Source organism: Hermetia illucens, chromosome 4 (genome assembly GCF_905115235.1).
Source record: "Hermetia illucens chromosome 4, iHerIll2.2.curated.20191125, whole genome shotgun sequence".
Classification (NCBI taxonomy): domain Eukaryota; kingdom Metazoa; phylum Arthropoda; class Insecta; order Diptera; family Stratiomyidae; genus Hermetia; species Hermetia illucens.
Genome location: NC_051852.1, coordinates 119420683 through 119673930, shown reverse-complemented (window position 1 = coordinate 119673930; position 253248 = coordinate 119420683). Strand labels below are relative to the sequence as shown.

The 253248-nt window shown below is 42.8% G+C and overlaps 4 protein-coding genes across 9 annotated transcripts; 1 reads left to right on the top strand and 3 right to left on the bottom strand.

The window, feature by feature from the left end:
- Positions 1 to 9425: 9425 nt before the first annotated feature.
- On the bottom strand, positions 9426 to 33888 carry LOC119656123 (facilitated trehalose transporter Tret1-like). The gene is made up of 8 exons (XM_038062450.1): positions 33607 to 33888; positions 24575 to 24807; positions 24362 to 24492; positions 10567 to 10759; positions 10359 to 10509; positions 10090 to 10304; positions 9770 to 10036; positions 9426 to 9670 (listed from the first exon to the last, which is right to left on the bottom strand). Exons 1-8 carry the CDS (start codon positions 33650 to 33652, stop codon positions 9506 to 9508), a joined length of 1401 nt encoding a protein of 466 aa, XP_037918378.1. The 5' UTR covers positions 33653 to 33888; the 3' UTR covers positions 9426 to 9505.
- A 24208-nt stretch (positions 33889 to 58096) lies between these two features.
- LOC119654454 (facilitated trehalose transporter Tret1) lies at positions 58097 to 102932 on the bottom strand. Its single transcript, XM_038059864.1, has 6 exons — positions 102418 to 102932; positions 87085 to 87317; positions 68833 to 69543; positions 68573 to 68773; positions 58327 to 58392; positions 58097 to 58268 (listed from the first exon to the last, which is right to left on the bottom strand). The coding sequence occupies exons 1-6, from the start codon at positions 102470 to 102472 to the stop codon at positions 58143 to 58145; spliced, it is 1392 nt and encodes a 463-aa protein (XP_037915792.1). The 5' UTR covers positions 102473 to 102932; the 3' UTR covers positions 58097 to 58142.
- A 7512-nt stretch (positions 102933 to 110444) lies between these two features.
- On the top strand, positions 110445 to 125398 carry LOC119654887 (fidgetin-like protein 1). Its single transcript, XM_038060501.1, has 9 exons — positions 110445 to 110594; positions 110649 to 111279; positions 111376 to 111641; positions 111710 to 111849; positions 119172 to 119461; positions 119598 to 119675; positions 119747 to 119896; positions 125002 to 125193; positions 125258 to 125398. The coding sequence occupies exons 1-9, from the start codon at positions 110446 to 110448 to the stop codon at positions 125381 to 125383; spliced, it is 2022 nt and encodes a 673-aa protein (XP_037916429.1). The 5' UTR covers position 110445; the 3' UTR covers positions 125384 to 125398.
- Positions 125399 to 132381: 6983 nt separating this feature from the next.
- Positions 132382 to 251944, bottom strand: LOC119654679 (platelet-derived growth factor receptor alpha). Of its 6 annotated transcripts, none has more exons than XM_038060183.1 (19): positions 251420 to 251944; positions 188887 to 189040; positions 188788 to 188812; positions 180604 to 180678; positions 180467 to 180546; positions 173684 to 173831; positions 173456 to 173621; positions 164093 to 164316; positions 163978 to 164027; positions 150901 to 151037; positions 150781 to 150853; positions 150542 to 150707; positions 150149 to 150303; positions 149760 to 149899; positions 149609 to 149685; positions 142327 to 142480; positions 142141 to 142246; positions 141957 to 142062; positions 132382 to 133465 (listed from the first exon to the last, which is right to left on the bottom strand). In XM_038060183.1, exons 2-19 carry the CDS (start codon positions 188962 to 188964, stop codon positions 133170 to 133172), a joined length of 2256 nt encoding a protein of 751 aa, XP_037916111.1. In that variant the 5' UTR covers positions 188965 to 189040; positions 251420 to 251944; the 3' UTR covers positions 132382 to 133169. The 6 variants fall into 6 exon arrangements, with proteins under 6 accessions (XP_037916111.1, XP_037916110.1, XP_037916114.1 ...); XM_038060182.1 differs by having other exon boundaries at positions 251440 to 251944; XM_038060186.1 differs by having other exon boundaries at positions 188788 to 188809; positions 251440 to 251944.
- Between the last annotated feature and the right edge of the window lie 1304 nt (positions 251945 to 253248).

Genomic DNA, 253248 nt, shown 5'->3' with positions numbered 1-253248 from the left:
CTACAGGTTCCTTGTTTTGATTGTAATTCTCGGAAAGTTGTTGTGATGTTATCACATGATCCAGACCTTCTGGAATGTCACCACCCCCAGGATAACTTGGAAAATAGTCCAATCTGAAGCAGAGCAGACACTATTTATGGTTGCAACAAGGTAATATGATTTGAAACTACTCCTTAAAGTTAGGACTGAGTTTATATATCCGGCGAGCCTTCAAAAGCTCGTCTACCTACATTACCAGCGAGTATGCGACAACAGCTCCCGCTCGAAAATCACCTTGTCCTGCGCCCTGTATCTACGACTGCAGCAACTCCCTTAGTGAAAGGAATGGCAACCTGACTACCGGCTGGCTTGTCGGTGACACTGTTGCCTAATTCTTTCAGAAAATGAAACTGCAAAGGTAAGGCGACTGCAGACTTGCCTATCAGAACCTTCTCTTCCGCCTCTACCCAAAAAAACGGAAGAAAGAGAAGCTGTGGACGCAACTGGTCTAATACCGGTATGTGGAAACAGATCCATGCAGCCCCGACGCCGTAAACCTGAGAAGGCTCCCAGCCAACGATCACGGAAGGCACTGCGGAAGAACGCCAAATTTCTTGTGAATGAAGAAATGGGCGTTACTACACCACCAAGTGTGGCAATCAGACTCATAAAAGCAATCTTTCGGCGGAAGGTGAGGTCAAGCTTGCAACCCTGGTGAGATCCACACTGTATGCAGCACACTCTTCAGTTAGCAGTGGATTTCACACTATACTGCAATCACATTAAATTAAACTACAGCATTAAGAACGCTCTTTCTATCTACTGACAGCAAGGTTACCAAACTTTCAGGACTAGCCTTATATATTTCTGGCTTTCACAAAATCTGTGGTATCGCGTCCTGATGTTAAAATTATTGGAGGCAACCATGATGAGGCAATTCTGCTCTCAGGGCATTTTTGCAGTCAACTTACAATATTAGGTCATTGGTAAAAGGAGGAGCGTCATAGTTGCCTCTACTTACTTACACTACGATTCTTTGCGTCCTCCGCCGACGAAGCAACTAAGGGATCTGGTACAGTTCAGAATCGAGTGGCCTTGAATTGTTATGTTGGTTATGATCTGAACGCTCAACATACCTGTTGGGGTAGTTGCAAATGCAATACCGGAGGGGAGAAGCTGTTTGATTTTATCACTTTAGCTGGTCTGATAACCGCGAACGTGGGATGCGTTCCTACGTTCGTGGGACCAAGAAGAAGTGAAGTATGATAATTGACATAACAATCTGTACCACAAAGTTGTTGCAGTTGATTAGAAACTTGCGGGTGCTAATAAAGTCTCGCTATCGAATTAGCGACACTTAGTATTTAGTCTGACTATTGCAGGCGAACAATCTATAATACTTACAAAGAAAGAATCCTAGAAAAACGGATTGGACACAGTTCAATGAACTTCTTGGCAACAAAGTGCAAGTACCTTGGTTATAGAAAGTAACCGGTATGGTGGTGGTGAAACCGAGAACTGCAGACCCAGAAAATCAACCAGATAACTTCTGAAGTGTGCTTGTAAAACCTGTAAGCATGGAGAGACTGGTTAAACTTCAGGAATTGACAGCGTGAATATAAGGGGCTCGTATAACGTTCGGAGCGAGACTCTTTTAGTGCATACCATGAGGAGCCGGAAGGAGAAAAGGAAACTTCCAAGTTGTGCTTAGTCCTTAAAAGGGAAAAACCGGCGAAGTTGGACTCGCCTAGCAAACCAAATGGAATTTTCCCGATCTCCAGACTTGAATCTGCACAGACCCTCTTGGAAGTAAACCATCCGGGAGAATAGGTGGCAGAAGTGGGAGAGATAGAATTGGCGGTTTCAAGAAAACTTCCAACACGAAAGTGGGACACTGTGAGAACGGTTGTTATCAATGAAAAAACGGGAGTTGCTATACTATACTTTGAACACTTCAAAGTACCTGTCATGGATGGCATCTATTCAGCGATGCTAAATTAGCGTATAAAGCACGTAGAGCAACTTTTAGGAAATATTTTCCGAGGATGCCTTGCCCTGTCCTACTTGGCTATCTCTTGGTAGAAGATAAAGGTAGTCTTCATACCTAAGCCTTGGAAGAAGACTATTCTAGTCCAAAGGACTTCAGACTAATTAGCTTAACATCATTTTAGTGACTAGCTAAGCGTCTCATTCGAAAGAAGACGCTAAGGTCGCACCCGCTAAATGGAAATCAATATACTTAACAAGGCGGAAAGTCCTGTGAATCTGCTCTTCCCTCTATCTTTCAAAGATAGAGGACGGAACTCTGAAAAGCGAGTACGGATGGGGATATTCGTGGACATTGAAGGGGCCTTTGATTCTGCCCCCATCCAAACGCTCTGTAATTCCGCCACAGAGCACGGTGTTGATAATACTTTAATTAGTGGATCTACGCTACGGTATGCTAACGCAGAAATTGCTGTGTGCTGAGGTGGATGTTAATCGCTACCTTGCAACTGAACCAACGAAAGGTTGCTCCCAAGGAGGTGTGCTATCGCCGCTTCTGTAAAATCTGCCAATACACGCCCAACTTTATGCTGATGACGTGGCTGTGCTAGTTGTTGGTCGGGATCTCACTAAAAATTCAAAATAGTCCTCGATATGCCTTCAAACTCCAACTCTGCTATTCATTTGAGTTCACTTTACATGATGACGTCATATACGGCTTAGAAGGCAATAAATTCCCATCAAATACTAAAATTTAACCTTCTACAACTTTGTTGATAATAGTTTGATTGCCTTTCAGAATTAGGTCTACTACTATCACTTATAGACAAGCCAAATGTTGCAACTATGGAATGAACTTAAGAGGAAATTTCAATTAAATTTATAAAATATAGTAGTAGTATAGTAGAGATCATAAGGGGATACATTTTGAGGGCTAGATTTTGTATATAGGCCATTTCATTGGATACCCCACATCACCATATTCTGTGAAAAAAAATTGCTCCCCCCTATCACATAAATGGGGAGCCCTCCTTAAACCAACCACAGAATGGTGCAACTTCTTGCACTGTAGTTCCCAGATCTCATATTCTTACCAAATTTCGTAGCGATAGCTCCAGCCAGACGAACGGACAGACAGGCAGACACACAGACGGGCAAACGGACAGATGGACAGCCAGAGAGATATGGAATCGATTTTAATAAAGCTTTGTTTCACACAAAACGTTAAACGATTCGGAAAACCGGAAGCTGGGCGCTTCAGGTATGAATGGTTTTTTGTATTTCTTATATAAAAATATTTGAGTGGACTTTTGTTCCATTTGTGCCTAACACATGATATATATACATGTATTATGTCAAAATATTTACTTTAACGTGATGCTGACATTCAAAGTATTAGAATTTACACTGAAGCGGCAACGTTGAGCTATTACAAATTTGCAAAACTGTTGGAATATGGACAACAGTTGCACCATCTATTCGTCGACTTTAAAGCCGCCTATAATAGCATAGCCAGGGTAAAACTGTACACGGCCCTGAGAGAAATCGGCATCCCGACTGACTAGGCTGACCCTGATCAATGTGCGAGGCTTGATAAAAGCAGCAGGATCACTTTCAAGACCATTCGACATCAACAACGGTCTACGACAAGGGGATGCCCTATCATGCGTTGTCTTTAACCCGGCCCTCGAGAAAGTGATCCGTGATGCTGAGGTAAATGCAAGAGGAACGATCCTCTTCAAGTCCACCCAACTACTGGCCTATGCTGACGATATCGACATCATTTCAACTTACAAAAACTGTTCTACTGTTCCGCTCGAAACGTCTCACCATAGGGTCAAAGCTCTTACTGTACAAGACTACGATCTTGCCAGTCCTCATGTATTCCTGGGAAACTTGGGTTCTTAGTAAGAAAAATTGCGAACTCTTGGCCGCGTTCGAGAGAAGAATTTTTGGCCTCCTACATGAGGATGGACGATTCCGTAGCCTATACAATGACGAAATCTATGAGCGATACCATGACCGTCCGGTTGTGGATAAAATCCGGCTCAATAGGTTACGGCAGGCGGGTCACTTAATCCGTATGGATGAGGATGATCCCACCGGGAAAGTCTAAAAGGGCAATATCTGTGGTAAAAAAAGATGACGAGGCAGACCCTGCCTAAGGTGGAGCGATGGCGTAGGTCAGGACGCCAGACAGCTTTTAAGGATATCCAATTGGTGGACCTCGGCGCAAAACCGGGATGTCTGAAGTTCCTTATTAAGGCAGGCCTAGACCGGATATCGGTTGTTGCGCCGTTGATGATGATGATTAAATAAAGGGACGATTTCCACCAAACTTGGTAGTACCATGATTTTTTTCAGATTTTGCGAGGTTCTGAGAATGGGTCCGTGAAAAAATGACCACTTTTTAACTTCCGCCCTTCCTCTTTAGGCATTAAATGTCAGAACTAAGTATAGCATTGGACACGACTATATTTGGTGGAAAAAATGTACACCCCCCGTTTGCATACTTGGAGACCGGTTCACAGTTTCCACCTTTAGAAAGAGGAAACTCCATGGTCATTGCCTTCCAGTGAGGGGTACAGCCCTTCAATTCTCCCAAGAGGTAAAATATTCTATGTTATTCTATTATCATAAGAAGCTTCTTTAGAACAAACATGTCCTAATTTTATGATCCTAGGTGGTATGCCGAATCCGGAGATCCATAGACCAAGCAACGCTCTGACAACTGCGACGACGTCTTGATCTGGGATTGGTGGTCAAGCAGTAGCGTTTCCCTTCACAATAAGACATAAAGCTTAGATCCAACTGAGCATGCTCAAATCTTGGTTATAGCGGCGCAAATATCCCGACTGGTGCAGATACATGGCGAGTCACTTTTGATCACTGACAATTATTGCAACCACGCCTTTATTTTCGGCAATCGGTTTTAACAGATGGCCAAATATTTCTCTGTTACCAGCTTAACGGTAGCGTTTATTCCTGGGTGGGGTAGGTGAAGTAAGCTTTTGAAAACGGTTTCTCGGATTTGAAAATGGGTGTAATATCTATACTAGTAGATAAAACACCCCACCGCTTACAGTTGGCCCCCGAAACTTGGAATTGCTTCAGTCGAACCCCCTTGTTTCCGTGCGTCAGCTGGAAGCTTTGCGTAACCAATAATTTATTGGATTTCCTCAATGCGCGATAATGCAACCCCGACAACATTGTTGCGACCGGATGCATGCTGGATATCGGTGGTGAGCTCGCCGATGTAATCTAGACTAACTAGCTAACCGATCAACCATATAATCATATAATGAAAGTGCTTCGTCGCTAAGAACAGAGTCAATAGTACACAGTCGTATGCTCCGTATTTATGTTCCGCTGGACCGAGCTTCGTTGAAAAGAAAGCCAATGGCTGCCAATTAATCCGTTATTGAAGCATTGATCCGAAGATGATTGATTTATGCATCGTTGAAAATTGCTAAAAGTGCGTCAGATTTTCGATGTAGACTCACTGGTCCAGTTGGTTGATCAATTTCCTTCAATTTCGCCGTGAAGAACCTGGTTGGGTGGTGCCTTTGCTGCTGCTCTTAGCGTAAATCTTCTGTAAAAATTTAGCATACCAAAGAATGCTCAGAGCTACTTCAAGTTGGCTGATTGAGGGTATGACTGACTAATTGCTTTAACTTTAATTGGCAAAAACGCATTGGCTTGGATTCACCACATTATTTCAACCATTTCAATGGTCGGCGTGCTCTTCACGTGAAGATGAAGCAACTAAAACGTCATCGCTGTAGGCATAGAAGCCCAAACCTCTCAAGGGTGAATCAGCCCCGCATACCCTCAATGTCACACAATTTTAGGCGAAACTGAGACAGAAAAGAAACTCAGCACTGTAAATGGCGTTTTTCCCATTCAAATTTTCCACTCGACAAAGACAAAATTTTGTACTTTCACCAAGCTCGATTGCTAACTTTGTACGTTTTCAGGCTATAAAATCAACCGAAATTCAGAGAAAACTGCACGAAAGAATTGACTGCGGAAAAGTCCTCCGAGCTACAATCTCTTTAGATAAATTCTCCTTGATTGAAAAAGGAAAATCGGGGAAAACCAAAAGCAATCCTCCCTTTCGATACGAAACCGTTGCGAAAAACTCACGTCCCCCGTTGTTCCTTTGCTCTCCCCTACCCATCAGCCGTCTCTCGATTAGCCAGTTCAGCTAAAACTGGATTTGATATGCCTGGAGTTCATGTTGCCAGCAACACACGCAGTTGCGTTGACGGATGCGGCAGATCATTCACCTCTGTCAAGATTAATTCGCCCGAATGCATTCAATAATATGCAATATGCGGTGAAATTAAAGGTAATTGCACACTACAGAATGCATTATTTGATCAAATTAAACGGCTCCTCCAGTAAATATCTTGATGGTCAGAATTGTAAAGAAGAGACTTCTTGGTATGTAAGGTGAGTTGTTGAATCTCGAAGACAACGGTGCTAAAGATCCATAAGTACTAAAAAACCTGCTCCAAGTATGGATGCAGAAATGTCCACTTTAACTCTGAAGGCGAGAGTATTGTTACCTTTGATGTTGTTTCTGCGATAATTGACGGAAGTGTGGCGAAGACCTTATCAGCTACGTCAGTTGTAATTTGTAATGGCCGACTATCTATCGTCTCCATAATCGATTGAAGAACAGATTATGGGCGCTTTCACCATAGACTTCGCATCAGCAGCTCTGGAACTGTAGTACCGTCAAGACACTACAGGCATCGAAAAAACTGGGAGGGTTTCTTGTCGCCCATGGAAATGCTTTCGTTTTTAAGGTTTTGTGTAAACACAAAACATTATTAAAATCGGTTTACCGTCTGTCTGTCTGTCTGTCTGTCCGTCACACTCATTTTTCTCGGAGACGGTTATAGCGATTGACACCAAATTTGGTAAAAAGGTGGGAACTGTGAACGCTCACACATACAGTGAGTTACATCCTTTTACGTTGAATTTAAGGGGGGTCCCCATACATGCAAAAGGGGGGTGTAAAATTATTTTTCATCAAATATAGTCATGTGGGGTATCAAATTAAAAGTCTCAATTAGTACTTTTCGAAGCCGGTCTTAGTTTTGACATTTCTTGGAAACGTGGGGAGTGCAGGGGATTGAAAGTTATCATTTCTTTAAGGGGGCCATTCTCAGAAACTACCAAACCGAAAAATCTGAAAAAAATCAGGAGGCTGCCACTATATGGTGCCTTGGCTCCGAAATATCTTTCATACTGATATCTTTTCAAAGAAAGTTAATAATAGTATATTACTATAATTTTTTTTAAATGGCTGGAAATTTATCCTAGCGGCACAAAATTCTGCAGTGATGTAGGCTATAATGTAGAGCATGATCATACCAAGTTTGATGGAAATCATACTATTACTAACAAATTTATAATACGTCGAAGTTGTTGCTTCTTTGAAAATTGAAGACTATCAATGTCAATATCACCCGAAAGTGGACATATGCATATATTACGTGCTACGTACTAAGAAATACACAAAACCTTTCGTACCTGAAGCGTCGAGCTTCCGGTTTCCCGACTTGTTTCCTCCTAGCTTGCGCACGACCATTTTATTAATCATTTGCGTAAGCGGTTGTGTGAACTACCTGCGACCGACTCTCTAACTATGTCGCGCTATATGCAACGCATTCTTCGAAATTTTATGGGGAGAAGAATTATTGTGCATTTTCAACCGAGACAGTCTGATCTGGTGTTCGCGCTATGTATGTGAGCAGTGCATTCATGTGCGCCCACGTGCTTACGGGCAGGTGACATGCATAGCTGTCACACAAGACAGGGAAACACGCACAAAAAAACCATCTAAACGCTATCGACATACCCAAACACCAATACATTAACCACAAACTGACATTCTGTGCCGCTTTCTCGGTGAATTTGTGCCGCCTATATACAGTCTTATTGGTTATACCCTATAAAGTTTGCCTCCACTATTCTAAACCAAATTTCGGTGCTTGGTACGCAGTTTACCGCAGTTGCAGTCGTACTCATGCCTGCAGGGCTGAAACGTTTTCGGCATTCTCGTTGTCGCCGCATTCATACTTACTTTGAGCGCAGCAATTCTCCTTTGAAACTCCGGGTCACTACTTTGGGAATTACCAGCTGGATGAACTGTTGGGAGCATAAGGGTTTTGTGTAAATCAAAACTTTATCAAAATCGGTTTACTGCCTATCTGCCATATGCACTTTTTTTAGAAACAATTGTACTGAAGGGCCCTAACTTACACCGCTTTACGTAAAACTTGAGGAGGGGGAAGTTTCCGAACATGCAAGTGGAGCGTTTGAAAATTATTTCACCAAATATTGTCATGTGTTGTATCAAATGAAAGATACCTATTAGTACTGCTGGTTTCTGTTTTGACATTCCAGGCACAAGGGATCTGGGCCTCGAAACGTGTTAGAAAACTTCATTCAGGACCATAACGATACACTACAGGAGTGCGGTATTAAGAATATATTTCCGATTGTGCAAAAAAAACAATTGCTCAGTGGAACGCAAAGCCGGTAAACTCGGAAACCTGAACATCACGATTGATGTGTGACGCCTGGTGCGAAAAGCGTCCAATTATCCAAAGAACTGTCGCACATTGCCGAGCTTGGGAAACAAAGACCTGTTGACTTGTACTTAAGTGTTGGCAGACCTGCGGCGTCAAACTTCGCCAATTTTTCAGATTTTGGAAGAGTTTTGCTCAATCCGGATAACTATCCCTAACTCAAAGTAGCTATCACACAGCACCCCACATTGGGCGCCTTTTGGAAAAAGAAGTATTAAATCCTAACAACCATTTCAATTATTTTTGAAAATGATAGGCAGCTAGGCAGATACAGTAATATGTAAAGCAAATTGGAAACCTCTCCTTTTTTGGCTACGATAAAACTTCAAATTCTTGACTAAGTTGAAATGAAGGATCCTTAACGCAAACAGTACGTAACGATTTGAATGTGGATAGCATCGTTGATCCAGTTAAATTGGGTGTATTTTGAGGTCTAGATACTATGCACACAGACCAGCATGATTTTCGATTTCAGATATTTAGGGTGGGTAGTTTTTGAGAATTGATCCTTAAAATAAATGACCCATAACGGATCTCCGCACTCTTCTCCTTTGCAACCAATGTCAAAACTAATATCTCGACTACTAGTCGAGACCTTTCCTTTCCCCACATTTCTACATTCGGTAAAAAAAAATTAACATTCCTCATCTCCATCTATGGGATTCCCCCCCCCCCTACAATCCCTGTAGAACGGTGTTACTCATTGCATGCATAGTGCCCACATTTTCACCGAATTCGGTATCAATAAGAGTAACCATTTCTGAGAAACACAGAGACAGTCGAACGGACAGATAGACTGTAAACCGATTTTAACAAATTATCAAAATTAAAATAACTCACTTTCGTTTATAGTTATGTACATTTATATAGCCTTGGGATCCTTATCATTTATTTTAAATTTAAATACAAATTAGTATACTATAAATAAAGGTCCTTTATCTACTAGTTCTTTCCTCGATGGCTGCCAATATGGTTTCTAGACGTTTTCCCTTTGTCTCCGGAAGATAAATCAAAACGAATGCAGCTCCAGCAAAGCAGCATATTGCAAATATGAACATACAGCCATGGATACCGAATAACACCATTAGAATTGGCACATACTGTAAGTGAAAGCATGAATACATGATAAGCTTTAGTGACCAGGGGGACCCCCACTAGAAGAAAGTAGAAAACGAGTCCAGCTAATGAAAATATCATACCTTAACACTTATAAAGGCAAATATCCAAAACATGATCATACAAAATGAAACTGTTATGGCACGGATTTTCGGAGGGACTATTTCCGCCAATACTACATAGGGCAATGTCAACACACCCAAGGATGCAACAAATATTATAGCTGCGAAGCTTACGATTGGAATCCAAGTCAGAGCTTCAACGTTAAATCCAAGCATTTTACAGTAGCTGTACAAGCCTAGGCAAACTTCTCCGCAACCAGTTCCCACAGCCGAAACTGTTAATAGAACCTGAAACATAAAGATATTGTAAACCATTCTCTCCGCAGAGTCCGCCTCTCTACCCTTCGACCCGCTCGCTCTACAAGAAGAGTAGAAACATACGATCCTACTATCAAAATAACTCCCACAATGATTGCTGAAACATTGGGACTTAGGGATGACCCAGACTCCTCAAATAGTGTTGCTGTGTAACTGATTATCGCGAAACCTCCACAAAATTGGTTCAGAGCCATCAACGACACGCCTATGAGGATAACACGCCTTGCCACTGGGTTACCTGTTGTAAGTAGCAATAATAACAATTTATTTGCTCCTAATTAATATGTCATACAAAAATCACTCCAGCTGAGCGGCTCTTCGTCACTCTTCGTAGTATCGTCCATGTGTTCGCATTTGATTTGCTCCATTTCTGCCTTAAAGACATCTGGAGGCTGCGAAATTTTTCTCAGATTTCTGAAGTAGCGAAGAGAGTGTTCAGCTTCCTAAAAAAACTTAATCTTTCAAAATCTTTGAGAGTCTTTTCCGTAATCATCAATTACCTCTTCTTTCCTGGACTTTATCAGATAAATGGGTGTTTCAGGTAAAAATATGAATAACACAAAATAGAGTAACGTCAGAGCTATAAAAATGTAGGGGCTGGTGTTGTAACTCATAAAGTTGCCTAAAACGTAGGCGGACAGTGTTCCAATGTTGGCACAGAAGGCAAAACAAGCCCCGAGTGAGCCACGTATTCTGAAATGTGAAATATACAATTAATATTTTTTTAGATAATTTTTAGTAATGAGAAGTATTTTAAAAAGTACTCAAAGATCTGAATGATATCAGTGCCGAAATTATGATGTAACAAAGAAGAAACAAGTTGGAGACGGAAATTTTTAGGATAAAAAAATCATATAATATCTAAAGTAACAAACTACATACACGTCTTATATAGTATTTTAGGTAAGAATGTACTAGTCCAGACCCCTCATTGATATATACCTACGAGCCCTTCACGTTAACGCAACGCATAATTAGGTCTTACATAAGAGGTCTTAAAAAGACACCATGCGCCCATAATGTTACGTGGAAATTATCTCAACCAGTTCTTTTATTTTTGCTTGTGGTACAAAGAAAAACAAAAATATTGGCCTTACAAGGTGGATTTTTGCAAAAGGAGGAACCCGCTGGATAATGGCACTCAATGAAGAGTTATCCGGCTCCTCCAAGTCCAATCTGCAGACTAAGTGAATTCTTGGAGATGCCATCCCAACTTCTACGTCATATTTGGTCTTTTACCACTTCTCCCAACTTCTACGTCATATTTGGTCTTTTACCACTTGCTCCACCTTCCCGATAGTCCATTTTCTACTGACAATATACGTGCAACGTTTCTAATTGCTGGAAACATAAATGCAAGTGCTTTGCTAACCAAAGCACGTGGCCACATGGTCAGTCTAACCCAATTAAGACGAAAAATTGCTGGGAACAATTGCAATAATACAGTGCAAAGTTGAAGCCATGAAAGTACGAGTTTTGAACTATCAAAACCACAAACGAAATCTTTTCATCCAGTACCTTCATCGATCAAGCGATAACTTCAATGGATGCCAGTAAGTTAACTTTTCTGGCTATAGGAATAGAGTTTAAGATATCGTGGCGTATTTTAAACTATCCTCATTAAAATAAAAACAGACAACAGTAGGAGTTACCATACCATATTCCCGTGTAGAGTTGCCAAATCTCCCATCAGGCACGTCCCTTCGTGCGGACAAGGGAAGACCCTGTGGATGCGTTATGGGTATGCACATGCACGTATCAGGAGATGTGCCCGAGTAACAACGAAGATCTGCTGCCGGTGATTTCCCCAATAGTGTAAGTTGTAAAACGACAGTAGGGACCCCATTAGAATAAAGTTGAAGTCAACCGCGATAGCAGCAACCGCAAGGAAGCAAACTACTACCAGAGATCCTTCTCATGAAAGTGAACGTTGGAAGATCTTTTTTCGAGAGATGCTCCGCACTGCCAAGCCGGAAGACACTACGATAGCCCCCTACGCGGGGGACTTAAGCCGACGGCATAATTTTTTAAAATAGCGCGTGCTCAGAGACAGTCGAGAGCATGCTGGATGCGAAGCAGTTGCCTCCGACTCGAACCCAAATGTATCCTAACAAAATGCTACATGTGATGACTCACGAACGACATAGAGGAATCTATAATGTATTTCTATGGGTATGTAGCCAGAATATACCCAGGGCAAGACAGAAGCACTTTACGTTACAAGTATGACAAGCCTGCACAAAACTTCAGCACTTGAGTTTCTGGAGAATGCCATTTTCTCTGGAAGAACCACGGGCATGCGGGAAAAAGATACGACACGAGGCGGTGCCAGGTCTTCAAATTAGAACTACAGAAAGCGAAAATAAATCAACTAGCGTGGATTCCGCAAGCGAATATCCAGAAACCATGAACCTTGAAACTCTCCGCCAGTAAGTGATTCTTACACGTCTCCAGATATACTGTAATAAAAATTTTAAATGTCAACATATTTATGACTAGATATAATATCAAATCAATGAAATAACACTTCCAATTCAGTCTCTGTACATTCAGTCTTAATATCAAAAACGGTATAAGAAAATAACGAGCAACTTTAGTAATAGTCTTTTTCCGCACTTGTAGGAGACTGACCGATGGAGCCTTTTTTGATTATAATATTTTTTTAATGATCGCGCTGATGTGTTCCGTGTCGCGGTTGGGAACAGAAGAGACCGACTTATTTCCATGCGGTCCTTACTGTCCCAACCAACGGCACTTTTTTACCGCTGGCTCTCCACTTCCCCGGTGCGTTCTGAAAACGCGTGAGTGGAGAGTTTCCACGTTCAGCGCCATCTACCCGTCCGCATCCGCAACATCCGAAATAAATTTCGAATGCTGCAGATCCTGCCGCGCCACATCACTCCGCCCCCAGACGAAACCTAGGGGGTTTCGGCGACGGATCCCCGAACTTCGTTCGCCGTTAATCCACAAAGCGGACACGACGTTGCTTCGGGGCGCACACGGGTTTCAGCCTGGCCAAAGAGACCGCCTTTTTGTGACCACCGATCTCGAGCTGGAAGAAATGTTCTCCCCTCTCGAGAACGCGGTACGGGCCCTCATATGGAGGCTGCAGCGGCTTCCGGACGGCATCCGTCCTGATCAGCACGTGCGTGCACGTGTCCAGTTCCTTGGGCGAACAAGCAGGTATGGACGAGTGTCGAGTGGGCGGTGGCGCTTTGATGCGTCGGAGATTGTCCCTCAGCAGACGCACCAACCCCGACTCCGTGAGACCCGATCTCTTGTCGAAGACCGGATCGCTTGGGAGTCTTGGGTTCTCCCCGTAAACCAGCTCCGCGGGGCTGGCAGCAAATTCCTCTCGGCGGGTTGTTCGAAGGCCGAGTAGGACGAGAGGCAAGACTTGAGTCCAGGACGGGTCGTCGCGTGCCATAATGGCGGCTTTCAGCGTCCGGTGCCAACGTTCTAGCATCCCATTGGACTGCGGGTGGTATGCAGTAGTCCGCTGGCGTTTAAAACCCAGGAGTTTGCCTAACTCGGAGAAAAGGGTGGACTCAAATTGCATTCCCTGGTCAGTGATGATCACTGCAGGGACGCCAAAGCGAGGTATCCACTCTCGGCAGAGGGCTTCGGCACAAGATTGCGCCGTAATGTCTTTCAGAGGTATTGCCTCAGGCCACCGCGTGAACCTGTCGATGATTGTGAGGCAATACTTGTAACCGTGCGAGTCTCGCAAAGGCCCTATTATGTCGAGGTGTATGGTGTGGAAACGCTTGGTAGTGCGGGGGAATGAGCCCACTTCTTTCCTTACATGCCTGGAGACTTTACACTTCTGGCATGCGATGCACTCTCTGGCCCAGGAATTGATATCCTTGTTCATGGAGGGCCAGAAGTATTTTCCGGTGACTAACCGGTTTGTTGTCCTGATGCCGGGATGCGCCAAGTCGTGAACTGCGTGGAACACTTCCTTGCGAAATGTGGCCGGAATGTATGGCCGAGGTCCCTTTTCCGAGTCTTCGCAGCAGAGCGAGAGGTTTGAGCCGAAGATGGGCAACTCCCGAAGTTTGTATTTGGGGTTGGACCTGAGGCTCTGAAGTGCTGCGTCATCCACTTGCGCCTTGGCAATAGCCGAGAAATCGAGTGAGGCGGGGATGTTAACTTCGGAGACACGAGACAAAGCGTCAGCAACAATGTTGTCCTTCCCGGACACGTGCTGGATGTCTGACGTGAACTGGCTTATGAAGCTCAGGTGTCGAAGCTGACGAGGGGACGCTTTGTCGGGCTTCTGTTTCAAAGCGAACGTGAGAGGCTTATGGTCCGTGAACACTGTGAACGGCCTGCCTTCTAGGGAGAAACGGAAGTATTTAATGGACAGGTATGCGGCGAGCAGTTCGCGATCGTAGGTGCTGTAGTTCCGTTGAGCGGGATTCAACTGCTTCGAGAAGAAGCTCAACGGCTGCCAAACTTGGTCCACCTTTTGGTGAAGGGCAGCACCTACTGCGATGTCAGAGGCATCAACAAAAACGGCTAGGGGTGCATCTTGATGAGGAAATGCCAAAAGTGTAGCATCAGCCAGTTGCTGTCTGGATTTATTGAACGCGCAGACAGCCTCTTCAGACCACACAATCTCTCGTGTGTCTTTTGTTTTGGGGCCAGACAAGTACGCGTTCAAAACGGACTGGTGATGGGCGGCCTTGGGCAGGAAACGACGGTAAAAGTTTAGCATGCCCAAGAACCTCCTCAACTCCCTCACTGTTTTTGGACGCGGGAAGCTTGTTATTGCTTGCACCTTGTCTGGGTCGGGCTGTATTCCTTCAGAGGAAATGGAGTGGCCGAGGAATCTCACCTGTTTTTGAAGGAATTTGCACTTCTCAACGTTTAAGACTAAACCGGCCTCAAGGAGACGTTGAAAAATGCACTCGAGATGGGCTAAGTGCTCAGACTCAGTAGAAGAAGCGACCAAAACATCATCCAAATAGACGAAACAGAAATCGAGGTTTCGCAGGACTGAGTGAATGAACCTTTGAAAGGTTTGCGCCGCATTGCACAATCCGAAAGTCATTCGGGTGAACTCGAAGAGTCCAAAGGGTGTGCATATTGCCGTCTTTGGAATGTCTTCAGGAGCTACTGGGATTTGGTGGTATGCCTTGGCTAAGTCCAAGGTCGAAAAGATGCGGCAATTCGCGAGGTGATGCGCAAAGTCGTGGATGAGTGGAATCGGATATCGGTCAGGAACAGTCTGTGCGTTTAGCCTTCTGTAATCCCCACAGGGACGCCATTCGCCATTTGGCTTAGGGACCATATGTAAAGGGGAAGACCAACAGCTGTTTGAGGGCCTGCAGATACCCTGTTGAACAAGTTGTTCAAATTCTTTCCGCGCGATAGCCAGTTTCTGGGGTGGTAGAGGACGCACCTTTGAGAAAATCGGGGAACCAGTAGTATTTATGTGGTGCTGCACATTGTGCTTTACTGGTTTCGAGAGACTACACTCGGTAGTTATCTGGCTGAACTTTTGGAGGAGTGTCCGAACACGAGAGTCGGAGATGTCCTCCAAAAGAACGGAAAGGTTATTGTCAGCGTGAGATACCATTTGGCCCGACGAATTTAGTTTGGTTGTGGGGTCTATAAGGGACTTATGTTGCAAGTCCACCAGCAACCCATAGTGACACAAGAAGTCTGCGCCTAATATGGGGAAGCTGACATCCGCCAGGATGAAACGCCACGGAAACGTCCTACGCAAGCCAAGACTCACGTTCACTTGCCTGTACCCGTATGTATTGATGCGGGATGAATTTGCTGCCGCCAGTTTGAGGGGTTGTGGATATAGTCGATGATGCTGGGGTACGGGAAGAACCGAAACCTCCGCACCCGTGTCGACGAGGTAGTTGCGCCTGCTGAGGGGGTCGAAAATAGTTAGGCGACGTGGCGCTGCGCTCTGGGTGGCCGTCGCCAAGACCCCCCGCGGACCTAGTTTTTTGTGGTAGGCGCGAATTTGCAAGGTAGCGTACATCTTGTCGCTTTATCTCCGAAGTTACGATGATACCAGCAAATACCCTGGTCCGCAGGCTGTCTTGACGACCTGCTACCCGAACGCCCTTTTCGTGTGGCAGACCGTGAGCGAGCTCGCGGCCTGGCACTCGAACGCTGAGCGTCCAACGTCGCCCGCATTTCGGCCACGCTGGCAGTTAAGGCCGCGATCTCGCGCCGTAAGTCGCCGACCTCATCCGACGGTGGTTGAACGGCCGCTATGGTTGGGCGAACGTACACCTCCTGTACTTGATCGGCCGTTGCTGCTAGTTCCTCCAAGGAACCGGAGACGCAGGCTAGGATCGCCTGGGTGCCCTCCGGGAGCCGACGCAGCCAGAGCGACTTGATCAGGTCGTCGCCGATCTTGCTCCCACCCAATTGCCTCATTTCACGAAGCAATTGGCTGGGAGTTCGATCACCCAACGTTAAACCCGCCAGCAAGTGGTCTAATTTTGCCGACTCGCTTGCCGACAGGCGCCTGATCAACTCGCTCTTGAGCTGAGCGTACGATGCCGACTTCACCACGTCGGACACCAGAAGTATGGACTCTTCGTCCAGGCCGACCACCGCGTAGTTGAAACGGGTCGCGTCCGATGTGATACCGGACATTTGGAACTGTGCTTCCAAATGCACGAACCACAGCTCGGGGTTCCGACGCCAAAACGGAGGAACGCGTACGGCGAGGGCGGTCACTTGTGGGTCCGATGGGCCTGCCGCGTCTTTATTGTCAAACGACATTTTCCTACCGAGAAGTACGAGATTGTGATGCAGACGCGGTGAGTTTATACTGAAACGCGGTGAAATTTACACCGACACGGCAGGCCGTACCCACAAATGCACGCACGAAACGAGAAAAAAGAAAACGACGACCGAAGCGGACGCTCTCCAGCGCAGACCAAAAACACCGGGAAAACAGAGAACTTGCGACTTGAAACACCTCAACGCCGTCTCTTGCAGCGGCTTTAATTTTATTGATTTCCGTTTTTTTTTTTATTTAAATTAATTTGTTGTAACAATGTATGCACGAAATCACTTAATTTAGCAAATAGTAGTAAATGTAGTATAGTAGTAAATAGTAATTTAGTAAATGACCTAATTGTCCGCTGTGGTAGCGGTGGCTACGGCGTCTGCGGTGGCAACGATGGTGGCTATGTCTGAAGAGACGAGGACGACGATGATGATGATGATGAAAGTGTTGGCGGTCAGGTTGTTAGAGATGTCGATGCTGATGATGTAGAACTCTGCTGCTCTAGATACTTCGGCGGCTTCCAACAGTGTAGTTCCTGGGGACGTCCGTTTGCTGCACAATGACGACGGCAATGACGCGGCCACTGACGGCGAGGAGACCGGGCGGTTGTTTAACTTATCCTTTCCGAACGCTGCAGCGCCCAATTGCTCTGAACCTGATCGCGGGCTGGGCACGGACTCGGAACAGCTGCGAGCGACACAGCCACAATTCAAAGCGATAAGCAAAAATGTCTGGCGTTTACAGGAATTCAATGTGGAGATCTCGTCGACACTTTCTTTTTGTTGACGAACGTCGTCAGATTTTTACGCCCTTAATCCGCACACACACATTGGGAACACTTCTGAAGCGCGGATAGTATTTCCTGCAAAGATTGTCGGAATCTCGTGGCAATGATGGCTGGTCCGGTGTGTGAAAGGCGTTTGAAAGTTCTATTTCTGCCGTGTTGCTCGGACGAATTTTGTCGTCAATAGAACTTCACCAATGGCGGCGATGGCGGATAATTTGTTACTTGTTCTTTATCGGGGTCACCACTTTTGTAATAAAAATTTTAAATGTCAACATATTTATGACTAGATATAATATCAAATCAATGAAATAACACTTCCAATTCAGTCTCTGTACATTCAGTCTTAATATCAAAAACGGTATAAGAAAATAACGAACAACTTTAGTAATAGTCTTTTTCCGCACTTGTAGGAGACTGACCGATGGAGCCTTTTTTGATTATAATATTTTTTTAATGATCGCGCTGAAGTGTTCCGTGTCGCGGTTGGGAACAGAAGAGACCGACTTATTTCCATGCGGTCCTTACTGTCCCAACCAACGGCACTTTTTTACCGCTGGCTCTCCACTTCCCCGGTGCGTTCTGAAAACGCGTGAGTGGAGAGTTTCCACGTTCAGCGCCATCTACCCGTCCGCATCCGCAACATCCGAAATAAATTTCGAATGCTGCAGATCCTGCCGCGCCACAATACGATGTGAGCTTAGTTTCGTGTCCATTTCGTAACACTCATAAAAACCGATGAAAATATGCAAAATAAGATGACATCCCAATAGAATGCACCTCGTCCCTCGGTTTTGTTCGATTCCCTTATGTATTTGCTGGCAGAAAAGGAAAAGGAGCCGATGGTTCTTCTTGATTTGTTAATAGAAGACTTAATCTCAACGAAGTAGCTAAGTTATATTTACATCCCTCGGATGGCCTTGTAGATGGTGTGCGCCGATGCTGCTCGATTACCTTATTCATCGGCGAGGAACTTAGGTTACCAAATTTATTTACTGCCGAAAGCTCAAGCAAAGCTGGTACGATACTTGTGGTCTATTTATCATTTATTAAACACAGTTGGCATACATGTAACCTCGTCTTACTTCCTAACCGAGTCATGGACCTTGTCTGACGGGTGATCACACTTCTCCCATTTGTACTAGTGGGCAGAACATCGAAAGCATTGAACAGTTTGTATATTTCGTTGTTTCTGCCGAATGGTGGCACCGATCTTGATTTCAGTGGCTGTATTACACTGAATTCGATTTCATAGTTTTGTTGAAAATCTGGAAATGCAAATATTTCAACGCTAACATCAAATTGAAGCGTTTCTTGCAAATGTTTTTTGTGCTATTACATGGGGGTAGCACATGGAAGGTGACCTCCATTGTCATTGAAAACCTCCAAGCCTTCATCAATATTTGTCTACGCGTGTTATCCTGGTGTTTTGATAAGATACAATTTCGAACGAAAAACCTGATCGGCAATGGAACAGATACCCAAAGACGTGTTGATCAGACGCAAGTGGCAGTGACAGTAGCGCACACATTAAGAAAAGGCGACAACTCCACTGCGAGCTATGCCATGCAATCCAAAGGATAACTGACAAGTGCATCGCCTCAGAAACACATGGCACAGAACAGTGGAGGAGGAATGGAATCTTCTTGGGAAGGGCCGAAAGGTAGTGAAACTCACTTCAGCCCTTCCAATTTAAGAGTAATTGGCAACCATATAACAACTAGATATTAGTATTGAAGTGCTTACATTTCCAGACTTTGGACAAAACACCGAAGGCCAAGGCAACATTGTTATGGGTCGAAAGGCAAAAACTATTGCACTTCAAATTCACTAAGCAAAGAGAGTAAGAGCACAAACTAGCAGATACTCTTTTTTGAGTCATCAATTATCCTTGCATATTCCATGTATACAGAATAGTTGATTTAGATCTGTGGTGATCTCCAAAGTGACGGTCCGTTGGGTAGTTATCACTCCTATCACAAAGATGAACCCTACTCCAATGGAAATGTCAGTTAATGAAGTATTTGGGTGCCGCAAGGTTTAAAATCGAAGCCTATCTAACCCTTGAACCCTTTTGCACACACGTCCAGCTTGTTGAAAACCGTTGCAGCAGAGAAGGGCGTAGATGAATTAATCGGCTAACGGCGCCTTCCTAACGTTTTCCCTTCATAATATGTTTAGTGCTTTATATTTTACATGAATTTACATAAACACTCGAACCCAATGATTCACCGAACAACAGTCAGCGAACCTCATATTTATAATCACTAGTGATCATAGTGGAAACTGGAGCAACCTTTTGCCAGTGAGTAATTCCCCCTTGAGATAACCCTAATCCCCTGATATAAGATGCGCGCTTAATGATTTATTCATTTTATAGCCCTGATAAGGGATGATTGAGTTTTATCAAGAAATACTCTTCAAGTTTGAGTTTTTGAGTTTGAGAGTTTGAAGTAGATGAGGTCCCAATAGAATACATTTCATCCTTCTGTTACTTTCTGATGTCCCTTGTCTTTGCTAAATGCCAACGCAAGACAACATTTTTTTCTCCTCAAAACAACAGTTTATTCATAAATAGTTGACATTACATTTGAAATATGCTTAATCTAACGGAGAACTTAATCTAAAGTCTAACGTAAGGAACTTAAGCTAATAAAGCTAAGATGAAGAAAATGTACGACCTTGCAGGAAAGAATAAAAAAAAAACTCCAATCGTTGTTATGATGTAATTTAACAACGCGTTTTGTTTAAATAAGAGGACATTTCGGGCATGACAATGCTGACCTGTATAAGGAACTACACTACCTTCCCTTTCGAATAGGCGATTGTCACAAATATAAGGAATGAAGAATTGCGAGAATTGATTTTTGTGGAGGAATTTTCCTAGCCGTTTTCAATCCCCATGCACTCGGCGGGTTGAAGTGTAACAGACATCGAGTATCTATTATAGTCATGAAAACATCAATGTGAGTCGGTTGGAGGGGTAGAATCATAAGATACCTGATTGGGGATGTTCTTCGCACCATCGTCAATTTTATATATGTCGATATAATGCCAGAGGATTTATCTTTGTTTGTTGCGAAACGAAAACCCAAAAGTGATCAAAGGTATATTTCACTGCTTATAGCGGAAAATTTTGACGTTTTGTGAGGTTAGTTTGTTGGGCCGGTTGATGGTTTGTAATGACCTGAAGGCGCCCTTTACACAGGTTAATGCCTTGTTGACTTGCTTAACGGTGGAGACAGGAATTGACTAGATTTTCAGCAATAGGTTCTTGGTGTCAAAAGTCATTTCCAGAATAATCTTCATTCTGTTTTCAAGAAGGACGATTATCCGATATTTTCAAAAATTAAGGTCAAGTTTCCACTTGATAAAGTTCCCTGTAAAGTTCGTTCAAAGACAATGTACAATATCCTCCAACGAGATGTAAATGATGAAGTCATCAGCAACAGAAATTTTTTGATTGGAGTGCGGTTGGAAGCTGTCTGTGGGATATTGACCTCAAATAGCCAAGCAAGAGCTTCGGAAAAGACAGAGTGATCGTGGGTCTCGCGCAAAATTATTTTATGGCGTCGATAGCTGCTGCTGAGATTTTACTTGAGATTATTGCCTATTTTTGTTGAGAATGCTGGGAATCTTGTGTCCACACCTACTTGATGACGAACCCGAGAAAGAGGAGTCCGAGGACCGCAAGAGAGGAAATAAGTTGCTTGAAATAATAAAACTTGTTTTTCCTAGTCCTCCTTGTTAGCACTGATGAAGAGAACAAGTGGTTCCCGAAATATCAGGATTTGCAAAATAAGAGTCAACTTCAAAATAATTTGTACTCATTCCGTGTTTGCGATTACATATAAATGGAGCGATTACCATCTGTCGTTACTTCCGGTCACGCTGCTCCCAGGGCAGAGATCTGATGCATCTGATGAGTTGCCTCTGCCCTGGACGAAACCGTCAGTCAACTTTTTTGAATTACTGCCTACCTAGGAAGCTAAAGGTTAGCTTACAGAGGTGCAAGTGAAACTTAATGGAGTTTTTTTAGTTTGTAGGCAAATAGGTACTGTAGCACGAAGCTACTTTGTAATTGGCCCCGAACGAGTCATCGTTTTTAAGAATAAGAAGAGCGTATTGAACCGAGTGACCTGTGAAGCTGACGAATTGGAAGTTCGGAGAGTAAATAACAAAATTTCGTTGTCAGAAAAAGTTGATTAGTGAAATCGAGTCAAGAAATCTGGTTGAGGAAAAGGTGTTGAGAAAATCCACTATGATTGGGAGACACAGTGGATAAGATTTGACGGAGACGATTAATGCATTAATTTCAGCTTGAAAACTTTGATAAAGCAGGCGATGTGAAAAATCATGCGTTTTGAGAAGATGGTTCACAAGGAAGTCTGCTTTTCGGGAGGGAAATCTTTGTGACAGCATGTTTGCTAAACCGTGGGATGACTTTACGCATTTCTCTGCATATGGGTTTAATTCTATATTAAACAGGCGACAGGGTGGAAATCATCCTTCAGATAGAAATACTGCCGGGAATATCTACCTTCGCCGTAGGTAATTGAGATTGCGTTCCAGCATGCTTACTGGATTGCTGCAGTGAATTGACAACTGGATAGTGTTTGTGGTTTCGGAAGTGCCTTAGGTCCTCATCACTCTTTTGTGTGAAGTAGGTACGATCAACGCAACGAATTATCAGAGACATTGTTTTCTGCGATGAGTATATAGGGTATAAGTAAATAGTTCTGCTCTTTCCGGAAGGGTCCTTGTTAGTGGAGTAGTCCTCTTTGTTTTTGAGGAAAATCTGCTTATTCTTAACCAGAAACTTCACAGTTACAAAGATTGAAAATTATTGCCAGAGAATTTCTCATTCCTCTATGGATTCTACAATCTCTATACGTTCTCCAATCACCATTGGACAAAATGCAGCACTTATCTATTTCCAAGATATCTGTTGTTGCTTTCACGGTGCTGTGCCCATCTTCATCGTTGCATTTACAGTAACTGCCCTGGTTGCGATGTCTAATGAACTTATGATCCCTACGGCTGCTGATGAGCCTACGCGGCGGTGAACTGGTGGATGTCTTCAAGCTCGATCCACCTAAATTGATCGGGCAGTCCCCGGCCCAGCTCCTACACGAACATGTTCTTGTCGGGAACCTTTCCTAATTTACACCAAGTTTGTCCATGATAGTGTCATCACAATCGTGTCTTGATTCTGACTCTGGAAATATTGTCGTTGTTGACATACTTCGACACTTCGATCGCGATACACTCACACATACTTAAAGCACTAATACTGTTCACTACACTGGCGTCATCGCAACTATACTTCTATGGAATTTATTTATGTCGCGACTGGATTGAGAAGGACATTTCATTTGTTTGGAAACCCACCCGATTTTCTTTCCGCAATCAGAGGTCAACACGAATTTTGGGCCTTATACATCTACCAATTCTTCTCTTGTAGTCGTTGGGTAAGGAATTGTCCTAATGAACCCGAAATAATTTCAGGATTAGCTGTCATTTCAAATTCCTTGTGCTCCAGTTAAGATCGCCGGAACGTACTATCCAGTGTTCGCACACCACTCGGGCCATAGTTTTAGCAGTGGCTCTTTTACAGTTTTTCTTTACAAGAATAGCTTAACGCATTGCTTTACTTTGGAGGTCTTATTATATCCAGCGCAACATGCTCCCTATACTAGCTCACAATGAACACTCCTAATGGTGATATTGATATTCCATAATGGTTTATGATAGGCTCAAAATTATCTCTGAGAAGGTTGAGTCTATTGAAATTTCCGAAGATAGCAAATGTGAAATTCTCATGGAGGTACGCTCGGGTTCTAGATTTATTAGAGTAGGAGGCGCCAACGATTTCCACCTAGTAGAGCTTTATATTAGGGTTTTACTACCGCCTTTTGATGACTGTGTCGCCTTTTGTGCAGCTGTCTCTGGGCAATAGGATTTACCACTTGACTTCCGGAAGAACGTCTGCTCTATCCGACTAAGGATATCTTCTAGCGAAACCGTTTAGCCATAAGTTTCACCACTCTTCTGAGCAGTATCTAATCAAGCATACGATACCTCTTGTTTCGCAGCAGCTCGGTGGAATCATTCTTCAAGATACTACTCCACAGTCTAAGAAATCAATTTTTAGTTGCAGCACCCATACGACACCTCTCCCTATACTTTGTTGATCAGGGTTTCTAAACCTATGATGGAAATACCAAAATTCCTCGCAGAATGGTGGTCAAGATGTTACTTGCCCTCAGCCTTTCGAATTGGGGCGGGACCGGGTTCTCGAGCCCCTCACGAGTTTAAGACTGCTAATTCCCCTTTGAAACTTTACTGTCTCACATTGCATAAGCAGTATTTTCAATAGGACAGAATATACAGCCGGAGAAATTTGGATGACTTCCTTGATTTTGTCTATGCAAGACTGTTTAAATCGATATAGTTGATAACCATTCATATTTCTTGTAATCTTCTTGAAAGTAACTGGATACAAGACAGACGCAGAAGATCATTTTTCATCAGCGTCCTTTTCAGTTGCACATCAGACGGCAAAAATGTGAAAGTTTGCGCATCCACTGTACTGGCTTTCTAAAATTTTTTCTCTGAATCAACATAAATTTCAATCAATGCAGCCCTCAGAGCCGAGGAAAGAGATTTTTAACAAATGATGTATTCCTCTCTCCCAGATTTTAAACGGAAGGACCAAGCTATGAAAAAAAAACACAATTACCTGTCTTCTGATATCTCGTTAACATATAAAGGTACTAAGATAAAAATCGCGCCAGCAGAGATTCCTCCCATTACACGTGAGATGATCAAATGCAAGAAATTTTTTGCGAACACAATGAACAGCCAACTCAACTGAAAACAGAAATAATTTTCGGATTAGCAAAGGAGTTAAATTGTTTGTGAACTTGGATTAGAGTTCAAAGCAACTCCTTACCAACTGAGGAATAACAGCAACAAGCATGGAAATTTTTCGGCCGAATCTGTCGGACGTCCAACCAAAAAGGAGAGTACCACAAAGCGCGCCAATACATATTACTGATCCTACCCATGATACTTCAGACGTTGTAAGTGGGCCTCCTTCCAGAGGCGAATCTTTTGACTGTAACAGTAAGAGAGCTGCTGATGGCCATCCAATAAATGCTCCAAAGCAAATCGTCAAAAGATTAACTGAAAGAAAAGATACAATTTATGAGGTTTGGGGGAAAGATAAACAAAAACAGAAGAAATCAAGAAATCAAATATAGAGACTTCGGGTGTCTTAACTATGGATTCCGTCTTCAACGCAAATATAATAGGAAAGGCAGGCTTAAAACTGGAAAAGTAGAATATTATAAAAGAACAATCTTTTTTGGTCTCCCACGCTATCTATTCCCTACAATTCGCCTCACTTTTTCGTCAACAAGCTAGATGAGGATCAATCCATCGGCATTTCCCATGACTTAGTCATTTGTATGGGATATCAGTGAAGTTTTGATTTATAAAGCTCAACAGAATGTAAGTTTTACTGCATTTTTTTTAACACACGTTAAAGTTACTAAATAACATGTAAAAACCTAAAGTATCTAACATCCGTTCCATCTAAATGAAACAGCTAACAAACCGGCGAACAAGCATATGTCACCAGACACTTGGCAGAGGATAAATTAGGTATGACCACACCTGATCGACCAAAACCTTCCAGTTATTTAGATTGTTTAAAATTTTGCTCCCATTGGAAATAATAGTGTACGCTTTCCCTAGTAAAAACAAGTCGGGAAACCGGAAAATATAATATTAATTTAATTTGAGCAGATGTCATGTCCACGGATCACCATTATTTTCTTCAAATTTTTAGATTTGTTAGTTTCTCAAAACAGGTTTTGGAAATAATTGATCTCGGAACTGTCGATAGAAAGAGCGATTCCACACTCGACCATGAGTCAGCTGACATCACATTACATGATAGAGCTAAACTTGGAAAATAACATCATTCGGTTTTTAATCCAAAGGATATACCTTGGTGCAACGTCGGAGGCCAAAAGCCTATCAAGCAGTGATACTTTTTCGTCTCTCCCGTGAATAGCGCAAGTCAAAGGCGCTTATCTGCTGCCTTTGGTCAGGGGAATCTTCAGTAGTCTTTTGAATCCTAAATTCATTAGCAGTAGCTTGGATTTGAAGGTCTTGTTCTGAAAGATTACTTTGGACCAGGGATAAAGGCCAAGACAGCCTTGAATTAAGAACCACAACGACAAACCTATCCGACGGTTTATATATTGAAAGCTAATCCTTCATCTGAATTGGATCTACGAAGTCCAGACTTTAATATACAATTGCCATCCATTGCGAGCAAGTGAATATGGCATTTGTGATGGGCTACTTCGAAAAAAGGAAAATGGAGAGGAGGGTTCTGCATATCGATGAAGTTTACTCACGCTGAAAAAAACTATACGGTGACTGAGCAGGAGGGTCTGATAATAGGAAAGGCAGTTAAAAGTTTTTAAGCGTTTCTTTGTGGGTCCTTAAAATTGCATTGATATCCATACAATGCATCGGAAAGGCAACCAATACCTAATGCCCCCCTCGTATGTAATTACCACACGACATGGGTGCTTTGGAATCAAACGAGGACAACGAGTAGCACACTCAGATGCAAGATTGGTAGCACCTATAAAGGAAAATTCCACAAAACTTCCAGATGAGTTTTTGTGCAGGTAAAATAACCGAGGTGATTACCCGCCCTCACAATCACCCCCTAAGTGCCTATGGAGAGCTGGCAAAACTTTAGGTTGTTGGTTCCACTGGCCTAAAATGGTTTCAATTTAAGTGTGTGCTATTCAACAACCTTCTAAGAAAAAATATAGAGACAAGAGACAAGAGACAAACGGAACCAATACGTACTTCCGTCAGCCCAAATCAGAGGAATAGAGTTATCGAATGCAAAACATATCTGGATTGGAGCGTCAGACCGTAATGTTGTCTGTGGGCAAATCATGTTGACTCATCAAAATTCCTGCGCCTATTTCCATCTAGAAAAAGCTGTTCAAACGAAATATGAGCTCAACGAGAATATGAATAACAAAACCGAACAGCCCTGACCGGGAGTCATTACCCTTCACTTCGGTTCAGGGTAAACATAGTTAACTATCCAAATTTATCGAGTGCATAAACGACACGTGCCAAGCCATGAACAACACGAACACGGTGAGGGCTATTAGAGTCCTTTATAACAGACTGCAGAGGGAAGACCGAGCTTCCAAGGAGAGTTGAAACCAACTTCCTTATCAGTATCACCACCCCTCCAAATGAAACTTTGCCGTATCCGGAAAAAGAGAACGAAACTAAGGATTCAGAAACCAGATGCCCAAACTACAAGTTTCGGAAAACACAGTACAACCCAAGCCATCTGATAACGGGTAGACTAAGAGCACCGACTGAAAATCCGCAAAGTACGCAAAAATGTGAACTCGTCCAAACGCAATTATTATCTCCGGCATCATCCACGTGAGTACTCAAAAAGTTCAAAGATGATAATTATCATTGGTATGACAATTGCTTATACGTCCGTAGTGTGGTGAATTCAGGTGAGACAAAAATGTCTTCGCTGTAAACTAGCCACAATACAAAACGCTGTGTGTCTGGGTATTGCCGGAGCCCTAAGCACGAGATCTAGTTCAGCTTTATATGCATTACTCAATTTGCAGCCCATGGATATGTTTATTCAAAGCACTGATATGAGGGCAGCTCATAGACTAATTAGCTTAGATCTATCGGAAAACAATGGGCATGGGGGCACAGAGCATTGGAAGAGTTATTGGCAAAACTGAATCCAGTTCAACAATACCTTCCGATTCTCGGATCTCCATTACATTGGCAGTAGATATGAAATTATCTTGAAAGAAAGAGGAAACTGGGAAGTCTCACAAGGATGCGTGTTGGGATATACGGCAGTGTTCTACACAGATCGCACAAAAATAGAACAGGGTTCAGGAACTTTTCCTTTAGGACAATATGCAACGGTTTTTCAGACTGAAGTGTTATTGTCATTTTTTGTTTGTCCCTTGGACCTGGCAAGCTAACAATCAAAACTAGACCTGATACTACTCACGAAGTGAACCAACAGGACTGATGGAAGCACTTAGCCTATGTTGCCAGAAACACACTACCGTTTATGGCCAAAGACAGCTAAATACAACTTTATTAAGTTTGATTCCCTTTTAGTTAGCCGACACACTTGCAAACAAGTAAGTGGCAAAGCCTACCCGAACAGACTGGACACGTGTTGCAAGCTTAACAGGTATTAGTCATTAATGTTTTAGGGTTATGAATGTTTAGTCGTTATTGAGTTGATAATACTTAAGTGGGTGGTTGAGGTCCGGAAAACCAAAATTCAGTACTCCTTCGAGTGAACTAAAAGGTTCTTTGCTCCTTCCATATGAACGGCCCGGAAGAAAGCCGGTAGCAACTTGACGCATGAACACATAGAGGCTGCTCGGTAGTTTAAAGGTGTCTGACACCGTGTAGATCAGGTACTTCTCCGCGACTCTACTAACCATTGCGAACCATTGGAACGCCGAGGGATAATGATAGATCAATGCAAGAAACAGAACGTGGATGGTAGGAAATGCCATGCCGCGATGAAACTGAAACTCCTTAAAGAAATATATCAATCATACAAGGATCTCAACTCAAAAAGATTTGTTGAAGTTTAAAGAACTTATTATACCATCTACACTTAACCCGAGACCCGGAAGCTGTACGCGTAGTCTTTGGTTGAATAATGGGTAAAGCAGCGTGAATGTTACGGAAAAATGGTCCTTTGACGAGTGATATCGCCAAAAAGTGATTCTCCCACTCTCTATAGGAGTGTTCCTGAGTTGCATTCAGAACCGCTACAGGGGAAGATTCGATCAAACTTGTGGGCCTAGAACCCAGATCCTTACGAACATCTTCATGGGTGAGTTCATTTAATGGGTGCCCCTTATGCGCCGGCTACCGTAGAACTTTTAAAGACGTAGAAAGGAGGTCAGGTGATGCGATAGCGTGGCTTGTTTCAGTAATCTACAAGAATGGAGAGAGTAATGATAGCCACCTTCTCCTCACCCATCCTGAAAGCCACCTTGGTGGCCTGAAACACGGCAAAAAGTTCAGCCGCCAAAACCGAACTGACATCCAAAGAAAGACGTGAGACTTGCGTCCCATCCGGACCAACCACACCATAGGTAGACCCACCACCCATGAACGTAGCATCAGACGTTAAGACGATAAAATCCCTTGATTTGAGTCCCTCCACCGCCCTGCCACACGCAGCTGGGCTCTGCTACAGACCTCCAGACAAATTAGTTGAAAAATTAATCAACCTGCCTGCCATTACGGTTTTAAGAATAATGGAATTCAAGTGGTCTCTGACCGAACACGTCCTAGTTATCACCCTAGCTAAAAAGGTGATAGACTTGACATGCGCAAGGGTAAGATTATTAATTCTAATGAGCAGGCATCTTACCTTGCTTCTCTTGAAGGATATAGATTGGTATTGTGATGATTGGTGCGCCCAATCTTCGGAATTCATCAACAAACGCATTTACCTGCCTTTTCAAACATTTTGTAGTCGACACCCAATCGTCTCCAGTGGCCAAAATGATCGTCTGCATATTGGAAGATTTCAATACTATCAGAGCATTTATTATGCAGGGGTGTTGTATATTTATTAAATAACATTGGACTTAAAACGCATCCTTGGGGAATGCCATTTCAAACTTGAACGCTATTCAGCCCTAGTTGTAGGCGCTGATTGGACATTAACCTTGGCACCCATAAAACAATCTCAGCAGAAAAGCGGAAATTTGACATTATCTCGCTGAACCAGATCAACCTTCACATAAGCGTTCTTCACATCCCGCACCACAGCCAAAACCTGCTGACCTTTACCTTTTGCTATCGAAATGTGTAAGAGGATATCATTGATGCAAGCAGACGTAGATTTGCCAGCCAGATAGGCATATCAGTTAGGCAGGACTTTGTATTCATCAATCAAATTATTGATACGAACCTTGATCATGGAATTAAGCAGTTTGGCAAACACATTAATGGGAGGAATAGGGTGGTAACTGGTCAAAAGTTTTGGATCCATCTTTTGATCTTTTTGGGATGGGTACCACCCGAATAATAGACCAGTCTTCAGGAGTACTCAACCTGCACCAGGTGAGGTTAAGCCCCTGTAGCAGTACAGGAAATGTTTCCGGCGCCAACCAGCATACATGTTGATAAGAGATATTATCCGTACCAGGCGCAGTGAGATATCTAAGGATATCCGGATATCCGGAAGGGAGGGGGAAGAAGGACTGTACTGCCAAACCAGAAAATCCAGGAAACGTTGCCAGTGTTCAGGCTGGGGTTAAGTACAGAGATTTCAGCAGGGTTAGTGGTAATAACTTTGGTAGTTTTTGGGGCGTTGACAGGAAACTCATCCGTCACCATACAATTCCCCACAATAGCCATTGGCTCACTGAGTGAAACTTAAAAGCTGGGTAAGAAGCAAAATCCTCCAAGGCAGTCTGGATAAACCTTCCTTTGTCCGGGCGTTAGAGTCGGATCAGAAGCCTATCTAGTTTTTGGGCTATTTGCTACCACTTTGACTTTAACCACCTTTTTAAGGTTTTGTGTGAAACAAAACCTTATTAGAATCGAGACGGTGTCTGTCTGTCCGTCTGTCCGTCTGTCTGTCTGTCTGTCTGTCTGTCTGTCTGTCTGTCTGTCTGTCACACCCGATTTATTCGGAAACGGCTGGACCGATTGTCACGAAAATCAGTGAGAGTATGTAATCTGGTGATCCCTTTACATGCAGTAAGTGGCGCCATCTTGTATTAAGTTTAAGGGGGGGCTCCCCATACATGTGAATGAAGGGTGCAAATTTTTTTTTCGCAGAATGTAGCCATGTGGGGTATCAAATGAAAGGCCCCAATTAGTACTTTTCGAAACTGGTGCAATATTTGATATTAGGTGAAACATGGAGGAGTGAGCGCTCAAAATATGACCCCCAAAAAGTGTAACAGGTCTCGTTCTCAGAACCTATCCAACCGAAAAATCTGAAAAAAATCACAGTGGTGCATCTCTACGAAATCTAGGCCTCAAAATATATCCGGTTCCGACATCTGCACAAATAAAGTTAATAATAGTATATTTCCACATTTTAGAAATTTACCCGGCACCCCTCTTATGTTCATCCCAGAAGTACAAAATTCGGCATGCGTGTAATGAAGAACATAATGCACAATTTGGTCAAATTTGAAGAAAATCCAATTATTATTAACAAAGTTATAGGAGGTGAAACTTTACAATTTTTTGTGAATTTCGTGCACTCTACAACCTGCATGACGTCATCATCACATATCAATTCGTCAATACCACAACGAAATAAGTTCTTGTGAATTGGGTCGCAGAGAATTATTTTGTTTTAGTTTTTTTAATTATTTGCCAGCCAGACATGTGTGCATGTAGGTATATAATATATGCGTGCTAATGAACTTTGTAGGTAGTGCCTAATTCAAATAGATATAAGAAGTAAATCCGAAATATGGGTACGATCAATTTATATCCGTGCATATATGTGTACAGTATTCGGAAATAGGCAGTTTGTTTGTTTAGCGTGAGCGTAATATCTATGGCTGTAATATGTACGTATGTCCCATAGTTTGGAAAAATATGAAGGATTATGTTGGATTTGTAGCTAAATACGGATAGAAAAATATGCGTTGAAATTTCTTACATAAGATGAACACAAAACCTTTATATCCGAAGCACGAGCTTCCGGTATTCCGACTTGTTTCTCTCTTAAAATTCCTTAGGACACCAGCATCAAAAACAGAATTAAGGCAGGCTGGAATCAGATTATCAACAGTTACCTTGGAGAAAGCCTCATAGGCCCTTACATTAACGGTAAAATCTACTGCAAAAAACATGCGGTTAACGGAACTTCACCACGCCAAACAAAGAGGTTTCACAACGGAAAAAACCACACCAGAGAGAAGAACGGGACTACCGCACCAAACTGCTAAAAAACCACGCAAGCACGCCACGACCGAAATCTCAAAAGAGAGACGCACAAAACGAGCAACGGAGAAAAACCAAACAAACGCGAAAAACAACCTCCAAAAAATATCCGCGCGCTACGACGTCACCCAAAAAAAGTAGAAAACTCTATGGGGTTTAATGGCTAATAAAACTGCAACTGCACTCATTGATTAGCGAGATTAACAAGCGGTTAAAGTGCAGGCCCATTGTACTCTGCGGTGATAGCCAGGCTGCACTGAGTTCGTTGAGTAATTATTTGATCATGTCGAAAACCGTTCAGAAATATAGAAACCGATTTAACTATGTTTCTAGATTCAATACGAAACAACTGCACTGAGTACCTGGTCACTGTGGTGTAGAGGAAAATTCTGGATGCCTTAGCTAAACAGGGTTCAAATTACCCAACGCCGGGACTGGGACCAGCAATTGGATCATCGGTAGCATTGGCTAATGCTGCCTCGAAAAACTGAGAACAAGCTTCCCACAATAACAGGTGGCAGATCCTAAATGCTGCTAGACACACCAAACTTTTTCCGACAGAGCCGAGCATACTTCAAAATTGACCTTGTCGAAAAGCAGGAAGACTTGCGGAAGTGTTTTAGGCATTCTGACTGGCCATAATTCACTAGCTGGACATATGTTAAGAATAACAATAGTACGAGATGTAATGTGCCGCTCCTGTAATGAGCAGGCGGGATCCACGGAGCATTTTCTATGTGAATGCCCCGACTGTGGACGCATCAGACATCAGATCTTCAGTGGTGATGTCCTCCAGTTGCGATGGGTAGCATCACATCCACGAACGGACATGCTGGGATACATGAACGCATCTGGGATATTTCGCTAGACAGAGGAGTCGAGTACAATCAGCCACTACGGTGGGAGTGGCCAGAGGCTATGCTTGTCCCCCACCTCAAATACACATACACACACACACAAGTCGGCAATGCTAAAATTTCGTTTCCCGACATTCGATGAATCCCCAGCAATAAGGTTTGAAAACGCCATAAAAAAGCTGAAAAACTTCAACTTCTAACCCACAAATTGATATATTTTGCGAGGAATTGCAAATGCTGGAAATAAAATTTGAACACGTTTCCCATACAAGTGGTGCTTCTAAACTGGCTTTAAACTCGTTCTCGATCGTCGTTTATTTTTCCTTTTTCAACCGTCATCATCCTTGTCCTAATATTCAAATCAATTTTATGCAAAGCACTACAGAACTATAGCGATATTAGCCGAATTGAACGGCAGTTGAACAGTCAACTAGACTCTGCTCGAATTCTGTAGAATTGAATCTAAATGTTGATCTTCATATGATGGAAAATTTTCCAGTTAGAGAATGTTTATCTTATCAGGACTATAAGCTACATCGTAAATTACTTCCCACCAATTACCAATTTTCCATTCATCTAGTTCGAAAGTTTAGTTGTTTTAACGAAAATGAACTTCGCCGGAATGTAGGATAAAATTTCAAGGTAAATCTATGGAGTCAAAATCGCAATATCCAACGATTTACTACACATTCCACATAGATGGACAACAAGTTTATTAGTGAGATGCATTCATGCGAAATTCATCCTCAAAGTACTGAATACCTAGTTTACGGCCAGGACCAAGCTGTTTCCATTGTACCTTGAGTGGTCCTACCTCCTGGCCAGCGAAGGCAAATACACGAGTAATAGCTTAAAGATAGTTTAGAAACCAATTATGCGAGGATTACTCAGAAGCTGGAGAAGCCAATTACATGGAATCTTCTGAAGCACAGTTGTTCCACTTTATGCATAGACTTCATATTTTTAGGCACATTCACAATATTCACATTATATCCAATAGCATTTTAAACATTTGAAATTAGTTTCCGAGGCGTATAATTGGCAATTTGCCTAAACTACATTAATATCAATTATTCATACTAACCGCACACCGTGGCATAGCATTGGTACTTCGAGGTGTTTCTCGTCATCTTGCAGGACACTTATGATATCCGAAGTGTTTAAAAGGATCTTAGGATGTTACCTTGATTTCAAAGAAGCTATGATTCAGTAATTAACCGCAACGACTCACTACATCCCACTTCTCGGTTACTATCAATTTGAATTACGAGCGACAAACCACTGACCACAGTAATTAATCTGGCGCTTTATATAAGCTCGCCCAGTCAAACTCTCGATCTCGTATTTATTTTATCTATCTAAAATTAAATAAATGTTTAAGAATAAAATACTCTCGTGAAATTTTATTTTTGGAAAGTAATTGTCTAAATAAAGGGTAAGATATGTTGCAACGTCAGCTGATTCGTTTACGTGCGGAGATTAGGGGAACTTTCTTCAATATTTTGTTTAGAACTGAGAGGTCCTGGGGGTCCTGGGAAATCCGCTTCCAAAGTTTCTTCAGATACAATATTAATACTGCAAGGCAAGGAATTATGTACGTGTCTTGAAAATTTCTAACATACTTAAAAAGGTTGTTATGACTAATTATTTGATTATTCAAATTTGCTTGTGGCATATGTTGGAGTTCAAAGAACCAATAACTTCAGTACTTTAAGCAATCTTTTTCATAAATACTTTGACTGTGACCACGGACACCAAACTCAAAAACAGAAACTTTGAAGAACACAGAATACAAAAAACATCTGCTACGTTAATCGATACAACAAGTAAGGAATACTAATGCCCGAATCACATGATGCTGGCTCGTATACCAGGTGCTGTGCTGGCCACCAAACTGAATACCATGGAACAGACAAGCAACTAAACTTAATTTGCTGAATAAAATTAACAATTGAGGTCATACTTTCGTTAAAGTAAAGGAAAATTTTCCGTTTACTTCTTCGATAAACCGTCAGTTTAGCTGTTTCAGTTGGTGAGGGTCATCGCATTTTAATATCAGTTTATTTCAAAGATCGAAATACTAAATAAACGAAGAAATAGAAGGTTTAGCCCGACATCTAGCCGAAATGAGAAGATTGCTTAGTGACATCTATTTATTTCTTCAGTGTCAGTGAAGTTCGCTTATCAGCGATAACGGCCTTATAAAAAGCAGAAGTAATGCAATTTTAAAAGTTCATCAAAAATTAATATAGTTTCCGATATCTGGGCACAATTTAAGCTTTTCTCAAACGAAATGCGAAATTTTCCACATTTTTTTAAACTGAATTCAACAATTTAGACTTTGGTCCGATCCAATTTGACTCCTCAACTCATTATAATTTAATAATTTCATAATATCCCCTATTTACACTGAGTGAAGTAAAAAGATGATATGAAAACAGTTGCTTATTCGCAAACCTCAATGTTACTAATAGCTAGTTATTTAAAAGATAGTTATTTTAAAAGATCCCCTTGGAATGTGTTACTATGGATTTTTACCCACGATAAAACCTGTGAAACGCCTGCTAAACCAACACCAACAGCTCCACAACCAAACCCTATCTCCATCTTCACGTCTCCCTCACCAATGTGCGAGTCCATGTAAAAGCAGCAGGATCACTCTCGAGACCATTCAGCATCAACAACGGTCTAGTACAAGGAGATGCCCTATCATGTGTCCTCTTTAACCTGGCCCTGGAGGAAATGATTCGCGATGCTGATGTGAAGGCGAGAGGCAGCATCCTCTTCAAATCCACCCAACTACTGGCCTATGCTGACGATATTGACATTATCAGAAGAACAACCTGAGATGTACAGATCGAGCAGGCGGCGCGAGATCTCGGACTGCACATCAATGAAGGCAAGACGAAGTATATGATAGCAGCGGCAGCGCCAAAAACAAAAAAACGAACAACATCAAATCGCACTGGCCCAACACAAACAATAAAGATAGGAAACTACAACTTTGAGACCGTTGAAAATTTATACCAGGCATTACCATGAATCCGCGCACGGTTGTTGGTAGCCAATAGAGCCTACTTGAGCTTACAAATACTGTTTCGCTCAAAACGCCTCACCATAGGGTCAAAGCTCTTACTGTACAAGACTATGATCTTGCCAGTCCTCATGTATTCCTCGGAGACTTGGGTTCTTAGCAAGAAGAATTGCGAACTCTTGGCCGCGTTCGAGAGAAGAATCCTCCGAAGTATTATTGGCCCCCTACATGAGGATGGACGAGTCCGTAGTCTACATAACGACGAAATCTATGAGTGATACCATGACCGTCCGGCTGTTGATAAAATCCGGCTCAATAGGTTACGGTGGGCGGGTCGCTTAATCCGTATAGATGATGATGATCCTACCCGGAAAGTCTATAACGGCAATATCTATGGTAGAAAAAGAAGACAAGACATACCCTGGCTGAGATGGAACAATGGCGTAGGCCAGGACGCCAGAGATATTGTCTGAGGTAATCTAATACTTAAACGCTTAAGCCCACCAGAGAAGAAACGTCTACAACTAAGGCTGGACAGCGTTCAAGTTGGAAATGGCACTCCCCAAGGATGCGTTTTAAGCCCAATGCTGTTTAATGTACAACCCCGCATAATAAATGCTCTGACAACATTGAAATCTTCCAATATGCGGACGATTTCCTCATTTTGGCCACTTGAAACGATTGGTTGTCTACTTCCAAATGTTTGCAAAGGCAGGCAAATGCGTTTGTTGATGAACCCCGAAGATTGGGCCTGCCAACTTAACCAAATTCCAATCTATATCATCTGCTCATTAAAATTAATAATCTTGCCCTTGACCATGTCAAATCCATCACATTCTTAGCTAGGGTGATAACGAGTGTGTGTTCGGTCGGCGGCCACCTGAACTCCATTATACTTAAAACCGTAATGACAGGCAGGTTGATTAATTTTTCAACGTAAGAACATCAATCTCTATAGATCTCTGGTACAGAGTATGCTACTGCATCCACTATGACTCCGCCAAAATACTTTGAAGACAAACTCAACTCAATATCTACTTGTATCCTGAGAAAATACTTGGGGCTGTCCAGAACCAACTCATTGCACCAGATTGTTGATGAATGTCTCATGTTTTTCCTTGGATGTCAGTTCGGTTTTGGGTGCTGAGCTCTATGCCGTGCTTCAGGCCATTAAGGTGGCTTTCATGATGGGTGAGGAGCGGGTTGCTATCATTACAGACTCTCTCCATACTTGTAAATTACTCAAACAAACTACGCCATCGCATCACCTAGTTGGCAAAATACAATACATGCTCTAGCTTCCGACCCTTTTTTTAAGTCTCTAAAAGTTCTATGGTGCCCGGTACATGCGGGGCACCCATTAAATGAACTCGCCCATATAGAGGTCCGTAAGGCGCTGGGCTCTAGTCCCAGAAGTTTAGTCTTACCCTCCCCTGTAGATGTTCTGAAGGCAACTCAGGAACACTCCTATATAGAGTGGGAGAATGACTTTTTGGCGATATCACGTGTCAAAGGACCATTTTTCCGTAACATTCACGCTGCTTTACCCATTATTCAACCAAAGGCTACGCGTACAGCTTCCGGGTCTCGGGTTAAGTGTAGATGGTATAATAAGTTTTTTAAACTTCAACAAATCTTTTTGAGTTGAGATCCTTGCATGATTGATATATTTTTTTAAGGAGGCTAGAGTCAAATTATATTACATGTAGTTTCAGTTTCTTCGCAGTACGGTATTTCCTGCTATCCCCATTCTTGTTTCTTGCATTGATATATCATTACCCCTAGGCGCTTCAATTGTTCGTAATAGTTAGTATTCCTGAGATGTACCTGATCCATATGGTGGCAGATACCTTTAAACTACCGAGCAACCAATGTGTTCGTGCGTCAAGTCACCGACTTTCTCGTTTGGGCTGGGGGCCGTTCGGATGGAGGATGCAGACAACCTTTTAGTTCACTCGAAGGAATAGCTTGGTTGCATCCTGTTTTTCCAGGATCTCATCTTTCTGTATACTAAAACTTAAATTGCATCCTGGTCATCATCATCAACTACGATAACGACTAAAACACACTAACATGCATCATCGCGTGAATTACTTTTTTCAAATTAAATATTATCAACTCAATAACGACAATTCATAACCCTAAAACATTAATGGCTAATACCAGTTAAGCCTGCAACAGGTGTCCAGTCTGTTCGGGCCGGTTTTAACACTTATGTGTTTGTAAGTGTGTCGACTAATTAAAAAAAAGAATCAAACTCAATAAATTTATGTTTGGTTGTTTTTGGCCATAAACGATAGTGTGTTTCTGGCAACATAGGCTAAGTGCTTGCCATCAGTCCTTTGGTGTACTTCGTGGGTAGTATCAGGTCTTGTTTTGGCTGGGATTAACAAAAAACAACCACACTAGAGAAGAAACAGCAGCAAATTGGAATTAATATAGTTGAAGAATCTAGTAAACATATGAATAAATATGTTGAACCTCCAGTATCTTCACCACCAGGGAAAAAAAACCTGCCGGATGACATAAGAAGTGCCAACGGCGCCCTTCGCACTGTAAGTTGGGACTTAAGAATGCACTCAAAGTCTTTCCTGCTTCTCGTAAAAGGCGGTTAAAGGAAATAGAAATTTGTAGCCTGGTAACCCACAAATTTTGAAATTTTACTGCTATCTCATGCCGAAGACCTTTGACTATCGGAAACGGACTGATATCTGGAATGTGCGCATGCTCCTCGAGAACAGTAGCGACGATCCCCAAGAGATTTTCATTTTCTCCAACTCGAGCGAGGATTCCAATGACTTAAGTGTGACATTCTGGACCCTGGTGGGACTCCTCTTGCCATACTAATGGCAATATTCTTTTGTACTCTGAAAAGCCAAGTGGTAGCAGACGCAAACCCAGTGTCGATTTATCACTGATGACTACTGCAAGGAGCACTCTCTTGACCTTGGGACCGATTTCTGACAGGATTCTGACTGCAAGATTTTGATCCAGGTTAAGAAGCGCCACAATTGTACAGCGCTACGCGGACCTCCGATATTGTGGAAAAGAACGCTTTCTGCAAACAATAACATGCAGTTCAATCTAGGCTTCCTAAAAGTGACATTCTGATCATGCCACTTAGCCTTAGTGGAATATAGCGCGTCAACCAAGCATATGCGCATCGTTTGTGGTTATCTGAAATGAGATTCAGCTCCCCCCACGATTTCCAAATACGCCTGCACTACCTCTTTACTGTTCCACAACAAGTATTCTTGCTGCGAGTGCTTACGAAGGCCAGGCCTACTCCGATTATACGACGCAGACAGGTGTAGACGAAGGCTTGTAGTTCTTAAGTAACAGAAGAGTTGACTTTCCAGGTGCTATACCCATATAGCAGCATAGAAAGGGCACTAGTACCAAACAATCTCAATCTGATCTCGGTGTTGAGATAACTGCAAGGCAGCGAAAGCAGATCTTGTGCTATTAATGCGTCAGGCAACAACTAGTTTGATGCAACCGTCGGCAGATGATAATCGTATGTTAATATGGTCAATGTGGGAGTTTCCGAAGCGAAAACTAGCCTGCAGAAGGTCGCAGCTCAAACAACACTGGTGACAGAGGGGTTTGTATCGTGACTGGCTGTCGGCTGCCTATAAACTCACTTGCGAATGACACCTGGGTAAAATCGGGGTAATAATTACGGGCAAACGAAATGCTGACAACCTCGTCTGCTAGTGTGCCGTTACGGTCTGAAGTACTCTAACATATGCTTTATAGTAAAATCCAGACCCGATTAATGTCTAAGTTTAGATTTTCCAATGTGTTTCAGTAAAAATGTCAAATGACTTAAGGGTAGGTGGGGGCAGTAAGACTTTAAGACGACTAGAATTCTGGTCTTATTCACTTAAAAAGGGTTTCCAGGTTTAATTTGCAGACCACAGGGAGAGTTCTTGCTATTTGGACTATACACTAATGCGAACAAAATCAAAGTAGTCAGTTTAACGAGCTATCGTAGTTTTTTATTTATATTAATAGGCAGAACATCGAGGGTATAAAAAATTGTGTATGCCATTAACACGCAATTGTTATTTTATTTGAATGCAGTGCTGCCACGCCAACAATAAATTCAGGCTGTTCCCCACCAAAGATTGCTTTGTGCTGCTACATTCGAGAAACAATTGAAAGTTCTGTGATTTTTCATTTCGGCGCTCTTCTTGTTCGTTATCCCGCTTGGCAAAGTGGTCGGTCCATCCAAATCGAATCCGTTTTTTTCCCATCACTGGCTTAAGCCAAATGGAATCAAGAGGCTCTCAGGCGCTGTTTCAGGCAGTCTTATGATCATTTCCCATCGATATGACTGTTCAGGCCAATCTTAGCTGTTGAGTTTTCATTAACACGGATTACATGACTCCACCACCACTCCCTCGCATTTTCCCCAAAATGGGTGCAACTTGATATCAATTCAGATTTCCTCATTCCGGAAATGATCTAGATAGATATAAATTCTAGCAAAGGGTTATGTCGACAGACCCTCCAAATACCCATGAAAGGGCTCCTCGCAAAGCGAAAACGGAAGCCAAAGCGGCAGTGGATGGATCTGCCTGTTGCCAATATTGGGGGTTGTGCAGAACAATGAAATCCCCGGTAACAGGATAGCCGGTGAGACTGCTGTCCTGAGGGGTAAGAGAGACAGAAATACCAAAAGTTGAAATTGAGACGTATAAATTCAGAAACCAGTAAACGGAAAGTATTCTTCACAACTTACAATGGCTTATAAAACTCCGTTCAAATGTTTTCGATGTGGATTCAGAAAAAAGAACCTCGTCGATAAATGGGCCAAATGGTCAAGACTTGAGAAGAACGCTTCAAGTAATACAACAGAAGCCATAACGAAAATTATTAGTGCGAGCTCCGAATCTAATCCAAAATTAGCAAAATAGCAAAGATTGCCTGATTTTCATACCCACACAAAGGTTCAGTTTTTTTCAAAACTGAATACTTCTCTGAATCCTACTCGCGGGTAAAGAACAATTTTACCAAGAAAAAGCGAACCAGCCGATTGATTGGTTTGCAATATTCTTAAGTTGATCTGGGACCACCACACGGGTTTATCAGGACCTTTCTTCACTTACCTCGGGGCTATTCTTCATCTGGCCAACTAGTTAACAAATCTTAATCAAGGACACTTGAAGCGAGGCCAGACATACAAAGATTCTCTATTTTCTAACTTCTTCTCCCTCCTTAATTGATAAAGTCTAAGACTGGGTGCTCTTCTGGTCCCCCTGCACCTAAATGTATAATAAATACAGTCTAGAAATCCCACATAATACTTCATATATCAGCTAGAAAAATTATAACATTTTCAGAAAATAATTAAAAAATGTGCATGCATACGTCAGAAGAAGAACCAATAGGAGTATATCCAGAATCCATACATAAGAATGAATTGAAATTACCAGCGGCTTGGGGATATGATTTATGGAAGACATCATACTACCCAGAATAACTCGAAACGAAAGCGAAATGATAAAAACGGTAGACAAATAGCAGAACGAAAGCCATTAAAGTATTAACAAAATGTTCAAATAATAAGAAGAAAATATATAACCCAAGGTTGTTGGAGCTCAGTCAGACTGAACAATTGCAAGTTGAGTAAATATGAGAGGAAATAATTTGAAGGTGAATTTCAAATAATATAATCCCCCAGAGATATAAATAAATAAAATATATCGGAGTTTTTTTTACAGAAAGATAGTAGCGACGCAAATATTACAAAGAGACTGCCGTGTGGGTGGCTGTTTTTTCTGTCCTCTCCTGATGCCCGCAGTACTGCCGTAAAGCACTTTTTACAAATGGCTCTCCTCAAGACCGGCACATTAATCTTCTGAAACTGAGAAGGTTGCCAACAACGATCTCTTCGTTGGAGCTCCTCTCCAACTACCACTCTTGTCGCCTTTAGTGGCTGCCAATTTTGCTCCGAACTCAATATCCTTAATTTTGATTCTGAGGCTGATGTCCACCTGAACTTTAAATAATGCAACCTGATGCGACCAATTGGAGCGTTAGCGTCGTGATTCTATAACGGCTGTGTACTCCATACGAAACATTTAGTACCAATTATTTTTAATTAAAATGAAATATGAAGAGAATACCAAAAAAAAGAAGAGACTATCCAGATGTCCTATGCTTCACGAAGGAGTGAACAAAAGGAATGTATGTAATCATCTTCCAAACTTTTCTCTAGTCTTCCTTCAAGTATTGGATGATTTCTGAGGCGCTCCTACAGGTTATTCCACTGTTGTAGGTATTTTATTCATACTTTTCTCAAATAAAATTTAAGCCCCATTCCTTCTAGTTTAGTTATTTAACCAACACTCTGCAGAAATTATCACACCAAGCATAACCAATAAGCTTCCTACTGACAATTTGGCCCTTGCTACGTTGCGCCAGATAAACAGCGTGGTTTCGATTGCCATCACTCGTACTTGACTTAGATTTAGGTTTGTAATCACCAATCCGATGACCCCGGGGAAATGAGACAGACAGATAGAAGATATTGCCTTGTCTTTGGTTATAACTTTATAGCCTGGTTGTTTCTGTGGTTTGTCCTATATCTTCGCAGAATTCCCTGAAACTATTTCGTTTCGCTTCTCTGATCTCGTTGCTATGCGTTCTCAAGGCATTTTTGTCCCTATGTCGGTTTGTTTTGCCCGGTTGAAGAGTTTTTAATGGAAAGTATGCTTTATTTATGCAAGACGCTACTGCACAATCCACTTCTGAGCCGGAACTACTGGATCAATTTTAATAATTCATCTATCAAAATGATCGAAGCACTTGTCTCTGTTCTTCTTTTGGATAGGTTCCTGTTCCACCAGGATATTCCTTGATGACTTAACTGTCTGTCTATGCATCAATGACGACTATTTTAAGGTCTTCCACCACTGTTTACAGTTCTATTATAGTTCGCTGCTGATATCATAGCTCCTTTATTGATAAGCCATGTTGTTGCTGAGGTGTTATGATCAGTCCCAATCCGTTCTGTTGGGATTCCTTATAATTCATTTTATTTCGCAGTTGCATTCAATGTAGAATTTGATTATTCTGTGATCCGACGTAAACGACTCATCCGACACACAATGTTATGTCTAGTACCTATTGCAGTGTTCAGTGTTCGCCATGTTAAATACTTACTTGTCCAGATGGCCCAAGTAGTTAGAGCGTTGGACTGTCGTGTCGCTCTTTCCCCAGACTTCGTAATGGGCGTTGGCATCGCAGCCGAAGAGAAGTGGTAGTACCTTCTCCTCGCAAAATTTCACCAGTCTAGCGACTAGCTCCAGTGGAATTCGGATGTTGCCTCCTAGGAAGTAGTCCTATATTACGACTGCTCCCGATGTCTTCCCCAGTTCTCCAGTGAAACTTTGTCAGAAACCAAGTCTCCGTTCTAGAACTTTGAAATATATATATTTCAAAAAATACGTTCAAGAATGCAAGCTCTTGGTTTTTCGCACGAGGAGTCCCACATTATCTGAATATTTTCTCCTTGTAAACCATGAATCTGTTGTCGGTACACCCACGGTTCTTAAGACAGCACTATTCCAACGTTGTCCTTTGAGATTGTTTTTTACTCCCCTGTCGAAGTATCGCTCCTTCCTCTAACATGGCACTTTCCTGCATGTCGCTGCCCACCATGACCCCTAGAAGATCCAGGTATAGGCCATCCAGCTTCTCCTCCTCAGTGAACAGCAGGTCTACTTCTATGCTTGATCTCCTTAGCCTCTATGGCCTCCAAGATCCCCTCATGCACAGGAATATGTTCGAAACCGTATCCCGGTCAACACAAGCTTTGCAGTCCATCCTTTGCACATCTGACTGACGACAAGGTCTTCGATAATTTGCTGCTCCTCACGAGTGAGTATTTACTTCAGAAATGTTTTCGGCGAACTAGCATAGCTAATAGCGGGCCTCCTGACTCCTACCTTCACCTCTGACCTACCCAGAATTTCCCCTCTCTTTGGTTTGGGTTTGCGTTTCTTGCAGCATTTCTCTCTTGTGGGGTTATCTCCGTCTGATTCGCGGGTGCAGCCAAGTGCCCTTCGCTAAAGGGAATATTCCGAAAACAGCTCTAACATCGCCTTTTGGCCTCTTCGAATTTCTATTCATGAGTTTTAGTGTCAACAACACTACGCTTCGCCTACGCTTATATCAACGATGTGTTTATCACTTCATCGAGCGAAAAAGAACATCACGAATATCTCAAACAGTTGTTCGAGCACTTGCAGCAATATAGCGTAGTCATGAAAGCGGCGAAAGGCGAGCTCAGTAAACCGCAGGTCCTATTTATCGGCTATTCAATTTCGAAAATCAGTATAATGCCGTCACCGAATTAAGTCAGCATTATCCTCGAATACCTTAAGTCGAAAACCGCGAAGAAGCTTAGACAATTTATCAGTTTGTTAAACTTCGATTGAATTTGCATGCCAAATTCCACTCAATAGCCTACTAAACGGCAATTCAGTGGCAAAATACCAGTCGACTGGACAATAAGGCTTTCGCTTAGATGACAGACGGCCTCACAGCGGAGACGCTGTTAGCCCATTCCTGCGCCGGAAGCCACCAGGCCCTCGTGTATGACGCGTCCAACTTTGCCAGCGGTGCCACTCTTCAGCAAAACAAGGAAGGCCCGCAAGGACCACTATGGTTTTTCTCGAAAAGCTGAGGCCTACCAAAGGCAACTACAGGGCTTCCGACAGAGAACTTTTTGCGTCTACAGCGCCGCCACGAGGCTCAACCATATGTTGGAAGGTCAGCAATTTACCATCTTCACAGACCACAAAAAGGCCCCCTTCGCATTCGGCAGGATAGTTGACACCTCCTCTCCTCGCCAAATTAAGCACCCAGACCTCATCATCGTCGCTGGCGCGGAAGATATTGCTGCCGAAGCGCTTTCGCGGATCAATGCAATTGAAACGATCGATTATTCCACGATCACCGCTGCTCAGCTCTTCCTTACACCGGAAACAAGTTCTCGCTTTGATGTATAGCCTACTATATCCTTCGGCGAAATCCACTATCGAACTGATGATGCAGCATTTTATCTAGCCACGCATCAAAGCTGACTATCAAGAGTGGACCTGAACTTGTGTTCTTTGTCAACATTCGAAGTTCTGGATACACGTGAAATCAGCCGGCGGGTTCTAACAGCCCTCCTCACGTTTCCACCACGTCCTCACCGATATCGTTACACTTCTGTACTCAGAAGAAATGCGATATCAGCACATTTGTGTCGACCGTTATACTCGATAGCAGGTAACGTTCCCAATGCCAGACCAGAGAGTCAACACCCTCGCTCGCACCTTCTAAGATGGCTGGATCTGTCGTTTCGATATACCACTGCGGCAAACACTGATCAGAGTAGGCAATTTGAATCACGTCTTTTCGAATATCGGCCGAGCTTTTTTACGACGAATCCACTCGGCTACCGGGGGATAGATAATTGCATTAAGTAGCATAGAATACCGAACGTGGTCCATCAAGGGCTTGCGTTTGCACTTCGATACGATCAGCTACAACCACATGACACGGAACGAATGCCATTTATTTTCAATAATTTGTAAACAACAACACATGCTGAAGTTCTATCTCGGACCATACCACACCCCACATCAATACTTTCCGTACCTTTCCTTCTTCAGGGACCCTATCACTGTCATCAGACAACGCCCTACATATCCTTCAAGCTCGCTACATTTCTTACTTATTGTTCGAACTTGCAACGACGACAGCCACGCGATGTCCAGTGAAGACCACACCGATTTAATCGTAAATGAATTTTACAAGAGATATTGAAGATCCAAAAGGCTTGCCGAAACAACGTTGGTTTGACACGCTCGATGGTGGTTTCAGAGCCTCTGGGCTCCAGTCAGATCAGGAACATGACCAAGCAAAGTGGCACAACCGATCAAGACGAACCGATTGTTTAAAAGTTAGGCAGTGGTTGCATTTTAATAGCGGAACTGTCGCAATCCTGCATAAATTTATTCTAGTTTTGCATCCTAGCAAAACCAGTTCGTTGCAGAAAAACAATTATAATGGTCTCAATTTTACAAATGTCAAATCAAAAAAGTTCATGAGACCACGATGATCTCAATGCTCTTCAACTTGTCTCTGGAAAGCGGAACCAGAAAACTCGTTGGTGATACCAAAAGTTACATTGCCTTTTAAGTCAACGCTTGTGGTAGCGTATGCCGATAACATCAATATCTTTTCGGTTCCAAAGAAGTTCCATAATGTTATGGCGCGGCAGGATTCGCCGCATTCGAAATTTATTTCGAACACGAGAGTCGGTAATGTCTTCTAAAAGAACAGAAAGATTATTGCCTGGGTGCGATACCATTTGTCCCGACGAATTAAGGTTGGTCGTGGAATCTATGAGACTTGTTTTGCAAGTCTACCAGCAATCCATTGTGACACAGGAGCTCGTGATCTGGCGCCCGAACGCTGAGCGTCCAGCGTCGCCCGCATCTCAGCCACACTGGCTGTTAAGCCGGCTATCTCGCGCCTTGAGTCGCCCACCTTGTCCGACGGCTGTTGAACCGCCGCTCTGGTCGAGCGTGCGTGCACCTCGTGCACTTTGTCGGCCGCAGTTGCCAGTGCCTCCAATGAGCTGGACACGTGTACGCACGTACTGGTCAGGATGGATGCCGTCCGGAAGCCGCTGCAGCCTCCTTATGAAGGCTCGTACCGCGCTTGAGCGGACAGAACATTTCTTCCAGCTCGAGATCGGTGGACACAAAAAGGCGGTCTCCCTGTCCAGGCTGAAGCCCGTGTGCACCCCAAAATAACGTCACGTTCGCTTCGTGGACTGATGGGAACGCAGTTCCGGATTCAGTCACTGAAACCCCTCGGTTTCATCTGAGGGCGGAGTGATGTGGCGCGGCAGGATTCGCGGCATTCGAAATTTATTTCGATTGTTGTCTTAAATTTTGTGAGGAAGTCTAATCATAATATAGCATTTACTTCAATGGGAAAATCATTGATAACTATTTGAGAGTTGTGTTCCACATATACTGCTATATTTTTGGGAGCAGGCTGAATAATAATCAAAAATAGTGCACAAACTCTAAAACGTAATGAAAAAAATAGAATTCATACAACCAAGATCATGGTTCAAACTAGAAAACAGCTAAATAATTGATGAACGCAATTTGAAGACTCTGATAACTTTGCATATTTAGGGCGTAAGTTATCGAACCGCGGATGCGGAGCACACTAAATGAAAAGGAGCTTGCAAATAAATCATCTTATTCGGTCTCTCCATGATTAAAACGAAATTTATACCTAAGAAGAAAAAGCTGCATGTCTATAAAGCAATTATCGGATCTACGTTATGTTATGGATGCAAAAGTTGAACTTCGACTCAGCCCTCTCAAAACTTGCGAAACGCCTTTAAATGGAAGCATAGTGAGATAGATGCAACAGAGAGCTACACGTTATAGATGATGACGCGGAAGTCTAGCGAGAGCTCCAATGGCCTGACCACGTTTAACGGATGGGCGACTCAAGAATACCCCAGAGTATACCAAGGGAACATCGATGGCTCGAAACTTATTAGGAAGTAAAGGAACCGAAGGGAAGATCCAGCCGAAAGTGCTTGACTGTTAGCTATTAGGAACTGACGGTCATTGAACTGTTACAACTAATGGCAGCGCATTCGGGAAGGGAAGACTCGAAATAAGCTATAGCGATATGAAGAAGAAGAAACCAATTGGCATTACTGGGCAGTAAATAATATTCACTTATACAAGTTTCAAAACTCTATTTTAACCAATGGAGGAAGTGAACCAGTAGGTTAATACCCCCAATACATCCACCTGCAATAAAATCTGCCTTATATTTACAAGTAATGACGATGATCTTACAAATGCGGCACGTACCACTATATTAGAATCTAGAAAGAGAAATGAATGCCAAGATGAAGATATATAGAACTATAAAAACGTATAACAGCACATGTCAGTGAAAGTCAATAAAGACATTCCCATGCATCCAACTAATGGCAAAAAACAACATAATTAACAAAACAAACAAAAATCGACAAGGCAAACACGAAACCGACTACTGCTACGTATAATCAGGCAAGCTTCCCAGGTATCTGGTTAAAGCCACAAAAATGCATATCACAAATCAAAAATAATCAAGATAGATAATGAATTAAACTATACAGTGTAAAACAGAGAGCTACGCTATCGCTCAAATGGCGAAATGAATTATAGGGATTCTCACGCTAGTTGAAATTTTACTAAAATGACAGATCCCTAACAATAACATCGGAGGTGGGAAGCAGAGCTCTTCAAGGATAAACAGTATTCTTATAGTGACTTTCTTATCATATTCGCTCTTGATATGCAACCAAACCAAAGATCATCCCTATCGGAATTACGAATCATTGGACGTCCTACGCTGTCCCTTTTTTCAAGAAGAACCGCAGTTTAAGAACTTATGCCGTTAGTATACCAATTCTACTATACTTTTTAAGGAACCACAAACATTCAAGACCAGGAGTGCTAGAACTCGACCAGGCCAAGATCGGCTTCACACCGCCCATATATCCTTCTTACTACTTTACTCAAGCCGTGATAATGTCGCCATCTTCCTCCAAAGAAAATTAATGTACTCGTTTTTTTCACAAAACAATTTGGATCTAAAGCAACTTTGTTATTGTTTGCACTAAACTTTTTGATTTCAGCCTCCATATTTGCTTTTCACTAGCGACAATAACATCGGATTTGTAGGATAAACTTAACGGGGGTTTGTTAGTTTTGTATTCTGAGGTCTGGACGTTTTCAGGCGTAGTATAATCTGACAGCGGACCTGACATACGTTAAGACTAGTAGAGTTGATAACATCGCTATGTTATTCGCTAAGCAATGAAGAAAGTTCAACCAGTTATATAAGATTTTAAACAAACATCTTTATCTTTTTTCGATGTTTCTGGAAAGTGAATATGTGAAGCTACTCCTTCTCTATTGAAAAGCATTAAAAATAAAATGTACTCCTATCATAAAATAATAGAGTAATGAATGAAATTGAGGGTCAACCTCCCATCCCCATTGCCTCTTGCTCAAATGCTAGACGTTTTTGTTCGGCTTTATGCTACCTGACTGCTGCAACCTTATCACCTGCGAAGTATTGAGTATGAGGGTAATTAAAATAAATAATAAATAAGACATGAGAATAATTAAAATAAAGAACACTCTTCTATCTTCTATCTATTCTATATATCTCTCACCCACCCTTTGCCAAAATTCCATATGACAGGGTACTAAATCAGCAGCGCCCCAGATAATAGGTAAGGGAGGTGTCATCAAATGAGAAAAAATTGAAATTCAAAGTTGGGCAGGAGTTATCTGTGTGGGGCTATACAATGGATAGCACAGTGTAAAAATTACTAAACGTGGGTCGGCTCGACGTAAAGGCGCCAGGATGACTGAGCCATGGCTTCACCTGCTGCAGCTGCTTTATCGCAATAATGAGGACAGCAGGTTTGCTTAGAACTTAATTAACTTCTGAATAATTTGCTCCTGCTAAAAAATTGTAACGACAGTAGACAGTAGGAGATTATACTGCCTTACTCGCTTCAACACAATTCCAGGCGTCATCAGCGAGCGTCACCGCTGAGGCTGATGGCCAAGAGGCATTGACAGCAATGCGCTGCACAGCGGGGATCCATGTTCAATATTCGTCGAGGCGCTCCTTTTCTACCCAGGACGAATTCCAAAACCCGAGCATATAATTTTGAGAAATGGATTCACTACAAAAGCCGATTATTTCCAAGCTCAATGCAACTTCAATAACTTCAACAACACGGCTACAAAATTCATTTTTATGTTTTTTTTTTAATTTTGAAAATGTTACTGAGAAGGAAGTTCCACGAGCCATAAAAAAAATAACGGGAAAAACGGGTAGGGCTGTAGGGATGGATTAGGTGCAACATTTCTTGCACAAGTTTACCAGCAATTACCGTCGGTTCAAACACAGTGCGTTCATTTAAGGGTAAAATCCTACACGGGCGAGATTCTATTTTAGATTTATGTCGCCCTGAACTCCTTCCATGGGTACAGAATGACGAAAAATAGCTGACACACTTGGTCTTCTTAGATGACATATCGTTGTATCCTGGTACTGATGACCCCCTTAAAAGTGTGTTGCGCATAGTTCACATGTTCAGCCGTGATATTCGGACGGAATTTGATTTAAATAAGTACCGCGTCCAAGCCAGCGACAATGACAATTCGCAAAAAAATACTCCGATGCCGGAATTTCTGCAGCGACTACAGTCCTTAAATCACATCTTTCGCGAAAAGACAAACTAATAACACTGAATGCGTTCACTATACTTTTATTAGCATTCGGAATATTGCCGTCGACGAAGGAAAATTTGGAAAATGGTCAGCAGTTGATATGAAATATTAGGTCCAAATTCCGAAGGCGTTATTCAAGCTTTGCCGTGAACTGGATAAACTTGCCTCTTCTGATGGCGACACTTTCAACCAAATTGACCACATATTGAATGTCGCCACCTCTCAGCCTTGAGGAATGTGAGAGCATATAACGGGGCCAATATAGACCTGGATTATTATCTTGCTGGCATAGGGCTCCTGGCTCGCATTAAAACACCGCCTAGAATCTCCTCTGGCAATAAGGTGAGAATGAATACTGAAGCCATCCATAACACATATAAGGAGGAAATGGATACCGAAATAACCGCAATTAATAGAGGTCCTGCAGGTGTGTTTTCACCTTAAATAGACAAGCACTGTCTTTTACCCCATGACGATGCATGCATATATATTATATGTATATATCACACATATCACACATTTCCACTTTACTCGGTGCACAAAAGCATACATACATATGTTACGTAGATAAATTAAAAACCGCTGGTTGCTTCCCGTAAGCTTTATGAGCATATACTGATACATGTCTAGCTCTAGTAACTGACACTAAAATGCAAATAACTAAAAAAAACAGAAAAGGAAAACTAAAACGTCCCCATCGACCCCACCGTTCATATAAGTTAACTTTATATGATGATGACGCCATACATGTCTTGGGTGCCATGGATTTACCTGAAATGCGAAACTTTGAACTTTCATAACTTTGTTAATAATAGTCAAACTTTCCAGAATTATGTACTATATTGTCGTCCATGCTGATGTCAAATTTTGTACTCCTGGGATGCACTTAAAGAAGACTTTCCCGTTAATTTCTAAAATAATGTAATATACTATTATTAACTATATTTGTGTAGATATCGGAATGGAATGTATTTTGAGGCCTAGATTTCGTATAGTTGCATCACTGTGATTTTTTTCAGATTTTTCGGTTCTGAGAACAAGACCTATTTCGCTTTTTGCGGCCCACAGATAGACAGACGGACAAGGTTTTGTTTAACACAAAACCTTAAAAAGAAGTCTGGGAGAACTAAGGGGCGTACGAGCTCGAGAAGTGCAGCGTACTACAGCACAAGGCGCGGAAGTATTATCAACAAGTTAGTAGGATGAAACTTTATATACAACTCGACGCTCATCAACTTTGATGAACTATTCAAAACCCAAGATATCGGCGAGTCAGAACTCCCGTCAACTGAAGACAAGGAACAGATGCTGCCACCACCAAGCATGCAAGAAACAGTCCGTGCAATTCATCAGCCTAAAAACCCTGTTTCGCCCAGGACTGATGGGATTACAGCCGAATTTGATAAATACCAAATGGTTCATCAACTGATGCTCAAGATTTGATACAACAAAGCAATACCTGACGACTGGCAACGAGGCATAATCTGTCCCATACATAAGAGGGATATCACGCAGTGCAGCTATTATATTATACAGTCACCCCTGAATACCACCTAGGAAATATTCTCCATTATCTTGCTAGACCGGATAGTCACATACGTCCAGAACACCAACGGCTTCACCCCAAGCAAATCAGCAACAGATCAGAACCTCATCGACTTCAACACCGCCTAGGGTAGCATGATAACCAGGACAAAACTATATACGACCATGAGAGAATTCGGTATCACGTCGAAAGGGTGCCTTATCATGCATTCTCTTAAACCTGGCGCTGGTGTGATCTGCGATGCTGATTTTAATACTAACTAACTACTGGCCTATGCTGAAGATACTGACATTATGGAAAGAACAAGGTCTACATACAATATAAGTACCATATACCTTTACCTAAATCGAGGCGGCACGAAATCTTGAGCTGTATATTAATGAAAGCGGAAGGAAGTATATGGTTGCAACCAAAGAATCAATTGCAACCGATAACAAGTACGATCATGATATCCGCGCATAGTAGTTGGCAACCAACAGAGCCTATTTCAGTTTGCAAAAACTGTTCCGCTCGAAACGTCTTACCATAGACCCAAAGCTTTTACTGATCAATGACAATGGCCTGTCCTTATATATTCCTCAGAGGCTCTTTGCCGCTTTCGAGTGAAAAATCCTTCGACGAAATTTTCTCCCCCTACATAATGATGGACGATTCCGTAGCCTATATAACGATGAAATTTATGGACGATCCCGCGCCCGTTTGATTGTGGATAATAGGGTTGCTGTGGATGAGTCACTTAATTCGGATGGATGAGGATGATTCAGCCCGAAAAGTCTATAAGGCCAGTATCTACGGTAAAAAAAGAAGACGTGGCAGATGGAGGAATGGCATAAAATCGCAATGTCTAGAGTTCCTTACTAAGCAGTCCTAGACCAGATACCAGGCGTTGCGCCTTTGGCGATGATCATCAGTATCTGCCAATTCTCTGAGTGGAAGAGTGGGATCGGGAGGGGATCAATGAGTAGATATCGAAGGCAATGGGCGGTGAACAATTAGATTGTACCTGGCAGTCTTCGGTTCTTCGGTCTTCATTTGGCTAACGGATGGATGAGGATCCTACCTGAAATGAAGGAATTTTTGTACACCACCCAGGATAGCGTGGTCGTGCTAATATACATATAATATTATAATGAAAGAGGTTCACTGTTCAATACACGAACAGGCATAATGCTGTATATAAGGCGATTCATCGGTAAGATGGTATAGTTCTGATAATATTATTAGCTACAGCTTTTGTACCTGAATTCCGTATATGGCTTGGTTTAAACCAATCATAATCACACAATTTTGCAAACGTGCTCGATGCTGACTTATTTTTTCAGTAACCTGCCAGTGGCTATCACCACCAAAGACTTTCAGTTTTTGTTTTAAGTACCGGACCGTTCATGCCAAACTGTTTGACAATGCTCTCTTTTTGACCGAATTAATTTCAGTGACCTTCAAATCATTTTTCATCCATACATTTCAAACGTAAATTTAGTCAACCTCAACAGGGAAACCTAACTGATTCGTGTTGCCGTTAGGAAGACGACGGGGTTCCAGTGAGCCTATAATAAGAATCTTTACTTGCGTGGATCCCCGACTGACTTTCCGGTTGCTTAGCTTTTCCTAAAGCTAAAGAAAATCGGCCAGTCAACCAAAAGTAGAGAAAATTAAAACGAACAAAAAATCAATAGGACTTCTACATGCATCAGGGGATAAAATAAGAAGTCAGCAACAGGGGCAGGTACTTTGCGGCCTAGACTTAATATATAGTAAAAGCATTATCATGATTTTGCTAACTTTTCGTTATAGTAATTCCTGGAAATGGATCTTTAGCCCCTTCTTCAAAACTAACGCCAGAACTAAGATATGCTTTAAAAAGTAGTAATCAAGACCTTCGAATTCTGTCAGATAGCTACATTTGTCTTAAAAAATAACACGCTCCTCTTTAAATAAATGGGAAGCCCTTCTTGACTCTATGTACATCAAATGGTACCATTTACTGCATGGGAAGCACATGCATTTTTTGGGGCTGGACAAACAGTTCATATATATCCCCTCTGAGACTCCACTTCCTCAATAGAAGATAGCTTGCACAGCGTGGCGTTCAATGCTAAAGCAGTTGGATAAAACAAGTGTTTAGACGCAGTACGTCGTGTCTGCCAAAGAAGGTAACGAAGCGCGACATAAATAGTATAGCAAGTAGTTGTAATGATACCAATCCCACCAAATAAGAGCTAGATCCACTGAGGTAAGGCTCATCGTTTTATGAGATCTCCGGCAATATCTAGTACGGTGAGAAACGTATATCAGGAGAACTACCCGGTTAGGCAAAACGTAAGGAAGCATGGAAGGAAATTGGATTACACTGCCACAAAAATATAGATGATGAACCAAATTCCTGTCTGGAAGAGTCAGCTTTCCTCTTGCTTCGATCTAAAGTTTCTGTCTCAATTTATAAAAGACAACTACAACATGCACCAAACAATTAACAACATGGTTGCTCTCCTGAGGTCATGGAAAGTCGGGGAACCGGAAGCTGGACGCTTCAGGTATGAAAGGTTTTGTGTATTTCCTTTATAAAGACATTTGAGTGTGAATTTGCTCCAATATTATGTAACATGTAATATACACATATATTATGTGAGAATATCCATTCTCGAGTGATACTGACAGTCAAAATCTTGAATTTCCAAAGAAGTGATAACTTTGACCTATTATAACTTTTTTAGTAATAATGTGATTTCCACCAAACTTAGAGAATTTCCACCAAACTTAGAACCAAGCTCAATATTAAAGCTTACATTGCTGCAAAATTTCGTGGTGCTAGAATGAAATTAAGGGGGGTTCTGCAGCCAATTACTGAAAATTATTGTAATATACTATTATTAACTTTATTTGAAGGGATATCGGAATGGAAGGTATTTCGCAGCCTAGCCACCATATAGTGGCAGACTCTTGATTTTTTTCAGATTCTTCGGTTTGGCAGTTTCTGAGAATGGCCCCGTTAAGTAAATGATCACTTTCAACCCCCTGCACGCCCCGCCTTTCCAACAAATGTCAAAACTAAGACTAGCTTTGGAAAGTACTTACCGAAAACTTTCATTTGATACCCCACATGGCTATATTTGGTGAAAAAATGTACACCCCCCTTTTGCATGTATGGGGATCTCCTCTTAAATTGGACGTAACAGGATACAACTTACTGTATGCGTGATCGTTCATAGTTCCCACCTTTTCACGAAATTTGGTGTCAATCGCTGTTACAGTCTCCGAGGAAAATGCGTGTGACGGACAGACAGACAGTAAACCGATTTTAATAAGGTTTTGTTTTCCACAAAACCTTAAAAAGGGAACACCCAGGCAATCAACGGGTATCAAAAAACAAAAGGGCGTGATTCTCATTATGAAGAAAGGGGCATAAACTTGGTTAAATGGGAAAGTAGTGCCAAATGTGCAAGTGACACCAACTAAGCAGATATCCAAACGAAAAAAACGAGACGCTTGGAATGAAATTTGTCTTAAGGAGTACACAGACGTATTGAAAAAGTTCAAAGCTGATCCTGATCTAAGAAGAGAGAAATATTAGTAAGATCAAGAGGAACCAAAAGGGATATCTCGTAGTAATGACATGGGCATGAGACAATCATGCCATATACTACTGTGATCAAAAAGTAAGGTGAAATTGTCATTTAAAACTCCCGGACATTAGGAAGACAAGTATTTTTTTCTTCTTAGGTTGGTAGGACTGTCTATAGTCTCTGTCTGTTTGTCAAAAGATTTAATTATTTCCGATTTAATTATTACACGTGTATTTTGTAAACCACCAAAAGTGAATTTTTCGATTTTCGCAAGGGGTAATTTTGTTGAGCAAAGAATTTGTATCAAATTTTGCTTGCGGAACGAATATTCTTGGGCGGACATGTTGAAAATGTTGCGGAAGGCCTTTGGTGATCAAACAATGGCACAAAAAATGTTTATAAGTGGTACAATGAGTTCAAATCGGGCTGAAAACGCGTTGAAGACAAACCGCGCTCTGGTCGACCATCAACGTCTACCGACGAGGGCCAGGTCCAAAAAATCAAAGATTTGATACTTGAAAATCGTCGATTAACAATTAGGATTTCCTTGATAGTGTTGGAATATCATTTGGCTCAGCCCAAACCATTGTGAAGGATGTTTTGTGTCTCAAACGCGTCAAGTCTCGATTAGTGTCAAAATCGCTATTTTTTTTGGAAAAAAAGCGTCGCGTTGATGTTTGTGAAACTTTGTTGTCTGACTATCAGGACCACTTGAAATGCACCATTCGCCTGATTTGGCTCCGTGCGACTTTGGCTATTCAGCAAACTCAAATGGCCAATGCGGGGACGCCGTTTGAAGGCTATACCGAAAAAAGACTATTCCCACTGTTTCCAGGACTGGAAAAAGCGTTGGCAAAAGTGTGTTTTATCGGACGGGGATTACTTTGATGGGGATGAATTTGATTTGTTAGAATAGATAAAGAATTTACATTTTATAAACAAATTCACCTTATTTTTTGATCACAGTAATATTATAGAAGTGTATGAGTCAACCGACAACTGCCATTGTGTAGGAAATAATAATTTCATATGCCGCTAAGAGTTTCCATGGTATGGACTGAGAAGAGGTTGTGAACACTCTGGGTGAACAGATATTTATAGTGGTTGGATTGGATCATGAACATTATCAGATTGGCCTCTTCATATAATAGCCTCCATTACGACAATTCCGTGCATAGACTATGTAATTCCATGGTAAACCGCCTACAGATTTATAATGACAAAAGTCAAAAGTCACGCATCTTCGCAAAGTACATATTCGATATTTTCCTAAAGATTATTCAGGGGTTATCCCTTCAGAAGAGCAAGGACGAGGATGCATCCAGACACTCTTAGAGGCAATAGTGATACAGGAACGAAAAAACAATTGGAGGAAATTTACAGTGCAAGTGGAAGCAACAAAACACTGGAATCTATTGGCGGTGATTGTAGAGCTGTTCGAGACAGCTCTGATGGTGGGAATCTTTTGCTCTATTAATAGTCTGATTGGCCAAAAAATTGCTTATCGCTAAACCAAAACAACTATTACTACCATCAAATTGGTTATTGATTTCAATGAAAAAGGTGGTGTAGTGAGTGTTGCGCGGTAATTATCTTGCACCTATGAATTGGCGTATAATGCGGTTGCTCCGGGGCTGTTTCAACTACCTCGCTGCACTTATCGACTAATACCTGGGTGGAAGAAGACTCTGGACACGAACGACGGAAAGATGAACTCATGAAGTACCTCATCTTCGCAAATCCCCCGCGGGGTCATTTGTTATGCTCACTTTAAGGGGGTCATCCCTTGTGAAGCCTGTTTTGGCTTCTTTTAGAATTTTTTTGTGAAAGACTGCATAAAGGTACAAATACAAATTTTTCACCATAGATTAAATAATATCTTGAGCGAGCATAGTAATTTTTCCAGCCCGATAGCATACCTGATTATTGAAATACAGAGCAATTTATACACCCATCCCCAAAAAATGTGTTTTTCTGCTGCCACGCTAGAGGGCGCTGCGATGATCTTAAAGAAAAATGTAAACGGCATTTTAACGTACAGAATTAACTACAGTCCGCAAATTAGGATTATTAAAAAATATTAAAAGGTATAATACATTTTTGGTGCCGTGTTAAACTTTTTTTTCCGAATTTTAGTGTTTTTTCGCGGCTTCTTCAATGAATAAAAATAAACAACTGAATGAATCGCAATTATCCTAGTTTGCGGACCATAAAAATATGTTCTGAATAAGTCCTGAAAATTTCAAAGAATTTGGATAGATAGATTTTGGGCTATGGTGGCAGCCGATTTTCCACATGCTGTTTCGAGAAAAACGCATTTGAAAAGTAGAATGCGATTTTTAGCCATAAAACCTTAACTGACCCATTGTCTGCTATACCTAGTCCATAAACCTCAGGATTCTTCAAGAAACACATGTACAGCCTTAGCTTCAATTCTTGTCCTTTTAGCGAAGACATTCGAACGTCATTCGGACCGATAATTATGAGCTTTATTAAGGCGATCGACATAAATCTGGCATGTGACTTATCACGTGTTTAACACTATAATTTCCGAACGACTCCGAATATCAAACAATTACATTGCCCATATATACTACACTATATCTAGATACAATTGATGCCAACAAAAAAATTCGATTCCGTGGATCCGACACACGGGATGACCCCCTTAATGCCAAACCAGGAATGATGACGTCATCAACGTTTCTGTTGCGAACGAAGTCACGAGAATAAGTTATATCAACAACATCCAAAATATCGGGCGGATGTTGTATTGCACGGATATTTCAGCTAGGAAAGGGATTGCTCCCTTATAGTGACCAACTTCATTCGCTACCAGTACGTACCAAGTAGTAATAAATACAACTACAAATAATGGCTAGCAGGCAGCCACACAGGCGTTTAATCACTTACAAGCAAGTTAGGTTAAGTAGCTATTCTATTAACATAAAGTACGAACTTAAACGGGTAAACAGTTCTTGATACCTTGCTCTCTCAGAGAAAACTTTGCCTCATCGCTGGAAAAAATGATAATTTCTACAGACTCCTTGCATCTACACAATCATAATCATATAACTAATCCGTTTTGATTAGAATTCATTGACTTTTATTTTGTACTAAGGCAGTATACATTAATCACAGATTTCTTTGCGGCTTTTTCGGCAATATAAAAACTAAGACTACAGATTGAAATATACAAAAACTAGAGAAAATCCAGAAGTAGATGTCCAATCCAATGCAATCAACAATGCAGAAGTGGAACTGGAAAGAGGAGAACAAATAAGTAAGGACGATATTCAACATTGAAAACTAACATTACCTTTATGAGGAGTAGTCCAAGTACCCAATGAAGAAGATAATAAAAGGATCCAACCATGTCGGCCATCTGTCAGAAAATATATAGAAAGTATGGTTACTTCATATCAGAACACAAATATTTCACAATTATATGGTGACTATTTGGGAGGAAAGAGAGCACTTCTTTTCTAGACCAAACCAAATACTCATTCACAACTGAGTTGACTGGTGCCATCAAGCTAGACATTACAAGTAAATTTGCATTTCAGCAGAGTTAAATGAAGTCTACTACTAATTGGACAGCGTCTTCTCAAGGACTGAAATGAACCATCTGAATATTTGAAGGGCGTACTGGGCATTGATTGGTGAAAACCAGCGTCACTCGAAATGTCTGCGGCTCTCTTTCTCAATTCTCAAAAAAAAAATATTTTCAGCACTGACCAAGCTCTGGTCAATAAAGCGGATTTGCGCTCAATATAACTCGTAGTCATGTTTTGTTCTGCGAATTATATAAAGGACCACTCAGCATCTGCGAGCCGCTTCGGTCACGCTGCTCCCAGGGCAGAGATGAGGCAGCATCTGACGATTTGCCTCTGTCGTGGTAAGAAACCGTAACGCCATCATCGCCTCATTTTTCTCTTTCTCGTTTCTTATCTGTCTAAACTTGTCATATAATTACCGTCTTAAAACGGATTCTTCTACATTGACCACGTTAACACCCTATAGATAATTTTGAAACAGAATGCTGAGTTTAGATCTTCGCTTCACCTGCTCTTCATCGATTTTTTGAAGGTTTTCTAACGCCTCAGCAGACAGTGTATATGGAGTGTTCTAAGTAGGAGGGGTATTCAGAAGGAACTAATAGCTATTATCAGAATTACATATGAAGGTACAACATTCCATAGGCTGCGCCGATCTAAAATCTCAGAGGGATTTAAGATCCAAAGTAGAGTTTGCCAGGGGTGCATCTTGTCACATATATTATTTATATATTATTTTGTTTTGTTATCGATGAAGCCGTTAATGCCAGTTTTTTCGGAGGACGTGGAGTAGTTCAATGAACCATGACATCTTTCCTTAATTCCTCAATTAGGCAAATAACATCTTGCTCTCTCACTAAATCATGGACCTGGGGAAATGGCTCCGCATTTAGAGAAAGAGAGGGGGTAAAGTTGGACTGAAGGTAAGCACCAACAAGGTTCTTAGTCTGCCGGGTCCATGCACTCCTGTATCCGCATTCATTTTAGCGTATCCAGTGTCTGTTTCATGGAACTCCACCTTCGCTACCTTATCTGAAATCTTCTTCAGTGCTTTCTCTTCTGAAATTCAAATTATTTGATGGTTTGGAAAGGTATTTTGGTAGTCGTAATATCCTAACGTCCGGATAGGCTGTCGTACGAAAGATCGCGGCTCAAATCTCACTGGTGGCAGTGAAAATTGCATTGTGATTTGACGTCGGATACCAGTCGACTCAGTTATGAATAAGTACCTGAGTAAAATAAGGGTTATAATCTCGGGCGAGCGCAACGCTGACCACATTGCTTCCTACAGTGTACTGTAGTGTACCGTTACAATCTTGAATAAAGTGCTCTAACACACTTCATGGTCCTGATCCAATATGGATTGTTGCGCCAACGATTATTATTATTATTATTATTAATATCCAAATCGTCTAATTATTTTGTTAATGTAAATATCCCGTTACGTCAATTACTTTAATTGTTCCTTAAAATTTAAACCAAAACAGAAAACTATTTCCCTTAGTTATATTCAACTTTTTTTTGGGGATATTTTCGCAAAATATACCGACTTTCATACAGGTCTAGTGTTTGGCTTCCCCGCCTGCAATGTAATCGGGGCACGCTGACGTGAGACTACTTCGAACAAGAAACTTGGTAGGCGCACAGGCCAGTTACCCGTGGGCGATGGAAGTAGCAATGGAAACATTGCATTAAGGAGAGGCGACAATTCAACTCTTCCAAGATGGCCGACGAGTGAGGAGCACTTGTCACAGAACAGTAGAAGAGGAAAGTTCTGGGGTGACTTAAAGCGCATTTCGGCGAATTGTGAATAATGGCGTGTAGTTGTCGTTAACGCACTATGCCCCATCAAGGACTGAAGTGTAGTTGAAACAAATACGTAAAATGGCATTATACCATTTTAAGGACCCTTCTTTCTTAGCACTGCTGACTCTCCGTAGGAATTATTTTTTAAAAGGGGTCTGCATATATTATAGCCGGGAGATACCGTGTTAGGGCACATCGGCCCCTACTAGAGAAAAAGCATCGGGCGAGGATACGAACTGTCCTAAATTGGCCCTCTACGATCATGGCACACGAGTTTCGAATTTTCCAGCGCTACATGGGCAGTTGAACCCATATTTTTTATCGTAATTGAGATTTCCTGCATATTCCTTACTCTAGCCTAATTTCGTAGCTACAAAGCTTTCCGATTGAGGATAAATGCATCATCTTATCAATGACGCAATAATCGGCATCCGGAATATTCCCGCCGAAGTAAGGAATTCCAGACACCCCAATTTTGCAGCGATGTCCACCAATTCGATATCCCTAAAACTTGCCTGGCGTCCCAGCCTACGCCATCACTGAATCTGAGGCAAAGTCTGTCAAGTCATCTTGTTTTACCGTGGAGAATGCCCGACAGATCGGATATGAAATATTAGACAGACGACTTGTTAATAGTTATAAGGTCCCCCATTTGAAGTTGTTTTGGCCAATAGGGTCTACCACTGATGAGCAAATATGTGCACATACACCAGTGCAAGTTTTTGCAGATTTCTAATTCGTGGACCAGAGTCCTTATAGGAAAGGTACCCAATAAAAAAAACCCAATATAGACGAGAAACAAGTCGGAATACGGAAAGGTGGACGCTTCAGGTATAAAGGCTTTGTGTTCATCTTGTGAGAGAAACCTCCTATGCACGTTTTGGCCATTCGTGCATAGCTAACAGTTCAAAATATTACTTGATATATCCAACTCCGCCGTTCATATGAGTTCACTGTATATGATCGTGACGTTATACACGTCTTAGATTGCGATCAATTCACGTTTAATACAAAACTAAATTTTCTATAACTTTGTTAATAATATTTGGATTTTTTTCAAACAGCACTACGTTATGTACCACATTACTACTTATGTCGCTAATGGTACTAAATTTTGCACGTCTAGGATAAACTTAAGGGGGGTTTCCGACTAAAGTTCTAAAATATAATAAGAATTATTATTAACTTTATTTGAGCGGATATCGGAATAGGATATGTTTTAAGGCCTAGATTTCATTTCATCCCTGCGAACAAGACCTGTTTCACTTTTCGGGCCACACATATTGAGCCTTCACTCCCCTATGTTTACTTGGTAATAAGATCAAATCACAGACCACATGTTCTCACCAAATTTCTTGACAATAGCCGTAGGCATTTCCAAATAAACCGGGTGTGATAGGTAAACAGACAGATATCATTGATCTGCTTGAGAAACAGAAAGAGTAACTCCGAAGCGGCGAAAAAGTGAAATACTGCTATAACTAAGAACAGATTATCGTTTCAGGCATATTAATAGGCCTGAATTTGAAACCTTTGAGTGTATCGAAGTCTCATGTATTCTTTTTTCACTGCCTAGAGGAGGGAATTTATACATTCTGTCAGTCTATGCAGTGGGAAACAACCGAGCCAAGTTCAGGGAGGAATTCCATTCTCTGTTTACGATACTCGAACTGAATAGGCTGCATAATTACTATATTATAGCTGGCGACTTGAATGCTAAGCATACCTCGTGGCTAAACGCCACAAACAATCCCAGAGGGGTATTCCTCAAATCTTGGATAGAGCAATACCAGATAGAGTATAAATGCGAATTATATGGGTCAGAGAGTCCAACCTGGCCCAGGGCAAATTCCTATCTGGATTTGTGCATTGCTGACGCGCGCTTGAATTTTAATTTTAGGAATCCTCAACGGAAACTACAGACTCTTCCTTACGATAGCGACTATAACGCTATTCTTATTGAAGTTCTGTTTGATGGACGAAGAGTTCGCCTTCTGCCGATGGACAGTGGCGTCCACAGGCTGAACTTTAAACAAACAAATTGGAAGAAATTCCAAGAGAGGTTTATTCGGGGATATCGAGAGGAATGCCCACCTCTTGATGGGGAAAACTATAGTACAATTGCACCAGGTGACAGGAACTTGAGGAACGAGGAAATACTTCAGTATCTTCTCAAGCTGGAGAACTTGACGCTGGAAACAATTGAACAAGTCGTCCCTAAAATTAAACCTCGCAATAATATGGAAGGATATGAAACTGCAGCCATAAAACGATTGAAAAAAGTGAAAAGCCTTCTGCTCACTCGCGTCAACAAAATCTATCGGAGATATGGGGACTATCATCATCCCATATTGGTTGAATTCAAATCACTTCTAAAGATCGCGCGGGATCTTATCCGTCAACATTACGTAAATGAAGTGAACTCCCAGTGGCGGGAGAAGTTAAAGGGTATTTCACCAAGCGATCCAGATTCCATGTTTACTAAGATAAATACGTTATTCCGGAAGAAGTCACGAATAACTGTGCCGAAAATTAAAGTCGGTGGCAGCGAGATACAACACCTTATTAACTTTGGTATAGACACTAATAGTGTAACTGCTGATGCGCAAGGCAATTACATTGTGATGGATGATGCTCTGAAACTTGAACTTATAGGGGAGCACTTTGAATCGGTGCATCGGCCCAGAACGGACTTAGAGCCAACGCGACTTTCGGAAATTGTAGAACGAGATGTCCACAATTTCAAATATAGCCTGAACGGCACCACAGTTCTCCAATTTAGCTCTGCGTTGCAGGCTGATCTCATACCGAGTGATAATCTGCTTGATTACTTTGTCTCATGTGTTGAGTTAACTTCCATATTCAGAAGAGTAAACAATAAGAGATCATCCGGTATGGATGGCATTCCCAACGTGGTCCTCAGGCATTTACCAGACATTGCCATTCGTAATTATTGCATTTTGTTCAATAATTTATTGAACAATTCCTTCTTTCCAGGACAATGGAAGAAAGCCCGAGTATTCCCGATTTTAAAGAGAGGGAAGGATTCATCCAGCCCTCAAAGCTACCGCCCAATCAGTTTGCTGCCTAACATCAGCAAGGTGTTTGAGGTTTTGGTATTGAAAGCCTTGAACGGGCATATCAAGAAGAAGGAATTATTGCCGAACGCGCAATTCGGATTTCGATCTGGACATTCGACAACACATGCAATAACGAAGGTAACGTCTGATATTTGCTGGCGGATTAACAATGGTGAGTGCGTAGGCGCTTGCCTTATAGACATGGAGAAAGCCTTTGATACCGTCTGGTTGGATGGACTGATTTTCAGGCTCCTGAAGAATGAGTTTCCCAGTCACCTCGTAGCGATGATGTGTAGTATGCTGTATGGCAAGTGCTTTGTCATTACGGACGGAAATCTCACTACTAACAGAGAATTTCATGTTCTGAATGGATTACAGCAAGGGACAGTGACTGCGCCTACACTTTTTGCGGTATTTGCCGGCGAATTACTCAATTCTTTCGATTTTAACAAATCTCCTAAAAGGTCGTTGGTTGCCTTTGCTGACGATCTGATAGCCTACACGGCGCACAAGAAGGTAACTGAGGTGCAAGTTGAACTTCAGAAGATGTTCAATGATATTAAGTTCTTCACGAACAGTTTGCGGATGAAAATCAATGCGCAAAAGTGTGAAACGATTCTGTTTCGAAATTCCTTGGCGTATGCCAGTAGGAACTTGAAAAGGAATTGGAGAGATTTCCACATTGTCGCGAACGAGGATAGTTCTGAGCGCATTCCTCATAAGAAGTGCGTTAGATACCTGGGTGTGCGTCTTGACGAGCGCCTCCAATTTAACGAGCACGTTAAAGTCGCGCTAGAGAGCGCTTGCAAGGCATTCATGTCTCTCCGAAGACTCTTTTATGCTCCACATCTTAGCCGGAAGGTTAAGATTATTTGCTATCTTACTTTGGTTAGACCGGTGCTCACCTACGGGTGTGCCATCTGGTTTAATTTGAGTGCTAGCCAAATGGAGAAAATAAGGATCTTTGAAAGGAAATGTCTGCGTGCTTGCACGGGGCTTAATAGGACTGCTTCGTCAAACTATGAGCACTATGTAACTAATGAAGTGATGTATGCAGATGCTGCTGTGCCAAGAATCGACACAGTTATCGTCAGATTGATTCGGAATCATATAGTGCGATCTGCTTCGCATGGTGAGAACCCTTGGGTTTCGCAGCCGTTCTACCCAAATGATAGGTATTTCGAGAAAACTCTCACGACAGGCTTCATTCCTCCCGAAGCGTTCGTGTATCTTGACAGGAATGGTCTAATTCTTGATTTTGCCGGTGATCCGGTTATGTATCATATACATAGACGGGCCACGGACAAAAGGATAGAATACCCCCCGAATTTGACAGTGGGGGCTCCGGGATTCGACTGGAGATACTCCAGAGCGAGAGCAATTGACATTAAGCGGGATGAAAAAAAAGAGAAATCTTGGTACTGGTGGCTGCGGGATGCCGGTTAGCGGTGGCCGTGCTCAGTTCTGCCATTTGTTTCTTGGTGGGGCTTTGTAAATATGTATACATTGAACGGGTGCTGATTTTGTCCCCAGTTGTAACTTATAAATACATACGTTATTATTCTTTGTTTTTTTTGTATGGATGTTATTGTAAAAAAAAAGAAAAAATGTGTAATATAAAATATATAATCATGATAGTTTTAAGAACAATAATTTAAGTAAAAAGTATTTTTTATTATTTTTATGATTAATTTTATATTTCTTTATTTGCCACTAAGGCCAAGTGAATTCTGTCGGGTTTTTGACCATTTCCCGACAACTTATTGTAAAATTAGATTTTCATTTCTTACTGTTTCTCTTCTCTGTCTGTAAATCGTTATTCAAAAATTTTGAGAGCCCACAGTGGCCATTAGATTTAAGTTATTTTTGTTATTTTAAAAGATTGTTTTTTTTATTGTTCATTTTTCCAATCTATGTACTATTGTTACCTATTTCTTAAAAATAAAAATGATTTTTTTAAAAACAAGAACAGATTATTTGTAGAATGTTGCTCCGAATCATAGCCGTACACAGATTTAAAGTACCACGTTTTATCGCCATAAAGACCACCAGGAATATAATTGAAGAAGTAGTATGAAATAGCAGTGCTAGAAAATATTGCGCGACTGCTGCCTATATAAAAGCTCTCAATTCTCTCAATTCAGCTAGTTAAGATAGGAATGGTCAGATAGGCATATTTCTCCGTTTAGAGGTAGAAAGCTGCAATGTACAGTGGCAGAGAAGAACACGACCATCGATGCAAGTGGAATATTCGAAGCTACCAACACCTGAAGCCGATTTCCATCATGTGGCTCCACAGGGTGGAGAGGAGGCAACGTCTAAAGAATTGCCTCTGCTTTGACGATAAAACCGGCAACAATTTTCGTAATAAATGGTTTGCCAAGGAAGAAAGTGCCGCATCTAAACAACATCAGGCGTGACCCAGAGGAACCGAACGAGACAAACACATAGAATTAAAACGTGACGCTGGCAGGACCTGCAGAAAGAAGAAATCCAAGTATATAATTGACGAATTCTGCAGACTGCACGATAACTTCAAGAAACATAACTTAAAATACGGCTATAACTTATCAGCAAGATCCCAGCCCAGAGCTATTTTTCGCCGGGGCTTATTGGAGGCATGGAATAGATTAAAAACCGATGAACCCAACATTGTGCCACAAGATAATCTCCGCAAATCAAAGGAGCCGTACAGACGACTGCCCCACCACCTATACTCGAAGAAATCAAATCAAGGATGGGTATAATTGAAACCCTGCACGATACAATAAATGAAACTCTTCAACTAGGCCATCCTAGGTCGAGCAAACGTTCCGCTATTCGTCACTGGCAAAGTAGCAGGAATCCACCCATACTCTCCAACATTACTAATCACTACAGAACTAAAAAACGGCATCAGGACTGCAAAAGCACATGCTATCAAGGAAAATAACATTAGTATGGTAGAGGAAGTTAAACAAGAAACTCAGAGAGAAGTTTTTGGGCAAAAGGACTACGAGAGTAGCATGGCGCACAAGCTATAAAATGGGCCTTAGAGAAAACCCAGGACCTATCCCCTACCGCAAATCGTGAAAGAGGTAAACAAAGATATCACTGAATGCCAACAAATTTTAGAAAACCACAGACTAAACGCCTCTGATCCAGTACTTCCTAGCATCAGCCAGCTTTCAAAGAACCTTAAACCAGGTAAGGCGAATCGTTTCCCCCAAAATATAGTCAAATGGTTAACGAATGAAGTCCATGATATGGAAAAAGTTTGAGAATAAATTAGTCAAGAATTCAAGCAAATTCTCCCTGACTCTTCAGCTCCAGAGTTTTTTCCGAGTATTTCGGTGAAAGAAGCGATCGATCTAGTAGGGAATTGGCTACATCAACAGCAAAATGTTCCACAATGAAAAAATAAGGTAAACAAATATAAGAATCAGTATGGAAGGAAATCGCTTTTCTCTACTACCACCCGTTGGGGAATCGCCTCTTCCCACTCATCAACAAAATCTTCATAGCCAAAGAGGAAGCAGTGCTAACTTTGGCCGATCTTATGCCAAAATTTCAAAAAAGACGAAAGCACACATAATTCTCTAAATAGACTACAACCAAATATCGAATTCACCCTGAAGATGAGAAAGAAAGGACACAACTCTCACAGAGAATAACAACGAAATAGTGATTTCTGTTTCGCGGCGAATCATGCTTGCCAGCAAAACTTCTGTGCCTCTTTCACGACGAACCGAAGGCCGCCATCAACACTAGAATTCGAAAGCTCCAGCAGGAAAGTCACATACGACGAAAGCGTAGCAGGAAAATTCCCCAAATTCAAGATGAACACCGCAGATGGAAGGATACTGGAAATTATAGAATGCAGTGGCTCGACCGAGAAAAAGGGGAGTGGTAGCTCCTTTTAAGTTCATGGTAAATCTGTATATACGTATCAGCATGTTGATCACGACGACAGAGCCATACTTCATAATTAAAAAAGCAGGTCCACTAGTATACACACGGCGCTTTACAAGCCTACAATAGGAAGTTAAAGTGGTTCCGGCTCAAGAATTAATTCTTTCTTACAGCTAACTAAAAGGGGCGAAACTGAAATACTTCACTCGGTGTTCTCAAGTGGTCCCCATCTAAGTACTAATTATTTCCAGCAACGCTGAACTTTTGTGGTTTCGAGAGAATCGGCTTTTGCCTTTTTTTGAAAATGAAACCTGATCTGAAAGTAAATCGAACCAAATTTCTAAACCACAGCGCTCCCGGTTTTCAAGACAAGTGGGTGTGACAAATAGTTTACTCTACCTACGACTTGGAAGTAATGAATAGGTTTAATATAAATATGTGCACAGGCCGAGCAGGTTTTTGCAAATTTCTATTTGGTGAGATTTTTATATAGGAAAGATACCAAATGTAGAGCAGAACGAAAGAAACTAACGATACAGGCTCTGGAAAACTCAATATTTTTGTTTTTTAGGCTGGGTGAAGGCAAATTTTAATGTTGGCAGTTTTTGGGAGTGAGCAAGCAGGTTCCAGGTCCTCATAAAACTAAGCAAGAAGTGTTTCTCCATTATGTGATTACCAGTAACTTATGACTATCCCTAATCGTGGGCGCACATGCTCTTGTTCACTTCTTTGTTGAGTATAAGGCATCCTTAAAGCTTATTTCCCGTTATTATTTCTTTCTTACTTGACTTTCATTGGGACTACAGTTCAGTTTCATTGACATGACCAAAGCTGTACAAATGATAAGTATTAAACGGCGGAAAAACACAAAAACGAACGCAAACATCCATGACGAACCGGGACTCGAACCAGAAGCAACGAGATCGAGAGGCAGACATTCAATCAACTCAGCTATAGCATCGTCATTATGGTCAGACGTTATATTAAATATGACGGCGTGCTGCATCCAAACTCACTAGGAAGGCTTAACACAGATATTTGAACTGCATAGTGGTTGCAATTTTCGCAAAATATAAGAAGTATGTATAATGAAGAGCCAATGAATTATCCGTCAGAAGTCAAACGCTGGTTGCCATGATGAAATAAATTATCATTGGGAATGGCGTGGCGTGGAACTATCTTCATCAGCAGGAATTATTTAAAACTTATCAAATGAAAAATGAAAAATTACCTTGTGGGAGAACACTTCGGCGATAACTATGAACGTCATTGGATAAATACTAGCACTCGTGAGCAAAACATATAAAACCAGACAAACAAGTGGCACCCAGTTCATATCGACGCTACTGACGGTCCATCCTTCCGTGTAGACAAAACATCCTATCGTTGCTAAGCAAAACCCAATGAGTAGCGAAAATGCTGAGATGATGAACTGTAAAGCAAAACTAAATGTTATAATACCACTTTCACTTTCGAAGATATAGAATTTACCTTTCTCCATGAACACGTTGCAATGAGTATAGATAAAAGTCCTCCTACGAATGTGGCAGCTCCCAGCAATATGGAGGATACATACACTGGCAGCGCAGATCCTACACTTCCGAAAATAAATGACGAATAATTTAAAATTGTTAGTAAACCGCATAGTTGTGAAGTTATCACAAGGATCAGGCAGGATACGAATGATTTAACTTTTCTTGGACTACTTCCATCGTCATATACGACTCGATTTTCCACTCCGTTCTTCTTGGGCACGGAATTTCCATTCATTAATTTTCTATTCTGTCTAAATTTATCAACTTCAGCTAGAAATTCAGGAAGCGATCTTTGATCTAAGTCCCGAATAGCTCGAAAGTATCTTACTGACTTCTCCAGCATTGTCATGTCGTTTTTCTTCAGGTAGTGATAAGGACTTTCTTGTACGAAGGGAAAGCACAGTGAGAATAGAACGGAAATAACCAGTCCAGCTATTGCCGTCACTATGACATCAGCGAATGTACCGAAGATATATCCAAACATAATTCCAAATCCTTGGAAAATGTACGTAGTAATGTAGGCACCTTCAATGTGTTTTGTCTTGGAAATTTCTATGAGAAATAGGGGGAGTACAGTTAATGCACAGCCTCCAGATAATCCAACTATGAGCCTTGATATGCAGATGTGTGTGAAGTTGTAGCCAAATGCAGCACCAAACCAGCCAAGCTGAAATAGAGAATAATACCAGTGCCATTAAATTCTTCGGTGACAACTAAAAGTTCATATGTTGGGTTTCTTCGTCACTCAACTCAACACATGGTAACTCGATCACTTTTCATGATTAATTTTATTCCACTCAGATCCAGGACCCTAAAAATTTACTTCGCTCTTGTTTTGTGAGAACCAATAAGTCTGTGAACTCGAAAAGTGCAGGGAGCAACCGCACCAAGCTCGCAAGTTTTAGCAACAAGTCAACAGGATGAAGCCTATGCACCTCGACGTTCATCCTGCCGAGACAAAGAGGGAAATCTGATTTCCGACAGAATGGGCATATTGGAGCGCTGGATTGAGTATTTTGATGAGCTACTGAACAACCAGAACATCGGCGAGTTAGAGGTCCCGCCAACTGAAGACGATGGACAAATACTGCCACCACCAACTTTAGGAGAAACAGTCCGTGCAGTTCATCAGCTAAAAAACCATAAGTCCCCAGGAGCCGATGGAATTACAGCCGAATTGGTTAAATATGGAGGCGACCAATTACACCAAGTGGTTCATCAACTAATGCTCAAAGTATGGGACGGCGGATCAATGCCTGACGATTGGAAAAGAGACATTATCTGTCTCATACATAAAAAGGGAGATATCACACAGTGCAGCAATTATAGAGGTATCACGTTGCTGAGTACCATCAATACGATATTCTCCGTTATCTTGCTAGGCCGGATAGCTCCACACGCCCAGAACATCATTGGCCCATACCAAAGAGGCTTCACTCCAGGCAAATCAGCAACAGATCAGATTTTCTCTCTGCGGCAAGCGATGGAAAAACTGTTAGAATATGGACAACAGTTGCACCATCTATTCATCTACTTTAAAGCCGCCTACGTTAGCATAGCCAGGGTAAAACTGTACACGGCCATGAGAGAATTCGGTATCCCGACGAAATTAATAAGACTGACTAGGCTGACCCTGACCAATGTGCGAGGCCAGATAAAAGCAGCAGAATCACTCTCAAAACCATTCGACATCAACAACCGTTTACGACAAGGGGATTCCCTATCATCCCCCCCCCCCCCTCCTAAAGACAGGAGAATACAACTTTGAGACCGTTGATAATTTCCCCTATTTAGGGTCGAAAATCACATCCGATAACAGCTACGATGATGAAATCCGCGCACGGTTGTTGTCAACCAACAGAGCCTATTTCAGCTTACAAAGACTGTTCCGCTCGAAACGCCTCACCATAGGGTCAAAGCTCTTACTGTACAAGATAATGATCTTGCCAGTCCTCATGTATTCCTCGGAAACTTGGGTTCTTAGCAGCAAGAATTGCGAACTATTGGCCGCGTTCGAGAGAAGAATCCTCCGAAGAATTTTTAGCCCCCTACATGAGGATGGACGATTCCGTAGCCCACATAACGTCGAAATCTATGAGCGATACCATGAAAGTCAGGTTGTGAATAAAATTTATAAGGGCAATATCTCCGGTAGAAAAAGAAGACGAGGCAGACCCTGCCTAAAATGGAGCGATGGCGTAGGTCAGGACGCCAGACAGATTTTACGGATATCGAATTGGTGGACCTCGGCGTAAAACCGGGATGTCTGGAGTTCCTTATTAAGGCAGGCCTAGACCGGATACCGGTTGTTGGGCCGTTGATGATGATGGTTTAGGTCTGGATTTATGACATATTTCACTTGAGTATAATCCGTACCCATTATGTGTTTGCGATTATATTTAAGTCGAGCGATTACCATCTGCCATTACTTTCGATCACGCTACTCCCAGGGCAAAGGTGGAGCAGCGTCTGAAGAGTGACCTGCTTCCGAAGTGGTCCGGTCCATCACCAAGTGGGTGCAGACTCAGGACTCCCAGCATCCTCAACAAAACATGACCATTAGTTATGTATTTTTTCTGTTCATTCTTTTGTGGAGTATAGGGCTTGCACCAAGTCGGAAGGTTCAATTGAGACTGTGCTATCACCACTCTTAATGGTGTGCAAATGACAAGCCTTCAGCGGCGGGACAGCAAAAATAAGGAAGCAAACGTCGAAAACGACCGAGATTCGAACCCGGGGTAATGAGATCGAGAGGCAGATGTGGATGTCCCTAGGCACTGGACGCAAATTCATTAAATTAGTACGCCCAGACGACGTATGTGGAACTTCTGGAAGTTTCAACCCTAGTAACCGAAAGTATTTCAATCAAATTAAGCGAAAGTAGGGTTCTTAGTTCTTTGAGATTCTATTTGTAAGTTTAAAATCCCAAATATAATCGAACTGTATGGTTACATGTAAAAATGGAGAAGGAGAAAAATCGAACCAAATATGATTACTTTTCCCCGGATACAAAATTGACTCAAGATATTAGTAGCGCTCTCGTGTCGATGAGCTGTGTAAATTTCTACAATTAATGGTGCGTGGTTCAGTTGAGGGAGTAAATTACACATGAAGCAAACATGTGTGGAACTCTCATTACCAAAACTATCCATAGTCCACTTAATACAATCAAATATTAAACTGTACCTGCCGCCTTTCAGTGATGCAAATCTGTTAACATCTCACATATGATGCATATCGTTGAATGGATGACTCCCTTCTGTCTTGTCATTCGTTAAAGTTAACTTGGTCCAATCCAGCCAAAGTTCCGACCATCTCACCCCAACATCTTTTAGGCGTATTTGACACAATCGTAACCAAGCTATTCACAAAGCCAACGATACTAAACTCTTCAGAGATGAGAACAATGTCCACGTTATATTCCAGATCAAGAGATCTTTCGCTACGAAGATTTACTTTGTTTTCACGATCAATATCACCAAATTTCAAAAACACCTATTGCGACCAACACATTTTGAATCCTGTTCCATTTTTGGCATGCAATATCAGCAAGACGAGCACTTATCAGAACTCATTGTACTTATTTCAAGGGAGCAAACATAGTGAAATTAGTACTGTCAATCCAATTAGTTGTTGCCGTTTATTGAAGGTGGATAGCACTCTGCTATAGACTTCAATGTGTTAGGAAATAGATCAAGACCAGTCTCCATAGCCAGCTTCAGTTATTCGTTGCAAACGGCAAGCGATTGCCTGCAAATCAACCCTATATAGACCATAACGCGTCAACCACACCTACCTGTCATCGTAATGGTCCGATGGAATGCACTTTAACTTCCAGAGGCTAACACGGCGGGTACTCACATAAAGCTACCAGGACGTAACTCTTTCCCTGCTGTTCTGCGCCAAGTGCTCCTAAGGTAACTCACTCATCGGTCATCTTGGGAGTAAGAGAACCGCTTGGTTTCCCTTTTTGATGTGTGGCCTGTCCATCGCCAATCCACCTACTGATCAGTACACCCACGGATAACTGGTCTGCGGACAGCCTAAGTTTCTGTTCAATAGTATCATGTCAGCGTACAGCAGTGACACATTGCAAACAAGTATTCACCAAGGCTTAGAGTAACAGTGGCGCTCACTTTCCATATGTTACTCCCATATAGCATTACAGAACGAACATTAGCACAGGACAGTCTCAACTTGATCTAGGTAATGAGATACCTGCATTTCGAGTTTAGGGATTGAGAGATTCTAAATCCGCATCCACTTGATGTTATAACGAACCAAATAGAGAGCAATTTGCTTCGAACTATTAGGTCCCTAAGTGCTGCAGGAAGAAGAGGAGTACCCTCCAGGTTCGCACCATCTCACTTCGCTGAAACCTAGAACATTCTGCCTATTTCGGGAGCCGTCGATATCGTTGTCGAAGAACGTGCGCATCTTCCAGAAACCAATCATTAGTTATTCTGCATAGCCAAAAGTCGTATCCGTGAGGTCAGTCCCTATCCGAGGCCCTGTTATTGTTTTGGTAGCAGTAAAGAAATTTGATGATTGCCAGTCCACAAATTTCTTTCCGTTTAAGCGCCTTTTACAAGCAATAATATTTTGATTGCATTCTTAAACTCCAACTTACAGGGCAAACGTTTCAAATATGACCACACAGTCCCCTTCCCCTTACGGTTCAGATTAGCGGTGGTACGTGAAGTTACTATATGAGAAGATGCTAAACATTTGACCATCGTTTTGGTGTTACTCGTACTAGCTGTACCTCAAACCCGACTCCACTGTACACTCTCGTCCTTTCCACGGCTTTATGAGCCTCCTTTCAATTGCTGATTTTATAGATATGAGTACTTTCAATGATAATCTTCTACCTTCACAGTCACCATTCCAACCCCGTGCCGTGAAAAATCTTTAAGGGGTTGCCTGCGCTTATATCCTTTCTGCAGTCTTCACTTTGAATAGACTACCTTGCTTATGTAATCGTCCAGGTTAAGGTTGCATAATTCGGCAAGCCCTCACACGACCTCCTGGCGATGATCACTAGAAACAATTTTCGGAAGGGCCAAGACTATTTACGGCTGAATTGGGAGTAGGTTCATTCATCTGACGAGGAGTCGCGCAAATCATGTGGGAGGATGAGTCGAAGCAACAGGCCAGGGATCGTTCTCCCTACTCTGGAAGAGGTGTAAACAGGACCCCAAGCCAAATTGGAACAGCATACGCCGAGGGGAGCTTGGTAAGCCTAAGTAAAAACTCTTCCCCGATTAGTCGTAGGGCCAAGACATAGACTCAAATAAAAAACACAAAGAACTGATGATCAAAGAAGAGGTGGTGATACCAGGCGCATCATCGCGCATGAGCTGCTGGCATTCAGCCCGCAGCCAACAGCCATCGAGGGCAATACAGTCGGTGCATGTTGTAGCACCGCTGTGCTAAAACCAACCGCAGGGACCGACCAGAGCGAGACGACAGGCAGACTAGTGGTTTGCAGCTTGGAACCCACTGCCGTCAAGCGTGGTGTTGCGAATACCAACCATATTAACCCGAAACCGTGGTCGTCGAAGGCCCCCTCAAAAGCAAAGACTGGCAAGATCGTCGATCACCGGAAACGAGCTAAGTAGCCGAGGTCAATTAGAGTCCTGTTGAGGGCCCAGTACCAGAGCATCAAGCCACCCAGTCATAGGAACATACGGAGGGAAGTGAGCGAGCTAATGAGCTACTCAGGCGAGGCTCAGCTCTTCGACGGATACAGTCCCGCTGGCCACTGTCGAGAATAGAATTTATTCGCACTACTTAGCGGCCGTGGACCTCAGATAGCGAAAGTTTACAACCTTTACCAGGTTAGAGAAGATTTGGCTCGACTATAAGAAAACGTGCAAATGCATACAAGATCACGGCCGTATATAGAGAAAAATGCCGCCACACTCAGCATTCCCTATAATTCGCACTGTCAAAGCTGCCGAAAAGAGGGGTAAACCCTCAGGCACTTCCTCTGCGATTGCCCAGCTCTAACTAAAGCCAGGCCCCTAGCCTGACACTAGATAAACAATTGCTTCAGGACCTGAGTGAGATCTCTAGCTGCAGCGTAGGAGAACTGCTTTCCATCGTGAAGGCTACGCGTTGTTGTGAAGATTTGAGCCGATTGGATTCTGCCCCATTGTTTTTATCACAGCAGTCATGGTTTTAGGGATTTGTAGCATCAAAACGGTACACCACAGCGCTAATTCGGCTCCTCGAGGCGGCCACTGATACATATTTATCATCATCCGCTTGATTTTTTCTCTAGGTCAACCAGCTATAGAATGCAGTCTTAGCTTGGAGATAAGGATCAGTAACAATCTCCAGTGCCTAATCTTTCCTTTGCTTAAGAATGAAATTTCTCCATACTTGCGTGTCTCCCGTTTGAAACCCAGACCTATATACCGGCACTGAAAACATACGCTTCATGTTAGCCATCTTAGCTACACACAGCGACTGTTCCAGATTCTATGGAGATTAGCTTGACTCATTCAATCTTTCTCACAAACTTTACCCTAATTTGTTTAATTTCACTTTCATATTCTGATGGAGAACTTCCATTACCTCCTCTTGGAGGATACCGCAAACGTTAAGGTTCTTGTGACTCTATCGGGCGAATTTTATTTAAAATTATTCTAAATAATTGTCGATATCTTCCTTTACATCGCAACAGGATTAGCTTTACTTTCTCACACACAAGTCGAGCCTCACAAAAGATGCTGTGGAAAACCGGTGACGTATCGCAAGGTTACGATATAATATTCCACACCAACGAATCAAGGATGATCTGCGGAGTTTTTCTTGGCTTTACACGAGCGGAAGTATTGGCCACACTGGAAGCCTGTCGTTAGCTAGAGCATAATGCTAACACGGTGTGCAACATTGCTATTCTAATAGACTGCCAGGCAGACCTTAAGGCGTTGTACTTAGTAACGACATCCTGTAGGCTGGTAGGCAATGCAAGGACACGCTGAACAGCCTAGAAAGCGAACTTAAAGTCCACCTCCTCTAGATTCCCGATCATAAGACCATAGATCGGGTTGACTGGCTCCGCTCTGCTCTTGGCTGTCTCTCGGTGGGCACAGTCTGTGTTCGGCTGGTGACGGTTAGGAGTGTAATCTATTAGCACTTCTCAGCAATCACTGATTTCAGGTAGCGAAAAGTCGCCACCTGCGACAAGCCAACGAGGATTCGGCCCGTCTGTAACAAGACTCGATCGCAAGAAATTTTTTGCCAGATTCGCGCAAATTCGTACAGGATAACAGCCGTCTATACGGGCAGACCATACAATTCACATTGTCAAAGCTGTGGAAAAGAAGAGAGAAGGGAGAACTAGACTCAGACTGTAGACACTAGGTAAACAATTCTTTGCGGACCTAAAAGAGATCTAACCTACTGAATGTTACGCGCATCAGCCGGGCTCTGCTCCCCTTGATCTTCCCACAGTGGTCATGATCTTAGGAGTTGGTGGCATTGAACCGGCACGTCACAACGCGAAATGGGCTCATCGGGGTGGCTACTGATACCTACCTACCTACCATACGGAAGACTCGTACAAATAATTTCATTAAAAGTATGTTTTTTTGCTTTTCTGCTTCTTTATCTTCTTCAAAAGCGGGGTAGGATCCCCTTGATCAGTTGATCAATTTGGTTCTGTCAAAGGCCTGACCTGGACGCAGTTGCGAAGTTTTCAAATCACCATCGAGCGTATAAGTCACCGTTGTTTCGGTCGGCTTCTGTTCGTTTCTCATCATACCATTCTTAGCAAGTGAATTCTCGATAGCCCAAATTACGAGATCATGTCATTGAGGACGTCTCTCCCGCAATTTTACCACAATCCATTTCGGATGTGATCAAGGCGTATTACGCTACTAGTCCAATGCAATATGTTCGTCTGGAATACCACAATACGCTATTCATTGTCTTTTATAGTCGACCAACACTCAGAACGTGATCGCTTGTCAGATTTTGAGAGGTCAGATTCAAACCCATGTTAATTGGAACCACTTCGTTCACTTCTTCCTTCATTCCTAAATCTTGCGTATGTTAATCTAATATTTGAAATCGCACCTCTGGAACTCTGTAAACTCACTCCAATGTGTATCCTTGTGGCAACAGATATTTCCCATGTAATACTTTCTAATGCTTAAGAACGATAGCTATTAGATGATGACTAGTGAGAGGCGACAGCGAATTTATTTTTCAAATTATCTTTCATAGATGTGCTCATCTCCGCACCATTAACACACTTCCTGCCACAAGTGCATTTTTGGTTACCTAAATTAGAACATCCCTCATCTTTTCATGAACTGGAAATATCCTGAAGAGTCATTTGTCACACTCCTCCCTGATTATATATATGCATGTATGTATATACTCATTTATATCTTCACTCTCCACCAAAAAGTGAAGACTACAGACACATTAGATACACAATCCAAATTTAGAATAGAAGCGTCTTTCTAAAGAAATATATACATTTGCGATGTACACTCAATTCTACAAAGTTAACAAACTGAAATTTTTCAATCCATTCAACCACATTCTCCGCAAAATTAAACTTCCTCCAATCAATTTAACCTTTTCGGTTCGCTCCACATTCTCCCTCAATAAATTAATTTAAATCTATTGAACAATGATGGAATTGGAAATATTGACGACATCAATCTCAGCAGACTTCAGCTAAACGAAAGCGGAAACACAAGTTAGAGATAATCCTTGAATATGGGTTCACAATGTTTACATGCATTTTTCCCCTGTTTCGTTACGCTATGAATGAACCAATAATAACGTGACGAATATTTCAAGGAGTCAAAACATTTATAAAAATAAAATAAAGTGATATTAAGTGAACCTTGAAACAACGAATTTCCAACAATTCCGATTTCGGTTGAATGATCTTAACGCTATCCGGAAAATAAATACAAATTCTTGCCGTTGAGGAATGAAAGCTAAGTCGCAGATGTCGCGGAATTAGAATAATTGGAAAAGTTTTTGTTTGTTATTATGAAAGGAAATTATTGGATTTTCTAATTCTTAAGGGACTTGGAAATAACAACTCCTATTTTTTTGCTCTCATTAACATTTTTTGTCACAATAGGAATTGAGTAAATTTCACTTTAATCCGTAAATAGATGAATATCTATTATTCACTCTGATTTTAACGAATGGCATCAAAACAAGGATAATTCAATTAATAACCATGTGCACCTCTTATTAAAAATGGGATCAATACCATCCTTCCGAAGTTTGGAGAAATTAAAGGTGACTTTTAATTCAACTTGCAAAAGAACTTTGTGTTTTGACAGCTGAATTTGAATACCTGTGTTGGAAGGCGAAACCTTACTATACGAGCTGGAAAATCAAGCCCCTTCATTACTAAATAATAAACACAGTATAAAAAACGACTGTGCCGTGTGGCTTTTCCAGGTGTCACAATGTTAAGCATTGAATTCCGACAGACGATCCCAATTCCTCCTCAGAAAAGAGGAAGTATTGATCACCATAGTCTGAACGGGCACTTAGTTGTCCTAGAAGTAATTAAATTTCATACCTTATTAATACCATCTACCATTAAGTTAACGTATCTTCTATCCACCGAGATAGTGACTCCCCTTGATTTGTTGGACTAGGCTAGCAAACTACAGATTTTGATTTTTTTTTCTATTGAAATATTTTCCACGCTTCGGATAGTAGCAAACTTAAAGGTTACGACCTTCAACTATCAAACAAGAACACGACTTACGTACGCTACCCTCAATGGTGTCGAGAGCCCCCAGAATGCTTTCTGTCTTCAACGACAGTTCGACAGCCAGAAGCTGAGGTTAAGCGAGGTTCGGTGGTTGGGTTCTGGAGGGTATGCATCTCCCTACGGTGAAAATGTACAGGCAAATTTGGATTTACTAGGATGATCGAAACTACCAAGCAGTAGTCCGGAGATACCACCCATCTGATGCCATAAAGCAATACAGACTGAACACCGTCACTTCTCCGGTAGCCAGTGCCCCATTTTTTGCTATTCAAACTATATAAAAATTGGCAGTGGGAGAAGGTCTCGATTATCCGAAAGCCTACGAAGCGATAAGTTTTACGTTGACGAAACACGGAGAAGGATACCTTCTCCGAGGCAGTAGAACGAACCCTCGAAGCCTGTCCCAGATATGATATCGAAATCATACTTGGGGATTTTAACACTCGAGTAGGGAAGGAGACCGTATTCAAACGAAACCTTGGCTCCCACAGCTTACACCAAAATACAAATGACAACGGACTGCGGATTATTCTCTGAAATCTGATTTCCGACAGAATGGGCATATTGGAGCGATGGGTTGAGTATTTTGATGAACTACTGAACAACCAGAACATCGGCGAGTTGGAGGTCCCGCCAACTGAAGACGACGGACAAATACTGCCTCCACCAAGTATCGAAGAAACAGTCCGTGCAATTCATCGGCTTAAAAATCATAAGTCGCCAGGGGCCGATGGAATTACAGCCGAATTGGTTAAATACGGAGGTGACCAATAAGACCATGCGGTTCATCAACTTGTGCTCAAGCTGAGGGACAACGAATCAATGCCTGACGACTGGCAAAGAGACATTATCTGTCTCATACATAACAAGGGAGATATCACACAGTGCAGCATTTATAGAGGTATCACGTTACTGAGTACCGTCTATAAGATATTCTCCGCTATCTTGCTAAGCCGGATAGCTCCATACGCCCAGAACTTCATTGGCCCATACCAAAGAGGCTTCACTCCTGGCAAATCAGCAACAGATCAGATTTTCTCTCTGCGGCAAGCGATGGAAAAACTGTTGGAATGCGGACATAAGTTGCACCATCTCTTCATTGACTTTAATTTAAAGCCGCCTGTGATAAAATAGCCAGGGTAAAACTGTACACGGCCAGGAGAGAATTCGGTATCCCCATAAAATTGATAAGACTGACTAGGCTAACCCTGACCAATGTGCGAGACCAGATAAAAACAGCAGGATCACTCTCAAGACCATTCGACATCAACAACGGTCTACGACAAGGGGATGCGCTATCATGCGTCCTCTTTTACCTGGCCCTCGAGAAAGTGATCTGTGATGCTGAGGTAAATGCAAGAGGTACGATCCTCTTTAAGTCCACCCAACTACTGGCCTATGCTGACGATATCGACATCATGGCAAGACCGATCCGAGACGTACAAACTGCCTTCATCCAGATCGAGCAGGCGGCGCAAGATCTTACGCTGCACATCAATGAAGGTAAGACAAAGTATAAGGTGGCAACGTCAGAACCAAATACCAACCAACCAACAACACCAAACCACACTGGTCAAACGAGAAGAATAAAGATAGGAGACTAAAACTTTGAGACCATTGATAATTTCTCCTATCTAGGGTCAAAAATCACAACCGATAACAGCTACGATGATGAAACCCGCGCACGGTTGTTGGCAGCTAACATAGTCTATTTCACCTTACAAAAACTGTTCCGCTCGAAACATCTCACCATAGGGTCAAAGCTCTTACTGTACACCTGGGTTCTTAGCAAGAGAATTGCGAACTCTTGGCCGCGACCGAGAGAAGAATCCTCCGAAGAATTTTTGGCCCCCTACATGAGGGGGGACTATTCTGTAGCCTATATAACGACGAAATCTATAGGCGATACCATGACGGCTGTTGATAAAATCCGGCTCAATAGGTTACGGTGGGCGGGTCGCTTAATCCGTATGGATGATGATGATCCTACCCGGAAAGTCTATAACGGCAATATCTATGGTAGAAAAAGAAGACGAGGCAGACCCTGCCTGAGATGGAACGATGGCGTAGGTCAGGACGCCAGACAGCTTTTAGGGATATCGAATTGGTGGACCTCGGCGCAAAACCGAGATGTCTGGAGTTCCTTATTAAGGCAGGCCTAGACCGGATACCGGTTGTTGTGCCGTTGATGATGATGAAACACAATGTCCAAGAAATTAAGCAACTGCAACGAGAACTTATAACGGTGCTGGACAAAGATAGAGTCACTAATCTCTACTAATAATTTCACCCACCGGCAGAGAAATACAGCTACCATTGAATTTTCCGCAATCGGTTACCATCAAGACCATCGAGTCCTATCGAGAAATGAGCAAGGGTTCCTGCCATTTTCACTGGAAAGATCGGGGAACTTGTAAGAGCCTTTCGGAAGAGGTGCATTAACACTTGCGGTCCACATGCAACTCGATGGTGAGATACCAAAAGCAGCGACATATTTAAAACGCCAAAGCAGTGGAAACAAACTTTTCTTTTTTTGGTTGCCCACACAATCAATACAATGTTGGTATTGTCATTTTTGAGGGTTCTCATGATGCCATTAAAGAAGTCGACCGATTTGATGACCGGCTGATGAAGCTCGCTGATATATCAGCTGATTGCACAATTCACTTCTTTACTATATACACCACAGACAGATCAACCTGATGCCGAGAAAGACGACTTCTGGCAACTTTCCGATGCAAAGACCTGTAACGTGCCTGCTGATGACTATTCCATCATGGAAGGCGACCTTAATGGTCATATGATTGAAAAGGCAGACGGGGGGAAAGTTTGGAACACGCAATGAGGGTGGTGGTTGGCAACTTTACAATAGTGCCAATCGACAAGCAAAGAAAGCGATCGCTGTTACCAGAGCGGTCCATTGTAAAGATCTTTGCGATAAAACTGCGATAAAAACGAAGCTTCGCTTACCGATCGCGCGCGAAGAGTTGGAACCCAACACTGTAGCTCAGTAAGTTATTAAACTGTGCTATTGAGGAAGGCAGAACGCCATCTGACTGTCAAGGAATCACGACCATTCCAATATGGAAAAAGAAAGATAGCCCAGCAAAGCATTTAAATTACCGTCCAGTTCGGTTTCTCTCCCATGCCATAAAGATTTTTGAACGCGAACCATGTCGGGTTTGTCAAGAACTGCGAGACTAATCACCCAAACCACCAGCGTCCTTCACACTGCTCTATGCAGATTATGTTTTCCTAGCGTCTCATAACAAAGCTGATCTAGAGCAACTTATTCAAAAAGATGGAAGGATCGCCTCATACAACGCGTTCTCAGATTAAATCGAAATAAAACTGCATTTTTCACAGCCGATCCTAATGTAACAGGCATTATCACTATTAGTAGAAGTAACCTGCCGAGAACTAAGGGACTTCAAGATCTTGGGTCGATATTATCAGCCAGTGGTAAACAATATTACTAGGCAGACCCTACAATTGTATAATATTACAGTAGATGGATAATCAACCTGTTAAGTAGGAAGCCTTTATAACCAATCGTATAAACGAAATATATACTGATTTCAACTCTAGCAATTGGAACATGTGCCAACCAACTCAAACCCACCACCCCCTGCCTCTTCAGAAAGCTTAAGATTTACTGAGAAAGAAATTTTGGTGAAAAGGCCGAACATGGCTTCGAGAAGATTCCTCCGAGTGGCCAAGAAGTAGAGGTTGCGAAAAAAATTGTAGTTAGCATTGCTTTTCGACTCTGAAGAAACACAAAACAAACAACGTAGTTGTTACCCTTCCCAAACTAGTAAAAATTATAGCACACTACAAGAGGTAGAAGAAATGCCAGGTAAAAAACTCCTTTCATATTAACCAGACGTCATTTTGCAAATTTGGTCATGAAACATTACCCTCATTTAAGGACAGTTGATACTCAACTCAACTCGAGAAAAATATTTGGACATCAACGGTTTAACGGCAGTCGACACGGTAACAAGAGAATGTGTAAAATTCTTCAGAATGAGCGTCAAACCTCAGCCTCCTAGTGAACGTGTTACTCCACAAAAAAAATTAAAACGTAACAATCATGATCTCAAAAGCATAAGAAACTTTGGTTTAACTAATAACAAATCATTATTTACATTATCCCTTTTACATTTAATAATAATGACTAAAATGGAAAAAAAAATTTCACAAATTCAAAATCATAAGATCACAAATTCATCAAAATCAAATCAATCCACTTTGGTGTGAAGCTCAAACATATCTCAGTTAATCAACTCCACACTGAAGCACACTACCCCACAAAGCCCGACTCCTGACCCGTCAACTTTGGTGGTGCAGATCGAATCTCACGCACCGTGCACCCCCTTTCCCCCTTCGCCCTGGGGACAAAAGACTTTAGCCTGGACACGAAGACGCTCTTGGTCTTACCACCGAAGTCAAGCTTAAAGAAGTGCTCCCCTCTTTTCAACGCTCATATGGTGGCTGCAAGGATTTCTGGGAAGCTTGCAGGCGAACCAAGGCGTGTGTAAAGACCTGCAAATTATTGGGGATGTTAATCTTCGTCGAAGAATGGTGGGAAGGCAGAGGTGATTTTAATTTTGCCACGGTGTCCCGGAGCAAACACAAAAGCCAAGTAGTGTAAAGGGCTGACCTGGTATCGAACACCGGATCGCTGGAGAATGCCAAATTCTTCCCGTATTCCAGCTCGGCAGAGCTGGCGACGAACTCTTCACGATGGGCAGTACATAGCCCAAGTAAAACGAAAGGCAGGACTTGCGACCACGAAGAGTCATCATGTGCGACCTTCAATGTCCTATGCCAGCGTTCCAAGATCCCATTGGATTGCGGGTAGTACGCAATCATCTGGTGGCGTTTGAAGCCCAGAAGCCCAACTAGGAGAACATGGTAGACTCGAACTGCATTCGCTGGTCAGTAATGACTTCGGTTTGAACTTCAAAGCATGGGATCCATTCCCGACAAATGGTCTCGCACACGATTGCGCAGAAATGTCGGCCAGAGGTATTGCTTCAGGCCACCGCGTGAACCTATCGATGATTGTAAGGCAATACCACGATGCGATTCTCGCAAGAGGCCAATAATATCGATGTGAATCGTCTGAAAGTGCTTTGTAGATCGAGGGAATGAGCCTACTTCTTTCTGTACGTGTTTGGTGACCTGACACTTCTGGCACGCAATGCGCTATCTGGCCCATAAGTTAGCATCTTTATTTATTAAATAGTTGTTACTGACAAACCGATTCGTTGTCCGAATGCCTAGGCGCGCAAGATCATGTACTGCATTGGAATACTTCTTTGCGAAAAGTGACCGGAATATATAGCCTAGGTATCTTTTCAGATGTCTCATAGAGTATTTCCGAGGTTGAGCTGAAAAGGGGAAACTCCCGAAATTTGTATTTGGAGTTGTCCCCGAGGCTCTAAAGCACCGCGTCATCCTTCTGTGCATCAGCGATTGCTGAAAAATCGGCCGTGGCATGGATTTTTACCTCTGAAACGTGTGACAAAGCGTCTGCAGCAACATTATCCTTGCCGGACACATGCTGGATGTCCGAAATTAACTGCCCCTCACTAACTCCGGCACCAGGATGCTTTGTCTGGCTTCTGCATAAAAGCAAAGTTAAGAAGTGTCGGTTGAATTCCCTCAAGGGAAATCCTATGGCCTATAAACTTGACCTGCTGTTGAAGGAATTTGCACTTTTCAACGTTAAGTACAAGACCGGCCTTAAGGAGACGTTGAAAAATGCATTCGAGATGTTCCAAATGCTCAGACTCTGAAGGAGAGGCCACCAAAACATCAATCAAATACATGAAACAAAAGTTAAGGTTTCGTAGGACAGAGCGGGTGAACCTCTGAAAAGTTTCCGCCGCCACAGCCTAAAGACATCCGTGTGAACTAGACCGTTGATAATTTCTCCTATCTAGGGTCGAAAATCACAACCGATAATAGCTACGACGATGAAATCTGCGCACGGTTGTTGGCAGCCAACAGAGCCTATTTCAGTTTACAAAAACTGTTTCGCTCGAAATGTCTGACCATAGGGTCAAAGCTCTTATTGTACAAGACAATGATCTTGCCAGACCTCATGTATTCCTCGGAAACTTGGGTTCTTAGCAAGAAAAATTGCGAACTCTTGGCCGCGTTCGAGAGGAGAATCCTCCGAAGAACTTTTGGCCCCCTACATGAGGATGGACGATCCCGTAACCTAAAATAACGACGAAATCTATAAACGATACCATGACCGTCGAGTTGTGGATCAAATCCGGCTCAATAGGTTACGGTGGGCGGGTCACTTAATCCGTATGGATGAGGATGATCCAGCCCGGAAAATCTATGGTAGGAAAAGAAGACGAGGCAGACCCTGCCTAAGATGGAGCGATGGCGTAGGTCAGGACGTTGTTGCGCCGTTGATGATGATGTGTGAACTAGAGGAGTCCGAAGGGTGTGCATATTGCTGTTTCCGGAATATCTTCTGGAACTACAGGGATTTGATAATACGCCTTGGCTAAGTCCAAGGTCGCACGGCAGTTAGCTAGTCGTGGATGAGTGGTATGGGATAACGGTCTGGACCGGTCTGAGCATACAGACGTGTCTAATCGTCACATGGTCTCCATTCGCCGTTGGACTTTGGGAGAATGTGTATTGGAGAAGACCAGCAGCTATTTGACGGTCTGCAAATACCCCGCTTTAAAAGTGTGTTGAATTCTTTGTTAGCAACAACGAGCTTCTGAGATAGTACTTGATGCACTTTCGCGTAGATATGAGAGCCAGTAGTGCAGATGTACTGCTGTACATCATGCTTAGCTGACTGCGGGAGACTCCTTTCGGTAGTTATGTTGCTGTATTTTTTAAGAAGCATGCGAATGCAAGGGTCGGCTACCTCTTCAAAAATGATTGAAAAATTTACAATAGAGTAGGTGGCAGGTTTTCCTGAAGACCTGAGTGAATTTACGGGATCTATAAGAAACCTATTTTGCAAATCCACTAGCAATCCATAGTAGCCTATAAAGTCTGAGCCTAATGTGGAGCTGCTCACGTCCGCAACAATAAAACGCCATCAGAACGTTCATTGAAATCCCAGACTTACGTCCTGTAGTCCTAACTGGATATGGACAACTGGAAAGTTTTCCGCCGCTAGTTTATGGTGATGCGGGATCAGTTTGTGATTCCGCGATGCCAGCAGAAGACGTCTGCGCTTGTGTCGATCAGGTACTGGCGCTTGCTGAAGGGATCATATACTATTATGTGGCATAGAGCTTCTGGGTAGGCTCGGCGGAACTTCCAATAAATTGTTTTTTGAAGCCATGAACGTGCACGGTCTGATACATTTCTTTACTTTGTTGGCAAAGGTGTTTTGGTACCAGAAAATTGCAAGAATCGTTGAGGTCCCCGACGTGCCACTGCCCAATCGCCCATTGCGGTTGGCGGACCGGAAAGGAGTTCGGGACCTACCACCCGAAATTTGACCCGTGCCCTCTCGTGGCACTTCACTGACCATAGAGCGCACATACACCTCATGGATCTTATCGCGGTGTTCGCTAACACCTCCAACGATCCGGAGTTCTCAACAGACCAAGATGGTTTATCTCCAAGTTAACAAAAACCTGGTTCAGATGTAGTAGATTCGAACACAAAGAAGATTGAACCCCGTGATTGTGTTATTATCAACGACAGGAAACCCATTTGCATTAATGGAAAAAAGCGAAAGCACCTTGCACAGCTTACTTCCAATTATAGAATACATGAGTACAAGCAAAGCCTTCACCGCAGAAAATCACAGAAATGGCCTTCTTCGAAAGCCCCAGAGGAAAATTTCCCTACCTCTTGCGGTAAGTGCGGTAGAGACCCATAACAGGTATAGCTCTTTACAAAATTTTGGCAAGCGTCATTTCCACCCCCTGAGATCTACGTCAATTTGAAACAATTCACGCTCGGCTTTGCCTCGGGTCACTGCCTTCACAAAACAAATGAAGGAGCTAAGAAATACTTGGTAGATCCCTGCTATTGCTGACAGACCTGGAGCATAGAAATGAAGGAGAACAGAATGCAACCGGGCACTTTCCGCGAATATTTAGACGCATAACGTTTGACGCTTGAAATTCAGAACACCCCAGTGAGCAACTCATCAAACTCGACAAATTTCTAAAATTCTACCCTCACCTTAAGCTCCCTATCAGCAACGCCCCGATACGATCGCCTTTGTTCGTCGCTACTAGAGCCAAGATATTTCCGTGGTATCAATACGTGCAATTGAATTACAAGCGGGGTTAATCGCCGGAGTTTTGTAATCTACATTACAACCTCGACTAGGAAGTCTTGAGGGATTTACTTAACATATAGATTTGAAGTAAGTCCCCAAAGACATTTACGTAACACTGCTTAAAATGTATCCTTTATATTTACTTTACTTACATTTTGTATTATTCCTGCTAACATCAAAGTAGCTCGTCGTCCGAAACAATCTGATAAATGCTTAAAGAAAACAGCCCCGAAAGCGGCGCCCATGCACAGATACGTAGTGATCCATGAAATTGAATCATTTGAAAGTGGCCCATTCGATAAAGGCGTATATTCAGACTTATACAGGAGAAGTGTTGGAGGAGTCATACCAAACATGAAGCCATAGCTAATTGTCAGGAAACTTCCTGTAATTAAAGAATTTAAATTAAATGGGTATATGTATAGATAAAAGAAAGAGTAGGTGTTGTCGTACATAAGAGAAAATTACCCGAGATATATGTAGTTATAAATTCAGATATATTGTATATTAGTTATAACTTGTCCATGTTGGACTTCACAGCGAGTTTAAAAGGCCTTATTCGGTATGTTGTTTAAGCCTCAACCTTTATTGTCGCCTATTCTACTACTACTTCCCACCCGCTCGCCTTTGATTACTTTACACATTCAGATATCGCTAGAAGCTGTCAGGGCCAGATTCCCCCGGACCAGGACTTTTTTAGGGGCCCGGCATAGAAATTTCTTTGGAAGAAGAGGAATATTAGAGGGGCCCGCGTAATTTTTACCCCAGACTCGCATAACTTTCACCCCCGGCCCCATTTTTCCCTTAATTTTCACCCCAGGCCCGAATTTTTCTCTACGGCCCTGACTTTTGGATACATTGCGCCTACCTTAGTAGGTTGGTCTAGCCACACCTCTAAGAACATTTGTTTATTTAAAGCATTTCGGGACCAACCTGAAGTATTCCTCGGTTTTAGTCACACTGGTTCTGTCTGGCTATCAAATGCACTTCTCGCAGACATACAGTGAGTCACAAAAGTCTTTACACACCTACAACATTTTCTTTTAATCACTTCTGCAAACGTGAAAATGAGAGGAAAGCAGTGGAAAAAGAATATATATATATTATCTCCAATACTTAACCTCGAGACTAGCCGACAAAAAATAAATACGCTACGAGCAAATAAGTGAAAAACAAACGAAAAAATACATCACAAAAGTCTTTACTCAGCTATAAAAACAAAATAACTTCCTCTTTGTAAGGTACGCAAAATTATTAAACAGGAATTTTGTTGCATTTCCATTTTAATCCAGGACACACTGTATACGAAATCGAACGTTCACAATTGCTCGATGAGGTTCAAATCGGGAGACTTTCGGACAATTGTAGAAAAGCCATAATCACACTTTATGTTTGCGGTCATTATCCTGGTAAAAATGGGAAGTCGGCCAAATATTCATTTTTTCCACACTCGTGGTCAAAGGTAGTATAAGGTAGAATTCACAGTACTATCAATAAATACTAATTTCTCAACACCAGCTGCCGAAATAAAACCCCAAACCATGACGCTTCCACCGCCGCTTCCAGAAAATGACGTTTCTCCAGAAAGTTTCATCTTTAAATCTATACTCCCGAGCAAATTCCAATCATATTTACGGTTGCGTTCCATTATACCCTTCACTTCTAATCACACGTCGTATCATTTTGAAACGGCAGCTCTTTTTAGTCTCGTCGTGAAACTCGCCAGTCAATTTGGGATTCGCATTCAGTTTCACTTTTTGAATGATAGGGTGCGCTTCTCATTCAGTTACAATTTTAGGGCGTCCACTTCGTTTTTAAGGTTTTGTGTAAAACGCATGCATGCAAATGGGGGGTGCAATTTTTTTTTTTTCACCAAATCTAGTCATCTGGGGTATCAAATGAAAGGTCTCGGTTAGGACAACTCGCTCGCACGAGCCTAGCCAGTTGCTAGGCAGTGGACTTCTGTTCAGATCACCTATTAGAATTCCTTTAAACCATGTATAGAATAATATTAGAACATTTGAACCAAATCGTATTACTATCGACACATCAACATAGGGGTGAAGATAGGGGCTGACTTCACAGGGAATTGAAAACGAACTGTGACGTTCCCCAATAGTGGTATCAACGAAATAAGCTGACAATTTTGGATTTATACGAAGTAAGACGGTGGAACTCTGAATAGGTCACACATGAAGTAGATGCGATGATTGCATTGCGGGCTATGTCATGCAATAGAATCCACTCTCCCTAGATGGCCGACAAGTGGGTCGCCTCAAGAGCACTTGGTGCAAAACAATAGAGGAAGAGTGCGAGCGTCTCAGGAAGTCATGGGGGAGCTGTAGCGGGTTTCCGGTTTCTGACAGACAGGGTCTAAAAACATCTGGCTCGGAAAGTAGGATTTCGGCGACCGCAACGTTATTGGTCGGAGATTTGTGTATTTTTGCAGGTTCCATCGCCTCGTTGTTACATTGTTCGAGCACAGAATTTGCCATAAAGTCAGTTGGGTTTCGACTGACCGACATCGTACCAGATCATTATCATCACCAGATTGACCTCTTTGCGATCAGCAGAAGATTTACAAGTTGTCTTCTGAGTGCATGTAACAAAAGAACTGACGACATTGGCCTCGAAGCGGATCATCTAATGGTCGCTTATATTCGCTAGCGTATTGCATCCGCCACTTCTGGCAGGGTTGGACAACTGCGATCCCCTAAGTTCAATGTTAACACTGACAACTAACAACTGACAACTATCTTGCTTATCGGGCGATAACCCGCCTGAGAGTATCGATAGGCATCGAGCCACCATTAAGAATACTCCCCTCGAGAACGGTGCGCAGGTCATCGGCGATGTCACGCAGGGGCGTCATAAGACCTGGCTCACTGCGGAATCATAAATGCGGATCGATAAGCGGAAGGGATTTAAGACTCTATTGACCGCTGCGAGCGATGGCGAGCGTAACGCGCGTGAACTGCGATACCGTGCAGTTCATTCTTGTGTTGCATGAACTGGCATGTAGTCTCAAATCTTTCGATGGTTCTGTGAGGAACGTTAACGATCGATTCATCAACCGTACCGTGAAGCTACAGTCGTGGAAAGACCGCCGGATGTATTATGGCTAAGAACCGTGGTAATCTTAGCCATAGAGTTATTCATCGCTGTTCCTGCAGTTACTGCAGATCTGCTACTCCCGCTACTTCCACTTATACGGATATCCTGGATATCCGAAACCGAGATAATCCTGAAGTGCATCAAAGTAGATCTGGAAGGCTCAGTCGAGAGAGGGCAGGCTGGTTTCCGCTGCGCATCGTCCAACATTGGAAGTAGCACATGCAAAGTGACCACCACCGTTACCAAAAAGGTCAAACCTTCGTCAACACTTGCTTGCGATGTGTTATCGTGGTACACTGGCCTGATACAATTTCGAACAAAGAAATTTTTCAACGCGCAAGCCAGTAAGTAGGCGATATGATGAGAAGGGAGAAATGGCAATGATCACACATTGATAAAGGGCGACAATTCTATTGCTGGCTACCTCATGCAGTGGAACCCACTCTTCCAAGATGGGCGATGACTGGGTCACTCCATCAGCACTTAGCGTAGAACAGGAAACAGAGTGTAAGGTTCTCAACAGTGGAAACTTTTATAAACCTCGACAAAACAACAATTAAAGTTGGTGTACGAAACAAAACAAAAATTAGGATGCAAACGGGAAAAATGACAAAATATAAAAATTGAAGAGTACACGTTGGAAAATATAGAAAACTTTATATACTTAGGTATACAACTGACGAAATATGGGAATAGAGTGAAAGAAATAAAATCTTTCAGGTGGCAAAAATAACATTCATTCCAAAAGTCAGCTACAAATCGATAATAAGACCTATGCTATGATGTAGATGTGAAACATGGACACGAATACAAACTTCCGAAAAACTGGTCAATACCTTTAAGACAGCGTCCTGAGTAGAATAATAATAAACGAGACATCGATCAATGGCGTATTAAATATTTGACGACCCTGAAATCTCCAAAATAATCGAACTTCAGAAGCTTCAATGGACTAGCCACGTTCAACATATGGACGACACTCGGATACCTAAAAGGGCATTCGAAGGAAGAATAGAAGGATGAAAACCAGTGGGGAAACCCCGACATCGTTGGGCAGATTCTGTTGACGAAGTCAACGCATCACCGATCGAATTTCGAAATCGGAGGGCGCGATTGATGAATCAAAATAGTTGGAAGAAAAAAATTCTGACTGCCAAGACTCGAAATAGGTTCTAGAGCCTCGACGATAACAATGCGCAAGCTTCGATAAATTCATTTGATTGCCCTTTTTTCGCTTCTGCATAGTTTTGACTGCAATGCCCATCCTGATCCAAACTCCTTTACGATAAGCATGCTATGTTTTTGAAAAAAAAAATTGTAGCAGAAACCGTAATAGCGACGACCTTTCCTAAAATCCTGACTAGCATAGTGGCGTACAAGCGCGAGACTAGAAGCACTTCGATGGATATGAACGCAATTGATTTCTAACCAATTTTCTCAAAGTGAGGTATATCTCTGCTATAAAGGTTCCAAACAGTCAACTCAGGTTAGTTGGTTGGTGACCACATATATCCCTTAATATAAATGTTCGGTAAATCGATGTTGTCAAATTGAGTAGCTGAGCTTCATGGCCTCGTAAATCTTGCCTAACGTGCTATTAGTTGACGCGCCTAATTAAGAGATCTCAATAATTACCTCACGTTTCTCTAAATGCTGGAGTTTCTAGTGGGTAGCACTGAAAAATTTGATGTCCTACGACTCAAGTATTGCCAATGTGAGTTCATAGACAATCTAAATAGCGGAGATAAATGAGCTCCTCGGATTACAGGCGCTCAAAAAAGATGCTATCTAAAACGCCGCGCTACTCTAGACGTAGCAGTACATCCACCACTAAGGGTCGCTATTAGAACAATTTGGGTGCCACTTCACTTCCTAGATAACTAAAAGTATTGTGCAAGGTAAATACATTGAATAACTTCGATCACGGGCAGGAATACAAGAAGACCGTATGAGCCACTTGCACCATTTACAGCTTCCACGAATATAGTCACTTGAGGGCAAATCCGAGACAATCATAAATTCCTTCACTTAAGTTCTTATTGTTTCTTTCTCAAATTCGAACTTACACGGAAAACCGATGTCTCAAGAATACCTTTTGACTGAGCTTAGCTCAATCAAAATCATCATCGGTAGAATGGCTGCGAAACTTCCCCGTTTGTGTTTCTGATAACTCTAGCAGCGATATCGCGTAAACTCCCCTTGTTCGCCCACACTTTTTCTCACTGATCAAAATACGAATACACGAAACTTTTCCTAATTTGTTAAATGTTAAGTCCCTTGTCCTCCAAAATGCCACTACTTATATGCCGTGTAATGCTGGCGACAGCTCTTCACCCAGCCTTCTTGATCCAATTGTCCTCAACCAGGCCACGCAAAGCCAATTTTTGCTTTAGTCGACCCCGACCTTAAATTTCAATCAGTAGCAAAAGCGAAAATTAGATCAATTTCTTTCCCATTAAGAAAAGAAATTCCCATTCGCCCCAGCCAGTAACAAACTACGGATATAGTATGCACCTAATAATATGCAGCATGAGCAGGTCTGCATGGAAGCAAAAGGTCGACAATCCTTTTGCAATATGAGAAAATTGCATTGAAAGTATTTAAATGGAGTTTTAAAGAAAGGTGGAAGGTAGGTTTTGTAAACAAAATTATGAAAAGTAAAGTGATCACTTAAATTGGATTTTTCATGTGAATGAATGTCGGAATGGGAATTAGGAAATTGGAAGGAGTGTATTCAAGAAGCTAAGGGATGTTAAAGCGTGAGAAAAAAATGAAATACTGCAGCTTATCAAATGCGTTCTCTTGCTTTTATTCTGAGACAACTTCCACCGCTTGTTCCAAAGGAATAGGTTAAGGCACTTGGGAGAATACTTAGGACCAGATGTTAGGCTCAAAAACCTAGAAGTAAGGAAGATCTTACAATTCCTCTTGGGTATAGGTTTGATCAGTATACTGTAGTTAATAAGTACACTATGTATAACCATTAAAGGGAGGGAATAGTTTATATATTTTATTTTTCAAAATCCATCTGGGTACAAACTTCGATGCAACAAGCGAAAAGCATGAAGCGTTATTTAAAAAAAAATCCTACGAAAGATCGGAATATTAAGGGCCCTACCTAAAATCCTGAATAAGTTAGCATAGTAGCATACAAGCACGGGTCCACAGATAGAGGTACATGCAGTTGGGATGGGATTTGAATGATCAACAGCTACCTATTTTCTAAAAGTAAGGTATAGTTCCGCTGTCATGGTTGACAATAGTCAACTTTAGTTGGTTGTTTGGTCACCCCAGATACCCTTCACTACATTAATGAGGTTTTATTACTCATAGATTGCTATTAACATAGTATGCTGGTCCCAAGCCCAGGTAAAGGAGGAGGGTTTGAGGCAACGTACTCTGTACTATCCTCAGTAAAACAAAAATAAAATGCTGATAAATAGAGTATAGTTGGAGTTATTCTACTATGCTAAATCCTACCTGATCTCTCTTGGTGACAGGCCCCGCGACAGGTCGACCAAGAAAATGCATAGAATGTCGTTACAAACATGATGATCGGATTAAGTCACAGGCCTCGGAGAAATGCTAGGGCGTCCACCTCAGTCGACGCGGCAGGACGGGCCCCGGTCCTGTCGAGAAATGGGCAAGGGTTCTTGACGCATGGACGGCGTCAGGACGTAAGCAAGTTAGTCCGCACACAACGAACAAAACAAATACGTGTCTGCACGCTAAATGTTGGTACCCTAACTGGAAAGACCGAGGAACTCGCAAGAACCCTTCGGAAAAGGTGCATTGACATCTGCGCTCTGCAAGAAACCCGATGGTCTGGTTCCAAAAGCTGCGACATTGAGCGCGAACGCGGTAAAAATGGCTACAAACTTCTCTATTTTGGTAACCCACACACTCAATATGGTGTTGGCATTGCCATCTCAGAGGGTTTCCGTGATGCCATTAAAGAAGTCGAACGATTTGATGATCGACTGATGAAGCTCACCATTATATCAGCTGATAGCACTATTCACTTCTTCACCGCGTACGCACCACAGACAGGCCGACCTGATGCCGAGAAAGATGCCTTCTGGCAACTTCTCGATGAAAAGACTTGTCACGTGCCTGCTGACGATTACATAATCATTGCCAGCGACCTTAATGGTCATGTGGGTGAAAAGGCAGACGGTAACAGGTGCCATGGGGGAAAGGGGTTCGGAGCGCGCAACGAAGGTGGCGAGCGTATAATCGATTTTGCGGACACCCATGACCTTGTACTTATGAATACATGGTTCATCAAACGATTGTCTCATCTTCCCACGTTTTATAGTGGGAACAATAAAACGCAAATCGACTATATTCTCATAAGACGTCAACATTTTACCACTGTCACTGATTGCAAAGTCGTTCCCTATGAGACCATCGCACCTCAACATCGGCCGTTGATTGCTGTCCTGCGAATTAAGCCACCGATAAAACGGCGTGAGGAGCGCACTGGCCCGCCGCGCATTAAATGGTGGCGATTTGGTGAGAAGAACGAAGAAACGGTCTCACTCATACGATTGCCAACCATTACGAATGTGGAAGAATCATGGAACCAAATGAAAGACACGATCCACAAAGTGGCCTCTGCAACCCTCGGGGTCACCAAGCCGGGTAAGCGGTACATCAACCGAGATACTTGGCTTTGGAATGATGATGTTGAAATGAAGGTCCGTGAAAAGAAACGCCTCTACCACAAATTTCTCGACGATAAAACGCCTGCTAATTGGCAAATTTATAAGAATGCCAACCGGGAAGCAAAGAAAGCGGTCGCTGTCACCCGAGCGAACCATTTCAAAAATCTTTACGATAAACTGGACACTCGGGATGGCGAGAGAGATCTGTATCGACTTGCTAAAAGCCGTGATGAACGCACACAGGATATCGAACACTTCTGTTGTGTTAATGACAAGAACGGTACTTACTGACCGTCGAGCCGCGACGGATAGATGGCGAGAATACTTCGAGCAGATTTCAACTGAAGAATTTGCTCATCCTCCACTTCCACAATCATTGCCGACATTTGGAGCAGTTCCACCAGTCAGCGCAACTGAAGTCGAGGAGGCAATAAAACAAATGAAATCGGGGAAAGCAACAGGACCTGACGACATCGCATCTGAACTCTGGAAAGCGAAGAGCTGGGACCCAACACCGTGGCTGAGTGAATTCTTTAACCGGGTTATTCAGGAAGGAAGAACACCATCTGACTGGCAAGAAAGTACCACTGTTCCAATATGGAAAAAGAAAGGTAGTCCAGCAGAATGTTCAAATTACCGTCCGATCCGGTTACTTTCCCATACCATGAAGATTTTTGAACGCATTTTTGACAACCGTATTCGCGGAGTCGTTGAAATAACCGTGAATCAAGCCGTATTTGTCAAGAACTGCGGAACTACTGATGCAATACACGCTGCGCGGTTACTCATGGAGAAACACCGTGAGAAGCATCGCCCTCTTTACATTGCTTTTCTGGATCTAGAGAAAGCGTTTGACCGCGTACCACACGAACTACTCATCTGGTATGCTCTACGAAAACACTTCGTGCCAGAAGAACTCGTGCGCTGGGTTCAATGGCTCTACCACGATCCGAAAAGTAAAGTTCGAAATATGGCGGGTGTATCAAAACCGCTTCGTGTCTCTGTTGGAGTTCATCAAGGAAGTGCCCTCTCACCACTCCTCTTTGTCCTTGTTATGGACACCGTCACACGGGATATCCAACGTCCAGCGCCCTACACACTGCTTTATGCAGATGATGTTTTCCTAGCATCTGATAGCAAAAATGATCTCGAGCAACTTGTTCAAAAATGGAATGATCGCCTCATGCAACACGGTCTCAGATTAAATTTAAACAAAATTGAATTTTTGACGACCGATCCCCATGAAACAGGCACAATCACTGTCAGCGGCAGTGATCTGCCCAGATCTGAGCGATTTAAATACCTCGGGTCAACGCTATCAGCCAATGGAGAGCTGCGTTATGAAATTGCTTCACGCATTAACGCAACCTGGATGAAGTGGCGTTCCACAACTGGTGTCCTTTGTGATCGACGTATCAACGAACGTCTCAAATCTAAAATTTACCGCAATGTTGTCCGTCCAGTCGCTCTCTATGGTTCTGAGTGTTGGCCGACCATAAAAGACAATGAACGGCGTCTCGCGGTAATGGAGACGAAGATGCTACGTTGGACTAGTGGCGTCACACGTTTAGATCACATCCGAAATGAGGATATCCGCGATCGTTATGGGGTTGCACCGATCGTGGAAAAGTTGCGTGAGAGGCGTCTTCGATGGTATGGTCACGCAATTCGTGCAAACGAGAATTCACTTGCAAAGATTGGTCTGAACATCGAAGTCGATGGTAAACGACCAAAAGGCAGACCTAAGCAACGGTGGCTTGATACGCTGGATGGGGATTTAAAAGCCTCGAGATTGCACCCAGATCAGGCATTCGATAGAGCCAAATGGCGAAACCGATCACAACGAGCCGACCCCGCTTGTGAACGGGACAAAGGCTGAAGAAAAAGAAGAAGAAGAAGAAGAAGATTGTGTTGTTGGGGTGTCTGCCTGACACTCCAACAACGAATAAAAGGGGAAGGAAGGAGAGCTGGAAACTAGCCAAAGAGGTATGCTCAGAAGCTTTGCTAAGATGGGCAGTGGGGAACTTTTAAACCACTGAAATCTCCCGGAGTAGATGGCATTTTCCCAGCACTTATCCAGAGAGGCCTAGGAATTATCTTCGAGTCTCTTCTGAGGGTGGTAAGGGGGAGCATAGCACTGGGATACATACCAAGGGCATGGAGACGTGCAAAAGTGGTCCTTATTCCGAAAGCGGGTAAAAAGGATCTTTTTCACCTTAAATCTTTCAGACCAATTTGCCTAACATCGTTCGTACTCAAAACGGTGGAGAAGGTCATAGACAACTATATTAGAACTAACGTTCTAAAGCGTAATCCCCTACATCACTGGCAACACGCTTACCGGGCAAGACGGTCAACTGAAACTGTCCTATATCAACTAACAGAGGTACTACGGGATGCCATAGAAACAAAAGAAATTGCACTGTGCGCGTTTTTGGATATCGAAGGAGCATTCGACAACACATCGCACACAGAGATACAAGATGCTCTGAGCCACAAAGGAGTGGAAAACCACCTGGCACTCTGGATGGGCAAAATGCTAGAAAGGAGGCAAATAGAGGCACCGACAGTTACAAATTCTATTATCATGAACACCACTCAAGACTGTCCACAGGGTGGGGTACTATCGCCGCTGATGTGGAGTATGGTAGTGGATGAACTCCTGAACGTGTTAACAAATACTGGAATACAAGTCCAGGGTTACGCGAACGACATTGTTTTAATCTGTAGGGGCACATATGAAGATACCCTATGTGATAGAATCCAAACTGGAGTAAGAGTTACTAGTGCCTCGTGCAGGAAGGTGGGACTGCGAATCAACCCATCCAAAACCACCATAGTACCATTCACTAGGAGGCGTAAGCTTGATCACCTGATTACATGATATGGAGGTGAAACGAGAAACAGAGGTCAAATATTTGGGAATTAAGATAGACCAAAAATTACTCTAGAAGACACATGTCGGAAACACTTGTCGGAAAGCCATGAGGGCTCTGATGAGTTGCAGATCCATAGCAGGAAAAAAATGGGGTTGCAGCCCGAAGATACTACTTTGGATATATACTGCAATAGTAAGGCCAATGATTACCTAAGGAGCGGTAATCTGTGCAGAAAGAACCCACTCAGCACACACCCAAGGAAATTACATAAGCTCCGAAGGCTGGCTTGCGTGTGTATCAGTGGGGCAATGAGGACATGCCCAACGGCATCCCTGGAGGTCCTTCTGGGATTAACCCCTGTTCATCTGCATATACAGATGCAGGCAAGGAGATCAATATTCAGGATGGCCGGTAGGAAGGAAGATTAATATTCTTTCTAGGCGGTATCGCGCCGAATTACTGATACCAAGGGATAACATGACAACGAGGTTTCACTTCGATAAGAAGTTTGAAACACGTTGGAGTAACAAGGCAAACTGGGAGAGCGTGCCTGCGGCATACGGCTTAAACCAGCAACTGTTTACTTGGTACACTGACGGATCCCTCACAGCAGAGGGAGCGGGTGCCGGTGTCACTGGTCCAAGGAAAATGTACTTTGATCCAATGGCCAGGTACAATAACATATTCCAGGCGAAAATTTGCGCCATAGACAAATGTGCCTCCTTTAATCTGCAAAGGAACTACAGGGGGGGAAACATTGCTATTTTCACCGATAGCCAAGCAGCGATCAAGGCACTTAGGTCCAACCAGGTGGACTCTAAACTGGTATGGGAATGCCTTGAGAGACTGAATACACTCGGCTCGTCCAACAAGGTCTGGATACTTTGGGTTCCAGGCCATGCTGGGTTGGAAGGCAACGAGGCAGCGGACGAACTAGCCAAGAAGAGAGCAGGGACAACTTTACACGGGCCAGAACCCTTCTGTGGAATCGGAAACGGTTTCATGGCTATGCATCTAAGAAATGAAGAGGGAACTATACTGGGCGGGCCTACCAGGGATGGAGCAGTCCAGGGTGCTTATTGGGGGATACGAATATGCTTAAACCTCACGAAAAAAAACCTCCGAATCATAGTGGGAATTCTCACTGGTCATTATCGGTTGAACTATCACCTAGGGAAGCTAGGGATATCTACGGACACTGCCTGCACGTTTTGTGAGGAGGAGGAGGAAACCTCTATATACGTCCTGGGGCAGTGTCCGGCCCTTGTGCAAAGTAGGTCGAGGCATCTGGGAGAACACTTAATACCAGATGCAAAGCTGAAAGATCTGGAAGTAGGGAACATACTAAAGTTCCTAACGGTTATAGGCCTGCTTGAGATACTATGATCAATAGGTACACTATAACCAGTAAAAGGGGCACAATAGTTCTTCAAGGACGCGGTGCGACTTTCCCTTAACAGAATAATAATAATAATAATAACACTCACTAGCGTACACAGTCGGTTGGCACGCAGTATAAATGAGGTCATGAGTCGGCCGGAGGAATTTCCACCTTTCCTCACTGCGGGGATTACCTACCTTATCCCTAAGAAGGACACGGTGCAGGACCCCGCAGACACAAGACCGATCACTTGCTTACCAACCCTCTACAAATTCATCACGTCCATTATTAGTGGAAGGATCAATGCGCACCTCGAGACCAACAACATTCTGTCCGAGGAGCAGAAGGGCTGCCGAGTTGGGTCAAGGGGTTGCAAAGAGCAACTCATTATCGACTCGGTAGTTGTAGGACAAGCAACTAGAGGCCAAAGAAACCTCTTCAGTTGCTATATCGATTATGCCAAGGCTTTTGATAGCGTTCCGCATACCTGGCTAATCGACATCCTACATCTGTATCGCATTGATCCGAAACTAATAAAGTTTTTGGCGACAGTCATGGAAGGGTGGCATACCACCTTATCAGTCCGTACATCTGAGGGTGCTAATACCTCAGAGCCCATCCGTATACGGAGGGGCATCTTCCAGGGGGATTCATTGAGTCCTCTTTGGTTTTGTATGGCACTGAACCCCCTTTCATGGCTACTGAATGATGCTAGAGGGCATGGTTTTGCAATAAAATATGGCCTACGTGCTAAGTGCGAACTGACACACTTGATGTACCTAGATGACATCAAGCTGTATGCTGGTACTGACAACCATCTTAGAAGTCTGTTGAGAATAATAGACATGTTCAGCCGTGATATTCGGATGGAGTTTGGATTAGACAAATGTCGAATCCAAGCCATCCGCAAAGGTCATCACGAGCCGCATGCCGGACATAGCATTGGTGACCTCCACATCGAAGCTATGACCGAGACAGACTTCTACAAGTACCTAGGAATTCTGCAAGGAACCCATGCTCGAGTTGGTGATCTGAAGGAAACTCTGCTGTCCGAATTCCTGCGACGTGTAAAGTTGGTGCTGAAATCGCATCTCTCGGAGAAGAATAAAATAAGCGCGTTGAATGTATTCGCTATCCCTTCACTGGCTTATGCATTCGGAATATTGCCGTGGACGAAGACCGACCTGGAAAACGTCCAGCGGCGGATACGGACAACTATGTCCAAATTCCGAATGCATCACCCAAAGTCTGCCGTGGAGCGGATGAACCTGCCTCGTGACATCGGAGGTAGGGGCGTGGTTGACGTGGCGGCACAACATCATCGCCAAGTCGACTCGCTGCGCGCTTATTTTTACAGCAAAGAGCAGGCGAGTCCCTTGCATGCGGCTGTCTGTAAGGCAGACTGTGGACTGACTCCACTTAACTTGAAGGATCGATCTTTCAATCCACTGAGTGGGGTGAAGTCGGACCAAGAGCGGATCGAGGAATGGAAGTCGAAGGCAATGCACGGTAAACACGTGAATTGTCTTTGGCAGCAATTTGTCGATTTGCATCTGTCGAACAGATGGTTGTGTGCTGGGGAGCTCTTTGCTGAGACGGAGGGGTTCATGTGTGCCATTCAGGATGGCGTGGTCGCCACCCGAGCTTATAAAAAGCTCATCATGAAAGAACGGGTGGAGAACGACCAGTGCAGAATGTGTGGTTCGGCATTAGAGACGTTGGACCATCTCATTTCTGGCTATACTGTTATGGCACCGGTGCAGTACATCACCAGGCATAATGCTGTATGTAAGGTTATCCATCAAAACCTTGCATACAAGCATGGGCTGATCACGGGGACATGTCCGGTTTACCGATACGAGCCGCAAGCAGTACTTGATAGTTATTGGGACCGGCAAGTTCTGACTGATCGCCATACCGCACACAACAAGCCGTATATTATTGATGTTGCTATCCCCCATAATAGCAACATTGAACGGAAATACGTGGAGAAGAAGGTGAACTATGAGCCATTGGCTCGGGAAATCAAAGAAATTTGGCGTCTCGAGCGGGTGGTTGTAGTTCCCATAATATTGTCAGCTACAGGTATTGTACCTAAATCCCTGACGGCTTCCCTTGATGTCCTGGGACTTTCGCACAGTCTGGTTCAAACCATGCAGAAGCACATCATTCTGCATACGTGCTCGATGTTGCGGGGAGTACTCGACGGATTCTCCCACTGACCTACCACCGGCCACCACCACCAGTGCCCCTTTAGTTTTTTAAGGATCGTCCGAGCCTAAATGCTTGGCACTTAGTGCTAGTATTAGGTAAAACCCGGCATTTGCCGAGATTGTGATAACTCGGAAATAACACTCATAGATAAATTTGCTGATCATCGGATATGAATTATACCGATAACGAATCGATGTTCTCAAATTGAGCAAAGTTGCCGAACATCATGGGCACTTAGATACTTCCACTATTTCATAAATGTAAGGCATATTTTAACAACATTCGAAAAAATATTTTGGTATTTTCTATATGTAATTATAATAGTAATCGATACAATTGCATTCAATCACATAAGCAGGACTCTCAGAAGCTTTATCGACAAGAAAAAGCCGGCTGTATTCTTCCCTGCGTTGACTATGTCACCTTCTTGCAAATAGTAATAAAACAATACTTGAAAGTTTGATTCCAACTACACGTGTTTTTCATTAAAATTAGGAAGGCTTCCGACGTTATTAGAAAGAGTTGTTTACGTAGAGCCAAAATAGTACTGCAGAGCGTCTTTAAGCCTTGCCACCAGAGATTCAATTCTCTCTTGTTATCAGCGACTGGCTTGATTATGCCTTGGAAAGAAGCAATTAGCCAGATACAATTTGCCACCACCACTACATGAAACAGATTCTGATGAAAAGATACACAGAGAATCAGATTGAAGATAAATATCAATAAAACTTTTTATTGATAAAAGGAATACTATTGAAGTACATAATAATTGATGACCACTGAAAGACGTCTGGACCTCATGAAACTTTGCCCATGATGCAGTTCAGGGTATTCTAGCTGAACACTCTACGGGGGACTTTATCGTGCCAAATACACTGAGACCTGTTGGCAGTAGGCAGGTCATGAAAAAAGATTGACCGGTATGTACATCGATTGTGAACCAAAGATAAAAAAGTATAAGTAAACAATTTAATCACTTATAACAGAAAATGGTGTAGATCAAGCACTGGAGATTGCATTGAGGAAGTTAGGATCGATGGTATTACTTCGATTAGAAATCTCAGTTAAAAAAAATATAACATTCCTAATTAATATTTCGAATTAGACACAATCATTACTGACACTACACTTGCATTTCAAACTGATATAACTAGAGAAACCTAGATCACCTTTGGATAAAAATAACATAATACCAAACCATAATCAAATAAGTCAATTAAAAATACATACCAAGGAAGGCTGCAAAATATACGAAGAAGCTCCCGTACGGTTTCGGACCACACATTTTGAATAAATTAAAAGTAAGGGGCAGTTAGCCATCAACCGTGTCACCTCAACTCTTCATCTGAGCCGATCCAGAACATTAAGTATCTAATATCTTGCAGATTATATTTAGTCGCGAAATAAGCCCAGAACCAACTGTGATTCACAGTGTCAAGCGTGAATTAAATGATAACACAAATAATAGATTGTAATCACTTAGGTGGTAAACACTTCTCTCCACTGCAGCCTATCAGAGAGTGATGCTAACTGGCAGATAGAAGCCCGTGAATGGGTTCAAGTCGCTAAAAAGCGATATTTACTCAAACAGACGTGAGCGAAGTCAGACAATAAACGAAGGCTAAATCTGGGCAATTTAAAATGAGTTAAAATCTTCTGACTTTAAATTTAATATATGTTTACTGCAGATATATTTACTACTTGGCACACACAGTCTCGGATGGAATCTTGGAGACAGGCCGTTTCCATGAAATGAGTTCCTCAGATTCTGAGTTTCGAGTGACGAAGAGCACTTAGTCTGCATCCTCGTCTTGAAAAAAGAATAGATCGACAAAAATTGAATTCGATACCACAGATGGATTGTGTTCCGAAATTTCTCCCCTATAGAAGGGCAAACAGATCAAAATTAAATGATTTGGTCTGATGCCCCCTTCCATCGTCATCTGTCCAGCCTTAATTAAACATTGATCAAAGCGCGGATCATCAAACAGCGCTCGCATGTTCTCTGCAAACACAATCTGTACAATGTTATCATAAGTGTAGTAGACAACTCATGAGACACCACAAAGCCTTTGCAATGAATAATTAAGAAATCAGTAAACGGGCTCGTAAGTACGGGAAAATTGCAGCAATTTATCAGAGTGATAAAACGCAAAATATCAGGACAATGTTGTGTGCTATTGAATAAATAAAAGGGTAATAAACGTACATAGCAGCTTCCCGTATGTACGAGTATGTTTGCATTGTTGCGGAAATCCGCGCATCTTTTAATTAATTCACCAGATTTTCATACTTCTCTTTGTGGTCTATACAATTCCGTAAGCTTCTACCGAACTAGATCATTGAGATGAAGATTGTTTACTCAAAACCAGAAACAAGCTTGCAAGGTGTCTCTAGAGCTCAATATTATTCTCTCACCAAGCTCCATCCCAGTTCGAAGCACAAACGTCCAAGATGCAAGTCAATCTTGATCCTGTGGGTAATGAGTCTGAAGTGCATTGGAAGTCGTTAAATTTTACTCTTCCCTGCTTGCCTCTCCCACTACACTCGGAAATTCAGTGTATCTTTTCAGGGAGCGGTGGATGGTGCGCTGCTTTGGTGCCAAGACCCCCTGGAACTGGACTGTCGTGGGAAAGCCAAAAGCAACAAAATCTAACCCGCTCAGATCTTCAGAGCCAGCTTGTCAGAGCGGCTACTCCACCCCGTAACATTAAAGGATCTGCCGGGCAGGACTGCAGAGCCCCAGTAGCATCTATAAATGCTGGTTTTTGGATACTATTAAGTTTGACTCTATTGTATTTCATGATTAAGGTGGGACAGACCACGGTTGTTTATATCTAAAGATCGATCGTCGGATAAGAACCCATTTCTTCACGAAAGCTTTCTTGTGGACGCAAAAAGCTATACAAACCTCCTTAACCCTCAGTTCCACCAAACCATGATACTTTACGTTGGAGGAAAACCATACATACAGAACAGCAACCTTGTTATTATCGATATACATAAGTTGGCTGAATCGTCTTAAGTCTGACACCAATCAATGTCTCCCCTCAGACGTCTATAGTAGTTCACTACTACACTAAGGGTGTCCAAAACATGTGAAGTAGCAGCAACAGATTTTAGCTCTCCAAGCAGTATGGCATCACAAACTTCGAATCCACCCGCGATTTTGGTGGTATCGATTTTGGAAATTCGGGAATGACATGCTCTCCACTTCAATGAAAATCCTGCAATGTCTATGACGTAGTCAGCCCGGGAGGAGAGGACAGCAGTTACCATAAGGGAGGAACTAAAAACCTGGTTACAGCCCGTCTGTCGATGTCATTGTTGCCTAATTCTCTCAGAAATCAGAAGAAGAAGGCAACAGGCCAGTAGCTCCTTTTTACCTCTACCACGAAAAGTGGAATAGAGGGAAGCTTGTGGTGTGAACGCAACTGGTTTAATATCGGTACCAGTGAACCAAGTACCTGGTTCGCGCGGAAGCGGTCCACAAACATACGTGGGCCTCTCCAGACGGGACCACTTTCAACCAAATTAACCACTTTCTTATTGAATGCCGCCAACTCTCAGCCTTGATGAATGTCAAAACAAATAGGGGGAGGGCCAATATAGACTCGGATCAGTAACTCATTGGCATAGTACTCCGGGCTCGAATTAAAACACCGCTTACAATCCCATCTTACAATCAGGTCAAAGTGAATACTGAAGCCATTCATAACACAGCCCACCATAACACCTATATGAAGAGAATGGATGCCGTAATATCCGCAGCTAACAGATGTCCGGGAGGTGGAGCATCAACAAATGATCTTCACAACCACCTGAAGAGCATTGTCATTGATGCGGCCACAAAGATACTTGGCCCCAGCCGCAAGAAAAGTCGGAACGGCTGATTTGACGATGAATGTAAGCTAACAACGGAGCGGAAGAATGCTGCATACCGAGTAATGTTGCATTCTCAAAGAACGCGGGCACGCGCACAGACTTATCGCGAACTCCGTCGAGCGAAGAGACGGAAAATGGAAGCCTAGGAGAACCAACAAGTCTGTGAACTAGAAAAGTACAGGGAGCAACTGTACTAGACACGAAATTTTTACCAAAAAAGTCAGCAGATTGAAGCCTTATATACCTCGATGCTCATCCTACCGAGGAAAAGAGAGAAATCTGATTTCCGATAGAATGGGCATATTGGAGCAATGGGTTGAGTATTTTGATAAAAAAAATATCGGCCAGTTGGAGGTCCCGCCAACTCAAGACAACGAACAAATCATGCCGCCACCAAGCATAGAAGAAACAGTCCATGCAATCAACCAGCTTAAATCATAAGTCGCCAGGAGCCGATGGAATTACAGCCAAATTGGTTGACATCAAGCAGTTCATCAACTGATGTTCAAGGTGTGAGACAACGAATCAGCCTGACGACTGGCAACGAGGCATTACTTGTTCAATACATAAAAAGGGGGATATTACACAGTGCAGCAATGATGGAGGTATCACGTTGCTGAGTACCATCTATAAAATATTCTCCGTTATCTTGCTAGGTCGAATAGCCCCATACACCCAGAACATCATTGGCCCATACCAAAGAGGCTTCCATCCAGGCAAATCAGCAACAGATCAGATTTTCTCTCGGCAGCAAGTGATAGAAAAACTGTTGGAATATGGACATCAGTTGCATCATCTTTTCATCGACTTTAAAGCCGCCTAGGACTGCATTGCCAGGGTAAAACTGTACGAGGAGTGTTCTTTCCACTTCTTCAGTTACTCGTCATCATGGATGTTAAATTCACTGTTAACGTCCGCCACAGGACTATTGAAAGACTTACGACCACATGCCAATTATTTCGTGGTGCGGTATACGCTTCTGAAATCATGGCATTCTGCGTCATCTTCCGTCACCCTGATTCGCACGTTGTCGGAATTTAATCGCATCACACCCGCCTTCACTTGCATCGCTCAATACAACCTCCAACCCCGTCCGGTCACCAATCCGCTTCCACGGCCAAAAAGATCTTATGACGCCCCTTCATGATGTTGCCGATGATCTGCTTAGCACCCGAGAAAAGAGCATACAAGCGGTCCATGTTGAACTTGGAGTTCGCAGCTCTCCAACCCTGCCAGAATTAACGGACGCGGCACGCATGCGAACGTAAGCGACCATCAAATGGTGATCCTTTTCGAAGCCGATGTCAGTGCCTCTCTTGTTATGCACATTCAGGAGCCAACTCCTGAATCTACTGCTGTTGTAAGCAGTTGTGGGCAATCTGATTGCTTCTACATACATTGTCGTTGAGTTGAAACCCAACTGACCTTATCGCAGGCTCTGTGCTTGGACAATGTACCACCAATGACGGTGCGGTGGAAGCTACACAAATCTAGAAACCTGTCACCATTATCGTTACAGTTCGCTAAAAACGTGTTTCCCCATTACATGTCCGAGCAAGGAGTTTTCAAGACCCACTTTGGGATTAAGATCACCCATCAGAATCACAATTTTTCTTTGGCAAGCATCTTTTTGCATTATGTCGGAAGTCACCCTTGATTCATAGAACTGCACAATTGTGATGAACCTGGACCGATATCTTGCAGTTAGAAGTTTGTCAGAAACCGGCTGCCAGGTCAAGAGAGCGTGCTTTGCCGTAGCCGTCAGAAATAATCCGACATCGATTTCGCATTTGCTGCCACTCGGCTTTTCAGAGTACAAAAGCACATTCCCATAAGTGTACCAAGAGTCGCTATGCGAGGCGTTGTTGACGTTTGGGTAGCAGTAAAGTCCCAAAATTTTCAGGTTGTTAGCCCGAAAATTTCTCTCCGTTTTGGTCGCCTCTTCCGACAAGTATGGAAGAGTTTCAGTGTGTTCTTAAGCCCCAGCTCACAGGGCTAACTTACAACACTGTATTCCAATCTAGAGTACAGTGAACAAAATTGAAATCCGGACACCGTCGGTCGAAATAAACAAGTTATAATACAATACACAAGGCGAAAAACAAAAGAAACTATATTTTCATATGTGAAAACCAGACAGTCCTAAAAATCATAATAATGACATTAAAAACTCAAAAAATGACTAATTAATACTTCGTATGGAGACTTTTAAAATCATACACATCCTTGACTGGGCATTGGCATGAATTTGACTAAACGTTGCAAATATTCGACTGGAATCTTTGTTCATTATTCGAAAAGACGTTCCATCAAGTGTTTGTCGTTCGCAGTGGGACCTTCGCGAAGCCTATCGTTGACATATGTAATCCCGCAAGTTCTTAATAATATTGCAGTTCGAGGGTTGTGGAGAGGTTTTGGTTGGTTTTGGTTTTTTCACGCTTTATGTTTTGGGTCCCTGTTTTGGCATGTCTTGAATGTTTGACAAATACCCAATTTTTCTATGAAGGCATACAGATTTTTCAAAAATATCAAATGAATGAATGTTAATTATTCTCGTTAATTATGACATCAGCAACTTATTTGCATGGCTTTAAAAGCAGTAAATTCGCCCGAAGTTGCTAAGTTTGAACTACTATAACTTTTGCATTAATGTCCAGGATTCCATGAAGTTTGGTGCGTGTGTGGTATTCCTAGGATGAACTTAAGGACGGTTTTCAGTCAATTTCTAAAAGTGGATAATATACTATTAGCAAGTTTATTTAAACAGATTTCGGAATGGAACATATTTTGAGGCCTAGATTTCATCTAAGCGGATTTTTGGGTTGGGCAGTTTCCGAAAATAAGTCCTGTCTCGCTTTAAGTGTGTGCATTTTGACTCTTTACTCGCGCACTTACAATTCATGTCAAAACTAATATCGGTTTCTAATTGGGACTAATTGAGATCTTTCATTTGATACCCCACATGACTATATTTGATGAAAAAAATGTTTACGGCCCCCCTTTACATGTATGGGGAGCCTCCCTTTAAACTCCACCTAAATTTATGTGACTCACTGTATGCATAGGATTTCACAGTTCCCATATGTCCACCAAATTTCGTTCGGATCCGTTTAGCCGCTTTAGAGAAAAGTGCGTATGACAAACAAACAGTTTGTTTTACACTAAACCTTAAAAAAACCGAACTGTCTCCATGGGCCGCACCTTTCATATAACTTCACTTTATATATATGACGACATCTTACACGTCCTAGAATGAAATAAATTTACATGAAATGCAATAATTTGACCTCCAATAATTTTGTTAATATTAGTTAGATTGCATTCACACTTCCCAAAATTATATCCTATATTATCAGCTATACTTTCGCCACTATACTTCTAGGGTGAACTTAAGGGGGGTTTCCGGTAACTTTCGAAAACCTGGTAATATACTATTATTCGCTGTATTTGTGCAGATAACGGAACGGGATATATTTTAAGGCTTAAATTTCGGATATCACTGTTGTTTTTTTTCTGATTTGCGGTTGGATAGGTTCTGAGAACGAGACCTGTTTCACTTTTTGAGGCACACATTTTGAACTCTCACTGCCCTATATTTCATCTAATATCAGAAATAAGATCAGCTTCGGAAAGTACTAATTAAATGAAAGAGTTATTTGATACCCGACATGACCATACTCTGCGAAAAAAATGTATACTCCCGTTTGCATGTGTGGGAAGCCCCCTTCAAACTCAACACAAAATGGCGCCATTCGCTGCATGTAAAGGGACACATAGACCACCAAATTTCATGGCAATCGATTCAGCCGCTTCCGAGTAAATCGGTTGTGACAGACAGACAGACGGACAGACAGACATTGAACCGATCTTAATAAAATTTTGTTTCATACAAAAGCTTAAAAAACCTTTACACCCGAAGTGCCAGCTTTCGGTATTCCAACTTTCTCTGTCTTTGAATCACTCTAGCTACTGAACTACGATATGTTTAATGTTTAGTTGGTAAGCGATTTGGGGTAGGATCTGCCCTCGGTGCCGTGTAATTTAATTATACTTTTGCGTTATCCGATCAGCCATCAGTCACCCCTCTCCGTGTTTTACTATATGAAATACATATTTCTCGCCTATTTCACAGTTTTGCTTCCTCCATATTTTTATTTTACCGTCCGATTTAAACATATTGAATTTGGTTTTATCTGTGAAGACGACTTTTTCCCAAACGCTCAGGAGATAATCCTTATACAGTTTCAGAGCTCAAGTAGCTTTTTCTTGTTAATTTTACTGATTTATGATTACCTGCGAGCTGTATGCCCGGTATATCTGTGCAGTTTCAAACGGTACGATCTTCCCTACCCATTTCTTCACCTCAACTGTTTTGGCGCACTTTAATTAGGATTTTTTTCATTTTTCTCATTATTTGTCATTTTTCACTTTAATTTTTATGGTAGGCTAGACCTTCGAGTGTTTTCTTGTTTTCAAATGCCTGTAGACAATACTTTTAATGATTGTAACTGGTCTATCAACGCTTTCACTTATTTCTTTGACCCTTAATCTTGTTTGAATAAATTATTTTCAATTTTTCGCTCTTCTGCAGTTGTTTTTCGGTCCTTTCGTCCCATATTGCAATACCTTAATTATTAACTTCCAACGCTCTAAGAAGTAACGCTAAATAGACTACACCCAACGCGGACTCACTACGCACCAAAATGTTTTGATAAGTATATTATCTGGTAATATTTCAAGAGACGATAGAGACGAATACTTTTTTGGTGTGTAATAATTTTTTCTTAATAACAATAGAGTGAAGTGCTTATTTTTCATTTTCTTTCTGAAGAATAGATAAAAGGGAAAAATTGAGGGAATGAACTGAACATTTTCTTTTTTATTTAGTTATGAAAAGTTAACCACGGAAAAGGTAAGCAGACGAAAGATTTTTTGACACACTGTATACACATTTTGTAAGTGATTATATAATTTCGCCAATGCTGTGTACTCTATTTCTTATAAAAGAATAAGTGAATTCCTATAAGCTGTGAATTACATTTAATAATAATTATGTTGTCTCATTATATTCCTCGACTCATACCGTTTATTTCCCGTTGATTCCTTCGTGCTAAAATAATTCTGACGCAAATCCTTCTGGATGGCAACGTGAATGTTAAACGAACGGGAAATTCCCCTTCTAAATATATTAGTTGATATTTTACCTTTCAGTTGAGTTGAATTAAGCCAACCACAAAGTTGAAGAGCAAATTGAATCAAAATTGAATGCTACTAACTCAATACGCGGCCGGACAAATTCACCACTTGGCGGGCAGTTTGACAGTTGAATTCCATGCTCAGCTGTTTGGTATTTTGTTTTGAAATTTCGGCGCGATGGAGTCGGAGGCTCAAGATTCTGAACGTTCTGCTGGAGTAAATGTTATGAAGGACATTACCGAAACCTTGAAAAGTACGACAGACAATTTCAAACGAGCAAACTTACTAAGAGAAACCGCGTTCGTGCTGCACCGAGAAAGTTCCAAGTGAGTAGCAAAGTTGAATGTCCGTTACGATGTCGTACAAAGTTCCTTTTACAGAGACTCCGAAGAATTAGGGTCGTTGTTCCTTGGTGATGTATTAGAGAGCTATAAAGGTTTAGTAACATCCACCGGAGAAGGATCTGTGAATAACTACACGGATCGCGTCGTCCACTTGCTGAAGAAATCAAAGAGACCTGTTGACCTGTCTAAGTGGAAAACCACAATTTGCTCTCGGGGACTTCCGGAGGGAGTCCATAATAAATGCGAAGGCGAATATGAAGATTGCAAACATAGAGAAGTGTCTGATGTAGAATTAGAAAGTTTCCACCTAAACTTTGGAGATAAAGCGCCTAAACGTAAATTGGAAGCTGTGGACGCCTTCAATGAATGCAAGTCGGGGAGTAATCAATTCGCAGATGAAATATTTGAAAAAGAAAGTTTGTCAGTTTCGACTATCCTTATGCCCTCGGAAATTCCACAACGACCCGTGATAGCTGATGATCCGAAGACAACTAAAACCTACCCAAAAGTTCCGCTTGATTTTCAGCCCAATATAGATTCACCCATTTATCCTAGAGATCGGTCGAATACAAATGCCGTAAAGAGTGGTGTGGCCGTTGAACCGCCTCCGCCGACTGTGAGCTCATTTCGAACTGCTCGTGACGAACTGACACTACAAAATTTCAGAGTAAGTTGCATATTTTACTCGAGACTAATAACGGTCATTGGTTTACTATATATTCTAATACTGCGCATAATTTTATCATTTATAATTTTTTCACAGAAATATGGTAATAAAGCCAGTGTCGAACCATCTTCCAGCGGTTTCATATCCAATCAAAGGCTATTTGAGGGGCAAAATCACCGGCAATCACCTCCGTCCAATCAAAACTTCACTTCCACTGGCTACACAGCCCAACATAATCAACAGCAGCAAAAAGGTTACCAACACCAGCCATTGTTCTCCTATGGAGCATCCAAGAAATCTTTGGGGGCACGTCGGACAGTTCAAAGTAAATTCATTCCACCCGTCAAAAATGCTCCTGAAGGGTAAGTACATCAGCCTCCTCTCGGGGCCTGAGATAAAACAACTCCAAATTGACCTCTATCGATTTTAGGAGTGCAAATCTTGCATACGATGGGCAAACAGCAGGCGAGGGCGATGAGTTCGTTGTGGCAGATGAAAGACTGAGGAATATCGAGCCTAAGATGGTGGAACTGATTAGTAATGAAATTATGTCGAAACTTAAACCGGTTGGTAAGTTTATTGAAAAAGTGGAAATAAATAATAATATTATTCAAAAAAATTACATCAATCTTCGAAGAAATGCAATTTGAACTATATACGGTCGGTGGGTCGGAGACTATGCCGTCAGACTCGGCACACCCTACCCCTACAATTAGCATTGCCGAAGCTGCGGAGAAGGAAGGGAAACCCTCATGAACTTTTTCGGCAATTGCCCAGCTCTAGCTAGAGTCAGGCTACGGGCACTGGGCAAACCATTCTTTGGGGACCTCAGAGGGATTTCTGGCTGGAGGGTGGAAGAGCTCCTTTCCTTCGTGAATGCTACGAGCTGGCTTTGAAAATCCGAGCCGGTTAGACTCTGCCTCTCTGCTCTCATAACAGCAGTCACGGTGTTAGGAGTTTCATCATCATCAACGGCGCAACAACCGGTATCCGGTCTAGGCCTGCCTTAATAAGGAACTCCAGACATCCCGGTTTTGCGCCGAGGTCCACCAATTCGATATCCCCAAAAGCTGTCTGGCGTCCTGGCCCACGCCATCGCTCCATCTTAGGCAGGGTCTGCCTCGTCTTCTTTTCCTACCATAGATATTGCCCTTATAGACTTTCCGGGTGGGATCATCTTCATCCATACGGATTAAGTGACCCGCCCACCGTAACCTATTGAGCCGGAGTTTATCCACAACCGGACGGTCATGGTATCGCTCATAGATTTCGTCATTGTGTAGGCTACGGAATCGTCCATCCTCATGTAGGGGGCCAAAAATTCTTCGGAGGATTCTTCTCTCGAACGCGGCCAAGAGTTCGCAATTTTTCTTGCTAAGAACCCAAGTTTCCGAGGAATACATGAGGACTGGCAAGATCATAGTCTTGTACAGTAAGAGCTTTGACCCTATGGTGAGACGTTTCGAGCGGAACAGTCTTTGTAAGCTGAAATAGGCTCTGTTGGCTGACAACAACCGAGCGCGAATTTCATCATCGTAGTTGTTATCGGTTGTGATTTTCGACCCTAGATAGGAGAAATTGTCAACGGTCTCAAAGTTGTATTCCCCTATCCTTATTCTTGTTCGTGTTTGTGTTTGACCAGTGCGGTTTGATGTTGTTGGTTGATTCGTCTTCGGTGCTGACGTTGCCACCATATATTTTGTCTTGCCTTCATTGATGTGCAGCCCAAGATCTCGCGCCGCCTGCTCGATCTGGATGAAGGCAGTTTGCACGTCTCGGGTGGTTCTTCCCAAGATGTCGATATCGTCAGCATAGGCCAGTAGTTGGGTGGAATTGAAGAGGATCGCACCTCTTGCATTCACCTCAGCATCACGGATCACTTCCTCGAGGGCCAGGTTAAAGAGGACGCATGATAGCGCATCCCCTTGTCGTAGACCGTTGTTGATGTCGAATGGTCTTGAGAGTGATCCTGCTGCTTTTATCTGGCCTCGCACATTGGTCAGGGTCAGCCTAGTCAGTCTTATTAATTTCGTCGGGATACCAAATTCTCTCATGGCCGTGTACAGTTTTACCCTGGCTATGCTATCATAGGCGGCTTTAAAGTCGATGAACAGATGGTGCAACTGTTGTCCATATTCCAACAGTTTTTCGATCGCCTGCCGCAGAGAGAAAATCTGATCTGTTGCTGATTTGCCTGGAGTGAAGCCTCTTTGGTATGGGCCAATGATGTTCTGGGCGTATGGGGCTATCCGGCCTAGCAAGATAGTGGAGAATATCTTATAGATGGTACTCAGCAACGTGATACCTCTATAATTGCTGCACTGTGTGATATCCCCCTTTTTATGTATGACACAGATAATGCCTCGTTGCCAATCGTCAGGCATTGATTCGCTGTCCCATACCTTGAGCACAAGTTGATGAACCACTTGGTCTAACTGGTCGCCTCCATATTTAACCAATTCGGCTGTAATTCCATCGGCTCCTGGCGACTTATGGTTTTTTAGCCGATGAATTGCACGGACTGTTTCTCCTAAACTTGGTGGTGGCAGTATTTGTCCGTCGTCTTCATTTGGCGGGACCTCCAACTCGCCGATGTTCTGGTTGTTCAGTAGCTCATCAAAGTACTCAACCCATCGCTCTAATATGCCCATTCTGTCGGAAATCAGATTTCCCTCTTTGTCTCGGCAGGATGAGCATCGAGGTGTATAAGGCTTCATCCTGCTGACTTGTTGGTAAAACTTCCGCGCCTGGTGCGGTTGCTCCCTGTACTTTTCTAGTTCACAGACTTGTTGGTTCTCCCAGGCTTCCTTTTTCCGTCTGTAAAGTCGCTTCTCCGCTCGACGGAGTTCGTGATAAGTCTCTGCGCGTGCCCGCGTTCTTTGAGAATGCAACATTACTCGGTATGCGGCATTCTTCCGTTCCGTTGCTAGCTTACATTCATCGTTAAACCAGCCGTTCCGACTCCTTTTGCGGCTGGGGCCAAGTATATTTGTGGCCGTATCCATGATAACGTTCTTCAGGTGGTTGTGAAGATCATTAGTTGATGCTTCATCTCCAGGTCCTCTATTAACTGCGGTTATTGCGGCATCCATTTCCCTCTTATAGGTGTCGCGGAGGGTTGTGGATGGCTTCAGTGTTCACTCTCACCTGATTATCAGAGGGGATTCTAGGTGGTATTGTTATTCGAGCTCGGAGCACCATGCCAACGAGATAGTGATCCGAGTCTATATTGGCCCCCCTATATGTTCTGACATTCATCAAGGCTGAGAGGTGGCGGCGTTCGATCAACACGTGGTCAATTTGGTTGAAAGTGGTCCCGTCTGGAGAGGCCCACGTATGTTTGTGGACCGTTTTCCGCGCAAACCAGGTACTTCCAACAACCATTTCGTGTGACCCTGCTAATTGAATAGTCCGCAGTCCGTTATCATTTGTTTTTTCGTGTAAGCTATGGGAGCCAACGTATCGCCTGAATACGGGCTCCTTCCCTACTTGGCTGTTAAAATCCCCAAGTATGATTTTGATATCATATCTGGGACAGGCTTCGAGGGTTCTTTCTACTGCCTCGTAGAAGGTATCCTTCTCCGACTCTGCAGTCTCCTCTGTAGGGGCGTGAACGTTAATGAGGCTTATATTTCTAAACTTGCCTCGGAAGCGCAGAGTGCATAGCCGTTCGCTTATGCTTTCAAAGCCGATAACAGCAGGTTTCATTTTTTGGCTGACTAAGAAACCTACTCCGAGCACATGGTTTACTGGATGACCGCTATAATATATGGTGTAGTGGCTCTTCTCCAGGAAACCGGTCCCTGTCCATCGCATCTCTTGCAACGATGTTACATCAGCCCTATATTGGGACAGGGTATCGGCTAGCTGCTTATCAGCTTCATCTCTGTACAGGGAGCGCACGTTCCATGAGAAAATGCGCAAATCGTTGTTCCTTTGTCGTTGCCGGGTCCGTCGTTTTAAAATCCGTCCTATCCGAGGCTCCTGTTGTGGCTTCGTAACAGGTTGTTTTCCGTGTAGGGTTGTCAGCCCTACCCAACCCCCAACCTGGAGGACCAGTTGGTACAATTTGTCCCGTTTTTAGGCGCGGGAGACTCGCCTTCATCCTTCTCCGTCTGCAGCTTTTCGTCAAGAAAGAGCTCCCAGCGGTCACCACGTGGAGGTGGAGATAGGGTTTGGTAGTAGAGCTGTTGGTGTTGGTTCAGCAGGCATTTCCCAGGTTTTATGCTCCATCGTGGATACCAATCCACCTTTCGCCCCGGGACCTATACTACCCTTTGACCACAGGAGTTTGTGACATCAAAACAGCGCACCACAGCTTTTTTATCAAGTGCAGCATTTGGGAGTTAGCCCAAACTTTATAAAGGAGCGGAGAGTCAGGCACTTACCCTATTCACATCTTGGTGGGCTATAGCGCGTCAACCATCGTTCGTTCATTTAAAGTGTGACCTATGTACTGCCACCTCCGTCTTCCGATCACAATCTGTACGAGTGGCATGTCTCCTATGGTACAACGCAAAAAGGTATTGACGAAAGCTTATAGCTTTTGGATAACAGTGAAACTCACTTTCTATGTGCTACTTTCTTCTATATAGCAACACTTAAAGAACACTAGCACAAAACAGTCTCAACTTGATGTTGGTTTTGAGATAACTGCATTTACAGATTTTAGACAGGGCAGCGAAAGCGGATCTAACGGCTTTAATGCTTCGGGCAACATCCAGTTTGGTGCCACCGTTGGCAGAAACCACGCCTCCTAGGTATACAAATTGATTGTCGCTTTCGATGCTCTGCCCTTTAATGCAGATAGGGTAAATGCGATGACACGTGAGACTGAGAACCTTAGTTTTGTTGATGTTTATCTTCAGTCCAACTCTACTTGGCTCTCTTTTCAAATCCAGAGCCATTTGGCCAACGTCCATGACCCGACGAGAGAGCAAGCAAATGTCATCTGGGTCGTTAAGGTGTTTGAGGAAAAATGTCATCGTCCATTGGATTCTTCCACGTTCTCCGGACAAAGCAGCATGAAGAGCGTCGATAACAAGAAGAAATAATATCGGTGACTGAATACAATCCTCGCGGATTCCGCTTTCAACCTCAAAATTCTCCGAGGTTTTACTTCGGTCGAGCACGTGACAATTTGGGCCATTATATGTCGCTCTGTTAATAGCTATTAGTTTCTCCGGAGTGCAAGTGCAGCGAACATCTATACTCCGCGCACTGTTCCAAAATGATCCATTGGAGCGGAAACCCTCTGTCGATCAAGTCCATAAAAGAAAGAACTTCACCGGATGTGATACAGTTAAGAATTGTTGCAAAGTTAAATGCCTTGTGGATCATCGGACCATCGATAGCTTTGCGACCACCAACAAGCTCTTTCTATTGCGGTATGCATTACTGAAATCATTGCGATCTGCAGCATATTCCGTTTCTCTGACCAGTGTAATAGCAAATTCTCTTTTATCACGGTGTATCCTACGCTGAACTCCTCGGGATTTTCCTCGGTATCGGAGTTCGAGACATCGGTGGCAGGCTCGTAGAGCCTTCAATACCTTCCTATCCTCGATCCGTTGCCACGATTCTGCAGTAGCCTATGTATCACTTGAGAAAAAAGCACTTTTGATGACCACCCAATGCTCATCGATATTCTCAGGTAAGTAACACAGTAGATCTGCCGTCCGAGCTTTCCCACTATCGAGCGACAGCTGGGTCATACAGGTGGTCGATGTTGAGGTTAGGAGGTTACACTTCTTCAATCCTGCGAGAAGTGGCAGACGCAACACGCAAGCGAACGTAGGTAACCATTAGATGGTGATCCCTTTCGAAGCCGATGTCAGCACTTCTCTTGTTACGCACATCTAGAAGTCAGCTCCTCAACCTATTTCTGATCACGGAATGGTCTATCTGATTGCTCGTACGGCGTCAGTCAGCTGAAACTCAAAGTAGGCTCTTTGCTCGAACAATGTGCCACAAATGACGAGGCGGTAAATTCTAGAGTTTTCAAGGATTCAAGGATAAGAACGATCATAATATACCATAGTAGATGTACGTACATCCAAGATAATTTAAGAATAGGATATAAGCGAACGATAAAGAAGAAAACTGGATATTTATTGTTAAAAATAAAGAAATTTCTTACAATCTAAATTTTTTCACTTTTATTTTCCAAAGTGACAGCGACTGCGACGAGTTCCTCCAGCTTCTGCTTTTTAATAAGCAATAGCAGTCGGCATGTCTGCAGTGGCAGCAAATCGAGTTACTTTATGCGCAGAATATCATCACTGACGTTCTTGCCGCCCAAAGTACGCATATGGCGCAAAAGCTGTTTGTGGCGTTTGTCCCCGAGCTCAACGTTGCCTGTCTAGTATAGTTGCCCATGTTGGCACTAAACGGGTGTAAGTAACGAGCACACGCAACGGTGTGTTTTTGGGCAAACCAGAATGTAGAATCTTCCAAAGACATCAGCAGAAACTACTGACGTCCACGATTTGCGGACGTAAATCCGCACCTACGTGCTAAACCACACCCATGCATCCTTCAACCGATCACCCCGCGGAACTGTTGTTAGATATTATTTCACGGGGCCGGCTTGCAATTATACTGTCATTCCTGTATGGCTGTTCGCTCGTCTCTTCTTTTCCGCTATACGGGGTTCTTTTTTAACCTTAGTTAAGAATGACACTAATTCCTGCCATTTGTCTTCTGACTGAAGCATGCACTCCACCAGAAGATGCTCGGAATCTTGGTCCTCCGCATCTTGAAGCGATTGCAATAGAATATTGCATGCTCTGCGTCTTTTTCTCGTCACCCGCAATTCTGTGCCATCCTCAAAGGAAGGTATTTCCCCCCGGGCTACCTCACTTCATCGAAAATATCTAAAAAATTCTCTCTCGAATACAATACATACAGTGTCCATAATTGTTTTTATTTTAAATAACTTTAAGGTATGTACTATTAAAGAAAATAGGCTGATTTTCCTCTCGCAACAGGATGCCACCCTCCACAAAAATGTCTTTTTAATAGTGATTGCACTTTCTCGAATACACCGATAGGTTTTTTCGCAGATAAAAGTTCGAGATACGTACCTTGTATCTAGGTTGGCTCGATCTTTTCACCCGTAGACCTCCGCTAGCCTCGATCGAATTTTTTTTCGCTAGCTTTCGCACTTTATCGAATATATCCATTTATTTTTTCCTCGCTCGAATACATCGCTAGTTTTTATTCCGAGCCATGTACTATTTACAATAAAATAGACTCTCCCACCCCCTCCGTCGAAGTTTTTTCCACTGATTACACTATCGAATAAATCGAACAATTTTGTCACTGGAATATATCGAATGCATCTACAATTTTTTTAAAATGCAAGTTTGAGGTGCGCATTGTTGTGAAAAAGTAGGATGGCTCTAGTTTTCCCTCGCAACCCTCTACCACCAATGATCGAAAGTTTTTTCTATAATGGTTAGTTTTCTTTATCGAACACATCCACCAATTTATTTTTCCCACTCGAATACACCGAATACATCTATTATTCTTTTTGTAATGAAAGTTTGAAGTACTGTTGAGAAAAAATAGGCTGCCTCTAGTTTTTCGCCCGCATATGCCTGCCCTGATATATATATATATATATATATATGTAGATCTGGCGGATGAAAAACCTAAAGAAAGCCACAAATTATTTTAGCAAATTTTATCCGCATGTTATGTATATAACGTCAATTCTGGTTATGATATTGAGTATTATCTTAAGTTATTAATTACATTAATCAACGTTAAGTTGAATTATATATAATTTTTAAAATAGTATTAAAGGACATAATTGACCTTATGAAAAATGCACTTGAGTTCCATCTTAATTTCTAGATTTACGTTTAATTAATTTATATTTTTGATAGGTTGGGATGACATCGCCGGATTGGAATATGCAAAATCCACTATTCAGGAAGCCGTTGTCTGGCCAATGCTCCGTCCTGATATTTTCACTGGCCTCAGAAGGCCACCACGGGGTATTTTATTGTTTGGCCCACCAGGTACCGGCAAAACATTGATTGGAAAATGTATAGCGTCGCAGTCTAACTCTACGTTCTTCAGTATTAGTGCATCCTCATTGACATCAAAATGGATCGGCGATGGCGAAAAAATGGTCCGTGCTTTGTTTGCAGTGGCAGCCGTAAATCAACCCTCGGTAATTGAATTTTCATTGTTGACAAGAATCGTATTCGCATGTATACATACTCGTATATGAAAAAAAAACAATAGACTTATTTTCAACCCTTTTAAAGAATTAAAGGTAAAATCAATAGATCCTATTAATTTTCTAGGTCATTTTCATAGATGAAGTTGATTCGCTTTTATGTCAGAGATCAGAGACTGAACATGAAAGTTCTCGTAGAATTAAGGTAGGTCAATGGCGAAGTAACTAAATTATAGTCCAAAGATTCTAATTTATGCACATTATCCGACATTTTAGACAGAATTTCTGGTTCAACTGGACGGTGCAATGACATCTGAAGAAGAACGGATTTTAATTGTAGGTGCTACAAATCGTCCGCAAGAACTGGACGAAGCAGCTCGGCGACGATTTACCAGAAGACTTTATATTCCTCTACCAGAGCAAGAGGTGAGCGATTCCTGAAAGTAATTGAAGGTTTTGTGTAAACAAATTTATTTTTTGCATTCGGTCTTGGCTAAAGATTTTTTGAAGTTGAGATGCATGTACCGGACAGCAGAGTCATAATAAAGAAGGAACTTAAATATCTGGACATAAAGCTGAATCCAGGCTAAATTCTCCAATTTCCCCTTCCCTTTCTAACATGTGTTATTTTTACGAAAATGTATCTGTTTGTTGGTGGTTTCGTTTGTCAGGGCAGACGCAAAAATCAATAGACGTTGACTCAGCTCTGCCTCTGCCCCGAAAGCGGGTTTTTCTGTTGTTGGCTCCGATATATAAAGCCAAAAATCCAATATGAATGAATAAATTATAACGACCGTTTGAAACCTCGCCTGATTTCAACCGAGACAACAACTCTAATTTTATTTGCAAATTGAGTGTGTGGACTTCATTGGTGAAGTTCTTACTAGAATAAACCATGCAAATACGTACACTATTTTGGAATTCAAACAACTTTTAATTACATTGGAAACAGATATATAACTGAAACCATGCGCCACTAGTATCAGAAAGCTGCCATGCCTCAATCGCGTTTCAATTTTCTATTCTTGCTTCGTGCGCCTCTGGCGTTGAGTAACCAATGACCTCTGCAGTACTCCCTCCGTACTGAAAACGTCCATCACGATGAGAATGTCAGGTTAAAAGGCGGCGCCACGATTGCCGACGAATTACTACATAGTCTCCTACTAGACGATGATACCGTTGAGGTATAAACGGTGTGGCAGCATATAAAAGAATGGGAATCTACAGTGAATAGTATTTGTATTATATTACTGATGGCTGGTAAGCACCGGATATCTCTGCTGGATTCCGTTGATTATACATCTGCGGTTATTGAGAAAAGTTTCAATTGCAATCATTGTTCTTTTCCTTGCTTTTGAATGTGCCCTTGGACGAATGGAGGGCGTGGGATTTTGTAAAGGGAACTTCACCTTTGGGGAGGGCCAGAATTTGTGCATATTTCTTCTTTTTTTGAATTTTATTTATCCTTTTGTTATTATCTTATTACCTAACATCATTCTAGATGATTGAATTTTAGTTTTGATTTCCTTTTATTTATTATTTTTCCTTTTGTTTTTGTTTTTTTTTATTATTTTATATATTACTTTTCGCCATTCCTATAATTTATTATTTTATCATTTTATATTTTTGTTTCGTTTGATTCTGTTTATTTCTTCGTTAAATGGAGTAACTTCAATCTCATTATTATAAAAGTATACTCTGCAATGAACTATCTCTATACACTTCCGACTTGAGGATTTCTTTTTATCCTACTCCTCCCTAGTTCCGCAAAACTTATAAATATAAGGGGCATCTTCCAAAATTATGGTCTGAGGATGTTAACGAAGGGGGGAACCTCAGATGCCGCGCCTCACAAAAAATATCAGAGGCAAGGGGAACATAATGGAGGATGTGATCCTCCTTTTCGCTGGCGCCGCTTGGGTCCGGAGTTTTACAGCTTCGTTCGACTTTTTCTAAACTTTTCTTTTATTTCTAGATTTAGGGCGCGTGCTGAACATTTCGATAGGTGCACGCGAATCCCCATGCTTAAGTATTTTTCAGGATCCGGCGAAGACCCACGCACCGGCAAGGACACGTGCATTTTTGTAAAATGACAGGTGAGAGATCAAAATGCTCAAAGAACGCCCTCGCATTCCCTCTTGGTTGTCTCCGGCCACTCAGGATGGTCGTCTGATCATCGCAAATCCAATTGAGTCATTACAAGGAGTACAGTCAGTGGTGATGGCTATGCGCTCGTACCTCATAGAGCGGAAATTCTGCACAGTGACTGCTGTCGTAAACATTACATGCCGCCTCGCTGTTGCCGGACGAGTTTGGCGGTACACAATACCAGTCCGCAAGTTAGATGACTGCAACAAACTGACTGGCGTACCAGACGGCTCCGTTCCAACAATATCTGGAAACAAGACCGGAGCCTGAACGAACGAGCTTAGCACAAGTCAGCGGGCTGCCTCCCGCCGACGGCAGGTGAGGACAATTGGAACGATATTTGATTGAATCATTTTTATTGGCTACATTCACCTGCTTCCGATTAACTTCAACCGTGTAGATTGCGGTTGCCAGCACTTTAACGACATGATACGGGCTGGTATATGGCTGGGTCAACGATTTTTTAACGGCGCCGGCCGCACCAAAACGCGCGAACAAGAGCCTAGGTCTTTACGCACGAATCGCGTTGTTACGATAAAGAATTGGGCGTAGTCGAAGTTATCATATGTGCTCCCGCAGGCTATTAAGGAACTCGCTCCTGTTGACAAATCACTCACCGGGCAACCAAAGTAACCTTCCGAACACTAGGTCCTCCCCAGCATTATTTCGTATGCCAATTAACATGGTACGTAACAGCTGAACTCAGTTTGCTTTGTCTTCATAGCACATCAGAGACGCTTTCAGCGACCGGTGCCACCGTTCGTTCGCTGGGTTAGACGTCGGATGATAGGTTTGTTATGGGTATGACTGCAAGCCGTGTGACTCATTAGCGACAAGGGGGATTTAGATTGTGCACCTTGATCGTTGGTGAGAGTGCTCATTGCACCATAGCGAGAAAATCAAGTTGATTAGAATGCTTGAGCAAACGATTGGTCCTTTAACGGGCAGACCTTAGGCCACCGTGAAAACCTGTAAGCATGGTGAGGCGGTATCAGAAACCATCTGAGTATGTGAATGGTCCGACGAATTCAATACGAACCTGTTGGAATCTTTTGTTGTGCGCCGTAAACGGTTAGATGGCATTTTTAATATGCTTCCAAACTTTCGAACGCTAACGCTGCACACAAAAGCCGAATGTCTCTATGTATCCTAAGCTGTACAAATCTCCTCGAAATTGGTCGAAGGGTGGCACTAGATCCAGAGCGTGAATGCCGATGAAAAAAGCACGCTTTCAGGGATGATTATCTCGCCATAAATTTGAGCCTTTGTTAGTAATAGCTCCAAGCTCCAAGGGCGACTTTAACCACCAAGTCCTGCAACTCCATGTCTCAAGGTTGCTCGTAAGCAAATTCTTTCGAGTCGAAATTCGTCGACAAAAATATCTCTTCCATCCAAGGTAATACGTTTGCCATGGCGTTGCGCCGAAAGCTGCGAAATATTACTAAAAGGTCGAACCTGCCGGCAAAGTAATTTGTTCAACTTCGGCATCTTTCGTTGCAAATAGGCGATCGGCAACCAATCATCACGTCGGACGCATGAGTAACCAGAGCTAAAAGTCTGTTTGGTTCATACTAGACTAACAATCTAGCGGTATCCATGCTTTCGCGACACTCTTTGAATGCTCGGTTGATGAGGTCAGTTGAATTGATCATCCCGTTGTCATTTTTTGATTGTCTGCACAATATATCATTAAGTCGGGCTTGCACATTCGCAGCATTTGGCCTAAAACAGCGGCAGTAGTTCAGTGCTCCGAGAAACTTTCGGAGCTTGGTTGAGAAAAATTACGTGGCGCCTCTACTCACAACTTCGTTGGTGCAACTCCCTCTGTTGTTAGTGTAAGCGAGGAACTCCATTTCCTGAGCACCTAAAATGTACTTCGTGACATTAATCACAAGAGCACTGAATACGTCATGTGTGTCCGGATTTTCCGATGAAACCAAAATGTCGTCTCGTCCATAAATCGCCGTTAGGACTGAGCGGCATTTCGTAACCCAAACGTCATCACTAAAAACTCATCCTCACGGGCCAAGCCCTCAATAAAACTATTTTACTTAGGATCAGTTTGCCGACTAATCCCGTTAAAGCGTCCTCAATGTTTTTCATTGGGTTCCGATCGGGGAGGAGGATACATTGGCAACACAAAATTTCCAAGGAAGATTCCGCTGGAAGCCTAAAGTTACGGACAGCAACTGTTGTTCGAACGTCCTAATTATCCAACCATTCGCAACGTACAGTTCATACGTCGATGGTGTAGTGTACCTGGTGTTATGTCCGTGAGTAACCACAGATATATCGATAAGGTACAAATGTCCCGTTTGGCTGCTAGACGGTGTCGATTGCTGCTTTTGACAGCATAGTAAAAACAGAACCCGTCGGATAACGGTGAATTACATCTTGACAGCGAACGAGAACCTCAGCATTAGATTTCTTCATGTCCCAATGGAGAGCAGACAACTCCTTTTGAACTGCATGCAACTGAATGGATGACTTGAGGTGGCCAATAACTGTTACGTATACTTTATCCGTGCGGCGCTTCCTACCACTTACTACGCTATCTACTTAATGGCGAATACCCAATTTCAAAAAAGTATTTACTGACGGTTTCGTTCGTCAAAGCAGAGGTAAATTCATCATGAATTGTTTGAGTTGGTTATATGTATCTGTCGACACGCAATTTGGCGGAAAAGAAGACACAGGAGATTCGACTCCCAACGCATTGTTCGAAATTTCGTCTACGGTAAATGCGAAATGCGCGAGAAAAATGGCTGCGAGTATGAGGCATTCACAGCTGTTTATGGCTTTTTGGATGAATGAACAAACCCAAAAAGGCCATCTAAACGCCATCGACACATCGACACATCAATCCATTAACCGCATGGGTCATGGACCCGGTTGCCGAGTCCTTACCTCAAGGATATGAAGTTTCGTGCCCTTGTCCACTTGATTTGTTCCTTCTGCATTCAGTCCTCCTGGAATCCCCACCTCTGATGTGTTACTTTAAATTGCGATCCCCAGTATGCAAAAGGGGGATGTGAAATGGTTTTCTACGGTAAAATATCAAAAAAGTCTCGATTAGTAACTGTCTTAGTTATGTTGTTGGTTGTAAAATGAAGAGTGAGGGAACTAAGAATTGCATACTTAAATCAACGACCCATGCTCTGAAAGTATTCTGGCACTAATATCACATAAAATTGAATCTAATTAAGCGAAATCATTAAATTGAAATAGGAAATGCAGACAATTTATTATCAACAATAATTTCTATGAATCTGCAAAAATAATATCTATTGATAAACGAAACATATATGACACCCATTGTTAGTTTGAATTGACTTAAAATTACAAACAATGTGGCGTGAACTGTAAAATCTCTAACCCGTCAGGCTCGTTTACAAATATTGAGAAATTTATTGCGTTCCGTACGGCACTCGTTAAGTGATGCAGATATCGAATCCATTGGATTGCTCGCCAATGGCTATTCAGGAGCTGACATGGAGTCCCTTTGTCGAGAAGCTTCAATGGAGCCAATTCGTTCAATACCACCAACAGAAATATTGTATTTTAATGAAAATGAGGTAATGATGTGTAAATTAATTAATTTATAGCAGTCACCCACCAATTTGTTTCACTGCTCCACAGGTGCGACCCATCGATTTGAATGATTTCCGCAAAGCGTTAAATCGAATACGTGCTAGTGTTTCTCAAAGTGATCTGCAGCAGTACGTGGATTGGAACGAGATATATGGCTCCGGAGCGATTTGTTAATATATGATATTTTATATCAAAGGCACTAATAAACAAATGATATTTTTTATCAAGTATGGATGAAATTTTCTTGAATAATAATAACTAATTTGCCTTTCAAGTCTTTATCCTACATGGAAGGTCACTTATTTTTCATATCGCGCTTACCGGATCTGTTTTAGCGCTGCCAGTTTCGTCGTTATTTACCTCTATCAGGTGTTTAAACAAAATCAATTGAAAATTAGAGGACATTTCGGCGTAGTCGATTCTGAACTGTTGGGAGCATCTTTTCATTCTACCAGGTAAGCTTTGGAACGTACAAAAGTACCGCCCTCGAAGCTTTTCCGCTTGATTCTTCCCCGATCATTAGATCCCTGCAATATATGGCGGCGGGGGAATGAATTCGTCGCGTGTAATTGGCCGAGCACCCCAGCTTCAATTTCGTAACTCATCGCAAGCTGGCAATGAAGCGCTAGTTGATGGTCATAATTCTCATCGGACGCATTCTCGAAATCACAGTCCTCAGAGGTTTTTCGACCTTGAGTCCGGGCTGAACCAACAGGTTCTATTTTACAAGTGAACTGACCAAACTTAGTTCTTTTGATTTTCGATACATGGAGCATAGCTGAATTGCCGAAAGTTTTCAACGATAACAAATCCAGTTTCACTTCGCAAATTATATTGGGTACACGGCCATCTATAGAGCCACTGATCGAGTGATGCACTGTTCTGCGTATTCAAGCATGCAATAGCGGTAAAACTGATAATAATAAATGATTATGATAATTTTTCAAGAAATCAAAATAATAAAACGAAGCTGTATATGCATCTGAAGTGCCCACGCCATATTGCATTCTCCTAAGTAGTTTATACCACAGAGTCTTTCCGGAATAATCATCATCATCTATGGCGCAACGACCGGTATCCGGTCTAGGCCTGCTTTAATAAGGAACTCCAAACATCCCAGTTTTACGCCGAGGTCCACCAATTCGATATCCCTAAAAGCTGTTTGGTGTCCTGACCTACGTCATCGCCCCATCTCAGGCAGAATCTGCCTCATCTTCTTTTTCTACTATAGATATTGCCCTCACGGTCATGGTATCGCTCATAGATTTCGTCGTTATGTAAGCTACGGCAGGGGGCCAAAAATTCTTCGGAGGATTCTTCTCTCGAACGCGATCCGGAGTTCCCAATTTTTCTTGCTAAGAACCCAAGTCTCCGTGAAATACATGAGGACTGGTATCATAAGATCATTGTCTTGTACAGTAAGAGCTTTGACGCTATGGTGCGCGCATTTTATCGTCGTAGTTGTTATCGGTTGTGATTTTCGACCCTAGATAAAAGAAATTATCAACGGTCTCAAAGTTGTAGTCTCCTATATTTATTCTTCCCATTTGACCAGTGCCGGTATCCCGACGAAATTAATAAGACTGACTAGGCTGACCCTGACCAATGTGCGAGGCCAGATAAAAGCAGCAGGATCACTCTCAAGACCATTCGACATCAACAACGGTCTACGACAAGGGGATGCGCTATCATGCGTCCTCTTTAACCTGGCCCTCGAGAAGGTGATCCGTGATGCTGAGGTGAATGCAAGAGGTACGATCCTCTTCAAGTCCACCCAACTACTGGCCTATGCTGACGATATCGACATCATGGGAAGAACCACCCGAGACGTTCAAACTGCCTTCATCCAGATCGAGCAGGCGGCGCGAGATCTTGGGCTGCACATCAATGAAGGCAAGACAAAATACATGGTGGCAACGTCAGCACCGAAGACGAATCAACCAACAACATCAAACCGCACTGGTCAAACACAAACACGAACAAGAATAAGGATAGGGGAATACAACTTTGAGACCGTTGACAATTTCTCCTATCTAGGGTCGAAAATCACAACCGATAACAACTACGATGATGAAATCCGCGCACGGTTGTTGTCAGCCAACAGAGCCTATTTCAGCTTACAAAGACTGTTCCGCTCGAAACGTCTCACCATAGGGTCAAAGCTCTTACTGTACAAGACTATGATCTTGCCAGTCCTCATGTATTCCTCGGAAACTTGGGTTCTTAGCAAGAAAAATTGCGAACTCTTGGCCGCGTTCGAGAGAAGAATCCTCCGAAGAATTTTTGGCCCCCTACATGAGGATGGACGATTCCGTAGCCTACACAATGACGAAATCTATGAGCGATACCATGACCGTCCGGTTGTGGATAAAATCCGGCTCAATAGGTTACGGTGGGCGGGTCACTTAATCCGTATGGATGAAGATGATCCCACCCGGAAAGTCTATAAGGGCAATATCTATGGTAGGAAAAGAAGACGAGGCAGACCCTGCCTAAGATGGAGCGATGGCGTGGGCCAGGACGCCAGACAGCTTTTAGGGATATCGAATTGGTGGACCTCGGCGCAAAACCGGGATGTCTGGAGTTCCTTATTAAGGCAGGCCTAGACCGGATACCGGTTGTTGCGCCGTTGATGATGATGATGATTTGACCAGTGCGGTTTGATGTTCTTGGTTCTTTGGTTTTTGGTGCTGACGTTGCTACCATATACTTTGTCTTGCCTTCATTGATGTGCAGCCCAAGATCTCGCGCCGCCTGCTCGATGTAGATGAAGGCAGTTACGTCTCGGATCGTTCTTCTCATAATGTCAGTATAGTCAGCGTAGACCAATAGTTGGGTGCACTTAAAGAGGATCGCACCCCTTGGAATTATCTCAGCATCACGGATCACTTTCTCGAGGGCCAGGTTAAAGAGGACGCATGATAGGGCATCCCCTTGTCGTAGACCGTTCTTGATGTCGAATGGTCTTGAGAGTGATCCTGCTACTTTTATCTGGCCTTGCACATTGGTCAGTGTCCGGATGGCTCAAGTGGTTAGAGCGCTGGGCTATCGTAGCGGAAGGTCGCGGTTCAAATCTCGCTGGGGGCAGAGGAATTTGTTATCGTGATTGGATGTCGGACACCAGTCGACTCAGCTGTGAATGAGTATCTGAGCCAAATCAGGGTAATAATCTCGGGCGAGCGCAATGCTGACCACATTGCCTCCCACAGTGTACTGTGGTGTACCGTTACGGTCTTGAATGAAGTGCTCTAACACACTTCAAGGCCTTGATCCAATATGGATTGTTGCGCCAACGATTATTATTATTATTATTATTGCACATTGGTCAGGGTCAGCCTAGTCGGTCTTATCAATTTCGTCGGGATACCGAATCCTCTCATGGTCGTGTAGTTTTACTTTGGCTATGCTATCATAGGCGGCTTTAAAGTCGATGAACTTATGGTGCAACTGATGTCCATATTCCAACAGTTTTTTCATCGGTTGCCGCAGAGAGAAAATCTGATGTATTGCTGATTTACCCGGAGTGAAGCCTGTTTGGTATGGGCCAATGATGTTCTGGGCGTATGAGGCCAGCAAGATAGCGGAGGATATCTTATAGATGGTACTCAGCAACTTGATACCTCTATAATTGCTGCACTGTGTGATATCTCCCTTTTTATGTATGAGACAGAGAATGCCTCGTTGCCAGTCGTCATGCATTGATTCGCTGCTCCACAACTTGAGCACAAGTTGATGAACCACTTGATGTAATTGGTCGCCAAATCCGCCGGAAATTCCATCGGCTCCTGGCGACTTATGATTTTTAAGCCGATGAATTGCACGGACTGTTTTTTCTATACTTGGTGGTGGCAATATTTGTCCGTCGTCTTCAGTTGGCGGGACCTCCAACTCGGCGGTGTTCTGGTTATTCAGTAATTCATCAAAGTACTTAACTCATCGCTCCAATATGCCCATTCTGTCGGAAATTAGATTTCCCTCTTTGTCTCGGCAGGATGAACATCGAGGTGTGTAAGGCTTCATCCTGCTGACTTGTTGGTAAAACTTGGGAGCCTGGTGTGGTTGCTCCCTGTACTTTTCGATTCTCCCATTTTCCGTCTGTGAAGTCGCTTCTCCGCTCGCCGGAGTTCTTGATAAATTTCTGCACGTGAACGCGTCCTATGAGAATGCAACATTACTCTTGTGGTCCGCTCTCCGCGCAAACCAGGTACTTCCAACGACGAATTCGTGTGACACTGCTAATTGAATAATCCACAATCCGTTATCATTTGTATTTTGCTGTAAGTTACGAGGGCCAACGTATCGCCTGAATACAAGCTCCTTCCCTACTTGGCTGTTAAAATCCCCAACTATGATTTTGATATCAGATCTGTTGCAGACTTCGAGGGTTCGCTCTACTGCCTCGTAAAAGATATCCTTCTCCGACTCTGCAGTCTCCTCTGTAGGGGCGTGAACGTTAATGAGGTTTATATTTCTTAATTTGCCTCACAAGCGCAGAGTGTACAGCCGTTCGCTTATGTTTTCAAAGCCGATAACAGCAGGTTTCATTTTTTGGCTGACTAAGAAACTTACTCCGAGCACATGGTTTACTGGGTGGCCACTATAATATATGTTGCAGCGACTCTTCTCCAGGAAACCGGTCCCTGTCCATCGCATCTCTTGCAACGCTGTTACATCAGCCTGATATTGGAACAGGGTATCGGCTAGCTGCTTGGCAACTTCATCTCTGCGCAAATGCGGAAATCGTTATTCTTGGAGGACAGGTTGGTACAATTTGTCCCGTTTTTAGGCGCGGGAGAATCGCCTTCATCCTTCTCCGTCTGCAGCTTTTCGTTAAGAAAGAGCTCCCAGCGGCCACCACGTGGAGATGGACATAGGGTTTGGTAGTAGAGCTGTTGGTGCCATTTTTCGCATCTAGGGAGCGTGGTGGTAATGGACGCTCGACGCACTAATCATTACAAATGAAGAACTTGGCCGGCGTGCAGAGGCGAAAGTGGCAGTGGATAGTTCACACATTGAGGAGGATTGACAATTGCATTGCTTACAACACCATGCAATGTAATCCATTTTCCTTGTCGTCGGAAAGTGGCAAGACTCGCGTAAATCAGCAAGGGTAAAGGAAACCTGGAGCTCCTGTCTGCATACCGACCGCTGTGTATGCTTGACATGGCCGAAAAAGTGCTCGGAAAGCTCATAAGGAGCAGACTCGCTGAAGCGATTCGCGCTTCCGGGAACTTATCCCCAAGGCAGTTCGGGTTCAGAACAGGGAGATCCACAGTGAATGCTAGATGCGGTTCATCGAGCCGAGGCACACAGCCGCCGGTCTCGACGGATTATGCTCATAACGCTTGATGTCAGAACTGCCTTCAATCCTGCAAGATGGACAGATAGGCACACTAGAAAACTCATTTCACGTGCCAAGCTATCTTTTGCGGATATTGAGGGATTATCTGAAAGTCCGCTCCCTGCTCTATGAGATGCTAGAGGGCCAAAGGAGGATGGAAATCACGTCGGGAGTAGCACAGGGATCCATCCTAGGGCCGGATTCTGGAACGCTTCTTATGATAGTCTGCTGAGACTCGATATGCCCGAAGAGTCGCGCCTGATCGGTTATGCAGACGACGTTACGGCTCTTGTTGCCGCACTCTTGAACAGGCGCAAAACAGACTTGTCGTATTGATGCGACGGGTGAGCGGATGGACGACTGCTCACGATTTCAGCCTTGTGCTAGGAAAAAACCGAAATAGTCATCTTGACCAGAAAGAAAATCCCGACCTTGTGTCCCATATCGATCGACGAACTGACTATGCAGTGAAAACCAGCGGTTAAATACCTTGTTTTAATGCTCGACTCGAAGATGGGCTTCTTCGAGCAAATCAAAACAGCAGCGGACAGGGTTGCAGCTGGAGTCTCGGCCTTGAGTCGGCTAATGGGGAATGTCGGGGGCCCTACATCTACTAGCAGACGTCTCCTCATGGGAGCAACACAGTCTGCGCTATGGCGCGGAGGTATGGGCTAATGCTCTTGACAAGGAGGTGCATCGAAAGCGCCTTGCTCAAGCGCAGAGGCGGGGAGCTTCGCGAACCGGCTGTGATGGTGACTGCAGGAGTGATCCCCGTTCCCCTCCTTCCGAAGGAGCGCAAAGCTATCTACCGCCGTAAGGGCCAGAACTTAAAAGGGGTGGTTTCCCGTGAAGAACGTCAACGCACCCTCACCGAGTGACAACTGTCTTGGCAAAATGAGCCAAGGGGCAGATGGATTGCGTGACTCATCGACAATTTAGATTCGTGTTTGAACCGAACGCACGGTAAGATTGATTAATTCCTTACCCAACTTCTAAGCGGGCATGGAGGTTTTCAGTCTTACCTGCACAGGACTGGGAAGGCGCGATCTCCTGATTGTATGTTCTGCAATCAAGTAGCGGACAACGCTGAACACACCTTTTTCTCTTGCGAGAGGTGGGACGGCTTTCGTCAGCAGCTTAATGCAGACACAGGGGAGCTCTCTCCAGACAACATTGTTAGAGAGATGCTGAAGAGCGCTGGCAGCTGGAATCGTATTGCGCATATTCGGGTTCTCCTTATTGCGAAGAAGATTGAACTGGACCGGCGGAGGGATCGGACGGTAAGGGGTTCCCTGAACTGACAACTCCTTTCCTCCCCTCCACTTTTAGGCTCCCAAAGCCAGGCGAGTGGGAGGGCTAGCCCAAAGTAATTTGTCAAACGGTTCCAGGCTAGTTCTCTGATGATAGGCAGGTGTTTAGTTAGTAGTCCGACAGCGTACTGTTGCGAGAGTCCAACACTGTACGTAAACGCATTCACCTACCATACTACCAAAAAAATCCTCGCTTGTTTGCTGCAGTTTTCGGGACAAACAAAATAAATGGTAGAATATTTATTCATAATTCTACATTGAATATATCAAGTCTACATATATTCACTTCAATGCCACCAAGGGGTAAATGGAAACCTTGTATAATATTGGACGATACATGTACATCCTTCGTACACTGCAGCCTCGGCAGATTCCTTCTCACAGCCGGGAGTTAAGGTCTCACGCTAATTGCTGGAGATAAGACCAACCCTTAACACAGAATTGTGCTTCCTACTTGCTTTTTACCAACTGTCGAATAAAATTGAGACCTATGATGGGAGCAAAAGTAAAAAGAAATTAAATACTCTTTTAAGTAAATGTTTTATTTTTTGCAACAACAATCAGACATATATTCAAAGATGCTATAATTTCCTTCGATACCCTCTAGCCTATCTAACTAGAATTAAACATAACTAACTTTACTCCTAAAAAAATATACCCTAAGATGGTGGAAAAAATCATAAAACATAGAATACCCAGTTTCTAAATAATTGATTTCTAAAAGCATATTTACCTTAAGTTACTTACACACTAACTGAATGCAATAAAATCACAGAATCACAGCTTACAATGAAAATTCTCCTAAATATATTATCTCGTCTCCTTCCTTTTAACTTTAAATAAATTCTCTTTACAAAATGTTGCTTAACAGTATTGTGTAAAATTGTATAGTAATTTTCCAAAAATGGCTCCAAAAAATATTGAATATTCTCAGGTGGTTACTTAACAGTAAAATAATTTACGCAATAGAAGAAGATACGCATAGATAGTGCTAAGAATATTATAGATACATTTTTGTACAGTCCATTCGAACATTCAAGGGGGCCGGCAGGAAACGTTTCTTAATTGTATGGAACATTTCAAGGATTTGTGTGTACATATATACTTAGATAATTCGGGTTCGGTTTCTATTTTAAAAAGTGATACCCTGTATGGGCGAAGGAAACTCTCTCTCTCTCATTTCTTCAAATTTGCTGCATATTTAAGGACATCTTTGTGTCCTCTTGCAAGTTTCTAAATATCAGATATTGTCTTCCACAATAGCCGGGCTAATACCTACGTAAGACTCTGTGAAGGTGTTCCTATGGTATCAGTGCTTAGTATTGTCCTGTTCGTTGATCCGGCTTTCAAGTACTTGTTCACGTGTTGGTGGAAATACATAGTCTGGTCCCAGCGAATTGAAGTCCACATAGATTTTCTGGTTTTGTGGTTGAAGTTGTTTCACGATTTCAGCAAACGTCGGCCGGCTTTCAGGATTTTCATGCCAACATTTCAACATGAGTTGGTAGAGTATTTCTGAACAGATTTCCGGACGATCTAACCGTTTTCCTTGTGATAAATATTCTAGAATTTCGTGATTGTTAACAGTTGGATAAGGAAAGCCTCCTGGAAAAAATAATTGCAAACATAAGTTATAAAGATTGCCGTCGTGTAAATTAATTCGGCGTCTGATTAAAACGACAAAGTTTAGTCATCAAAAGTCCAAATCTAATTTTAGTAATCAGCAATATCTGTACAACTTTGATTTGTCTCTTATTCAGTTGATAACATTATAATTATATTTATTCCTAATTGTGGCATACCGCGTTAACCACGCAGGTGTCCGTTTGTTGAAATGCGTTTCAGCTCCCTCCAGGACCTCGCGAGAAACTTGCAACCCTGCTCCACTATTCTATGCCTCGTCGTTCTAGGAGGACTCATTCGTCCGACATCTTGGAATAAAGGGTTACATTGAACGACATAACTCACAATAGAGTTGTCGCTTTTTTTCTAAAATGTAAGTTATCCTGACTTCTGGCTAAGAAGTCTTCGAGTAACTGGGTCGTACGCCGACAAAGTTCCTCGTTCGAAGTTGTGTCGAACCGAAACACCCATATGACACGACGTAGCCAAATGATGATAAAGGGTTGGAGCTTCCGATTAACAGATGTCGTCATATAGTAGCACAGAATGAATATTAACACAAAACAGTTTCAACATGATGTTGGCGTTTATATAGTTGTATTTCCAAATTTTGGAAAAAACAGCGGAAACAGATCTAGCACATCAGCAAAAACAGCGCTTCCTAGATATATAAATCTATAAGCGCCTTCTCTCATTAAAGCAAATGAAGAGTGTGATAATCCGTCAGATAGAGAACTTGGTTTCGTTGGTGTTTATCTTTAGTCTGACAATATTGATAATAATAACTCCATCGTAGCCGGTCCAAAGCCCGGTTGTGAAAGGGAAGAGAGGTGGATAGCTTCAGTCTGAATGGCTGTACGCCACCGAAGTGTCTCAGGGTGTAGGTGAGGAAAGTGCAGGAACTTTGCAGTCTTCCAGATTACTCAATGAGGAAGCTATCCTCACACCTGGCAGTTAGATATAAAATGCAAATCCATCTATGAGAAGAAGAAGGAATTTGAGTTTCGGTACGGATAAGGGGCGGGAGTCGTCTGACTACGGCGACCAGGAGCATTGCTCCGCCTGTTGCAGCTATTTCGCCACAATCTGTGGTGACCACTTCCGCAGTGTGAAGTGGACTGAAGAAATGAACTTCTTCATCATCCGGTCCTACTACGAAATAACGGCCTCTTGTCGCCCCAGATATTCGTCGTGCGTTACCCGCAATTCGTGCACTTGACTCTGCAGCAAGTCACAGACCAGTACCGCTTTATAACTCCCAGCGAAACAATCCAGGCCATCATCAGGGAGCGTGTTCGACTTGAGGTCATCGGGGAAACTGGTGACGGAGAGTCGATGGGAGCAGAGGCGGCGGCATCAACAACACCACGCCGCACTGCAGGTAATAGTTTCAGTACTCGCAGAGGCACTCTTCTCCACCATCCAGCTGAGGTTCGGAACGAGTTCCAAAGAGCGTGTATAGAATTCCCGGATATGGATCCTTTGCATAGACCAGGTATTCCCAGGCTCCATGCATCTCGAGGAACTCCGGGAATTCTATCTCAAATCAATGATGAGATTGCATCTCGGCTGTGTGCTGGTATGTCGCTGCTGCAACTACAATCACTTGTGTGTTGTGGTGCAGTTGCGGCCATCAGATTGCACGGTCAGAAGATTCGCTTTCTTGTTATTGGTTTGAGTGATCAGCACTGGAAATACCAGCAGACCAGCAGCACTAAAGCAGAAATTTTCTGTCATATGCAGTCGGTTATTTATTTAGGTATTTAGGTGGACCTTGGGGGTTACCCGCCCAGCATGCTGAGTGGATTACCACCGAAGGCCCCGCCATGCCAATACGTCTGGCATGAATTTTGTGGTTGTTACTGATGAGGAAGTTCAACGAGCGATAAACAGCTCGAAGAACTGGAGGGGCCCAGGTCTGGATCGGGTGCAGAATTTCTGGTATAAGAAATTTATCACCGTACACAGTCGGTTGGCACACAATATAAATAAGGTCATAAGTCGGCCGGAGGAATTTCCACCCTTCCTCACTGCAGGGATTACCTACCTTATCCCTAAGAAGGACACGGTGCTAGACCCCGCAGACACAAGATCAATTACTTGCTTACAAACTCTCTACAAATTCATAACGTCCATTATTAGTGGAAGGGTCAATGCGCACCTCGAGACCAACAACATTCTGTCCGAGGAGCAGAAGCGCTGCCGAGTTGGGGGGGTTGCAAAGAGCAACTCATTATCGACTCGATAGTTGTAGGACAAGCAACTAGAGGCCAAAGAAACCTCTTTAGTTGCTATATCGATTATGCCAAGACTTTTGATAGCATCCCGCATACCTGGCTAATCAATGTCCTACATTTATATCGCATTGATCCGACACTAATAAAGTTTTTGACGCCAGTCATGGAAGGGTGGAAGGAAGGTATCAGTGGGTACATCTAAGGGTGCTAATACCTCAGAGCCCATCCGTATACGGAGGGGCATCTTCCAGGGGGATTCGTTGAGTTCCCTTTGGTTTTGTATGGCACTGAACCCCTTTTCATGGCTACTGAATGAAGTTAGAGGGCATGGTTTTGCAATAAAATATGGCCTACGTGCTAAGTGCGAACTGACACACTTGATGTACTTAGATGACATCAAGCTATATACTGGTACTGACGACCATCTTAGAGGTCTGTTGCAAATAATAGACATGTTGAGCCGTGATATTCGGATGGAGTTTGGATTAAACAAGTGGCGAATCCAAGCCACCCGCAAAGGTCATCACGAGCCGCATGCCGGACATAGAATGAGCGAGACAGACTTCTACAAGCATCTAGGAGTTCTGCAAGGAGCTCATGCTCGAATTGGTGATTTGAAGGATGCTCTGCTGTCCGAATTCCTGCGATGTGTTAAGCTGGCACTGAAATCGCATCTCTCGGGAAAGAATAAAATAAGCGCGTTGAATGTATTCGCTATCTCTTCACTGGCTTATGCATTCGGAATATTGCCGTGGACGAAGACCGACCTGGAAAACGTCCAGTGGTGGATACGGACAACTATGTATAAATTCCGAATGCATCACCCAAAGTCTGCCGTGGAGCGGATGAACCTGTCTCGTGACATCGGCGCAATGGGCGGTTGACGTGGCGGCACAACATCGTCGCCAAGTCGACTCGCTGCGCGCTTATTTTTACAGCAAAGAGCAGGCGAGTCCCTTGCATGCGGCTGTCTGTAAGGCAGACTGTGGACTGACTCCACTTAACTTGAAGGATCGATCTTTCAATCCTCTGAATGGAGTGAAGTCGGACCAAGAGCGGATCGGGGAATGGAAGTCGAAGGCAATGCACGGTAAACACGTGAATTGTCTTTGGCAGCCACTTGTCGATTTGCATTTGTCGAACAGATGGTTGTGCGCTAGGGAGCTCTTTGCTGAGACGAAAGGTTTCATGTGTGTCATTCAGAACGGCGTGGCCGCCATTCGAGCTTACAAAAAGATCATCATGAAAGAATGGGTGGAGGACGACTAGTGCAGAATGTGTGGTTCGGCATTAGAGACGTTGGATTGTCTCATTTCTGGCTGTACTGTTATGACACCGGTGTAATACCTCACCAGGTATAATGCTGTATGTAAGGTAATCCATCAAAACCTTGCGGGAATGGACCACCATATTTTTTTTCAAATAGTTTCTGAGAACAGTTCCTTGAATTCAATTATCTATTTCGTACCCCCTCGGTATTCCCCTTTGTAATTAGTGTCGAAACAAGTATCTGTTTCGCAAAGTACTAATCGAATCCTTATGTTTGCTATGTTTGCTATTTGCTAATTTGTACCCACCTTTCACGTGTATGGAGTCTCCTCACCCCTTAATTTCAACGTGCAACAATGTAATTCATCGCACGTGTGGGGGATTACTGTTTCAACCTTTCTGCCAAATTTCGTATCACTGGATGAGAAAAGTGTGCGGGAATCAGTTGAAGGACTGAAATCATGAGGAACTATGCCCATTTCCGTGGATCATTATGTATAATGGAATATTGACGCTAGATCTCCCTACTAGTATGGCGTCCATTAGTATCGCAGACCACATTGGAGTGACTGATGTTGTATGCCTCTTCGAAGAAGTCGAGCTTTATGCGAGGGAAGCAGTTTATGATATTAAGTTCTGGTTAGAAAACAATGGTCTATTGCTCGTGGAACGTACGATGAAAGTAGTACTTATCACCAAGCGGAGAAAAGGTACGCCTATGAAGATCAAAGTGGAAACTCAAACAATACATTCTCAACTTACATTTAAGTATTTATCCGTAATGATTGACCAGCGAATCTTTAAATCTCATGGGGAGTGTGCAGAAACCAAAGGACATAATACAAGAACACTGATCGCTCGAATGCTATCAAATATAGGTGGATGAAGCCCGAAACATCGACTACTTATTTGAAGGGTGGTCAGCTTGATCAACGCATGAAGTGAAACTATCACGGAATAGCAGGAGAGGTTGGGTGGCGAAGCAGGTTTCGACCTTTTAAGCGAACACGGGGGTTATCGAGCATATCTCTGTCGATATGAGTAGGATGATTCGCCATTGGGCAATACCCAAAATGCTCGGATATTATAGAGAGCGCAGAATACATTTTATTACAATGTCAGAGATTCGCAGTTCGGATAAAAGCCACCAATAAGAAACTTTGAGAGGAAAAAACCAGTCATATTGGAATTCCACGAGGAGAGTGGAAGGAGGTGGTTTTAATGAGTAAAAGTTTCACATAACCGTCCGGCAAGAACCAACGATAGCTTTTGAAGCTTTCCATCGTAAGAAAAAATAGACAAACAGACAGTGTACCGATTTCAAAAAAAGTATTGGTCAAAATGTGCAATCATCCAGAACTCCACATACGACCTCAAATTGCTCTGAGATTTGATTCCGATCCCGTACGTGGTATTTTGTTTCGTCATTAGTCGCTCTGATATTAGCTTTTAGAATCGCTGGAATACCCCTCCTGTGTAGAGCATTCTAGATACCAGGAATGGGAGAGGATCCCGAGCTCTCTGTCCGTCGAGCTTTCAAGGTGTTCTTCGATAAATTCCATGATTATTTTAGCCATTGTCTTTCCAAAAGTATGACGTTTGTCATATTTTTCGGATCCGCTTACGCTTCAGGTTAAAGCTGCGTAATCGGGTAAGTTCTCACCCGACATCCGGGCGATGGCCGCTGGGAAGTACCTTCAGGGATGCCAGCGGTATGCTGGTCCGTTTAGTGCAGCACACGCCGAGGGTTACGTGGTCAATCGAGAGCGTGTACGAGCTTTGAACACACTAGGTACCACCTCACACTGGTGGTCAGTTTAGACAGACTGGACCACTTACCCCAAATTACCCTTGGGATTAAAATATGGATACGCACTTTATAAAACCGAACAAAGAAGAAAAAAAAGAAGTGCTGAACCTAGCGAGCACCAGCTATAGCACTCTTGCCCCGAAACTGTCGACGTTGGAAGAATGGCAACCGATAAAAATGCCACTTTCCGAAAGCTAACCATCCATATTCTGGATGTTCAGAGTCAGGAAAGCAAATGTCAAATTGTTCGACGTTGGCAATGAGCGGTTTGAGAAAGGTAAGGTCAATGGTTTGACTGGGATAAATGGTTCTCATCTACGCAAGTAGATTATGCGGCGGGTAGCGGAAATAATTCTACAGTACTCGAAGTGCGCTTCAGCTAATCTGCTGGCCTTCCTCGGGGAGGAATACATCGACATCGAACTAATATTGGATGCCGCCAGATCAAGGAGTACAGGAAGAGCGACAGTCCGACGAACACTAAGTATCCCCCACTCGAAGTGTGCCTCCAGTAACCTTTAGATCTTCCTCGCGCACTAATACAGAAGTTCTGAATCAGTGGAGGCCGAATCATCAAAGGGTTTCAATGCAAAATTTATTTCTCAGTACAAGAGGCACTTTTCGGGATAGACCTAGAGCTTGTCTTCTCTCCAAGAAAACCCTGCACGCGGTGGTCAAACTGAAGTAAATGGAGAATATGGATATCTCCTCGGCTTACCTAGTTCACGACGACCAACACTACCTCACAAAATCTGACATCGCATCAAGGCAAGCCAACCTGTTGGCTGTCACCAAAAGTGTCAATGATCCTGCGAGACTCTGCAAGATTTGCAAGATGTAAGATTCTGGACGGGATCATCTTTTGAAGCCCTTCTCTTTTAGTCGCCTTTTAAGATGAACACGAAATACTTTGAGTGTATTCTTAAACCCCACCTTAAAGGGTCCTTGTAATACAACAGTATAACAATGCTCAATCCCATATTGCGAAAATGGTCAAAGCAGGTCTACCATGGCAGCTAATAAGTGCAACCTGGCTGCAAAGCAGTATACGCTTTGAGGAAGCTCGGAAATCAACAAAAGATGTGAGTCTCTCTTTGACTTTATTATTCTTACAAATCTATCAATGTGTAATAAGGGCCTTACACCAATCAAGCTCGGAAAACTGCGGCGAAGGAGGTCCCTGATACTACTACTACCCTTAACCGACAATGCGATTTTTAGGGTGGAGAATTGGAGAGTGTCTGACCAGAGATTTTTCGCAGTTCACAGTTGGAGAATTTTCAGTCCAGATCTTGCTGCAAAGGTCTCGAATTACTTCGGAGCCCCCGGAGGGATCGCTTGAATGAAAGTTATCAAGAACAAATTCTCCGGTGCACAAATTGGAAACATTGGCATGACAGACGACCTGGAGTCAAAGGTCAGGGTTCTGGAAAAAGCATTCGAAATCGCTTCCAAATTCTCGTGTTCTGCAGAATACAACAAGAAGACATTACTACTGTGGTGGAATAAAGTTCTGTCTAGGCTCAGGAAGCTGACCAAGAAGGTCTCCAACATCTATTAAAGGCACAAATATTGGCAGCCATACAATGACTGCCTGGAGACGTATAAGTCGTCCATCAAGACTGCTAAGAGGCGGTCCTGGTTGGAATTATCAGAATATTGAAAGCACCAGCAATTCTGCTAGACTTAGTATGATATTGTCAAAGCAACGTTCCTTCCTTTCTAAAAAAAATCACAATGCACAATCTTCTGGTAAAACCCTGAAACTGCTGGTTCCAACGCACTCTCCCGCGAGGAGGACCCACTCGTGTGAGATTATCAAATCGGGAATTACCCAGGATAAAATTAGCTGACGCCGAAGTAGCTTCTCCCCATATAAATCTCCGGCCCAGATGGGCCAGTCATGCTACAAAAATAGCAAGAAAGGGTCGTGCCGTAATTTGTCTTTTTGGGATACGTATCACATTCTTGGAGACGTGCGGGCATGGTTTTCATACCGAAAGCAATGAATAATATTCATCCTAAGAACTAGGATAATCTTGAAGGTAACCACTTGACCAGAGCTATGGGCAAAGGTACAGCCCAGGATTTTGTCATCTCTTGTTAATAGTGATGAACAAAATTCTACGCATATTGGACAGAAGCGGTATGAAGGTGTTGTTGTATGCCGACGACTTGGTGATGTGGGTGTCCGGAATACTTCCCTCCATTATGAATGAAATTAAGGAAAAAGCATTGGGAAAAGTGTTCCTGTGGGCTTCAAAATACATCTCCACATTAAATATCCTGTATTCCAAGTGGAAATACCGGCAATGCTAGAAATCTGTCAATGGCTGGGACATGATCCGACATGGACGACAGTTGGCCATAAAGGCGGCATGCTCAAAGTCACCCTCCTTTAGGTCCTGGTCATAAGAAAATAGAGGGGAATGAGCGGACTGACAAAGTGGCCAAGCGGGGCCCTGCTTTTGGCAGTCTTTCGGCCGGCACAACCTGCGTCCTGCTGGTGACTACTAGCGGAATCTACTCGCGCTACTTAGCAGCCGTTGACTTCAGATGGCAAACGCTTGACGACATACGACGACATATAATAAGATCCGACCACGAGAGCTTATGTACCAGACGCGTGGAAATGCATACCGTATTACGGTTGCGATTTCACAGCTCGAGTCAGGCTACGAGCACTAGGTAAACCATTCTTTGAGGACTTCGGGGAGGTCTTTAGTTGCAGGGTGGGAGAGCTGTTTACTTTCGTGGATGCTACGGGCTGGCTCTAAACATCTGAGACGGCTGGACTGTGTCCCCTTTATTCTTACCACATCCTCATGGTCTTGGCCTTGGTCGCAGCACCAATTGGGCTCCTCGTTGCCTATCTTTTCGTATGCTACCTGGAAAGTGATTTGTTTATTACGCCATTTTCTGTAAGATGTGGATCAAGAGCTGGAACTTTTTCAGAGCTTATTCCGCAGCCACATTTGAGGCGAGGGAAGGGAAAACTTGAAGTTTTCTTGGGAAACTGGAATAAAGAATTTAACGAAATAAAGACATAAAAGAGAGATCCGCATATTTTTCACCTATGACCCAGATTTTTCCTTACGCATTGATTTTGCTAAGAAAACGAGAAATTTAGAAAATATATTTCAGATCTTCTACTTACCAAGAGTACCAATTTCCCATAGAACCACTGCAAATGCCCAAACATCGCTACTGCTCGAGTAGAGATTGTCTCGTATTGCTTCAATAGAAAGCCATCTTAACGGCAGCTGTGAAGAAGAAAGGATATATTGCAATCAATTGGAAGGTTTCATTTCTGGTGGGCGGATCTAATTGAATTAATTTACCTTTTTTGTTTTGGTATTCACGTAAATACCAGCTCGCGATAATCCGAAATCCGATATTTTTAGGGTTTTTCGAGCATCAATGAGAATGTTTCTAGCTGCTAAGTCCCTGAAATACGAAAGTGCCAATGAACCTTCGCTGAAATCTACTGAAAACACTATTTTTAATATAGAAATGGTAATGCATACCGATGGGTGATGCCTTTTTCCTCCAAATGTCGCATCCCCCTAGCTATCTGCAAGGCGAAATTATGCAATTCCTTGTTATCAAGTACGTAGTCTAGGGTCTCTAAAGTAGTCTGGGATGAGTCAGATGAGTTCTGTGTCAGCATTGTGTACATGGCTGGAGGTGAAGGACAAAATAAAAATAATTTTAATTGAAGTTTTTATGGAAACTCGTAGTACTTTTAAACATAAAACTTTGAACTTGGGACAACCCTCTTATCGGCCATCTTTGGGAGAATGGATTCCACTGCATGGTGTAACCAGCAATGGATGGTGTGTGACTTATTCACTGTCACTTCCGCCTTTCGATCACATCATGTACGGATGTCAGATATGTGCTCCGACCTAGTCAGGCTGCGTATTCTAATGATTTGACGCAGATATGTGTTGACGAAGGCTTGCAGCTTTTGAGTAATAGTGGGGTTTACTTTCCATGTGCTAATCACATATAGCAACACAGAAAACAGTTTCAACTTAATCCTGTTGTTACGATAACTGCATTTCTAGATTTTAGACAAGGCAGCGAGATCGGATCTAGCGCTGTTAGTCCGTCCATCGGGCAACATCCAATTGAGTGCAAACGTCGATAGAAACTTTGCTTGTTAGATATGTAAATTGATCGGCACCTTCGATGCTCTATAGATAGGAGAAGTGTGACGACCCGTCTGACGAACCTTAGTTTTGCTGGTGTTTATCTTAAGTTCAACTCCATTTAGACAAAGCGCATGGCCCATTGAGAGAGCAAAGAGCGCCATGACATGTCGCTCTGATAAGACCTATTGTTTTTCCGAAATGTCCCTCCTGCGTAGAGTAGACCAGATACACTCCCTGTTAACGCTGTCAAAGGTTTTCTGGAAATCGATGAAGAGCAAGCAGAGATCTAAACTCCGTGTGTTGTTCCAGAATGGTTCATAGAGGATGAGGGTTTCAATACAGGAAGATCCGGAGCGGAAACCGGCCAGCTGTCTCTCGATCACGCTTTCAATATGTTCTTTGGTGCGTTCCAGGATTATTTTGGCTATTATCTTTGCGACGGCAGAGAGTACGCAATTGTCATATCCAGAATGGAATCTTAACAATCATCTCCTTCTTCCACTCTCGGGGAAAGGTCTCGGATTCTCAAGATTTCCGTACGATTGGAGCAGTTTTGATGGTGGCCCAATGCTCATCGATAATCAAGCGGGTTATTCAGTTTATCTGCCGTCCGATCAGCAAGATAGCTCTCCCACTGTCGAGCGATAGCTGCGTCATACAAGCATCTCTCGAACCCTACGAGTAGCGACGGACAAAATATGCAAGCAAACGTAAGCAACCATCAGACGGTGATCCCTTTAGTTGGAAGCGCCTCTTTTATTACGCATATCCAGAAATTCTAAATCTGCTGCTGATCACAAAATGGCCGATGTGATGCTCATATGATGTTGGTCAGTTGAAACTCAACTAATCTTATGGCAAGCTTTGTGTTGAAACACTAATGACGAGATATTGGAAGCCTTTCCTGGTTTCACAACCGAAAATAATGGAAAGAACAAGGAACCACTAGAGTCCTTCTCAAAAACCAGTAACCGTGCATATTTTGAAAAATATTGGAGGATTGACAAGCAGATCAAAAAGAACTAGATCAACCTATTTTTTAGGAGTAGGGTAGGTGAATGCGTTTACCCACAGATTGTTGGACTTCCATAACGCTAAAGTATGCCGTCGGACTACCAACTGAATACCTCCTTGTCATCAGAGAACTAACCTGGAATCTTTTGACGCATTATTTCGAGCTAGCTTTCTCGCTTTCCCGACTTATAGAGTCTTCAAATCAAGAAATTTCTTTCACCAACGGGAAAGTAGAGAAGGAAGGGTAACCCTTGCCATATGGTCCTTCCACCGGCGGAGCTCAATCTTCTTCGCAAAAAGAGGAACCCGTACGTAATGCCCAACATGTCTCCATTTGCCAGCGCTCCTTAGCATTTCTCTGGCATTGTTGTCTGGAGAGAGCTCCCTCGTGTCTCTTGCTGAGGAAAGCCAGCCCACCGTTCACAAAAGAAAAAGGTATATTCGCCCTGTGTGCATTGACAATCTTCAGAGGTAAGTGTGCATGGACAATCTTCAGAGGCTTTTACATTCCTTGGCAAAGAAGGCAAGGGGTATCATTCCTGCAATCACATCATGGCCAGTTCTGCGACAGTGCAATAAGCAAACGCCATTCACAAAGCTGAAAAAATAACTCCCCGGCAGCGCGAATCGCCTCAGTGAGCTTTCTCCTGATGAACTTTTCGAGCACTTTCTCGACTGTGTCAAGCATACACAGGGGTCGGTATGTAGACGGCAGCTCATGATCTCCTTTTCCTTTGCTGATTAGGACGAGCCTCTCTCCTCTTTCAAGCAAACTTTGAACAGCAAGTCTGACCGTTGGCGGAGCATCAGTTTGTAAACTTCCACTGGGACACCATTAAGACCTGGTGCTTTCTTATTTTTCATGATAAGAACTGCATATTCGAGTTTTTTCACTATGAAACGAAGGCATTCCTCGACGCCGCTGCCTACATCAACCTGTACCGGATGTCTAGGAAATAATGCCCATATAATGCGATCCACTTGGCCGGTATTAAGTATGTAGGGTTTCCACAGAACAACGATTTTCGGGTGTTAAATTTATACCCGATTCCCCACGGGTCCTCAATTACTAGGGTAGACTAGGTTCTACCAGCCGCGAATTTTGCTTTTATTTATCACGTGACAGAGTCTCCTTTTTGCTGATCAGCCAAACTTATGACACTCCTTCCGTAGGTCGGAAATTTCTGCCGTCTACCAGTACGTAGAAGTCTTGCCCCTCCGGGGCATGGAAGCTTCACAAGCTGTCGCTACCATGTTCACCACTGAATTTGCGACAGCGTCAGTTGTAACACTACCATCCCCCGAAGTACTCTCCAGCGGGACTTTGCCTGTTCCGAGAGCCTCAAACGCCTGGTTGGTGAACGCTGGCAAATGGCGTCAATCATTTCGAACGCGATGCTCACTTACCGGGAAGTCTCCTAGAACTCTCCACCCGTCCACGTCGGCGTCAATCATTTCGAACGCGATGCTCACTTGCCGGGAAGTCTCCTAGAACTCGCCACCCGTCCACAAACGGTGTCAGAGATTCCAACGTAAAAGTTACATCGTCTCCTTATCAGGCCGGGCGCCGGAACGTTGGTGTGGATTCGCTGCTCTCTGGGGTCTAGATGAGGCATGCCCATTCAAAGGCTCTAGTTTTAAAGTCACCTCCGACAGGGATTCACCCCTCCGTGCCTGAAGCGGCGTCCTTCAGAGCATCGAACCTGCGTCGAAATTCCGGTATTGTCTCATTTGGCATCACGTAAATGCTAAAAACATTATCCACCAAATTCAGACAAGGCTATTCCCTCGCCCTTGGGAAAGTCGGCAAGTGGCAGCAGTGGCACGCAATAAGTCGAAATGCCATGAAACTGGGTTCTTGTTTCTAGTTCCACTCTGGACACTGGACGCCGCGCCGAACGCGTAGTGTATTCAACGCTATCACCAGCGCACCATGATCCTTGCAGAGATCATAATTTTCAACTTCGTTGCAGTCCTTCGCTTGGTGGCCTACCTGACCGCATATGCGGCGTGCTTTCCCCCTGTCCGTGCAAATGGCTGACGTGTGTCCACAGTCCAGACACATGTACCACTTGGTGTGGGTTGTCCATATTCGTTCCCTGCATACTACCCGTCCAATTCTGATTTTCCCGCTGTTAAAGAGTTTCCTCGCATATTGCTCGACGACTTCCATTACAGCGAGTTTTTGGCCTCAATTATTTATAGAAGTGATACCTATCTGGGTATACGGGTTACGCTTTATGGCCTCCTCCATTTTGATGTTTTCTGTGAGACAGTAAAGGCCTCGAATTTGTAGAGAATACATAGGCTCTAGACTAGAAATGAGGTCTTTTTTCCTCAGCAGTCCCTTGACCACTTCGCAGAACGCAGTTTTGCTAGTCGCCTTCGAACCTAATTCGTTCCCCGCATGGAAAACACTTCGGCTCCATTGTCTTCGGGCTTTATCTTGTAGCGGAGAGAGCTTTCGCAAATGTTTGGCCTTCCTTCGGCTTAATGAACAGAGCCAATGGTCTAGTCCTTCTTCGTTCCCTCATCTTTTCTGTTAGTGCTTTTCTGTTTGTAGCCTCCTTGCCTTTGGACAGACGGTGAGGATGATCTAGCCCGAACCGCAGATCCTGCCTTAGATAAAACGATGGCGAAGGCCTGAACGGCAGACAAAATGTCGGAATATCGAATTGGGTGATAATGACACAAAACCGAGATTTAGGCGAATCTGAACCCGACATGGGTTATAGGGCCAGGGGATGATCTTACGTACTGTGCCCACGGCCACTTGCCAAGTTGATAAACAACCGCTTACAGTATTTAGCAATGAAAGCCATCTTCCTGACCACATGCAGTTCCATTGAAGAATCTTCCGAAGTATATTGATGAACATTTGGACACCACCAAAATCGATTTTTTTTTAGGCGCTTCTCACAACTACGTCCTGAAGGGTCATCATAAGACCTGGTTTCTTTCCGAAATGTATGGAAGGAAATCAATGAAGGTATTGATTTGATGTTATAAATAAAAAAAATGCAAACCGTTTCCGTTTCCTTGACTAAACATTTTATTTTTTGCAAATATGCATATTTCGTCGACTACTTCTCGTCTTCTTTAGTGCTTGGGTTTGATTCAAATTTTTACTTGTCTTTGTGGTGCCATGTGGGTGCTCTTTCAAGACACAATTCAAAACGAAGAACTAATTAGATACCCGTGGATATGTTGACTAGAAAAAAGATTTCTATGATAGGCTGTACATCGGATACCTCTTGACTGAGCTGGGAATGTGGTGCTCAGTCAATTCCGGGTAATGATCTAGGCCGGGACCACTTTTAACCAAATTGAACACGTGCTGATTGAACGCCGCCATTTCTCAGCCTTGATGAATGTCAGAACATATAGGGGGGCCAATATAGACTCGGACCACTATCTCTTTGGCATGGTGCTCCGAGCTCGAATTACGACACCACCTACAATCTCCTCTGACAATCAGGTAAGAGTGAATACTGAAGCCATCCACAACACAGCCCTCCGCGACATCTATAAGAGGGAAATGGATGCCGCAATAACCGCAGTCAACAGAGGTCCTGGAGATGAAGCGTCAACAAATTATCTTCACAACCACCTGAAGAACGTTATCATTGATACGGCCACAAAGATACTTGGCCCCAGCCGCAAAAAAAGTCAAACGGCTGGTTTGACGATGAATGTAAGCTAGAAACGGAACGGAAGAATGCTGCATACCGAGTAATGTTGCATTCTCAAAGAACGCGGGCACGCGCAGAGACTTATCACGAACTCCGTCGAGCAGAGAAGCGACTTCACAGACGGAAAAAGGAAGCCTGGGAGAACCAACAAGTCTGTGAACTGGAAAAGTACAGGGAGCAACCGCACCAGACGCGGAAGTTTTACCAACAAGTCAGCAGGATGAAGCCTTATACACCTCGATGCTCATCCTGCCGAGACAAAGAGAGAAATCTGATTTCCGACAAAATGGGCATATTGAAGCGATGGGTTGTGTACTTTGATGAGCTACTGAACAACCACATCATCGGCGAGTTGGAGGTCCCGCCAACTGAAGACGACGGACAAATACCGCCACCACCAAGTATAGGAGAAGCAGTCCGTGCAATTCATCGGCTTAAAAATCATAAGTCGCCAGGAGCCGACGGAATTACAGCCAAATTGGCTAAATATGGAGGCGATCAGTTACACCAAGTGGTTCATCAACTTGTGCTAAAGGTATGGGATAGCGAATCGATGCCTAACGATTGGCAACGAGGCATTATCTGTCTTGTACATAAAAAGGGAGGTATCACACAGTACAGCAATTATAGAGGTATCACGTTGCTGAATACCATCTATAAGATATTCTCCTCTATCTTGCTAGGCCGGATAGCTCCATACACCAAGAACATTATTGGCCATACTAATGAGGCTTCACTCCAGGCAAATCAGCAACAGGTCAGGTTTTTTCTCTGCGGCAAGCGATGGAAAAACTGTTGGAATATGGATATCAGTTGCACCATCTTTTCATCGACTTGAAAGCCCCCTATGACAGCATAGCCAGGGTAAAACTGTACACGGCCATGAGAGAATTCGATATCCCAACGAAATTGATAAGACTGACTAGGCTGATCCTGACCAATGTGCGAGCCCAGATAAAAGCAGCAGGATCACTCTCGAGACCATTCGACATCAACAACGGTCTACGACAATGGGATGCCCTATTATGCGTCCTTTTTAACCTGGCCCTTGAGAAAGTGATTCGCACTGCAGATGTAAATGTGAGAGGAGGGTGGAAAATTACAACCGATAACAACTACGACAATGAAATCCGCGCACGGTTGTTGCCAGCTTATAAAAACTGTTCCGCTCGAAACGTCTCAACATAGGGTCGAAGCTCTTAGTGTACAGGAAAATGGTCTTGCCAGTATTCCTCGGAGACTTGGGTTCTCAGCAAGAAAAGTTGCGAACTCTTGGCCGTGTTCGAGAGAAGAATCCTCCGACGAATTTTTGGAAGGACGATTCCGTAGCCTACATAACGACAAAATTTATGAGCGATACCATGACCGCCAGGTTATGGATAAAACCCGGCTCAATAGGTTACTGTGGACAGGTCACTTAATCCGTATGGATGACGATGATCCAACCCGGAAAGTCTATAAGGGCGATATCTATGGTAGAAAAAGAAGACAAGGCAAAACCTGCCTAAGATGGAGCGATGGCGTAGGTCAGGACGCCAGACGGCTTTTAGAGATATCGAATTGGTGGACCTCGGTGCAAAACCGGAATGTCTATAGTTCCTTATTAAGGCAGGCCTAGACCGGATACCGGTTGCTGCGCCGTTGATGATGATGATCTAGGCCAAATGCAATGCTAACCCCATGACACCCTCGATTTCCATTCCGATCTAGAAACAAGTGATAGTGTTATCTAACACTCTCTAAGGCCAAGGTGTTGTCCAATCGATTATTATTGTTAATAATGAGAATAGTGTGATTTATCGACCAGCATTCAGTAGACCATGGCAAATGTGGTCTCGAAACACAGATATTTCACTCAACTACCTAATGACCTCTTAACAATTCACAAAAAGATCAAATATTCCAAGATTCATCTACAAAATTTTAATGAAAATAATTCCACTTACTTTCCGTAACCGATGGCCTCAGGGTAGACGGCGTTTCAGGTTGTTTTATATACGAAGCATCCGAGGATATTGTACTCCTTTAGAAAGAAATGAAAACAATTTTGTTGGTAATTGTGATCTGATATCTCTTCAGGAATTCCTTTTAACTTACGCTGAGTGCTTTAATTCCAAGTATCTCCCCCGTGGTGGTTGCGAATTAGCCACAGGAATTTCACCCATCGGGATGAGTCCATTAGTTTGTATTCGAAAAGTATCTAAATGCTTCTTGCGAACATTGCGGAGATATTGTAACTAGAGAAGAAGAAAGGAGAAGGAGCGTTCACAATCTTTCCAAAATTCTCAGTTAACTATAATTGGGTTGATTTCATTAAAGTTAATTTAGAGGGAGGATATAAAGATGAGCTAGGAAAGTAGTTCTACGAACACCGACATATATCATCTTTCTAACAAAATGCTGGAGCAACAAAATACATTTAATGAACTATTTTGTTGGGCATACTACACTAAAGATTAATTAACGAAGAAATGGGAGATATATACCAAGTCACCGTGACCAACATATTCCATAATCATCATTAGAGGTTCCTTGATTGTGCAGCAACCCAGCAGGGCGACGACATTCTCATGGCGTCCTACATCTTTCATCGTCTGAATCTCTCCAAGAAATTCCTCAACTTCGTCGGTAGTTGGTCGTTCTGAAAGTGAATGAGATATCAGGAATTAAGTGGCCAACAATTTATGGGATCAATTAGGACTTTATTTAATTGCATGTAGATTACTTTGGCACGCGAATGGCTTCTTTCAATATCATCAAATTGCTGCCTTAAAAATTCGGCATTAAATAAATTATTAGTGGAGAAAACAAGTTTGAAGTTTTTCCCCGAACTCATACCTTAAAAAACTTGGCAATTCTGTACTTTACCAAGAACTTACTTTTCAATTGTTTAACTGCTACCGTTGTTGTTCCCGGAAGCCGCAACAAATTATGAGCGGTTGCTTTGAAGACCCGGCCGAAAGCGCCCTTCCCGATTTCCTCCCCAATCACTAGGCAACTGTGAGGAACTTCAAAAATATCGGCTTTCCCTTTCTCTTGGGCATCCTTTTAAAATTTAAACGAAACGATGAAGGAGAGAAAAGTTAGTAAACCATCGCACCGAAACAATTATCCTTACCAAAATATCCTTGTCCATGTACAAAAGATTTTCCTCCATCGATATTTGATTGATACCACTGTCGGGGGGGAGCCTGTATTTTATTAACGAGAGGGGGGAGGAATTTTAAAGTGTACTTACTTCGGAGGCGTATTCCTGTAGATACTACGCCAATTTGTGGACGGCTTCACTTTGCACGTATGCTTATAAACGTAGTTCCCTACGCAAACGACTATTAGCAATGCTATCACCATGGGGATGATTAGTGTGAAAATTTGCTGAAAAGAAAAATTCTATGATTTTTTTGGTCTAATGAAAATGATTAGGATCAAGTTCAAGGAAGCGCCATAATGATATCATCAATCATCACGTGTCAATGTGGAAAAGGATGTTTTGGGTCATTTCACGCTTTAAGTTGTTCCTAAGTAGTTTGTCTTCATTTGAAAATAAAGTGAAGTCGACATTTCCTCGGGAATCAAAGAGAGTAAATCTTGATGTGGGTTGTGGTGGGTCAATTTACTACTGGAAATTCAACAAATATAAACATACATTTACCTTGACTCCCCTGGACTTCGATTTGGTACCTGACAGAGTCACTTATAGAATTTCTTATGCAAGAGGAAGTATCTATCGATATCGAAGTCGTTGTGTATGCCGAAGTTCTGTCCTGCTATAATCTAAGTTTTTGCCTTTGGCCTACTTGGATGAACATTGACGTATCCAATTTGTCTTCCGGGTTCAAGTTCCGGTTTTGTCATGGATGTTCATATATGGTTTTTGCTTATTTTGCTGCTTTAGGATTATTGTTTGCAAAGCATTAAGTGCGATTATAATGAAAATTAAGCATACTTTCATGGAAAAGTGAAGGAGGGGGCAAAAGGCTGACCAGATGCTAAATAAAGGTGTGAAGAGGTACATGCTGGTATACCTGCCGCTTTGCAGCATTCCACCATTTTTAAGGTTTTGTGTAAAACAAAACCTTATTAAAATCGATTCGCTGTCTGCCTGTTTGTCTGTCTGCCTGTTACATGCACTTTTCTGCAAAACGGCTACACCGATTCGAACGAAATTTGCTGAAGACATAGGAAGTTCAAAGGGGGCTTCCCATAAGTACAAAGGGGGGTACAATTTTTTCACCGAATATAGTCATGTCGGGTATCAAATGTGTCAAGCCCTGACACCGAAAGTACAACCCTGCCGTGAAGTCAGTCGAGTGAGAGGAACGAGAGCGATAAGTTCGAATAAAGCGTGTCCGTTTATTTAAATTCTCGTGTTGTGATTTATTATACCAAAAATCCCATGTCCACACATCCTTGACAGATCAGAAGTGGGATCTTTTGGTTAAATACACAATCGCCGTAATATCGTAATCGTAAAATTGAAAAGTAACAAAAAGTAACATTTTCGTTTTCGACGTGATCAACCGCCGCCGCCGCCATTGTTTAATCATCGATAACATTCGCTCAGCCACCGACTATCTTTGCCGTTTGTCGTTCTATTCACCGAAACAAACTTGGCGATTCGAATATCGTCACAATCCACCGTACGCCGACGCCGCTGCTTAGCAAACGACAGATATTGCTAAGCCGTTGTATATTCGTTTAGCTTTCGAAACAACCATCGCGAAACCGCCGTGTGTCTCTTCGTCGTACTCACGGAAACAAACGAAGTGCCGCCTTGTTCGCTTGTGTTTTAAAAACCCTTTTTTTTATTGTGCCGTTCATCATTCTAAACAGAATGCCTTTGATAAAAGCGGAATCTCTGAAAGTAGGAACATTGAGAGAACTGCTACGGGAGAGAGATTTATCGACAAAAGGAACAAAAGCCGAGTTAGTAACACGACTTATTGAAGGCGCTGGCACCGACGAATTCGATATCGAAGACGAAAGCAATGAGCTCAAATTGCTCCGAGATGTCGTGAGCTCGCTTGCAGCCACAGTCGAGAGCCTTTCAAAGAAAATTGATAGCAAATCGGAGAAGCACAACTCGGATATCCCTAAGAAAATCGTCTCCGACGATCATTTCAATCATTCTCATTCAATCAGAGATATCGTTGAACTTCTTCCTGATTTTGAACCGACAAAAACTTCGTCATTAACCGCCAAAGCGTTTATTCAACGAGTCCGACAGCTAGCCACAGCATACAACTGGAACGAAGCCGCTGTGGTATTTGCAGTACAAACGAAACTCAACGGTCCGGCGAAATTGTGGTTCGACTCTTGTGGATTAATATTCGAAAACTTAAAAGATTTTGCCGAAGCATTAGAGAGCGAATTTCCCCATGTGGAGAACGAAGCCGACATTCATTTTCGTATGAGTTCGTATATACGAAAACCGACAGAACCAGTCATCGACTTTTTCTACCGAGTTTACGCCGAGGGAAGAAAAGGACAAACATCGGATGCCGCTATCATCCAGTATATCCGACGTGGGCTGAATCATGGCCCTGTTCAAAATGCCATCGCTCCATTAAATTTTCAAACAACGAACGAATTGTTAGACGCGGTAAACCGATTTTTAGCGAACCGTCAAAGATTGCCAGAGGCATCGCAACGAAAACCGGAAAACGACGGACATTTCGAACCGATTAAAAAACTGACAGCTACCCCAGTGAAAAACGCGAACCGTGTTTGTTATAATTGTTTTAAGCCGGGACATATTTCTGTGAATTGCCCTCAGCCGCAGCGACTTGAACGATGTGCAAAGTGTTCAAAGACAGGACATACAACTGAATTTTGTAAAAGTGTCTTGCCCGCGAGTCGCAATATTAATCAAGTGGTATCGGACGGAGTGCCAGATCAAGTGTCTCGGGAAACCGGTCGCATCACGAAAAACATTCTATTAGACGATATGGTCGTCGATGCCTTTATTGACCCGGGCAGTGACAGAACTCTAGTGCGCGAATCAGTTGCAAGAAACTCAATACCGTGTGACCCCATCATTCTTAAGGGATTTGCTGGTGGTTCGTTCGTTTGTGATAAAAAAATAAATGCGGTGATTACCATAGACGAGTGCGTTGTCAACGCTGTTATTTACGTTGTGAATGACAATCTAATTCCTAACGCGCTACTACTAGGTTCTGACGTATTACTGAGTAAAAACCGTCGAATGATTATCGATTCCGATGGATGCCGTTTCGAAACTATTAAGCCGTTAAATATTAAACCTGAAACAGAATTGTCAAGCAACGAAAAACGACAGTTTAACGAAATGATTACGGAATTTCGACAGTGCTTTGCCGAAACAATACCTGAAATGGGAAGGTGTCAAACGAAGCAGATGGATATTCAACTGATACACGATAAACCAATCCAAAGCCGCGCATACCGTATCCCGTTAGCGAAACGTCAAGTGGTGGACCGTATCGTACAGGAGCTTCTAGATAATGAAATTATTCGTCACAGCAACTCGACTTACTCTTCACCCATCGTATTGGTGAAAAAACAGAATGGTGAAGACAGATTGTGCGTCGACTATCGAGCGATTAATGAAGCAACAAGAAAACGCCCGTATCCTATGCCAACTGTCGATGAGATCATGTCTCAAATTGCTGACAGTACCTACTTCATAACATTGGATCTATTTTCTGGCTACTATCAAATAGAACTCACTGAAAGCTCAAAGCAATATACAGCTTTCATAACTCATAACGGCCAATATGAGTTTAATGTTATGCCGTTCGGTTTGGTTAATGCTCCAATGGAGTTTCAGAGTGTTATAAGCGGAATCATCAGACAAATGAAATCGAAACGTGTGATCAACTACATCGACGAGGTTATAATTGGTTGCCGAGATATTGCTGAAGGAATGGATCTTCTGAGAGAATTATTGACTATCCTGAAAAACCAAGGCTTAACCCTACGACCATCGAAGTGTACATTCTTCGCTCGAAAAATAGAATTTTTAGGACATACCGTCTCCGAAAATGGTATCATGCCCGGTACTTGTAAAATCAATGCCGTTGTGAATTTCCAGACTCCGACCTCAATTACCGAAGTTCGAAGTTTTCTCGGTCTTACCGGTTTCTTCCGAAAGTTTGTGCAAAATTATGCGCTAATAGCAAAGCCGTTAACGTCTCTATTGAGAAACCAAATTCGAGAATTCAAATGGACCGAAGAGTGTGAAATCGCCTTTAATTTGCTGAAGAAGCATCTGAGTGAAGAACCAGTGTTGGCGCTATATAAACCGACGTCCTTCCACGAAGTTCACACTGACGCAAGCATGATTGGTTTGGCCGGAATACTCATGCAGTCAGAAGACCAACTTACATGGCGAGCCGTATTTTACTATAGCAGACAGTGTTCAGACGCAGAACAGAAATACCATAGCAACGAACTGGAGGTGTTAGCAATAGTGGAATCACTGGAACGCTTTCGATTCTATTTGCTGGGGAAAAGGTTTCGAGTTATCACAGACTGTAATGCGATATCGAGTACAAAAACGACGACGCCATTAAATCATCGAGTGGCCAGATGGTGGTTAAAACTTCAAGAGTATGATTTTGAAGTCACACATCGTTCCGGAAGCCGAATGCATCACGTAGACGCATTAAGCCGTAAGCCAGCCGAGCCATCTGCCCATCCCAATACCGTTGCCGATCTTATTATGGTGGTCGAGATAAACGAAAACGATTGGTTAGCATCAATGCAACGTCAAGATCCAGTTTTGAAGGGAATTATCGATGTACTTTCCGGAAAAACACAGTCCACACAAGAATCGCAGCTTAAAACTGACTATAAACTGAAAAACGGGAGATTGATGCGACGCTTGGGCAGTGACCTAAAATTTGTCGTACCCAATCCTGTGCGCTGGCGAGTAGTGCGCAGTCACCACGATGATGTTGGACACCCTGGTTGCGAGAAAACACTGGCGAGACTTCGAGATTATTTTTGGTTTCCAATGATGCGTCGCTATGTGAAGTCGTATTTAGCGTCGTGTGTTGAATGTTGTTTCAACAAGATACCAACCGGAAAACGTGAGGGAAAAATGTACTTCGAAGAGATCGAGCCGATCCCTTTCCGATGTCTACACATTGATCATCTGGGACCGTTTCCACGTAGTCGAAAGGGAAACTATCACATTATTGCTATTAGTGATCCCTTTAGTAAATATACGATTCTGCGAGCAGTCCGAACCACCAACGCTAAATCCGTTATAGCACTCCTGATTGACGTTTCTGCTTATTTTGGACTACCGAAGCGAATTATCAGTGATCGAGGCAGCGCCTTTACAGCAAAAGAATTCGAACAATACTGCGATCGTAACGATATTCTTCACATCAAGGTTCCAGTCCGTACGCCTCGGGCAAATGGGCAGGTAGAGAGAGTTAATCAAACTATACTCTCCCATCTGCGCTGCTCAACGGAAAACCGACACGAATGGGACACTTTACTACCCATGGTCCAGTGGTCCTTAAACTCCCAGAAACATTCAACAACCGGATTTACACCGAATCGAATCGTCTTCGATTTTGAACTGCGAGATGTAATTGCTAATCGAATGATCCAGGCCTTAAACAACGAAAACGATACCGATACCGAGACGACCTTAACATCAATCGAAATTCGTCAGAAGGCTGCAGAACGAATCATGAATGAAAAAACACGTTGGAAGCTAAGATTCGACGCGAAACACAAATCACCTACGACGTACGAAGAAGGAGATCTTGTGGTTGTGGAAAACGTTCCGACCGCAACAGGCGAATCGCACAAGTTGGAGCCAAAATATAAAGGTCCCTATATAATTTCGAAGGTTTTACGACACGACCGGTACGTAATAGAGGACCTTGCCGATATTCGAGGTCGACGACGCTATAGTTCTGTCTACACGAGTGACAAGCTCAAGCCGTGGTGTTACTTGAGTCCGGAGATTGACTGCTACGAGGAGTCCGATGAAAACGATGAACCTGAAATCGGGTCGATTTCAATGTCAGGAGAGGCCGAGCTGTCAAGCCCTGACACCGAAAGTACAACCCTGCCGTGAAGTCAGTCGAGTGAGAGGAACGAGAGCGATAAGTTCGAATAAAGCGTGTCCGTTTATTTAAATTCTCGTGTTGTGATTTATTATACCAAAAATCCCATGTCCACACATCCTTGACAAATGGAAAGTGTCGATTTGTACTTTCTGAAAGTGGTGTGAGTGAATTTTGATGTGAATTGCAAAATACGCAAGTGGGGAGTGAAAATGTGTACACTTAAAGTGAAGCAAGAAAATTACCAAACCCAAAGATGTGAACAAAATCAGGATGATGCGCTAGGCCTTAAAATATGTCCGATTCCGATATCTGCTCAATAAACTTACTAATAGTATATTATCAACTTTTGGAAATTGACTGAAAAGCTCCTCTTAACTTAGGAGAAATCCGGTTATTAGCGTTAAAGTTATAGCAGTTCAAATTTATCATATTCATGACGAACTATTGGTAAGAATATGTGGTCTGTGAACCGCTCCACGTGCACCCAGTGGCATAATTTTGTGTTGGGGTTAATGGGGGTAGGGCGTTTGCCATAGAAAACGGTCATGTAGGGTATCAAACCAAAGAGCTTTGAAAATGATCTTCTGTTTTATATTGGGTGAAAGACAGGAATTTAAACACTCAAAATGTCAGCCCCAATTACAAATACATGTCTGCACGCAAAATTTTGGCACCCTAATTGAAAAGACCGAGGAACTCGCAAGAAATCGGATGGTCTGGTGCCAAAAGCTGCGACATTGAATGCGAACGCGGTAAAAATGGCTATAAATTGTTAAAGTTAACATTGTCATCTCAGAGTGTTTTCGTGATACCATTAAAGAAGTCGAACGATTTGATATCAGCTGATCGCACTATTCACTTCTTCACCGTGCACGCACCATAGACAGGTCGACCTGATACCGAAAAAGATGCCTTCTGGAAACTCGAATATGAAAAGACTTGTAACGCTAATGAATATATCAGGTGGGTGAAAAGGGAGACGGTAACAGGTGCCATAGGGAAAGGGCTTTGGAACGCCCAATAAAGGTGGCGAGCGTATAATCGATTTTGCGGACACCCATGATCTTGTACTTATGAACACATGGTTAATCGCAAATCGACCATATTCTCATGAAATGCCGACATTTTACCACCGTTACTAATCACAAAGCCGTTCCCTATGAGACTATCGCACCTCAACATCGGTCGTTGATTGCCGTCCTCGGAATCAAGGCAGTGATAAAACAGCGTGAGGAACGCACTGGTCCGCCGCGCATTAAATGGTGGCGATTTCGTGAGGAGAAAGAAGAAATGATCTCATTTACGTGATTACCAACCATTACGAATGTGGAAGAATCGTGGAACCAAATTAAAGACACGATGTTGAAATGAAGGTCCGTGAAAAGAAACGTAGCTATCACAAGTTTCTCGACGATAAAACGCTTGTAAATTGGCAAATTTATAAAAATGCCAACCGGGAAGCAAAGAAAGCGGTCTTCACCTGAGCAGACCTTACAAAGATCTTTACAATAAACTGGACATTCGGTGCTTTGCTTACTGGCTGTCGAGCCGCGACTGATAGATGGCGAGAATATTTCGAGCAGATTTCAACGGAAGAATTTTTTCATCGTCCACAATCATTACCGAATTTTGGAGCATTTCCACCTGTCAGCTCAACTGAAGCCGAGGAAGCAATAAAACGAATGAAATCGGCGAAAGCAACAGGACCTGACAACATCGCATCTAAGTTCTGGAAAGCGGAGTGCTCTGTCCTAACACTGTGGCTCATTAAATTCTTTAATCGGGTTATTCAGGAAGGAAGAACACCAAAAAAGTACTACAGCTCCAATATGAAAAAACAAAGGTAGTCCAGCAGAATATTCGAATTACCGCCCGATCTGATTACAAACACCGGTTAGAAACACCGCGAGAAGAATCGCCCTGTTTACATTGCATTTCTGGATCTGGAGCAAGCGTTTGACCGTATGCCAGACGAACTTATCTGTAGATGCTTCACGACAACAATCAGTGCCGGCAGAAGTCGTGCGCTGAGTTCAATTGTTCTATCATGATCCGAAAAATAAAGTACGAAGTGTGGCGCGCGTTTGAAAACCGCTTCCTGGCTCTGTTGGTGTTCATTAAGGAAGCGCCCTCTCACCACTCCTCTTTATTCTTGTTATAGATACTGTCACACGGCACATCCAATGTCCAATGCCTTATACGCTGCTTTACGCAGATGATGTTTTCCCAGCGTCTAATAGCATAAATGATTTTAAGCAACTTGTCCAGAAATGGAATGATCGCCTCATGCAACACGGTCTTAGATTGAATCTGAATAAAACGGAGCAAGTCCTTAGTCGCCTAGGGACTTGCATTTAATTGACAAGAAGTTCAGTAATTTTTGTAAGATCCATTTTCCTTGGGTTAAATAGTATGTAGCGGTGGTCAGAAAGCGAGGCTTCATCTAGCACACGTCGGTTTCTAATCAACTCTTAAAGGTTGAATAGATTGAAGTGAAGATTCTTAAACTATTTACTTCACTTTTTCTTGGCCCCATGGCAATCATGAGACTAACTGAAGTAGTAAAATCAAATAGTTTCTTTCATATAAGACTCCATTTACTACTCCCCGAACAAATGCCCAAAGCGAAAGCAATGAAGGAGACGACAAGTAGTCACCAAAATATGCATACTTGCGGTAAATAAAATTTAGTAAATTGAAAACGACAACAGTTTTGTGAATTTTTTATTTTACTTGAGCATGTATACTACAACCTATTCAGAGTTGAAGGCCACTTGATTCTTTATACACTACCAGACCCTTTAGTTTTTGAGCCGGCGGAGGACACAAAGAATCATAGGGTTAGTGACGTGTCTCCTCTTGCCAATAATCTTTTGTTCACCGTAATTAGATCCTGGGAACAGAACGGTCTCAGCATAATAACCTCTAACAAATTTTGATATCAGCATAATAACCTCTAACAAATTTTGATAGGCTCTCGGTCTTGAGGATTTCACACCAGCCGTCTTAACTTTTTCAATATATTAGCCTCATTATCATCAAAGAATTTGTTATCGTGATTGGATGTCGGACACCAGTCGACTCAGCTGTGAATGAGTACCTGAGTCAAATCAGGGTAATAATCTCGGGCGAGCGCAATGCTGACCACATTGCCTCCCACAGTGTACTGTGGTGTACCGTTACGGTCTTGAATGAAGTGCTCTAACACACTTCAAGGCCTTGATCCAATATGGATTGTTGCGCCAACGATTATTATTATTATTATTATCATCAAAGGTGCAGCAACCGATACCCGGTCTAGGCCTGCCTTAATAAGCAACACCAGCCTTCCCGGTTTCACGCCGGAGTCCACCAATTCAAAATCCCTAATAAACTTTCCAGGTTAGATCATTCTCACCCAAGCGGAGTAAGTGACCTGCCCACCGCAACCTGTTAAGCCGGATTTTATCCACAACCAGATGGTCGGGGCATCACTCATAAATTTTGTCGTTATATATTCTACGGAATTATCCAAAAATATCACAGATTTTGTTAAATCGAACGCATGGCTCTTGCACCAGAAATATTTAGGCTTTGGCATGCTGCAAGTTAGTTTGCCTGCCATAATTGTGGTTTAATGTGAAAGCTAGAAGAGAAGGGGCTGAATTTTCATTCTGCCGAGCCTTTTTCTCCAGTTTCCTAGAAGAATTAGGCAACAGAGGCACTGACAGACCGGTCGTGGTCGGGTTTCCACTTGATCTCATTATCAGAGTTTTTGCACTCCCCTTTCTGGTTGAAAACGCAATTGGAATTGGATGCAGATTTTCTAGTAACGTGGATAGCATGTCGTTCAAATATTTCTTCGTGGGACAATATAAATCTGATGAGCCTCCAAAATCCATATCTCGGCCGAGAATTGATTGCTCAAGGTATCCGGTGCATTCGAAGTTTACCCGCCGAGACCGACAAGTTGCACACCCAGCCTGACAAACAGCATCTACAACCGCAATAATAGCAATAGGGTAAGCGCCGACAGCACGTATCCTTTCGGGTAATTTATTTATTATACAGCGTATTAGGTATGTAGATGACAGCTCAGAGCCTCTTTTCCCTTTGTTGGTTAGAGCCGGTTTTTTTCACCTTCAAATGACATGGAAAAAGACGGTCCTTCAGTCAAGGATTGAACAGCAACAAATATGGCCAGAAGGTGAAATACAATTTGTGTACCTCAGCCGGGATACAATCGGGTACTGGCACCTTCTTATCTTTTATAGAGCGGACTGTCCCTTCGAGCTCTTTCATGGGGGAAAGTGGGCAATCTCCGCTGGCTGTTGACATAAACTCACCCACATCATACGTAGGGACAGATGCCCGCACGATGCACATGAAATGAACAAAGTTTCCATGGAGACTATGGATCCCCATCTATCTCGTCGACTAGCTCCCGCCAGCAGCGACCTTTGCTTTTAGTGATCGCGGTGCTAAGTCTTATTTTAACTCATCTTTTTCCGGTCGTTCTAGTTTCATGCCTTCTTGTGGTTGCTTGAACCACACTAATTCATAGAAAGCTTGTAACGTCCACCGAAGCGAGGAAAACTTCTAGTGTTCACCATCGCGATACTCCGCTGGCCGGGAAACCACATTTACAGTGTTCGCCGCGAGGTAGTTCGACCACTTCGAACCTATTGCTGGTCGCTTGCTAAGAAGTCTTCCAGAGCACAGACGACGCATGTGATTCTGACGAGAACGTTGCGTCACGAATACTTACTATGCAATCTGGGTGCCGGATCCGACTTTTAATACTACGGATCCTGTTGGCCACATCCTAAATCTTTCGAGCCCTGCCCTGAAGACCATATATTGCCTTAAGCCTACAGTATATGCAACGTGCTCACTAGCCGCGTCAGGATCCCTGTAGAGAACGCAATTCTGCTTTTTTTTACAAATCTTTACTCGAGACCTACATACCTATGAGCAATATTTACGTTAGGCTGCTCTCTCCTCTTCTGGCCTCCAGTAGGTTGTAGATGTGTGCCAATAGTTCAATGACTTGTAACACTTTATGATTGCTGAAGCGACTTGTATTCTACATATTAGCCATTCAATTTTGATATTCCCACTTTTAAGAACTTTCCCGCATTTTGTTTGGCAACTCACAACAAAGCCACTTAAATCTATGCTGACTTTGGTATGATAATCGGTTTTCTATCAGCACAGCGGACTGTTTCTTCTTGTCCTATTTCGTCTTCTCTTTTGTGCCCTTGAGATTATCTAGATGAAGTCTTCTCCAGAGGTATCTTCCCTCTTTCCCTCCTAGTCCAGTTTGAATCCGCATTTTATTCGTCTCTTACTGCTATTCATGTCATACACTGTAGAAGGAAACATGGTCCAGTAGCACTTCCAGTTCCATCAAACAGTTTCCCACGTTTTTGGAGGAAGATTGCATACTAATAATCTTTTCCTCTCGAACTCAGACACGTAAAGGTAGTCAACCGGGCTCCCAATTGGGTTAAGTTCTAGGCCATCCGTCCAGTATCAACGATTTCATCTAAGCTTCCTTGCGAAACATTAGCACTGACGTCGCATCGCTTTCAAAAACTTCTCATGTATTTGGCTGCGGTCATCATAGAGTCTAGCCAGGCGTTTGAATCAACCCCCGTCGTCTGAGGTCTGACCTACGGTTAGCGGATGCTGGGAGTCACAAACTAATCAGCGATTACTCGGGGCAATGCGGTCTACTAATACAGGTTCAATGCATATTACCCAGCCAAGATACCAAAGAGACTAATTCCGGATACACGCCATCTTAGCAAAGCCAGGATCACATTATCCTATTAACGCTGCCAAAGAACTATCGTCGATTCCTGGAACTATCGGCATTAAGGATCGCAGGTAAGTCGCACTGGCGATAAGCAAATTTAGTAGCGAGAAAAGCGCACATTTATGAAAGACCAGTAGACCTAGCTCCGACAATTTAGGATGCCTCATAGATAATTAAGGACTAAGCTTAGAAGGAGTCATGTGAGCGCTACAAACAGAACTCGTCGAATAAGGGATATTTCTGTGTTGAAATTTTGAAAGGTAGATATATGGTTAACTGTATTTAAGCTCTCCTCATCTAGAGACAAGGCAGGCTAAAGTTAGCAACAGATTAATCACCACCCACTTTTATAACAAACATTCCGAAATTGGAGCTCGGTCTAATGCGACACATGTGGGACAAATAATGACCATATTTTTAACAAGGGCGCCAAGTACATGAATTTCCAGGGATTCAATTCACTGAAATCTCTCTTCAAAAATGGTAATCCGGATTGCCTAAAGAACCTTACCTGTTTCATTGAAGAGTCAAAGATTAAATTGTAGAGTCGTATTTTCCAAGTTGATAGTATTTTCGAGGAAAAGTTACATCTGCTAATCATACAGCAGATTCATTCTATGGTATATGATTAAACAGTGGAAAAGAAGAGAAATTCACGGTGGGCCGTGTTTGTTCATCAGCCAACATTTTCGGAATTTTGTATGTAGAACAAACGCGTGTGGCCATTTTATCGTATCATTGGCGACATAGGCAAATGCGTAACATCCATTTTTCGAGAGTCATCCTGAGTGATATCAGTGTGAGCGCTGTTATTCTCCGGAGGCATCAAGGAGCAAAGCAATCCCACATCAAGAGCAGGCTTGTGTGCTACGTACTCGAGATGATGCTGAGTTTCTACATTTAATGTCCTGTTTCCAAGTTGGACGCTAAACGCTTTTGTGATCCTATTGCCATTCAGCAATATGTGAAGGCAAAAATCCTGAATAATCTGCATAGCAACAGCAAATGTAGAGACAGCGGACATATCCACTTGCCGCAGGACGATTTCTAGCAGCTCAGTCACTTTCCAATCATGGAAAGGTGAGTTTTTCTAAGGAAATATAGAAAGGCTATTGCCTAGAATGCAATAAAATTCTGCAGAAATTATAATTGCCGGTAAACCAAGAGTGGTTGGCATGCAAAACTTCCAAACATTCGTCACCTTTTATCGACTACGTGTTACCAAGGTAATTTGAGTGGATTCATCATGAAAGCAAGAGCTACAGATTCAACACAGGTTCATGGACTGCTTAGAGAGCGAAAGAAGAAGAGAAGGAAGGAAGGGTTAACTATTTAGAAAGGCGCCTAACACTTCCTTTTCGGAACCACGCATTCATAAAAACGCTTCAGGTCCTTTCTCGACCCGGATCGACTTACTTCGCTGAAATTTAATATTAAAACTTACCGAACTCGTGCTTTCTGTTGACTGTCTGGATTCATTCTTTGTCACACGAACTGCGAAAGATACGATTTCAAATTTTAGGAAAATATAAAACATCTAACTTTTGAGTTATATTTACCCGGCAGCGTGAAGATACTTTCTCGACTTCTACAGCCTCTCACATCGACAATATGAGCTCTTATTATGTAGTAAGACCCGGGAACAAGTTTTGTTGACAAATTGAAATGATGTTTGCTTGTTGTTGAATGGTTGTATGTTGTTAAATTTAGAGGATAAAAGTGGCTGTAAATGGAACTCTGTTTACCGCCCCAAGTGAGTAATTGCGTATTGCCCTGCGAAATACTAAAAATACGGAAAATGATCATCATTAGTTTCTAGGAAGTTGAAGACTGAGGTTATGAATAAAACCTGCCTCAAACTCTCATAAGTATAAATAGCCAGGGATCCGACCCTGCCAAACATGGCCCCGAAGCGGTTGAAATAATTGCCATTTCTAAGTAAACTTTTGTACATCAGTTGGTGTCAAGACTACATACATATTCTTTCCCACTCAAGATGAGGTCGACAATGCTACATCGTAAACGGAATAGTGACTAACACGGGTAGAAATTTGCTGATTAGCAACTATCCAAGTTATAATTTCCATTTATAGTCTAACGACTGAGTTAATTAATTGTTTATTTAATTATTTGATGTCAGGCTGCGTTGATTTCGTTTAGCTCCACTTAAAGGCCCATCTCGGAGTTATAATCTGCAATGCCTTCCTGTATCAGAGATGTTTGAACTGGGTCTGAATCTCTGAATCAACGACCCTTACGCAATGAGTAATGGACTACCGAGTCTTCGATTCTATCTCGCTCCCCGCACTTTCAACGGGACAACATCTGCAGCCTCTTCAGCAGGTCACTTTGTTCCTCATCCACCCATGCCAATGGATCCGGGTTAAAGGTGGCCTTCCCACCAAAAAAGTTGTTTATTTTCGGGCTAGCGTTCGCTACTTCTACGGACGTGGTTAAGGGCAAACTTGGTTAACTTTCACCATTGTTCTGCATTAAACTAACAAAAGACAGCAATCCCGACCGGGTGATAGCTCTGCCAAAGTTACCTATTCCGACGAATTTGTTTTAATCGGCAATCCTTCTCTCTGGCCTGAAGGAGTATTCATTGAGTCGTACAAGCGTATCAATTTGTGGCTAAACTTGGCTGAACGACAATATAGTAAATTCCGAGCTCTCTGTAGAGTACCTCATTTTCTGCTGCGGCAGGGACCGAGCTGCATCACCTAAGTCCACGCAGTGGGGTCCTAATTGCAATAAAAGATGCACCCCGCACTGAAACTGTCTTTTCCTCGTCTGGCTCTCCTTATGATTGTGTTGCCCTACATGTCTCCTCGCCCAGCTCCCTCAGAGAATTGTTTGACAGTTTATCAGAACTCCTTAATATAAAATTCCCTTCTCTCTCTTTCTTGCTCTGCGGAAATTTTAAACATCCTAGTCTTTCAATTTCTTCCAACAATCTCTCTCACTCTTCTCTACTATTTGGTTCTTTGATGAACACTTGCTCTTCCCCTGAATTTCAATACCGCCAAAAACACATTGCCCCGCACTCTCGATCTCTTCCTTTCAAACCTCCCCAACCACCACCTCTCTTTATATCCTTGCACATTACCATCTGATAAAACAAAATTGACGTTAAAAACCCCCCACCCCTCTTATTAAATCTGAAGTGCAACTGTTTTGATCAAACTGCAAAGCTGCGAATAAATCTGTTAAGTTCAACTTCCGCAAAACCAACGACGGTCTCAACTCAGCTTTAGCGTCAATCCACTGGGATCACGTATTATCTCAATCTCAATCTGTGATCAATCCCTTCGCACCTTTGACAATATCCTATCCGATCTCCTCTCCGGTTATGTACCTTCTTCTCCTCCTTGTTCATATTCTTACCCAACTACGGAGATCCATCCGCCTGAAGCATGCATTACGGAGGAAGGTTGTGAAGTTTATGATTGAAAAAGCGCATAAGAGATACTTAGTGAGTGTCGAGGCCGCCCTTGCCCGTGGTGGTTTCGAACCGTTTTGGTTCCACGTTTGTTATTGCGGTAACCCCATCCAATCCCTTTCTTCTATCATCAATTTTGCTGACTACCAACTGCCAGCAACAATTCTGCAACCTTCCCTGTTCTTACATCTCTTCTGTATTTACTTCCTCGAATACTCTGCCCCCTACGCCTCTTCTAGATACAAACTGCCCCGAATCTCTGGCAATTCCTCTTCTTATGCCCTCCTTAGTTGAGTTCCTTATTGGCACCAATGTCGGTCCTGGTCTTGTTAACTTAACAATGCACACAGAGGGAGGTTTGTATAATCTTTGTATAATAAAATTCAAGAAGAATGCAGAATCTTTGGAAAAAGGGCCTTATCATCCCGATCCGCAGGAGTGGAAACCCTTCTCTGATGGGTATTGCCATCCATTCATCTGGCTGCCCTCCTCTTTGGTGGTAGTGTTCTATTAGGGTCAACTTGATGGGAAGCAATCCCGTCTGAGGAGGCACATGTTTATTTGTGGACCTGCTTCTGGGCGAACCAGTACTTCGAACAACCATTTCCTCCCAGGTGAATAATCTATTGTCCATTGCTGTTAGTAGAAGGTATTCTACTCTGACTCTGCAGTCTCTTTTTTTAGAGGAGGTGGAAATCTTCAAAAGACACTGGTCTGGGCACACCAGTGTGTGGGATTTTTACCCACTAAAACCACCCTCGATTCACTCCCTGCCCCGCGGAACCACCATAAGCTATTACATCACGGGCCGCAGTCAGCTCATTCTAGCTTAATCCGGTTTCTTCTATACGCGTACGTGACCGCGCTTTTCTCCTCTCCTCTGCCTTTCGCAGTTCATTTTGGATAGATACGATCATGCAGTTGCCCGATCCCAATTCTCTTGTTTTGCTAGTATTTTCGCCACCAGTTTTTCTGGTACCAGCGGCTCTGCTGGAGTCTCCTCTAGATTCCTCCTTTCTTCCACAAATCTCGGACAGTGGAAGAATATATGCTCTATATATCTCTATATATATATTGGCGATATCCTCCATGCGCCGTGAAAAACTGGATGAGATTATAATTAATATCACCGTGTCGTCTCTCCAACCACTCCTTGATGGCAGGAATGAGCCTGTGAGTCCACCGACCCTTTCCCGAGCGTTCCCACCGCTCTTGCCATCGATTTATGGATCTCTCCCTCTCAGGGTTCTTCATCTGCCAAGATTTCAATCGACATCATTCCAGAGATGACGAATGCTGCATCATCTGAAACAGTCCTGAAGGCAGAGCATACCCTCAGAGCTGTCCTCCTGTAGACTGCATTCAGTTTGCTAGTATCAACTACCATCCGCAACCCCTCCCTCCAAACTGGGGTCGCATAGAGCATGATTGAGGTCACCACCCTGGCTATAAGCAACCTAGAGGTATGCCGTGGCCCTCCAACGTTCGACATCATCCGCGCCAAGGCCATACTAGCAGTGGATGATTTATCACAAACATGCTGTACGTGTTGCTTATAGCTGAACTTCCTGTCTGTCACCACCCCCAAGTATTTGATGGTCGGCTTGGAAGTAATGATATGATTCCCGATTCTAACACAGGCGTAATTTTTTTTCCGGCGCTTCGTGATGAGAACCGCATCTGTTTTTTCCTCCGGAAGTATCAGACCAGAGCTCTCTAACCAACATTTAACAGCACTGATTGCCTCGCTTGAGTATAACTCAACATCTTCGAGATGCTTTGCGACAACAACCAGCGCTATGTCGTCAGCGTAACCCACGACTGTGGCTTCCTCCGGAAGGGGAAGATTAAATACATTGTTGCACATGATGTTCCCCAGTATTGGGGCCACTACGGAGCCCTGCGGGACACCCGCGGAAATAACGTACTCCTGGGGTCCGTCATACCAGAGCCTTCTTTCAGTTAAGTAACTATCGGCGATAGCAGCGAGATAGGCGGGAATGCCAACCTTCGCTAGGGGTTTGCGTATTAGATTCCAATTGGCCGAATTGAATGCATTTTGCACGTCCAAGATTACTGCCACGCAATATTTGTTGGTACTACCCTTTCCGTGGATTGCATCTTTCGCCAAGCCGGTAACCAATTTGATGGCATCAATGGTTGATTCGACTTTACGGAACCCCTACTGCCAATCTGAAAGGCCGCCTTGGCTCTCAATAACCGGTAGTGACCTATTATAGATTACCCGCTCTAACATTTTCCCCACAGTGTCCAAAAGACATATGGGTCGGTATGACGATGGTTTACCTGGAGGTTTACCAGGCTTAGGCAGAAGCACCAACTTCTGTCGCTTCCATGCCGCTGGAAATATTGCTTCGGACATGCACGCTTCGAACAACTCAGCGAACATATCCGGCCTGGATTTCACAGCAAGCTTAAGGGCCTTATTCGGTGCTCCATCCGGTGCTTTATTATCTCCTATTCTACCGCAGATCTCCAGCAGCTCGTCTCTGGTGACTGGCGGAATTTCCGTCACATTCAAAAGTGATTGGAATGTGTCGGTGCTCTTCTCTTGTTGGGGAAATAACCTCTGGATGAATTTCAGCAAGAGGGTGGAACACGTGATCTCCGGCGATGAACGGCCTCTGAATCGTCCCATCACGATTTCATAAGCTCTCCCCCATGGGTGTACGTCCGCTTCTGAGCAGAGCTCCTTAAAGCATTCCCTCTTGTTTCGCTGGATGGCGAGCTTGAGGGTTTTGCGGGCTGCTTTAAAGGAGCACTCTTTCTGTCCCTGGACGACTCCACCTACCGCCCTCTGAGCTGCTCTTCTGGCTCGGGGCAGGCTGATTGAAGACCGGTTAGTTCATCATTCCACCAGTAGTTTGGTCTTCTACGTGGGAATGAGCACCTCCTAGGCATGGACGCGTCACATGCTTTGGCGATGCATTGAGCCAGATGGACGGCTCTTTCCGTGGAGGCGCCTGCTTTATCAGGTTGATGTAACCACACCTCTACGAAGGTCTGCTCATCCAAAGATTTTGCAGACTAGCCTGAAATCTTCTTCGGTTTCGGGCATGATAGCTCTTTACCCTGTGGCTCGACACTTGTCTCATAGAAGACTGCCTGGTGATCGCTGTGGGTATAGCGTTCGCTAACGCACCAGGACATACCACGCGCCAGGGCTGACAAAGACCAGGTCTGCAACCGAGCCTGACCCCCTTTCTGGAAGGTGTTTACAGCACCGTCGTTAGCGGAAGCTTCTAATAAACTGCGCCCCCTACCATTTGATTCTCTACTACCCAACTCTAGGGCCCAAGCACTGAAATCACCAGCAATCAGCTTTGGACTTCGTCCCCTTGCGTCGAGAACAATATTATCCAGCATTTGCTCGAATTCAGACAGTGTCAAACTTATGGGGCGTAGCAGCTGTATACATATACATCACTTATTTTCGCCCACACAAAGCCACTGGCTGCCTGACTTGCAGTACATTGTATGGCCTGTCGACTGCAAGCCCACATCGTCGCTCCACCAGTCGAATCTGTGACCCATATGCCACCGTGACGGTTTCTATACGGTTCACTTATGATGGCAATTTCCATCTCAGATTCGAACGTAGTCTGCTCAAGTAAATCCTGAGCGACCCTGCAATGATTCGGGTTTATTTGAATAAAACTCATTTTCTCATCGCAGTGAGCGCCTTCCTAAATTCCGGACATTTGCCACTTCCGAAAATATGCCGGTTATCCTGTCCCTGTTTTACTTCGCACAATAGGCGTTTGGGGTCCCTATTGCGCTCTCTAGTAGTATGGCCTTTCTCCCCACACCTTCTGCATCAATCGGATCGATCAATGCTGCTGGTGCATGCCTTCGCGAAGTACCCAAACATGAGGCATTTAAAGCACCTCTTTAGTGCAGTTTGTTCTCTTAAACGGCAGACAACCCATCCAATCCGAACCCTTTCGGCAGCTAAGAACATCTACGCTGCCTCCGCTGGTATTCGTATTGTGACCCCTTGAGTACCACCAAAGGCTTTTCGTAAGCCCACAAGGAGTCTGTCTCCTTGGTAAGTTCTTTCAACTTGAATTGCTCCTTCAGAGCAGCACAAATTTCTCCTTTCGATGTCATTTCATCGAGATTCTTAGATTGTATATAGATCTCATGCTTTTGGGCACGCACTGCGGCATTCTACCCAAGTGAGTTTTTCGCTTGAGTGCGAAAGTCATCAGTTTTGCCTACGCTGGATCTTTTCAGCTCGAACATGAGATTCCCTTTCAGGGTTTCTCGGAATCTGTTCACCTTTCCGTTCAGATCTTTTAGTTCGGGGTCAGCTTTGACCTTTTTGAGTATCTCCACGTAGGACAGATTGTCCTTACTGGAGATAACAATTGCATCTGGACGAATTCACACTTTTGCTTTTCTTTCCGCTTCTTTGTTGCTAACTTTGTCCATCCATCGTTTCCATTGTCTTGGGCTTCGCAACGCCGATCGAGTTTCTTACATTCGCTGTACGCTTTCCTCCTTTGAGCTGTTGGTGCTGGTTTTCAGAATGTCCTGTCCGCCTTTTTTTCTCTCAGGCGTCTGCTGATTATTTATAGGATCCCCCTCTTTTTCACGTACTCATTTATTTCGCCGTGACTCAATAATAGTACGGTTAGGCGTCACTTGGGTCGCTTGTGACACTGTTGGCACAGCGAGGTTTGGCGTATCCTTATTATTCTTGGAGGAATATCTGCGATCTATTATAGAGGACTATAATAGCCCAAACCATATTCTTTATGGCTTGGTGTACTTTGTGTTTGTCCTTGATAAACTCGGACAGTTCAACTATTTTTGCTCCAAGCTGGGTGAATAGTAATTCCTCCGGATCCGGACACTGCTCCCTATAATCCCCGGCAGGGTTACTCCTTTTATACGCTCCTTCACTTTTGGCGTTTATTGACCTTGCCTGTACTTTATCCTTCATCGTCTTTGGCATTTGTGGAGATCTCAAAGTTGACGAGCTTCTTTTGAATGGATCCCTTCCTCCTGCTGTCGCGCTTCTTGAATATATACGGTGGGTGTTATTACGGTTTTTGTCGTCCAACAATCTGTTTTCAGCTCATCTTTGTTTGGTCTTGTTATTGGTGTTCTCGATAAGGTCGTACTTCGCTTGAACACCTCCTTCTCCAGATCCAAATCGCTTGTAACATTATATTCCAAGGTTGCCAAGTTGTCCACCACCGAGGTGGTGGTTTTATGTTCTGGGTATCCCTATCCATAGCCATTTTGGTCCACGCACCAGAGAAGAGCAAATACTACCCCATGCACAGTCAGAAAAGAAAAGTGCATGAACACATATTTACACATCAATAGGTATGCCCAGTCCGCCAGCTGGGATCGCGTCTGATGGGAGATCTGGCCACTCCTCTCAGGAATGTCTGTCTGCTTGTCCATCTGTCTGTCTATCTGTCACACGCAGTTTTCCCAGAAACGGCTATACCGATTGACACGAAGTTTGGTAAGAAGGCGGGAACTGTGAACACCAGATATGCACTGAGTAATACCCTTCTACGTTGAGATTTAGGGGGGGGGGGGCTTTGCTAAGTAAAAATCCCCGTTAAGTTTATCCTATAAAAGTTTGTAGTAGTATGGAATATAATATGAAGCATGTTATCTCCAAGTTTGATCAAAACCATACTGTTAGTAACAAAGTTACAGTAGCTCAAAATTGACTTTACCGTGTAAACCGTAACGATTTGGTCGTGCCGTCAATGTCGATGCTTCACCTGGACTCACCCATGATTTGTTGCGTTTAGGGTTCTCCAAGACAATCCACTTTTCGTCGCCCGTAACAATTCGATGGAGAAAAGACTTTCTTTTGTACCGTTGAAGCAGCATTTTACACGTCACTTTTCGGTTCTCCATTTGTCTCTCGGTCAGTTCATGCGGTACCCACTTTTCACACTTCTGAATTTTTCCTATGGCTCGCAGACGTTTCGAAATTACTTGCTGTTGAACTCCCAACGTATTTGCAAGCTGTCGTTGCGTTTGCGTATTGTCTTCATCGAATAATGCCTGCAATTCGGCGTAATCAAACGATTTTCGCTTGCCGGAACGTGGGGCGTCGTTCAGGTCGAAATCTCCATTTTCGAATTGTCGAAACCATGTTTTACATGTTCGAAGTGTTAATGCACGATCGTCATAAACTTCCACAAGTGCACAGTGGCTCTCGGACACTTTTTTCCTTGATTGAACATGAAAAGCAATGTATGGCTCATATGCTCGAAATTTGGTACGTACGCCGACATATTGGACGCGCAATAAAACTTCTTGGGGAAACGTCAACGCAGTTTAGACACTCGACACCAACTAAATAAAATGACAGATATGTGTGACCAACACCGACACAAAACATTGAACGCCATCTGTCGAAAGAAACCGGAATACACCTGGCACATAACGGGCTACGTACAAATGGGATAGTTCTACACTCAAATATACTCACATAAGAAGCAAACAAAACCTTTCATACTCGAAGCGCCCAGCTTCCGGTTCCCCGACTTGTTTAATTTTAAGATGATCCAGCACCAAGTTATGAGAGCCCCGCAACTCAACTTTTTTCGGAGATGCTTCCGAATAATTGCTGCCATTGCTTATTTTTTAGTATTTTTTCATGAAAATTGTACACGATATTGTTCGAATGTCATACCTAAATGTACCATTGGTTTTAGGAGATAGAGTTTAACTGTGTCGTCAAATACACACACAAAATTGTGCCTGTTTTTGCCCCTTTGACTAAAAACAAAACATGCCCCAAATTATTTAGGAAAAACTACTTTCTCACTCATGGTGAATATCGATATGCTGCTTCATTGCATATACTTATATATGGGATACCCACATTTACACATCTTACATCACAAGTTCGTTCAGGCATTCAGGGTGCCATTAATAGATTTTATGGATCCAATGTTGTGTGGCCCTCGTTGAAATATTTCAACGGATATGGTGAACAAAAGGAGCATAGAAAACACAAAATAAACAAGGATTCAATAAAACGAAGGCAGGGGGTGATAAGGATCAAAAAGTAAATAACTCCCGGAAGCAACACAAAGGGAGACTTTGAAAGTTAACCTGAATCCGCATTGGACAGGAAGAGGATTATTTCAATTCCATTTGTCAACGATACATGTGCACATATGAACATATGTATGTATATAGTAACAGGACCGTCGTCCGAATTTACTAGATTATGTTTGTTGGTTCATATTGTGTTTGACCTAACGTCTTTGGAATAGTTATTCACCGGTTTGACCAAGCTCCATATTACACGCTGCCTCCCTAAAAAAGTCAACGACTTGTGGTATCCCTACGCCAGGTCACATGTGTACATACAAAATTGGTTTTTTAGAGAAAATATTCTGAATTTAAATCTGCATGTTATCTTAGATTTCTACTTAATATGTACATATGTATGCATTTATATTAAACTCACCTTATAAAAACACTATTCAGAGTAACATTTCTTTCGAGTAACTTGCTTTTCAGTGGCGGAATGGTCCAACTGATGTTTAGAGAATTTGAGTCTAATATCCCGGCGGATACGTCAGGAATTGGTAGATCTTTGAAGTGCCTACACGAGCAGATTCCCAAGTAGCAATCTGAAAACACGAAATTTATAAACGTTTAGAAGTATGCACACAATGTTTGATAAACAACCTACCTCCTGGTAATGTCATCGTTAAATTTCTCTGGATATGCCGCTTTTCTGTTGTCACTTTAACAAAGTAGGAGCACCCCGGTTCGAAGGTACATTGGCCATACTCTATGAATTGGCCCACATCTTTTGGGAATGTTATCTCTGTTGTGTTCTAGGGGGTAGGTAATGGTATTAATTGAAAACTCATTGTAGAAAATTTTCACAATAAAGGAAAATTCCCGTTGGACACAGGACGGGGTGGGGAAAGCGGAGAGGAGGACAGAATTAACCCCAGATTCAGTAAAATCCGCTTTACGAAGATACATGATAGAGAAACTTTAATAAAATTAGATTAATTATTCGATTTCGAGAGGCTCGCATGAATTTCACCCATGCCGGTTTTTTCCTCCTTACTACCCTATTAATCTGTTTATGCCATTATTCGATACGAGCCAGTAAATCGTCCGTTGAATCCACTCTCATTCCAATGCCTCATTGAATATGGTATACTCAAGCATTGCTAAGTTATTTAATTATCGACGCTTTTATTTCGTCTTCGCACTATAGCCTTGTTTCGTTTTCCTCAAACCGCCTGGGTTCAGTGACCACGTCCTCCAGTTTCTTAGATTTGTTCTTTGTCGGGTGAAACAATCGCCTGGTACATGGCTAGCACAAATCCTGTGATACGTCTCTTGTATTTTAACACCGGCAGCTCTGCTATTTAATCCTAACTCCACGAGTTGACCACTGGGTATTTTCATCATCATAAACGACGCAACAACCGGTATCCGGTCTAGGCCTGCCTTAATAAGGAACTCCAGACATTCCGGTTTTGCGCCGAGGTCCACCAATTCGATATCCCTAAAAGCTGTCTGGCGTCCTGATCTACGCCATCGCTCCATCTTAGGCAGGGTCTGCCTCGTCTTCTTTTTCTACCATTGATGTTGCCCGTATAGACTTTCCGGGTGGGGTCATCCTCATCCATACGGATTAAGTGACCCACCCACCGTAACCTATTGAGCCGGATTTTATCCACAACCGGACGGTCATGGTATCGCTCATAGATTTCGTCATTGTGTAGGCTAGGGAATCGTTCATCCTCATGTAGGGGGCCAAAAATTCTTCGGACGATTCTTCTCTCGAACGCGGCCAAGAGTTCGCAATTTTTCTTGTTAAGAGCCCAAGTTTCCGAGGAATACATGAGAACTGGCAAGATCTTGTACAGTAAGAGCTTTGACCCTATGGTGAGACGTTTCAAGCGCTCTGTTGGCTGACAACAACCGTGCGCGAATTTCCTCAACGTAGCTGCTATCGGTTGTGATTTTTGACCCTAGATAGGAGAAATTGTCAACGATCTTAAAGTTGTATTCTCCTATCTTTACTCTTCCTGTTTGACCAGTGCGGTTTGATGTTGTTGGTTGGTTCGTCTTCGGTGCTGACGTTGCCACCATATATTTGGTCTTGCCTTCATTGATGTGTAGCCCAAGATCTCGCGCCGCCTGCTCGATTTGGATGAAGGCAGTTTGTACGTCTCGGGTGGTTCTTCCCATCGTGTCGATATCGTCAGCATAGGCCAGTACTTCGGTGGACTTAAAGAGGATCGTACCTTTTGCATTTACATCAGCATCATGGATCACTTTCTCGAGGGCCAGGTTAAAGAGGATGCATGATAGCGCATCCCGTTGTCGTAGACCGTTGTTGATGTCGAATGGTCTTCTGAGTGATCCTGCTGCTTTTATCTGGCCTCGCACATTGGTCAGGGTCAGCCTAGTCAGTCTTATTTGTTTCGTCGGGATACCGAATTCTCTCATGGCCGTGTGTAGTTTTACCCTGACTATGCTGTCACAGGCTTTAAAGTTGATGAAAAGATGGTACAACTGATGTCCATATTCGAATAGTTTTTCCATCGCTTGCCGCAGAGAAAAAATCTGATCTGTTGCTGATTTGCCTGGAGTGAAGCCTCTTTGGTATGGGCCAATGATGTTCTGGGCGTATGGGGCTATCCGGCCTAGCAAGATAGAGGAGAATATCTTATAGATGGTACTCAGCAACGTGATACCTCTAAAATTGCTGCACTGCGTGATATCTCCCTTTTTATGTATGAGACAGATAATGCCTCGTTGCCAATCGTCAGGCATTGATTCGCTGTCCCATACCTTGAGCACAAGTTGATGAACCACTTGGTGTAACTGGTCGTCTCCATATTTAACCAATTCGGCTGTAATTCCATCGGCCACTGGCGACTTATGATTTTTTAGCCGATGAATTGCACGGACTGTTTCTCCTAAACTTGTTGGTGGCAGTATTTGTCCGTCGTCTTCAGTTGGCGGGACCTCCAACTCGCCGATGTTCTGGTTGTTCAGTAGCTCATCAAAGTGCTCAGCCCATTCTGTCGGAAATCAGATTTCGCTCTTTATCTCGGCAGGATGAGCATCGAGGTGTATAAGGCTTCATCCTGTTGAATTGTTGGTAAAACTTCCGCGTCTGGTGTGGTTGCTCCCTGTACTTTTCGAGTTCACAGACTTGTTGGTTCTCCCAGGCTTCCTTTTTCCGTCTGCGAAGTCGCTTCTCGCTCGACGGAGTTCGTGATAAGTCTCTGCGCATGCCCGCGTTCTTTGTGAATACAACATTACTCGGTATGCAGCATTCTTCCGTTCCGTTGCTAGCTTACATTCATCGTCAAACCAGCCGTGGGGTGGGGTGTTTTGCCAACTAAAAAATAGCAGGCAGAAGGGGTGAAGGCAAACTCTCCGCGCCTTAATACGGAAAAAACTATCCAAATCGGCCCTCCTGGCAAGGAGTTGAGCGAAGCACTGATAACTCTTTCTCGAAAAGTATCAGTATCCAGGAATCTAAGATACACCCGGTTCGATCCGGAACGGCAATGACTTTGGCAACGTAAAATGGACTTTTCTTTTGGGTCTTGGAACGTGCGATTCCTTGTTTGAACGGGTGCACTGCGGGAGCTTCTTCAGGAAGTACCCCGTAAGAACAATAGCATCCTTGCGCTCCACGAAACGAAATGGCTCGCGAACGAAGTAAATGATGGGGGAACTTACATAATAGACACAACTTTTAACTGACCATAGATTCCATACAACTCATTGATGTACTTAATTTGCCACTCAGCGAAAACATAAGCTGCTCCCAATATTTCACATGGCACCATTCAAAGCGATTCAGGATTTTTATTGTTACCTGAGTTGTGGAGCCTGTTTTATTCCCATAACATACTATAGATCTGATGCTCATTTTGTAGATGTGTAATTTGGTCTTCTTTTGGATGCATTTTGATTTCAAATTTGAGGGGAACTGAGTAGCAGGTTCTTCTTATCTTTATTTAATCAATTTCATTTGTGCCGTTTGATAGGTATACAAAATTGCGAATATTTTCAAAATTGTATTCACCTATAGATAGCGTCATTTCCCTGGTTTGCATCATAACCCTCGTTCGACTTCCTTCGCTGGCATATTCAGACCTACCGGCGTCTCTTTTCACCGAGAAAAGTTGGGACAAAATGTTGATTTCGTCAGCGTATGCCTCTATCCGATCAGACTCAAATAAAGGGAACTCTTTGGTGTTCAAATGGGGTCTTCTAACTACATCTCGAGTGCTAAATTTAAAAGCACAGGGGCCAGTCTGTTTTCTTGCTTTAGTTCTATTTCAGTTCAGTTAATGCATTCCAGTCGTCAATTTTTTGAACCGCAGTGGTTTAGTGGGATAATACAATTATATAGCACTGAGTCAGCAATGCAGCCGTAAGTCTGCTTGAAGTCAAAGTTTTTGGACGCAAATCAGGCTCTTTTCGCGATTTTGACGTATCACATATCACTCATTCTTTCCGTCGCCCCAAATTCTCATAAAGGAACTATTTTTCATCTCATACGGTGATTCTATTTAAAAATCGGTGCTTGTGATCGGGTAATTTTCGACGGGGTGACAGGTAACGAGCAATAACGCAAGTCATTTTTCTTTCCGCTTTTGACTCACGCTTTTTCTATTAAGATAAATTGCCTCGCATTTTTGCTAGAAATCCCCGAGTTATCAGACAGTTACCTTCTTGAATCTAGATTTTTGTCGAACCCAACAAGTCGATCCGCATATTGCGTGCTTTGGGTGCAACTACCTGATAGGTACAGGCACTGAAATCTCGATTCTCCAAGCATACCGGAATCATAAACTAACATAGTTTTTTGGAAACGATATCCGTCCACGTATCCTTCTTCTAAAATACTTAAACATATTACAAGCATAGCCTCTTTGAACCCGTTCAGCATGTTGTTCAGCACCACATTAACACTACTGGCTCCCTATCTTTTCTAAAGTGAGTCCTTTACCACCGCAGAAACTGGCAGTTTCGCGGAAAGTTTGGTATTTGCAAACCTCTGGACAGCTTTTGGTTTACACCCCTTCACATGGTCCCTAAACCCAACGGCAAATGGAGACCATGTGACGATTACAGACGTCTAAGTGCCCAGTCAATTTCAGGCCGATACCCCATTTCACTCACCCACCACTTTGCGCACTCTGTCACAGACAGCCATAATTCTATTCGCGACCTTGGACTTAGTCAAATAATATCACTAAATGCGGTGTAAACCTATTCAAAGCGGTGCAACCCTTTTAGAAATTCATCTATCTCTGTGCTACGAAGTTTTCACTTTTGTTTCGTTTATTGGAATCATGTTCTGGCCACGTCATCCTCTAAGTCCCAGCATTTAGAGCACCTCGGGACTGGTAGTCAAGATTGAGAATTGCAAATTCTTACTACCGTAGGTGGGATTCCTCGACCAACTGATTACTTCGGCATCCATCCATCCATCCGAAAACAGTTAAGAATCTGAGAGAGTTCTCGGGCAGATTAAATTTCTAACGTCGTTTCTTGCCCAACACCGCCCATTATCAATCGATATTAACACTTACCTGTCTGACCTGAATGCTAAAAACTGCTGCCTGATTGCGTGGTCTCCAGAGGCTGTTCAACCGTTAGGGACCACCAAACAACAGCTGGTATAAGTTACACTTCTGTCATTCCTTCAACAAGATGCACCCCCAACAGCATTAGTTGATACCTCAGACTCTGCGGTAAGTTATGCCATTCACCACAAGATGAACCAAATCTGATAGATGTGGAGCTTCTCTTCCAATCCCATTCAACTGAGACACAGCACACCTCACAATAGAATCCTTCCGGTATTCCCTTCCATTCCCAGTGTTTACGGACCATACGCAACTAACGTTTGCAGAAGCCTAACAAAGCGTCCACACGCCAACTTCGGCCCCTGAGTACACTTCCGACATTCAACACGTGTCTGGAAGGGAGAACGTTGCAAAGGTCAAGATTTCTGCTAAGGTCGATTTTCCGCAATCCCGAAAGCGCAGTAGAACGACGCGTTCTTCAAAGCCCCAGGATCAATTCCAAATACACATTCAGGGTGTTTCTTACTTCGGCTCAACGCCAGCATATACTCAAATAAGGGGCAAAAGCCATAAATTTCAACCGCCCGATCGGGCGCCAAAAGAACTGGCTGACTGCGGAATCGTGGAAGGGGATTGATGAACGGAAGGCGTTGAAGGCATTATTGACCGCTGCGAATGATGGCAGACGTAACGAGCAAGAACTTCGATACCAAGGGAAATACCGAGACACCCAGCATAGTGTAAGCCCTCACAGGAGAGAATTTGTTATTTCGCTAGTCAGGGAAGGGAAAAATGCCGCAGATGCCAAAAAATGTATACCGCATCACGAAATGATTTGCTTGTTTGTGGCCGCAAATCTGTCGGTGTCATCCTGTGAAGGATATAAACGGTGGACTTCTCACATATGATGATGAACAATTAAAGAGGTGGAAAGAACACTTCACGATGGTTCGTAACTGTATCACATCCGGTAAGGTTCTTTTTCTTGTGAATGAAATGGCTAATCGCTAACATGATGATGCGGGCTGCTCCTCCAAGCAGAGGAGAAATCGTGTCGGCCAGAGTAGAAGAAGGGGATGATCGTCAAGATCACGAAGAAGTGTGTGAGCGTAACTATTGGAGGGGTATGTGCGTGGTTCCTGTCGTCGCAAAGACAATAGCTAAAATAATCCAGGAACCCATTGGAACATTTCGAAAGCTTGACCGTCAGAGAGCAGTCTGTTTTCCGGTCCGATCCGTTTTCGCTGTCCTGTTTATAATCTGGAAATGCAGTTATCTCAACACCAAGATCAAGTTGAGATTCTTCTGTGTTAGTTTTCTTGCTGTATATGAGAATAGCGCATGGAAAGTGAACTCCACTGTTACTCAAAAGCTCCCAGCCTTCATCACCATTTATCTGCGTCGTATCATCGGAGCACGCTGGTCTGACACTATCTCAAACAAAGAACTTGGTAGGCGCACAGGCCTGGCACTCATATACACTGCGATCGAAAGGCAAAAGTGGGAATGTATAGGTCACATATTAAGAAGGGATTACAATTGCTGCCAACGCCATGCAGTGGAGTCCACTCTCTCAAGATGGCCGAAAAGTGGATCGCTCCAAGAGCATTTGGCGCAGAGCAGTAGAGAAGCAATATGAGCGTCTCTAGTAGTCGCGAGAGGAGTTGGAGGGCGTTTCAGGTAACCGTGAATGATGGCGCGTAAGTTTAGTTGACGCACTATACCCCACCAAGGGGTGTGTAACAACTTTTTAATTAAGTACACTAAGTTAAATAATTTAAAAATTATTTCATTTCTTTCGCGTTTCTTTACCGAGGCAATTTATCGAAGTGGAACTGGAATTCATTACGTATAACTTGGATATTGAAATCCAGGTTTCTACTTACACCAGGAAGTCCATATTCGCTGCATGGTTTATTCGAACAGCCTTCGCCTCGTGGATTTATAATTACATCTAAATTTGTACCTGTGGAAAAACATCCAGTCATAACTTCTGTTAGTTTAGAAGAAAATTCCATGTTACCAGGGTTCAAACGTGCTCGCCATTTTAAATTCAACAAAAGACTGCCATCTTCCTTGAATAGTGTTGTAACTAAATCTGAAATGGATTATTTTAGAATAAAAATGAATGACTGAATTTAATTGAAGAGTAAAAAGTATTAGACTTTGTCGTCAGATCCTCTAATTTTTAAGGAGTGCAATTACTAGAGTTTTCACCAGATATAGCATTTCCACCTCAAATTAACGACATTTCAGATGAAAGTGAATATTTTCCAAATCGAATTAACGGCTTTCCACACCAAATTCACATTTTTCAAAAACAGATTATTATGTAATCTAAAAACCTATACGAAAAGTGGGAATGTAGTAACTTTCCATACAAAGTTTTTTTAAGGTTTTGTATAATACTAAATAAAATTAAGCATCCTCAACAAAAATTCACTTCGACCTGGTTTATGTCTGAACTTATGACGGATTCCACTTGAATATAATTCGTGCCCATCACGTGTTTGCGATTATATATAAATGGAGCGATTACCATCGGTACTTTCGGTCACGCTGCTCCCAGGGCGGAGGTGAGGCAGCGTCTGATGGTTTGCTTCTGTCCTGGACGAAACCGTTAGTCAACTTTCTCTTTCTTTTTTTGGAAAACTTGGTGTTTAACCTAAAAAAGAGGAGTCCGTGGACTACAAAAGAGGAAGTAAGTTGCTTCCCGAGTGGTCCGGTGCATCACCAAGTGGGTGCGGATTCAGGACTCCTAGCATCCTCAACAAAAAAGTTAATATAGTATAATTCTTACTTACAGACTCATTACTTACTCCCCCCCTTAAGTTCATCGTAGAATCATGAAATATGAAGTAATTGGCTTGCAGTAATATTGGCTATAATATAAAGCATGGTTCTGGTACTGTTTCTAACAAAATTATACTAGGTGAAACTTGTCGCTTCAGTGCAAATTTTAAGACTTTTAATGTGTGAAGTGAAAACTCTAACATGATATATGCATGTATATTATGTACTAGGTACAAATAGAGCAAATATCCACTCAAATATTCTTATCTAAGAAATACATAAAACCTTTCATACTTGAAGCGTCCAGCTTCCGGTTTCCAGACTTGTTTTATCATAGATTACGTTCTAATGCGATTCTGTTAATTTGATTCGGAAAAATGTTAATTTCATTTGGAAAGTTATAAATTTGGTGTGGAAAGCCATTAATTTGATTTGGAAGATTGTTAATTTCATCTGGAATATCGTTAATTCGAGGTGGAAATGTTATATTATAAACTAACTCTAACAATAGTTTCCTGTTCTCCTTATATTAGGGAATGAAATCACTATCCATGAAGAAGACTCAAAAAACACCCAGGAGGTTTTTATTAGCAATCCCTGGTTCGACTTAATCAACTGAGAATACCAGCGGAGCTTCAGGTAATATCAAAACAGCGCACGAGTATGAAGGCGCAAAGTTTTGGTGCTCCATTGGACTAAAATCTGTAAGAAGTATGAAGTCCAAAGTAACATAGAGTCTTCCAAGGCTGCATTTTGTCAACGATACGAGAGGGGGCTGGAAAGGGTGGATATCCCCATGGCCAGAAGCTTCCTTGAGGGCCCGGAATATAAATTTCAATGAAAAATGGGATAATAGGGAGCAGGAATAATTTTCGCTCTAGACTCGTATAATTTATACTGCAGACCCTGTTTTGAGGAGTTTGAGCAAGGTTAAATCAATCGAGCTAATCAAAATCTCGACTGTTCACTACTACCTGGGATCTATTGTCCTCCCGCACTACTCACTCTCTTTAGGGTTATCTTTACAAAGTTATAAAGGAGACACTCATTGGCCTAAGTAAATTTCTACGTTCTGTTGAGAATAAGCAAATTGGAAAATGATGAGATATGTTTGGTCTCTATCATTTGGTAAACCCTATGGTATCTCCTCATCAGATTGGCTTTTCTTGCACTACACCCTCTGTCGCCTATACTTACCATTGCTTATAAGATTTTGAATATGTACCCTAACCCCGAATACTAGCGTTTCTCGAGCTACTATTATTCCGAACTAGCATTTTATCTACGTTTGAATAACAGTAGTTATTTTAGATCTTGGTACAGGGATTACAGGAGAGATCTTTGTCTAGGCTCTAACTTCTTAAGAAATAGAAAGATATCTTAATCACGGCGACGAGGACTTAACATAAGACTTGAAATCTGGACAAAATGAAAACGAATGTAGCACGGTTTCTAGGAGCTTAGCCTACATCGTTAAATGTGAGGTAAAAACCAAGGAGAAAGCCAAGCAAAAAGACAACCAAGTGCATTTTACTGTCTTCTGCAATTAAGTTGCGTGTGGATGTTGCTAGCCTTTCACTTCGGTGCTTCCAGATTTGTAAATAATGTAGATCTCCAGTTCTATCGCCAAAAGGTTGCTAAGGATTTCGCTGGAAACGTCACTTATATTCCGAGATATCTTAAATGTCCGCTGAATTCGTGCCGCAGTTTTTGGTAGAACCTTTACTTTTTCGAAAGAATACCTTCTGGTGAAATTATCTTTATTTCGGGGGCGTAATTTATACGGGCTAAACTGAAATACATCATTTGGAGAAGCCAACTTTGGGCTGCAATATATTCGATGGCGTAATAATTAGAACTTTAACTTTTCACACTAAAAAGATCTAGATTCAAATTTCATTGTTAGCAAAAGGAGTTCTACCATAGGCCGGATTGGCTCAGTTGTGGATGACAGCCTGAGTCAAGTTCAAGTAATTATTCCGGGCAAGCACAGTACAGATCACAATACCTCCAATGGTCGAAATGTAGTGCTCTAACATACTTCAAGATGATAGGCAATTAGTTTTTCCACATTTGATTTAAGGACCCAGATAACTGCAGACAGTGAATTAACTTTAATAAGGTTTTGCTTTTTGTTTATGATCACTGCCCGGTATAATTATTTCGCACACTAGTACATATAAGCGTTGCTTCTGTCGGCCCTGGCACTGTGCTTGATGTTGCTTGACGCATTGCCAAGGCTTGTACCGCTTCCGCAATTTTCTCCTAAATCCTCCGTGGGACTGTTCTCTCCGTGCTAGGAATGGTATTATACAACTCAAGAGCATGGAGTTTCAGAGAATTCTGTGGGACTTAGTTGAAAATGCCAACACCTTCGTAACTTCATTTACCCCTCAACTACCTGAATGTCAAATAATCAAAATCCTATAGAGCAATATCAAAAGTTTATCCAAAAATAAATCCACACTCGAATTCTTTGCGAACGCCAATCAATATGACGTCCTTATCAGATTGTATACTGATTGCTGAAGTCACAAACGACGAGTACGGTAGTGCGGCTCTAGCATTTAGGAAAAGCGTCCACTTCTGGGCTAAAATGAAGTTGTCGTAGGGGTAACAGGGACAGTCAAAATAAAGTCGTTACTTAGCCGTGCTACACAACCAGTATCAAAACCCTCCAGCCCTTATTATGCCAAAATTATTCATCCCTTCGTTTAGAAACCTCTTGCTTTAGAGAAACTCCGCTCAGTACTTAACAAGCACAAACGCCATTCGGCTCCGGAGGTGGACCGGATCACATAACGACAGCTAGGCACATACATGTGGTTCGATCTCGAAGCCAAAATGGCTTTACTCGATTCTCAAACCGCTTCTGGCTACACCTTAGGCTGCCTAGTGGAAAATTATTCCAATTCGTGAAAAGGGCAAAGACCTCAATGATCTATATAAGTTCAGAGCAATTTCACTTGATATGCGTATTTGCGCAAATTGTGAACCCTACAATTAAAGACAGGCTAACGAGCTTCCACGAGGAGCGACATTATTTACCGCCTAATTTCTATACGTATAGAAGGGACCTATCCGCGGAATCCCGCATAAATGATTGCCTCCTTCACATTTCCGTTGGCAGGGGGAAGGTACGTTAGGTTGAAGTTGTCTCATTTAACGTAAAGAACGTATAAAAAACAGTAGATCTTACCACCCTGGAGTGCATCCTGGATCCGATTTAAGTATACAGCCACATATCGACCTAAATTGTGAGCAAGGGTGCAATGGCCATCAAGGTATCACCCTCAGCCTAGTGCTGTTTAACGTATACACTTATGCTCTTCAGTAACCAATGACAGTAACGTTTGCCACTATGCCGATAATTTTTTAGTGATAGCGACAAAGACCACGGACATGGGGGTTGCATCACCATTCAGACAGCAGGCTCAGGAATTTGCAAACGGATGCCCGAGGCTCAAATTTCTGGTCAATCTCGAAAAATCTAAGACCATTTCCTTGAAAAGATCACACATCAGGCTTTTATATCTTCGGAATAACAACGTCTGCCTAGATTGTATGAAATCCATCAAATTTGTAGGGTCATAAGTAGTTCACTTGCCCTCAAGGAGCTTCCGGATTAGGTGACAAAACCAAAGTATGTAGAGAAGCTTCATCAAACCCATAATTGACTACGCAGCTACATACATCGACCCTGCTCGCCCCAAGTACAGGTATTTCAATAGTTCAAATTCAAGAAAACCTAGACCCTGCCAACGGTCTTTTGAAAACCTATAGAAGCTTTCAAAGTTTTTCTGCTGTGCTGCTCGGCAGTAAGCCATTGAACGCCTTCCCAAGGCTGGAACTATAAATAGATATAACTAAGGCATTTGAACAATATACCTTACTGTTGACTCCAGAAAGTTTTACTCTTATGGCGACTGACGACGCTCACCGAGATAATCAGACATCATGTGCCTGCAAATCTCCTGATCTCAACCTGGATAGATGCTTTATTCTAAACGAAGCCTCCGTCATCTTAGCCAAACTAGTTGCCATCCTACAAACTGTCCTCTTATCCTAGCAAACAGAAGTCAGAAGTTGGACATAGTCACCGATGCACTTCATACTTGCGTTCTACCGACTCCCGAAATCCCTATTTATTTTCTGGTACAAAGAATTCATTAAGCCTTATTAAGCTCCAGCTTTGAGGAAGAGCACCTGTGGTGTCCCGCGCTTTGCTAATGCCAGGGCCAGATATTGCTGGAGCGAGACTTTTTCGTCCCTCCGATTGTTCTTAAGAAACGGAAACCAACAGCAGCTTAAGCATTTGCTCAAGATCCTAACCGAAGCCAAAATAAAGCTTTGACACTTGTGTCGTGATTCGTTGTTCTGTATTAGTCAAGCACAGGAATCTGGAGGCCCTTTTAAACAGGATTCGGGATGTTGTTGGTTGAAACTGATGTTAACACATAATACAAGCTGACTAATAACAGTAACTATACCAATTTTATTAAAAGCAAATGCGACCACTGATGAACTCTCTGCTGGGATGATATTCATATGATTTTCGCACACATTCTTCTATTTTTCGCCCTATTAGTAAATCAGGATGATGATAGGATAATGGATAGTCCCGTCAGATATTCAATTCTGTTATAGTACACCATTATTTTAACCCCTCCTACCTCGATAATCACCTACGTGGCCGTGACCAGGGAGCTCAGTACGAAGGATCCTCTAGGGAATCAATCAATCAAAACCTTAAGTAGTCAAGGATTGATTGATTGAGAAAAGATATGACTCTGTACAATCGAGAATTACTCCCATTCTTCTAGGGTGACTTCAAAAGCACAACAATTCTGGTAGTCTTCCGAAATGCAGGAAATATCCCTCCTGTAAGCAATTAGCATGCAGGCGCTGGACATGCGGTAGGATGGCCCGCCAAATGGTTTTGCACATCTCGCCAGTCATCCCATACCAGCCAGGTGACCTCCGGGGTTTGAGCCTCGTTATGTTCTCTTCAATCTCGCAGCACTTCACACTAAGAATTTCAGAAGAAATTCAGCAAGACATAAACACTATCACATGTAAACATTGGTTCTCCGTTCAGTTTGATACCGTTTGCTTTTGCAAATATGATAGGCACTTCCCCAAGGGTTATCGCAATGTTCACCAATGAAACGTCTTCAGTTTTCTTCCTTCGCTTCAATATCTCTTTATAACACGACAAATCTCACATATAAGCAAGCCTTAACTGATCGACATCAGCAAGGGGATTAACATCACATTGATGACGCGCTCTTTGGAGTTTCTTCCTCAAGCGAAGGACTTCCCTTCGCCTCCTGCGAACAGTATTCGTCCACCACATTCCTCAGCAAGCCATCATTCACAGTGTACATCCCCTCATTCAACAACCCAACTTTGCCATCAACTGACCGAAGCACACACTCAGAGAGGGAAGAGCTGCCGGCTAAGTCCTTTATCCGAGCAACATATTCTACCCATTTGCAACCACATATATTCCAACGAATCGGCGTAAGTGGGGATCAACACTCACACCCGTTGAGTACGACCACTTAAGTTGCTTCCATCCAACAACCTTTATGACTGGACAAACGTTTTTGCTGCAACATTCACATACGTAACGTTAAAATCACTGAAGTCCCCGGAGCTTTCAAATGTTTATAAACTTGATGGGGCATTCAAACAGAGTAAATTGTGCTTTAATAGCAGTTTGGTGAATACCGCTCAATTACGTATAGCACGATGGCAAGATGTACGCTGGGGAATCTTGCTGTGCCACACTGAGGAGATCGCCTTTGCGTCAATGTCCAGGATGAATGACTCATCCAGTTACGTGATATACTGCTCGAAGTTGTTTGTAAACGGGAGGGCCTTGTGGATGAAACACACACACTGCACTCATTAGCGAGACGTTCACCATAGACAAAATCTAGATGCGTATTAGTCATTACAACGGCCGCCTTGGCCGACCCCCTAGCCGTGAACAAGCCCCTGACGTACCCATTGACTGCGCAGGGCTCCTGCAACATCGTCACGCTGATGTTATGCTCAGGCATGTACTGCTCGAACTCCAGATTGTGAACCAGGGTAGGTGTTCTAGCACAGTTAAATTGCAGCAGCCTGAGTGCGTGCACTTAGTTGGAAGTACTGGCCCTAAACACCCCTTGTGGTGTAAGTAGGGTACAACATCGAACTGAGCATATGCCCGGCTGCAAATTCCCTGAGTCCATGGTTTCGGCAGTGCACTCATTGCTGCAACTAAGAGGAAATATAGCTCCTCTGTGAGCAACGGGACGCACATTATCTTTGGCGCTACAATCAACCACTGGCTGGTCGAAAACCAGAAGTCTCAAGCATGCAGAGAGCAGGGCAGGCGACCTAGCCCTGTAGCTGTAGCGATTACAGCAGGTGTATTTTCTATGTCAGTATTATTGACTGTCTCACGATCCGAGCGTTTTGAGTGACTGATGATCTTTGCCTCCATTCTGAAACCTGATCCCTTAATAGAATAATGATCAAAAATTGCAACGCGTGCAACAGTAGTACAGGGTACATTCGACAGCGGGGGTACATATATAAATGCTTCTCTATTGCCTGCACCGCTTCGTTAGACAAAAGTGCATTTAATTGTGCGCTAGTGTGCAAAGGTACATAGTATTGCAGAAGAAAAGAGGTCAGTGATCATTCTGGTTTTCAAATGTATATTACACAATGTGAATTTGGGTTTTTGGAGATTTTGAGGTTGAGATTATGTCCTATCCTGTATCCTGTCATTATTTTACAAGTCACAGGGAAACCAAAGCAAATGACGGAATAGGACTAGAAATCACACTAAGACGGAACAAGGATTCTGCCCGCACTCAGCTACAATTTGTCTCAAACTCCAAACAAATTTCTAGTGAATGTTCTTCTTTGTGTTTACTTCGTTGGGCTTTATATACGTTTTGCTCAATCCAAAATCCTAAAACGAAGGACTAATAACAAATTTTTAAGCGTTTGAATTCCAGGAATCGGTTTCTCATTCACTATGAAAATTCCCCTCTCCTAAAAACAATCTGGAAAAATGGGATCATTTTTCGTAAAGTAGTCGGTCAAGGAGTACCTTGCTGTTTTCATGAAAACCCCAAGTAACATCGAAGCTTGAGCCCGTGAAAAATATTTTTCTGGACAAGTGAATGGAAAACTGCCAATGCAATCAATATTTCCCACTTTCCTTTTAGTCTGGATTGTTATTCTCGAGAAAAAGCACAACAAAAAAAAACACATTGTTCCCAAAAGCATTGAACTGAATAATAAATACATAAATCTTCCCAGTAAAATTGTGAAAGAAGACGCGAAAATCCTACACAATAATAATACAAAAGTAGGTGAAGAAAATGAATTGAATGCTTTTCCAGCTTACCATCTATTGATTCTGTCGAGTTCTTCTGAAAGGAACGAATGAAAAGTGATTAGTTGATTAATGTGGCTTCAAGTATGTATGGTGTTGAGGTGGGCTCACCTTAGTGTAAGCTGGGGATGAGAGTTTAATGTAACACATTATTAGAAACCATACGACACCAGCTCTTTTGTAAGTCATCGTAACATCCCAATTCTCTGATGCATTTTATTGTTGCATGCATTTATTGGTACTCACAGTTTCGTAATGAGTAATCCTGTAAAAAATTAAGAAATTGAAAAAAAAGGCAAGATTTTACAACATAATGTTAGGGAGAGGAGTAAGCGGGTTTTGTAATAAGCCAGACCACTAAAGAGGAGGGAGGGCTTTTACCAATTCAGTTTTCCGGAAATTTCAAACAAGGCTCATGTTGCTTGAACAAACACCTTTTATGTCTTCGGTGATGTGCGTCGTTTTTTAGATGATTTTATAACGAAAAAAAATTTTACACCCCCCTTTTGAATGTATGGGGACCCCTTCCCTTAATCTTAACGTAGAAGGATATCACTGCATGTCGGAGCGTTCACAGTTCCCACGTTCTCACTAAATTCCGTGTCAATTGGTATAGCCGTTTCTAAGAAAAGTGCGTGTAACAGACAGACAGACAGACAGCAGCAGGTGCTCCAGGAACAAGGAAGGGATCCATTCAAAAGAAGCTCGTCCTCTAAATAATCAGCAGGCACCTAAGAGAAAAAAAATCGGACAGGACATTCCCAAAACCAGCACCGACAGCTCAGAAGAAGGAAAGCGTACCCCGAATGTGGGAAACTCGACTTGCGTTGCGAAGCGCAAGACGAACGAAAACGATGGATGGACTAAAGTTACCAAGAAACAAGTCGGGAATCCGGAAGCTTGACGCTTCAGATATAAAAGGTTTTGCGTTTCCCTATGTGAGGAACATAACGCAGTTCTCCATTGGCTGATAGCATTGACACGAGATATTTAAATTGCTCAGTACTGTCAGCTGCAGTAACCTGCTCAGAACTGAGCGAATTGAATACCCCGGATCAATGCTATCAGCCAATGGAGAACTGCGTAATGCATTTGCTTCACGCATTAATGCGACCTGGATGGAGTGGCATGCCACAACTGGTGTTCTTTATGATCCACTTATCAGCGAACGTGTCAAATCTAAAATTTACCGCAATGTCGTCCGTCTGCTGCTCTCTATAATTCTGAGTGTTGGCCGACTGTAAAAGACAATAAACGGCGTCTTGCGGTAATGGAGGCGAAGATGTTGCGTTGGACTGGTGGCGTGACACGTTTTGACTACATCCGAAATGAGGATATCCACGATCGATATGGGATTGCACTGATCGTGGAAAAACTGCGAGAGAGACGTTTTCGATGGTATGGTCATGTAATTCGCGCTAACGAGAATTCACTTGCCAATATTGGTCTGGACATCGAAGCCAACGGTAAGCGGCCAAAAGGCCGGCCGAAACAACGGTGGCTTAATACGCTGGATGGAGATTTAAAAGCCTCATAATTGCATCCAGATCAAGCGTTTGATAAAATAAAATGGCGAAACCGATTACGATGAGCCGACCCCGTTTGGGAGCGGGGCATTGGCTGGGGCGGGTGCATGACTGCTGCGTGTCACATAACTAAAAATTACATTGCCCTCTATTTTTTAGAAAGTGATTTAAATAAATCATTTGATGGAAAGCCTTGTATCGATAACAGTCAACCTCATACGCTTCACACTCAGTTTAATATTATTAGCAAATGCGAAGAATTTAACCAACATCAAATATAAAAAAGGGTTGAGGAGAAGTAGATTCTTCATGAATGCAATTTTAATATTTCACGTGAATGTCAGTTATTCCCGTTAATTATGACGTCAGCATCTTATTTGCATGGTTTTGGAAGCAGTAAATTCGCGCGACATTGCTAAGTTTGAACTGCTGTAACTTTGGCGTTGATGGCCAGATTTCCATTAAATTTGGCACATGAATACGAAATATTGTTCTCTATCCTGGGAATTTAAGGGGGGTTTTCTAGTCAATTTCTAAAAGTTGGTAATATACTATTAGTAAGTTTATCTGAGCAGATATCGGAATGAGACAGATTTTGAGGCCTAGATTTCATCTCAGCACATTTTCCTGATTTTTTTCGGATTTTTGGGTTGGGTAGTTTCCGAAAATGAGTCCAGTCTTACTTTAAGTGCGTATATTTTGACTCCTTACTCATGCACTTTGCAGTTCACGACAAAACTAATGCCAGTTTCGGAAAGTACTAATCAATACCTTTTATTTGATACCCTACACGACTATACCAGGTGAAAAATTTTTTTGAATCCTCCCTTCGCATGTATGGGAACCCTCTCTTTAAACTCCACCTAAATTTATATTACATTTATATTATTTCATAGTTCCCATCTGTCCACCAAAGTTCGTTCGGGTCGATTTAGCCATTTTGGAGAAAAGTGTGTGTGACAGACAGACAGACAGACAGTGAATCGATTTTAATAAGATTTAGATTTACACAAATTTTTTAATTTTATTTTTAAAATGCAGAATAGTGAGTTTTTTTATTCCTCATATACCAGTATTTCGAGAACCAACTGTCCTCTTCCTCAGTAAGTTTTTGTCTGAACTCCTTATGGTCTCAACTATGCGATCCGCAACAATAAAATTCCAAAGGAAGAAATCATCATTAACATTGCAACTGCCATAAAATACGAAAAAGAAAAGGAAGAGATACGAAAACCAATAGTGAGAATAATAGAAAAAGCAGTAGAAAGAAAGGGAAGGAGCATGGAAGAAAGACTCGTGAAAGAATTGAAGAGCAAACCTGTTTATTACCTCCAAGCCGAGAAAGGAAGCAAAATAATCATTATGAACAGAAATAATTATGACGAAGCGGTCCTGGAAGAGCCGGAAAACGGGAACTTTCACGAATTAAGAACCAATCCACTACTGGACTCCATAAAACAAACTGAAAAGACGCTAAAAGAATGCTCAAACGTAATAGAGACACCACAGCGCTCAGGACAACAAACCCGTCTCTCCTCGGTTCAGATGTCTACCAAAGATACACAACTTAGGTAATGAGATGCGTGAAATCATAGCGGCGACAAACTCTCAAACACAGATGATAGCACGATGACTATTGCAAAGATTCAACGAACTAGGGATATCAACGGGAAAACGAATTGTAAGGAACAGGGAAGAATCCATTGGCAAACTTCGAAACACGGAAACACTTTCGGATGAGGAAGGTAGGGTTTCATTTGACATTAAAGTCCTCTTCCCTAGTATACCAGTAAAGGAAGTAGTGGCATACTTAGAAGAAAAACTAATTAATATCGACGAATGATCGTGGGAATGGAGAAGAAAGGTACGACAGCTACCCTTTGTATGAGTGAGGGGTACTTCATGTTCAGGAATCGATACTTCAAAACCATAGAGGTCGTCAACATGGGTAATCCGCTATCACCACTTATCAGCGACATCTTTATGGAGGGGATAGAGGAGCATATAAAACAACTTGGTATTTTACCAAAATTCTGGGCCAGAAATGTTGACAACATTTTTGCAATTGGGAAACGAAGCCAGCTTGAAACCATACTCAACAAATTGAAGAGCATTACATTCACCATGGAAGTCGAATACAATCACCAACTACCCTTCTTGGACTTAGTTAGTTTAGTTAACTGGGGGGAGCGGCAGCTCCGAGCACTCAGGCCATTGTTAGGCCCATTGTACTATCCCCGTAAGTTGCCCATTCAATGGCTTCCCGCCTACGGTGTTCGCAGGCTTTAGCGAATCTGAGAACATTCTCCAGAGGCAGAGAGTGTGCAGATTCTTCATTGAAGAAAACCTTGCCAAGGTGTCTTCGTCTGAGATCTGATGATGCCGGGCAGCTGCATAAAAAGTGCAGGACCGTCTCCTCCTCCTCCTCACATTGGTTGCACATAGCCGAAACCATCACCCCAATCTTTTCCATATGGTAGTTTAAGGAGCAGTGTCCCGTCAAAAGCCTTACTAGGGGTTCCATGTCCCACTTCTTAAGGGATAACAAAAATGCCGCTCTAGTGGCCCTAGGCTCTTTCACAAGAATTTTTGCCTGCCGGCAAGGGTCCAAATTTCTCCACTCGGTTGCGTGAATCCTTGCAATTTCACCCTTCAGAGTAGAGTTGACAGTAGATGGTCGGAATCCAACAGCTAGTTCTGGCCCCACCATTGTGGGCGAGCTAGTCCGGCCAGTACCGGCGATGTTAGAGTGGCCCGGCACCCATATCAGGAATGTTTCGTTCAGTCGGCCAAGTTTCAGGAGCACCCGATGACAACTCCACACCAACTGGCTTGATATGTCGTTGCCATTTAGTGTTGATAATCCCGCCCGACTGTTGGAACAGATTCGAATGGTGCTGGACTTACTCACCATCAACAACAGAGGAAAAATGGAATTCCACATTTACTGAAAACCAACATCCACGCAGAGAACTATCCCAGCAACATCACAATACTCCTTCTCACGAAAAATGGCACCCTACAACGCAATGATCCATCACATGCTAACGACACCTTTATTAGAAAAACGTTGAAACAATGAGAAACGCAACATCAGTGAAACTGTCGAAAAAAACAGGTTCAGCAGGAAAACAATAGAAGGAATAATCAGTAAAAAATGACGAAAATGGAAAGGAATAACTTAACGACATTTTTTACACAAGCGGAGTCATCTAAAAAAAGTCGAGTTCCTATCATCCATTCCCAAATTAGATACCAGGTGAAAAACATCCTCAGGAAATCCCATATCGAAGTGACATCTATCAGCAGACTATATCAACTGAAGACACGATTAGGAAGCATCAAAGACCCTAAGAAAGACAGCGGGAAAAGCGAAATGTATCAGATAACCTGCATCGATTGTGAAAAATCATATAAAGGGCAAACTAGAAGATTAATAACAACGAGTTTCAACGAACATATAAGGGAAGCAAAAAACAGACCTCAAATCATTGGTAGCCAGACACATCATCAAGGTGAAACATGCAATAACGGAGAATAACCTAAGGGTAATTAAGTAGGTTAATGACTTCCGCAAATCGGACGCATTGGAGAGTTTCATCATCCACAAGATGCGGGAGGAAAAAAGGATTAACAGTGATTTAGGAAACGTCAACAGTTGTCTTTTAGGGTTAATGAAGTAATAAAATTAACTAGCAATTAAGGTCTGGATTTAGGTATTTAAGGACAAGCTGGACCATAAGCAGTGCAGACAAAATCTCACTGAGGAAGAGTGAAACTGAGATCTGGTCCTCGAAATACCGGTATATGAAATAAAAAAACTCACTTTTTATAATTTAAGAGGCGCATGAAATATTCAATCTTGAGAAAGTTGGATTATTGTTGGTAACGCCAACTTAGAATGTCAGAAGGCGCAATTTTTGTGACGATATTGAGTAAGAAGAAAGAAAGAAAAATTGTCAAAAGGGTGAATCGAAGATAAAGGTTTGCTAGAAGCTCCAAATTTACAATGTACTTTTTTCAGCACTCCTTCAATGTTTCTGCACCTCTCATAATCCCAGATTTGCCACACACACAAAATGAACCTCTGTTTCCTGTTTGATCTCTTCGTTCGGGTAACATCCCTATCTCTGAGCCACCTCTTCAAGTTCGAGAACAAAAACTAATCATTTCGTTTTTTGGGCTTTTATTTTGACATAGTGACTTACACCTAAACATGATCTATATTAAGTTTATGATTAACTCACTATCTTAACTTAATCGGTTCACTGTCTGCCTGCTGTCACACGCACTTTTCTCAGAAACGACTGTACAAATTGAAACAACATTTGGTAGGAAGATGGGAATTGTGAACAATTGCTGCACGGTAAACTTAAGGGTGGCTTCTATATATCTAAATGAGGGTAGTACTCTTCGAAGCAGATATTAATTTTCACATTGGCTCCAAAAGAGTCAATTACATTCTCAAAAACTACCCAACCGAAATAGCTAAAAAAAATTATGGTCATCCGGCAATAGGGTACTAGGTCTCAAAATACTCTCCATTACGAATACCTGTTCAAATAAGGCTATTTCGAAAATTATTTAAGAACCCCCCTTAAGTTCATCCTATATTTGCAAAATGTTGCAGAATAGATAAACTTCAGTTGAAAGCATTATTTTGGAAGCTTGGTGAAAATCCTACTATTATTAACAAAGTTATAGTAGGTAAAAATTGCTACTTTCGCGTCAAACTACTACTCCCTAAAAAATGTCAGCCCCCATCGAATTGTATATCGGGTATATTCGACTTATATACACAACAAGCGTTCCAATTTTGTAACGGCAAAATCATCATACTAAACTATACTCTTCGTAAAATGATATGCTTTAGGCGCCGGCCCTTCACCCTATATCATGAAACTTGACAATCATGTGCGAACGATGCCTCAGCAAAAACCGCATCTAGCAAACCTTTGAATCGATCCGTATCATTAGCTGCACATGCAAATAATACAGCGAAGAAAAATGAAAACGCTACTGTTCTCCAAGTTCATCAGGGAGGATACAATCGAAATGCAATATGCATTAATGTAAAAAGATGCATTGTATTCAAGTTAGCTGTGTCCAAATGTTTGTAATTTGCTAAAGTTGGTAATAGTTTTTTAAATAAGGAAAACGAAATGAATAAACAATTGCTAGTCATTATCAATCCTTGTTTTTATAAATTACCGATTGGCTGACGCCCCTATCTTAAGGATTGGTACTATTTCTTGCGGCCTAAAAGTCAGAGCAATGACCTTTGTATCTACACCTTTATACCTAACATTTTTGGTCCGTCGAGCCGGATAATGGTATTTGGAGAAGTAAAATTCGATCACCAGATTTGGAACTTCTGCAACGAATTGGAAGCAGAACTCTGGCGCACTTAGAGTTGCTCGTCATTTTACAACCACTTGAACTTGAGAGCAGCAGCGTGATGACAACCAGCGGTGGATATGTTTTGGCCATCATTGTCCTCCAAAAGCACAATCTAGAGTATTTCCTCAATGTCATCCGGAACTTCAAGAAGGATTGGAAAACTCGGCCCCATCGAAAATGGTAAACTTGTGAAGACAACCACCTTTCAACTAAACAGAACTTGACTCCAAATAGGGAGTTTTGGCATAAGTATCTGACTGAATATGAAGAAGCCGAGGCGGAATACGACTTATATAGTATCGAATTTGCAGAAAAGCTATCGGACCTCAAGAGGCGATCGAGACATACCAATGGTTTAGTGGATGGAACCTTACAATGATTAGCAGCAGATGCGATCGGACTGGAACAGATTAAGGTTTCAACGTTCCATAAAACTAGTTCAGCTTGTATTCCGTTCAGAAACCTCTTTAAGTGTCTTATCCACGACAACGGGAAGATGTCCGGGGTACAGAAGCTACAATATTTTCGGACACTAATAAAAGAAGAAGCAGGCATCATCAGGCATATACGTAATGTCAACGGCGGCTTCATTAAACTGCGAACACTAATAGCTCCAGACTCCTAGAATTCGGTCATCATGGAATACGCTGCAAATCTATTGGAGTTGAAAGGAAAGGGTGCCTCAGTTATCATATCGAGAATTGGAAGTACAACCAGGGGATGGAACGGGCAAGCACATAAAAGAGAAATGATCAAATATTGGATTTGGCAATTAACAATAATCGTTGGCGCAACAATCCACATTTGATCAGGGCCTTGAAGTGTGTTAGAGCACTTCATTCCAGACCGTAACGGTACAGTACAGTACACTGTAGGAGGCAATGTGGTCAGCATCGCGCTCGCCCGAGATTATTACCCTGATTTGACTCAGGTACTCATTCACTGCTCAGTCGACTGGTTTCCGACGACAAACCACGATACAAATCCCACTGCCGCCAGCGAGATTTGAACCGCGACCTTTCGTATGACAACCCAGTGCTCTGACCACTGAGCTATTCGAAATTGGCATCGCCTTAATCATCCATACGATTACGAAGTCTCTGTCTTCTACGACAATAGTCAAAGATATTGACATCGGGTTGCTCCCGCAGATTTAGCTGACCCAAACTACAAAAGGGGAGGAGGGAAATATTCTATTGAAGTGAATAATTCACCCAACCCCAACGGCCCTAAAAATAGAGAAGATGGATTCTCTCTGGACCCATAACAACTCCACAAGGAAATCACATTAGCGTCAGTTTTGTCAACATGAACGATATGGATAGCAGACTAGAGAAATTTTGGAAATAGGCAGAGGTAATTTCCAGTGGCATGCTTAGCAAGGAAGAAAAGTGTGAAGCCCACTATCAAACAACTACCAGACGACTGAAGTTGGCCGATTTCAAGTGCAACTCCCATTCAAGCTTGACCCGAGGACAAGCCTAGTTCCATCAAGTAACTTGGCAATTCTAAAATTCAAACCGCATGAGAAGAGTATGCGAAACAATCCAAAACTGCTTCAGGACTAGAACAAATGCTTCCAAAATTACCTAGAATGCGGACATATGGAGGATGTACCAAAGGATGAAATTGGTTTACCCTAGATAATAATCCGCCGCATTATGCGGTCATTAATTAATCCAGCATAATTTGAATGATTTGTTGATGATAGGAAGGACCATACAAGATTCGATTACTGAACTTCTCTTGCGATGGCGGGTGCACCCAGTAACGATGACAACTAACTAACTGTACTAACAAATACGAGTCCAAAACAAGGATGCAGACTTCCAAAGAATCGTGTGGCTATCAAATCAAAGGGACGTAATCCGTCATTACCGGTTAAAGGCGATTAAATTCGGCACAGCACTGAACAGAATACTGAAACACTTGGCCATGGAGGTGCAGGGATTTCCGCATGCGACGTCCTGCCCGGGATGAGTTTTTATGCCAACGATCTGATGACTGGAGCAGATATCGTCGAGGAAGCGATAAAACCAGCACGGAGTTAACCTAGCTGCTTGCAATGGGTGGGTTTTATATTCGTAAATGGAGCTCGAACCTAAACGAATTGTTGAGAGCCATACCAGAACATCATCGGGGACCTGTACACCCACATACCTTCAACTTGGACGACCAAATAAAAGCACTTGGCATTCAATGGCATCCATAGAGAGACATGTTATATTCGCCATTGGTGCAAAGTCACTATCGATGAGAAGACTGATTAAAAGAAGAGTGGCATCAAGAGTCGCATCCCTCTTTGACCCACTGGGATGGTTGCAAGTTATGGTTTCAGAAACTGAAATAGGATAACGACTTGCTGCCAAAATTAGCACGGGTATGTCAGGAATATCTGATGAACTTCACTAATATTTTGGTTATTCAGGTACCAAGATGGATTACAAACACCTTCAAGGATCGAATAGAACTACATGAACTTTGTGACGCATCAAGAAAGACTATTGCTGCCGTCATGTAAATTCGAAGTTTTGGGTAGTTTGAGAAGCCCAAAGTCAGATAACAATGGATAAAACTAAGGTAAAACCGCAGGCTGTACAGCCCATACCGCGGTTTGTGCTCAATAACGTGGTATTGCTGGTCAATCTGATGAATCAAGTTAAGCCTTCAGGTAACAATTGGACTAATACTGCAACCCACTACTGGACAGATTTCACAATTACTCTCTTATGGCTAGCGAACCATCTAACTCAACGAAATACTTATATCGCGAATCGAGAGAATGAAATTCAAGCAAGCAGCACACGGAATGATGACATTTGGTAGGGGGACTCACAAGAACCCTGGTGACAGCGCTACACAACGATTACCACTAGCAAAGCTGAGCGAATTTACGTTATGGAGGGACAACCCGAACACTCCCCGTCAGATAATGTGCACATCCCAAAAGGAAGTTGTCACGAACCTCGGAAACTAGAAAGAAGAAGATATCTCATTGCGGAAAAACTGCAAGCGGCTAGTGTAATGTGCAATAAAATAGCGCAAACTCGATCGTTCTTACCCGTCATCCAGAAGTTGAAGAAAGGGCAATCGGCGGATAGTAAATCACGTATCATCCAGCTACGTCCATTCATTGGCTTACACGTCATCCTCAGAGTAGGCGGAAGGCTACAGAACGCAAACAACATCAATAAGTACCCCATCATTTTGGATAGTAAATACAATCATCCTCTGCCATATTCATCATCAAACTTTACAAAGAACTTCCTAGCTAATGTTAACGGCTATATGTCAAGAATAGCGAATGGTAAACAGTGCATTCATAAATGTATCACTTGTCACAAAACTACGTATAACTAAAAGCCCAATTGATTTGAAGCTTATCACCTCCTAAAGTGGTAATAACTTAAAATTTTGGGAATTCAGTGAAACGCCACCTAGTGCAAACCTTCAAAGCATATCCCTTAAACATTGGTCAGATCTTCTTCTTTTTCTTCAGCCTTTGTCCCGTTCACAAGCGGGGTCGGCTTTTCGTGATCGGCTTCGCCATTTGGCTCTATCGAATCCCTGATGTGGTCAGATGTTCGCTCAAATTAAACCATGCAGGCCGCTAGCCTCACTAAATAACAATCAAGATCGTTCACGGAGATGCGCTCATTCCTGGACACTTTCTGATCGGGAGTTCTATGTTTGCACTACCTGATGAACGTTAATGAACCACGACGATGGCAATATAACACAGGAACTGTCATCGGACTTCTTGAACCGATGGCACCAGGAGTACCAGTCCAGACTGCCGGAACGTATAGATGTTTAAAACCAATCGCCAATCTACAACCGAGCATACTGATATTGGTAAAAAGTGCGAACACTCCTGCCCCAAAGTGGTCATTGGCACGAATAATTGGTGTACACCCAGGACAGGACGCATTAGCTCGTGTAGTAACAAAATGCCTAACAGTGAAACTGCGCCCTTTGCCAATAAATGCCGAATACCCACGAGAACAATAAACCCGTGGAACGAGGCCAATAGTGAGGATCACCATCAACCACCACTCTTTAAAAGACGACAAGGAATAACCAATCATTCTAATATACTATCATGGGTATCTCTCATGACAGTAGCCATGGTATCAGTTGGTGTATCAAATGTTATGGTCATCACGAACATGGAAAATGCAAGTAAACGCTTCTACTTAAAGGAGCTAGGAAACCCGGTTATAAATACAGAAACATTCCAATTCAATATCCAAATACTTTGGAGCGAAATTCAAAACATGGCAAGGCTACGTGAACACAACAAACAGATGAATCAGCACTCAGGACATAAGTTGTGAGAGACTTATCCATCAATTAATTACCGTAAGTAAGTCGATCAGAGTCAATTCAATTCCTGAGATCACGACAAAGTAGGGGCATTCTGGGAATGGTTCTCACCGCTGTACCCAAAGAAGACACGGGAGATAAACTACATACAACCTCACTCAATTTCTCTCGACGAGTGAAGGATTCTGCAGAAAGATTAGATATTGTCTTCTATTTGTAGTCAAGCCTACGATTGATAGACCAGTAGCTTACTCCCAACTACAATTTTTATTCTACAATCTTCTTTTCCTTCAGCCTTTGCCCCGTTTACAAGCGGGGTCGGCTCGTCGTGATCGGTTTCGCCATTTGGCTCTATCGAATGCCTGATTTGGGTGCAATCTCGAGGCTTTCAAATCCCCATATAGCGTATCAAGCCACCGTTGTTTAGGTCTGCCTTTTGATCGTTTACCATGGACTTCGATATTCAGACCAATCTTGGCAAGTGAATTCTCGTTGGCACGAATTGCGTGACGCCTCTCCCGCAACTTTTCCACGATCAGTGCAACCCCATAACGATCGCGAATATCCTCATTTCGGATGTGGTCTAAACGTGTGACGCCCCTAGTCCAACGTAGCATCTTCGTCTCCATTACCGCAAGACGCCATTCATTGCCTTTTATAGTCGGCCAACATCCAGAACCATACTGATTTATTAATGCTGCAGAGGTTTTCTTAGGTGAATCCTAAGTTCACCTAACTGTCCTAGCTGCGGCAGTATCCTGGTAGATCCATAGCATGCCTTCTTTCATTGCCATAGATTTATCAAGAGAAAGAAAATCACACACGCTGGTAACATATATGTATTCCAATGTCTTCTAAGAATTTCCATTTCCAGAAGAAAACAAACCGACTGACAGGCAGAAAGACGATCAGATAAACAAACTGACAGTAACGATTTCATTAACGCGCAGTTCCATCTAATACAAAATTTTGGGGCTTTTTGCGTTGTCGATTATATTATAACTCTCCAAATAAACGTTCCTCGTCATGTCCTTCAGTCACCATCATTTTCTGCTGACAATCAATATGAACTTCTCATCCCATTCCTCATTTTCATAATCGAGCAACTGAGTGCATAAATGAGTTCCAAATTGACATAAAAACGGAAAGTGTAAACCGACAGATAGCATGGAACCACAAGAAATTATTTTTTCATAAGATAGATGAGAAGATATAATATTATATAATGATGAGATTTTATGGAACATTGACTTGGAAGAGTCAAACCTAAATCTATCACATTTCATTGGAATATGACTTCATCTGGGAAAATTATTTTTGTACCTTAATAACTAACAATCAGCTAACCAGGGAAATCTTTAATTAACCACTAATTAGATAATCACCATATCGTAGGTAATCACCATGTCGTAGGTTTAGCTACCAGTCCTGAGAATTCTAGGAAATAGAACAAGTCATAGTACCTACGTCAGGTGCGAAAATAGGATTGACTAGGTGGCGTGAAATCCTCTTCAAGGCATGCTAATGATTTCCACCCATGCGCCCCCGCCATAAATTTGATATTAAATATGAAACTTTATCTTTATTGAATCGATGTATGCTTTTGACACTGGCTTGAGCGCGATACATGCGTAAATTCCTGTAGATCCCTTATCTGCCCGGGAGGCATTAAAGTATCAAGTTAGCACATACGAGTATGTACACTGTCTGCTCCTGCTTGTTTGCTTATTAATTAACCTACCCTATCATTAAAGATTATCACTCTTGTGTTTGTTGGCGTTGGTAGGCTAACAGCGAAAAGGCTAATGAGAATATTACATGCGTTATTGGGGACAGATCCCTAGGCATTTTTGAGTTTCATATATCTGAATAGACTGGATGCATAGGATTACATCATAATTTTAGTTTGAGCACTCGTAATCCTCCATAAAACGCAGATTTAATTGGCAACATGGATACCTAATACTATAAGAGGAAGAGATTAATAAAACATAAGGGTTGACAGAGGAAATTCCATAGTGCTGAGTAAACCGGACCCTGGTGATACCAACAGCATTTAAGGCAACAATGAAACAAATTAGCAACTCCACCCCACTAAGTGGACTACTTCCATAATTAATTAGGTTATCCAGATACCGATAACGTGTGTGGCTTAAGGGGGTCATCCCGTGTGAAGGCTGTTTTGTTTTTGCCTTTTTTTTTGAAAAATTGTTTTGGAGGACTGGATAAAGATAGAAACGTGATTTTTTCACCATATGTTTACCGATCTCTAGTATATGTGATAAATTTTTCAGCTTGATATCATAGCTAGTTTTCGCTGGAGGGCGCTGTGTTCATCTGATGAAAAAAAACTAAACGGCATTTTAATGTGGACAATATTCCACGGTCCGCAAACTAGGATAATTAGAAAATATTAAAAGGTAAATTTTTGGTGGGCCTTTAAACTTAATTTTTTGAATTTTGGTGTTTTTTTACGGCTTTTTTTATGAATAAAAAAAAACGACCCGTACGATTGCAATTATCCTAGTTTGCGGACCGTAGAAATATGTATTAAAGAAGTCGTGAAAATTTCAAAGAATTTGGTTGGATAGATTTTGAGCTATGGTGGCAGCCGATTTTCAAGATGCAGTTTCGAGAAAAACGCATTTGAAAATTTAAATGTGATTATCAACAGTAAAATTTTAACTCACCATTAATCTGCTATACCTGGTCCATAGAGAGCACCCTCCGTTTCTTCAAAAAAAAAGTCTTATGCTCTCTAGTTTCAACTCTGGCTCTTTTAGCGAGGTCAGTCGATCGTCGTTCGGACCGCCAAATTCGCGTTTCATTACGGCGGTCGACATAATCCTGACATATGTGACCAACTTGACATCCCATTCTCACTAGGGTTTTGAGAATGTCATTGAATCCTTCATTGAAAACAATTACAGCCAGACAAGTGGCTATTTCTACGACCTTGGCCCCAGAATGAACGTGTTTAGAAGCGAAAGTCCAGATCAATGCATTTAACGACTCATTGTTATTCTGGGTCTCTGCTCCTAAACATCTATTCAAGAGATCATCTCGTGACAAATCTTCGTAAATTGGTTTGATGACTGTTTGAACTTCTTCAGTCAAAGGTGCCTTCTCGTGGTGGAAAGTATCCAGTTCTCCTTTAGTTTGCGCTTTGCGCCATTTGCACCAACTGTCCTCGCCTGCTGGACAATTTTGATGCTGAGGCTTTTCGTCTGTAGAACATTTATGGAAGAAAGTTGCCCAAATTTCTTGCTTCATTCCTTCTATCGAATTTGCGTGTCGACGAATAGCTAGCCCAAAAAATGTAGTGAGGTCGTTAATAACCTTATCAGTAAGTTTTCCAGCCCCTTTTTCCACCAATGCCTTTGTGATTCTTCTTTGCATTTCTAAGCCGCGTTCCCATTCTTTTCTAGACATGTCCTACGCATTCCTTTTTTCCTATTACGTATATTTTATTATTTGCAGAAATTTGCAGCAATACCGGAGAAAACTCCAGTAAAATCCAACATACAATATACGAAACTTGCCGCAATTGGAACATCCATGTTCATGCTTGCTAAAAGTTTCTTTGCTGATGTTGATGCGAAGTCCTTTTTCTTCTCTGATAAGTATCGATCCCCATGAAATACTCGTTTTTTAGTGCGAGCATAACGTTGAACGTTAAAGCGATCTCCCTTCGTCCGATCCATTTAAAGAAATCACTGAACACACAAACAGCACAATACTTACAACAAAATATAACTAAGTATAGCTTGAAAGCCTTTCAGTGCTCACTCTAGATTGGATTATCTTTTTTATTCCAAACAGCAAATAAGTTTAGATAATTGATTGGTTTTCCATCTTTTAATATTTATACATGTGTTCGAATTTATAAGCCTCAAGTAAAAAACTAACAGGTAAACAAGTCGGGAAACCGGAAGCTGGACGCTTCAGGTACGAAAAGTTTTGTGTATTTCTTAGTACGTAGCACGCAATATATCCATATATTATGTGAGAGTATCCACTTTCGGGTGATATTGACATTCATAGTCTTCAATTTTCAAAGAAGCAACAAATTTGAGGTATTATAACTTTGTTAGTAATAGTGCAATTTCCACCAAACTTGATAAGATCATGCTCTATATTATAGCCTATATCACTGCAAAATTTCATGGTACTAGGATGAACTTAAGGGGTTTTCTAACCAATTACAAAAAATTGTAGTAATATACTATTATTAACTTTATTTAAACAGATATCGGCATGGAAGGTATTTCGGAGCCCAGGCACCATATAGTGGCAGCCTCCTGATATCAAATTTTTCGGTTTGGTAGTTTCTGAGAATGGCCCCCTTAAAGAAGTGATCACTTTCAACCCCCCGCGCTCTCCACCCTTCCAACGAATGTTAAAACTAAGATCGGCTTTGAAAAGTACTAATCGAGATCTTTAATTTGATACCCCACATGACTATATTTGATGAAAAAAAATTTTACACTCCCCTTTTGCATGTATGGGGACCCCCCTTAAATTCGACGTAAAAGGATGTAATTCACTGTACGCGTGAGCGTTCACAGTTCCCACCTTTCTACCAAATTTGGTGTCAATCGCTATAACCGTCTCCGAGAAAAATGCGTGTGACGGACAGACAGACAGACAGTAAACCGATTTCAATAAGGTTTTTTGTTTACGCAAAACCTTAAAAAGATTCGATGCTCTTTCTCATCGAGTACTCTAGCCGCGGCTGCAAACTCCTTACTTGTTTAACACTGTAATTTCTGAACGACTCGGAATATCGGAAAATCCCTTTGCCCACATATTCTCCACTATATATAGATACAATTCATCCAAAAAAAAATCGATTTCTCCAACCTGACACACGGGATGACCCCTTTAAGCAACAACATCTTCTAAAGCTGTCAATTTATTGAGTGGAAAAAAACTATACCAGAATAAGTTGGGTGTTTGCTTTGGGATATCTCTCGTCGATCATTTTTAAAGCTCCAAGATAGTTGGCTATTTTTGATTGTATAATCCAGTTTATCTGTTATAAAGAGTATCTACTGACTCAATCTTATTTCAGGTATTGTTGGTAATAAGATAGTCAACCAATTTGGTAGTTTCTGGTTTCAGGGCGGCAAGGGAAAAATGTGCAGGAATTATCCTCTAGGAATCGAAGATTCGAGTTCCGGACAAAATCAACTGGTGATAACAGTTCTTGGTAAGAACCTTCAGTTTTGGTTCCAGGTAGCCGAATTGGATATTTGAGTAACTTACATCCGAGCATTTTGAGCCAAGTAGATAACCTTCCCGGAAAATAGACTACAAATTTGAAATTTAATTTAAGCGTAGCCATTTCTCGCTCCATCACTCCACAGAAAGAGAATGGCATGCCTAAAAACGTATCAGCTGATTCCGAGGAAAACGACCACTGAAACCATACACTGATTCCGTATATTAAGAGGTGATTGGAGCGGAGACAGGAAGAACTGAATTACCACCTGAAACAGTTCCACGGAGCTTATAGGAAGTATTTGCATTGCATCCGATTGGTCAAGTCTCCTGACTGTCTCGAAAGCGCTGCTACATCCAAGATTTAGAGCATGTTACGTTTCGGTGTCCGAGATTCCTGGATGAAAGAAGCTTTTGCAACTCTCATAATACTGGGAAAGTCCCTCTGCAATGCATGTTTCGTATAACTTGATTAAAGGGTCCAACCTTTCCACTGCGGGTTTGATTAGTTTATTAGGGTTGCTTTCAAAATTTCGAACTTTTCCCTAATTTCGGCGGTTGCTACTATAATTTTTCAAGTCTCTTAGGGCACTTTTTTGCCGAAGGAATTGCCGTTAACGATAACAAAATAAGTGCATGTGATACTCACCCTAAGAGTTGGGGCTTAAGAATGCTCTTAAAATCTTCCCCGATTGTCGTAAGAGGTTACAAATTTGGAAACGTTATTGCTACCGAAACGTCAGCGACGCCTCAAATAGGAACTGAATTCCCGCCAAAAACCTTCGACTATTCGAAATAAAATAGTTTTTTTTTTGGAATGTGTGTACGTTCTTCGACAACGGGATCTACGGCCCCTTCACTTCCTCCAGTTCGAGCGAGAACCCCAACCATATAAGCTGGACATTCTGGTAACGGAATAATTTCTATGACCCAGCTGTCACTCGACAGCGGGATAGGTATCTTGCTGAACGGACGGTAGATACACTGAGTAACCCGCCTGAGAATATCGGTGAGTATTGGGTGGCCATCAAAAATGCTCTTTTCTTTTGGCACTAGACAGGTCGTCAGCCACGTCCCGAGAAGGCGTCATAAGATCTGACTGACTGCGGAATCGTGGGAGAGAATAGATAAACGGAAGGGATTGAATGCTCTATTGACTGCTGCGAGTAAAGGCGAACTTGGCGGAGCTGGAACTGCAATACTGCGCGAAATCCCGAGAAGGTCAACAGAGTATGCGCCATAATAAAAGCGAATTTGTTTGCGCTGGTCAAGGATGCTGAAGATGCTGCAAGACGCTATGATTCCAGAAGTACATACCGCGACACGAAAGGACTTTCATCCGGTTGCAAAGGATCGAACCCTGTGGAGCACGGTAGCACTCAACCCCTCATCCAAAATAGCGAGCAACTGAAGAGGTGGAAAACTCACCTCACAACGACTCTTAACCATATCATATCCGATGAATTTTCGCCTATACGAAAATCCTAGGAATCCAAGATCTTTGCCAGAGAGTGCCAAAAGGGGATTTTCGTTAAGATTCTAAAGAAGAGAAGCCGTTTTGAGTGCGACAATTGAAGGGGTATCTGTGTGCTCCATACCGTCGCAAAGGTAACAGATAAAACAACGGATTATTTTGGAATAGTGCAGATCTTCCTTTCGCATGCTCTTCCTCGATATCAAGAGAGCTTTCGCCAGTGTCAACGAGCAGTGTATATGGCGTGCTTTGCGCAGAAGATGCATCCTGGAGAAACCAATAGCCAATATTAAAACGTCATATGATGCAGAAAGTACAAAATTTCACTCGCTGCATCGAGGTAAAATCTCAGAAGAATTTGAGATTGGAAGCGTAGTCAATTAGGGTTGCATTTTTCACCGATATTATTTCTTCTTATTATCGGTGATATTCTTCAATGGACGAAGATACCTTGCCTCAAATCCTCAACTACACTGATGACGTCTGTTTGCTCGCTCACCGGGTCAATGAGCTTGACCAAATGGCAACGCATTTGGAAATATTGGAAAGTACAGTTGCACTGAAAATAAACACCAACAAAACCAAGATGCTCAGTTTCGCGCCCTATCTGCATTAATGAGGCAAAGCATCGAAAGCTTTAATAAATTTGTATATCTTGGAAGCGTTGTTTCTGACGATAATGGTGGCAACGAAATTTATGCCACTCCACGTATTATTATAACAATGTTAGCTCTGCTTTCGTTGCCCTGTCCAAAATCTGAAAATGCGGTTATCTCAACATCTCAGATCAAGTTGAGACTTTTCTGTGCTATTGTTCTTGTAGCACATGGACAGTGACCACCGCTGTCACTCATGAGCTCCAAAGCTACGTCAGCACTTGTCTGCGACGTATGCGACGCTGGCTTGATACTATATCAAACAAAGAACTAGTGGGCGTACAGGCCAGTTACCCGTGGGCGATGTGGCGAGAAGGCGTAAGTGGCATTGGATAGGTCACACATTAATGGGCGGACAATTCAATTGCAAGCTACCCCACACAGTGGATCTCACTATCTTAAGTGGGTCATCCAAGAGCACCTGAAGTATAACAGAGAGGAGGAGGAGTGAAGGGCATTTCAGCGGATCGTTGTTTGCTTCACTAATGACCCGAGCAAAAGTTAGGCAATTCATTATTCTACCAACGCTTAGGATTAGTCCATAACTAGGTAGGATTTACCGACACCTCTACATAAGTTTGCTAGTCTATCGCTTTCCCTGAACATTTTCGACTTTGCAGATTTCATACAGACGAATATTGTGGAGACAATCCTCATACACTTCTATTAGTAACGGCAACAAAAGTCAGTTTCACAACTGAAGTGGACTCTTTCTTCGCTAGTTATTCATATCATTTTCGTTAGGCGACGCCATGTCCAGCAAGGCAAAACAAAACGGGGCTTCCTTGAATTTTTCCCGATCAAGGGAGACTGGTGGTTAAAGGGTAGTATAGGTCCCAGAGCGAAACGTGGATTGGTACCCACGATGGAGCATAAAACCTGGGAAATGCCTGCTGAACCAACACCAACAGCTCTACTACCAAACCCTATCTCCACCTCCACGTGGTGACCGCTGGGAGCTCTTTCGTAACGAAAAGCTGCAGACGGAGAAGGATGAAGGCGAGTCTCCCGCGCCTAAAAACGGAACAAACTGTACCAACTGGACCTCCAGGTTGGGGGTTGGGTAGGGCTGACAACCCTACACGGAAAACCGATGTTACGGAGCCACGAAAGGAGCCTCGGACAGGATGGACTTTACAACGACGAACCCGGCAACGACAACGGACTAACGATTTGTGCATTTTCTCATGGAACGTGTGCTCCCTGTACAGAGATAAAGCTGATAAGCAGCTAGCCGATACCCTGTCCCTATATAGGGCTGATATAACAGCGTTACAAGAGATACGATGGACAGGAACCGGTTTCCTGGAGAAGAGCCACTACACCACATATTATAGCGGTCATCCAGTGCTCGGAGTAGGTTTCTTAGTCAGCCAAAAAATGAAACCTGCTGTTATCGGCTGTCCCAGATATGATATTACAATCATACTTGGGGATTTGAACAGCCAAGTAGGGAAGGAGCCAGTATTCAGGCGATACGTTGGCTCCCATAGCTTACACGAAAAAACAAATGACAACGGACTGCGGATTATCCAATTAGCAGTGTCACACGAAATGGTTGTTGGACGTACCTGGTTTGCGCGGAAAGCGGTCCACAAACATACGTGGGCCTCTCCAGACGGGACCACTTTCAATCAAATTGACCACGTGTTGATCGAACGCCGCCACTTCTCAGCCTTGATGAATGTCAAAACATATAGGGGGGCCAATATAGACTCGGATCACTATCTTGTTGGCATGGTGCTCCGAGCTCGAATAACAATGCCACCTAGAATCCCCTCTGACAATCAGGTGAGAGTGAACACTGAAGCCATCCACAACACAACCCTCCGCGACACCTATAAAGGGAAATGGATGCCGCAATAACCGCAGTCAACAGAGGACCTGCAGATGAAGCATCAACAAATGATCTTCACAATCACCTGAAGAACGTTATCATGAATACGGCCACAAAGATACTTGGCCCCAGCCGCAAAAAAAGTCGGAACGGCCGGTTTGACGATGAATGTAAGCTAGCAACGGAACGGAAGAATGCCGCATACCGAGTAATGTTGCGTTCTCAAACAACACGGGCACGCACAGAGACTTATCACGAACTCCGTCGAGCAGAGAAGCGACTTCACAGACGAAAAAAGGAAGCCCGGGAGAACCAACAAGTCTGTGAACTAGAAAAGTACAGGGAGCAACCGCATCAGGCGCGCAAGTTTTACCAACAAGTCAGCAGGATGAAGCCTTAGACACCTCGATGCTCATCCTGCCGAGACAAAGAGCGAAATCTGATTTCCGACAGAATGGGCATATTGGAGCGATGGGTTGAGTACTTTGATGAGCTACTGAACAACCAGAACATCGGCGAGTTGGAGGTACCGCCAACTGAAGACGACGGACAAACACTGCCACCACCAAGTTTAGGAGAAACGGTCCGTGCAATCCATCGGCTAAAAAATCATAAGTCGCCAGGAGCCGATGGAATTACAGCCGAATTGGTTAAATATAGAGGCGATCAGTTACACCAAGTGGTTCATCAACTTGTGCTCAAGGTATGGGACAGCGCATCAATGCCTGACCATTGGCAACGAGGCATTATCTGTCTCATGCATAAAAAGGGAGATATCACGCATTGCAGCAATTATAGAGGTATCACGTTGCTGAGTACCATCTATAAGATATTCTCCTCTATCTTGCTAGGCCGGATAGCCCCATACGCCCACAACATCATTGGCCCATACCAAACAGGCTTCACTCCAGGCAAATCAGCAACAGATCAGATTTTCTCTGTGCGGCAGGCGATGGAAAAACTGTTGGAATATGGACAACAGTTGCACCATCTGTTCATCGACTTTAAAGCCGCCTATGATAGCATAGCCAGGGCAAAACTGTACACGGCCATGAGAGAATTCGGTATCCCAACGAAATTGATAAGACTGACTAGGCTGACCCTGATCAGTGTGCGAGGCCAGATAAAAGCAGCAGGATCACTCTCAAGACCTTTCGACATCAACAACGGTCTACGACAAGGGGATGCGCTATCATGCGTCCTCTTTAACCTGGCCCTCGAGAAAGTGATCCTTGATGCTGAGGTAAATGCAAGAGGTACGATCCTCTTCAAGTCCACCCAACTACTGGCCTATGCTGACGATATCGACATCATGCGAAGAACCACCCGAGACCTACAAACTGCTTTCATCCAGATCGAGCAGGCGGCAATTTTGGCGAGATCTTGGGCTGCACATCAATGAAGGCAAGACAAAATATATGGTGGCAACGTCAGCACCGAAGACGAATCAACCAACAACATCAAACCGCACTGGTCAAACACGATGAAGAATAAGGATAGGAGAATACAACTTTGAGACCGTTGACAATTTCTCCTATCTAGGGTCGAAAATCACAACCGATAACAGTTACGATGATGAAATCCGCGCACGGTTGTTGTCAGCCAACAGAGCCCATTTCAGCTTACAAAGACTGTTTCGCTCGAAACGTCTCACCATAGGGTCAAAGCTCTTACTGTACAACACTATGATCTTGTCAGTCCTCATGTATTCCTCGGAGACTTGGGTTCTTAGCAAGAAGAATTGCGAACTCTTGGCCGCGTTCGAGAGAAGAATCCTCCGAAGAATTTTTGTGGCTCCCTACATGAGAATGGACGATTCCGTAGCCTACAAAGTGACGAAATCTATGAGCGATACCATGACCGTCCGGTTGTGGATAAAATCCGGCTCAATAGGTTACGGTGGGCGAGTCACTTAATCCGTATGGATGAGGATGATCCCACCCGGAAAGTCTATAAGGGCAATATCTATGGTAGAAAAAGAAGACGAGGCAAACCCTGCCTAAGATGGAGCGATGGCGTAGGTCAGGACGCGAGACAGCTTTTAGGGATATCGAATTGGTGGACCTCGGCGCAAAACCGGGGTGTCTGGGGTTCCTTATTAAAGCAGGCCTAGACCGGATACCGGTTGTTGCGCCGTTAATGATGATGAAGGGAGGTTACGAAGGTAGAAGAGCAGGATGTGGAAAGACTTTCTCGAATTCTGAAAGAAAAAGCTTTGGATAGGCGTGGTAACTGTACATACACCGCTGGCAGCGACATATACGCCGCCTATTATAGCTGACACAAAGCTAGCTTCCTGATTTAAAATTGCCAGTATTTAGCTTCGAATTGCATATTATTTCTATAGGCGCTAGTACTGAACGTCATTCGTGGTTTCATCTTTCTATCCTGAGATTTGTAAAGCTCCAGAAGAATCTAAACGAAAATAATCGCTCCTATAACAATTAACTCCGTTGTACGTGCTTTGTAGGCAACTTTTTACTGGCCAATCTACCAGAAAATGCAATGCCGGGATGGTTAAATATCTGGTTCTCAAGGTAAAGCCACAGATTTGATTTCTAACTACGGTCGCGACTGTTAGTCTTTTATTATCTTGCCGCATGCCGCAAATAATTTATTTCCAATCGAATTAAGGAGAAACTAGGGGGAGCCTATGAGGATGTGCTATACTACAGGAAAGAATGAGTAAGGAAAGTATAAATTATCTTAATCTATAATATAGTCTGACCGTGCAATGGTTCTAACTTTCACAGACTGCTGGCCTGAAAACTTCCTTCCCTATTGGACAAATGAATAATTCCGTGAAAGGGACCTCATCCCATATCTATAGGCGTTTGTTTAGGTTATCGTGTTTACATGCTATGTAAATTTATCTTAATTTGAATTCCTCTGGTCCAATCATCGACTCCTCATCTTCCCAATCACCGCATTTTTAATCAAAGTTAACATCGCGGCCAAAATTATTATGTGCCATCCTCGGGGGATAATCCGCAGCCCAAACAGCAGGAATAAAACTTGCCGACACTTCAAAAGTTTTCTCCATCAACAGATTGTGTCCTTCCATGTGCCGCAAACAAGGGATTAATTCAGTGATAAATGGCGAGGGAAAATTTGGCGCTCAGTCATGTAGAAAATATGCTGGATTAACATGCACGAGCTTGGATTGAGGCGGATCACTAATTTCCTGTGAACTGTCACACGCCGGCAATCCGCGCCTAATAGTTTGTTCACAACAAATATTTTCCCAGCTTGATGTTGGCATCAAAACAATAAATATTTCTACTTTACAACCTGCGACGTAAGTTATTTCTGACTTTCATAACAAACCAACACAAATTGTCGATGTTTAATGGGTCGCTGCTTTCAATTAGGTGGATTGTTGTCCTAGGAAACTTGCTAATTAAGATAAACTACTCAGAAAATTTATTATGGACGGTGTTTTGGAATACTAACTGGCTAACAGTACAAGCGGCAGGCTTTGCCTCAAGAGGGACTTTATCCTTCTTTCCGTGAAAAAATCGCAAATTACCTAATAACATGCTGGGATGACTGCATCACGTAATGAAAACAAATGAGTATGACTGGAAACATGGGAGATGTTTTTCTAAAAGAACAGCAAAAGATAATGGATTCCATACGCTACTGAAGGAATAAAATTATAGACCCTTCCGCCACCTCCTAAAAAAATTTCATCTTATGTCCAGTCCCAATTATCCCCTGAATCAGGAACAATACGTTAACCGCTCCTACAGACCATCGCAATCGGTTCACTGAAATATGTTTCGACTCCCCAAGAGCTTCTTGAGAAGCAATCTACTGATCAGTTATCCTGGGATAGTGGAAGTTCTGGCTATGTTGAAATTGATGTCCATGTTTCTTTTACAGTTATTATTATTATTCTGTTAAAGGAAAGTCGCACTACGTCCTTAAAGAACTATTGTGCCCCTTTTACTGGTTATAGTGTACCCATTGATCATAGTATCTCAAGCAAGGCCTATAACCGTCAGGAACTTTAGTATGTTCCCTACTTCCAGATCTTTCAGCTTTGCATCTGGTATTAAGTGTTCTCCCAGATGCCTCGACCTACTTTGCACAAGTGCCGGACACTGTCGCAGGACGTTTATAGAGGTTTCGTCATACTCTTCAAAAAACCTGCAGACAGTGTCCGTAGATATGCCTAGCTTCCCTAGGTGATAGTTCAGCCGACAATGACCAGTGAGAATTCCCACTATGATTCGGAGGTTTTTTTTTGGTGAGGTTTAAGCAATCCATTGTGCGCATGGGTTCGTATCCGCTCCGTCCCTGTTAGGCCGGCCCAGTATAGTTCCCTCAACCGTTCCTCTTCATTTCTTAGATTCATAGCCATGAAACCGTTTCCGATTCCACTGGCCCGTGTAAAGGTGTCCCTGCTCTCTTCTTGGCTAGTTCGTCCGCTGCCTCGCTGCCTTCCAACCCAGCATGGCCTGAAACCCAAAGTATCCAGACCTTGTTGGACGAGCCGAGTGTATTCAGTCTCCCAAGGCATTCCCACACCAGTTTAGAGTTCACCTGATTGGACCTAAATGCCTTGATCGCTGCTTAGCTATCGATGAGAATAGTTATGTTCTGCCCCCTGTAGTTCCTTTGCAGATTAAAGGAGGCACATTTGTCTATGGAGTATATTTCCGCCTGGAATATGCTAATGTACCTGCCCATTGGCTCGAAGTACATTTTCCTTGGACCAACGACACCGGCACCCGCTCCCTCTGCTGTGAGGGATCCGTCAGTGTACCAAGTAATCAGTTGCTGGTTTAAGTCGTATGTTGCAGCCACGCTCTCCCAGTTTGCCTTGTTACTCCAACGTGTTTCAAACTTCTTATCGAAGTGAAACCTCGTTGTCATGTTATCCCTTGGTATCAGTAATTCGGGATACCGCCTAGAAAGAATATCAATCTTCCTTCGATTTAGGCAGCTCCCCCTTTCTCACTTGAATATTGTCCTTCTTGCCTGCATCTATATGTGCAGATGGGGAGGGGTTAATCCCAGAGGATCCTCTAGGTATGCCGTTGGGCATGTCCTCATTTACCCACTGAAACACACGCAAGCCAGCATTTGGAGCTTATGTAATTCCTCGGCTTGTGTGCTGAGTTCGGCTCTTTCTGCCCAGATTACCGCTTCATAGGTAATCATTGGCCTTACTATTGCAGTATATATCCAAAGTAGTATCTTCGGGCTGCAACCCCATTTTTTCCTGCTATGGATCTACAAGTCATCAGAGCCCTCGTGACTTTCCGACAAGTGTTTCCGACATGTGTCTTCCAGAGTAATTTTAGGTCTAGCTTAATTCCCAAATATTTGACCTCTGTTTCTCGTTTCACCTCCATATCATGTAATGTTATGGCTGTCAGGTGATCAAGCTTACGCCTCCTAGTGAATGGTACTATGGTGGTTTTGGCTGGATTGATCCGCAGTCCCACCTTCCTGCACCAGGCACTAGTAACCCTTAGTCCATTTTGAATTCTATCACATAGGGTATCTTCATATTTGCCCCTACAGATTAAAACAATGTCGTCCGCGTAACCCTGGGCTTGTTTTCTAGTATTTGTTATCACGTCCATGAGTTCATCGACTAAAATACTACACATCAGTGGCGATAGTACCCCACTGTGGACAGCCTTAAGTGGTATTCATGACAATAGAATTTGTGCCTGTCGGTACTTCTATTTGCCTGCTTTCTAGCATTTTGCCCATCCAGAATGCCAGGGTGTTTCTCACTCCTTTCCGACTCAGGGCATCTTGTATTTCTGTGTGCGATGTGTCGTCGAGTGCTCCTTCTATATCCAAAAACGCGCACAGCACAATTTCTTTTGTTTCTATGGCATCCCGTAGTGCCTCTGTTAGCTGATACAGAGCAGTTTCAGTTGACCGTCCTGCCCGGTAAGCGTGTTAACAGTGATGTAGGGGATTACGCTTTAGAACGTTAGTTCTAATATCGTTGTCTATAACCCTCTCCACAGTTTGGAGTACGAACGATGTTAAGCAAATTGGTCTGAAAGATTTAGAGCGAAAAGGATCCTTTTTACCCGCTTTCGGAATAAAGAACACTTTTGCCCGTCCCCATGCCCTTGGTATCCCAGTGCTACTCTCCCCCTTACCACCCTCAGAAGAGACTTTAAGATAATTTCTAGGCCTCTCTAGGAATCCTAGGGAAAATGCCATCTACTCCGGGAGATTTAAGTGGTTTAAAAGTTCCCAATGGCCACCTTAACCTAGCTTCTGAGCATACCTCGTGCCTTCTTTTACAGTTATATATAAATTAAGAAAAGAACTAGATATTGTTCCTTATACTGTAAACATTTTTATTTTTCTTCCGTATACAATTGTTTCGGAGACTACGTGCCTCCTTTATCAGTGCTAGCACCCAATTAATTAATCTGTCTTAAGACACTCCTCTCGCCGTCTGTTGCGTATATCGATGCACAAATTATGTTGGGCCAGAGGACCCCTGCAGGATAACCCAATGCCTTATATAGGTCTCTGGGGCCAACCTATCGCTCTCCTGAGGGTTGATATGTGGCTCACCAAGAGCCAAACTTCTCGTCTACCAAGATCGTCTGTGCATGCATGGAGATAGCCACATCGTATACCAGGTGATCCTAGACTGGAAGTTGAAAATCACCTCCTCTATCCACGGTGTTATGCGAACCCATTAGATAGCTCATTAGAATCGTCGCGTTGGTGTTGTCAATGAGTAAACGTGATTTTACCGTGCTAAACGCCAGCAGGGCCGACCTTCCCATGCTGGTGAGAATCATACCGAGTAAAATTAATAACACAATTAATACCAAGCAAGCAATCCAAGCTCAGGATAGAGATAAGCCTTCAATGGCCAAACCGAAGAAAAGGATAGCAACAGAGATCAGACCACAAAAGGAGAATGGAGAGAGTTCTTGACCGGAGCATCGGGCTACTACCCAGGAATGACACTCGAATCCAGTGATGAGATCAAGTGGCTCCAAGCGAAGACGTGAGTACCTTTTGGAATTTATCCTTAGCAATATGTCAAAAAAAAACACCTGGCAATAGAGCCATCAGGCTAATCAACCGGTGACAGGAACTACCTAGCTTGACAGATATTAGGCAGAAGCGCAAATACCACCACAAAACCGAAAAATACATAATGTACGAACCACTAATTTCAATTTTGGCGTTTTTATCCATGCCTTCTAGTAGAATCTAAAGAAAATAAAATTGATTTTTTCCAGAAACGGGATATGTTATTTATTAGTATTTACGTATTTCGGGCACAAGTTGTGCCCTTCTTCAATACCTGATCACCTAAGATATTAATTCCTCTTCTGCTCCATAACTATTAAATATAACATTTGGATCTTATAATTGCTACCAGACACTAATGTTGCCCGCTGTCGTCCTTGCCACTCATCTCAGAAGCTTAGATTGCACATTGCCCTTGCCGTGGTTTAATCTGTTCCGTTCTGGTTCCCATAGGATCGCCAAGCTCTCCTGCGCGTCCAAGTTCCTCCTCTACATTGTCCCATGTGATGCTATGTCTCTCTTCAATCATGTACCGTGATATCATTGTTTTCAGCGTTATGCTCTTCTTACTCTTCTCCTCGCCGTTTCCGCTTCCCTCTCGTGCTCTCCCCAGTTTATCGAGGCCAGTCTTTTAGTTTGTCCTATTTAGCACTTCTCACAATCTGGACATGTCGCTTTAGGATCCTAGCCTGCTTTCGAGCTAGTAAATCCTACCCGATGGCACTGTGTTGATATCTATCTCTTTCACCGTGTGACTCCTATTCTTCTTTTCCCTTCCAAGCTATTAACGAGGGATGTCATTGCCCTTATTTATTACTGTTTCGCCAAGAAATCCACAAGAATCTTTCAAAAATCCACCTGTGAAAGCCGTTTTTCCTCCCTTTTGTTTCCTAAATCTTTCAGGACTGAGCGACACGATGAACAATCGGTGGATCATGGCATGGGCATTTGATCTGAATGGGAGTGGTTCGAATTATCTGGTATTGTTCACTGCGAGTGTAGAAGCTTCATATAGATGTCAAAAGAGATCCCCTTCTCATCCCTCATGGTCTTAAATCCAGAAACGGGAGTTCTCAATTGTCCTCCACCTCCATTGTAAATCTAAGATTCCGATGTACCTTATTCAGGATCTCCAGCATCTCCTCCACGTTGTCTTCTTGGATAATGGAGAAAATATCTTCGGACGCCCCTCCCAACCCCACCTCATCATGGGACGCACTTTGATGAATCATGAATAAGAACGGCTTTTTATCTGGGTGAAATGCACGGGGACTAGCTGAGGCGCTATAGGCACATGTAGAAATGGGATCAGAAGCAAAAGAAAGAACAAAGAGAACAGAGTACTACTACTACTACTCAGCGCTCATTTCCCGGGGTAATGAACCAAATAAATCGATTTATGAAGAAAAGTTCCTTAATATAATTATTTATCCTCATTTCATTTTCAGCGTGACTATGGTTCAGTGTAAATATCGTCACATTTTATGCGAGCACAAAGTTGAACACAAACATCCATCCGCTGAGCACATATAGTATTTTGGGTTTACTTTTCCCATAGAGCGGTCATTTATAATGTGGATGACATTAGAATCGATTCAATGTCTGTTTGTTTGTCTTTTTTGTTTTGGCGTTGGAAGGTGGAGAGGTTCAAAACCTACCATTGACTCCTGCCATACGGTTATGTGAGTCTTTTAGTCACTAAAATCAGGTCTTTCTCATTCGCTTACCCCCAGGGACTGCCATTTCGGTATTACGTCGCTGGGCAGGATCAGTTATGAACTCCGGCTCGTGTCGTTATTTGGTACTTTCCTCTGAAGCTCCTCCTTCCTCAGTACATTGTGGATCGCCCTCCAAGTTTTTTCAGAGGCTACCATTTCATCCACGATATTCTCGGGTGACAACCGTGCCCCGGAGTCAATTTCTGCCTCCGCTCTGTGTTCGGCGAACCTAGGACAGTTGAAAACAACATGCCCCGCATCCTCTGGAATATAGGGAGTCGTCACGCCCAAAGTGATAAAGATATGCACGGTATCCTCCGTGTCCGCTTAGGAATTGAGTCAGGTCGTAGCTAACTTCACCGTGGCTTCGTTTGATCCATTTTGAGACATCTGGAATAACCCTAACCCTATGTCCTTTAGTTGAATCATCTCACCTTTTCTGCCACTCAAAAATATCATCACTTCGTGCTAGTTGCCGACGATAGGTACAGGACTCGCCTATTACATATGATGGGTCATAGAGGCGTCGACCCTCGTTCGCCAAGATGCCGAAGGGGACAATGCATGCTGCTTCGTGTGATGTTGTACGGTAAATGCACGCGATCTTTCTTCTATTAGCTTCTAGCTTTAATACCGATGCCCAGACTGGAGCTGCAGAAAGCAAGATAGAGCTGAAAACTTTCGAGATAACCAGCCGACGGCTTTGCCTAGGGCCACGTACATTCGGCAAAATTTTTGCCAACAACCTAGCTACATCAGAAGCCTTTTTTGCTAAATTCTCAATATGGGACTTGTATTTTAGCCTGAACCATGACTCCTAGGTATTTGCACGTTGGTTGCGAATGTGTGATGTGTTCGCGAATTATAATTCTTATCGACGTTTGCTTCCTTCGTTTGGTGATCAAAAATACTTCGGTTTTATGCTCTGCGAGCGTTAGATCAGCGTCTTCTAATAATAATAATAATCGTTGGCGCAACAATCCATGTTGGATAAGGGCCTTGAAGTGTGTTAGAGCACTTCATTCAAGACCGTAACGGTACACTAGGAGGCAATGTGGTCAGCATTGCGCTCGCCCGAGATTATTATCCTGATTTGACTCAGGTACTCATCCACAGCTGAGTCGACTGGTATCCGACGTCAAATCACGATACAAATTTCACTGCCACCAGTGAGATTTGAACCGAATTTCCGTACGACAGCCTTGCGTTCTAACCACTCAGCTATCCGGACACAGCGTCTTCTAGCCAAGATCTTATTTCAAAAATTGCTCCGTTTGTGAGGACCTCGATCTCCTCAATATCTTGTGCTACAATAGTCACTCCGATGTTGGCTGTGAAGCCAATGATAGTCCCTCCTTTGAGCAGTTGCAACTTTAAAATTTCCTCGTAAATTACAGGAGAGGACCGAGGACTAATCCTCGTGGAAACCCGTAATTTGTTCTTTGCGTCATAGGCCCATCGTCCGAATTGCAACACAATATCATCTAACGGAGGAATTCTATGACTATGCGCACCAGATATTTTTGACTAAACCCGCAATTATTTTTCTCCATTTTGCAGTATTGAAGGCATTCTTCATGTGAAGAGTAACTATCGCGCAAAATTTATTAGCCTCTACTGCTTCCTTAGAAATTTTCGTTACCGCACTGATGTCATTGATAATTGATCTTGTCTTTCGGATTCTGTGATCGGTAGAAGCTTATTGTAGATGACCCATTCGAAAAGTTTACCAACCCCGTTTAAAGGCATATAGGCCTATAAGGTAAAAGTTCACAAAAAGGTTTATTTGGCTTCGGGATTAGAAAAAGCTTCTGTTTCCTCCACTTTTCGGGAAAATCCCTTCTTTGGGGCACGTGGTAAATGTTTGAGCGAACCACCCCGGAAATGTTTTAACGACCACTACCAGAGCTTTATTCAAAATGCCATCTAAGCCTGGGGCATTATTTTCGACAATCTTGTTCAGCGGCTACCTCCGGAATCTATCTGGACAGTGGGCAGGTTTGAATCATTTGAAACTTGTTTGTCTGTCACACCCGATTTATTTAGAAATGGCTGGACCGATTGTCACGGAATTTGGTGGCTGCATTTTGTGTTGAGTTTAAGGGAGGGTTCAGTTAGCACTTTTCGAAACTATTTGATATTGGGTGAAACGTAGGCGAGTGGGGGCTCAAAATATGAACCCCAGAAAGTGTAACAGGCCTCGTTCTCAGAATTTGCATATCATGGATACCTGCAAAAATGTAGAAATTTTGCTGAAAACCTGGAAGTTCATAATTTGGCAGCGGTATCAATAACATAAGGCATAACTTTGCGAAGTTTGAAGGAAATCTAATTATTGTTAATAATGTTATAGAAGCTAGAACTTTTATATTTTATGTGAATTTCGTGCCTTCTAAAATGTGTAGAGTGTGTGTCATCATAACATCTCACTTTGTTAATACCGCAATAAAGTGAGCTCATATGAATTGGGGATCGCAGGGAAACATTCTTCGAAGAATTGTTGGCCCCCTACATGAGGATGGATTCCGTAGCCTACATAACGACGAAATCTTTGAGCGATACCATGACCGTCAGGTTCTGAATAAAATCCGGCTCAATGGGTTACGGTGGGCGGGTCACTTGATCCGTGTGGATGAAGATGATCCAGCCCGGAAAGTCTATAAGGACAATATCTATGGTAGAAAAAGAAGACGAGGCAGACCCTGCCTGAGATGGAATGACGGCGTAGGTCAGGACGCCAGATGGCTTTTAGAGATATCAAATTGGTGGACCTCGACGCAAAACCGGGATGTCTGGAGCCTAGACCGGAAAGTGATTGTTGCGCTATTGATGATGATGATTCAATATGCGTACTATATATGTGTGTATATTTATTTACGCCCATGCATGCATAAGTACAGTATTCGGTAATAGGCAATGCTTATTTGTTTAGGATGACCATAATATCTAGATCTGTAATATGTACGTATATCTTGTAGTTTGAAAAAAAATGAAGGAATATTTTGGACTTTAGCCATATACGAACACAAAACCTTTATACCCGTACCACCAGCTCCCGGGATTCCGACTTGTTCTTCTTCATATCTTGTGGATGGTTTGCCACATATACATAGTCTTGCATGAATGGCTACACTATATCGTTTGCGTTTGAAAACTCACAAGATCATCGCTGGAGAAACATTTTTTAAATGCATTTCCCAGAAAGTGCTAACGCATTATTTCCTGCACTTATTGCAGAGTTTTATGGTCGCTACCAAGCTTGCTAATTTCCAAACTTTTCCAAACTACACAGAAAGAATACGAAGGAGCGAATCTCACACCAAATGTAAAGGGTCGACTATAACACCTTGAAAGCGCTGCTTCCGGGAAATAAATGAATAATAATAACGAAATATTCTAGACTAATTTAATGAGATTCGCCGGAGGAAAATTAGCTACGTGAAATCTTTCATCCTTTCGGCTGACGTAATGTTCACTTAAATGTGTTTCAAAGTTGATCCCTCGTAACGGACACCAAAGTTGAAAGGATTACATTCTATCTTTATAGAAGGGACCATAAAGATTCGGAATTAATTATAACCCAAGGTCAAAAATACGGACGACATTATGGAAATTATACAGTAAAAGATTTTAATTAATACAATTACATTGTTTGAAGTAGTTTTATGAGTTTGAGAGAAAATATCAGAGGGTTTCCATCAAGGAGAGATGATGTTTTCCCACTTGTTTCAAAAGAAGATAGAGAGAAGTAAGATACTTTTTTGTATGAGAAGCTGGAACAGTAAAATTTTCAAACTTTAATTAAATATTTTCACAATAGCCAAAGTAAGGCACCGTAAACACATCGTTGATGAAAAGCAAATCAGCGTGATAACAGCAGATGTGACACTGTGAATTGAATTCCAAATAAGGAAGGAAAAGGAAGGAAGGAAGGGAAGATGATTTTTGAACAGAAAGCAATAGATCCCCTTTTTATAAAAAGGGGAATATTACGCTCTCCAGCAATTATTGAGGTACCACGTTGCCGGATAGCCCCATACGCCCATACCGGCTTTACTCTGCCTATGATAGCATAGCCAGCCCAGTATCCCGACGAAATTTATAAGGCTGAAAATAGTCCAGCCAAAAGTCATATAGCACCGATGTGCGCTGTCTCCCCGGCTCAATAGGTTGCGGTGGCAGGTTATACCATACGTATGTGTAAGGATGATCTAGCCCGTAAAGTCTATAAGGGCAAGAGATGGAAGAACCTGCGTCAAATGTAGCTGATGAAACTAGATAGCTTTCAGGGATAATGAATTGGGCTTTTATTTTATTAGGGCAATTGTCTTCTTAGGTGTATCATGTGTAATAAGTCTGGCCTTATCGAAGCCTTTATGGATAAGGCTTCAAGCCTTCGGGTTATATCATCGGAGTACCCTTGCCTGAAAATCCCAAACGAAATCCTAGGTCGGTATTGATCACAAGCGGATGCGGTAGTGTATAGGTTAAACTTTAAGAAAGGGCAGTAAATGCATTGCTGTCCACTGTTCCAGAAAGGTCCACCAGGTGTGGGCTGAAAACCGTTCTTCACTCGTTTAACGATGATATGCTCCTCCTTCTTCATAAATCGTTTTTTATTTTACTTTATTTGGAGATAAGTGGTTCCAATTTTCCGGAATCATTCGTTGTGTGCGTGTGCAGGCTTCCTATAACTGTCGAAAGAGACCTTACTCAGAACTTCCGGCGTCTTTTCCATTTTCTTTTTATGGGTAATGGTGAAAATGTCATCTATATAACTAATCCAGATTTTAGGAGGCAGGCCTTCGGAATGTAGATCATTCTGAATCATATCCATTAACAGGCCACTCAAAAAGGACGATAGAAGGTTCCCCATTGGTTCGTTTTTAGAACTTTTCTCTGAAAATCATGCATATTTCCGCCAGTTTCAGGAGAATTCCGGTTTCCCGTTTCCACATCAAGGAAGTGAAATGTTTTTTTAGTAGCTACTTTTCCAGATAAAGAAGCTCCTCCGGGATGCTTGGGAACAAGGCCTCCACGTTGAATGACACTAGTCATTTATCCGGGGTGGTGAACATCCCTTAGTTTCCTAATGAGATCCTCTCTATTCCTGATGGTTTTCCCAACAAGTAGTCTCACTAGTTTCTTAAACCTATTCAATAGCCACTTCTGTGTCTGTTCAGTCAGTGAACTAGAAAGGTACAAGGAGCAATCATACCAGGTGCGGAAGATTTACCAATAAGTCAACAGATAAGAGCCCTATACACCTCGATGCTTATCCTGCCAAGACTAGGAAGGATCGGTAGGGAAATCTGATCTCCGAGAGAATGAGCATATTGGAGTGATGGGTTGAGTATTTTGATGAACTGCTCAACAACTATAATATCGACGAGTTGGATGTCCTCTCAACTGAAGATGACGAAAAATACTGTCACCGCCAGTAGAGAAGAAACAGTCCGTGCAATCCCCTGGCTTAAAAACCATAAGTCGTCAGGAGCCAACGGAATTACCGCCGAATTGGTTCGAACTCCAGACACCCTTGTTTTGCGTCGAGGTCCACCAATTCAATATCCCTAAAAGTTGTCTGGCGTGCTGACCTACGCCATCGATCCATCTCAGGCAGGGTCTGCGTCGTCTTCTTTTTCTACCATAGATATTGCCCTTATAGACTTTCCGGGTTAGATCATCCTCATGCATGCGGATTGAGTGACCCGCCCACCGTAACCTATTGAGCCGGATTTTATCTACAACCTGGCGATACGACAAGCATGAAAAAGTTTGAGTGTATTCTTGGCCGTGCATAGATGCCCCACTTAATGTTCCTGGTCCGGCCCAATATCTGATTTTCTTCCATTGCAGCATGTACAGAATTTATTTCATCCACATTAGATCGTTTTCTTGCCGCGACAAATCGCTCTAAATGAGACATAGGTGAAACATCCATCAAGAAAAAGGAGGAGAAAGTAAGTACAAGAGACAGTAAGCACAGTGGCTTCAAGGAATCATGTGATCAAGTGAATCCATGGTTGAGGCTTTCAAGTTAGTTAGGGCTAAATTTAAGTAGAAGGGGACACCAGAAATCCATGCGTGCGGGCCCTCAGTGGAAAACTGTAGTGACCGCAGCTTCGCGACGGAAGCGGCATCTCATTCGTCCCTTTATGAATTAATTTGCTCAAATAATGCATTTCATATGTGCAATCACCCTAATGTTCGCCGCAGATTGGACATTATTGAATGCATTCGGCCGAGTTAATCTTGACAGAGGGAAATGATTTGCCGCATCCATAGGCGCACGCGCATGTGGCTGCAACATGAACTCAACAGAGTTCAAGGTGATCGTAGCGGCATGGGGAGCGGTTCTCGGAGAGAACAGCTGGACTGGCGGGTGACAAGAGGAGAAGTTTGGAGTGAGGCCGACGGAAAACAGCTGGACTAGCGGGTGAGAAGAAGGACATCGTTCTGGTCTTTGAAGAAAGTTCGGTGCTGGTTTTTAGTAAAGGGAGGAGGTTGAAAGATCGTTTTTTTCTTTTGGCGATGAGATTGGAAAAATTTGCGCGCGGGAACGTCTGGAGAGGAACAGTTTGGATTTTTTTCGCGGGAGCATCTGGCGGTAAGGAGCAGCCCCTCTCCGGACTCTGGACATCGACAGAGACAGGAGGGTAAAAAGGCGCCGATGGAGTTGTTATCCCAGCGGGCATACCACGTAAACCTGGAAGGATTCGAAGTGATTGGTTCAACACCAATGCTGATATCATTCGCGATTTGACTTCTGCCATTGCGGACAATTGTCCAAAGACTTCATTCGTGATTATTACAAATATTGTGAACTCGTGTGTATCAATTGCCGCAGAAGTTCTAAAAGCCAAAGGAAAGAACTATCCTCGTCGTCTCAATTTTGGATATTGTTCTTGCTCGAAAATTCATTTCGGATCCATGTTAAGTTGATATGAATACCGTTGTTATTCTGGTGATCGGTGGACATTCTGGGGTTACAATTATTCCGGTGATATCACAATGCCAACCAAAAGCGTCGTTTTCACAGCCCGCGAAGCAACCGCAAACTCAAGAGGAGTTTTTTATTATTGAATAAGGAAAATGAAGTGGTAGATTGTAAATTTTTGAAATTCACATTCTAATGTTTGAAATATTTTCAGTCAGCCGCTAACAGAATCAGCATCATTATATCTACACAACACGCCAAGGTCGGAGTGATCCCATGTGTAGGGGGTAGGTAGGTATCAGTGGCCCTTCCGAGGAGCGCAATTAGCGCTTTGGTGCGCCGTTTTGATGCCACAAGCTCTTAAGACCGCGACTGCTATTACGAGAGCAGGGAGGCAGAGTCCAGCCGGCTCGGATCTTCGGCAATGCGAGTTGTAGGGTATGCCGAGCCTAGCAGCATGGTCCCCTTTGGGCCAGTGCCCCGTGTAGACCGCCGTAATCTTGAATGCATTTGCACGCGTCTGGCACAGGAGCTCTCGTGATCGGACTATGTTATAAGCGGGCCAAATTCTCCTTAACTTGGCACAGCTTGTAAGTCTTCGCTTTCTCAGGCCCGCGGCTGTTAGGTAGTGCGAGTAGACTCGGACCCCGACAGCCACCAGCGGAACACCGACTGTATTCGCCGAAGGGCTGCCAAGAGCAGAGCCTTGCCTGGCCAATCCGTCAGCCCGCTCATTCTCCTCTATGTTCCTATGCCCGGGAACCCAGAGGAGAGTGACCTTGAGCGTGCCGCCCAGACGGTTTAGCGCGTCTCTGTACTGCCCCACCAGCCGGGAATATATCGTCGCTGAGTGCAAGACCTTGGCTGTCGTTCAGAATGGCTATGTTACGCTTGAGGCTCGAATCACGCTCCAGCCATCGACAGACTTCCAATATCGCCAGTACTTCCGCCTGGAATACACTGGCGAAACCTGGGAGGCCATACGACTTGGATACACCGTGTGCCTTCGAGAAAACCCCCGCCCCGACTCCGTAGGCCATCTTTGATCTGTCCGTAAAGAATACTGTATCTTAGTCTTGCAACATGCCGCCGGTCTGCCACGTTGTCCTGGTTGGAAGGTCCACAGCAAAGTTTCTCGTGAAGTTCAGCTTGCGTGTGGCATAGTCTGTGGGGGATGCCAAGATTTCCCGAGGTATTTCATTTAGGATGTTGCTGTGGCCGTAGGACTTTGCTGCCCAACATCCGGACTCACGTACACGCTGCAACATATTTAATGTTGAGGTCTTGGGGGAGGAGATGCAGGAGTACATTGACAGCATCTGCTGGGGAGGACTGCAGAATCCCAGTAACCACCTGCACACGCGGTTCTTTGAATCCTATTAAGCTTCGTTCTATTGTATTTTTTCTTCAAAGTCTGCCACTATACAATAGAGCCGTACGTAAGGATCGGACGCACTACAGCGGTGTACATCCAGAGAACCATCCTCGGCCGGAGACCCCATTTCTTTGCAAAGGTTTTCTTACAGGCATAGAAGGCTATACAGGTCTTCTTAACCCTCAGTTCTATGTTCAATCTCCAATTTAGCTTAGGATCCAGGATTACACCCAGATACTTTACATTAGAGGAAAGAACCAATCTTTGTTCATTCAGCCGTGGTAAATGGAATTCAGGTATCCTTGTCTTGGTGGTGAATAGCATCAGTTGCGTTTTGGTTGGGTTTATGCTGAGTCTACATCTTGCGGCCCACAGGCACACCTTTCGCAACGCTCCTTCCATTATGTCGCTCATAATGGACAGAAAAAACGCTGATACTAATATTACCAAGTCGTCGGCATACGCCACCACCTTCACCCCGCTGCAGTCCAATGTACGTAAAATTTTGTTCATTACTATTAACCAGAGCACCGGTGAGATGGCGCCACCCTGGGGCGTGCCTCTGTTTACACCTCTGGTCGAGTGGTTGCCTCCCAGATCCGACTGGATTACCTGGTACTCAGCATGGATATAATCCAACGCGTGAGATACCCCTCCAATCCAATACCGGTCAAGACTTCCTTGATGGCGTTGGTACTGACGTTGTTAAAAGCTCCCTCTATATCCAAGAATCCCATGTGTAAGTTTTCATTTTTCTTTTGTTTAAAGTTCATTTCTTTTTCTTCTATTTTTTATTTTTTTGATTTCATTTGGTTTCTTTTCATTAGTATATGTTATTATTTTCGATTTTTTTTTATTTTTATATTTGCTTTTTTCTGTTGGAGTGAGTAATGTACAATGAATTTTTGAATAATTTTGATTGATTTGAGGACTTCCTCCCTCTCTTTCTTCCTCCTTGATCCCGCAAAACCTTTATAGGGACATCAAGGAAGGGAGGAAACCTCAGGGGCCGCGCCTCAATCACGATCTGAGGCAGAAGAAACCATAATCGGGATTGCGATCCATCGTGGATCTTCCCTCCCGATCGCGGCAGTCGGGTCAGGAGACTTACGAGGTCGAGCCGTTTTTTTTATTTCCCAGTGTTACCTAGCGTTCTGGTTTTCATCGTTAGGCCGTCGCGAATTCCTTCGTTTTTTTGTCTATTTTGAAACCCAGTGCGAACCCACGTTGATTTTGTATTAATGACACGTGAGGGATCAAAGTGCTCAAAGGATCCCCACCCCACATTCCCGAGCCTGGCTAGCACAAAGGCGTACAAGAACTAGTCGAACGAGCACTTTGATGGAGCTTAAATCTTTGCGGGCGGACCTTCACAGTCAATTTCGTCAACTTTTTAGGTTTCTGGGATAGCTCTTCCCTTTAGATTGCTTTTGGCCAGTTAGGATGATTGTTTGATCTTCCCATTCCCCTTAAGTTCATTTTCCTCTAAATTCTCTTATTGTGGTAGGAACCAATACGAAGGCATCCAAAGACTCCCGTGATACTAGATGAATCCCCACGCATAACAAATCAACAGTTTTGCTTCGTAAGTACGGTTCAGTAACAAATTTAAAACAAAATCGCACGAACTTGAGCTCCTGCCCAATTGCATTCAATTTAAACTATATTCTTGTTATCTGTTCGTTTTTTTGGAGACGTGGTAGTGAACTGTATAGAAATTGATGAGTCTATATTTGCTAAGGGACCCTTAATAGTCTTCGAAGCATAATATGAATAATGTTGAATAACTAACATTCTTCGAACCTCTGTTTTCCTGGAAAAAGTATTTCTCACAATTGCAGATGCAGATTTACGTCATTGGAGCCACTTCGCCATAGTGACACAGATCCCACATATTAATAATATTCCGGAATAAATAGGAAAACAGATCGAACCCAGGCCCAATGTACAAAAACAGAATTATGCCGGTACTATTGGCCCGATCGAAAGGTGGTAAGCAAGCTTAAAAGATACGTATCTTAACAAACTTATATTTTGCTAAAGTAAATAGAATTACTGTACAGACTTACGCAAATACACGCCGACATTCATTAGACGACGACTAGAGAGTGCGATTTAAACGACATATTCAGAGTATTATTGCTGATATGATGAATTTATCGATGGAAATAATAAAAAGTAAATACTTGTCGCCTGTGTATGTTGATACGTACTTATTATCACTTCTTCACAATGAGTTTTCTTTGGAAAAACACCTTTTATCTTTCACTTGATATCAATTAGCTGATTTTTCGATTTCACAGTAGTAAACTTTGCCGATATTCCAATATATTGTGCACGAGGCAGAATGACTTCATAATGCACTATTGATTTTGGGAAGAAAATATTTATTTTTTCCGCGGGTTTTCCTCAATATTAACAATTCAAATTCGCGAAATTTTGTCACTATTTTGTTAATCAGTTTGAGTGGCGGATCCACTCTCAGTCTGCACGTCTCCCGTGGATTGATGGGCTGACATGGCTTGAGCGTGGTCACTTTAAAACACTGTTTATTATTTTAGGTGTTTTGTAAATAAAAAGACGCCAATTTAGTGAATTATAAACACCAATTTAAGTTCGCGAAGAGCATGGCATCTATTATCGTTAAGCCAACCGTACCGAGCATGAGTACTCACTTCTTCAGCTCTACCAGCGCAGTATTGAGTGATTCGACTGCTCCACCGTAATGTGTCGATTAAAGGCTGAATGACGACAGACGTGCCGTATTTTACGCCAATCCAAATATCGCACTTCACTAAGGAAATATTTACAAAATTCCAGTTTTAGATTAAAACGTCTGTTCTGTAAACGTGTCTCTCATATGTCTCTACATATCTCGCACATTGTCTTCCTTGCGGAAACTACGTTTCTTTGATGTGTTCGGACAGCGAACTCATCTACAATTCAGTTTTAATTAACTATCCTGGGAATGTAATTGCTACAAACAATCCTAATGTACGAGCAGGACCCCCTCAAGGAGAGTCAAGGAAGCTATTCCTGCACATATCTTGACGCAAATAGAGCTTTTATTCGAAAACATTGTTTAGATATGGTCTATGAAATTTAATTGAAAGTTGTCTATGGACATTCTAGGGGTGGAAAGGTTGAAGAGCAGACTCTGCCTTGAAATGGTTATCCAGTCCAGATGTACAAATCAAATTACACAACAGTTCAACTGGAAAAGGAAATTCAATATGAATGGGGCTATCTCCGTCATGAAATTACTTTTTGTTGGGAACACCTCGCAGAAGGCAACAAAATTGAAATTCCTCTCCTTTAATCGGCTCAGATTAACAGGGTTGAAATTTATCCATGAAAGAGTAGAGGTGGAAAAAATGATTTTAAGGAAAGAGAAAGATATTTTGGGGGGTAGAAGGAACTTATTTTGTTTAGTTAAATAGTTTATATTTGTATGTTCCAAGATTACGCACTGTACGTAAGTGAAGTGAAAAAAAAAGTAATTAAAAGGAGCTTTATAGAACTAAAATACCCAGTTATTCAGGTTTGTATTTGGGTGAATTTTCGAAAACGGAAAATATTGGGAATATCGACTGTCCAGGTCCAATATCCTTTCTATAGCTTCAACAAAGTATCTGTCGATACGTCTCTACCCTAGTCATTTCGGCAAAGTACGTCGTATCTTTTGGTACTTTGTCTCCTATTGTGTCATTGGCAGCAGCTACCAGACCTTTTAAAAAAGAGGAGAAAGGGGATGATTGCACCTGGCCCGATTTTAATTAAGTAATAAGCTAATAGCGGAGCCCGAATAATTTTCATTCCGGATTTTCTCTCTACGACAGTGTTCGACAAATATGTTGAATAATTTTTTGAAAAAAACGATAAGTGAAACGTAAACAAATCGAAAACCAGAAGCTCGACCGTTCAGATACAAAAGGTTTTGTGTATTCCTTCTGTAAGGACATTTGAGTATAGATTGTTTCATTTCGTAGTTTGTGATGTATATGCATTCAGCATGCCAGACTACTTTAATGTGCTATTGACATTCAGTATTTTGGGTTGCAGTAAATTTAGATAAAGAGACAATTTTGAGTTACTATAGCCTTGTTACCAGATTTCCCATCAGTCACGACCCTAGGTGACAAATATTTATTGTTGCTGCGCGGACAAAAATGACTGTGGGAAGGATTATTATTATTCTGTTAAGGGGAAGTCGCACCGCGTCATTAAAGAATTATTGTGCTCCTTTTACTGGTTACAGTGTACATATTAGTAATAGTATGTCAAGCAGACCTATAACTGTTAGGAATTTTGTGTATTCCCTACTTCCAGACCTTTCAACTTTGTATCTGGTATTAAGTGGCCTCCCAGATGCCTCGGCCTATTTTGCATAAATGCCGGAAACTGCCCCAGAATATGTATACCCTCCGCACAGAACCTACAGACAGTAACCGTAGATATCCCTAGCTTCCCTAGGTGATAGTTTAGCCGTCAGTGACAGTGAGAATTTCCACTATGAATCGGAGGCTCTTTTTGGTGAGGTTTAAGCAAGCTTTTGTGCGCATAGGTTCGTATCCCCCAATAAGCACCCTGAACTGCTCCATCCCTGGTAAGCCCGCCCAGTATAGTTCCTATTCATTTCTTAGAGTCATAGCCATGAAACCGTTTTCGATTCCACAGAAGGGTTGTGGCCCCTGTAAAGACGTGCCTCCTCCTTTCTTGGCTCGTTCGTTCGCTGCCTCATTGCCTTCCATCCCAACATGGTCTGGAACCCATAGTATCCAGACCTTGTTGAACGAACCGAACGTATTCAGTCTCTCAAGGCATTCCCATACCAGTTTAAAGTTCACCTGGTTGGACTTAAGTGCCTTGATCGCTGCTTGGCTCTCGATGAGAATAGCAATGTTCTGCCCCCCGTAGTACCTTCGGACAGTAAAGGAGGCACACCTGTCTATGGCGTATATTTCCGCCTGGAATATGCTAGTGTGATTATCCATTGGCTCCAAGTACACTTTCCTTGGACTAATGACACGGTTATCCGCTCCCTCTGCTCTGAGGGATCCGTCAGTATATCAAGTAATCAGTTACTGGTTTAAGCCGTCTGTGACAGCCACACTCTCCCAGTTTGCCTTATTACTCCAACGTGTTTCAAACTTCTTATCGAAGTGAAACCTCGTTGTCATATTATCCCTTGGTATCAGTAATTCGGGATACCAAGTAGAAAGAATATCAATCTTCCTTCGATTTAGGCAGCTCCTCGCCTGATTTATACTCCCAGTCATCCTGAATATTGACCTCCTTGCCTGCATCTATATGTGCAGATGGAGAAGGATTAATCCCAGAAGGACATCCAGGGATGCCGTTGGACATGTCCTCATTGCCTCACTGATACACACGCAAACCAGTCTCTGCGGTGTTTTTAATTCTCTAGCTTGTGTGCTCAGTTCAGTTCTTTCTGCCCAGATTACCAACACATAGGTAGTTGGCTTTACTGTTGCAGTGTATTTCCAAACTAATATCTTCGGGCTACAACGCCATTGTTTTCCTACTATGGAGCTACAAGTTATCACAGCCCTCGTAGCTTTCCGACAACTGTTTTCGGCATGCGTCTTGCAGAGTTATATTTGACTAGCGTAATTCTCAAATATTTTTCCTCTCTTTCTCATTTTATCTCCATACCATCTAATCTCATGGCTCTTAGGTGATCAAGCTTACGTTTCATAGTGAATGGTACTATGGTGGTTTTGGCTGGATTGATACTCAGTCCCACCTTCCTGCATCAGGCATTAGTAATGCTTAGTCCAGTTTTGTTTCAGACAATATCTAAACTCCTGAAGATGCTAACAAATACTGGAATACAGGTCCGGGGTTATGCGGACAACATTGTTTTAATCTGTAGGGGCAAATATTCATATTCATATCTCATATTAAAACAATGTTGTCCGCATAACCCCGGACCTGTCTTCTAGTATTTGTTAGCATCTGCAGGAGATTAGATATTGTCTGCTATTTGCAGACTAGGCTAAAATTGATAGACCAGTAGCTTCCTCCAAACTACAATTTTTATTTTATATATATATATTTTAGATATATATTTTGGAAGGAACATCAGTACAAAGCTACTTCCAGTCCAGGAGTTCGTCCACATCCATACTCCACATAAGCGGCGATAATATCTCGTCCTGTGGATAGAATTTGTACCTGTCGGTCCGTCTATTTGCTTACTCTCCAGCATTTTGCCCATTCAGAAAGCCAGGCCGTTTCCCACTTCCTCGCGGCTCAGGGTATCTTGTTTCTCTGTGTGCGATGTGATGTCGAATCCTCCTTCGATATCCAAAAACGCACACAGTGCTATTTCTTTTGGTTCTATGGCACCCCGTAGTACATCGCCCGGTAAACGTGTTGACACTTATGTAGGGGATTACCTTAGTTCTATATAGTTGTCTATTACCTTCTCCACCGTTTTAAGTACGAACGATGTTAGGCAAATTGGTCTGAAAGATTTAGTGTGAAAAGGATCCTTTTTACCCGCTCTCGGAATTAAGACTACTTTTGCCCGCCTCCATACCCTTGGCATATATCCCAGGGGTATGCTCCTCCTTACCATCCTCAGAAGAGACTCTAAGATGACTTCTAGGCCTCTCTGAATTAGTGCTAAAAAATGTTATTTACTCCGGGTGATTTCAGTAGTTTAAAAGTTCCCACTGCCCACCTTGCCCTAGCTTCTGAGCATACCTCTTTAGTTAGTTTCCAGTTCCCCTTTCTTCTCCTTTTATTCGTTGTTGGGTGTCAGGCAGAATTTTGTCCCCTGCCGCCGTGGGGTAGGATCCTGGGAAATCAGTTCTGAGAAGTAGGTGTACTCTGCCTCCTCATTTTCGGTAAATGTCCCATCTGCGTTCTTCCTTCTTCAGTCAGAAGATATTGTCCTGTCTTTGGCTACAGCCTTGTAAAGCCTGGTTGCTTCTGTGATTTGCACGATCACTTCACAGAATTCTCTGAAGCTGTTCCGATTTTCTTTCCTGATCGCGTTGCTATACGCAGCCAGTGCACTTTTGTACCTCAGCCAGTCCCCGGTTTGTTTTGCCCAGTTGTGAGTTTTTGTACCTCTCTTCTCATGTTCTGTTCTGACTAGGTTCCACCATGGTACATCCCTTGATGACTTGACTGTCTTAGCCGGACATCTGGCATCATATGCATCAATGACGATTGCGTTGAGGTTTTCCACCACCGTTTCTAATTTCAGTTCGCTCCTGATGTCACCGCCCCCTTGAAGGTGGGCAATGTTGTTGCTCAAGTGCGCTGCGTAGGATTCCCAATCCGTTCTCGTGGGATTTCTTATTATTTTTTATATTTTGGAGTTGCCCTCAATGTCGAATCTGATTATTCTGTGATCAGAAATAGAGAGCTCATCCCACACTCGCCAATTCCTGACCAGCCCGTTCATTAGAGTATTTCCTAGAGTTATTTCTAGTACCTCCTGTCTAGTGCTAATCACAAATGATGGGGTGTTCCCTATGTTATTTATTTCTAACTTATTGGTAAGAATAAATTCAAGAAAGTACTCATTTCTTCGATTAGTGTCGCTGCTTCCACAGAGTTCGTGATGGCCGTTGGCATCGCAGCCGAGAAGAGGTTGCAACGTCTTCTTCTCACAGTACTTAACCAGTTTAGAGACTTGCTCCGGTGGAACCCCGATGTCGTCTCCTGAGAAATAGCCCGATGCCACGACTGTCTCTCGAATGCTTCTCCCGGCTTCCAATGAGACTTGGATAGCCACAAGGTTTTAGTAATAAAAATTTTAAATGTCCACATATTTATGACTAGATATAATATCAAATCAATGAAATAACACTTCCAATTCAGTCTCTGTACATTCAGTCTTAATATCAAAAACGGTATAAGAAAATAACGAACAACTTTAGTAATAGTCTTTTTCCGCACTTGTAGGAGATTGACCGATGGAGCCTTTTTTGATTATAATATTTTTTTAATGAGCGCGCTGAAGTGTTCCGTGTCGCGGTTGGGAACAGAAGAGACCGACTTATTTCCATGCGGTCCTTACTGTCCCAACCAACGGCACTTTTTTACCGCTGGCTCTCCACTTCCCCGGTGCGTTCTGAAAACGCGTGAGTGGAGAGTTTCCACGTTCAGCGCCATCTACCCGTCCGCATCCGCAACATCCGAAATAAATTTCGAATGCTGCAGATCCTGCCGCGCCACAAGGTCCCCGGTCAGGAACTCTGAAAGACATATATATTGTAAATTATGTTTAAGAATTATGCAAGCCGCAAAATCGGTAATCTCCACAGACCACGTGTCCTTTCAAAATCATCCAGGGGTTATTCCCCCACCAAGAGAGGGTCCCTGACACTTTCCAGAAATCTGTGAATATGGCTTCAATTTTGCCAGTCACTACAAACGAGCTGTGAAAGATCTGTGGCAGAATAGACGACAACAAAGCAAAGACAGCACCTGGACGGAATACTTAAAAGGGCCCTTAAGGTTGCTATGAAATCCAGACCGGACATGTTTGCAAGTTTGTCGAAGCGTGCTTGTCCGACGGAATATTTCCTACAGAATGCAAGCGTCAGAAGTTGGTACTTATGCCTAAGGCTGGCAAATTTCCGGGCGAATCATCCTCCTATAGATCCATATGTCTTCTACACACTATAGGAAAATGCTGGAGTGCTTCCGGTTATTGAGAGTCATGGAGGCAGATCAACAGTATGGGTTCCACAAAGTCAGATAAAGAATTAATGCCATCAAATTCGTTATTGTCTTAGTCGATGATGCAATTCACGAAAAGGGTAGTGTCAATAAATAATATATAGCGTAGTTGTAACCCTGAATGTGAAAAATGCAACTTGAGCCTTGTATAGAAGTTCTCGGCGACGAAAGGTGGTTCCAACCATATCGCTATCACTGTCGGAACCTGGTGCATTGATTATGAAGGTTTCGTGTTCATCTTGTGTAGGAAACTTTCTACGCAAATTTTTCCATTCGCATGTGGATAAAACCTCACAATTTTCTTTCATATTTTTTTGAATCTACAAGATATACGTACATATTGCAGACGCCAGCAAAACACCGCCTGTATTCATCGAAGGGCTGCCAACAGTAAAGTCTCGCCTGGCCAATCCGTCAGCCGGCTCATTCCCCTCTATGTTCCTATGCCCGGGAACCCAGAGAAGAGTGACCTTGAACGTGCCGCCCAGATGGTTCAGCGCGTCTCTGCACAGCCCTACCAGCCTGCAAGATGTCCTCGCTGAGTACAAGGCCTTGATAGCCGCTTGGCAGTCGGTCAGAATGACTATGTTACGCTTGGAGCTCGAATCTCGCTCTAGTCATCGACAGACTTCCAATATCGCCACTTCCACTTGGAATACACTAGCGAAACCTAGAAGACCATACGACTCGGATACACTACGTGTATTCGAAAAAAACCCCGCACCGACGGCACAGACTATCTTTGACCCATCGGTAAAGAATAATTAGTCATAACCTTACAGCGCGTCGCTGGTCTTCCACTTCGCCCTGGTTAGAAAGTCCACAGCAAAGCTTCTCGTAAAATTCAGCTTGCGTGTGGCATAGTCCGTGGAGAATGCCCAGATTTACCGAGGTACTTCGTCTTGTATGTTAGTGTGGCCGTAGAACTTCGCTGTTCAGCATCCGAACTCATGTAGTCTGGCGACACTGTAACGTATTTAATGTGGAGGTCTAAGGGGAGGAGATACAGGAGTACATTGAGAGCATCTGAATCCTATTAAACTTCATCATATTGTATTTTTTGCTCAAAGCCTGCCACCATACAATAGATCGGACATACTACAGCGGCGTACATCCAGAGAACCATCTTCGGCCGGAAACCCCATTTCTTAGCAAAGGTTCTCTTGCAGATATAAAAGACTATACAGGCCTTCTTAACCCTCAGTTCTATCTTCTCCAATTTAGCTTTGGATCCAGGATCACACCCAGATACTTTACATTAGAGGAAAGAACCAATCTTTGTTCATTCAGCCGTGGTAGGTGGAATTCAGGTATCCTTGTTTTGGTGGTGAATAGCATCAGTTCCGTTTTAGTTGGGTTTATGCCGAGTCCGCAACTTGCGGCCCACGGACACACCTTTCGCAACGCTCCTTCCATGATGTCGCTCATAATGGACGGAAACATCCCTGATACTAATATCAACAAATCATTGGCACCACGCTGCTGTCCAATGTTCAAAAAATTTCGTCCATGAGGATAGTCATTGACCTTCCTTTCCATCTGTTCGATATTGGAATGCAGACAATTGAGGAAGTAAGGCGTATTTTCAATTGTGTCTTTAGCTCCTTTACCAGATCTGCCGAAGTTTACTTCGCCTCCAGATTGGCTGCTAATGAACAGGGAGGAAGGGTTCCCATTGGGACTCCTTTTAGCTGTTTATTATTCATGCCCCTATGAAATTGACTTAATTTTGACTTTTCATGCCCAGAATAATTTTCCATCTTGGTTACCCGAAAACTCTCGATGTATTGGGCAGAGTCCCGCTTCTTCACCGGTCTCATGGCCGCTCGCGCGTCTTTTCCGGCAATCGATCCTCTCAACAGGCACAGCGCACGTAGTCTTGATTCCCGGCGTGCTCTCATTGCCCGGCATAGTGAGTGCTGTGTATCAATCCGCTAGACCCTTAAAAGTGCAGTTTTCCTCCGTACAGATTCTGACATGCTTCGTAAATTGTTTTACTTTTCCTTTCCATTGTTGGACATTCTTGTAGTCGGTATAACCAATTCTCTACTAGAGCGGCCGTTTCTTTAACCGAAATACTAGGGAAATGAAAGCTTCGTCTTTCGCGATTTCGCCAATCAGTTGAACTGTTGAATTTTTGACCGATTTAAACTCCTACTGTTTCTTCATTCTCTGGAATTCCTTCACTAACTATTTGGCTATTCGTTTCGTTGGAAAGGATCCCAGTAACTAGTGAGTTTAAGACTTTCTGTTTTGTGTGTGTTGGTTTCCAAAATTGGAAGCCTTTATTTAATGGCTCTGTTTACCCTCTTTACAAATTGTCGTATAGGATCGGTCCTTGAGCCTATTATAAGACCCATTTTCGTGCTTATTCTTCATCCGATCCTCGTAGTCGACATAGTGCACTATGACTAGTCCATTCCCTTCGTCCACTTTAATGTAGTAAACTGGTTTCTGCATTGCATTGACGCATTCATTACTGCATTACTCCCCGGAATTATCAATCATTCCAGAACCAAAAGAATGGATCGGATCTACAGCAGCGGACGCCAGAGGGAAAATAACATTAGCAAAATCAGGAAGACCAACAATACAAACAACGAGCTCAGGAAGGATCCCACCCTTGAATATTTGCACATTTCATTCGCCGATCGCTGGTATTTGACCAGCCTACTACAAAGAGAGAGGGAGATAGACTTGCCCGACATGTCAAAAGATCTAAAACACCCAAAATGGCTGTCAATAAAAAGGACGATATTTTACTTACCGGCCGGTGAGTCGCGACAAACCAATGCCGTAAATACTTCGAGCCGATATCCCGGAAGAATTTAGTCACCCACATATCAGCGGCACAAAAGTTGTAGAAGGAATAAAGGGAATCACATCGGGGAGAATAACAGGAACTGATGACATTGGCTGAGCTTGTGGCGCGGCAGGATTCGCAGCATTCGAAATTTATTTCGAATGTTGCGAATGCGAACAAATAGATGGCGCGGAACTATCCACTTTGCAGAGCTCGCCACGGGAGTGGAGGACTGACGGGAAAAGTGTGCCATGAGTTAGGGGCAGAAAAGAAACACATGAAGGAGATGATTATTCTCTTCTGCCTCTAACGAGCAAATAGTCACTTCACTTTTTCTTCATTCTTTAAATAAATTATTTAATAAAGTCTAATTGTTAAATCTATCGAGTATTGATTGTAAAAACCCAGTCTATGTTCCGGTGTACCTAAAAAGTGTGGTTTGCAAAGAATTGGACTATTAAAGTTAAAAGCTCTTGAAAGTGAAGAGTTAGAACTCAACAATTTGGCTCAGCAAGTTTTTGAATTACCTCTGCCCTGATAAGAAACCGTAAAGCCGTCTTGGCCTAATATTTTTTAAAGTTTGGGAAGTCGAGTAACTCTTAGTCATCAAGCCTTATAACATAACCAGGATCATTGTATAGATGATTTTAACAGCGATTCTTGCCCTTCTTGTATGGTACATTTCCTCTTCTTCAAGAATTTCAATTTGTTATAATGATCTGTGAAGGAGACTTGGAATGTCTACGTTTGCCAGACGCCAATTTGCAGGGTTTAGGGCTTCCAAAGGATAATTTTAATTTCCCAGCGGGAGCACTGCGGTTATCCTCTCACTGATTAACAGCTACATGTCAACAGAGATTTCCAACACGTCAAAGTGAAGTCTGACAACATCTTGACAACATAAGCGTCGCAAGGAATCATCATCCCATATTCACCTACTTTGTGTGTCACTATCATTATTCTGTTAAGGGGAGATACACTGTGTCCTAGAAGAACCTATTAATTATAGGATGTCAAGCGAGCTTATAACCGGCAGGAATTTTAATATATTCTCGAATTTCAAGTATTTCAACGAGGCATCTGGTCTTAAGGGCATCGATCTGCTTTACACAAGTGCCAGACACCGTTCTGGAACATGAATAGTGGCTTTGTCAGTCTCCTGAAAGAATCTGCACGGACACTATCCGTAAATATCCCTAGCTTTTCCGAGGTGATAGCTTAGTCGGCAATGACCAGTGAGTAACCCACTATAATCCGGAGACTCTTTTTGGAGAGGCTTAAACAATCTTTCACAGAAGGATTTTGATCCATATCGAGACGGCCCTGCTCGCTTCCTGACCAGTTCGTCTGCTGGCTCATTGGCTTCTAAACCAATATGATTTGCAACCCAGAGTATCCAGACCGTATTGTGGTAGCCGAGCGTTTTTAATCAGTTAAGGTATTTCCATACCAGTTTGGAGTTCACCTAGTTGGACCTAAGTGCCTTGATCGCCGCTTTGCTGTCGGTGAAAATAACAATGTTCTGCTCCTTATAGTACCCTTGTCTAAGTCGTACATTTTCATGTTTACCTATTGGTTCAAAGCTTTATTTGGACTAATGTATCACTCTTGCGTCGCCCCCCAAGTCAATACGAGCAATTTCCGTAGTCCTACTGTCGACGAGCAATAGGAAATCTTTCCCTCATCCACAGTCGACGATTTCCAAAAGGTCAGCAAAATCATAGCCTTACTACGAGAATGTGGATACGCATCTATGAAACTAAGCTTCATTACCGTGACGGAATGCAAGAAGTACGGCGTAATGTACACCATCCCAGAAGGAATTCCACTATTTCTTTAGTTCAGGCACCAATCACGACAAAGTCGGCAGCTTTAACGGTCTCCCCACGAAATTGCATCTTATATTCCCTGCAGTTTTTGCAGAATTGTTACTTCCATTTATTCATAAGTCCTGGCACTTTGAGATATTTTCTAAAGGATGGAAGAAGGGAATGAACACCTGGTCTTAAGCACCATTTTAAGAGGGGCATTTCCGTGCTCCGCTATACCGTTAAATTAACAGAACGCATATAAGGACACCCTCAAACTTGATTTATTGGGAGCAGATTGGTTTCCATGCTAGATTTTTCTCCACTGCTTATCTACAATGTAATAGTTTATTATCAAAGAGACATACAAAGGTGCAAGATACCATGTCCTGCATCCAAGTAAAATCTCTGGGGAATTTCATATCAACAACGAAGTCCACCCGAATACGCTAACATCATCTACTTACTGCCTTGCTTACCCTGTCCAAATGGCTCCGCCTTTAAAGAATCAAGCAAGGAAAGTGGGACTGCAAAAGAATACCAAAAAACAAAGGTTCTCAGTCGAACAAGTCTTCACTGTCTTCCCATTTACATTAAGAGGCGGGAGATTGTAAGCATCAAGCAATTTGTACATCTGGGAAGCTAGATGTACCAACAGCACAAAATCCGCCTTGTTTTGTCCAAAATTTAAAAGTACAGCTACTTCAATGCCAACATCAAGTTAAGGCTGTTCTGTACCAAAGTTCTCTCTGCACTACCATATGGAGTAGTACATTGAAAGTAACGGTTATTGTTACTCAAATGCCCTAACATTTTGTCAGCACCTGTCTTCATCGTACCATTGGAATATTCCGACCCCAAATTCTCAAACGAAGACCTACGTCGTTGTACGAGTAGATATCTGTAGACGAATTGAACAGGACGAGGAAGTGACACTAGCTAGATCACACATTACGATTAGGCACTATGCTATGCCATGCACTTGAATCCATTATCCTTGAATGGCGAACATGTCCGTCTAGAACTAGATGGTGCAGAAACGTGGAGGAGGACTGCATGTATACTTCTCGAGGAGTTCTAGATGGAACTGAGTTCAAACAAAATTTGGCAACCCTTCTGAGATGGCATTGGTGTGACCTGTTTGCTATGCCCTATTCAGTGGCGAGCAGTTTTAAAACTTTTTAGCAGGCAAGACTCAACAACTCACATAATAATTTCTTCTATCTAGGGTCAAAAATCACAACCGATAACACCTACGATGAGGAAATTCGCGCACGGTTGTTGTCAGCCAACAGAGCCTATTTCAGCTCACAAAGACTGTTCCGCTCGAAACGTCCCACATTGGGGGCAAAGCTCTTATTGTACAGAACAATGGTCTTGCCAGTCCTTATGTATTCCTCGGAAACTTGGGTTCTTAACAAGAAAAATTGCGAACTCTTTTTGGTCCCCTACATGAGGATGGACGATTCCGTAGCCTACACAATGACGAAATCTATGAGCGATACCATGACCGTCCGGTTGTGGATAAAATCCGGCTCAATAGGTTACTGTGGGCTGGTCACTTAATCCGTATAGATGAGGATGATCCTGCCCGGAAAGTCTATAAGGGCAATATCTATGGTAGAAAAAGAAGACGAGGCAGACCCTGCCTAAGATGGAGCGATGGCGTAGGCCTGGACGCCAGACAGCTTTTAGGGACATCGAATTGGTGGACCTCGGCGCAAAACCGGGATGTCAGGAGTTCCTTATTAAGGCAGGCCTAGACCGGATACCAGTTATTGCGCCGTTGATGATGATGATGAAGACTCAACATACCTCAACTTCCTAGAGTAATAGGCCTAATCATTGGTTGACTTCTCGCCGTACGTCCCATATGGAAAAGCCAGATATCCTATCTCCTCCAGTAATACAAGAGTCTCCTTTGTGTTCAGGAGAAGTTGTAGATCAAGGAAGTAATTCTGCTCCAGAAGTATGGATCATTGGCGCTTGGAACTGAAAGGTTTTCCCCGTCCGAGCTTCTTCAAAGTGTCTTTTCTTGCCGTTGTGCTAAATGCATATTAGTTTCGTGAACTTCTAGTAATCTTGTAGCTGATACTTACAATCAATAGAAGTACGAAGGCTGTTGCCAAATATGCCAATACTACATCCACATGAGTTCATTTGCAACTAGTGTTCGAAATTCAAACAAAAGAGAATGGATTTTCACGCCATCGTCTGGAGTTGTGTTGTGCTTTATTTTGCCAAGAACAGTGGCTTGTGCGGATATTCCCCTTTTTTGATGTCCTTTTCCTTTTAGTGAGACTTACGTTCTTTTGAGGTGGAAATGACACACATTCATTTATCCTTCACAAATTTATTCATTTTGGCTATAATATGCACAATATTTCCGAGGTAACGTGACATAAGCTGTAAGGCAGCTTTACCAGCAATGGTTCCATGCACTAACTTCCATTAGGTGCATAAGGCTTGTGTCCAGGACTGGTGGACGGTTCTCGATATCTGCCCTACATGCAACGCTCACGGTCTTTCGGGAAATCCTGTATACGCGGTGTATCAGCCATATTGTCTCCAGTCGTTTTCCTAACGCATCGCTGCCCATTACATATAAAGTCATACCTACCATCTTGCTCGTTCGCGATGCCCACATTGGGCGCTATTTGTAATAAAGTTGAGTACTGATAGGGAGATCACCAGAGACACTTCTGTGAAATTTCGGTTGTGAGGCGTAGTTCTGCCCCTTTGATTACTTAAGACCGGGATGGTGATTTGGTCAATCTGAAACACTTGAGACTGTTACACAGGCTTCCTCGTAATGAGCCTATAGTCGTATCAGCTGAATATTAAGATGAATTCTAACAAAATCTTCTGTTCGATCTTGTAATCTAGAGAACAGACTTGGATTAAGTTGAACTTCTTCATTTTAACCGTCATTTAACTTATTGGTGAATAACTGAGCGCAGAGCATGCCAGAAGCAAGCGCGAAAAAGGTATGCCAACTAGTCCTAGTCAGATGATTGAAGTTCACGAAACCCTTGAAGGAACTAGATCTGAGTTATGCATAAAACGTAAAATCCTGGCAACCTTAAACGACGGCATTGTGCTGTTTGACGGTAGCGGTCTGCCGGGAGTTAATTAGAGGCCGGTGGACACAATGAACAATGACCTTCCCTGTGCGAACTCATTGGTCTACAAAGCGATCGTAATCATTCTTAAGGCAATTTAGGCAACGATGATGAAACTTTTGGCCAGGGTTGATTGACCTCCTGTCGCCGGAGAAGATTTACGATATAATAAACTTAAACAAAACCTCAAAGATTGATGCGATGCACGTTGAAGAAAGAGGCAAAAACCGTAGGAAAAGGCTATTCACGAACTTATTCAGCGCAAATAGTATAATAGGATTAAAAAAACCCAAATGACTGATTCAAAGTAGTCACAGGCCCCTTTTTTATAAGTGTCAGCAGACGCATGCGCAATAACTGTTCGTCCATCAAAGTATTCGTCACAGCCCCAAAAAACCAATTCAAATCACAAAGAACATCGATGCATGCACAGGAAAATGAAGTTCCACGTCTATGAAAGAATCATCAGACGTTCGTCAGATGACGGCTGGGAAACTTGAAGCTTAACTCTAATCAGGCAATGGATCCATTTTTGAAAATTTCTATAGATGCTCTTTAAAGTCCATACCGATCCTCGAGGATAATCCCGACGACGAATACTGAAATCTTTTTTTTCAAAAGATTAAGTCCGAAATGATATTCATGTAGCATGCCGATCCCGAATTTATGTAAGTAAAATGAAATATAATCGCTAGATCATGCTAGGATCGGGGGAAGAGATGAGATCCTTTCTCCCTTTGACTAGAAAAAGAAAATATACACTTTTGGTAACACACGCACCTAATATGCCGTCCACATGAAACTCGCTCTAAGTTTCCGCCGTTAAAAAAGCTAAATGATTTGATGACTAACTGACGCAGGTCACTGTCGTCTCAGCTAACTACTCGATTCCTGTTCCTTTATGATCTTCAGAACACAAACAAGATGACGCAATATGGATATTGTTAGGGGAACTATAATGATCCACGGCTTGAGCAGAGTACTTGGGATGTCGCGGGAGGGTTAGCCTGCCACAATACCTTCACTTCATCTTTTCCAATAAATGGTGACTTCGTCAAAATTTGCTTGCAGTACAGCATTTAAGATTTGACACTGAGTCCCATCGTTCATATAATAAAGAAAATTTGGCAATGCTAACCTTTTTCTCGCATCTCTCAAAGTGTTCCCTGACTAAGTCCATGGTTTTCTCCTCAATTAACTTACCACGTGTCTTTTGCCTAGAAAACAGTGATCCTTCGCTGATTGCAATCTCATCCTGTAGAGTACAGTCTTCCCTTCCTCCAAGAGTGTACTAACAATGAGTTCCCATTGGCATATTCGCCCCAATACTTAAGGTATCGTAGGTGATTGCTTTTCCAGAACTCTTTGGAAATGCGAGCCGTAGCTATTGGCTAAAGGTATTGCTGGCCAGCCTCCTGAGGTTTATCTTTGCATGCCTAGGTATACTAACCGACTTTACATTGTTTCTACTTTGTCACTTTGCTGCGTAACCCGTAACAAGGCGATGGAATACGAAACCGGTTGGCAAGTCTTGTGGGTTGGTGGTTTGCCTGCCCCATTTAGTTTCGGACTTCAGGGAGGGGAGATGGAATTCTCACGCTCCTTTTTCTTGTTGATTATTTTATGTTTTGCCGGTTAGCACAGTCTATCTACCAGACTAGATTGCTTGGGAATTGCTGTGTACATACCTGACTTATCGTTTTCTTATCGTATATTTGTATCGATTTCTACCTGAATTGTCACACCAGTATTATTATCGATCGGATTTATCGGATATATTAAATTTACCGTTTATCGTTGTTTTATGGTACTTTATAGTGAACACTTTTTTACCGTTTATCGTTTTTTTACCGGGCTTATCTAATCGTGTGTATCGACTTTGATGCTCAAAATCATAGCGCATTTATTAATCAAACAATAGCCCCTTTCTTCCAATGCCTTACAGATAATAGCGTTTGCCATTACTGAACTTGACACTCCCTATTCTAAGTATATATCATAATGTACAATTCCGTAAATATGATCGGCGACGACAAACAGGTCGCAGTTTACCAAACTTCGCTGAAGAAGGAACAACTCAGGAGATACTATCTTGTGGACAACTGTGGAGATACTGTCTCGTGGTCATGCCTTGGATAGAGAATTGGGGCTGAGAGGAACTGAGAGTTGTCCAAATTGTCAGACAATATACATGGAGGAAAAAGAACCTCCAAAATTGAAGGGGACGATTGGGTTATACCCATATCACGACTTGCTGGCCAATTCGCGTTAGAGTCGGAGACTGGACGATCATCGTTGGCATAAGAGTTAGTAAAGATGAGCATGTAAAATCGACATTTCGATATAATTAAACTCTCGGAATGCCAAGGTTGGATGGGTGTCCTAACCAGGCCAGCCTCAACTTCATCCAGATGGATGCTTTCGGTGTATATCTGATCCTTCGTGAATCCTTTCTCGCCCATTCACCGTCAGATCCGCTACCGTGCACGGAACACCATTCATTTTTTTGTTTCAAATTTTATACCAGTCCATTCGATGATACTTCCCGTCAAGGGAGAGGAAATTTTCAACTAAATGAGCGAATCGAATAGACTATCTTCCACAAACTGGATTGTTGAAAATCTAGCAAATGTTTAGGGTCACATTGGGCGCCATTTCTTATAAACTGATGCAGCCGTTCTGGTTTTTGTAAGTTGACGAGACTTCCCAGAGGAGACACTTAGAGGCTAGCGGACCTACACTGTTAGGTTCTGAAATAGCTTCACCCTCAAGGCGGACCATAGTCGAGTCGGATGATCACTTCGGCCATCTCCAACTGTAAAGTCATTGCAGCGGGTCTTTTGTTAGGAATAAAATTAAAATACCAGCCTTTGCCGACACCGATTATGCAGAGGTACAAAGTTCTGCTTCGAAGACTTATGCCAGATATTTGCCAAGCCTTAATAAAAAATGTTAAACACAAAAGTGTGGATAGGGTGTTTGACTTGGTTGTTAGCTCTTGTTGGCGATCTGGCGCGTCAACACACTTGTCAAGGCTCAACAAACAGTCGTGATGCAAACGTGTGGACAGGATGTTTGGCTTCGTACGTTCGGTAGCGTTTCTCACCGATGCATTAATCCTAAATCAATGTTTAAGCAAGCTTTGCCTTTGGTTTCCACTGGGTTGCGGCACGCAGCAAACGTATCCTTGTGTCCTTAATGACTCTTTAAGCAAGCTCTGCCTTTGGTTCCCGGTAGGTTTTGGCATGCGACAAACGTATTGGGCCGGCTTAATTCTACCCGAATACGTGCAAGCAAGCTGTCCAGTAGGTTGTTGGTTGCAAGGAGATCGCACGTTTATCGGCAAGTTACGGTTCCAGCAAGAATACACGTCTATGAACAAGTTGGGGTTGATCGATCAAAACTCCTTAAAGTAAAATGGCTGGTATTACTTCCACACAATGTGCGCAATATTTTGAACATCTTCAAAATGCAAAGCAACTTCTCGACGCAGCAGACGGCATCATAAAGAAGCCCCTCCTCCCTATTGCTGAAGTAAAAAAAACTACTAGCGTAGCTTATTTTAATAGATACTCTAACCTCCATCGATGAGCTCAATATGAATTTACAACGCTAGCCTCGTGTCGCAATTCAAATTTTGCAAAAAATTAGGGATCGCTCCAGGTTACAACTGCCTACAACCGATGTATGTTCCCATCACAATCATTTCGAACAAGCTGGAACTCACTGCACTTGTACTGCATTTTCTCCAGTCGACACCGTAATCTACTGCATTCAGAAAACCAATAAACCTGTTGCATGGCCAGTCCCGAAGTAGCAGTCCTTTATCGTCCAAACGTATAGCTACATGCCGTGCAAGAACGGCTACCTAAATATAGTCGACCGTTCTTCGAGTGTAGGCTTCCTTGTCACATATCGTCTATCTTGGCATATACCGCGCACTGCTGTAATGGTCAACGTTCGGGCCCATCTCTAGTTGCTGCAAGCGGGTTACTCATCCGTACACTTGGGCGCAGGACACGTGGATTTAGGACTTCGACGATTGTTAACCTGCTCGTTTATCCTCGCAGGAGTGAATTGTCCATTTTCTTTGGTATTTCGGTCTTAAGACGCAACGCCTCATTGATGAGACGACCCTGTGCCCAATTCGTGGCATGATTTTTAACCGATGAAAGAGGGTAACATTTACAAAAGCTTCTACACAACACAACATTGTGACTACAAGCCCTGCAGTCTTCACCAGGTCTCACCAACTTCTCGGCGCCAGCCTGCTACATTTGGCTTCTTCAAGTTTATGACCAGCTTCTATAGCTACCCAGCAAAAACCAAAAACAAATTGGAGAAGGGTTTATTTTCAGATCGCAGTAGCAAAGGAAGACGCCCTGAAAAGCGTAGTTACTACGCCATTCGGATTCTTCGAGTTCCTGGGAATGCCTCTCGGTTTACAAAACGCCTTAAAGACCTTTCAGAGCTATACACACAACATTTTGGGTCACCTAGAAATTATCTCATTAGAATTTACGGTCAAGCCGCCCCAGGATGGTTCAGTTCAGGCACTACTGAACGGTCAATTTAAAGGGGTGAAAAATTGTGAAAATCGACTGGTCTCCACAACTCTTAGGATCCTTAAAGTTTTCGAGACAGACATTGACCAACGCCACAATATCAAGTTTCTCACACTCGGACGCCAAGATCATCCGGTTCATTGGAGCATTTAATCGAAGGGAAAAGTTACCCTTTTCAAAGAAGTTTTTCTCGACCATCTTGATCAGTTTCCAAATGACTTAGTAGTTGAATTTTCGAGCTAATGATTATTATTCAATTTCCTTGATCGGGAAGCCCTGGGGATTTTCTCTAAGATTAACCATTTCGAACAAATCGTGGACGGGAAAAACTTCATCATCTATATGGACAATAAACCCCTAGTCATCCACGGCAAGTGTAGCAACTAATCTTCATTGATCAGTTCAGCAATATTATTGTGCACGTCCCAGGCGAAAAAAAACACTGTTGCAGGCGCACCCTTTCGCATCAGTGCCGTCAAAGACGCCGAAACGCTGACCAGACTCCATGCGAAAAATAAAAACAAAGTTCAAGGAGCGCAAGCCGCAAACATGCCGGACTCCAGCCTCTTTAAATTGACAGAGCACATGTTGTCTGCGATATTTCATCAGGCGTGTTACGCCCTTATTTGCCTCAGAAGCTTGGAAGAACCACCTTCGAGGTCGTCTACGGTCCCCCGCATTCCAGTGGGAGAGAAACTAGCAGGAAGCTCATGTAAAAATTTGGTAGACTAGATATCCTCAAAGATGCACTTCGCTGCTCGAATCTACTCCATGTCAGCGGGCGAAAATCCGTTACCATACTCCAACTCATTCGCATCGAAGTTGTGGAGGCACGTTTCACCCATATACACCTGGACCTCATAGCAATGCCTTACACGAAGGCATGTAGGTACTACTTAACTATTATCGATTAATTAACTAGACGATCTCGCTCAAAAACACTCGAGTAGCCACAGTAGAAACAGCATTCTTCCCCGGGCGGGTAGTACTATTGGGTACCGAACCGCTGCTAATCAGCTGGATCCTTCACATGCTAGAGTGGAGAAAAATCCACATATCGGTCGGCCAGAAGTCTATTGAAACAGGATGTCTCAGGGGCTGCCCACAGGGAGGGGTTCTCTCCCCACTGTTATGGCTCTTGGTGATGGATACCCTGCTGTGGCTCCTGGAGGACAAAAAAGTCTTCGCGCAAGTATTTGCGGACGACCTAGCCGTAATAATTACCGGCAGGTTTGCGGACACAGTATGTGACCGCTTGAATGCAACTCTGCATGTAATCCACAGCTTGTGTCTCCGCAATGCACTCACGGTGAACGCTAGGAAGACTGGACTAGTTATGTTCACTAGGAACGTAAGGTGGGGCAGCTATACGCTACCTACCTTAGCAGGGGCGGAAATCCAGCTGGCACAAACAGTCAAGTACTTAGGAGTACATTTCGACTCCAAGTTAACGTGGAAGCATCATATCCAGGAACAATACCAGAAATCCTGCAGATTGCTCCCCTCCCCTCGGAAAAATGACGACCATATTCCAAGCGGAGATATATGCCATTTCACTGGCAGCAGAAGAATGTCTGCGACAAAAATGGAGGGGTCGCACCATTCGAATCTGTTCCGACAGTCGGGCGGCATTATCAGCAATAAATGGCAACAACATATCAAGCCAGTTGGTGTGGAGTTGTGATCAGGTGCTGCTGAAACTTGGTCGACTGAACGAAATATTCCTGATGTGGGTGCCGGGGCACTCTAACATCGCCGGTAATGAAGAGGCTGATAGACTGGCTCCCGAAGGTCTGGATCCACAATGGTGGGGCCAGAACCAGCTCTTGGAATCCGACCATCTACTGTCAAATCTACTCTAAAGGGTGAAATTGCAAGGATTCACGCAACCGAGTGGAGAAATTTGGGCTCTTGCCGGCAAGCAAAAATCCTTGTGAAGGAACCTAGGGCCACTAGAGCGGCATTTTTGTTGTTCCTCAAGAAGTGGGACATGAAAACCCTAGTAGGGCTTTTGACCGGACACTGCCCCTTAAACTACCATATGGAAAAGATTGGGGTAGTGGTTTCGGCTGTGTGCAGACAATATGAGGAGGAGGAGGAGACAACCCTGCACTTTTTATGCAGCTGCCCGGCATCCTCAGATCTCAGACGAAGACACCTTGGCAAGGTTTTCTTCAATGAAGAATCTGCACACTCTCTGCCTCTGGAGAATGTTCTCAGATTCGCTAAAGCCTGCGAACACCGTAGGTGGGAAGCCATTGAATAGGCAACTTACGGGGATAGTACAATGGGCCTAATAACGGCCTGAGTGCTCGGAGCTGCGGCTCCCCCCAGTTAATTAAACTAAACTAACTATTGGGTAAACCTGCCACGATCACAGCAGATTACGGCACGCAGTTCAAATGAACATTGTTTGCTTCCTGATTAGTGCAAAATGGATTTGCGCAATGCTATAGCACCCAGAATCAAATGGCATGATCAGGTGCTGGCACTATCCCCTGAAAACGGTGCTCAGGTGCCATTATCAGACGCCATGGACCGAAATCCTGCGAATTGTTCAACTAGGTCTCAGAACAGCGTTCTAGAAGGACACCAAAGCATTGGGTTCCAAACTCAAGCTAGACACATCTGTTAGGGTATCAGGAAAATTCTTCTACCCTCTAGACTTTCAAACATCTTCGACATCTTTCTTGTACAACCTGCGAAATTACTTTCGGGTGTTGCAGCGAAGTGAAACAACACATCATTGTGGAACAAAAGTGTTCAAGCATATTCACTCGCACGTCTTCAAGCCCATCGCCGACCTGAAACTTCCGCTAACAACCCCTTACGCAAGTGCACACCGGATAATTTAAAGGTTAAACGACCAGCTGAGTGGTTAGAACACAAGGCTGTCGTACGAAAAGTTGCAGTTCAAATCTCACGGGTGGCGGTGGGATTTGTATCATCATTTGACGTCGGATACCAATCGACTCAGCTGTGAATGAGTACCTGAATCAAATCAGGATAAAAATGTCGGACGAGCACAATGCTGACTAAATTGCCTCCTAAAGGGTGCTGTAATTCTCTAGTGTACCGCTATGGTCTTGAATGAAGTGCTCTAACACACTTCAAGGCCCTGATTATTATAAGACGATCATCGTCACCACCTCGGCGTCGATGACCTTCCTACCGCGGTCTCAACAAAGCTAATATTTGCAGGTTACGACAGCACTGACTACCCCATGTATCAAGCACAAATGAACACGAGGTCAATATACAGGGTTCATTGGCAGCTGCTCGAGCCTGTTGCTCAGAATGTTTGACTAGCTGAGGACTGTCATACTGCTTAGCCTAATTCAATATCTGAAGGGGAATTACTGTGGCACCCCTCTTCTACCGAACTCGTTCTCCGTTTTTTGGCTCCACCTATCAGCGAGCACCGTGATGTTGGCGGAAACAATGATGCCGCACGCAATTTCTAGCTTGCGCTGCGAAAGCGATGTGCAGGACTCGTGGCAATGGTTCTCTCTTTTTTAATGATCAACCAACGGAGCGCTCAGACGCTCTCTCTTACTTAGGGTGAAGTTGCAGAAGATAAATAGTGATTTTAGCTATCTTATTTTTTTCTGTCCTGTATACCTAAAGTGGTGTTGCTAAAAACTTAGTTTGTCCTGGATCTGGATTGACATTTTATACCACAAAGATTTAGCGCGTTAAATTCAACTCACTTATGTATTGAGAAATACTAATGGATCACGTAACAGTGACGATATTAATAAGGACTATCTTCAAACTCGGTTTTAGAAACGCACTCAAGGGTTGTGCGTTATTGCGTAAACCTTGTTACACGTGGCCGCTCTTTCGAAGAAATGAGTTGTGTCATTTTGCATACCTTACCTTAACCAGTTAAAAGAGATTGGCGAAACGATTCGAGGACTGTAGGATCTGTCACTATACTATTGAATTGACTCCCGAAACCCCTCCTAGTGATACTACTCCTACGGATCTATAATTGATGTAAATCCAGGCTACTCATTGAAGTAGCTTATAAAGCTTAAAAAGGACAACTTCATTGCGTAATTTGCGGAAATAAGAAAGTAGACAACTTAAATCTATTTATCGAAACTTACATACAATCGGTTGTACTCACAAAGTTAACGTGAATTGCCAAATATCTTTTCCACTGTTCGACGTATCCACAAATATCGACACCATCACAATTTGTATGTACACATGACTACGACAATATCTGTTTGTCGGTAATTACTCAGCTAACTTTATCTCACTTCGTTTGCGAGTAAATACTTAATATTTATCTTTTCAAGCACTACACTGGGGACAATAGTAATCCACTAATTTGTATTTGATTTTCGCCGAGGTTCTATGATTAGCTCAGGGAACTTCGCGTTCACTTATGAGGAGAATGGAATTTATAGAGCACAAATCTCAGAAAAATGGTTAAACACTGGAATTATATTTTGGGATTATAACGAGTATTCCGGGAATGTACTAAACAATTTCCAGTCCGCAAGCCAAACAATAGCCGGTAAAGTCTTCGCCAAGCGTGATTTATTACGTACACCGTCTTAACAGACTAAAAATACCTTCCCATCTGCATTGGATCCGACCGTGCCAATTTCGATTTTCGCCGAAAAACTGAAAAGAAAAACAGAAAATAAAAAGCTTTTATCAATCGAATGATATGAAATGTCTTTGTAGAATCTACTATTGGTTGTCATAGTATTGTAACGCTATCGTAGAAACAAGTCGCCTATCTGTCGAAACCCTGCTTGATTAAAACGCAAACAAACACGTAAATATCAATTTTCATGGAGGCGGTTTTAAAACATTCTCGAATGGATTGGGTAGGAATTAAATGACAGGGAAAATATCAGGGAAAATCTTTCTGCGTACAAATAATTCGAAATTTATTATAGATAAGGCGTAGGCAAATATTTTTGTTACACCTGCCGGTCACTTTTTGTTATCTCGCACATGAGACGCATATACGTAGCTACAGTACCTGTATAGTGCCTGTGAAATTCTTATGGGGACATTTTCCTGCATAAGGGAAAGTCACTGTTGTTTATTCTTCCTTTTCCCACACTTCCCGATAGTATTACCACCAAGTATTACATTGCAAAAGGGACTGATTCTTCTTTTTCCTTTATCAATAACCCTCTACCTTCTCTACGATCCTATATTGACCGGCAAACATCCCCTCGCTATGTTGTCCAGTGCCACTGTTCTGCCTTCTCTACTTGTAATCCTTCTAAATTTTCTTCTAGTCAATAAGAAATACGTCCTCCAAGCTATTGAAATATTGTCAAAAATAGCACATTGGGAAAAACTCGCAAGGGTTGTTCTACATACCCTTCGGGACAAACAGTGAAGCGCAGGATAAACTTGCGCGGAATATAGCTTCCTGACAGCGAGCCTATCTTTCTTTGGAGTCTACTAACACCGCTTGTAGTGATAGCCAGACGATGATTTCTCAGATGAGATGACCCTACTGTTAACAAAGCATTGCAGGTCTAAACTGAAGAGTCGAAAAACGCCTTCCCCAGTCCAGGATGTTGTGAGAACTCTACCCACTGAAAAGTAGTAAGGCGTAACTGACTGCCGTCGAACGGAAGTTCTCTAGATACCTGGTCACCCCAGTAAGTTATGGGAGGCTATGGGACGACGGACTTTCTGAACCTCATACTTGTGGGAAACAAATGAGTGCACTAACAAACAAAATTTTTTTAAGTCAGACAACTAGACGCTGAAGGCCCATACCTCAAGCGTTCAACTTTTGGTTTTATGTATTTCTTATATGAGAATATGTTATTGTCCTATTTGCACCTGGCCGGTAATTAATATGGATACATTATGTCAAACTATTCACTTTACTAAAATCCAGGGCCTTAGATTGCAGTCAATTTTTAAAAGAGACAACTTTGACCTATAACTTTGT

Bases quoted from the DNA above. Each gene is read 5' to 3' on its own strand.
- LOC119654679 (XM_038060183.1), bottom strand. From the start codon at position 188,964: ATGACTTACAAAAGAGCTGGTGTCGTATGGTTTCTAATAATGTGTTAC. The intron at 164,028-164,092 runs GTAAATATAACT...TATCTTTCGCAG, and splicing joins AAGTATCTTCACGCTGCCGG to TTCGTGTGACAAAGAATGAA. The intron at 151,038-163,977 runs GTAAGTTTTAAT...TTTTCTTTTCAG, and splicing joins CAACAGAAAGCACGAGTTCG to CAAATTTTCACACTAATCAT.
- LOC119654454 (XM_038059864.1), bottom strand. From the start codon at position 102,472: ATGTGTGGTCCGAAACCGTACGGGAGCTTCTTCGTATATTTTGCAGCC. The intron at 69,544-87,084 runs GTAAGTAAAGTA...TCTCTATTTCAG, and splicing joins TAGCAGGAATAATACAAAAT to CTTGGCTGGTTTGGTGCTGC. The intron at 68,774-68,832 runs GTAAATTCTATA...TTTGCTTTACAG, and splicing joins CAACGTGTTCATGGAGAAAG to TTCATCATCTCAGCATTTTC.
- LOC119656123 (XM_038062450.1), bottom strand. From the start codon at position 33,652: ATGACGAGAAACACCTCGAAGTACCAATGCTATGCCACGGTGTGCG. The intron at 24,493-24,574 runs GTAAGGAGTTGC...TTCTGTTTTCAG, and splicing joins TTGCTGTTATTCCTCAGTTG to TTGAGTTGGCTGTTCATTGT. The intron at 9,671-9,769 runs GTATGATATTTT...TTTCACTTACAG, and splicing joins TTGCCTTTATAAGTGTTAAG to TATGTGCCAATTCTAATGGT.
- LOC119654887 (XM_038060501.1), top strand. From the start codon at position 110,446: ATGGAGTCGGAGGCTCAAGATTCTGAACGTTCTGCTGGAGTAAATGTT. The intron at 111,850-119,171 runs GTAAGTTTATTG...TATTTTTGATAG, and splicing joins GTCGAAACTTAAACCGGTTG to GTTGGGATGACATCGCCGGA. The intron at 119,462-119,597 runs GTAATTGAATTT...TTAATTTTCTAG, and splicing joins CAGCCGTAAATCAACCCTCG to GTCATTTTCATAGATGAAGT.